This window comes from Hyperolius riggenbachi, chromosome 12 (genome assembly GCF_040937935.1).
Source record: "Hyperolius riggenbachi isolate aHypRig1 chromosome 12, aHypRig1.pri, whole genome shotgun sequence".
NCBI lineage: Eukaryota > Metazoa > Chordata > Amphibia > Anura > Hyperoliidae > Hyperolius > Hyperolius riggenbachi.
Genome location: NC_090657.1, coordinates 61,147,543 through 61,398,625, shown reverse-complemented (window position 1 = coordinate 61,398,625; position 251,083 = coordinate 61,147,543). Strand labels below are relative to the sequence as shown.

General features: G+C 45.6%; 4 protein-coding genes across 7 annotated transcripts; 2 read left to right on the top strand and 2 right to left on the bottom strand.

The window, feature by feature from the left end:
• Positions 1–51,599: 51,599 nt before the first annotated feature.
• LOC137541844 (medium-chain acyl-CoA ligase ACSF2, mitochondrial-like) lies at positions 51,600–128,226 on the bottom strand. The gene is made up of 16 exons (XM_068263385.1): positions 128,092–128,226; positions 103,772–103,967; positions 102,515–102,643; positions 100,180–100,233; positions 97,777–97,895; positions 89,572–89,734; positions 84,391–84,489; positions 84,157–84,305; positions 78,759–78,847; positions 73,405–73,481; positions 72,362–72,469; positions 68,534–68,685; positions 67,148–67,289; positions 66,955–67,065; positions 61,385–61,453; positions 51,600–52,117 (listed from the first exon to the last, which is right to left on the bottom strand). Exons 1-16 carry the CDS (start codon positions 128,184–128,186, stop codon positions 52,067–52,069), a joined length of 1,803 nt encoding a protein of 600 aa, XP_068119486.1. The 5' UTR covers positions 128,187–128,226; the 3' UTR covers positions 51,600–52,066.
• Positions 128,227–144,015: 15,789 nt separating this feature from the next.
• Positions 144,016–166,847, top strand: LRRC59 (leucine rich repeat containing 59). 4 transcript variants are annotated; one of them, XM_068263389.1, is made up of 8 exons: positions 144,016–144,036; positions 151,549–151,657; positions 155,365–155,424; positions 156,874–157,032; positions 160,750–160,854; positions 161,114–161,186; positions 161,268–161,438; positions 165,706–166,847. In XM_068263389.1, the coding sequence occupies exons 2-8, from the start codon at positions 151,553–151,555 to the stop codon at positions 165,948–165,950; spliced, it is 918 nt and encodes a 305-aa protein (XP_068119490.1). In that variant the 5' UTR covers positions 144,016–144,036; positions 151,549–151,552; the 3' UTR covers positions 165,951–166,847. The 4 variants fall into 4 exon arrangements, with proteins under 4 accessions (XP_068119490.1, XP_068119488.1, XP_068119487.1 ...); XM_068263387.1 differs by lacking the exon at positions 144,016–144,036 and adding an exon at positions 147,717–147,786; XM_068263386.1 differs by lacking the exon at positions 144,016–144,036 and adding an exon at positions 147,756–147,809.
• A 6,846-nt stretch (positions 166,848–173,693) lies between these two features.
• EME1 (essential meiotic structure-specific endonuclease 1) lies at positions 173,694–192,194 on the bottom strand. The gene is made up of 8 exons (XM_068261957.1): positions 191,746–192,194; positions 186,203–186,330; positions 186,031–186,117; positions 179,530–179,645; positions 179,328–179,451; positions 177,653–177,768; positions 176,058–176,247; positions 173,694–175,029 (listed from the first exon to the last, which is right to left on the bottom strand). The coding sequence occupies exons 1-8, from the start codon at positions 192,053–192,055 to the stop codon at positions 174,859–174,861; spliced, it is 1,242 nt and encodes a 413-aa protein (XP_068118058.1). The 5' UTR covers positions 192,056–192,194; the 3' UTR covers positions 173,694–174,858.
• Positions 191,923–219,464, top strand: MRPL27 (mitochondrial ribosomal protein L27). The gene is made up of 4 exons (XM_068261958.1): positions 191,923–192,175; positions 204,566–204,685; positions 210,707–210,774; positions 219,200–219,464. Exons 1-4 carry the CDS (start codon positions 192,142–192,144, stop codon positions 219,404–219,406), a joined length of 429 nt encoding a protein of 142 aa, XP_068118059.1. The 5' UTR covers positions 191,923–192,141; the 3' UTR covers positions 219,407–219,464.
• The last annotated feature ends 31,619 nt before the right edge of the window (positions 219,465–251,083 follow it).

Genomic DNA, 251,083 nt, shown 5'->3' with positions numbered 1-251,083 from the left:
TATGTCTTTTTTCAACCAAAATAACTATGTAACTATGTAACAGGTCATTTTGAGGCATTTGGTTTCTAGACTACTCCTCATGCTTTAAAATGCCAGGGCAGTATAGGAACCCCACAAGTGACCCCATTTTAGAAAGAAGACACCCCAAGGTTTTCCGTTAGTAGTATGGTGAGTTCATAGAAGATTTTATTTTTTGTCACAAGTTAGCGGAAATTGATTTTTATTGTTTTTTCACAAAGTGTCATTTTCCACTAACTTGTGACAAAAGAAATATCTCTGTAAATAGACAATTGTGTGTAAAAAAAAAATTAAAAAATTGTCATTTACAGAGATATTTCTCCCACCCAGCATGGGTATGTGTAAAAATACACTCCAAAACACATTATACTTCTCCTGAGTACAGCGATACCACATGACACTTTTTTGCAGCCTAGGTGCGCTAAGGGCCCCAACATCCTATTCACAGGTCATTTTGAGGCATTTGGTTTCTAGGCTACTCCTCACGGTTTTGGTTCCCTAAAATGCCAGGGTAGTATAGTAACCCCACAAGTGATCCCATTTTAGAAAGAAGACATCCCAAGGTATTCCGTTAGGAGTATGGTGAGTTCATAGAAGATTTTATTTTTTGTCACAAGTTAACGTAAATTGATTTTTTTTTTCACAAAGTGTCATTCTCCACTAACTTGTGACAAAAAAAATAAAATCTTCTATGAACTCACCATACTCCTGACGGAATACCTTGCGGTTTCTTCTTTCTAAAATTGGGTCACTTGGTGGGGTTCCTATACTGCCCTGGCATTTTAGGGGCCCAAAACCGTGAGGAGTAGTCTGGAAACCAAATGCCTCAAAATGACAGGGGTATATGCATCTGCAAATTTTGATGACAGGTGGTCTATGAGGGGCCGAATTTTGTGGAACCGGTCATAAGCAGGGTGGCCTCTTAGATGACAGGTTGTATTGGCACTGAAGTGCAGGAAGCACAGGATGTTCTCAAATCGTGAGGTGGACATGGCAGCAGAGAACATGGGCATGTGATGTATTCGGTGCGTAGACCAATAAGACTGCAATACATTCTTTTTGACTAGATCCATGTTAAGGAGAGTGGTTTCCACCGAAAAGGCTGGGCATGGTAGCTTCTTGGATTGGCGGTTGCGTATTGTGTGGCATAACGGTTGGTCTCAGCCACAATTAAGTCGTAGAGACTAGCAATGATCAGAAAAAAAAATTTCTGTCACTGCGGTGGGGCGGGTGAGGGTTTGTCCGGGTGATCAGAAGCCCGCAGGGGGCAGATTAGGGCCTGATCTGCTGGATAGGAGTGCTACGGGGGTGACAGGAGGTAATCGATGGGTGTCTAGAGGGGAGAATAGATGCACTCAATGCACTGGGGAGGTGGTTGGAAGGGGGTCTGAGGGGGATCTGAGGGTTTGGCAGAGTGATCAGGAGCCCACATGGGGCAAATTAGGGCCTGATCTGATGGGTAGGTGTGCTAGGGGGTGACAGGTGGTGACTGGAGGTGATTGATGGGTGTCTCAAGATGCGATTAGAAGGAGGAGTTGATGCAAGCAATACACTGGTGAGGTGATCAGGGCTGGGGTCTGAGGGCGTTCTGAGGGTGTGGGCAGGTGATTGGGTGCCCAAGGGGCAGATAGGGGTCTGATCTGATGGGTAGCAGTGACAGGGGGTGATTGATGGGTGATCAGTGGGTGATTAGAAGGGAGAACAGATGTAAACAATGCACTTTGAAGGAGATCTGAGGGTGGGTCTGCAGGTGATCTGATGGTGTGGTTGGGTGATCAGATGCCCGTAAGAGGCAGGTTAGGGTCTGATCTGATGGGTGGCAGTGACAGGAGGTGATTTATGGGTGATTGACAGGTGATCAGTGGGTGATTACAGGGGAGAATGGATGTATACAGTACACAGTGGGGGGAAGTCTGGGGGGGTCTGAGGGCATTCTGAGGGTGTGGGCAGGTAATTGAGTGCCCAAGGGGCACATTAGGGTCTGATCTGATGGGTAGCAGTGACAGGTGGTGACAGGGGGTGATTGATGGTTGATGGGTGATCAGTGAGTGAGTTAGAGGGGAGAACAGATGTAAACAATGCACTTTGGAGGTGATCTGAGGGCGGGTGTGCGGGCGAACTGAGGGCGGGTGTGCGGACGATTAGGTGCCCGCAAGGGGCAGGTTAGGGTCTGATCTGATGGGTGGCAGTCACAGGTGGTGACATGGGGTGATTGATGGGTGATTGACAGGTGATCAGTGGGTGAGTACAGGGGAGGGTAGATGTATACAGTACACAGGGGAGGGAGTCTGGGGGGGGTGGAGGATCTGAGGGTGTGGGGGGTGATTAGGAGCCCCCAGGGGGCAGTTTAGGACCTGATCTGAAATATAGCGTTGACAGATAGTGACAGGGAGTGATTGATGGGTGATTAGGGGGGTGATTGGGAGCAAACTGTGGTCTAAGGGGTGGGCAGGGGGGGGGGGGCTGATGGGTGCTGTGGGCGATCAGGGGGCAGGATCAGTGTGCTTGGGTGTATACTAGGGGGGCTGCAGCCTGCCCTGGTGGTCCCTCGATCACTGGGACCACTAGGGCAGGAGGCAGCCTGTATAATACGCTTTGTATACATTACAAAGCGTATTATACGCCTTACTTGAGGCGATCGAGGGGTTAACAACCCACCGGCGCTTCCGAAATGACCGGTGGGTTAGAGCGTCAGGTGGGCGGAGCCTATTGGCGGCGGCAGATCGCGTCACCAGTGACGCGATCGCCGCATAACTACGCCCCCCGCAGCCTCCGCCGATCGGCTGATGGCGGTCGTTTAGGCCCAGCCATTGCGTCCACCCATCGGCTGTGGGCGGGCGTTATGTGGTTAAAGAGAACCCGAGGTGAGACTGATATGGAGGCTGCCATATTTATTTCCTTTTAAACAGTAACAGTTGCCTGCTGATCCTCTGCCTCTAATACTTTTAATCATAGAACCCTGAACAAGCATGCAGTAGATCAGGTACTCTGACTCAGCTGACTCGGGTTTAACTAGATTAGCCATATGCTTGTTCCAGGGTTTTGACTCACACTACTTATGCCAGAAGATCAACAGGGCTCCCAGGCAACTGGCATTGTTTACAAGGAAATAAATATGGCAGCCTCCATATCCCTCTCACCTCGGGTTCCCTTAAGAAAAAAAAAACTCACCTAAGGAAAGGGAGGGCTCTAGGTCCTATAGAGCTTTCCAGTTCCTCTCCTGGTCTTGTCGTACCTGTGTTGGCTCCCCCGTTACCACTCTCCAACCGATTAATCGGAGACTGCTCTTGGCCGATGTCCAAGGCTTCAGAAGTCTGCGGGAGCACGAGTGCTTCCGAAGACGGGCCACTCTGTACTGCGCCTGCACGAGCACGCTGACTTGTGTTTACGCGCATGCGCAGTATCGAGCTGCCCATCTTCAGTAGCACTCAGGCTCCCAAAGATTTCCGAAGCCTCCTTCGGTGGGAGATTTGAAGTGGGGATCCAGCGCTGGAACGTGGGGACTGTGAGATGAAAGGGAAGGCTAAACCAGAGCCTTCCCTCTCCTTAGGCAAGTATCGGTTTTATTTTTTTGAAACTGCTTCAGATATACTTTGACACCACAGCCGAATCATACAAAAGGAAACCTAGACAGGTTTTTACAGTCTGAAGGGCGACAAGGGGCCTGGTTGACACTAGCCCCCACCAAATCTTACAAAAAAAAAGCCAAGTGGCCTCAAGGGTAGAGCCAAAGTAGGTACTTGCCAAGGACTCCAATTTACCATGATCCAATTCTGATTAAGACACGTCAAGGAAATAGGTCGTTAATTTACATGAAATATTATAATTACCGTCATCACCACCCCTCCCCCGCTCTAAAAATACACATTTTTTTAAATAAAAATAAACTGTGGTGAAAATACTATCCTCTATAATAAAACTTAAGTGTCCGTGCGCTGTCCCTGTGTAGCGTTGTCCGTGCTGAACCGTTGTGCGCAGCACGGAAAACGCTACAGAGAGATAGCGTGAGATCAGGGAGCCGAGTGTGCGGCGGGTCAGCGGGCGGTCGTGTCTGCGGCGGGCGGGTGACGTGCGGGGCGGCCGGTCTGCGTGCACTTGCGCAGCCGGCGGGGGGAAGCGCGCGGCAGGCACGCGCGGTGGGCGGGTGGGCGCATGCGCTCGCTGTGATACTGCGGCGGAGAGTGGAGGAGAGGTGGGAGGTAGGAGGAGAGGAAAGGGGAGGGGGGGAGAGGAAAAGGGAGGAGAGGAAAAGGGAGGAGAGGAAAGGGGAGGAGGGGAGGTGGGAGGGTATTCCACACAGACCTAGAGCCCGTTTTTAAACGGGCTTAGGCCACCTAGTAATGAATAAAATAGCTCTTGTTTACATTATTAATTTATAGATTATTTAGTCAGTGTTTGTCCATTGTAAAATCTTTCCTTTTCCTGATTTACATTCTGAATTTTATAACTGGTAGTGACCTCTTTAGTTCTGCCAGGTGATCTGTACGTAATGTTCGGTACTGAGCGTTCTATGCACAGAGGGAGATATTGGTTTCGTGGCATTTGGAGAAAACGTAATTTTCCACAAGGAAGGTTCACAGCGAGGTTCACAAACAGCAAACTGTCAGGACCTTGTTCATGACATTACACTGTGGGAGGGTTTTCACCACAATATCAGCCATACATGACCTATTCGAGAAAAGGTAAAGATTCAAGTTCAAGTTCAATCCTTCAATCCTTGAAGAGCAAACTCAACTCAAACAGAGCAATGGTTACCTGCATATTCATCCATTAGGTTAGATTATTTTTACCCAAAAAATTAGTTATATTACTGTGTTGTATACTGAAGATTACAGGAAGATCGCAAGTGGGCCATACACCATCACTGGAATACGGTAACAAGCATACGGTTATGCCCCAAAAGACTCTTGGAGGGGGATGAAATCCAAATTGGAGTCTTGTACTTTTTACGATGTTGAAATCCATTATAGGATAGCACACCTCTAGAATAGTAGGACCACAAAGATTCCATCCAATATCCACACAGGTCTGAGCACTATAGTATCCCCAGAACGTTTTATTCTTACATGAGTAGAGCTAAGCTCTGACTGTTTATCAACAATCGTTTCAGCATCCCCTTTGTCAAGGCACTAGGGCATGGTGAACAGCCAGAGTCTATCTCTACTTGTGTTAGCTGGCCTGGATTTACCTCACAGGTGCCTATAGGCACAGATGTCCTGGCACCCTAGACTTCACCCTCCATGAACCTTCAAACTCCTACCAAACTGCACCACAAGTGTGCTGGCTGGCCCAGCTATCACCTCCCCCATACATCCCCAGCCCAGCATAGATAGCTACAGGTGCCCCTTAGTATAGCTAGCCAGAAGTACCCTCAGTATTAAGAAGCTAGAGGTGCCCCTGACCGAAGGGAGATCTGGTAAGTGGAATGCCGAGAGCAAAGAGGTACTAGGGGAGGGAAGTGAGTCGCCTTTCCATCTTTAGGCGCCTGTAGGCACATGCCTACAGTGCCTTATGGTAAATCTGGCCCTGCGTATAGATATAAAAATGTATGTGTTTTAGACTTTATAGCATGCAAATCTTTGTGGGTACAGAGTAAGGACACCAATAGCCAAATATTGTGTAGTATGTACTGGTAGTTGATATAAAGTACAATAGAGTAATAAGCTATACTCACAAAGAAGGGTTACCTCAAAGGCAACCACTGTTTAGGCAGGTGGGGAGATTAGACCAACCCCACTCAGGATGAAGAAGTTGCTTTCCATAGGAAAAAAGGTGGGAACACCCTTCCACTAAGGGTGGACTTGATATAGCGTAGAATGGATACAGAGGTGCCAAAAGGATAAAAATATCTAAAAAGTTTAAAACATGAGGAGGCAGTGGTGGACTTACCTACTTCAAGCAGACACAAAAATTGCCAATGTGTTTGTCAAATACAACATGTTTATTTACATACTCTGGGGGACAATGCAACACGTTTCGCAGTTTTGATCCCGCTTCATCAGGCCATAACAATGGATTAATAGCAGATGTGGTCACTGGTCAGTAGAAGAGCCAGGCACCTCTGTCCCCATTTGGAATGGTATAGAACTTTGGATTTTCCCACAGACTGTAACAGTCTGTGAAGGGTATTAATAATTTTGGACTGGACACTTTTTACTCAAATGTAAATAAAAGCTGAGAATTTTTTTTCCACAATAATGCCTCTTGTACATATTCTTATTATCTTTTTAGAGACACCTATGTAATTTCCCATCAAAAAATTACTTGCTGGTTGAATAAAAGTAACTTTATTTCAAAATTTGCCAGAGGTATGAATAATGTCGGGCAGATATATAAATATATATATATATTTCCAAAATGTACCCGTGGCTTATTAATGACAGCATGCCCATAACACTCTATGCGTGGAGTGTGCACAATGACCTAGACAAGGCAATATGCAGAACATTTATATTATGTTATCCAGAGCTTTAGCCACTAGGGCGCACTCGATAGGTGTAATAGTCTTACCTTCCTGCGGCGAGTCATGCGGCATCTATGGCGCTACTTGCTCGCGTAGTGGGACTCCCGCTCTGCCATCCTCCAGTGGCATCCCCAGGCACCCCTGTGGCGGTGGTTCAGCGCGGGTGCATGCGCAGTACGTCCAGACGGACGCGCGTGGGGCAAAGCAGCCTTTATAGGCTGACGAGGCGTGTCTGATGGGGGTGTCAGCTGTGAGGTCATCAGCTGACACCCTTTTGCAGGAGGTGCTTTGCCTCTTGGGTACTTAAGGCCAGAGTGTGCACTTGCTCATTGGCCTTGATACTAATCAGTTCGCTGGTTCTTGGCCCTTTTATTAGCTAGTGAGAATTTGTGAGAGCTACATTTCATATATTGTGCATCAGTGCGATATATATGTACTCTAGTCAGTCAGTATTATATATTTGTAATATTGTATATTGATCTGTGTACCGACATGTGCCTGCCTTTTTTACCTCGAATCTGCCTAGCCCCTTTGTACTGTTGCCATCTGATATCTGTGTATGGTTTGGCCTGACTCTGACTTCGCACCTTTTTAATCCTTCAATACGACTGACATCTGACCTATGTGTATGACTCTGTCTGTTATTTGATTACGATTTTGCCTAGCCCTTCTGTTCTGTAGCCATCTGCTCTCGTGAACGGCCTCGGACCGTCTCTGACTACGCTTTCTCACTAGTACTGTGTATTGCATTGTCACGCCACATTTCTTCACGCACCAGCGTGATATTATCAAGGCCCATTAAATATGGAGGAGCTGCGAAATCAGATTTTGGAACTTGCAGGAGCTGTCAATCAGCTCACTGAGCAGGTTTCCACTCAGCAGACTCAGTTGACGCAATTGTCTAACACTCTCGCTCAGATGAATGTTTCTGCTAATGCCAGTAATCACAAAGCTCCTCCAAGTGCTCCTATTGTACCTGTCTTAGAGCCTAAAATGCCTTTACCAGAGAAATTTACGGGTTCACGATCCGATTTTAGTAACTTTCGGAATCGTTGTATGTCATACTTTGAAGTGAGATCTAAATCGTCTGGAACCAAATCACAGAAGATCACTGATTAAGACCTTACTTCAGGGTGACTCTCAAACCTGGGCCTATGGTTTGAGTCCTGACCATGAAGCTCTCACCTCCGTTGAAAGTTTCTTTGATGCCATGGCAACCATTTATGCGGATCCTGACATAACAGCTACAGCTACTCACAAATTAAGAGATCTCCGTCAGGGCCGTTATACTGTCGAGGAGTATGCTGCTGAGTTCAGGAGATGGTCAGTTTCTGTTAAGTGGGGTGGGGCAGCACTCATAGACCAGTTTTTGTTCGGGTTAGCCGATTCTGTGAATGATGTCTTAGTAAAGGTTCGTATACACGTCCGATAAAGATCGTTCGTTACGAACGATTCGTGACGTTTACACGATATTCAAATTAGACGGAAAAGATCGTTCGTAATGAACGATTGTGTACACACGTGAACGATATAAGTATAAAGTACTGAACGACGAACGATTAAAAAATGCGTGCGCAAACGGAAGTGACGTTATGACAGGCAATAAGAACATGCGTTATCGGACGATCTTTGTACACACTGCAACGATTGAACGATTATCTTTCGAAAAAATCCGCCGGGTTGGATCGGTCCGATTGAACGATAACGATCGTTATCGTTCACAAAAACGATCGTTCACACTTTTTGAACGCACGATTATCGTTCCGATTGTCGTTATCGTTCGTTTTTGAATGATCGTTATCGTACGTGTGTACTCAGCTTAAGTCTCCCTGCACCCAAAACTGTAGAAGAGGCTATCACTTTGGACATAAGGGTGGATAGACGGATTAGGAACCGACGACAGGGTAGGGTCTATTCTGCTTCAGGAAATGCTAGGCTGAGTAGCTCTTTTTCCACTTCTAGCAAAGAGCCCATGCAACTGGTGTTTTCCAAACTCTCCCCCGCTGAGAAACTCAGGAGAAGACAGGAAGGTCTTTGTATGTATTGTGGTGGGAAAGGTAATTTTGCACAGTATTGTTTCCTCCGGAAGGCTCCGGAAAACTCCAGCGTCTAGGTGAAGCATGGGAACTTCACTTGGACGAGCCGTTGCTTCCCCTTAAAATAAAAAAAAATTGTTACCAGTTACCATTCATTGGGGCGATAAGTCTCTCCATTCTGAGGCTTTTATTTATTCTGGAGCAGCTGGTAACTTCATTGATACTACCCTTGATGCAGAGTTAGGAATCCCTGCCGTATCTTTGCAGAACAAGCTGTACGTCACGGCCATTGACAACACTCCTTTACAGAGTAAACAACCTATTTCTATTACTTCCGAAGTCTCTTTGCACTTTGAAAAAATTCAGTGTTACATTCTCAGGATGCCATCTAGTCCTTTGGTTCTAGGCCTGCCCTGGTTGCAGATTCATAATCCCCGAATAGATTGGTGTTCTGGACAACTTACCAGTTGGTCACATCAGTGCCAGGGGGTATGCTTAAGGACCGTCTCTCTTCTCAGTTTAGGGGTAAAGAACATTGATGTACCATCGCCGTACCTAGGTTTTTCTGATGTGTTTTCTCCTCTGTCGGCTGATAAGTTGCCTCCCCATAGACCATACGATTGCCCCATTGATTTGCTGCCTGGCGCAATGCCCCCGCGAGGTCACCTTTATAACCTTACTGGTCCAGAAAAACTGGCCATGAAAGAATACATTAAAGAAAATCTCGAGAAAGGGATTATTAGAAAGGGCATGTAGCCCGAAACGTTGTGCTTTCTGTTTTCTGTACAACCGCATAAATATGAAAAGACATTCAAAAGATCACTTCTTTAAGGGTTGAGTCCGGATTTGATTGTTTGTGTATGGACATGCATGAGTGTGCTCCCATGTGGCATGGTCATGTGTAAAAGTGAATGATTGCTGCCAAAGCAATAATTGTTCAATAAAGTTAGGGGCAAAAAAGTTTTAGTCTCAATAAAATAAAAAAAATTGTTTATTCCTCCATTTAAGTTTTATTACCAGCCTAGCCTATTAACTCCTTGTTAATCCATGCAAATTCCTTAGAGAAAGACCTAATGCTAGGACTGATCAGTGGCAAAAGGCGACAAGGCCGCCAGAGAATGTGTTGGCTTGACACCATCAAAGCTGACACAGGATTGAGCTTAAAGTGAACCTAAAGCCACACAAAAAAATGAGATGAACTCACCTGGGGCTTCCCTCAGCCCCCTGTAGCCGATCGGTGCCCTCGCAGCTCCGCTCCGATGCCTCTGCACCCGCCGGTGAACACTTCCGGTTTGGCCGTCACCGCCGACAGGCATGGGAACGCGAGTGATTGTTCGCGTTCCCAGTCTGTATATCGCACCCTATGCTACTATTGCGGCCTCCTGGGGGCGATATACAGGCTGGGAACGCGAACAATCACTCGCGTTCCCATGCCTGTCGGCGGTGACGGCCAAACCGGAAGTGTTCACCGGCGGGTGCAGAGGCATCGGAGCGGAGCTGCGAGGGCACCGATCGGCTGCAGGGGGCTGAGGGAAGCCCCAGGTGAGTTCATCTCATTTTTTTGTGTGGCTTTAGGTTCACTTTAAGGCAACTGGCAGAAATGGTACAAGATCGAACAGCATGGAGAGAGCTAACCCATAGAATCGCCAAGAGTCTGACACGACTGAATGGATATCATCATCATCATCAATCCATGCAAAACCTATACCTGTTTATAGAAAGACAAGGGTGAAAGAAACCAAGAGCCAAATCTGGTGTAGTAATTTTGCAAGAATGGAATTATAGTGAAATAAAAGTTATACTCACAAGTCAGGGTTACCACATAGGCGACCACTGATAGAGCAGGTGGGGAGAATTTTCACCTGACCCCACTCAGGTTTAAAAAGTCGCTCTCTATAGATAGGAAGAATGGGGTTACACCCCTCCACCAAGGGTGGACTAAGATATTGAATAACAGAGATAATAGAGGCGCCAAACAAGTATAAAATAGGTTAAAACCCGTCTAAAAGGAGGGAAATGGGTGGATTTACCTTCCCCCAGATACACAAATGACCAGATCTATAAATATATTTATTAAAACAATTCTCCAATAGTGATGCAACGCGTTTCATGGGCAAACATCCCGCTTCATCAGGCAATATAACAAGGAGAACACACATCCAGGTCAGTATATAGCCAGAGCGCCTCTAGGCTGTTTATACACTTTTAATGAATGCCGCCTGTAGTGATTGGATGCGATCGCTAGGGTGACAGTTTGGGGACCCAATGCTCTACAGATGCATTGCTCTGCCATCGCTTAGCAATGCATTCGTACAGCTTTGGGTGAATGCATCCCATTGCTACAGACGCGGGAGCTGGGGATAATGGTCCACCACATACCCAGGTAGTGATAAAATATGGCATATATGGTATCATTTTAACTGGGAAGAGTTAAAACATATATTTGTATGTGTTTTCTAACTGTGGGACGAGTCATGTGAAAATAGGAAGGGTGAAAAAAAAATCTGCATTTATGCCTAATTATTCCCCATAAATAAACTACAAAATAAAATAGTTTTCAAAAAAAAACTATTACCCAGAAAAAGCCTAGATTGTATTGAAAAACAAAGCAAAATATATATCACTAATATGGTATAAGTAATGTCAAAAATGTCAGAGACCTAAAGGGGTAAAAAACATTGCAGAAAAAACTTAGGGCACACGCCAGAGCCCTCCCTCAAAATCTGGCCTTCATTCTGCATGGAGGAGTTAAATTTGGCTACTTATTGGCCAATCAAAATTGGATGTGTATATGCTGCTAGTTGTCTTTCAGGGACCCAGCAGGAAACCTCATAGGGAACACAAAATGTGCGGTGCTGAGCGGATCAGGTAGCCACAAAAAACGCCACTCACCGACACTCCCGTGGGACCCCCCCATATGGTAGCCAGGTATAGGCATCTCCAGTATAGGTAGCCAGGAATAGGTGCCCCAGTATAGGTAGCCAGGCATAAGTGCCCCCAGTATAGGTAGCCATCATTAGGTGCTCCCAGTATTGGTAGCCAGGCTCAGGGGCCTCAGTATAGGTAGCCAGGCATAGGTGCCTCAGTATAGATAGCCAGACATAGGTGCCTCAGTATAGGTAGCCAGACATAGGTGACTCAGTATAGATAGCCAGGAACTGGTGCCTCGTTATAGATAGCCAGGAATAGGTGCTCCAGTATAGGTAGCCAGGAATGGGTGCCTCAGTATAGATAGCCAGGAATAGGTGCCTCAGTATAGATAGCCAGGAATAGGTGCTCCAGTATAGGTAGCCAGGAATGGGTGCCTCAGTATAGATAGCCAGGAATAGGTGCCTCAGTATAGATAGCCAGGAATAGGTGCTCCAGTATAGGTAGCCAGGAATGGGTGCCTCAGTATAGATAGCCAGGAATAGGTGCCTCAGTATAGATAGCCAGGAATAGGTGCTCCAGTATAGGTAGCCAGGAATGGGTGCCTCAGTATAGATAGCCAGGAATAGGTGCCTCAGTATAGATAGCCAGGAATAGGTGCCTCAGTATAGATAGCCAGGAATAGGTGCCTCAGTATAGATAGCCAAGAATAGGTGCTCAAGTATAGGTAGCCAGGCGGAGAGGGGTAGGCGCTGCGGCACGCGCACCAGTATTTGATGAGGGGGGTCATCAAATACTCACTTTGCCGGGATCCACACGCTGGATGTACTTACTTGTTCCTGTTCTTGCGTTCCATCTCACAGTAACGCAGTAACGGTGCTGTTACTGTGAGCTGGAACGCAGGACAGGAAGAAGTAAGTTGTACATGCGTTGCTTGCTCCTAATGACCCCCAGCCACTGCTTGTGTGCGTGCCGCTGCGCCCCCCATGCAGCACAGCAGGAGGATGAGCGGGTCCCTCAGGGGCCCGGTTGCATAGGCGACTGCTGCAGCTGTGGCCCCTACGTGGGAGGTGTTAGTTAGGGATCTTAAAGATCTGATCCGCTGTGTCAGTCGTTATCACCATGGCTATCATTCATAAAGCATTTCCGAATGCGGAAATGCTGAAAACAGCTGAATTTACCGAGCACTTAGCAAAGTGTCTATTCATAAAAGCTGTTTCCGCATGAAAAGCTGTAATATACCGAGCAGTGCAATAAATTACCGGCTTGCACGGTTATTCTGTTAACACGTCACTACATGTCAATTCATAAAGATTAGAGCAAACGGTGTCAGCAAGGATAATACCGATTCCTTGGCATAGCCGATAAGCATGCGGAGAACAGCTAAGCTAATGAGACAGACCTCCCAGGCAGCAGCAGCAAAACAACAAACACAGAACATTTATATCGCGCTTTTTTCCTGGCGGACTCAAAGCGCCAGAGCTGCAGCCACTAGGTGGGCGCTCTATAGGCAGTAGCAGTGTTAGGGAGACTTGCCCAAGATCTCCTACTGAATAGGTGCAGGCTTACTGAAAAGGCAGAGCCAAGATTCGAACCCAGGTCGATTGCGTCAGAGGCAGAGCCCTTAACCATTACTGCAGGATAGTGTAAGCAGCAGTGAGAGCAGAGCAAAAAAAGGCATTCCGGAATACCAAGGCTGTGTTTTTTTAACCCCCTGTGTACCTGTTTTCAGATTTATTTCACATCACAAAGCCTGCATGTGTAACATTTTTTTTGAAGTTCTTCTAAGCTGTAGCAATTGAATAGATTGTTTAGAAAGACTTATGCTGGAAATACAAGAGTCAACCCGACGGCTTGAATAGCCGCCAGATCGACTCCCACCGTGTCCCCGCGGGTGCCCGGATCGATTCCCGCTCGTCCCAGCGGGCATTTCTTATCTTCCTTTTGTTTGTCTTCTATTGTCCGCCCACGGGGATCGAGCGTGGTATCGATCCGCTGCGTGAGCCGACACGTCGGAAATGATCAATCGAGCCATCAGCAGCTCGATTGATAAGGGCCTGTCGACCCATGTATGCCCAGCATAATAGACAGATTCAGCGCAGATTCAGGGCAAAGAGAGGCAGTTTTAAAAAAAAATGGACATGTAAAGGGATGCTGGGGCTGCCTCTTCTACAGTAACGCTGTCTCTGGAGGAGAAAATGTATCAACTCGGCAGCTTCTACTGTTTCCGCAAGCTTACCGCCTGCCTAGAGCCAGCCTAATTTGGGAAAATACCGCAGTGCTATCGCAACTGTAAACATTTTTATGAATGAGCACACTGAAGTCTAAAATACCAAATGCAGTATTTTTCCGCACAATTTTTTTTACCGCACTGCTTTTATGAATGATAGCCCATGTATTGCAAACCGTCTTTGCCTCATCGCGCACACACACCACAGAAATGATCACTTGTCGCAGAAAAAAAACATTGATTGCGGGAAAAATAGTTCACAGAAAATGCAACGTAGGCACCACCAGTGTTTTGTGATTCGATCGCTAATAGATGGCATAATGTACAGCTAAATCCAAGGGAAAAAAGTAGCAATCATTTCCAGTAGTGCGATCTGTTTGTGGCACAATTTTCTCGTTAGCGCAATCGTCGTCCTGCCATGTTTTTTGTGTGATTCAGCTCCTATACTTTGCACAATAAAATCACATAGCATTACATTGCTATGTGATTTTCCCCGCGATTCAGCAAATTTTTGCAAACGCAACGCAATTATGCTGCACACCCAAAGGATTGCACCCCCGATCACTGGGAAAATCTCATAGTGGTGTAATTGCTATGCGATTTTCCTGTGCAAAGTATAAGAGCTGAATTCTATATTTGGGTTTAAAGTAAACTAAAGAAAAAACACCTTCATGTATTGTACCACTATATGTATTGTAAACGCCTCTCCTGCCCTGTTTCATTCTTCACTGTTCAGCTTGCTTCTTGTCAGCCCTGAAAAAATCCTAACTGAACATTGTCTGACTTTGCTTAGAAATCAATATAGCTAAGTCTATTAGATGCCCCATTCACATTAGGTGTGCTGTGAAAAACGTGTAAAAGCGCATGTTAAAAAAATGGGCACATTTTAGTGTGCGCTACAGTGCGTTGTGCTGCACTTCTTTAATGCCGTTTTTCTTATTGTAGCAGTTGTCAAAGCTTTGATTTCATATATAAATGTATTTTTTTTTTCAATTAGGGGTAAAAAAACATATGCGCTTGTATGCGCTTCAGTGCACTAAAAAAGCGGACCCATTCACTTGCATTGATGTGCGCTTTACAGCTCAATGCACAGAAATGCATGCAACGCTACGTTTTTGTAACGCTGCGCAGCGCATAGATGTGAACCAGGCACACTTAGTTACATGGGAAAGTCAATACCTTGCGCCCAGGGCAATGCACTGTGAAAAGCGCACAGAAATGTCCCTAGTGCCCTTCTATCCACTTTTTATCAGCACATCAATGTTACAGATTGATACATGTTGCTGAAAAGCGGACAGAGATGCATAGATGGAAATGAGGCCTAAGGATCGCTGACTCCTGGTGGCTCGGTGTCTTCTGCACATGAGCCCCGATGACGTGGGTGCATGCATGCGCAAAAGACACCGACCCATTGGGGGTCAGCAATCCTTAGAGGCTGCCAGTGGGACACCTGGGGAGCGCTGGAACTGCAGCGAGGGACCCAAATAACTTCTAGTGGCTGGAAGAATACCCAGGTAAGTAAAACTACATTTCTTTTGTGGTCTCAGAAGAATTTTGCTAGCATTGCTGCTAATACCAAATGCTAAAGAGATACCCGCAAATGCCTTGCTAGAGCCCAAGGGGACAGTCTCCGGTCTGCATGGATTATTGGTCTTGGTGTAGCAGACTGGGCACTCAATCAGGACTTATCTGGATATAAAGGGTCAGTTAGGTGTAACTGTAGAGTAGTGGTAATGGGATTTGCGATACTTTTTGTGCTTCAGGTTGGTGACATGGGTTTTATTGTTTCTTCACACCCATCGATTACCTTGCTAGTTCCTTTACTACCAATTTCCATCCAACCCTAAAGCATTGTACACACCTTTCAATTTTAATTGCCCAGTTTTACCACTTCCATGTAGTATGAGGGTCAACCGATTTTGAATACAATGAATAGATTGAGTAGATAAACTCTAATACTACATGGAGGTGGTAAAATTGGTCCGTGAATGGCCAATCGAAATCGAAGGTATGTAACAGAGACAAAACCTTAAAAAAGGAAAAAAAAATTAATACATAACTGGGGCTACCTCCAGCCCCCTCCGACCTGATCGCTCCCTCTGCACTGTTCTCCGCCACCTGGATCTTCGGTAACGGATCCCAGTATCTTAGACCAGCTGGCTGCGCGCATTCCCCCGTCTTGTTCCCGCAGCCAGGATAGTTCTGCGCCTGTGCAGAAGTGCTGTGTCTGCCCAGAAAGCTCCCAGTAATGCGTGTGCTGCCGGGCTACACATGTGCAGAAAGCCCTGACTGGCTGAGATACTATTACCAAAGATCTAGGAGGCGGAGGATGGTGCCGAGGGAGCGATCAGCCCCAGGTATGTATGTACATATGTCGTGGTCAGTGTTGCCAACTGTCAGTAAATTTACTGACAGTCAGTAAAAAAAAGCCAACAAATCTGGGCTGTCAGTAAAGTCCATAAAAAAATGTGTGGTGTCAGTAAAAAAAAACCCTCTCTCTTTCTTAGATCACAGCACTTACCGCTTATCAGTTCATGTATCACTCTGGGATGTACACTGCTGTAGCTAAAGGTGGCCATACATCTGTAGACTTGGCAGCTGATCAACCGTCAGATAAGACAATTATTATTGATATTACAAAGATCGGTCTCATCAAGAGCATGCCTAGTTGACAATCAATGTACAGAGGCGCCAGTAGGATAAAAGATACTAAAAGGTTTAATATATCGTGGTGGTGGTGGTGGGCCAACCAACCTAAAACAGACACGATGCTGTCGATTGAAATCAACGATAATTTATTCACATACTCCAAGGAACACTGCGACGCGTTTCACGGGTACAAATCCCGCTTCTTCAGGCATTAAACAAAAGGAGTATCACACAGCTCTAGGTCCAGATACGGCTTGGCACCTCTCGATCGTATGTAACAACCGGACATGCTGGAAAATCTCAGGTTGGTATGCTCGATAAGGTGTGCAGCGGTAAGGGCTGTGATAATCGAGAACAAATGTGAAGGAAACCCCCCAGTAGGATCCCCCAAATATAAATGTATCAAAGTCCGCCCCACCAGATGCCGTGCATTAATACTTCACCTGTCCGGTGTCCATCACTGCACTCTTCCTCATTCGCGCCCACGTGGTTGCCGGTGTATTGCACGTAAGGGTGCATGTGTGACATCTTTCATGTAATTTCAATAATATTAGACGTCAGTAAAAAATTTTTGTGCTTTGTCAGTAAAAACGTATTTCCGAGGTTGGTAACACTGGTCGTGGTGACAATTCAAAAAGACGCCTGATACAGGAGAACCATGCTAAGCAACAAAATAACAACAACCATAATTACCTATCAGCAGTTGTATATTAGGGGAGGATAAGGGGATAAGGTTAGATGTTATGGAGTGGAGTTGATTAAGTTGGCAAAGGAGGATACCTGTTAGGGACAAGGTTAGGCATCAGGGAAGGATTCATGTTTGAGGGAGGGAGGACAGTTAGGCTTAATGTAAACCAGAGAAGGGGGAAAAAAATAAAAAGCCTAACTGCCCTCCTTCAAACATGAATCCTTCCCTGATGCCTAACCTTGTCCCTAATAGGTATCCTTTGCCAACTAAATCAACTCCACTCCATAACATCTAACCTAATCCTCCTAATATACAACAGCTGATAGGTGATTATGGTTATTGTTGTTATTATTTATTATTTTGTTAGTTAGCATGGTTCTCCTGTATCAGGCGTCTTTTTAAATTGTCTCCACGACGCCTGTACCAGATGATACCACCGTATGGAGTGATGTCTTAGTGGCAACAGACACAGGAGGAGGCTAGGTGTTGTGCCTGTGGCGTGACAGGTGAGCATGCAGCACTCACCACGGGCCCGAGGGATACTCCTACACTTGGAGGAAGACTGGCCGAGGGTCCATCGGCTAGTAAATTCCAGAAAGGGGAAGGGCAGAATGCCAAATAAACTGAAGAAACACAGACACGCCTTGTTTTCACACTTCTGCCCCCATACTTTATTTTTAAACAACTGAAGTGAAAAGAATGTGGCGGCTGTCATGTTTATTTCCTTTTTAAACAATACAAGTTGCCTGGCTATCCTGATGATCTTTGGCTGCAGTAGTGTCTGCATAACACTAGAAACAAGCATGCAGCTAATCTTGTCAGCTCTGACAATGTCAGAAACACCTGATCTGCTGCACGCTTGTTCAGGGGCTGAGGCTTAAAGGATCCCATGTCGTAGAATTTCATTCTTGAAAAATTCTGATATAGTAAACCTCTAGCTATAGAACACTCAGCCCTCAGGTCCCAGCAAATTTGCATGTATGAATGTACAATGTATGACCAATTCTGGTATAGTAAACTTCTGATCTAGTAAACTACTTTTCCTGGTCAATTGGAGTTTACTTTAATGGGATTCTGCTGTAATAGGAAATAGGGCAGCCTCCTTACCCCTCTCACTTCAGCTGTACTTTAACCACTTGCAGACCGCCCACTACCATTTGGCGGCGGCAAAGTGACACCCCCAGGACCGCGTAACGCCGATTGGCGGCACCTAAGGGACTGATCAGCCGGGGATCGCGCGCATAGATGCGTGCGCATCCGCCAGCATTAGGCTCCGCCCACCCGCCGGCGCTGCAAATTGGCCGGCGGGTTAACTCCCGATCTGCCGCACACAAAGTGTATAATACACTTTAAGCTAACAAAGTGTATCATACTGGCTGTCTCCTCCCCTGGTGGTCCCAGTGATCAAGCGACCACCAGGGAAGGAGGCAGCCATTGTAGTAATTACACTGATCCTGCCCCCTGATCGCCCACAGCAGCACCCCTCAGACTTCCCCTGATCACCCCCTCAGACCACTGTTTACACCCAATCACCCCCTAATCACCCATCAATCACTCCCTTTCATTATCTGTCAACGCTATATTTTAGATTAGGTCCTAAACTGCCCCCTGGGGGCTCCTAATCACCCCCACACCCTCAGATCCTCCCCAGACCCCCCCCCCGTGTACTGTATACATCTATTCTCCCCTGTAATCACCCATCAATCACCTCCTGTCACTGCCACCCATCAGATCAGACCCTAACCTGATCATCCTCCCACACCCTCAGATCGCCTGCAGACCCGCCCTCAGATTACCTCCCAAGTGCATTGTTTACATCTGTTCTCCCCTGTAATCACCCATCAATCACCCCGTCACCACCTGTCACTGCTACCCATCAGATCAGATCCTAATCTGCCCCTTGCGGGCACCCAATTACCTGCCCCCACCCTCTGATCGCCCTCAGACCCCCCTGATCACCTCGCTAGTGCATTGTTTGCATCTATTCTCCCCTCTAATCACACCCTGATCACCTATCAATCACCCCGTCACCACCTGTCACTGCTACCCATCAGATCAGACCCTAATCTGCCCCCTGCAGGCACCCAAACACCCGCCCACACCCTCAGATCGCCCTCAGACCCCCCCTGATCACCTCCCCAGTGCATTGCTTGCATCTATTCTCCCCTCTAATCACACCCTGAGACCCATCAATCACCTCCTGTCACCCTCTAGCACATCTACCCATCAGATCAGGCCCTAATTTGCCCCGTGTGGGCTCCTGATCATTCGGCCAAACCCTCAGACCCCCTTCTGATCACCTCCCCAGTGCATTGATTGCATCTATTCTCCCCTATAATCAACCCCCTGAGACACCCATCAATCACCTCCTGTCACCACCTGTCATTCCCTAGCACTCCTATCCATCAGATCAGGCCCTAATCTGCCCCCTGCGGGCTTCTGATCACCCGGCCACACCTTCACCCGCCCCACCGAAGTGACAGAATTTTTTTTCCTGATCACTGCTGGTCTCTACGACTTAATTGTGGCTGAGACCAACCATTATGCCACACAAGACGCAACCGCCAATCCAAGAAGCTACCATGCCCAGCCTTGTCGGTGGAAACCACTCCAAGTTTCCGAACGTAAAATTTTTTTGGGGCCTTCTCCTTAACATGGGTCGAGTCAAAAATAATGTATTGCGGTCTTATTGGTCTACGCACCCAATACATCACATGCCCATGTTCTCTGCTACCATGTCCAGGTCCCGATTTGAGAACATCCTGTGCTTCCTGCACTTCAGTGCCAATACAACTTGTCATCTAAGAGGCCACCCTGCTTATGACCGGTTCCACAAAATTCGGCCCCTCATAGACCACCTGTCATCAAAATTTGCAGATACTTATACCCCTGAACAGTCATTTTGAGGCATTTGGTTTCCAGACTACTCCTCACGGTTTTGGGCTCCTAAAATGCCAGGGCAGTATAGGAACTCCACAAGTGACCCCATTTTAGAAAGAAGACACCCCAAGGTATATTCCGTTAAATGTATGATGAGTTCATAGATTTAATTTTTTGTCACAAGTTAGTGGAAAATGATTTTGTGGAAAAAAAACAATAAAAATCAATTTCCGCTAACTTGTGACAAAAAAATAAAATCTTCTATGAACTCCCCATACTCCTAACGGAATACCTCGGGGTGTCGTCTTTCTAAAATGGGGTCACTTGGGTTCCTATACCGCCCTGGCATTTTAGGGGCCCTAAACCGTGAGGAGTAGTATGGAAATCAAATGCCTCAAAATAACCTGTGAAATCCTAAAGGTACTCATAGGACTGTGGGCCCCTTAGCGCACCTAGGCTGCAAAAAAGTGTCACACGTGGTATCGCCGTACACAGGAGAAGTAGTATAATGTGTTTTGGGGTGGGTTTTTACATATACCCATGCTGGGTGGGAGAAATATCTCTGTAAATGGACAATTGTGTGTAAAAAAAAAAAAAAAATTACAAAATTCTAATTTACAGAGATTTCTCCCACCCAGCATGGGTATGTATAAAAAATACACCCCAAAACACATTATACTATTTCTCCTCAGTACAGCAATATCACATATGTGACACTTTTTTGCAGCCTAGGTGCGCTAAGGGGCCCAAAGTCCTATGAGCACCTTTAGGCTTTACAGGGGTACTTACAATATAGCACCCCCCAAAATGCCAGGACAGTAAATACACCCCACAAATGACCCCATTTTGAAAAGTAGACACCCCAAAGTATTCAGAGAGGGGCATGGTGAGTCCGTGGCAGATTTCATTTTTTTTTTGTCACAAGTTAGCAGAAATGGAAACTTTTTTTAGTGTTTTTTTTTTGTCACAAAGTGTCATTTTCCGCTAACTTGTGACAAAAAATAAAATGTATGAACTCCCCATGCCTCTTAGTGAATACTTTGGGATGTCTACTTTCCAAAATGGGGTCATTTGGGGGGTATTTATGCTATCCTGGAATTCTAGCACCTCATGAAACATGACAGGTGCTCAGAAAAGTCAGAGATGGTTCAAACTGGGGAAATTCACTTTTTGCACCATAGTTTGTAAACGCTATAACTTTTTCCCAATTAAAAAAAAATCCAATAAGGGCCATTTTCCACTAGCAATCGCAATCTCAAATCACAAACGCCAGTGATTGCGATTTTTCATTAATTCTGTTATGCGATTGCGATTTGCGATTTTCATTTGCATTGCATTATCATTGTAAAAATCGCTGTAGCAAGCGATTGCGATTTGCGATTAGCGATTTCCAAATCGAATCACTGTAGTGGAAAATACTTCTCGTGATTTCTATGATAAAGTAACAACCCTAGCGATTTAAGAATCACTAGCGATTTGTGATTTTGCGATTCAGCAATCGCAATCGCTCTAGTGGAAAAGGGCCCTAAGTGTCTATTTATTGAGCAAAGACATGTAGCACAATAAATTTAGACAAAAATGTATATAGAAATTTTACTTTATTTGAAAAATGTCAGCACAGAAAGTTAAAAAAAATCATTTTTATTGACAAAATTGATGTCTTTTTTGATGAATATAATAAAAACTAAAAATCACAGCAGCAGTCAAATAGCACCAAAAGAAGGCTGTATTAGTGACAAGAAAAGGAGGTAAAATTCATTTAGATAGTAGGTTGTATGACCGAGCAGTAAACCGTTAAAGCTGCAGTGGTCTGAATGGAAAAAAAAGTGTCTGGTCCTTAAGAGGTTTTAAGACTGCAGTCCTTAAGTGGTTAAAGCAAACCCGATATGAAAACAAAAAGGTTCCCACTAATGATACAATCTTACCACTTCTGTGTAAAAGGAGGTACCACTTAAAACGAATCCTGTGTGTGAGACCTATGGGAGCTGCCATTATTTATTTCCTTTTAAAAATACCAGTTGCTTGGCAGTCCTGCTGATCTTTCTGGTCAGTAGTATCTAAATCGCACACCTGAAACAAGCTTGCAGATTTGTCATAGACCTCTGATCTGCACACTTGTTCAGAAAAGCTGGGTACACACAGTACAATTTTCCGTCAGATTGACGGATGTATTAGATAATGTCCGATCTGATTCCGATCGATTTTGGGTACTTATTAATGCAAAATAGGTCTGAAGACGCTTTTGGATGTCTATACACGATCCAATTTCGTATCAGATCACCGGTAAATCTTATGGGAAAATTGTACCATGTGTATGAGGCTTAATAGTGGCTGCCAGCAGGACTGCCAGGCAATGTGACAATACACAATGTGACAAATAAGACAATACTCAAGGTGCCAGAGCTTCAGCCACTAGGACGCGCTCTATAGGCAGTAGCAGCGTTAGGGAGTCTTGCCCCAGGTCTCCTACTGAATAGGTACTGGCTTACTGAACAGGCAGAGCTGAGCTTTGAACCCTGGTCTTCACTATCCAGCCACTAGGATGCGCTGTATAGGCAGCAGCAGCAACGTTAGTGAGTCTTGCCCAAGGTCTCCTATTGAATAGGTGCTGGCTTACTGAACAGGCAGAGCTGAGAATTGAACCCTGGTCTCCTGTGTCAGAGGCAGATCCCATAACTAGTACACTATCCAGCCACTACTTGTGCTTTGTTTAAAAGGAACTTAACATGTCAGCCTTCCTCTCACCTTGGGTTCCCTTTGACTCAGTGGTTTGTCACTTGTGCCTTCATCTAGATCCTGATACAAACAAAAAAGAGCGCTCTGAGATACAAATGGAACGATAGGGCACTGTCCTATCCAGGACTGGTCTCCCCTGGAACTAGTGCGGCTGTCAGATGTACCCAGCCAATAAACACATGTCCCTCTTCTGGCCAGCCGGATTAATGACTTCCGTGAAACACGTTGTCACGTCATATTGCCCAATAAATATCTTATCTTTATTATTTGAATCCCCTTTGATGTAATTTCCTTATATGCCATTGCGGCTTACAGCGACGGCATATCTTTGACCTATAGCGGCAAGCGTGGGATACAGACGCCACTTTACCGCTGCACACTTGTCAGAGGCGAGCAGGCAATCCAATCCCCAGGAGAATGCCGCCACTCAAGACAGATAACTTTATGGGCGCTGCCTAGACCATATTGTGGATGACATGGACAGCCTGGTCCCCGGCTGACCTGAAAAGGGCACACGTGTTTATCAGCGGGGGTACATCTGACAGCCGCACCAGTTCCAGGTGAGACCTGTTCTAAATAGTACAGTGCCCTATCGTTTTATTTGCATCTCGGAGCCCTTTTTTTTGTATCTATTTATTTCAGTGGACTTGTGGAGCTGCCTAAAATCGGATTGGCCTGATCGCACCTAGGGAGTTATCCTAACTTCCATCTCTGTTGGTTCATCTAGATCAGGGGTCAGGAACCTTTTTTGCTTAGAGAGCCATAAAGGCCACATAATTTAAAATATAGTTCCCTGAGAGCCATACAATGTTTCAAACTGGGACAGTGCGCATGCAAAGTAGAGGGCTCACCTCTCTGTTGCCATGGTGATGTGTATACAGTTGATCATCTGGGCAGTGGATGTGTCAGACAGGTCTTCAGCTTCTCTTGGGTTTCAGCAACATCAGCAACTTCCCTGAGAGCCAGACAGGAGAAATACTGACTAACAGCTTGTACAATTAGCTAGCTGGCTTGGGGATTGAGCCACTTTGTAGGACGAGATCCCTGCACTTTGCCTATTGGGCCAATCAAAGTGCTGGGATCTCTTCCTACAAAGTCACAGGACCTGACAGAGTCCAGAGTGGGATAATTGGAGCAGCTGTTAGTTTTTTTTGTTTTTTTTTGGGGGGGGGCTTCTTAACTGATAACATATGTTGGGGTCAGGGGATACTTTGTCATGTCTATGCATTATAGTGGGTTTTTAGAGTGCAAAATGTTACCCATAGTAGGGGGTACTTGCCAAACAGTCTTCCATAAATAATATTGAGAAACTGTGTCCATATATACTGCAAATATGTATTTGACTCCTAGGGGCTGTTGGTAACATTTAGCTTTTATACCTTTTTGTACATAGTAGTAGATTTATTGCATCAATAGATGGTTCATCCTGTTTTGTTTTTTTGTTTCCAGATTTGGAATGAGAGGTCGCGAACTCATTAGCGGTGTTGAAAAAACGATGATGCAGAGCGGTGGCAAGTTTGGCACTTTTATGGCGATCGGCATGGGGATTCGGTGTTTTCTGCTTTTTGGGTAAATGTGTATCTGTACGATTAATCTATAAAATGTTTGCAAAATCGAGCACTGTGTCTTTTATTGACATGCGAGTAAATCCCGTGTCTTGGCCTGCTTATCCAATAAGAGCTGTGATATGGTGACATGTTCTACCACTAGGGATAAGGGGTGATCAATGAGATGCAAAGATTTCCGAGTTCATGCAAGACTATGAAGATTCTTATGCAACATGACAATGGATCAATCAAGTCCCACCTGGGTTTAAAGGAAATATCCACGGAGTTTGTTAAAAAAATAAAAATACAAATCCACTTACCTGGGGCTTCCTCCAGCCCGTGGCAGGCAGGACGTGCCCTCGACGCTGCTCCGGAGGCTCCCGGTCTTCTCCGGTGGCTCACCCGACCTGGCCAGGCCGGCTGTGAACCCTCCCTTTAAAGTGTGGGGACGATACACAGTTAGTTTTGAACAGTGTATCGTCCCCACTCGTGGCCGGATCGTTTCCAGCTCGTCCCCGCGGGCAGTTCTTTATCTTCTCTTTGTTTCTGACCATTGTCCTGCCCGCGGTATCGAGTGGGGAATCGATCCGCGCGGGTATCGGACAGGTTGGAAATTATCAGCGCTGCCATCAGCACTCGATTACACGGTTCAAAACGAACCGTGTATTCCCAGCATAAGAGAATATTGGGAGCAACAACACCGTGAAGTCCAAATAACACACCAGACAGGTCAGGGATAAAGTTATTGAGAAATTTAAAGCAGGCTTAGGCTACAAAAAGATTTCCAAAGCCTTGAACATCCCACGGAGCACTGTTCAAGCGATCATTCAGAAATGGAAGGAGTATGGCATAACTGTAAACCTACCAAGACAAGGCCATCCACCTAAACTCACAGGCAGAACAAGGAGAGCGCTGATCAGAAATGCAGTCAAGAGGCCCATGGTGACTCTGGATGAGCTGCAGAGATCTACAGCTCAGGTGGGAGACTCTGTCCATAGGACAACTATTAGTCATGCACTGTACAAAGTTGGCCTTTATGGAAGAGTGACAAGAAGAAAGGCATTGTTAACAGAAAGCATAAGAAGTCCAGTTTGCAGTTTGCCACAAGCCATGTGGGGGACACAGCAACCATGTGGAAGAAGGTGCTCTGGTCAGATGAGACCAAAATGGAACTTTTTGGCCAAAATGCAAAACTCTGTGTGGCGGAAAACTAACACTGCACATCACTCTGAACACACCATCCCCACTGCCAAATATGGTGGTGGCAGCATCATGCTCGGGGGGTGCATCTCTTCAGCAGGGACAGGGAAGCTGGTCAGAGTTGATGGGAAGATAGATGGAGCCAAATACAGGGCAATTTTGGAAGAAAACCTCTTGGAGTCTGCAAAAGACTTGAGACTGGGGCGGAGGTTCACCTTCCAGCAGGACAGCAACCCTAAACATAAAGCCAGGGCAACAATGGAATGGTTTAAAACCATGTTTGATGGAGAAGGTTATAAAATCAAGCAAATGATTACATGTGCCTCTGCATATGTGGTATACGTGATATCCTGTACCTGCGGATATCAATATGTTGTCAGGACGTCGAGGGCATTGAAGAAACGGGTATACCAACATATTTATAACATCAAAAAAGGATACAGGTGGCACAGTGTTTCTTCACACTTTGCTGAGGTACATAATAAAGACCCTAGTGGTCTAAGGGTGATAGCAGTGGAACAGGTGTATGCACACTGGAGAGGATCAAACAGGTTACAACAATTTTGTAAAAAGGAAACTGAGTGGATCTACAGGTTAAGGACCATGGAACCTAAAGGTCTCAATATTGAAAAAGATATAAATTGTTTCATAGCTAATAATTGAACCTGGGTGCACGGTGATGGGGGTGGCGCCTGTGATAGAGGTGGAAATTGTTCGAGATGGATTGCTGTTTAAAATTTTCGTATGAGATGTCAAAGGGTTGGGGAGTATGTTGATACCAACCTGGTATGGGGCGATATAGGTATTGGAGTGAGATGTAGGCAGTTTGTTGTGGTTAATGGAATTGTATTGGCCTTTAGGGCATGGGCATGAGTTTGAAGTAGTGGGTTATCACGAAAAGGTGTCACGAGGGGTACATTCACGTATACTTTATTAGTGTAGATAAGGTGGTATGAGAAATTTGTTCACACTATTTAATAGTAAGGAAGACTCACGGTTTTAGTGGGTTGAACTTAGAGACTCCGTAACAAAAATTGCATCCTGTTTTTTATCATCCTACAAGTTCCAAAAGCTATTCTAATGTGTTCTGGCTTACTGCAGCACTTTCTACTATCACCATCTCTGTAATAAATCAACTTATCTCTCTCTTGTCAGACTTGTCAGCCTGTGTCTGGAAGGCTGCCAAGTTCTTCAGTATGTGTATATGCAGAAAACCAAAAATCACTCCCAGGAGAGGAGAAAAGGACAGCGCTCCACAGCAATATAAATAGTCTAAAGTTAGCACCAATGTCACCAGTTTTGTATTGGGGATCCGCAGACTTCAACCGAGTACACACACTCTCCAACAAATTCTAGTCCACCAAACGAAGTTGCGATCACAATCCTGCCCTCCTAACAGGAGCCTAGGATTTCCCTGTAAAACAAGCAGGAAATAGTGCAATACTGCCTCATAAGAACCACCACGTGATTCACTTCAGTAGTTTGTGCAAATAAAGGCCTCCACCCAGGACTATAGGAAAACAAGGGGGATCTTTATGCCCCCTCTGTGAGTCTCACTCACCAGATTGTTTTTTGAGTTTTATGCATAACAGCCCTCCTTCCTGGGCAGCAACAGCAACAGTAATCACCTTCAAACACAAAGCGGAACTCGCATAGTGTAAAAAAACTTTAAGATTTATTCCTAAAAATGCTTAAAAGATCTGCGTACCAGATTGAAGATCAAACAAGCGCTTCTCTATGTGTGCCAGCACCGCCGCGGTCGGATCTCCGCTGCACGCCACAGTCCCCGCTCTGATCAATTCCCCCTTCCGTCCTGCGTGACTCCTAGCTCCGCCCTACGCGTTTCGTCATTCGACTCATCAGGGGCATGGCTAGTTCTTCAGTGTTGTGGTTCTGTGATGCATCTCCCCCCTCCAGGCCCCTCTCTGCACACTGCCTGTGTATTATTTAGATTAGGGCAGCTTCTCTCTTCTCTCTTATCTTTTACAAGCTGGATAAATCCTCCTCTGAGCTGGCTGGACTTTCACATACTGAGGAATTACATACAGGCAGAGCTGTCTGCACTCTGCAGGAAGAAACAGCCTGACACTTCAGTGGAAGATAGCTGCAGGGGGAAAGAAACACACAAATGATCTCTTGAGATTCAAAAGGAAGGGTGTATACAGCCTGCTTGTGTATGGATGTATTTTCTATGTGTGGACATACTGTACATCAACCTACTTCCTGTTTTGGTGGCCATTTTGTTTGTTTATAAACAAACTAAAACTGTTTTTAACCACTTTTAATGCGGCGAGGAGCGGTGAAATTGTGACAGAGGGTAATAGATGTCCCCTAACGCACTGGTATGTTTACTTTTGTGCGATTTTAACAATACAGATTCTCTTTAAGGAATGGTTCACACTGAAAAATAGTATGGGAATCTCACTGTGGGATGTGGGTGTACTATAAGTAATAGGTGGATCAGCTATCAAAAATTGATTGGGGATTGACTAAGAGGTATGAAATTACGTACGGGGTTGTAGGACAAATTTAGGAGGGGTTCTCGTTCACATTATGCACTTAATTAGGAAGTGGGAGTGTATATTCACATGATTATGGAGTAATTGAGAAGGGTGAGGAAACTGGTGTAGGACAATAAGGGATATGACTGCTAGTATGGCACTGGTGAGTTACTCTTAGACTGGGCTGTACAATCTAGGATCCCTGGTTCACACTAGTGTATAAGTATATTGTATACAGTGTAGTGACATGATGTGTTGTGGTATATAGGGCATAGGGTTAAGAACTTAAAGGGAAATGACTGTATGTGAGGTGCCTGTGGGTTTTACCCAATTGGGGTCTCGCAAAGTGTAGGATCCCTGGTTCACACCCTTTATATGCACAGTTAGTGTCGGGTGTAATGGCACACTAAATATATGGACTTGAGTAGATAAGGGTACGTTTTTTATTAATGTATTGGAAATTGGGTATGGGTTAGAGTACACGGAAGGGATATGACTGAGAGTGTGACACATGTGAGGTTTTCACAGTGGGGTTGCACAGTAAAGGATCCCTCATTTTGATTATGCAGGTTGATGCAGTATAGTGATATACAGGATCTTCTCAAAAAATTAGCATATTGTGATAAAGTTCATTATTTTCTGTAATGTACTGATAAACATTAGACTTTCATATATTTTAGATTCAAATACAAACAACTGAAGTAGTTCAAGCCTTTTATTGTTTTAATATTGATGATTTTGGCATACAGCTCATGAAAACCCAAATTTCCTATCTCAAAAAATTAGCATATTTCATCCGACCAATAAAAGAAAAGTGTTTTTAAAACAAAAAAAGTCAACCTTCAAATAATGATGTTCAGTTATGCACTCAATACTTGGTCGGGAATCCTTTTGCAGAAATGACTGCTTCAATGCGGCGTGGCATGGAGGCAATCAGCCTGTGGCACTGCTCAGGTGTTATGGAGGCCCAGGATGCTTCGATAGCGGCCTTAAGCTCATCCAGAGTGTTGGGTCTTGTGTCTCTCAACTTTCTCTGCACAATATCCCACAGATTCTCTATGGGGTTCTGGTCAGGAGAGTTGGCAGGCCAATTGAGCACAGTAATACCATGGTCAGTAAACCATTTACCAGTGGTTTTGGCACTGTGAGCAGGTGCCAGGTCGTGCTGAAAAATGAAATCTTCATCTCCATAAAGCTTTTCAGCAGATGGAAGCATGAAGTGCTCCAAAATCTCCTGATAGCTAGCTGCATTGACCCTGCCCTTGATAAAACACAGTGGACCAACACCAGCAGCTGACATGGCACCCAAGACCATCACTGACTGTGGGTACTTGACACTGGACGTCAGGCATTTTGGCATTTCCCTCTCCCCAGTCTTCCTTCAGACTCTGGCACCTTGATTTCCGAATGACATGTAAAAGTTGCTTTCATCTGAAAAAAGTACTTTGGACCACTGAGCAACAGTCCAGTGCTGCTTCTCTGTAGCCCAGGTCAGGCGCCTCTGCCGCTGTTTCTGGTTCAAAAGTGGGTTCATGCTTCCATCTGCTGAAAAGTTTTATGGAGATGAAGATTTCATTTTTCAGCACGACCTGGCACCTGCTCACAGTGCCAAAACCACTGGTAAATGGTTTACTGACCATGGTATTACTGGGCTCAATTGGCCTGCCAATTCTCCTGACCTGAACCCCATAGAGAATCTGTGGGATATTGTGCAGAGAAAGTTGAGAGACACAAGACCCAACACTCTGGATGAGCTTAAGGCCGCTATCGAAGCATCCTGGGCCTCCATAACACCTGAGCAGTGCCACAGGCTGATTGCCTCCATGCCACGCCGCATTGAAGCAGTCATTTCTGCAAAAGGATTCCCGACCAAGTATTAAGTGCATAACTGAACATCATTATTTGAAGGTTGACTTTTTTTGTTTTAAAAACACTTTTCTTTTATTGGTCGGATGAAATATGCTAATTTTTTGAGATAGGAAATTTGGGTTTTCATGAGCTGTATGCCAAAATCATCAATATTAAAACAATAAAAGGCTTGAACTAGTTCAGTTGTGTGTATTTGAATCTAAAATATATGAAAGTCTAATGTTTATCAGTACATTACAGAAAATAATGAACTTTATCACAATATGCTAATTTTTTGAGAAGATCCTGTATTAGGATATATTGAATTTGGCCATGGTTTATGTGGTATAATGGGTTATGTATGGTTTGCAGATTGGGGTGGGTAGGTTGGGGCGGTGTAGGGTGAGTTGCACTAATTTGCACGGACTAGCTCAGTGAGATTAGACCATAGGTGCTGGATGAGGGGATGTGCAATAATTGATCATATATGAGAGGGGAGGGGTATAGAGATGTATTCCACTTTGTTATTGTTTTGATAATCGTGAGGCTGCTTTTTTTTTGTAAAGTGCGTCCACACGATTGCCTAGCAACGAGGAGGGCGGGGTTTCAGGGATACGTGACACGCACGGCGGTATTTCAGAGGCTGGATGTCAGTGCGTAACCAGCCCCTGAATGAGTCGCTGAGACGAAACACGTAGGGCGGAGCTAGGGAGCGCGCTGACGTCACCAGGAAGTATCGGCAGAATCGTGGAGACTCCCTACCCTGTGTACCGCGGCCAGGGAGAGGAGAGGTCTGTCACCTACTGCCTTTTAATCCGTTTTTAATAAAGCCTGGAACTTTGTTTTATCTGGAATACCGCCTGGACAGCAAAAGTTTTATATATGATATGCTTGGTGCAAGTTTGGAGCTGGTGAGTGAATTCACGAGGGGGGTGTCTACCCGTTGTCTTTCCCAGGTGGTGGCACGTCCCCCAGGAGTGCAGCACGAGGTGTAAGAGTCTGTGTAATTAGCAGTACTGGGCACTATGTGCACATTTCCATTTTCTTCATAGGGAGATCTTCATGCTGTATGCAATAAGCAAGATTGACGCGCAACTTATCTTTGGATTTGAATTAATTGAGTGAGGTACTCTTGTATGGTTGCGATCCCCTATATTATTGGTTCTCTATCCCGTGGAGCGCAGTCCTATTCTGGTTTATCTCTTCATTTAGAAGTATTTAATCGGGATAATACCAATTTCCCTGGACTTGTCTGCTCAACAGGAATGTTTAGTGTATCATGCATTAGATTATCAGAAATGAGGTGGGATCTGCATCTCAGAGGATCCATATAAGTAATCTTCATGGAAACCAGCCATTCTCTTCAGACTGAAGTCCCTCAGAGTGGGAATGAAAGGACTCTGGATTTAAAATCTCTAATAATTCTTCAGGTATCTTTGTTCCTAGCAAATTAAATAAGTGACAAAAGTATATGGTGTTGTAACAGACAACCAAGCCTTTTATAAGGAAACTAGTGACTTAGCCTGTGTAAAAACGGGCTAGGTCTGTCCCTAATGCGTCCGCCACCCGCAAAAGCACACACGCCATCCCTCCTGGCCCCATCGTCCTCTGGCTCTCGGCGATGTCCCTGCATCTTGTCCCTGCACATGCAGTGCTAAAAAGAACGGACGCAGGGACATTAGAGTTTTATTATAGAGGATATACCATATATGGTTGCAAAATATATATATATATAAGTGCCCTCCAAACAGATGCTATAGCTAAAATAAGGGTCTAGAAGAAAGAGAATGATGAATCTGCACATCCAAAATCATAGAACTTTAAAGAGGGATTCAGGTTGTCACAACATCTCATATTATGGATGCTCGGGAATTGCAGTTGGTGGGGCGGGCAGTTAGGGTTAGCCATCGCTTGGGTGGTTGATTAGGCATTTTGTAGTCGGGGGACCAGTTAGGGATCGGTGGAGGGACAGCTTGCTTGAGAACAAGGTTAGGTGAATTATTTTAATATCTAAATTAAGTAGTGGATTATTGGTAATTTTTCCAATATTTCACTAGCAGCTTTCTCTGGGCCCCAAATTACCCCAGCGCTCTTTTTTTAATGTATGCATAAAAAAAAATCCATTGTGTAGATATGACCCCTCTTCCGTGTTTTCCCTTGTTGCTATTTTCCAGTCAAATCGGCCATTAGTTTCAGAAGAAAAAACACTGACATGTTTGTGATGAGTGTATTCCAGTGCTAAATAAGGCTGCTTTGTGGTTGAAAGGACCTGATTGCCAGTTTCTTAAAGAGAACCTGAATTGAAAATAAAAAGTCAAAATAACCATACACAGGTCATACTTACCTCCCGTGTAGTCTACTACTCAATCTCTTCCTCCTCTCCTGCATCCCATTTGTCCACTGTGATCAATGAATTTCTTCGTCCTCCATTTTAAATATGGCCATTACCCCCTAACAGCATCCTGGTCAACACACTGTTAAACTGTAATATCACCCACTTGAGCCATAGGGAAACATGGACATTACCTTGCACATTCAGTTGTAACGGACAGCTGCTGATATATAACTGACAGCAACTGGTATATTTCAGTTCTGACAAAATATTGTCAGAACTGGAAGGGATCACTGTAAGAAGAAAATGGTGAGCTTCTGAGAGGAGCTGACTGTGAGGTTAGTATGTAATATTCATTTGCAGTTATGTCTTGTGTTTATTTTAAATAATTTTCCTCGCTTCAGGTTCCTTTTAAGAGTGTTTGGAAATGTCGATTTCTGATTCCAGGGAAAATCGTATCACTGAAAATGCAGATTACCCATTTCAGACATATTGGTCTGCATATGACCCAGTTGTCTCTCGTCCTATTTTCCTCAGTTGTCTCTGTTTCGGGTGTTATATATAGGTCTGTAAAAATGCATGTATTAAAGGAAACCAGAGGGGAAAATAAACTGATGACATCATATGCTGAATGTAGGAAATGTTTTTGACCTTCAATAATAAGCTGATCAGACTAGACATATCTGGCAGTGATGAGAGGACATACCTGGCATATGCTGAGTGTGGGAAATATTTCGACCAGCAAATATCAGCTGGCCATTGATAAAATGTGAAATAACATATCAACATGTTTTCTCAACAGTGTCAGATATTTCACATTTGACCAGCTGATATTTGCTGGTCGAAATTTTTCCCACACTCAGCATATCAATATCTCCTCTCATCAGTGTCCTATAATTCATGGCTGGTCAGATTATTATTGCTAGTCAAAATATTTCCCACACTCAGCATATCAATATGTTTTCTCAACAGTGTCAGATGAGTGTGGGAAATATTTTGACCTGCATTAAGCTGATCAGCCATGAACTATAGGACACTGGTCAGAGGACATATTGAGATGTTGTGTGGGGGAATTGTTTTAACCAGCAAATCTCAGCTTATCAACGCTGAAATATCTGACTCTGTTGAGAACAGAGGCGGACATAGGCCCGTGCAGACCATGCAGCTGCACAGGGGCCCCATGTCCTCTAGGGCCCATGCCATTGGACCAGTTAGGGCCTGATTATCCTCTAAGCTTTTCTCCATGTATTTATCTCTGAAACTTAAAGAGGAACTCCAGTGAAAATAATGTAATAAAAAAATTGCTTCATTTTTACAATAATTATGTATAAATGATTTAGTCAGTGTTTGCTCATTGTAAAATCTTTCCTCTCCCCGATTAACATTCTGACATTTTATTACATGGTGACAGTTTTACTGTGGGCAGGTTATGTAGCTGCTCCTAGCTGTTTTGGCGGTTAGAGACAGCTGTAAGCAGCTATTTCTCACAATGTAACAAGATTCACAGACAGGAAACTGCCAACAGTACCTCGGTCCACAGAGCTTCTTGTGGGAGGGGTTTCACCACAATATCAGTCATACAGCGCCCACTGATGGTCTGCTTGTGAAAAGCAATAGATTTCTCATGTAAAAGGGGGTATAAGCTACTGATTGGGATAAAGTTAAATTCTTGGTTGCAGTTTTTCTTTAAGAGAAACGGTGATCATAACTTGTACACCAGTCATACACAGGTTCAAAATGTGTACGTTATTAATACAGTGCCTACAGAATGTGACCTAGGTTCATGTACTTATAATCTGTTATGACCACACCCACTCACATGGGGCCCAATTTACTTATTTTTGCACAGGGGCCCATTGTTGGCTTTGTCCGCCACTGCTGTACTCTCCGGGCCAGAAGCTGCATCACTCCTGGGGGCACCATCGGTTCTGATCACTGATCCGACAACAACCCGTCCACGCAAACAGGTCCCTTTCACTAAACCACGCCTAGATCTAGCTCTTCCCCGCCCAGTGCTTGCCAGCACTCGCCTGCATTCTACTGTGATAGTTGGTTGGCCCCGCCCACATGCTATGATTAGGAGGTGGGGACAGTCAGTCTGTAAAGTTTCATCTGGTTGCGAAGTTGGAGGGACTTTTGGGACAAGCTCTGGAAGGGACAGATCTGATAGTCTCTGCAGGCTGCAGCAGCTGCAATTACTAGGTTAAAGGGACACTTACAGTTGGTCATGAAAAATAATGATTTTAACTTTGCTGGACCCCTGGAGTCCTCCTGTGCTCGCAAGGCCAGTCCAAGCCCCTCCGACCAGAAGCAGTGATCACCGCTAAGTTGGCCGGTTGGCAGCAGTTGGTGGGTATTGCGCATCCATGGCCACGAGCCATGCGTACCCTGATCATGTTCCTGTAGTGATTTTCGCATACTGCGCATGCGCACAATGCTCCGGGGAGCGCGATGAGGTGCGTGGCCTGCCAACTTAAAGGGGAACTCCAGTGAAAATAATGTAATGAAAAAAGTGCTTGATTTTTACAATAATTATGTATAAATGATTTAGTCAGTGTTCGCCCATTGTAAAATATTTTAAATCCCTTATTTATATTCTAACATTTATCACATGGTGACATTTTTACTGCTGGCAAGTGATGTAGCTGCTGCTTGCTGTTTTGGCAGTTGGAAACAGCTGTAAACAGCTATTTCCCACAATGCAACAGGGTTCACAGACAGGAAACTGCCAAGAGTACGTACTCAGAATTTCTTTGTGGGAGGGGTTTCGCCACAATATCAGCCATACAGCGCCCCCTGATGGTCTGTTTGTGAAAAGGAAAGGTTTTCTCATGTAAAAGTGGATATCAGCTACTGATTGGGATAAAGTTCAATTCTTGGTCGGAGTCTCTCTTTAAAGGAATACTGTAGAGGGGGCGGGGGAAAATGAGTTGAACTTACCCAGGGCTTCTAATGGTCCCCCATAGACGTCCTGTGCCTGCGTCCTGGTTCACTTCTGCAATTTCAGACTGTAAAGTCTGGAAACCACTGCGCCTGCGTTGCCTTGTCCTCGCTCCCACTGATGTCACCAGGAGTGTACTGCGCAGGCCCAGTATGGTCTGTCAGGCTGGCTGGAGGAGGGCCTTGGACCGGCGTTGTGGGCACAGGAGGACTCCAGTGGGCTGCAGAAGCCCCAGGTAAGTTAGAATCATTTTTTTAAGATCACTTAAGATTTCTTTTAAGTAGTACTAAACTGTACAATTCAGCAATGGTTTTCCAGGAAAAAATAGGCAGAGGATTCACTCTTAAAATCACGTGCAAATGGTGAATGTGAAAAAACACATTTACAGCTTATCTAATAAGTCAATCATTGCCCATCTGATTGATAACTGCAAAGATTCAGTTCATGTTTTGGCATGTGCGAAAAACGTACATCTTGCAGCATAAATTGTGCGCATTTATGATTTATGCTGTAAAATGTAAGGGTTTTCTTGCACATGTGAAACCGCAAAATCACATGCAAATTCTCATCAACTTACATTAGCTGCATTAAAGAAAAATGTGTAAAAAAAAGGTGTACAGAAAAATGTGCATGTTTTTCGCAGTGATAAATGTAAATCCTGCCTGAGGCAGGGATCACACTTGAGAAAAATACCGTCTGTATGTGCATTGATCGCATTTTCTGGAAACATTCGCCCAGGGCCGTCTCGAAGATCGTGTCCCGCCCCTTTTCATGCACGAGTGCATAAGTGCAGCACTCGTGTGAAAATGGGCGCACCTGTGCAGTAACACTGAGCTAAGAACTCCATCTTACTGTATAGGCGTATTTATATTCGCGCTGTATGGCCGCGCTCTGGCATGAAGAAGAGCGCAGCCATGTGACTTATCTGACAAGCTCTTGTTGGATATGTTCCTGTGCTTGGTTATGGTGGGGGCCAGGAGGATGTAAGAACTAGAGATGCGAAGTTCGGATCTTTTCAATGATTCGAATCGGATCATTGGAAAGATCCGGATCTTTGATCCGAATCTCGGATCATTTTACTAGGGAAGCATTCGAGGGTGAAATGACTAGCAGGACAGGACTTTTCCTGCGGTGGGCAGAGAAGGGGAGGGGGGTGGACACACAGAGAAGGGGAGATGGTGGACAGAGGGCAGGGAGTGGACAGAGAAGGGAGGAGGGACGAGCATAGAGCAGAAATGTTTGTTAGCACACAATACCCACATGCTGCAATCATATGCTTTACATATATTTCACCTATATGTTCATCTGTATACTTTGAATGCAAACGTCGCACAGTTAAACAAAGCATTCCCAGAAGTGAAGTGCAGCTGTTTAGAGCAGTGCAGGAGGATCATATTGCACAGCAATCACAGTGCCTGCCTGGTCCTAGCCCAGCACGCTGTCTACAAAGTTACTGAGCTGTGCCAAAAGTTTCCAATTTGGAGCCTCCTCAGAAGCGGGCGCTTTTCCCGCGAGGTGCACTAAGGCGTCCTGTTCGCCTGGGGTTCCCCTATCTCTCCTTAGCGCCATCTCCATGTGAGTACCTTGATCCTCCCTTCCGTTGCTCTCCTCTGCTCTTACTGCACATCTTGTTGTTTATACTGCATTTTTTGTCTATTCATCGCTGTGTTTGCACTGAGTATTGTACTCTATTAACTATTTATTGCACGTTGTCACTTTGCAATATACCACCTTGGTATTATGGAATGTACACTTTGTTGTTCAGTATGACATGTATTCACTATATTAATTGCCGGGTTGGAATACAGAGGATTTTTCATTTGTCTGTTGTTTTACATTTTTGGCACTTAGGAGAGTTTTTGCTACATTGCACTAAAGTACTGTAGTGATATTTTTTTGCCTACCATTACCAGTACTAGTGTATTACATATTAATATATATTTTGGGGACCCCAGACTCATGGTCTTGTTTTTTTAAATGTTTTTATGATTCAGATGATGTTCAATAAAGATGACTTTTTTTGATATATTTCTACATGTTGGTCTAGTGTGGTGCTTGAAGAGCTACTTTTTTCTCTTTTTTGTGTTTTCAATGTGTTCATTTAGCTCATAGCACGCTTAGACCTATACATTAGTATTATCCCCATCACCTTGTTAGTGGTGCTAGTTCCGTTTTTTAAGTAGCAATTGACTTACCTAGGCGTCCTCCAGCCCCATGTCCTCTGATCCTCCCGATGGCTCCGTTGTTATGTAATCCTGCTTCAATCTCTCCAGTCAGGCCGCCCTGCGCATGCAGACAGTACTGCGCAGCTACAGAATGCTACTGGCGACAGGAGAGCAATAGAGGCGCGGCACGCAAGCGTATGCGCAGAGGACGGCAAAGGAGGCATCAGAAGGCATGGGGCTAGGTAAGTATTAATTATTTTATTTATGCCATCTCATGTTTCCTTTAAAGAGACACTGAAGTCTCCAAGAAATGAGTTTTTTTCTTTAAAAACCTCATTAACATTATTGCCTCTCTTAAATCGCTGTATCCCCGCGGCTGAAAACACCCTAAATAACCCCTAACTCGCCCAGGAAAATCCACAACTTTCTTGGTCGTGGATCTTGCTACCGTCTCTATGCACGTCAATCAGCGCTGATCTCCGCCTGTCCCCGCCCCTCTCAGTGAAGGAAGACAGAGGGGCGGGGGAGAGGTGGCAATCCGCGCTTAGAGGCAGAGCTGCAGCCAAATGCTTTGCCTTTATATGAAAGGAGCCCGCGATGTACCCCACAGAGTTTGGGGTGATTTAGGGTGTTTTCAGATGCGGGGATGCAGCGTTTTAAGAGGGGCAATAATGTTAATTAGATTTTTAAAGTAAAAACCTCATTTTTTGGGGACTTCAGAATCTCTTTAAAGGACTTCGAGGTCAGGGGCAACAATCTATGTTTACTCACCTGGGGCTTATTCTAGCCCCTAGCAGCAGCCTCAGTCCCTCCGCGCAGCCTCGGTCCTCCTTGGTGTCCTGCTGGCTGCAGTAATGATCAGCGACCCTCCAGGTACAGCAGAGACGACATGTTGGCGGGTCGCTGATCATTACGGGTGGCCAGCAGGATACCAAGGAGGACCGAGGCTGGGAACACGCTAAGCAGAAAGCGTTGCGTTAACGCGTATAATGGTAAGTCAATGGGACGCATGAAAATACCCATGTGTATGCATTTTTTATTCGCATTTTTAAAACACTGGTTTTGTTGCATATTTTAAAAACGCATAAAAAATGCACATAATGAAAGTCAATGGTGATGCAATATAATGCGTTTTGTATGCGTTCTTATATGCGTTTTTGTAAAATAAAACGGTTTTCTGATTTATTTCTGCTTCCTGTTGACTTCCTAGTGATTTGCATAAAATGCATATAAAAAACGCATGAAAAGCACATAGAAAATGCACAAAAAAACACATGTGCTGGAAGAAAACGAACAGAAAACGCATGTGAGATGCAATAAAAATGCACAATGACAGAAAACGTGACTTTTCACGCACTGCCAAGTGTGCACTCAGCCTGAAACTGCTGCTATGGGCTGGAAGAAGCCCCAGGGGAGTACACATAGATTGTTGCCCCTCGCCTTGGAAGTCTTTTAACCTCTTAAGGACCGCAGTGTTAAACCCCCCTAAAGACCAGGCCATTTTTAAATTGGCCACTGCAGCTTTAAGGCTCACTGCAGGGCCGCACAACACAGCACACAAGTGATTCCCCCAACAGAGCTCTCTGTTGGTGGGGTCTGATCGCTCCCCCAATGTTTGTTTTATTGAAAATATTTACATGCTTATTTTTTAATTAATTTGCCTTATTTTTTTTAATTAGTTTCCTATTCCCATGCCCTCCCTCCCCCCTCCAGCCTATCACTGTGATCGGCTGTCATAGGCTTCAGCCTATCACTGTGATCGGCTGTCATAGGCTTCAGCCTATGACAGCGGATCACCTACGAGCCTCTGGAAGGAACAGCCGTGTCACACTGCTGTCCCCAGTACAGCGCTGGCGTGGATCGCAGCGCTGTACAAGCTAATTAAGCGGCGATTGCAGCTGGGAGACTGAAGACGGTGCAGAGCTCCGCCTCCCAAGTGGAGATGCACCCACATCAGCGCCCGCAATCTTCTGCAAGAGAAGCCCCAAGAACCTTACGCCGTTCGGCGTGACTTGGTCGGCAAGCAGTTAAGGTTATCACCTGTTCTCTGAGTACAGTATTCACATCTGAAACCTACCTTTATATGTTTCCATACTTTAATATTCTCCTAGGTCAGGGGTAGGGAACCTTTTTGGCTGAGAGCCATAAACGCGACATATTTTAAAATGTAATTCCGTGAGAGCCATACAATATGTTTATAACAAAATACAAGGAAATGTGTGCTTTTTATGTAAAACCATTACTTTTAAAGTACAATACATGTCTGAATTCTCTTTAATTACGTTGTTATGCAGTTGCTAACGGTTAGGCTGGTCAGGTTGCAGGGTGGGTGGAAGCAGGTAAGGTCGCAGGGTGGGAGAGAAGGCTGGTCAGGTTGCACGATTGGGGGGGGGGGGGGGAGGCAGGTCAGGATGGGAGCAGGAGGTCAGCTTGAAGGGTGGGGGGAGGCAGGTAAGGTTGCAGGGTTGGAGATGGGGGGGATGATGGTCAGGATTCAGGGTGGGGGGAGGCAGGTCAGGATGGGAGCAGCAGGTCAGGTTGCAGGGTGGGAGAGGCAGGTCAGGATGCTGGGTGGGGGGAGGCAGGTAAGGTTGCAGGGTTGGAGATGGGGGGATGATGGTCAGGATTCAGGGTGGGGGGAGGCAGGTCAGGATGGGAGCAGCAGGTCAGGTTGCAGGGTGGGGGAGGCAGGTCAGGATGCTGGGTTGGGGGAGGCAGGTAAGGTTGCAGGGTGGGAGATGGGGGGGGATGCTGGTCGAGACGTAGGGTGGTGGGAGGCAGGTCAGGTTGCAGGGTGGGGGGAGGCAGGTCAGGATGCAGGGTGGGGGGAGGCAGGTCAGGATGGGAGCAGCAGGTCAGGTTGCAGGGTGAGGGGAGGCAGGTCAGGATGGGAGCAGCAGGTCAGGATGCAGGGTGGGGGGAGGCAGGTCATGGTGTGGAGAAGTAGTTAACCAGGTGATAATGCTTGGTGGGGGGGAGGAGGCAGTGAGGTGCTGGGTGGCAGGTTAAATAATCTAATAGTGCTGTAGTGTGAGAGACCGCACACTCACCAGGCCAGGCAGCGTCCAACAGCGCGGAGTTCCACAGCGCGGGCTTGGCTGACGAGATCACTGGCCGCAAGTCCCTGCCCTCCGCCAATGAAATCCATCGTAACCATGGGGGTGGAGCTGCAATACACTGGCCGCGGCGGCTGAAGGAGGCAGTGTACAGGTCAGGCTGCATGGTGGGGGGAGGCAGGTCAGATTGCAGGGTGGGAGGCAGGTCAGGGTGGGGGGAGGCAGGTCAGGGTGGAAGCAGCAGGCTGCATGGTGGGGGGAGGCAGGGTGGGAGGCAGGTCAGGATGCAGGGTGGGAGGCAGGTCAGGATGGGAGCAGCAGGTTAGGCTGCAGGGTGGGGGAAAGCAGGTCAGGATGCAGGGTGGGGTAGGCAGGTCAGGATGGGAGCAGCAGGTCAGGATGCAGGGTGGGGGGAGGCAGGTCCGGATGGGAGCAGCAGGTCAGGATGCAGGGTCGGGGAAAGCAGGTCAGGTTGCAGGTCAGGCTGCAGGGTGGGGGGAGGCAGGTCAGGATGGGAGCAGCAGGTCAGGCTGCAGGGTGGGGGGAGGCAGGTCAGGATGGGAGCAGCAGGTCAGGATGCAGGGTGGGGGGAGGCAGGTCATAATGGGAGCGGCAGGTCATGGTGTGGAGAAGTAGTTAACCAGGTGATAATGCTTGGTGGGGGGGAGGAGGCAGTGAGGTGCTGGGTGGCAGGTTAAATAATCTAATAGTGCTGTAGTGTGAGAGACCGCACACTCACCAGGCCAGGCAGCGTCCAACAGCGCGGAGTTCCACAGCGCGGGCTTGGCTGACGAGATCACTGGCCGCAAGTCCCTGCCCTCCGACAATGAAATCCATCGTAACCATGGGGGTGGAGCTGCAATACACTGGCCGCGGCGGCTGAAGGAGGGAGTGTACAGGTCAGGCTGCATGGTGGGGGGAGGCAGGTCAGATTGCAGGGTGGGAGGCAGGTCAGGGTGGGGGGAGGCAGGTCAGGGTGGAAGCAGCAGGCTGCATGGTGGGGGGAGGCAGGGTGGGAGGCAGGTCAGGATGCAGGGTGGGAGGCAGGTCAGGATGGGAGCAGCAGGTTAGGCTGCAGGGTGGGGGAAAGCAGGTCAGGATGCAGGGTGGGGTAGGCAGGTCAGGATGGGAGCAGCAGGTCAGGATGCAGGGTGGGGGGAGGCAGGTCCGGATGGGAGCAGCAGGTCAGGCTGCAGGATCGGGGAAAGCAGGTCAGGTTGCAGGTCAGGCTGCAGGGTGGGGGGAGGCAGGTCAGGATGGGAGCAGCAGGTCAGGCTGCAGGGTGGGGGGAGGCAGGTCAGGATGGGAGCAGCAGGTCAGGATGCAGGGTGGGGGGAGGCAGGTCATAATGGGAGCGGCAGGTCATGGTGTGGAGAAGTAGTTAACCAGGTGATAATGCTTGGTGGGGGGGAGGCAGTGAGGTGCTGGGTGGCAGGTTAAATAATCTAATAGTGCTGTAGTGTGAGAGACAGCACACTCACCAGGCCAGGCAGCGTCCAACAGCGCGGAGTTCCACAGCGCAGGCTTGGCTGACGAGATCACTGGCCCCAAGTCCCTGCCCTCCGCCAATGAAATCCATCGTAACCATGGGGGTGGAGCTACAATACACTGGCCGCGGCGGCTGAAGTAGGCGGTGTACAACACGGCCATGTGAGGGTGGAGGAGGTGCAATGCAGGGAGGTGGCGGACATATGGGGAAGGAGGCGGTGCACGGAGGCGGCACACTTATTTTAACATTTAGCACAGTCTTGCTGGCCGCTCTGTCACCCGTTCTAACGCAAGCCAGAGAGCCATATGCAGCCTTGAAAAGAGACATATATGGCTCGCGAGCCATAGGTTCCCGACCCCTGTCCTAGGTGGTATTTTTACACTTTATCTTTAAAATACCATTTAGGCTACCCGCAAGCAAGAAAATACGCAGATAATCTTGACAGTACTTTTCACCCACTTTTTCAGTTGCAGAGTACAGTAAAGTTCCGCGTATCTGACACCTGTGGGGATTGCCTGACATAAGATAAATGTGCTTGCCGGTTGCTTGAGCAACCTTCCAAAAAAGCACAAACCACTCCCCCAAACGAACACTGCGAATCCAGCGCAAGAGACTTGGGCGCAGTCGGCGCTACCATAGATTGTAATAGGAATTACAGCTTTAGCAACGCACAGTGAGTATCTTCGGCGCCATCAGAAGACTGAGCTAAAGTTACTTTTAAAACACTGTAATTCGGCCGTCCAGCAATAGCTGAAAGCAGAATTACATCATTCTTCACCATCCACGTGGACCTGGAGGGGGAATAGTAATTAATGCCACCGGGACTTGTGCAGCAGCAGGGTAAGCCATATACCGGCTGTATCCTGCGCCTAAGTCTCCTGGTGGCAAATTCTCTCGTACGCCCCCCACCACCAATAAATACCGAGCCTCCAGCAATGTCTATCAGCCTTACTGCAGCACCTAACAGCTTTCCCGCTTCCTCTGTGCACGGAAGTCGGCGTGTCTCCTGGCCCCCAATGACATGATAACTTGCGTGCACAGATACCGGTAGCCACAAGGAGCCCGCTAGATGCTGCAGGAAGGCTGATAGATATCACTGGAGGCTCAGTAAGTGTTTTACAAGCCTGCAAACTAGCCCAAAACAAAGTCCCCATCATGGCTCAGGCATGCCGGTTAGTTGAGACTTTCGGTTGCCTGAGTTCCGGATACCAGGGACTTTGCGGTATACAAAAACTATTTTAAATAGAAAGTGAAAAAAAATAATCTCCTAGGAGAAAACTTAGGGAAAAAATGAACTGGATGGATCGGGCCCATTCTGTTTTCCAAAGAGAGAAAGGTTAATGTGAACCTGAACTCGGACCTCCTCTCTGCTCTAAAAGATACACAACAGCATAATAACCTTTACACAAAAACATGTCTTTGTTACACCTGATACAAATCCTAAAAGAAATCTGCACAGTTTCTACTTCCTGATTAATGGGAGCAGACATATTGTCAACCTTCTGCACTTTCAAATGGGCTTATGTGCCATAGGCAATCATGTGACAAAGGGGAGGATCAAATTACAACTCGTGATTAGACACAAATGAGGGGTATTTCTGTTATGTGTTCCTTGTGTCCTGAGCAAGAGTTCAGGTCCACTTTAAACAAAGGTTGTTTAATCCTTTTACCTAGTTCAACATGTGAGCAATGTCAATGAGTAAAACATTCTCTGATGTATAATTACTCCCACCCAGGAGGAAGAAGGTTGGGTTAGCATATAGCTAATTCATTTAGCTAGTAGCTGTGTTAATTATACAGTGATTTTCTAGCTCCAACTTCCCGTTCCTGGATGAAGCTAGCTAGCTTCTTCGGAGAACGGTCCTCACATCACTACTGTCCATTAACCCTCCTGGCGGTTTATCAAAATCTGCCAGGGGGCAGCAAAGTCTTTATTTTTTTTTTTCATGTAGCGAGACAAGGTCTCGCTACATGATAGCCCGCTCAGCGGCATTGCCCCAGCCCCTCCGATCGCCGGAGGTGATCGGAGATCAGGAGATCCCGTTCAAAGAATGGGATCTCCTGGAGGGCTTCCCCCGTCGCCATGGCGACGGGCGGGATGACATCACCGACGTCATGACGTCAAAGGGGACTCCGATCCACAGCGCTGCCTGGCACTGATTGGCCAGGCAGCGCACGGGGTCTGGGGGGGGGGGGCTGCGGCTCGGCGGGTAGCGGCGGCGATTGGGTTGCACACGCAGCTAGCAGAGTGCTAGCTGCGTGTAGCAAAAAAAAAATTATGCAAATCGGCCCAGCGGGGCCAGAGCGGTGCATTCCGGCGGCATAGCCAGAGCTCAGCTCGGCTTAACGCCAGGAAGGTTAAACTCGACAGACAAGTCCACTTATCCTTCATACTTCATGGCAAAAAAACACACAACAAAGTCTTTAAAAAGAGCAGCGTCTCAACACTGTACTCGTTAAAAGTTTATTAGTAATGCAACAGACATAATACAACAAAACGCACTGATGGCAATGACTACTGGTGACCAATCATCGGGCTACAGTACATGCTGGTCAATAACCGTGACAGATATCACTAAGGATCGGCTATGGGTCACTCACTGCACTGAATGTTTTGTGCCTTTTTGAACTAAAAAGTCATTGAGAGCACAAGTTAAAGGTCGCCATTGGGTACAGCCAAATATCTCCATCCCAGTCCCCTCAGTGATCTTTTACATAAACATTTACACTGAAAACCAGGTGCTTTCCTGAAAAAAAAAATTAAAAAGTGGTGGTTGGGGTTGTACTTAAAGTGCCCATACATCAGGCTAATTCCCGATCCATTTCAGCATGTCCCCCTAGTGTAAACTGTGCACCCTTGAGCCCCATGCGTGAATACTTTACCTGTCGCTGGCGCCTTGCTCTGTCCACAAACTTGCACCCCACATGGTTGCCGGCGTAACATGGGCGTGTGTCACATCACACACGTGCCCACATATACACCGGCGACTAAATAGGGTGCATGTATATGAACGGAGGATGAAACATGGAGCCAGCGGTGTACACTGACAAGGGGGTTCTGTCGCGTTTATGCTTGTCCCGATATATCTCATGCCACTTCCGCCTCGCACCCTATCAAGCATGTTGGCCCTACATCTTACAGCATGTCCAAATGATACATGAGACCAATTTCGGACCAAATCAGATGGTTGATCTGATGTATGGCCACATTTACCATAAAATCGATTCTGCTGAGTTGATCAAGGGTCATTGGGTAATCAATAGTATAATGGACACTAAATAACCAAAGCTATGCCCCTAGGCTATACTCACCTAAGGCATTAACCACTTAAGTACCAGCGGTCTCTGTCCCCTTAAGGACCAGAGACCGCTGGTACAGAAACGGCCGAATCCCGACAATCACCATACATCGGGAACCTGGGCCACCCATTCTGCCGTCTCTATGACGGCAGAGTTCCTGTGAGCCGGTCAGGAGCCGCTTTCATTGGCTCCTGACCCTGTCTTTCATGTAAGCCAATGGGAGTTGCTTACATTGAAAGTCAGGGCCAGGAACCAATGAAATCGGCGGGATATGGCAGGGATTCAGCGTTGAGATTGTCAGGAGTGACGAAAACGGTGGATGTGCGCAGCGGCGGTGAGTTTAAATCTATGCCCAGGCAGCCATCAAAACAAGGCGTCGATTTTAACTATCAAGGTCCTTAAAGGACCTCTGTCGTGAAAATCTTGAAATGTAAAGTACATGTAAACATACACAAATAAGAAGTATGTTTCTTCCAGAGTAAAATGAGCCATAAATTACCTTTTTCCTATGTTGCTGTCACTTACAGTAAGTAGTAGAAATCTGACATTACTGACAGATTTTGGACTAGCCTATCCTCTCAGGGTTTCCTTTATTTTTAAAAGCACTGCACAAAAGTGAATGGCAGTTGCTCTGCCCAACTGCCAAACAAGTGTACGGTGAGCAGAGAGGCTGGCCAGCATCTTTGTATAAATCCTTTTCAGGGAGTGTCTTTATAAAAAATAAAGGCCATGCTGAAAATCCCCTATGGAGAGATGGACTAACCCAAAACCTGTCGGTTCTGTCAGATTTCTACTACCTACTGTAAGTGACAGCAACATAGGAGAAAAGTGATTTTTGGCTCATTTTACTTTGGAAGAAATGTACTTATTTTTGTGTTTTAAATTTTAAGATTTTCACGACCGTTCCTCTTTAAGTAGTTAAGCTTCAGTTTGAACTTAACGTCTGAAGAAGGGACAACTTGATCTTAATTTTTGCTAATTATTTTGGTTTTATTTAGTTCAGTTTTCTCCTTTAATGTAACACTACATGCAAAATGAAGACTAGTCTCTGGCCTGACTAGTGGAGGACAAGGTCTGCAGGACCCTGGTCTTCCACAGACACTCTTTGCTAGCCAACCTAAACATCCACCCCAAATGCCAAGTTTTAGTCCTGCCAGCTCAACCTGCAGCTCAAGGGAACCCATCCCAACGCCAGAGGCATCCCCTATGGACCCCTAGAAAACATTAACGGTAAGTAGCTTACTCCATTCCTCACATCACTGTCTGCTAGCGCCACCTGCTGATGATGGCCATGTCACCTGCACCTCCCTATGGTCACCTGAGCTAAAACCCCCCAGCATCAAAATGTGGCACTGATTGCTGTATCATCTAAAGGGGAAAGAGTTCAGTTTTAAATTTTCAGATTCTTCTGAGTGGAGCAGCTTGATGCGATGATCTCTACTACCTAATCAATTTTTAGAAGAGTGATCACTTACTGATTAGTTTATGGCTAGCTTTACTTTAGCACTTGATAAAGGGCAGGGGCCTAAAATGCGCCGGCCACTGCTGTATATTCTGCTGCAAAACTTTCAACAACATAAAAAGGGAAATGCATCCCTAAGGCTACTTGCACACCAAGACGTTGCGTTAGGTGCCACGTTAAGGTAGCATAACGTGCACCTAACACAACGTATGGTGCTGCAAGATAGGACGGTAGAATGAGCCGCGTTAGGCGGCTCTATCCGTATAAGGTCTCCCAGAGTGGCGCTGATTGGCCGGCGGGACCACGTGATGCGGAGCGAGACACTCCGCATCACGTGGTCTCGCCGGCCAATAAGCTGCCGCCAGTGCAGTGAATATTAAGTAGCCATGTGCGCGGCTACTGTAGCTGGCTCTCCCCGCCTCCTCTCTGTCCCCCACTGAGCATGTGCAAACAGTCTAACGCGGCTATAGCCGCTCTAACGCCGTAGCATGCTGCACTTTCCGGACAACGTGCAGCGTTACATGTAACGCAACGTGGGCTGTGTGAACAGCCCACTTGTGTTACATTACTGTGCGTTGGGGGAGCGTTACAGGCGCACTAACGTGCGCCTGTAACGTCTCTGTGTGTAAGCAGCCTAAACGTTGAACCCAGGTGGATATTTCAGGGCTTAAGGCCCCGTTCACACTGCTCGCGTTTTGGAAACGCGTGCAGGAGGCAGACACGCACGACATCAGACAGTGCATAGAGTGCACTGTCTGATGTTCACACTGCATGCGTTCCGGACCTGTGCGGTCAGGGAACGCATGCTGCATGCATTTTTTGCAAAAACGCGTGGCTGTCCCATTCACTTTTCAGTGATGGGATTCAGCCACGCAGCGCACACAAACGCGGATGGCGTGCGTTCGTATGCGTTGCGTTCCGCACGCATGGCCATCCGCATTTGTGATGTGAACGGGGCCTTACTCTAACTACTTGCTCTCTCTGTTACCATCCTTTGTTTGCAGTTGGTACGTATAAACTGTCCATATGCTATATTTTACATAAACAATTAAAAATATCTAGTTTTTAGTACTAAAACACACATTAAATAAAACTACAGGTTTCTATTAATCATTTGCATTTTCAGTAAGGAAAGGGTCAGTTTTAAGCGGAAATAATTTAAAGTGGACCTGAACCTCTGCTCTAAATGATACACAACAGTATTATAACCTTTAAACAAAACAAAAAAAAATGTCTTTGTTACAGTTGAGACAAATCCTAAAATAAATCTGTACTGTTTCTACTTCTTGATTCATGGAAGCAGACATATTGTTAACAGCCTGTGCTTTCAAATGAGCTTATCTGCCATTGGCAGTCATGTGACCTCGGAGAGATCAGATCTCTAAATATCTACAGGGTGCATTTCTCTGTTTTCCTTCTGTCCTGTGCAAGAGTTCAGATCCACTTTAACATACCACTAGACAGGCCTTGAAATGAAACAGTCATTAGTAGCTAGGGAGGCCACCATCTTGACCACTAATGACAAGTTAGGCTCAGACAGAAGCTAAGGACTCTCTAATAATATTCTAATAATATAAGGCTTGTGGATAGAAGAGGGGCATCTAGCCTTCCTGGGCAAGGAGAACACAGGAGAGTGCAAGTAGATTCCCTGGAGGGAGAAGTATAAGGTGCTTCTAAATTCACAGTATGTGGCACTGTTCTGAGGACCATTTACACAGGGGTTAAACTTTTGCTTCCAAAGGTTCCATCAAAACCTCATCAAAATGAAGCATAGAGAGGTCAATAGAATTTAGAGAGCCAATGGAGATGATATACCAAGGTTGGACAACAGTAAAAAAACACAATATGGCCTCAATTCTGGTAGCTATGTGAGGTTAATATTTTGTAGGTAATTCGGTATTTTCCTCTTTTTTTTTTGTTTTTTTTTTAGCAATTCTGAAAGATTTTACTTTATTTCTGAACATGAGGTAAAACATGAGGTAAATGCATAAAGTGAGGTAAAACATGAGGTATTTTAGCGGTAAGCATGCAGTAAATAAATATTAGTGTTTAATTGTCTTCCATAAGTTAGGATAGTCTTTGGAAGAGGTTTTTTTTTTGGGGGGGGGGAGGGGGGGGGGTATTTGATTATGTAGCAACCTATATACAGGCATCCCTTATAAAAAAAAATACAGTAAATATTTGGAGTTTTATTTCTACTATTCTTTTCTATTACACAGTCTGAATAGGAACGACACTAAAACAGCAATAGGGACTCCACGAAAAACTGCAAAATGCATACAAATTGCTTTTACCTCCTGGTACAGGCAAGTCTTAAACTGATCAGTAAATTATGTGCTTACATGCCCCCTAAATTACATGAGAATAGCTATTTTCGTAAAATTAATGCAAATTTCCTCATGAATTACCTCATAATTTACCTCATGAGGTAAAACATAACTAAAACCTACGAGAATTGCTAAATGTCATTACCTCATGAGGTAAATTACCTCATATGAGATAATTTGTTTGAAAACCCTACCAGAATTGAGGCCAATGGATGGAAAAACAAACTCCAATTATTATTTTTTTTATAGTGCTGACATTTTCTACAGTGTCTTCCCTTCCGCAATTTAAGGTGGGTATGGAGGAAAACAATGGATTAGGCTGGTGATTGTTATTTCTAGGGTGGGTATGCTGGATCAGTAAGTGACATCGGGGGACACCTTTACATGTAGTTTTTCGGAAGGGCTGGCGCTTCCATAGAGGCAAAGGGGGCAATTGCCCATGGGCCCCAGAGTCTGCCCCCCCCACCCCCTCCAGCTATGCTGACCCATGACAGTGGGGTTGTTGTGCATTTACTTTGCATAGGATAAGAAGGAGGTGGATAATGGGAACCCCAAAAATGCTTTTTAGGGGACATGCGATGATATTGTGTGACGGGGGAGATTGGATTGGGCCTGGCACCTGCCTCAGGGGCCCTGGGTTAATTTGGTTGGAAGGGGGGCATCAGGGGGGGCCTTGAAGTTACTTTTGATTTATTCTGTATATATATAGAAAATGAAGTCTAGAACATACGATAAATGATCATACATGCACACTACATGCACACCCACTGCTCTGCTGCAGCAGAAAAAATCTAAAAAATCTAAAAAACTAAAAACATATTGTATAAAATTGCAGAAATGATGCAATGAGGTAATGGTGCCTGATAGGTTAAATTGAGTATATATAGCGGAGTCTTGACCAAAAGTGGTGATGAGGCTTAGTTTTCCTAGTGATAAATATCACAATAGTCAAATGAGCAAAATAAATAGCAGCAAAGGTAAACCTGATGAATATTCTAGGAAGTGGTAGTTACTCACAACCTCCGTAGATGTTCCGTAATAGCAATCCTGGAGCCGCTCTATCCTGTCCGCCCCGGCCGGCGGCTGGGCAGGAGAGTCTTTGACCCTCTGTTGAGGTGGTAATTAGCAGCAGGGTCGGGCAAGCTCGCCCGGCTTCAGTGTCAGTAGAACAGCGTTTGGTGTCCGGAAATCTTGCCGTAATCCCGAGCTCCACCAAGTATCGCCGTGCGTGATGAATACACCTCCTTCCGCGATGGTGCTCGTGACGTCACTGCAGCCTGTAGCGATTGGCCAGGCTGCAGTGACGTCACGAGCACCATCGCGGAAGGAGGTGTATTCATCACGCACGGCGATACTTGGTGGAGCTCGGGATTACGGCAAGATTTCCGGACACCAAACGCTGTTCTACTGACACTGAAGCCGGGCGAGCTTGCCCGACCCTGCTGCTAATTACCACCTCAACAGCGGGTCAAAGACTCTCCTGCCCAGCCGCCGGCCGGGGCGGACAGGATAGAGCGGCTCCAGGATTGCTATTACGGAACATCTACGGAGGTTGTGAGTAACTACCACTTCCTAGAATATTCATCAGGTTTACCTTTGCTGCTATTTATTTTGCTCATTTGACTATTGTGATATTTATCACTAGGAAAACTAAGCCTCATCACCACTTTTGGTCAAGACTCCGCTATATATACTCAATTTAACCTATCAGGCACCATTACCTCATTGCATCATTTCTGCAATTTTATACAATATGTTTTTAGTTCTTTAGATTTTTTCTGCTGCAGCAGAGCAGTGGGTGTGCATGTAGTGTGCATGTATGATCATTTATCGTATGTTCTAGACTTCATTTTCTATATATATACAGAATAAATCAGTTTATTCAATTAGCGCCTACCTAGTATTGTTTTTACGGTCTATCTTTATTTAGGGGTTTTTGGGAATACCCCATTCTAGGTGGAGCAGCTGCTAGTTTCTTAGGCGCCACACTATACCATTTATTTTTGAAGTTACTTTTGCCCCAGGGCCCATTGTAGCTAGAACTGGTCCTGTTTCTCGGCCGACCTCCACCGACTGTCTCAGCTGAGAACAGTCTAGTATGTGTTACAGGACTTTGCAATGTTTAAAGGAAGGAAGATAACGTGTAGCAGGACAGCACTTATGTAGGCGGGGGGAGTATACGGAGCACAGAAAGTCACCACTGTCTCCTTAGATAGGGCAGAGAAATATTTTCTGTTTTCAGTGGGGCAAAAACAATAGTGCAGTTACAATGCATTACTTAGTATCATGTCCCCATTATGATTAATTTTATGGAATATTAAATATGCCTCCAGTGCCTCTTTAAAGGATACCTTAACTGACATGTGACATGATGAGATAGACATGTGCATGTACAGTGCATAGCACACAAATAACTAGGCTGTGTTCCTTTTTTTCTTTCTCTGCCTGAAAGAGTTAAATATCAGGTATGCAAGTGGCTGACTCAGTCCTGACTCAGACAGGAAGTGACTTCAGTGTGACCCTCGCTGATAAGAAATAATAACTATAAAACACTTTCCTAGCAGAAAATGTCTTCTGAGAGTAAGAAAGAGGTAAAAAAGGGGAATTTCTTATTAGTGAGGGTCACACTGTAGTAACTTCCTGTCTAAGTCAGGACTGAGTCAGCCACTTACATACCTGATATTTAACTCTTTCAGGCAGAGAAAGAAAAAAAGGAACACAGCATAGTTATTTGTGTGCTAGGCACTGTACATACACATGTCTATCTCATTATGTTACATGTCACTTCGGGTATCCTTTAACAAGGGATTTAAAGTGGGTGAAGCCAAGTTCCTTTTAACTCAAAAAGTCAACATGTGCAAAATTATACTATAGCACCCTTTATATCGAGCCCAACCAGCTATTTTTCACTTCTAATTTCCAATCATGTACTAGTTTGATAAGATGTCCAGCTTATATTGCCTGAGATCGTAACAATTCTGTTTTAGTCTAAATGAGTCCAGACCTCAGTATGTAACTTGTGTTTGAAGCAGAGGGCGCCACCAGTGCTAAGTATCAGGAGTGATAGAAGTATGACACTGGTGGAGGCAAGTATGATGTTCTTAAGGTCTCTAGGCTGATGGTGTTAGGTGAGTATGATGGTCTTCAGGTCACTAGGCTGGTGGTATTGGGTGAGTATGATGGTCTTCAAACCTGTAGGCTGGTGGTGTTAGGTGAGTATGATGGTCTTCAGGTCTCTAGCTGGTGGTGTTAGGGGAGTATGATGGTCTTCAGGTTTCTAGGCCAGTGGTGTTAGGTGAGTATAAAGAGCTCCAAAATATAAAGAGCTCCTTATAACTTTAGCTGCTTTTCCATTATTTCTTTCAGTTTGAACTTTTGGATCTGAAACAAAACAGGAAAAAAAGAAACAATTCAGTCTGAAGCAAGAGTGGTTTTTTTTTAGAGCAGAACAGAGCCTTTATTATTCTAGCGTTCGTGAACCCCTTGGATTGGCTCACAGTGATCACCTGGTAAGGAGCCAATGAAACTGGCTCCTAACAGACAGGAAGAAGCATAGCTGTCACATGACGAGCAAGCAGCGATGGGCTTGGGGCTGTGGAAAACCACCGGCTTAGATTCTGTGACTCATCAGAGATGGACGGCTGCAAGTGCAGTGTAGAATCTTATATCCGCGGCCCTGAGCCAGTTAAACAAAGTTTAATAAACTTGCCGGGACTCTCGATGTCAAGACTTCCGGCTTCCCCCAGCACAAGAGGTCATCTAATCGCAAATTGGAAGTGCTGTACAGCAGATTGTAGAGCTAGGCTGACCATGTGTCCTCTTTTGCCCGGACAGGTCCACTTTTTCAGACCTGTCCTGGCTGTCCTCCCGGATATTTGATCTGTCCGGAGAGCCGAACACACTTGCAGAGATCCATTGAGGCTGAGATGAGCCGAACACTGCGAGTCAGTGGCAGAAGAACAGCTTGCAGAGATCCATTGAGGCTGAGATGAGCCGAACACTGTGAGCCCAAGGCAGAAGAACCATTTGCAGAGATTCTCTGCAAACGGTTCTTCTGCTGCTTGGGCTCGCAGTGTTTGGCTCATCTCAGCCTCAGTGGATCTCTGCAAGTGGTTCTTCTGTCGCTGGCTCACAGTGTTTGGCTCATCTCAGCCTCAGTGGATCTTCTCTCTCTGCAAGCTGTTCTTCTGCAGCTTGGGCTCCCAGTGTTCGACTCATCTCATTCGACTCCTGACTCAAACGGCTCTTCCTCGGGCTAGGCAGTGAGTCAATCCCTTCCTGCTGCTCTGCTCCACCTCCAGCCGCCCCTATCCACTGAGACAGAGCAAATTGCAGAGCAGAGGGGTGGAGACAGCCAGAGACAGCCTGAGTTCAGTGGGACTCACGCTGGGCTGATCACTGGTGCTGTTTGTGTGTGACCTGTGGGAGCAGCTCAGCAGCACAGCCTGAGCCCTGAGTTCAGTCTGTCAGTGTCAGTGAATTGATCCAAGTCACGCTCGTGCTGTGTGGGCAGCCTGTGGGAGCATAAGGGCCTGAGTTAGCAGTGAAGTCACTGCTGTGTGGCCAGCCTGTGGGAGCATAAGGGCCTGAGTTGTTAGCAGTGAAGTCACTGCTGTGTGGCCAGCCTGTGGGAGCATAAGGGCCTGAGTTGTTAGCAGTGAAGTCACTGCTGTGTGGCCAGCCTGTGGGAGCATAAGGGCCTGAGTTGTTAGCAGTGAAGTCACTGCTGTGTGGCCAGCCTGTGGGAGCATAAGGGCCTGAGTTAGCAGTGAAGTCACTGCTGTGTGGCCAGCCTGTGGGAGCATAAGGGCCTGAGTTGTTAGCAGTGAAGTCACTGCTGTGTGGGCAGCCTGTGGGAGCATAAGGGCCTGAGTTGTTAGCAGTGAAGTCACTCTGCTGTGTGGGCAGCCTGTGGGAGCATAAGGGCCTGAGTTAGCAGTGAAGTCACTCTGCTGTGTGGGCGGCCTGTGGGAGCATAAGGGTCTGAGTTAGCAGTGAAGTCACTCTGCTGTGTGGGCGGCCTGTGGGAGCATAAGGGCCTGAGTTAGCAGTGAAGTCACTCTGCTGTGTGGGCGGCCTGTGGGAGCATAAGGGCCTGAGTTAGCAGTGAAGTCACTCTGCTGTGTGGGCGGCCTGTGGGAGCATAAGGGCCTGAGTTAGCAGTGAAGTCACTCTGCTGTGTGGGCGGCCTGTGGGAGCATAAAGGCCTGAGTTAGCAGTGAAGTCACTCTGCTGTGTGGCCAGCCTGTGGGAGCATAAAGGCCTGAGATTCTAAGCTATACTGGGGCCATATTCCTATCTAACCTATACTGGGGCCATATTCCTATCTAACCTATACTGCGGACATATACCTTGTCCGCACATTTGTGGGGAAATCTGCTGCCAATCTCATTGCATTTTGTGGGAAATTCTACTGCGAATCTGATTGCATTTTGTGGTTGGCCGGCCCTCCACCATGTGGTCTGGAAAAAAAAAACGTCCCTCCATGCCCACGAAGTTAAACAGCACACTGCTAAGGTCTTGTATATTTGGCCCCACCCATGACCACACCCACATGCTGTTGTGATCGTCCTCTTTTTTGGAAATCAAAATATGGTCACCCTAGTAGAGCAGTTCCAAACACTCAAGCCGCAAATCGCCCCAGGGGCTTGCTGCACAGAAGGCAGGTTTGCTCTAAACTTTTTAATCCCTAACATAAATTAAAAAGTTAAAATTAAATCATTTGTGGGAAAAGGGACCCCTTCATAGTCCTCATGGGATCTTGCGCAAGCAAACAGGCACTGAGCATGCATGAATTCAGAAGCGGTTAAAGAAAGGAAGATGGGTAAGACTGATCCCTGCCACTAGGCATGCTCAGTTCAAATATGCTTCTTTGTGGCCCAGATGATGAACTTCTAGGACACCATGAAAAAAAATGAAAACAAGACACGGAACGGGAGGGATCCTGAAGGAATAAGCAGCACAAGAGGTTTTGTACTAAATGCTTTTTCCCACAAATTATGTCATTTTAATTTTTTGACTCGCTTCAGGTTTGCTTTAACCACTTACCGACCGCCCACTGCACAGGGGCGGCAGGAAAGTGGATCCCGCAAGGACCGCCGCATGTACAATTGGCGGCGGTCCTTGTATGGGCATGGGCGGAGCGATCGTGTCATTCGTGACGCGATCAGCCGCCGGCGACTGGCTCCGCCCCCCTCACGCTGTAACCCGCCGGCCATTCGGAAGCGCCGGCGGGTTACTAGCACCCGGATCGCCGCATACAAAGTGTATAATACACTTTGGAATGTATACAAAGTGTATTATACCGGCTGCCTCCTGCCCTGGTGGTCCCAGTGTCCGAGGGACCACCAGGGCAGGCTGCAGCCACCCTAGTCTGCACCTAAGCACACTGATTCCCCCCCCCCTGCCCCCTGATCGCCCACAGCACCCCTCAGACCCCCCGCCCACCCCCCAGACCACTGTTTGCACCCAATCACCCCCCTAATCACCCATCAATCACTCCCTGTCACTATCTGTAAACGCTATTTTTTTTTATGCCCTAAACTGCCCCCTGCTCCCTCCTGATCACCCCCCACCCCTCAGATTCTCCCCAGACCCCCCCCCCCCAGGCCCCCCCCTGTGTACTGTATGCATCTATCCCCCTGATCAACTGTCAATCACCCATCAATCACCCCCTGTCACTGCTACCCATCAATCAGCCCCTAACCTGCCCCTTGGGGGCAAACTGATCACCCACACCAATAGATCGCCCGCAGATCCGACGTCAGATCACCTCCCAAGTGCATTGTTTACATCTGTTCTCTACCCTAAACACCCACTAATTACCCATCAATCACCCCCTATCACCACCTGTCACTGTTACCCATCAGATCAGACCCTAATCTGCCCCTTGCGGGCACCCAATCACCCGCCTACACGCTCAGATTGCCCTCAGACCCCCCCTTATCAATTCACCAGTGCATTATTTACATCTGTTCTTCCTTGTAATGACCCACTGATCACCTGTCAATCACCCCCTGTCACTGCCACCCATCAATCACCCCGTCACTGCCACCCATGAATCAGCCCCTAACCTGCCCCTTGCGGGCAATCTGATCACCCACCCACACCAATAGATTGCCCGCAGATCTGACGTCAGATCACCTCCCAAGTGAATTGTTTACATCTGTTCTCTACCCTAAACACCCACTAATTACCCATCAATCATCCCCTGTCACTGCTACCCATCAGATTAGACCCCTATCTGCCCCTAGGGCACTCAATCACCCGCCCACACCCACAGAACGCCCTCAGACCCCAGCCCTGATCACCTCGCCAGTGCATTGCTTGCATCTATTCCCCCCTCTAATCACACCTTGAGACACCCATCAATCACCTCCTGTCACCCCCTAGCACACCTACCCATCAGATCAGGCCCTAATTTGCCCCGTGTGGGCTCATGATCACTCGGCCAAACCCTCAGATCCCCCTCAGACCCCCTTCCGATCACCTCCCCAGTGCATTGATTGCATCTATTTTCCCCTCTAACCACCCCCTGAAACACCCATCAATCACCCCCTGTCACCCCCCTAGCACTCCTATCCATCAGGTCAGGCCCAATACAACCTGTCATCTAAAAGGCCACCCTGCTTATGACCGGTTCCACAAAATTCGCCCACCTGTCATCAAAATTTGCAGATGCTTATACCCCTGAACAGTCATTTTGAGACATTTGGTTTCCAGACTACTCACGGTTTTGGGCCCGTAAAATGCCAGGGCGGTATAGGAACCGCACAAGTGACCCCATTTTAGAAAAAAGACACCCCAATGTATTCTGTTAGGTGTATGACGAGTTCATAGATTTTATTTTTTTTCAAAAGTTAGCGGAAATTGATTTTTATTGTTTTTTTTTTCACAAAGTGTCATTTTTCACTAACTTGTGACAAAAAATAAAATCTTCTATGAACTCGCCATACTCCTAGCAGAATACCTTGGGGTGTCTTCTTTCTAAAATGGGGTCACTTGTGGGGTTCCTATACTGCCCTGGCATTTTAGGGGCCCTAAACCGTGAGGAGTAGTCTAGAAAACAAATGCCTCAAAATGACCTGTGAATAGGACGTTGGGCCCCTTAGCGCACCTAGGCTGCAAAAAAGTGTCACATGTGGTATCGCCGTACTCAGGAGAAGTAGTATAATGTGTTTTGGGGTGTATTTTTACACATACCTATGCTGGGTGGGAGAAATCTCTCTGTAAATGGACAATTGTGTGTAAAAAAAAATCAAACAATTGTCATTTACAGAGATATTTCTCCCACCCAGCATGGGTATGTGTAAAAATACACCACAAAACACATTATACTACTTCTCCTGAGTACGGCGGTACCACGTGTGGCACTTTTTTACACCCTAAGTGCGCTAAGGGGCCCAAAGTCCAATGAGTACCTTTAGGATTTCACAGGTCATTTTGCGACATTTGGTTTCAAGACTACTCCTCACGGTTTAGGGCCCCTAAAATGTCAGGGCAGTATAGGAACCCCACAAATGATCCCATTCTAGAAAGAAGACACCCAAAGGTATTCCGTTAGGAGTATGGTGAGTTCATAGAAGATTTTATTTTTTGTCACAAGTTAGCGGAAAATGACACTTTGTGAAAAAAAAAACAATTAAAATCAATTTCCGCTAACTTGTGACAAATAATAAAATCTTCTATGAACTCACCATACTCCTAACGGAATACCTTGGGGTGTCTTCTTTCTAAAATAGGGTAATTAGTGGGGTTCCTATACTGCCCTGGCATTTTAGGGGCCCTAAACCGTGAGGAGTAGTCTTGAAACAAAAATGACCTGTGAAATCCTAAAGGTACTCATTGGACTTTGGGCCCCTTAGCGCAGTTAGGGTGCAAAAAAGTGCCACACATGTGGTATCGCCGTACTCAGGAGAAGTAGTATAAAATGTGTTTTGGGGTGTATTTTTACACATACCCATGCTGAGTGGGAGAAATATCTCTGTAAATGGACAATTGTGTGTAAAAAAAATTAAACAATTGTCATTTACAGAAATATTTCTCCCACCCAGCATGGGTATGTGTAAAAGTACACCCCAAAACACATTATACTACTTCTCTTGAGTACGGCAATACCACATGTGTGGCAGTTTTTTGCAGCCTAACTGCGCTAAGGGGCCCAAAGTCCAATGAGCACCTTTAGGCTTTACAGGGGTGCTTACAAATTAGCACCCCCCAAAATGCGAGGACAGTAAACACACCCCACAAATGACCCAATTTTGGAAAGTAAACACTTCAAGGTATTTAGAGAGGGGCATGGTGAGTCCGTGGCAGATTTCATTTTTTTTTTTGTCACAAGTTAGCCCAAATGTAAACTTTTTTTTTTCTTGTCACAAACTGTCATTTTCCGCTAACTTGTGACAAAAAATAAAATCTTCTATGAACTCACCATGCCTCTCAGTGAATACTTTGGGATATCTTCTTTCCAAAATGGGGTCATTTGGGGGGTATTTATACTATCCTGGAATTCTAGCCCCTCATGAAACATGTCATAGATGCTTCAAAATGGGAAAATTCACTTTTTGCACCATAGTTTGTAAACGCTATAACTTTTACCCAAACCAATCAATATAGGCTGAATGGGTTTTGTTTTTTATTAAAAACATGTTTGTCCACATTTTTCGTGCTGCATGTATACAGACATTTTACTTTATTTGAAAAATGTCAGCACAGAAAGTTGAAAAAATCATTTTTTTGAAAAAATTAATGTCTTTTTTGATGAGTATAATAAAAAGTAAAAATCGCAGCAGCAATCAAATAGCACCAAAAGAAAGCTTTATTAGTGACAAGAAAAGGAGCCAAAATTCATTTAGGTGGTAGGTTGTATGACTGAGCAATAAACCGTGAAAGCTGCAGTGGTCTGAATGGAAAAAAAGGCTCTGGTCCTTAAGGGGGGTAAAGCCTACGGTCCTCAAGTGGTTAAAGGATACCCGAAGTGACATGATGAGTTAGACATGTGTATGTACAGTGCCTAGCACACAGATAACTATGCTGTGTTCCTTTTTTTTCTTTCTCTGCCTGAAAGAGTTAAATATCAGGTATGTAAGTGACTGACTCAGTCCTGACTCAGACAGGAAGTGACTACAGTGTTACCCTCTCTGATAAGAAATTCCAACTATAAAACACTTTCTTGCTCTCAAAAGCCATTTTCTTCGAAGTGTTTTTTTAGTTGGAATTTCTTATCAGCGAGGGTAACACTGTAGTCACTTCCTGTCTGAGTCAGGACTGAGTCAGCCACTTACATACCTGATATTTAACTCTTTCAGGCAGAGAAAGAAAAAAAAGGAACACAGCATAGTTATTTGTGTGCTAGGCACTGTACATACACATGTCTATCTCATCATGTCACTTCTGGTATCCTTTAAGACAGAGGATTAGATCAAAAAACAGAGAATAAACTTAAAAAAAAAACATGGAATGCAAATTACCTCTTCTTCTATATCCCTGACACTTTAAAGACAACTGAAGTGAGAGATATATGGAGGCTGCCATATTTATTTCGTTTTAAACAATATCAGTCCCCTGGCGGCCCTGCTGGTCTACTTGGCTGCAGTAGTGTTTGAATAACACCAGAAACAAGCATGCAGCTAAGTAATCTTGTCAGAGCTGACAGTAATGTCAGAAACACCTGATCATCTGCATGCTTGTTCAGGGTCTATGGCTGAAAGTATTATAGGCAGAGGAACAGCAGGACAGCCAGGTAACTGGTATTGCTTAAAATTAAATAAATATGGCATTCCCCATATCACTCCCACTTCAGTGGCATTAGAGTGTTGTACCATGTTAGCCATGAGTAAAAGCAAGGAGTTTTGAATCAGGATGATACCATTTATTGGCTAACTTAGAGATGGATAAACAGTGAGCTTTCGGCTTATAAAAAGCCTTCGTCGGACTGGCATGAGAGGTCCTCCACACTCCTCTCTTTAGTGTAGCTGCGCACCAGACAGCCTATCACTTTGCGGCTTCCAATGCGGGTCACGTGACATGCAAAGACAGGAGATGCAAGGTGGTAGGCTGCACAGTGCAGAGCTGCACTGAAAAGGCAAGAAGTGGACCTGTCCTGATGCTGAAAGCTGGTAAAGTAAGATGCGCCATGCTGCTGCTATATTAGAGAGCGGGGGAAGATGCCTGTTACTGGCACAAGGTTTTGCTGGGGGTGGCCAGCAGATTTTTGCTGTGGGGTCCAGTAATGTGTAGTTACTCCCCTAGTATGAAGCCAGTACAGGCGACATAGATTGATCATTCGTCATCATAATTGTCATCGCAACACTTACAGCATGTGTAGTTTCTTAGGTATGGCATAAATTCAGGTAGCATTTAAAGTGGACCTGAACTCAGGGCTGCCTCTCTGCTCTAAAAGATAAGCAACAGCATAATAACCTTTAAAGAAAAAGTTCTTTGTTACGGCTGATACAAATCCTGCAATAAATCTGCAGTGTTTCTACTTCCTGCTTTCACGGAAGCAGACAGAGTTAACATCCTGTGTTTACAAATTAGCTGCTCTGCCGAGGCAGACAGCTGATACAGCTAAGATAAAATTACAATTGTGATTAGTCACAGATGAGAGGGAATTAGACAGGCTAAACTCTCTAAATACATACAGGGTGCATTTTTCTATGTTTTCCTTCTGTCCTGTGCAAGAGTTCAGGTCCACTTAAAAAAAATGGTTTTGCAGATCATAGCGCATATCACAGCAGCCTAATCTACTGATATTGTGTTCTGTTTCTGTGACCTTTAGGGCCCTTCCACACAGAGTTCGTTGGGGCCTTACACAGCGAATGTGGCACAGTGCGCTGGGTACCGCCGCAGTAACGCACAGCATGCAGTGTGATAACTAGGTAATGTGTGTATTTACAGTGACAGTGAAGCATACTGTATTTTTTGGACTATAAGACTCACTTTTTCTCCCCCCAAAAGTGAGGAAAACAAGTCACTGCGTCTTATAGTCCAAAAGCAGGGAGATCCTGACTTGTGAACGCCGCCAATACGAACCTCCAACCAGCTGCAATGTCAGGGACTCCCTGTACTGTGCCTGCAGAGGAGGACACAGGGGACACAAAGGGGCATAGAGGAGGACAGAGGCAGACACATGAGGGACACAGGAAGAAACAAGGGGGACAGAGGAGAACACAAGAGGGGAAGAGGAGGACACAAGAGGTACAAGGAGGCATGAGGTGCAAAGGGGGCATAATCCACAAGATGCCTCTTCACCATGGATGCACCAGGTTTAGTATTTTTTCACCCCTGGTTTTTGTCCTCTAAACCTAGGTGCGTCTTGTGGTCAGGATTGTCTTATAGTCTGAAAAATATTGTATTTCTTCCCTGTATGGTGGCACCGCAGCAGTATCACGCAGTGCAATTACTGGGAAACGTGTGTGTTTACAGTGCCAGTGAAACATACTTTTATTGTACTACAGTATACGCGTCACTGTATGGATGCAACGCAGCAGTAGCATGCAGTGCAACATTTCGGTTACGTGGCGCTGCGATCAACTGAGTCGGTGTGAAAGAGCCCATATTGTGCAGTGCTGTCAGTATTAATGTACAAAGACTGTACAATCTAATTGCTGTGGGGGGGGGGGGGGGGTTGCAAATGTCTGCACTCACCTTTCCAGAAACAGTGAGAGGATACTCATTCACAAAGACTATGTACCGAGGAATCTTGAAATGAGAGATCTGTTGGTGGGAGAAAAAGACAGACAGAGATGGAAACATGAGATATATACATAGACTGCTGCGCAGGAAAGCTGACAGCTGCTCGTAGAGGAGAGTAAAGGTGGCCACACATCATACAAAAGACACAATTTTACACCAATTCGTTAAATACAATCGGTTGTCATGAAAATGAGAAATCTGATCGAAATTCTTCTTTTTTTCCGATTTCTTTGAGATTGGTTGGACATGTTGAAAAATTCAGACCAATTTTATCAATAATTGTATGGTGTGTGATTGATTGTGAAATTGTATTCAGCCAGGAAAAAAAATGTATATAACTATTCAGTACATATCAAAAGTTCCGGCCAGCGCTAAGGGCTGGATTGGAGGCGGCTGACGTCAGGACGTCGGCTGACGTCCATGACGTCACTCCGCTCGTCGCTATGGCGACGATGTAAGCAAAACAAGGAAGGCTGCTCATTGCGGCCTTCCTTGTTTATTCTGGGCGCCGGAGGCGATCGGAAGAACGCCTCCGGAGCGCCCTCTAGTGGGCTTTCATGCAGCCAACTTTCAGTTGGCTGCATGAAACAGTTTTTTTTTTTTATTAAAAAAAAACCCTCCCGCAGCCGCCCTGGCGATCTTAATAGACCGCCAGGGAGGTTAATTAAAAATGAATTTTGGTGTAATATACTATTTGGCCACAAGATGTCCTCAGTAGTCATTTCCAATTCACATAGGTAAGCACGTGAAGCGGAAGTAATGCGTGGCACTTAACAACAGGAAGATATAATGAATGCAGACGTCTCATAGGTGTCGGCATTCATCTAAACGGGGATTTAGATTAATGAATGTGAACAGCGTTCCCATTCATTCATCTCCCCGCTAACCAGTGGTAACGGTGGTGTGTGTGCGTGTGCAGGAGCGAGCGGCGGCCGCACGCGGCTGCAGACTTATATTCATGGCCCTGGTGCACCCGGCGACCTTTCCAGGCCGTGAATATACTGCACGACGTGCAACAAGTAGTTAAACTTGCCTTCTTATCTAATTATTCTTGGGTTACCATGGTTAAGGAAACACAATCCAGTGTTTGGCAGACTGGTCAGTTGATTAGTGTGTCTGTCCAATGTGAAAAAGAGTGTCTACAAAGAATTGTTTTATGTTGTACTAAGCTTGTTGACCATAAATTCCCTTATGTCTATCGAGTTTTTAGATGTTGTTTTCTCCACAGGCTGCAGACAAATTACCACCTCACAAGCCTTATAATTGTGCTATTGATCTTCTCTCTGGCAGTATGCCCTCTCGTGGTCGTCTGTATAATCTGACCGGTCCTGAAAAGAAGGCCATGAGGGAGTATATTCAGGAAAACTTACAGAAGGGGTACATCAGAACCCTTTCCTCACCAGCTGGTGCAGGGTTCTTTTTGGAAAAGAAAGGTAGTGGTCTTAGACCCTGTATTGATTACAGGGGTTTAAACAAAATTACTGTGAAAAATCGATATCCATTGCCTTTGATCGATGGTCAGTTTTCGCAAGTTGTGGGTGCTAAGATCTTTTCCAAATTGGATCTTAGAGGTGTCTACAATCTCATTCGCATCAGAGAAGGTGATGAGTGGAAAACTACTTTTAATACTAAAGATGGTCACTATGAGTATTTGGTCATGCCCTTTGGGTTGTGTAATGCCCCTGCTGTATTTCAGGATGTTGTTAACAATGTATTTTGTGAGTATCTTGGGGAAAATGATGGTCATTTACCTTGACGATATAATTTTTCCTCTTCGGTATCTGAACCTTGTATTCATGTTAAAAAAGTATTAACTAAGTTGAGAGAGAACTGCTTGTATGCTAAGTTGGAAAAATGCATTTTTGAGGTGAAACAAGTCACATTTCTGGGTTATGTGATTTCTGATTCCGGTTTGGCTATGAATGAGGAGAAAGTCAAAGCGGTGCTAGAATGGCCTCAGCCTGAAAGCCTTAAAACTTTGCAACATTTTTTAGGCTTTGCAAATTTTTACAGAAAGTTTATTAGTAACTTCTCTGCCAAGGTTATTATTATTATTATTTATTGTATTTATAAAGTGCCAACATATTACGCAGCGCTGCACAATAGATAAATGGGTTAACATACAGGTAGAACATACGGAAACTCACAACAAAACAAGATCATGCAAATGATTTGATAACAATACAGTGTCATAGGTCAAGATAGAGACTGTTCGAGTCTACAAGAAGGGTGGTTGTGAGTAAGATTGCATAATCAAGATGGATACATTAGGGAGGAGGACCCTGCCAGAGGCTTACAATCTAAAGGGTGGGGTGGAGACAATAGGTGCGTCTTTTGAGAGGGGGTCTAACAGAACATATTATGATACTGGTGTAGGGGGGTATGCGAGCGTGAAGAGGTGAGTCTTGAGAGCTTGTTTGAAGGTATTAAAGGTGGGGGCGAGTCTGACGGCTGGTGGGAGAGAGTTCCAGAGAGTAGGGGCAGCTCCACTCACTGATCTTACAAAAAAACAGGCAGATCCTTCCATTTTGGATTTCTAAAGCTGTCCTGGCATTTGAGGGGTTAAAACCTAGTGTTCTGGACCTGTGTTAGTTCACCCTGATATCAAGAGACCTTTCATTGTTGAGGTTGATGCATCTGAGGTAGGAGTTGGGGCAGTGTTATCACAGTTCTCTGGTAACCCTGAGCAACTACATCCCTGTGCATTTTTCTCTCGAAAATTCTCTCCAGCAGAGAGAAATTATGACATTGGAAATAGAGAATTATTGGCTGTTAAATTAGCCTTGGAAGAGTGGAGACATTGGTTGGAAGGAGCAGAGAATCCGATGACAATTTATACTGATCACAAGAACCTTGAATATATTGAAAATGCCATTTAAATTCTCAACAAGCCCGATGGGGATTGTTTTTCTCCAGGTTCAATTTCATTATCACCTATAAACCTGCTTCAAAATACATCAAGGCTGATGCCTTTTCAAGATATCTCGAGAAAGAAAATTACAATAAGGATCCTGTACCTGTAATTCCTAAAAAATGCATCATTTCCGCTTGTAAATTGTCACCTGACCTATCCAACCAATTGTCCAAAATGCAAGGCCCCTCAGAATAAACCACCTGAAAAATTGATTATTCCTTGTGATTATAGGGAACTGGTCTTTAAACAATTTCATGAGGATAAGTCTGCAGGTCATCCTGGGGTTAAAAAAACTGTTGATCTTCTTAGAAGATATGTTTGGTGGCCCTCTCTCAGTAAGGATGTAGTTGCGTTTGTCAAGTCATGTTCTGTTTGTACCTGGAGTAAAGTTGCACGGGTCACACCCCAAGGTACCCTGTTACCATTACCCATAGCTGATAAACCCTGGACACATATATCCATGAATTTTGTGGTTGATTTTCCAGTTTCTCTGGGTCAAACTGTTATTTGGGCAGTTGTGGACAGGTTTAGCAAGATGACTCATTTGTACCTCTTCCCAAACTCCCATCAGCTAAAGAATTAGCTCAGATGGTTGAATATTTTTAAAATTCATGGTATTCCTCAACTTGTTTCTAAGTTTTAGCGGGCTTTTAGTGACAAATTAGGAGTCTCTGTCATTTTCTTCTGGCTTTCATCCTGAATCCAATGGACAAACTGAGAGGATGAATCAGTCCTTGGAGCAATATTTAAGATATTTTGTCTCAGATTGTCAGGAAGAATGCGTGCAATTTTTATCTTTTGCTGAGTTTGCTATTAACAATCAGATTAATAATTGTTCAACAAAGAAATCTCATTTTCAAATCATTTATGGCTCAAATACTAAATTCAATGCACTTTCTGGTGTTTCCAATGGAATGGTCCTCATGATGTAACCAGATCTGGAAGCAAGTGCAGAAAAGCATTAAGAATGCTGTGAGTAGTCAGAAAATAATCTCTGACATGCACCGCACTGTTGAAGTTGAATTCATGCCTGGAGATTTGGTATGGGGCTCTACCCGTCATATTCCTTTATGCCAGCCTTCAACTAAGCTGGGATCCAGGTATATTGGTATATATCCTGTTGTGGAAAGGATTAATCGGGTTACTTATCGAATTAAATTGCCCAATTCCATTAGAGGGGTCAATCCTTTCCAGGTTTCTCTGTTTAAATCTGTGGCTAAATATAATCCTTCAGACCCACCCTCTCCACCCATTGAGGTTGATGGTGAGCAAGAATTTGAAGTCGAGAGAATTCTTGATTCCCGTTATGTGAGAATTCATTACAATTCTTGATTGATTGGAAGGGATATGGACCAGGGGAGAGATCTTGGGTTCCTGCTAAGCAGGTTCATGCTGATGTGGCGATAAAGGAGTTTTATGAGAAGTACCCTAATAAACCTGGATTGGAGTGTCCTGAGTCCACTCCTAGAGGAGGGGGTACTGTAAGAACCGCTGCTTCCAGTCAGCAGTAAAATGCCGAGACCCGGGCTGCAGCTCTGACTTCGGGATCTCGGCAAGCCGCTGACATCAGTGGAATGCAGAGGGCTCTGCGGACCTCATTGGATAGGCGGAGCACTCGCTCTCAGTACGGGTTCCACCGAAGCACTTGTATGTCTGCACTTTATCTGATGAAGGGGACCCTCCATGCCCCCCAAACAATTGTCATGTTGTGCATACAATAAGGAATAAACATTCTGGAAAATTGATATTGGTGTGCTAGCCGAACTTGGTTTTCCATCGGTGGATGTGTGCCCACAACCTGTGCAACCCTAGAGTCAGTCATGAGGACAGGCCGGTGTTTTACAAGCACATTTTTCACCTTATTCCAATGCATACTGTAAGGAGTGATAAAACGGAAATCGACATCTGGTGTGTCTTTATTTTTCCCTCCATCATCATCATCTAACAGGTCTCATCGTGGAAGTGCCAGGGCACGGTCTAGACCCGAGCTCAATGCTTCACGTCTGTATCCTCTCTCTCGAAACCGCGTATACATTTCCTTGGCCTCCCTCCAAAAATCTATGGGGCGAGAGCAGTTTTGCTGTATGCGCATAAACTGCCCTGTTGGTATGCCATTTAATAAATATATACTGTGGGCACCGATACCTACTATCTATATTGGGGCACCTATTCCTGGCTACCTATACTGGCTGCACATATATCTGGCTGCCTGTACTGGCAGCACCTATACCTGGCTATGTATACTGGCTGAACCTTTTCATTGCTACCTATACTGGGGGCACCTATTCCAGGCTACCTGTACTGGGGCAACTATATCTGGCTACCTATACTGGGGGCAAGTATAACTGGCTATCTATACTGGGGCATCTATAACTGGCTACCTATACTGTAACTTTTCTGGATTCAAGCAAATGGTAGTTTCTATTATAGCTACAAGGAAATGGTGCTAACTATCTGTAAAATGGGCTAAGCTAATATGCCATGTAGGGAAATGGGCAAATCAGATGAATACTATCTAACGATTTTAGGAGCATTCTTTGCCAGACTTTCTGTGGCCTACAGATCATCTTCTCTACATAGCATGGTTAGACCATCTCCACTGGCTCACCTTTCCCTTGCAGTATGCTTTGACCTCCTCTGGAGAACATTCCACATTCACGTGAGTGCGGATACAAGCGCAGAGCTCCTCCCCCATACGCTCATCCTTCACCCCGATGACCTGTAATGACACAGAATAGAGTCTGGTCCGCATCAGTTAGCCTGACACCCCATCTATTCCATAATCTGTTCCCTCTGGTCACCTGAGCCTCCATGATTTTGGGATGGGTGTGCAGGAACTGCTCGATTTCAGCGGGGTAGATGTTTTCTCCACCTCGGATGATCATGTCTTTACAGCGGCCAACAATCCGACAATATCCATATTCATCCATGGTGGCAATGTCTCTGGAGGGAGAGAAGAAGGATTATTATATGTTTTAATAAGTCTTAACTGACACATTCAGTAGCTTGAAAAACATAACCTAGCAATAGATTTAAAGGACACTGCAGTGAGAGGGATTTTACCACGAAAGTTTATAAACAGATCGCACGCGGCAAGCACCATAGACTTTAATAGCAGGCAAATATCTAAAACATTCAGAGCAAATTTGCAGTCACAATATCTTTAAAAAAAGGTACAAAGTGTACCAAAACCTGGACAGTGGCATGGCAGAAAGGGATGAAGTGCGAAATAGTCGCCATAAAATATGTATTTTACGCAAACGCTTTTTTAGTGGTTATTTTTAAAGAAGTTTCAATGGCCGCCAATGTTGGCAGTTCATAGCAAAGCCCCCATACATGCTAGAATCACCAAATTTGCAGGGCATGTAAAGGAGAAGAGTGGGTATAAGGGAAAATTTTATTTCAAAAAGACTGTTTTTGAGAAAAATTATTTTAAAGTTACGATAGTAAATATATTAAATGTGGTTAAACGACATAATGTATCAACCTATCGGCAGTGAGCAAATTTCACGACGGGGTTTCCAGGTGGTCAGTATGCAGAGCGTAATGACCACTTGGAAATCCCGGAAAAGAGGCAACGCTTTGGCCAAGGATATCTATACAGATGCAATTTGGCTATATAAGGATCCGTGGCAATTTTAGCTGTGATTTGGCCATTTGTCCCCCCTCCCGAACCTCTTTAACCCCTTGCCCCCGATGATAAACAGAATGCGGAGCCCCGGCCACGTGGAGCTTCGCACCATGAGCTATATCAGCCCGCATGGTATGGTCCATGATATGGGGGGGCTCTGGAGAAGAGGGGCAGCCAAGCATACCCCTCTCCACCAGAGACTTTGTCTAATCCATAGATGAGGGGCTCTTCCCCACCTGGGAGTGGGGTCCGACAACGCCCTGGGGGGAGTTCATTGTGGCATCTGGGAGTCCCCTTAAAGAATGGGGACCCTCAGATGCCCAATCCTTCCCCAGGTGAAATGAGCATAGGGGACTGAGTACCCCTTACCCACTTCCACAAAAAGTTAAATTGAAGTAAAAATGCATCAAAGAGAAAAGTCCTTCTGGCAAGAGGGAATGCTGCACAATATGTAGTCGTACCCATGCATTAGTGGGCTTCAACCCTGCAAAGGATGACTATATGGTTATCCATGGGTAAGAAACACCTTCTAAGTCTAGCAGTCACTGTGACTCACCCGGTCCTGTACCATCTGTCCGGAGTAATCACCTCCCTGGTCTTCTCTTCTTCAGCCCAGTAGCCCAACATGACACAGTATCCTCGGATCATCAGCTCCCCCGGGGTGTTCAGTGGTAATATCTCACCTGTGTTGGTGTCTACTACTTTTCCCTGAGGGAAACAGAGTCATCAGAACTGCAAAACTTCTTTAGGAAATTATTTAAGAAAAAAGGGTACTTAGAGGTGAAACTCAAAAAATTAGAATATTGTGCAAAAGTCCAATTAATTTAGTAATTCAACTTAAAAGGTGAAACTAATATATGAAATAGGAACCCTTTGTATGTGTTTTGGATTAATTAGCTGATTAGAGTCTGACACGTTGAGCTGAGAATATTGAATATTTTTACAATATTCTAATGGTCTGAGATCTTGATTTTGGGGTTCTCATAAGCTGTAAGCCATGGGTGCCCAAAAGGTTGATCGTGATAATTGGTAGGCCACGTCACATAAAATTTTGCGGCCGGCAGCTATAGAACGCAGCCACTAGCCTCGATTGCGGCCAATTGTAAGGCAGGGGAGAGGCGGCGAGGCTGAAGAGGAGAGGCCAGGGGTGGCTCTGCCATGACGCGATGTCATGGCTGGGGGTGGCGCCGGGCACAACACATACACGAACGCATCCACGCACGCTGCCTGCCGTCCCTTCACCCGCCGGAGCGTTCCCTCAGCTGCCGGCTTGCTCATCTACCCTCCAGCCAGCTACAGCTGAAGGAGGGGAAACCAGGACAAGACCCGGACACCACCGCTGGAGTGAGGTAAGTGGGGCCCAGGCACCTACACCTAGCTATCTATACTGAAGGCACCTATACCTAACTACCTATACTGAAGGCACCTATACCTGGCTACCTATACTGAAGGCACCTATACCTGGCTACCTATACTGAAGGCACCTATACCTGGCTACCTATACTGAAGGCACCTATACCTGGCTACCTATACTGAAGGCACCTATACCTAGCTATCTATACTGAAGGCACCTATACCTGGCTACCTATACTGAAGGCACCTATACCTGGCTACCTATACAGAAGGCACCTATACCTGGCTACCTATACTGAAGGCACCTATACCTGGCTACCTATACTGAAGGCACCTATACCTGGCTACCTATACTGAAGGCACCTATACCTGGCTACCTATACTGAAGGCACCTATACCTGGCTACCTATACTGAAGGCACCTATAACTGGCTACCTATACTGAAGGCACCTATACCTGGCTACCTATACTGAAGGCATCTATACCTGGCTACCTATACTGAAGGCACATATACCTACCTATCTATACTGAAGGCACCTATACCTAACTATCTATACTGAAGGCACCTATACCGAACTATCTATACTGAAGGCACCTATACCGAACTATCTATACTGAAGGCACCTATACCTGGCTACCTATACTGAAGGCACTTATACCTGGCTACCTATACTGAAGGCACCTATACCTAGCTATCTATAATGAAGGCATCTATACCTAACTACCTATACACCGGCGTAACTACCGGGGATGCGACCCCATCAGCCGCAGGAGGGCCCGGGGCCCCTCTAGGGCCCGCCAGCCGTGTGCGGGGGAGCGCTGCTCCCTGCCTGAATCTGGGACCCCCTGGCCATGGGTTGAACTGGCCACGGTATCTAATAGACGCAGTGCCAGTTCATTCCCCGCAGCCTCCCGGGAGGCAGAGCAGGGCTACGGGAAGATTGCTGCCGAAGTCCTGCACTGGAGACTATTTGTGTCTCCAGTACAGGACTACGGGCGCCATCTTGCCATAGCCCTGCTGTCTGCCTGTCAGTGCAGGAGATGTGCTGCAGGAGGATCGTCGGGGCCGGGGGAGCTGCACACCAAAGGCCGGGAGAGGAGACTTCTGCCAGGTGAGTTCATTGTTTTTATTTTTTTATTTATTTTTTTTTACATGTGTGTGCATGCGGTGCATTTTATTTTAATAACTGCTGCCCACTGTATGATTTTCTGGTGACTGCTGCCCACTGTATGATTTTCTGGTGAACGCTGCCCACATTGCGATTTTCTGGTGAACGCTGCCTACATTGCGATTTTTCCGGTGACTGCTGCCCACATTGCGATTTTCTGGTGACTGCTGCCCACTTTACGATTATTTTCTGGTCACTGCTGCTCACATTACCCATCTCGACTGCGGCTAATCGTAAGGTAGGGGAGGAGAGAGGAGGTGAGGCTGAAGAGGAGAGGCCAGGGGTGGCTCTGCCATGATGCAACGTCATGGCTGGGGGCGGTGCCGGGCACTACACATACATGCACGCATCCACGCACACTGCCTGCCGTCCCTTCACCCGCCGGAGCGTTACCTCAGCTGCCGGCTTGCTCATCTACCCTCCAGTCAGCTGCGGCTGAAGGAGGGGAAACCAAGACAAGCCCCAAACACCGCCGCCGGAGCGAAGTAAGTGGGGCCCAGGCACCTACACCTTTGGGCCCCTACACCTAGCTATCTACACTGAAGGCACCTATACCTAACTACCTATACTGAAGGCACCTATACCTGAATACCTATACTGAAAGCACCTATTCCTAGCTATCTATACTGAAGGCACCTATACCTAGCTATCTATACTGAAGGCCCCTATACCTAACTACCTATACTGAATGTACATATACCTGGCTACCTATACTGAATGCACCTATACCTGGCTACCTATACTGAAGGCACCTATACCTAACTACCTATACTGAATGCACCTATACCTGGCTACCTATACTGAAGGCACCTATACCAAGCTACCTACGCTGAAGGCACCTACACCTAGCTATGTATACTGAAGGCACCTATACCTAACTACCTATACTGAATGCACCTATACCTGGCTACCTATACTGAAGACACTTATACCTGGCTACCTATACTGAAGGCACTTATACCTGGCTACCTATACTGAAGGCACCTATACCTAGCTATCTATACTGAAAGCATCTATACGTAACTACCTATACCTGGCTAACTATACCTAAATATTTATACTGAAGGCACCTATACCTAGATACCTATACTGTTGGTAGATCTCCTGGACTCAGCAAATGTTAAAGTAGCTCGTAAGCCATAATCATCAAAATAATAACATATGAAGTAGACTCGTAACATACATAGCAAGATATTTCAAGCCTTTATTTATTAGTTTCACCTTTTAAGTTAAAATACTGAAATAAATAGACTTTTGCACAATATTTTACATTTCTGAGTTTCACCTGTACATAATTATCTCTATGATCGAGATTGGCAGACCCCTATTCAAATTCTATTTACTCTTCTGGTAAAATCTAACCATTTTGGAAGGCAGAGTCCTGGCTTTTCCGTTACATCAGGTACCACGTCAAGGAGGTTATGATGGAAGGGTGTCCCCTGCACAGCCAAGGCTGTACATGTAAAGGAATAGAGTCTTCAGCCCAGCCAGAAAGACACCCAGAGAAAGGAGAAAAGGGTGCATAGCACACGAGACTAGTGAGAACCTCGATTCATGCTGCGAAGAAGGAAGAAGACATCCCAAGTCCACTGTTGATCATATCCGGTTCATCCGGGATAATCATGGCGGGCTTGTCCAGTACTCCTCTGAACATGATCTCTGCAGCCAGGTGCAGAGATCATGTTCCGTAACTCTGGAACAGTGCATCACACTGACCCAGGTTCCGGTGCACAGAAAAGTCAAGACTCTTGGCTTTCCAATGATGATTTGATGTTACCAGGAGAGTAAATACAATTTCAATAGTAGGTTGCCAAACGACTAGATAATACGTAGGTATCGAAAAAGAGAGAGAGTGGTGTCACCTCCGTATGGGACATGATGTGACCTGCTGTGTCAATTTTGCGATGAAATTCGTCAAAGAGGAACCCCAGGAACGTCACAGGGCTGTTTTCTGTTGTGCCATAGCCTATCTGTCAAGACAAGTGAAAGGGGTACCACATTATGTTATGCTTTACATCATATGTATTTACATTATGTGCAGCTATTTTTTAGAATTCTCTGATATGCATATTCTCAACCCCTGATCAATAATACAGTTATAACACATTACTCCAAAGAGATCTGTCTGCATCCCACAGACATTCCGAACCACACAGCTACACTGACCGGATGACACTGTTCACTGACCTGAAGAAGGTGGTTCATACCAGCGAAACGCGTTGTCCATTGTGTTTTTCAATAGACTCACTGCATTTTTAGAAATTTTATATTTTTGGGAACTTCCTTTCCTTACAATTACTTTACAAATCAATTAGCAAAACCTATTAACAGACACCACAGCCCAAGCCACATCCCTGTTGCACAGTTGGAAAACTGAACTGCCCTTTTCATGTTCTTTTATGTATCGAAATACATTATAATTCAGAAAAATGTCTGGGCTTTATAAGCATACATATGGGGAACTGTACAGTAATTTATAAAATAACCATCCCCAGCAGGACCCACGTATATTAGTGGAACTCCCAGGCTCATGCCTCCTGTAACTACTGGAAATCCCAGGCTTGATGCACTACAGTGCGGTAAAGTTGGCATGCGCAGAGAACGATGAAGAGGTGCGCACATTAACTGTTTAGCACCACGGGTGTTATCGGGTTAATGCACGTGGTGCTTTTGTAACACATGGTGAAACACATGCTACCGCAGTAATGCCCGCGGTGCTAAAGGTTTAACGTTAAAAAAACATAGCTTATGTGTTAACATTCAAGAACCGTAGGGTTAACATGCGGTGCTCACCCTGGTGTTAGTAAAAGTAACATTGCCGTGAGCTACCTGAGCACGGCAACTTTACCGCAGTTGACCAACACACACTCACTCACTGTGTACAGAATAATGTGACAGTACATACATTGATGTTCTTCACTGTAGTCTCCATGACCAGCTTTCTCATGAGCTCTGGTGGTGCGATGGACCCCGCCATAAATCCTAGAAAAGGGAATCAATGTAATTAACTGGCCAGCTCCTTTCACATTTCTTGTTTAATTGTAAGGATTGTGAGGGGAACTGAACTGAACACATTTTATGTGTGAACCCAGCCTAAGGGTTATATTGTGTATACTATTATTATATTAAATTAAAACTGTTGAATCTTTACTTAAAGTAAATTTGAGACGAGGAGAAGTTAACTTTTACTTACCTGGGACGTCTTCCAGCTCCCCGTAGTCCTTCAGCTCCCTCTGTGTTCTCTGGGTCTCCTCTGTTGCGTTGGTGTCTGCTCCGTTAAAATCCTCTACTGCACACATACAGTTCCATCCGTGCGCCTACTCAATTGCCTTCCTGCTGCCAGGAGTGTTCTATACATGCTCAGTTCCAAGTCTATAAGAACTGCGCATGCACAGAACGCTCCCAACGACACAGACAAACACTTATATCGCGCTTTTCTCCTGGCGGACTCAAAGCGCTAATTACGGGAGCACTATGAAGGAGGCGCATGGCTGGAATAAAGCATGCTCCATAGTGCATGACTGACCCAGTCGCAAATGTTATCGAGCATGACAGCAACACAACGGGGAGGACTCTGAGGACACCGGCAAGCTGGAAGACTATTGGAGCTGGAAAAAGCCTGAGGTAAGTAAGAGACAACGTTCCCTCCTGTCTCAGGTACAAGTGTTCTGGTTCTTGGTTCTCCTGGCCAGAGGGAACACAGTTGAAGCTGAGGGAAGGCAGAAAAGTGTGTCGGGGACTATTAACCTTTTAGGTGGTGGGAGTGAAAGCAGCTCTACCCCTAAACCAATCAGTGGCTAGATTATCTAGTGACAGGCATCACCCCTGACCTGAGATGACATAGAAAGACACAGAAAATGAAAAGGCTACACCACAAACATGAACGTAGCAATCACCCTTGCCATCACAGGGGGCCCAGAGGCTTTGTGGCCCCTACACCTCCCTCTCTCCAACCACAAGTGCAGCCAATTAGCAAAAAAACCTCCCCGTTCGCTCAAAAAAAAAGTCCCTGCCACCTCCTCCTGCCATGCAGAGTAGCTGTCATTTTTTCCTGCTTTCAGACTATGCTTCACAGCAGAACATTCTCTGCTACCATTCGCCGGCTCTCAATCACATGACCCTCATGGGGTTTGGGAACCAAGGGGGCCCCATGCTATCATTTTTGCAGGGGGGCCCTATTAAGTCTAGTTACGCCCCTGACTACAAACTTTAAACCTGAGAAAGAAAAGTTAGGAAAACAAAAATAAGAATGAAAGGCAAAATAAATAAAGGATAAAAATGATAAAGAAACTACGGAACTTGTGTATTATCACATGGTTTGCGGTAATGTTTATCACACCGTGTTTGGCAGCCCCTTGTTAAAATTCTGTTTACTCCCCAGACATCTATCCATTTTCTGAAAGCTGGGAGTCCTGGATTTCTGTTGCTCAAGGTCCCGAGGTCCGAGTGCGATGCAGGGGATATCTCTCCTTCAACACTCCCTAATTCAAGAACAGTGCATCACACTGACCTGGGCCCTGATGCAAGCAAAAGACCCTCAGTTTAATTGGTAAGATTCTGCCAGGGAAGTAAACAGCCTTTTAACGAGGGCTGCCAAACAGTTGTGAGCAATGCTCAACTTTAACGTTGAAGATTGTTTAGAGGATCTCAGAGCAGAGGAGGAGGAGCATAAGGAGCCCGGGGAAGCCTATGGACCATCTAGAGCAGGGGTCAGGAACCTTTTTGGCGGAGAGAGCCATACATGCCATATATTTTAAAATGTATTTCCCTGAGAGCCATACAATATGTTCAAAACTGGGACAGTGTGCATGTGCAACAGAGAGCTGTCCCTGTTGCCATGGTGATGTGTATACAGTTGATCCACCGGGCAGCAAAGTGTCAGACACGTCTTCAGCTTCTCTTGGGTTTCAGCAACATCAGCAATTTCCCCGAGAGCCAGACAGGAGAAATACCGACTAACAGCTTGTACAATTGGCTAGTTGACTTGGGGGTTGGTTCATTTTGTAGGGCGAGATTCCCACATTTAGGCCCAATAGGCTGCCTGTCAAGTGACAGGCAGCCTATTGGGCCAATCAAAGTGCAGGGATCTCGTCCTACAAAGTCACTGGACTTGACAGGGTCCAGACTGGGACAATTGGAGCAGCTGTTCATTTTGGGGAGAGTGTGAGTAACTTATTAGTGCACACTACAGCAGCAAAATGTTACTTGCGCTGCCACACTAAGCTGCGCTGCTTGAGCAGTGTATCTTAGTGAGTCAACCTGTACTGTGAGCCAGATGTAGCCATCAAAAGAGCCACATCTGGCTCCCGAGCCATAGGTTCCCTACCCCTGATCTAGAGGCTTCCTCTTACTGACGTAAGTATCTGACTTTTTTTTTTTACAGTTACAGTTACAGATACCATTTAAAGTAGATCCAAATAAAAAATACAAGATTTCAGAAATAAAATCTATTTTCTAAATTATAATACATAGCAGCCTTTTTTCAGCTGCATGATGACAAATATAAAATATTTTACATTTATTGGAGGAACCCCTCCCTTCCTTTCATATTGCCGGGACAGAATCCGGCAAACTGGTGGAGTAGGTGATGTCCGGCAAAAGGAGGAATTGCTAATGGCTTACACCTGTATAACCCTAGTTATGAAAAGAGAAGGGTGAAAAGCATGCACTGAAATGCTCAAAAGCTTGAAGGAGTGTTTATTTATCTTTGTATGTGTCAGAGTGGTGCAACTAAATATTTTGAATTTAAAAAAATGTTCGGTTTGCGTCCGCTTTAAAGGTAATACAACTGCTAAAATTACACCATGACTGTAATACTGTAATCTATTTGTGCCTTGTATATGACATGCAATGTTTTCAATAAACCTTTATTTTGGTTTAAAAAAAAAGGGGGACACCCAGATTTCACCCTCCCAGGCACTTGGTTTTCTATTTTTTTGTTTTCTATTTTTAGAAAACGGAGTTAGTATAGCATCATTGTCACAGGTGCCCTAGTGGTCGGAACGCGAAATGCCTTCCAAACGGTGCCAGCGCACGGATCGTGCTAACTCTGGTCGCAGTCAATGCGTAGGAACCGTTGGGAATTGGCCGCGGACAAACCAGAAGGGAGCTTGTGAGGTACAGTAATTACAACTTACACACGATTTCAGGGTATAACTGCCACCACCTCTGTTACCATGGGACAGAGGAGCCCGCTGACTGTCTGAGCCTAGATCTACAAATAAAAACGGTTAAAACACGCTGTATTCTGTCTAGCCAACAACAAACAATAGTAGCGTCTCTTCAGAGACCTGGGATCAGTTTCTCTGTATGCTGAATAATAGGGTAGCTAGAACAACAACTGACGATAGCGTCGGTTTATTGAAAGCAATATAAATAATTCATATATACAGACAATTATTAAAATCAACAATTATGGAAACATTAATAGCCAGTATGTAATTAAAAAGGAGAAAATACTTAGGGTTTGTGAAAATATGTCCGTTCTGGGAAAAATTGTAGAGTTCCTTTTGTTCAGTTTCAGCAAAGTTTAAAATCCAAGCAAAATGGAAATGTCCTTTGTTCAGTTTCAGCAAAGATGGCCGATCAAGATGGCCGCCAACCACATGGTCCCCTGGCTGGCAGAGTGCTTTCGTGAAGGTGGAATTTGGAGGACTCAGGGCCCGCCTGCCAGCCATGTGCTTTTGATGAAGCTGGTTTGGGGGTGTGGCAATGCCGGCCCCCTCTGAGTCACCCACCAATGACAGTTCATTCCCTCTGAGAGATTTTAGGGCTAAACTTATAAAATGCCGTAACTCATGAACGATACACGTTATATTTAGGGGGATAACAGATTCATACTTGTCGGAAAATACAGATTAATATGACATCAGACATGGCTAGGGCAGCGGGTCCAGTTCTTGAGAAGGGTCAATAACCGGACGGACAATCACAATGAGTTTCATATCAGCACGATGGCCAGATTTTACCGAACAAGACGAAATGAATTTTATAGCTGTGCGAGGTATAGTTGCCATACAATCGTCAAGAAACCATACCCCACATGCATTCACATGTGGCCTGGTCGGAGCCGCTTCGGCTGGCTTTCTATGGCCCCCCTGTGGAGATTAGCTTCCTGAACTCAAGGGTTTGTTCCTGCTCATTAGCATATCAAAAGAGCCATCTTGCAGTTAAGCTGATGTCTTCTCTCTGCTGAGAAAAGACAGATGCTCCTACACAATCAATCCAGATTCTATTGATCTGAAGCGCAATCGATGCAGAAAATCGAGTGCGATCGCTTTTTCTTCACGGGTGGTTCCAGGACGCGTCTGCGGCCCCGCAACCGTCCGTGACAACCATCTAGTGGCCAAAAAGTAAAACTACTTCCAAATACACCATTATACACTTTCCATAGAAAAATTAAATACATTTTAATTATTTTTTAACTCCTTCACTCCAACCCAAAATAAAATATTATCGCCATACATTGTACTAGGGACACAATTTAAGCATTGTAATAACTGGGACAAATGAGCAAATAAAATGTGTCTGTTTTATCTACAATACCACATTTTATTTTTAAACTACAATAGCTGAAAGCTGAGAAATGGGCGATTTTTTAATTTTTTTCTTGTTCTTCCCTGTCAAATGCATATAAAATAATATAATTCTTAGCATAAAATACTGCCCAAAGAAAGCCTAGCTTGTTGCACACAAATAATATATAGATCATTTCAGTGTGATAATTAGCGATAAAGTTATTACCAAATGAATGGGAAGAGCTTTTGAAGGGGAAAAAACCTGTAGAGAAGTGGTTAAAGGAGTCTTGAAAAATGAGGAGCGACTATTTGATTTTTTTAATTGGGAGTGATTGCGGTCCTGACATGAAAAAAAAAATCTGCAGTTGCTACGCGATTTTCATGTGCTCCCTTTCATTTTTTCTAATTGCAAATGCAGGCAAGCTGCAACAGGCATTACATTAAGATTAGCTTGAAAACAGATCGAACCAATCTGTACAGGGCACCAGGATTACTATATTAATCAGGGTGCCCTTCTCATTGCTAATTTACTAACAGTGAACTATCAGCAACCCTCACTGTTTTTATATGAACCAGGTGAAGATGATGAACTATTACCACTATTGTCAGGCTGCTGGACCAATTACGTTCTCAGTGCTCTTTAGCCATTGTAACCCAGCCTCAGAGTACGGGTTACATATGATAGTGATGACATCACAGCAAGGTCTGATGAGTTGTGGGAGAGCTGCTGTCAGTAACATACCGGAGGTGAGAGTGGAGGAGAGAGAGGCGAAGTCTGGCTGTCCTAAAATATCGATGTACATGGTAGGGGTGCCGTACACACACGTGCATCTGTGGAGCAACAAGACCAACGGTTATATTAAAATAACAGAAAGAGCAGTTCTGAGGCTGATTTAGTTAAGATCTATAATTCAAAACTATCTGCTATTAAGCATACATGCAGCATATGCACCGGACCTCTTCCGTTTGAACTACAGCTTTTGTCACAGGACAGGGAGAGAAGACACAGAGAGGACACATTCCTGACTCACCGCCAATCGAGCAAAAATTTCCCAAATTGTTATTGCACAATTGACCAATTTTGGACAAAAATTGATCGGGCATCATTTGCTCACTCATTTCTAGCAGATTCAATTACAGTGATCAAATCTGCCAGATATCGACAGGAAAAATCATCTAGCGCATGGCCAGGATACTAGAGTCGAAAATCCTAGGAAAACGGGGGGGGGGGGGGGGGGGGGGGGGGGCTCGGGGGGGCTGCCCGTGGCAGGGAGCGCACTGCACATACGTATGACGTCATACGCATGCACATTGCTCTCCCAGCCACAGACAGCCCGGCCAGCGTGTGCATGGAAGATCCTGAGGTGTGATAAGGTCATTTCGGGGGCAGAAAGGGGAATGGGGGGAGCTGTAGGCATCGGCACAGGTGACATTATATGCATGCCCCCACCCATTTTCCTAGGACTTTTGGCTCTGGTATTCTTTAAGCATGTTAATTAAGATGAGATGAGATGTTACAATGGGCAAATATTGCCTAATTATTTTATATATTAAAATTGTAAAAAAAAAAGCAATTTTATTCCGTAATTTAAAGGGACCCTGAGTGGCGGCAAAAAAACAAAACAAAACGAAAACTGGACTTACCTAGGGCTACCCCTCCAACCCACCGTAGCGGGGGAGGTCCTCTGGCATCTTCCTGGCCCCTTCCACAGTCCTGCTGGTGACCCTGATAAAGCCACAACTTCAGGTGAAGTTGCACGTGCACACCCCCACCGCGCAACCGTGGCATCTTCACGCCAGTCACCGTAAGAGTACTGCACATGTGCGGCTCAGTCTTTAGAGAACCTCACATGTGCAGGACTCTTACGACGATTGGCATGATGACATGCGGCTACACCCGAAGTCGCCTCATTACTGGAGCCGTCAGTGGGACCGCAGAACGAACACTGTGAATCCAGCACAGGAGACTTGGCCGCAGCTGGGGCCACCATAGACCATAAGAATTATCGCTATAGCGGCGCACAGTAAGTAACTTCGGCACCGCCAGAAGACAGAGCTGAAGTTACTTTTAAAGCATTGTAATTCGGCCGCCAGCAACAGATGGAAGCCGAATTACATAATTCCCCACCATCCACGTGGACCTAGAGGGGGAATCGTAATTAACGTCACCAGGACTTGTGCAGCAGCAGGATAAGCCATATACCTGCTGTATCCTACGCCCAAGTCTCCCGGAGGCCAATTCTCTCGTACTTTCGCGGAAGGGGACAGGAGGATGCCGGGGGACCACACTCGCTACGGTGGGCTGGAGGAAGCTTCAAGTAAGTCTTTTTTTTTTCCAACCGCTCAGGGTCTCTTTAAAGGACAACTATCGATAAAAAAGTTTTTTTAAATACTCTGTATTAGGGTTCACATTACCACAAGTGCTAGGGGCACTTAATCTAGGGGCACTTAATTTATTCCCATAGTTCTCTCTGTCTGCTTTTAAATCATCCTTCACTTTAGCTCACAAATACTTCACTATGTTCTCCTCACATCATGCAGGAGAGTCTGAGGAAAGCTGATCAGAGTAGGTAACAGGAAGCTAGATGTGCTGTAATATAACTAGCAGTCAGGGAGATATGTATACACCACTCCTGACTTAATGCTTGTGATGTTACACTTCTGGCTCTTTCTGTGACAGAAGAAGAAAAGCGTCGGCACTACAGTATTTGCGCTGAATTTGAAAGGATATAGCATATAAGCAGAGAGCAAGTTCTGAATTCAGGTCCACATTAAATCAAAGCAAGCAGGAACAAAAGGGGAAGCTAATCATACATAGTACTGTATAAAACATTTCTGTCAGTAACACAGTGCCATCGGGTGGTTCTTCTGAATATTGCAGTACATTCAATATACTGTATAAAAGCTCCTTCAGTTCAGCTCTATGCAGTGGAAGGATGAAAGGAGTAGAGAGAAAAAAACGAGGCACTGAAGCAATGAAGGTGTACCTTTAATCCTAGGTTGTAGACACAGCGGGGTGTACAGTGGGGGTGAGGGGAAGGCCTGACAGCTGTTTCGCTTAGAAAAGCTTCTTCAGAGGCGCGTAGAGTTCTTTACTACGCGCCTCTGAAGAAGCTTTTCTAAGCGAAACAGCTGTCAGGCCTTCCCCTCACCCCCACTGTACACCCCGCTGTGTCTACAACCTAGGATTAAAGGTACACCTTCATTGCTTCAGTGCCTCGTTTTTTTCTCTCTACTCCTTACATCATTGTCTGTTCCCGGGAGCACGCTGCAAGATGAAGTACGTGATCCAGGTTATCCCTTGACCTCCCTACCCGCAACTAGTGCCAGTCTGTCTCTCTCTTTATTGGTGCAGTGGAAGGATGAACAGCAAACATTCACTTTGTACAAGCCGCTCTACAGTGATCCTAACAGATTAATAAAAACAAAAATTGGTAGGGACACCGAGAGCCCAATATGGTGTAGTATGTATTGATAATGAGGTGAAGTGTAAGTCAACCACTGTAGATGCAGATGGGAAGAACAAGCCTGTCCCCACTCAGGACTAAGAAGTCGCTCTCTGTAGATAGGAAGAAAATGAGGCTGTCCGCCCTTCCACCAAGGGTGGACTGGTAAATATATGCGTGAACAGAGGCACCAAAAGAATAAATATGTTCTAAATATTTAAAAAAAATGGAAGTGGTGGAGGTGGACTTTTACCCACTCCAAAGGACACGACAGAAGAAACGTGTTAACGTATAACATATTCATACACTCCACAATTTTTGCAACACGTTTCGCAGGTGTGACCCCGTTTCATCAGGCAGTCAGAAAGGAGTATACAGCAAATGCCATCCAGGTCTGTGCCAAGCGCCTCTGTGCACATTTCTTCTGCCGTGTCCTTTGGAGTAGGTAAGAGTCCACCTCCACCACTTCCATGTTTTTATGACATTTTATTCTTTTGGCACCTCTGTTCATTCATATACTAACATCAGATTAGGAGGTGGGGGAGAAGAATTATTTTATTAAATTAATCATGGATTTGCCCTTGAAAACCACCTTTCAGGACTGTCTTTGGAAGGCTGCCTGCTCCCCACTCCTCTGTAACCTTCATAAATGGTACAGCTATAAAAAAGAGCAGTTTATAACAAGGTGGATTCATTAATAAAATTGTATGGCCAACAACCATGCGCCATTTTTACTGTGTGGGCAGGTCCACATGTGGAAAAGTGTGGAGAACATTGCCAGCACGGGAGACAAGACAGGTGATTGGAGTTGGTGGCGCACTAAGCAGGAGAGAGGTGGGGGGGGGGGGGGGTGAATGCACCAGCATATGGGGGACAGACCATTTGTAAAACGCTGTGTGAAGCAGTACAGACACCCTACGTAAGTGCAATGGGTAATTTGAATGAAATTAGAAAATCATTGCACTGACAAATAACTTCGGGCCCTTTCACACAGGCAGCTGAGAAGCAGTGAAGCCACCGTTTGACAGCTGCTCTCCTGCAACGGCCGGGTGCTTATTAGAGCCTAGTACCGGCTGCCCCCACGGAGTGAGATCTGGGCGTTGTTTGCGGCTGACATGTCACGGTTCTCGGCCACCCAGTTACACCACCGCATGTCACGCCTGGTGTTACAACTGCTGCAGTTCACCTGCATTTAAATTGCATCCGAATTGCAATGGCGGACGGCAGACAGGAGGTTGAACTGCTCAGCAAATGCACAGTTCAGCTGTACGTCTGAAAGGAGCCATACAGCGTGTATTCAACCGGTGGTGTGCTTCCTATGTATGTGAGAATTTAAACAACTGCAAGAAAGAAAGTGCTACAGCTCTTAAAAGCCCAAAGTCGGTCTTTTAATCTGCTCTGAGCACCAGCAGGTAACGTGTGACTGGATAAGATCCTTGATCGGAGTGACAGCCACCACCTCACCCTTAGAAAGGGGCACTCACCATTTAGAATTAGCCATCAGTTTTAAGACATCTGGCATAGTTTTAGGGGGCATGCCCCTGATGTGTCGCTTACACAACGAAACTAGTTGGGTGGGGTCACAGACACGGAAGTGAGCGCACTGCTTCAAATCTGTAACAGTTGTGAGTGCAATTTGGTGTTTGTTTCTACTTGGATTGGATCCCTAGTTAAATTATGAAGATCCAGAACTACCAGGAGTTTAAAGCTTGCTTGTGTTCCGCTGAAGCATTGCTAGTGGCTGATGAAGAAACAAACAAGATAATGTAATCACTTCCACTGGAGCTAAGTTTCCTGATGAAGAAGAAAGTGCTGTATTTAAATATCTGAATGTTGTTTTGCTACCATTTTTCTCTGCTAGTAGGTTTTATGCTGTAAAGAATCTTTTAGTGCAAAAAGAAATGTTGAGTGTCATCCCCCTTTATGTAGCCCGGTAAACACATGATATTTTGATTGGCCAATTATTGCCCAATTTTGCCACTGCCATGTAGTATGAGAGCTTACCTACACGACCTGTTCATAGTATTCAAAATCTGAGTACCCTCCTACTACATGGAAGTGGTAAAATTGGCCACTCATTGGCCAATCATGATCAGACGTGTGTATCAGGCTTAAATGTTGCAATTTGGGCAGGCGGAAATTATCACAAGCAATTTCTTCTAATTTAAAGGAACACTATCAAACCAAGTGTTCTAATCTAAAATGACAATGTACAAATAATGTCTAAGTAGCTGTGTAAACATTTTCCTACTTTTCATGTTAAGTATCAGAGGCAAAAGCTGTAATTTATTGTGTGTAGGATTTACCTCTACTGGAAAAAAATCATTCGCAAAAGTGGTGTCTGCTTCATTGCACAGTTAGTGTTGTTTTTTGCAAATCAGACTACAGAGCATTTTTCTCTTAAAAGAAAAAAAAAGTATGAAAAGCTGTGCTGTCAAAGACAATTACAAATGTTTATAACAAGTTACATTTCCTCTGCCCTCTGCTGACACTTTAGTCAGAGACACAAAACGTTCTGTCAGTTAAGAGTGCAAGGAATTTGATACAGTAAACAAAAAAGATAAGCAAGTGAAATGTAAGCATCATTATTTACCAGCACTTCAGGAACTCTCATCTCCAGGTAAAAAAAAACATGTAAATCGATAGTGTCCCTTTAAGAAGCTGACATTATAGCGTGAAAACATTCATACGTACTTCTCTTTTGAAACTGCCTCCAGCACAGCCCGAGCCTCGAAGCTCGGTGATGGGAAGACCAGAGTTGGACCGTACACGGCCATGGCGAGGCTGCCCAGCACGGAGCCCATGCAGTGGTAGAGAGGCACGGGGAGAGCTATCCGGACTCTCTTAGGAAACACCAAATAAGAAAAGAAGTAAAATCAGTCTTTTCCTTCACGTTATTGTGCTTTGGCTAAATCTATGGACGCTTACCTCCTGCCAGATGAAGCCCATTCTAGCCCCCATGAACGCAGCATTGTTTACAATGTTGTGATGGCTCAGGGTGGCACCTTTGGGGTGTCCAGTTGTGCCCTGAGATGGAAATATGATCAGAGTCAATTCATCTTGGGAGAAACATTACATTGCACACTTCCGAAATAACCAAACTAGGTGGATGAGCACACAAAGAGGTTCCTTAAAACTTAGCATTTATTGTGACCATTGGCGGAACATGAGGCAGAAACAGTCCATCAAACTGCAATGAAGATGACTCTGTTAATAAATGCCCTAGAACACGTGTGTCAGACTCTAGTCTCATGGGTGGAATCTGTCCCGCCACACCTGCTAGTTTATTAATTAGTTATATGCTAGGGTCCCTTCCAAAAGGATGGCCTCTTCGCAGTGGAAGGGTCAAGTACAGAATACTTTGCATGCAAAATGTTTTGGAAGCTAACATCCTCCATCAATGTTAATTTGGTGCATCTGTTTTGAATGCAGTATGTTTACCCTGCCAATAATTAGGCTCTGCACACCTATGCTGGTAGTCATTCAGATGCAGCCTGCTTTGGAAAGTGCTGCCACCTCTCTCTGCTGTCTAAAAAATGTAAATTTACCTTATAGCTAGCTGCTGCCATTTGATATTTATTTTTGCATTCCGTTTCTATCAGAGGTTAGTTCTCTAGTGCATAATTATAGCATCTGTTTTAAATACAAGGTGTGTATGTTGCCTCTAGGGGGCTCCGCATGCCTCTGTTGGAAGTCATTCAGATGCAGCCTGGTGTTAGGGTGGCCCATACACTGGCCGATTTCAGCCATCGATTGATCATTCGATTCTATCAAATCAATTGATCGGAAATGGATTCAATCAAATCAGCCGATTGATCGATTTGCGGCTGATTTTGATCGATTTGATCTATCTGACTGGATAGAAAATCGAGTCGATCTGCTACTAGCAGCAGATCGATGGCCTATAGAGTTGCATTGGATTTAATAGTACAATAATGCATTTAGATCGTTTTCGAATAGATTTAATTCTGAAATCTATTGGAAATCTGTTCCTAGTTTGTGGCACACATCACATAGATACCTGTCAGATTCGACTTGACAGGCATCTGACAAAAATCTATCTGATGGCCGAATCAGCTGCAAATCGTTACAGTGCAGTAACGCAACGCAATGAAAACGCCCCAGTGTGAAAAGGACCTCAAGAGGCACTTAAACCCAGGATTGAATTTCATCCCAATTAGTGGCTGATACCCGCTTTCCCACAAGATATCTTTTCTCCAATAGATCATCAGGGGGATCTGTGTGGCTGATAATGTGGTGAAATCCCTCCCACAGTGTGATGTCATGACCATGGTCCTGACAGTTCCTGCCTGTGAACCTCATTGCACTGTGCGAAATGACAGCAAGTTGGGCAGGCATCACATTTATAAGATATAAAGAATATATATATAATAAAAAATAATAAGCTGGCCATATGGAAAACAGTACTGTCCTGTTTCTGTGACTTGACTTTGAACAGTGCTATGTCATTTTTTTTTAAATTGTGTTTTATGCTAAAAGTGTAAAACTTTTTTTTTTTTACAGACTATGAGATATTTCATAGAAATGTCTATTTATTTATTGACTGCTTACAGCCAATACAAGCACATGTTCATCTGAGGTACACCGGAATATACAGGACATCTGTTTACATACACTACAGGCTAACTCACAAAGGAGGAATGTCCACAGACCTCATCCTTTGTGCTACACATGGTTCCTCCAGGTAGGTAAGCAGTGCTAAGGCTTAGAAAACACCATACGTGAGGCTATAAAGTATAATTATAGACCACTTTGTTGTTACAGTAATTCTGTGTTAAACCAGGCTGTAGACAACTTAATAACATGAAACTATAAAATGCCATAGAAACATGTTATACATAAAACACACCACTAGATGTCGCTGCTACAATCTGCTGAAATTTCCAATGGAAAGTTTACAAATCTACTAGTGTTTATTGTCACACAAATCACATTACTTTGGGCCCAAGGCAAGTGGGCACCTATATACGGTACAAAATAATGTCCTGACAGGTTTTATTGGTATGTTATGTCAAACTGTAGGTACTTTAGTTACCAGTTATAGACTGCAGGGATCTGAGAAGTCTAATGGAACTCCAATGCTGGAAGCAAGCCACTGTGTCCTCACCTGATCCCAGATACAGTCCCATGCAATCCGCAATCCAGTGTTTGCTAGGCAACACCTCTGGCAAAGTTCACATGGGCGGATTTAAGGGCAACTAGCTGCGGGTCTTTTACCACCTTATCTGAGCTCTGGATTTATTTTCTTTTTAACTTAAACAAATTTACTGAAAGAACAAATTGTTGTATACTAACATAATAACGGCGTATATGTAAATATGAGACATGATACCAGTAAGAAGAGAATAACAAAGTGATAAAACATGAGCTAGGCAGGGCGCAGTTATCAGAAGTTGGCTGGCACATGATCAGTAATAGCTCGCTGGAAAAGTAGAATATAGGTAAATGTGGCCAGCATGTCTTTATCAAACAAAAGCTTTTGTATATTATGTGTAGCAAGATTATATACAATCCAGTCGTCAAATAAAAGGTGTGATGCTTAAACATAAATTATAATAAGAAGACTGGGATGATTTGCAAATGAAGGAAAAGGCAAACGCCTGGCCTAGACACCTAGAGACATTAAAGCGGTATAAAACCCTGACATAATATTCAATAAAAACATGTTTTCCTACTTTTTATATGCCATACGGTTATCATATTTCCTTTTGTGCATAAGTATTATTATTCATTTAGAAATTACACATTCCCAAAGTTCCATTTTTTTGCTCCGAGAGCTGCCTTTGCATTTCATTTATAACTGGTTTATTCATCTTGTATTGTACGGAGAAACTTTCTGAGTGTCTGTGTTCAGGAGTGTCTGCACCGTCAGAGAAGTGTTTTCTTAATTGTATCACGTGTGGAATGTAAACACAAGATAACATTATCTTCAGTTCGGATGCGTCCAGCTTTCCCTGGATGGGAACTTGTAGGTCCTGTGTTGAACTAGTTGAATGCTGTTCTAGTAAAAAACAATGGTGGTAGTATATAATATGCTGTAAATAATCTTTTAGAACAAAGAAGAAATGCTGGGTTTTGTTACGCTTTAAGATCAACTAACAGCCAGCTTGCGAAACAAAGAAACCGCTATATGCAGCTTATGTACACATGCTAGGTTAAAGAGGCCCTGTAGTGACATACAGTAGAATGCAGTAAATTATTCAGGATACCCATTTTTGCATTAGGTTTCTGCATCAGAAACTCTTCCTATAGCTATATATTTTGGTACATTGGTATGTAGCCCCGCCTCCCAGTGATGTTTAGCCTATGACTCTTCTTGTGCACCACTCCATCTCCATCTCCCTCCCATAACAACCGATAACTCTGCCTGCCTTGAGGCTAGCGACACATCTGTACAGCCTCAGCCCCACACTGTTGCCTCACGGATTGATCCCTGATGCATGCTGGGCTGTCAGTCCTTGTATGTGTGTACATGACTTTAGTCTTGCTACACATCACGGCACCGCAGCCACATATTAACTCTAAACACCGTATGTACCGTTAATGCCAAAGCCAAACTAAATGACTATCATCAGTAAAATTTAACTCCAGTTATTATTAAAGGCTCAAAGTACACTTCAAGGTACTTTTGGTTACATAACCTGAAAATGACAGTCCAGAGCAGAACTACAGGGAAACTGCTAAATACACAGGGAAACTGCTGCATGTAAATATTTAATAACAAAACAAGATCATTCTGTCTAGCCAGTCCTGTGATTCAGGTAAATATAGACAGTCCCACTAGGCAACACAGCCATCTATATGACTGACGTAGCTTTTCTCCACTGCAGGAGAACAAATAATGATACAGACAGATAAGGGGCGTGCTTATTGGGACGTAAAGAGCAGCTGCACACTGATGACTCATCACTTAGCTTTGTTTCCTCTAAATTTACTCAAAGTGTATAGCTACATACAGGTCTGGGATTAATATCAACCATAACAATCTTTTATGATTACTTTGAATGACATTCTCTATCAGTGCAAAGAGGGGTTTTTTTTGTTGGGGGGGGGGGGAAGGGGGTGCTTAAAAGTAATTCTTTTTCCGAACAGGCAAAGTTGTTTGCAATTTTTGATGGAATGTTATTGATTAAAAATATGCTTTAAGTTTGCAAACCTCAACAGATGAGCAGGCAGAGACCGACCACCGATATATCTACACATTTCCATTTATAAACATATGTTCAGCCCCTGATGAGTCTGGGGAGAAGGAGGAAACACGCTAGGACTGAGGGAGAGGAGGAAGGCATAGAGATCAAGTCAGAGGCCAACCAATGTCTGTTTATAAAGGGGAAACGACAACTGCAGCACAAGGTGTTCGGTTTCTCTCTATCTCCTGAGATCTGTTGGCAGAGGTGTCTGCTTTACCAGCAGCACACGGGATTGTCTCTAAACTGGCTAAACTCCATCTCGATCTCGGTTTTGGCTAAGTTAACAATTTACTCATTGCATAAAATGAGCAGAAACTGATGAGATAAACAATTATATTTATCCTCTTATTCCTAAAAATGTCCAGAGTTTTCTTTTATATTTAAACACAAAGAAGGTTGAACATTTTACTGTCTCAAATCAGTGGCAGCCTATTAAGTGCCCCAGAGTTAGAAAAAAGCTTAATAGTTTGTGTATTTATCCCTCTCTGCCATCAGAAGTTGTATTCTGCCAGGAAAACTTTTATGGCTGTAATTTGCTTATCAGTGATGTTTACTAGATTTCCGACAAGGTACCAACAAGACAGAAGCTGTCAATTCCATGCCTAGAAATTAACTCTTTCAGGCAGCAAAATAAAATAAGTAAAACAGCCTGGTTAATATGTTTTGTACTGTACATTTACATATTTATCTCATCATGTCACATGTCACACTAACTCCCGCGCTATAATGCCGCATAATGCCACATGCACTGTATGTGTTATGGTGTGTACGTTACGTTTAACAACATAAAGATTGCTATGGTAGCAAGCTCCTACGCACAAACATTACCCAGAAATGCACCATAGAAAGTGCGTTAGGATAATGTGTCCATTACAACAGATACAGGTGACTGACTTACAGATGTGAATTGGATGTTGATGGCGTCATCGCAGGAGAGGTATTTCTGTAAGTCGTGCAGCTGTTTCACATGCTGGGAGCCCCCGGCTTCCATCACCTCCTGGAACAGAAAGGCTCCAGGGTACTTTTTGTCCAGAACGATGGCGATCCGCAGATCCGGGAGTCTGCCAGGCGGGAAAACAGGAAGCAGAAGGAAATGGAATCACAAAAAGTGACAGCATTTCACACATATATTTAGCTGTTTTAACTGGAGACCTGTCTTTGTTTGTCCTCTCTGTGTGACCTTGTCCCACCGCTGTACCCCAATTCAAGTCATTTGACCAGCAGGATGAAGATCTTGAGAGCCCACTACAGTGTAGCAATTAAGGATTAAGTAGGATTAAGTACAATTTTACATTGAGTGCAAGAATTAAACTCACAAGTGGGGGTTACCAATAGGCAACCACTTTTATATCAGGTGGGGAGATTAGACCCAACCCCACTCAGTATTAAGACGTCGCTCTCTGTAGGAGCAGTAAAAAGGGGGTAACACCCAGGGGCATTTTTAGGCATAGGCATTACTGGCCATTGCCTGGTGCGCCATTGGTCCTGGGGGCGCCATGTCCCTGGACTAAGCCCTGCCCCTGAATTAAGCCCCCCCTCCCATGGGTGTTATATCCCATGTTTCTGCTGCTCCTTTTGTCTCCTTGTGCCTCCTTCAGTCCCCTATGCCACCTCTGCCTCCATTTGTCCCTCTGTCCCGCTGTGCCTCCTTCTGTCCCCCTTTGTACCTCCTGTCTCCATGTGCCTCCGTCAGACCCCCCTGTGCCACCGCTGCCTCCTTCTGTTCCCCTGTGCCTCCTTCTGCCTCCCTTTGTCCTCTTGTGCTACCTCTGCCCCCATGTTCCTCCTCCAGTCCCCCTCTGCCTCCTTCTGTCTCCCTTTGTGCCTCCTTCTGTCTCCATGTGCCTCTTCAGTCCCCCTGTGCCTCCCTCTGTGCCCCTCTATGCCTTTTTTTGCTGTGCCTCCCTCTGTCCCCCTGTGCCTCCTGTCTTCCTGTTCCTCCTCCTGTCCCCCTGTGCCTCCTTCAGTCCCCCTCTGCCTTCTTCAGTCCCCCTCTGCCTTCTTCTGACCCCTTTTGTGCCTCCTTCTGTCCCCCTTTGCAGGGGCAAACCCAGGATTTTTAAGGGGGGGATTCCTGAAAGGTCCAGAAGCATGTATGTCCTCGAGTGCTTCCGAATACAGGTGGCTCCATACTGCCCATGCACAAAAGTGCGCTGGCGTATTACGGAGCTGCCTATCTTTGGAAGTACTCAAGGACACGAGTGTTTCTGAGGGCTTCTAGTAGCAGCAAATTTGAATGGTGTACAGCGCTGGCACAACTCCCCGAGAGAGGAACGGGAGATAGACTTAGTTTGGACAATTCAGTGAAATATGCCACATAATGTCACATAGCGCAAGCGATACCCATATGATGCAGGGATATATGCATCTGCGGAAGATGGTGGCGCTATATAAATACTAAATAATATTTTGCCTCACCAGGATTGCACTTTTATTTAGCTTTCCTGTATGACAAGAAGACACCCAGCACTAGGGGAAGAGGGAAACAAAGGTGAATGAGGGAGGGCAGGTGCCAAGCAAGAGGGCTTCTGAGCGTTTTTCAAATCAACAGTGATTTGAAAAGCGCTTGGCTAATGTTACCCTATGACAGTGTTCCCACAGCAGCGTTGTGACTTTTTCAAAATCGCAGGTATACTGCATGTAGCATGTTTTTGAGCGATTTTTGAAAATCGCTTCACAAAATCACACTAACAAATTGCTAGCGATTGCTATTGTCATTTTGGCGTGCACTACCACAGAGAGAGGATTGGAGAAATTGAGAATAGCCAGAGATGGAGCAGAGACTTATCTGTATTGCAGTCCCCCATCACACAGGCTACTTGCCTGTAATCGGACTCCTGTCCCTGCCAGTCTCTCACACGAGTCAGAAAGAAGCCCTCCTGGAGTCTAGGGACTGTCAAAAACTTTTCAACTTGTTTAACACCTTATCCACACATGCAGTCATTATAACAATGAGGAGAGACCAGACAGATGTTTGCCCACGGACCCTGAGTCCAGGCAAGCTCTGCATCATGGTGTGCATATTTACCAGCTTGCCTGCCCTCTAATTGCATCATGTCTGACACTTCTGTACTGTGGACAGTCAGGGACTCTAGAATCAACATTCTCTCACTGCAGGCTGCATCTTGTGGGGGAAGCTCGGCTGCCTCTCTCATTCTATTAGCTGGAGGGAGGCACCAGAAGTAAGAAGGGAGGGAGAATGAGGCTGTTTATATTATGCGGGCTTCCCTAGCTGAATACACAGCTCAGTGCAGGGGGGAGGTTCCAGACACCCGGAATAGCCCCCTCCGTTCGCCAGTGCCTTTGTGCCTTTTTCTATCCCTCATTGCGCCTCCTTCATCAACTCGTTGTGCCTCCTGTCTTCCTGTGCCTCCTTTTGTCCCCGGTTGGGCCTCATTCTGTTCCCTATTTTGCCTACTTCTCTTCCCCATTGTGCCTCCTTCTGTCCCCCTTTGGGCCCCCTTTGTGTCTCCCTGAGTGCCTATTTCAGCCCTCCTTTGTGACTCCTTCTGGCCCTTGTGCCTCCTTCTTGTCCCTTGTTGCTACTCTGTCCCCGTGTGCCTTCTTTAGTCCCCCTCTGCCTTCTTCTGTCCTCCTGTGCCTCCTTCTGTCCTCCTTTGTGACTCCTTCTGACCACCTTGTGCCTCCTTCTGTCCCCCTATGCCTTCTTCTGTCTCTCTCTGTGACTCCTTCTGGACCTCAGGTCTCCTCATATCCTGTTGTGCCTCTCTCTGTCCCCATGCCTCTTTGTGTTCCATTGTGCTTCCTTCTGTCCCCCTGTGCTTCCTTTGCCACCCTGTGCATCCCTCCGTCCAACTGTGCCTAGGCTCCTTCTGTCCCCCTTTGTGCCTCTCTCTGCTCCCTGTGCCTCCTTATGTCCCATTGTGTCCCTATCTGTCCCTATTACCCTCCTGCAATCCCCTAGCCCAGTGTGTAAATTCAAAGCATAGCACAGCAGAAGCCAGAGTCCAGTTCTGTGCCTGTGTGACCATCCTGCTTCCTCTAGTGCAGGCACCTCACTCTCCACATATCGCGTGTAATCATGCAACATGTGGTAGGAGATGCTGGACACTAGGCCGAGTGGACAGGCAGAAGCACAGCACTGGACACGAGTGGAGGGGTGAGAGCACAGCTTCTGCTGCAATATACTCTGCATTTACACACTAAGCTCAGGAGAGCAGGGAGGGGGTGTGCAAATAAATGTGACAGGATGGGGGGTGAGGGGTGACACAGGACTTCTTGTCTGGAGTGACAAAAAGGCTAAAAATGCCCCGGTAACACCCCACCACCAAGGGTGGACTAAATATAGAAAAATTGTCAAAATAGAGGCGGCGCCTATCAGGAAAAAATGAATTAAAACCGGTTTAAAAAGGGGAGGTAGTGGTGGACTTACCTATCCATAGAAGAGTCAACAACTTTTTTTGTCAACCTACAAAATTAAACCACGCCAAATAAAATTGTGAAACGTTTGGTGGGCCGAAGGCGCCTTGCTTGCTATGAGGTAGTATCGACTGCTCCTGCTCTGACTGCCTGAAGAAGTTGGTAAAGGCCCACGAAATGCGTAACAATTTTTTTGACGTACCTAATAAAAAGTGTACATTGACAAACAAATCGCTAACTCTTCAATGGGGAGTCCACCACTACCTCCCATTTTAAACCATTTTTAATTTAATTTATCCTGATTGGCACCTCTGTTTGGTCCTTTTTGCTATAGCTGGTCAAATATGTTTTTGCCCATCCTCGGGGGGGCCTCTTGAGTGCTTCAGAAAACAAGCGGATCTGTACTGTACAAGCGCGGAGCTTTCAAAGCATGCTGAGGAGTCCTGAAGAGGCGTTCATTCACTGGAGAGACAATGGTGGACCTTGAGTATGGAGAGAGGACTGGATCTCATAGAGCCTTTCCACTACATGTGGAAGTATCTAGCAGGAAGCACTGGGACCCCCCACCCCCCCCACCACCACCACCAATACGGCTTGTTGACGGAGCATGCACAGTGCAGACGCAAGACAGCTTGCTCCTGTGTGGTAGCCTGGACCTGCCCATGCTCTGCCTTTACCACTGAGCACGAGCGGTTTCGTGCTACTGCAGAGGCGCAAGGCGTCCTGGGCTTGTGCGGCTGCTCTCATTCACATATGAAGGCGTGGCCACAAAATTTCAGAGGGTCCCAGAAAAATGCGGTGATCTGGACAAGGGCCTGGGGAGAATCTGGAGGAACCCGAGGCTTCCCTCCATTGAGTTACTGTACATATCTGACTTCTCTTTTTTGAAGTCACAGGTTTGCTTTAAAGATACAATAAAGGAAGGTTTATTGCCAGAAGACCTCTGTGTGACTCATGAACCTTGGATCTTTAGTGTTACTTCAAGACATTAACTGAAGTAAAAGTGTGACAAATAAACATTACGAGGCAGAATGGAGGCAGGTTATGAACAGGCTGATTAAGGCTAAGTTCACACTGAATCCACTGCAATGTGCATGCGGCAAGGGGCGTAACTACGGGAGAGCAGCCCAAGTGACTGCAGGGGGGGGGCAGAGTTTTAAGGGGGCCCCAACTACTACTTCACTCCCTCCAATAAAGGGATCCACCTTCTAGATCAGGGGCTCGATTCACTAAAGGGTGCTAAGTGTTAGCACAGCATTGAAAAGCTGCTTTGCACGTGCAAACTACTTAGCACCCAAGTTTGCACGTGCATAGCCTTAACACTCGAGTTAGCACATACAAAGCCTTTACACTCGAGTTAGCACATGCAAAGCCTTTACACTCGAGTTAGCACATGCAAAGCCTTTACACGCAAGTTAGCACATGCAAAGCCTTTACACTCGAGTTAGCACATGCAAAGCCTTTACACTCGAGTTAGCATGTGCAAAGCCTTTACACTCGAGTTAGCACGTGCAAAGCCTTTACACTCGAGTTAGCACGTGCAAAGCCTTTACACTCGAGTTAGCACATGCAAAGCCTTTACACTCGAGTTAGCACATGCAAAGCCTTTACACTCGAGTTAGCAAAGCCATGCAAAGCCTTTACACTTGAGTTAGAACATGCAAAGCCTTAACACTCGAGTTAGCACATGCAAAGCCTTTACACTCGAGTTAGCACGTGCAAAGCTTTACACTCGAGTTAGCACGTGCAAAGCCTTTACATTCGAGTTAGCACGTGCAAAGCCTTTACACTCGAGTTAGCACGTGCAAAGCCTTTACACTCGAGTTAGCACGTGCAAAGCCTTTACACTCGAGTTAGCACATGCAAAGCCTTTACATTCGAGTTAGCAAAGCCTTTACACTCGAGTTAGCAAAGCCTTTACACTCGAGTTAGCACATGCAAAGCCATAACACTCGAGTTAGCACATGCAAAGCCTTTACACTCGAGTTAGCACGTGCAAAGCCTTTACACTCGAGTTAGCACGTGCAAAGCCTTTACACTCGAGTTAGCACGTGCAAAGCCTTTACACTCGAGTTAGCACGTGCAAAGCCTTTACACTCGAGTTAGCACATGCAAAGCCTTTACACTCAAGTTAGCAAAGCCTTTACACTCGAGTTAGCAAAGCCATGCAAAGCCTTTACACTTGAGTTAGAACATGCAAAGCCTTAACACTCGAGTTAGCACATGCAAAGCCTTTACACTCGAGTTAGCACGTGCAAAGCCTTTACATTCGAGTTAGCACGTGCAAAGCCTTTACACTCGAGTTAGCATGTGCAAAGCCTTTACATTCGAGTTAGCACGTGCAAAGCCTTTACACTCGAGTTAGCACGTGCAAAGCCTTTACACTCGAGTTAGCACGTGCAAAGCCTTTACACTTGAGTTAGCACATGCAAAGCCTTTACACTCAAGTTAGCAAAGCCTTTACACTCGAGTTAGCAAAGCCATGCAAAGCCTTTACACTCAAGTTAGCACATGCAAAGCCTTAACACTCGAGTTAGCACATGCAAAGCCTTTACACTCGAGTTAGCACGTGCAAAGCCTTAACACTCGAGTTAGCACATGAAAAGCCTTTACACTCGAGTTAGCACGTGCAAAGCCTTAACACTCGAGTTAGCACATGCAAAGCCTTTACACTCGAGTTAGCACGTGCAAAGCCTTTACACGAGTTAGCACATGCAAAGCCTTTACACTCGAGTTAGCACATGCAAAGCCTTTACACTCGAGTTAGCACATGCAACGCCTTTACACTGGAGTTAGCACATGCAAAGCCTTTACACGCTTTAGTGAATCGAGCCCCAGGTGTTTTTGTGGCAATGGTTATTATAGGCATGAAGATTATAATGTCCACACTTGTTTTATGACCTTTGCAAGATGGGCCCCCAGGTTGTGAGGGTCACCAGGGGAACGGTATGAACATTGGGGGGGGGCCTTCAAACTTTTGCTGGGGGGGTCCCATAATTTGAAGTTATGCCTCTACATGCGGCACATCGCAATGGATTGCCCAATCATCAAAACGTGTTGCTTTGCGATTATGACATATAATGCAACTACAATGCAATGCACATGGTATGGATTTACCTAAGCCCGTTCTATACTATCCAAGACTGAAGGTGCCCAGACACTTATCGATTTCCCCAGCAGATCTGATCACTGTGATCAAATCTGCCAAAGACGGATGCCCTAGTATGGACGTCCAATTGTAATTTCGATCAATTTCTGGATGAAATCAATCAACAATGTCATATTGGACGGAAGATCCAGCTTTAAAGGTGCAGGCAGTAGGAAATCACTCAGGGTCTTTGAGCTAGAGATTCTCCCCCAAGCTAACAGTGGTCACCAGCAGAGTACTCCTGGCAGTGGAGCGAACATACCTGTCCAGCCAGTGCGCCCCCTTCAGTCTGTGTCCTTTCCTTCTCAATGGTGCCCATTCTCAATGACCCGGGAACATGTTATGTATGTACATGCCGCTGAACCACTGAGAACCGGCGATGATGGAGACACTAGGACACAGACTGGATGGAGCGCACCGGCCAGACAGGTACATTTACTGTGCACTGGCCCCGGGGCACCACTATTAGTTTTGGGGGGGGGGGAGACTTGGGGGGCTCATTAGCCGGTTCTGGAGCCCTGGGGGGGACAGTGCTATCGGGGGAAACAAAGAGGCCATCTAGTGGTTCCATATATCCTATACAATAAAATGCAAGTGTCCCTGCGTCATCAACTGAATGGTTGTGTGTCCCTGCCTTTTTTGTACTGAGCATGTGTGCAGCCAGGGCAGTTAGGACACAGGGCTGGATCTGACAGTCTGCTGTGTGTGGTTCACAGAGGTTCTCATTGCATTGTGGGAAATAACAGCTTTATCCAACTGTCAAGCAAGCAGTTCCCTGTGTGCATATACTTCAGACAGTGATGGGGAACTTGCAAGCGGGACGCGCATTGCGGGGGGTAGCGTCTGTGACCTAGCGCCCGTTTTTTTTAACGGGCTGGCCTTTTTTACTAGTATTTTTATATATTTCATAACAAAATCAACAAAAAATCTATGTGCAGTGTGTGGCAGGAAAAGATCTCTCTCTGATCAGATTCGGATCTCAGAGGGATCGATCTTTTGGCCAAATCGGTTGGCCATCTATAAGTCTATGGGCATCTTAAAGTGGAACTGAACTCTTGCACAGCACACGATGAAAAAAAGTCTGTATTCCACATACTGTATACAGTAGTTGCTGAAGAAATCCACTGCTCTGTTTCTGTGTTAATTTTACCATTAGCAAAGTGTCTAATTAGCAGCTGTGAATAGACTGCAGAAGCACTGCCAGGATGGTCTGCCTATACAGTAAACACTGAGGCTGCCTGCAAAGTGAAACCAAGTTTAAAAAAAAAGAAAAGAAAAAGGAGGAGGGTAGGATTTTTACAAATTGTAATGAAGAAAATGTGTTGCCCATAAAGGTTATCATGCTCTGACTAGTCTTTTAAAACTAAGAGACAATTCAGTTCTAGCTAAGGTTAGAGAAAAACTCTGGAGTTAGACATTTAGGAAGAGGAAGCAGTGCCAATGGAAAGTCAAATGACCAGCCCAGGGATTACAGCAAGGTATTGGAAATGTCGGCGGAGATAAGGGTGGCATGCAGCAGGTCACAGAAAGAAGACAGGAAATTATAGGCAAACCGAAAACACCCGCTCTGCTTACGCTTTGCTCTTGATCCCCCCTGCTGGTGAATTATCAATCTCCGGACAAATACGCCTGAGAATTTCATAATATCTCTGCGTTTTAAACTGGTCTGGGAAAATAAGAGCAGAGCAGCCGACCTATGAGGGAGAAAAGTTAAAAATAAAAAAAATGAGCAAAATGCAAATGGAGTTAACAAACATTTCAGTATCGTTACAGATGCAATACGATTTAAAAAAATTCAGGTACATGCAAATTGCAAACAACATACAAACTGTTCAAAAATATCTGTCATATATGAAGTTATTCCTCCTTCCTGAACATTGGAGCCAGAAGTTGTACACTTACCTCTCACATGTAAAATGGCGGTGCAGTATTTTGTATCATGGCATAGTTAGTTTGGGGGTGGGGCTTAGCAGGTAGAGGCAGGGCTGAACATGAGAACAAAGCCTCACTGCTGCAATAGGTCTATGGATTTCCCACTCTCTGATAATCGTTCCCTGCAGCCACTCAGTGCTCAGACAACACACACACACACACAAGTGGCTGCCACCACAGAAACTGGGATCAGATGCTGTATCTGTATATTGTCCTCAGGGATTCATGCATTACCCCCTGATGATGGCAGAAGGCCAAAACCAGGTTGGGTTTGGAGAACAGGCAATTCATGTACAGGGTTTTAGTAGATAAAAAAGGACGGGAGGAACAACCGGGAGCCCAATCTGGTGTAGTATCGTAAGTAGAAATTACAGATCGAAAGAGTAAACAATAGTTACTGTATACTCACAAAGCAAGGTTGCAGAAACAGCAACCACTAAAATCGCATGTGGGGAAGTACCGTCCCCACTCGGCCTTGATGGTGGGTGTTCGCAGCTCCTTGTTAAAAAGTCCACTGGTAATGTGGTAACCCCAATCCTGGGGTGTAGAAAGTCTTATAGGAAGGTTGAGGAGGCGCCCGATGTGTTTAGCAGAGTTTCAACTTTACTTGTTAGCGGTTGTTAAATTGAAACTGTGCTAAACACATCGGGCGCCTCCTCAACCTTCCTATAAGGCAATTCATGTAATACTGCACTGAAGGACTTTTATGTAAATTAATTGATATGCGCAAACATGCATTCCAGTCCTCTTTGCAAGGATCCGAAATGTAAGTTGTTTTATTAAGTGAGTTAAAAACTTGTGGAAATAAATGTTTTTACTTGGTTACACCATCTGATTCCAGTTTATGTTTTCGTGGTGTTGTCTGAGCACTGCGTAGCTGCATGAAACCACCCTCAGTGTGGGAAATCCATTGATTTCTTTCAGTGCTGGGGATTTCTAAGGCATAGGTGGGGTACCTACTCTACTCCCACAACCCTCTACCCAGAAACCCCCATGTCACTCCCACGTGGAGTGATGGAGGGAAATCTGTGGCTGTAACATCTATGCCTCATACTGAATAGCACCAAAGGGAAAGTAGTGAGTGGCATAAATATCAAACCCCCTCCCAGAAGTCTTGTGGGAAGCCCGCCTCTGAGGAGCTGAGGGGTACTTGGGAGAGTCCCAGTCTGACACCATAGCTGGATCTTTCAGTGGACCCTGTAAGTATAAGGGGCAGGAAATGGAGGGACAGAGAGCTGGACAGAGACAGAGAGCTGGAATAAATATTAATTGTATAGACAGAGTTTAAAGGGGTCCTGCTTGTTGTAACATTTAAGAGATGGTAAGACATATGCACATTGCACAATGTGATAAATGCAGTGTTCTCCCCAGGCTCTTTTAGCTGGGTGCTCCACCCGGCTAGTTTCGATGAGCACCCGTCTGTCATCGGCTCACCTTCTCCTATTCTGTAAGCAGAGATGCGCACAGAAGCACCGGTCCTGCATTCTCTCATCTTGCCCCACCCGGTGAATTCCCATCGCTACTGTATAGAAGGCCTATAGCCTATCCCATAGAACCTTCTCCTATTCTGTAAGCAGAGTTGCGCACAGAAGCACCGGTCCTGCATTCTCTCATCTTGTCCCACCCGGTGAATTCCCACCGCTGCTGTATAGAAGGCCTATAGCCTATCCCATAGAATCGCATCAATTCATACACTTATGAAGACCAAAAGTCCAAAAAAGGCTGTCTGCATGTTGGGTTGATGTGGCTCTTGCTATACACCAGCAGTTCTGAATGTAAGCCTGGCTTCAGTGGGGAATACAAGAGATAATTTACATATTCAGTAGAGATGCATTGTGGGAAACTACAGTTGATCACTTAAAGCTGATTTATCACAAATACCTTATGCTTTAAGAAGACAAATTACACTTAGCCTTATATTTTAGTAGGAGGGTTTTTCGGTCTCTTTCAGTTTCCTATACTTTCCTAGTGGTTCTGGGTCACCCCGAGCTGCTGGGGTATTCTGTTACTAAAACAGTGAAACATTTTTGAGTCTGTCTTCTGTACCTTCCTGAGGGCATACTCCAGCTCCGTAGCCTGATACGCTGGATTCACAGACACCTGTAGAGGAGAGAGCAGTGTTATATACAGTGTTATATGATTTAGCACAGGATACATCACTGTTTAAAGTATTTTTTAGAATAGGTTTTATTTAATAATTGTGTTTAGCTTTGGAAAAAAAAAAGCCTAAAAAATATTTGAAACCTACATTTTTGGGCCACTACATGAAAGTGATTGGTGAACAGCAGTGGGTGTCGCTTTACTGCTGTGGAAAATAGAGAGCTTGATGACTGATAACCAAACCTTGTTGTTCTCTGTGGAGCTATCTTAGATTTACTGCGCTGCTGCAAAATATGGCCTTGAATTTACAAATAATGCTGGTGCTGTGTCAGACTGTGCTGCCCTAAAATTTACGCTGCCCCGCATGTACAACCCTGTGCTACAAGATTGCCTATTCTTTAGTGCTGTGGGCAATATCTCCACAGCCACACCTCCTACATTCCTCATATTTTGAGGGTATGGAGGGGACCTGCCGCTCTACCTCTGTTAAATTTCAGCTCCCCAACCCTTCTGCTTCCCTAGATAGTTTTGTTTACTCTATCTCAGGAACCAGCAGGGTTGGGGGCTGCAATTTGGCACAGATCTAGTTCAGGGGTCCCCTCTATACCCTCAAAATTTGGGGAGTGTAGATGGTGACTGCAGAAATATTTGGGGTAATGAGTTTAAAGTTTCCGCTGAGCATGCATATTAATAAGTGAGGAAGGCCGGTCTAGGGCAGTACGATCGGACACTGCGCTGATCTTCTAAAGCTATGTGGCTACCCCTACCTGCGTTGCCACGCCCCAACCCTCCCCCTCCTAAATGCTCAGCAGCCGCCAATTAGGTTGTGGTTGCCAAGCTGGGGGCAAACCGTAGCAAAGCAGGTGGGGCTGACCTAAGCTTATGCAGGCTTTAGAAAGAAAACGCTGTGGTGGATTTGCCAAGGAGTTTTTGACATTGACGAATTACAGGCGAGCAGCCCAGTTACTAACCCTGAGACCCACCAATCCTAGCAGCATTTAGACATGGTCTTATATGACAAGCTCTGTCTTTTTCACTGGAAGTACTCTTTTAAAAACAAACTTTAGCAAAAAGGGAAAAAAATACTGTAAAATCAATACATTGTAAAGTGAGATGTGACAAAATAGAAGAGAGATCAAGAAAATGATTGATATTCCCCATGTAATTTGTTCATATTGTTTGATCCACAATCAGCCTGCAGGTAATCATGTTTAACTTCAGACAGACATGAAAAAGAAGACCACCAACTGTCACTATCTATAAATCAAAAACGATAAACTAAAAAGATTTTTTTTTTAGATATATTCACAGAGGGAGATACTGGTTGCTTGGCAGTTGGAAACAGCCGTTATGTCCCACAATGCAACAAGGCTCACATAAAGGAAAGTGTCAGGACCATGGTGATGACATCGTCCTGCGGGAGGGGTTTCACCACAGTATCAGCCATACAGACACCCCCTCTAATGATCTATTGGAGAAAGGGTAAAGATTGCTCATGGGAAAGGAAGTATTGGCTATTGATTGGGATAAAGTTCAATCCTTGGTTGCAGTTTCTCTTTAAGTACTAGGTGGGTTTCACTTGTGAATGTGCAGGACTACTGGACAGTGGAGCAGACCAGTGTGCTACCCCTTTAAGTTAGGAATTGGAGTGTGAAGAAGGGCCAAAATCCTGCAAGCCTCTAGGAGAGATAACACCATGGGGTGTGCACGGAATCCAGGTAAAATATGCCATTTAGATCCCCAGCATAGCCATGTGCCACTAATAGACCAAAGTGCAGTTATATCCCACATTAGCCAACAGTATAGCACCCCCAACAAGCATACCAACTGTATGTATCCACAAGAGACTCCAGGTATAGCCATGTAACCTCAACAGACCTTCATTGTAGCAATGTGTCCCCAAAAGATCCATGTTATAGGCATGCCCCCCAGTAGGCCTCTCCCAAGAATAGCCTCCACATTCCCCACAGTGTTCCCTGAGTCCACCTATGCAGAGGAGCACAAAGAAGCATGTGATGGGCTATCTGGGTTCCTAGGAGCCTTTACTAACCACCGTTCCATTTGTGTGTGACAGATGAATGAGGAGAGCCACAAGGAAAACAAGCCTACCAGTTGGACAAGTAACTGTAAGCACCGCACATGTTTCCCTGAGGTACGCTGCATGGCGGGACACAGGAAACATGGTAGCAGGGAAATAGGTGGGAAACAGGTTCTCCTTTCCCCTCAAGGGCCACCCATCGGACAATATCCAGTTATTAACAGAATGAGGTGTGACACTCACTAGAATGATCCCGGCTTGAGCTGTAGCATACTGCGTAACAATCCACTCATAGCTGTTCGGCCCCCACATGCCAACTCGGTCGCCTCTCTTCAGACCCAGCGCCAAAAGCCCTGCGGCAAGAGACTCCACCTGTGTGAAGGAAGTGAGACAGAGACATGGCTAATACAGCATCACCAGAAGAGAAGGGCACAGAAAGAAGCAAAAGGATAGAGACTGGAGACAGCCTTTCTGGGATGGTGAGTTTCACCTTTTTCCTCACAGGATAATAGTAAACAACATTATTGAAGCTGTGATGTGGAAAGTGTGTGTGTGGGGGGGGGGGGGGAGATACTGTCTACACTTCTTCCTGTGTGGCCAGGTACTGGCCGCACGTCTTCCTGGTGAAGAATAGACTCTGGCCACATGGGGAGGGGGGGGGGGTGTTTGGTGGGGATACTGTCCTTCTGGTTTCCTGGTGTAGAACAGACACTGGCCACGCTACTTCCTGGGGGGAGGAAGGACCAGATACCTGGTTGCACTTCTTCCTTGGGGGGAAGGAAAAGATACTGGCTGAACTTCTTCCGGGGAGGGGTGGGAGTTCAGATACTGGTTGCACGTCTCCCTGGGGAAGAACAGTGACAGACTGTACTTCATCCTGGGGAGAACAGACACTGGCCGCATTTCTTTTGGGAAGGGGTCACAGGCACTGGCTGCACTTCTTCCTGGGGAAAACAGACATTGGAGAAGGAGGAGACTGAGCGGTTTGCTTCAGGTGGCAAAAAGTCTAAAACGTGCCCTGGCAGCATCACCAGAAGAGAAAGGCATAGAAAGAAAAAAAGTATGGAGACTGAAGACAGCCTTCCTGGGATGGTGGGTGTCACCTTTTTCTTCTCAAAAGACAGATTGTAAGCAGACGTGTTCTACACTTTTGTGAAGCTGGATTTTGAAGCACCAAAATAGAATGTAAAACTTTTTAATACATATCTCACATCTTAAAAAAGCATATGATTTTTTGTGGTCCCTGCCCTGCAAAAGAACATCTCTGGCTATGAGATAAGAAACTATACACCTGCATTTTCACACTGAACCGAGGGTTGTCTATTTGCTGTGAAATTAAGTTCTGCTTTATCACGAACCTGCCAAAATACTCATTACTGGCACCATTCTGCCAAAATTTTAATTATTAAAAAAAAGAAAAGTCTAAAAAAATGTAAATGCCCTGCTCTAAATCATACAATTTCCTGACAAACACTCTGGGCTAAGTCACTCTTTACCCACATCTTTAGTGAGCTGGCTGAAGGTCTTCCGTAAGTTGCTTCTCACTTCGACAATGGCCTCTTCATCAGGGATCCTCTCCGTCGTGTCCCACAGACATTGCTGCATGGTCCTGCAGGTTAGCGGTAAGTCACAGGTTCCATGGGCGTAGCTTATGGAAGCGACGGGTTTTGTGGGAGGAGTCAGTGACAGGAGAACACTGTGGAAGAAGGACAGGCAAGTCAAGAGATCAGAACTAACTTATTACAAAACTGATCATGGCAAATTCTCAAGCAGTCATGTTAATTGGAATAAATTGCAGGTTATTAATTTTGGCTCGTAGCCTTTCAGATTCAAAAACACATTGTGTAGTTGTGTTTGCCTGCAACCGTGCACCTAACCATTATAGTGGCATGATCTTGAGTGTCTAAAGGTGTCCATTAACAGTACAATATTTAGTGAATGATCAGATTTTATTGTAGGAAAATATAGAAGCAGGTGGGCCCAATTGATGTTGAATGATCGTATCATTGATTGCTTCTTTAAAGAAACCCAGTAACGATGAAAAAAAAACCTCTGGGGCATACTTACCTTTGGAGGGGGAAGCCTTTGGATCTTAACCTCCTTGCCGGTTCAATTCACGCCGGCAAGGAGGCAGCGCAGAACTTTTTAAAAAAAATTTTTAAATCATGTAGGGAGCCCAGGACTCGCTACATGATAGCCGCTGAGCGGCGGCATCCACCCACCCACTCTGATCGCCTTCGGCGATCAGAGTAAGCAGGAAATCCCGTTCAGAACGGGATTTCCTGCAGGGCTTCCCCGGTCACCATGGCGACGGGGCGGGATGACGTCACCGACGTCGGGACGTCATAGGGAATCCCGATCCACCCCTCAGCGCTGCCTGGCACTGATTGGCCAGGCTGCGCAGGGGTCTGGGGCGGGGGTGGGGCGGCTCGGCGCGGCGAATCGGCGGCGATTGCGACGCGTACCACACGCAGCTAGCAAAGTGCTAGCTGTGTGTAGGGAAAAAAAATTATGCAAATCGGCCCAGCGGGGCCTGAGAAATCCTCCCGCGCAGGTTACCCCGAGCTGAGCTCGGGATAACCGGCAAGGAGGTTAATGAGGATTCCCCGTCCTCCGGTGTACCGGCAATCCAGCTCTGCAACCCCCCGAAGAGCAGCAAAGTAAATATTTACCTACTGCGATTCCTGCCCAGGCGCACTAGCGGCTCTTTGTTCGGGCTAAGGTGAAAATAGCTGAGCCCGATCGTATCCACTCTACTGCGCAGGCGCAAAGGACTTTATTTACTCTGAATATATACACACACCTGATATCAGATATACAGGGCGCTACCAACAGTGTATTTTATTTCTACGGTGGTGTCCTGGCAAAGCAGGACAGGGTTCAGGCCAATACGGCAGTTTTGTAGAGTTTCATATACCTTCTCCAAGTCACAGTTAATTTAGGCATTTCGGCTGCTTTCACAGTGGGACGTTACAGGCGCACGTTAGAGCAGCTTGTAACGCAGCCCAACTCATAGTAATGAAAAATCAATGGGCTGTTCACAGTGCCCACGTTGCGTTACAGTGTAACGCTGGACGTTCCAAGAATGTGCAGCATGCTGTGTGTTATAGGTGGTTTTAGCTGCCTTAGACTGTTTGCACATGCTCAGTAAGGGGGAGAGTCCCTATTGTTCCTAGCCACATGGCTAATTAATATTCACTGCACTGTAGTGTTGTCCAGATCATGAACAATTCGGATCTTTGATCGGATCTTTTTTGTGAGTCCAATCATCCGGATCATCACAATGAAGGATTCGGTTCACAGTGGATGTCTGAAAGAAACAGGAATTGCAGCTTCTGTGCACAAGCACAATCTTCCTGCTGCATCTCTCCCTTCCCCATTAGCACCCTCAATGTGCCTTCATTCTCCTGCACCTCTCACTCTGCTGCACCCCTGCTTCCTGCTTTCCTAGTAAAATGATTCAAAGATTCGGTTCAAAGATCCGGATCTTTTCAATAATCCGATTCGAATCATCCGAATCATTGAAAAAATCCAGATTTCCCAGGATAGCACCAAGAGCCTCATAACGCGGCTCACTCTGACGTCCAACTTCAACACCACCATGCGTTGCGTTAGGGGCACGTTGTGTGACCTTACAGTCCCCTAAAACGCAACGTCTTGGGGTGAAAGAGGCCTAAAACTGAACTTCACTGTTGCATTTATGGGGCACCTAAAGTTAGAGGTATATGGAGGATGCCATATTTTTTCCTTCTATACAAAACCAATTGCCTGGCAGCCCTCTGACCAATAGTGTCTGAATCACACACCCGAAACAGGCATTATCTGCATGCTTGTTCAAGGGGTACGGCTAAAAGTATTAGAGGCAGAGGATTAGCAGGCCAACCAGGCAATCTCCATTGTTTAAACGGAAATAAATATGGCAGCCTCCGTATCCCTCTCACTTCAAGTTTGCTTTAAAGCAATCCTGAAGTGAAAATACATTTACGAGATAATGAATTGTTTGTGCAGTACAGCTAAGAAATAGAACATTAGCAGCAAAGAAAAAAGTATCATATTGTTTTTCAATACAGGAAGAGTTAAAAAACCTTCAGTTATCTATGCAAAAGAGCTTCTCTGAACTATTCGACCCACTGGGTCAAATACAGTCCTGTTTTCTGAAGCACTTACACAGCCAAGAAACAGTGAGAGACAGCTTGAGATAAGGTTTTACTGCAGGAAAGTTCAAAGGGTCATTATATCTGCTTTATTTTATAGCTTATAGTGTGGTTCCTAAACTGCAAATACTGGTATGACAGAATGATGCAATGCAATAAAAAAAGCTATATAACTGAAAATAAGAAATATGAGACTCTTTTCTTTGCTACTAACGTTCTATTAATTATCCGTACTACACATACAATTTATTATATCATACGTTTTTTTTTGCTTTAGGTTTGCTTCATGTGGAACTAATGGAGAGAGGATTCTGGAGTACAGGATAAGAGTGAAGACCAACCTGAGCTCACACAACAGTAATTTGCTCCACAATGGAATCAAAGCTTAGTTTAGCTGAGGGCAGAAATAGTGATTTTGGAGAGCATTTCATATATTTTAAGCATGGCAGGAAATGACCGCTCATTTGTTACTCCAGTCAGTGACAGGTTTTGGCAATGCTTGCTGACATAGTGACATGAGTTTAATGTTATTATAGTCACTGGTCTGCTCTCATGAGTGAAATATCACTCATGTCTAAGGCCTGGTTCACATTAGCGTTCCCTGTCCGGATCCGCCTAATCGGATCCGGACTGTATACTGTACAAACGGAACATACGTTCCGCATAGCAATGCAAAGGCTATGCGGACGTTCACACGCGTCCGTTCCGTACAGAACGGAGCCGGACCAGATCCGGACTCCGGACACTTTTCCAACATGCGCTATTTTTTGGTCCGGCTCATCCGGCCCACGCACCCGGACCGGAGCCTGACTGCACCATCCGGAAATCGAAAACCAATGGGAAACGGAAGCACAGAACACACTGGCTACAAACACCTGACGTTCTACCCCACTTCCTATGCGTATTCTAGCGGCGATTTTGGATGGGGACACATGGGCAAGCATTTTGGAGTGGAGCAGCATTGACTTTTATCGTGCTGGAGCTGTTGGCAGTGTGTCAGAGGTGGAGGTGAGGCCTATACTGCGGAGGACCTGATTCCACAGGTGCACCTTCTTCCCAGACCCCAAAATTTTTATTTATTTCTACTCTCTTTTGCCAAACGGATCCGGATCGCATCCTGATGTACACCTGATGCAACCTGACCGGATCCGGTCAGGTCATCCGGTCCGTTTGGCAGAGAAACGCAAGTGTGAACGGGGCCTAAGACTAATGACAAGTTTAGACATGATTACACATGTCTCTGTGTATGTACAGCTGCTAAACATATTGCATGAAAATGAGGACCGATTGGCGTTTATCAATAACAATCATGGGGGAAAAAAAATCAATCCTCAAATGCTTTATTTCATCACAGCTGTTACCTTTAGAAAACCATAAACTGATTGACATGGTGGTGAATGTATCCTTATAAGAAGAATTATATGCACCATGCAAGCACAAGCAGGGCCGAATTTACCATAAGGCACTGTAGGCACGTGCCTACAGGCGCCTATTGATGAAAAGGCGGCTCACTCCCCTCCCCCAGCACCTCCTTCCTTCCCTATGCAGAGTCCCAAGCAGAGCGCAAATGAGAGTTTACTCTCTGCTCTCAGCATTCCATTGACCAGATCTCCCTTTAGTCGGGGGAACCTCTAGCTATTTAATATTGAGGGTTCTTCTGGCTACCTAATGCTAAGGCGCACCTGTAGCTACCTGTGACAGCTAGGCCAGCCAGCACACTTGGTATGCGGTTCAGCGGGGGTTTGTAGGGTCCTGGAGGGTGCCTAGGAGTCTAGGGTGCCAGGGCATCTGTGCCTATAGGCTCCTGTGATGTAAATCTGGTCCTGCGCACAAAGTTAATACAGAATATCTGCAAAAATTACATTTTTTTTATTTACACTAAACTAGCAATTAGGTGATCTAGAGGCATATCAAGGGCTGTTCCCATCCAATTGCTTTTGCTCCTAAGCAAGTTCCTGGTCCTGTCACATTAGGGGTAACTGTCTCACACGCTCAACATGCATATTAATGATATTAACAGGCAGAGCTGGTTGCTCAACAACCGGTCTGTAATCAGTTGGTTTTAATTAGTGGTCAGAATTATTCCCGTACCCTAAAAGCAGCTGTGGAAGGAGCACACACAGAAGATTGTAGTGAAGATAGTGTGCCTAGACCCCTGCCCCAGTGTAATGCCTAATACACACAATGAGATTTCCCTGGCAGATTTACTGCCAGATTGACTATTTCCAGCATGTCCGATCTGATTTCCGATCAATTTTCTGAACGATTTCCCGTACAAGTGAACAGAAAATCAGTTGGAAAAATCGATCGGAAATCAGATAGGACATGCTAGAAATAGTCAATCTGGCAGTAAATCTGCCAGAAAATCTCATTGTGTGTATTAGGCATTAAGAGTGTAACTTTTTTCCTCCATGCGCAGATCATGTCCTCTAGTCCTTTGCACAAGCCTAGGGACAAAACGCTCATCCGCCAGGTCGGGCTCCTTCCGCATTCCAAAATGCGCCTCACGCCGGCGCGCTGACGTCATCGGACGTCCTCCGGGCTTTACTGCGCAGGCTCAGTAGTTCTGAGCCTGCGCAGTAAAGCCCGGAGGACGTTCGATGACGTCAGCGCGCCGCCGTGAGGCACATTTTGGAATGTGGAAGGAGCCCGACCTGGCCGCCGGCCTGGCCAGGTCGGGTCGGCCACCGGAGACCACCGGCAGCCTGCGGAGCGGCGCCGAGGGCACCTCCTGCCTGCCACGGGCTGGAGGAAGCCCCAGGTAAGTGGATGCGGATTTTTATTTTTTTTAAACAGTCCCTGAACCTTCCCTTTAAAACACTCCTACGATAATTAAATAAACCAAACTTTCATTAAGGCTACAATAGAAGTATGCGTCAGGGTTTTCTGGGGAATAGCAGTGTGAATTGGCTTCCATCCATCACAGCTCTATCTGTATTATATAACACAATAAACCAATACACAAAGCTAGGGCAGGTTACACAGTAATATGCCTGTGTCGGCCTGTGGTCCCTTCAAACAAGCTTTAATAACAAGTGTTAATGCGCACACAGAGTGTTGGGAACGGATCCAAGCTAAATATATTTGAGTTGTGATAAGCAACACTATGTTTTTCTTTCCATTGACAGACGGCATTCAGAGGAAGGTAACAGAGAAAGTCCAGGGATTGGAAGCGAAATATGGGGCCCAATCACCTACCCAGATCAATCAAAATGGAAATCTAGCTCCTCAGAAATATTCCACCTGGAATTCTGCAAACACCTTCTCCAGGTCCATCGGAGTACCTCAAACAATGCCTGCTGAGTTGGGTAGATTCCCACTAATGCTTGAGATACAGAAGAGAGTGTTATCCTACTGGGCCCATCTACAGAGCAGCAGGCCCGACTCACCCCACTACAAAGCCATGTTGCATAATGAAGACCAAGAAAAGCTTTGTGCCCTGAAAGAAGTGGTCAACTCTCTGCTCCCTCAAACCCAGATCCACAGGTCCTATCAAGAGCCCTGATAAAGCACACTACAGCCAATAGCAAAGAGGATTATGTAGATAAATGGAGAAATGAAATAAAACTGTCACAAAAGCTAACCATATACCAGTCCCTACAGATAAAATAGCCCCATACCTGGAAAATCTCCAAAGCTCTTATGCTGGGCATACACGGACAGGAGGGAGGCTTATCAATCAAGCCTGATGGCTCGATTGATAATATCCGACGTGTCCGATACCCCGCCGGATCGATACTGCGCTTGATACCAGCGGGGAAAACAATGGCAAGAAACGAGCGTCTCATTAGCCGCTCCTGCGGGGACGAGCGGCAATCGTTCTGTGCGCACGAGTGGTGAAGCGCTGGCTCGATACCGGCGCAAAAACGGTCCGTGTATACCCAGCATTATGCTGGGCATACACGGCGCAACAATGCGCCGGTATCGAGCCAGCGGCTCGATCCCGGCGCATCCGCGCGGATCGATTCCCGCTCGTCCCCGCGGGCACTGCCTTATCTGCGCTTCATTTTTGCCCATTGTCCGCCCGCGGGGATCGAGCCGGGAATCAATCCACGCGGTGATCGGACACATCGGAAATGATCAGTCGAGCCATCAGCGGCTCGATTGATAAGGAGCAGTCGAGCCGTGTATGCCCAGCATAAAGAGAGGAAAATCCTGACCGTCTACAGACTGAGTGCTCACAACCTCGAAATATAGTCTGGGAGACACAGGCAGACATACAGCGAGGTGTGACAACACTGTGAGAAGAAGACCCTCGAGGACGAGAATCATTTCCTGCTGCACTGCCCCAAATATACCGTAACCAGGGAAACCTTCTTTAAGAAATTGATGGAACTATTTCCAGACTTCCACACATTAGAGGAAGAGCGAAAACTTTACATTCTACCGGGAGAAGAGAAATCCACAGTGACAATCGCAGCACACTATGTCACAGCATGCCACAGACTGAGAGGAGCATAAAGGAACTGTAATCCCCAAAATGTCCATGAACTGCTAACCTACTGTACCCCTACCCCACCCCATGTCCCCCATTACCCCCACTTTGGCAATGCCTGTATTGAAGTTTGGTCATGCCAATAAAGCTATCTTTGATTTGATTTAATTGGTACAGAGTCTTGTGTCCTCACTAAGTCATCTGTATTTTTCCACAGCAGCTACAAGGAAAATATGAGGATAACCACAGAGTAAAGCCTTGAGTTTGCCAGTAGGGACAGCCTCTGCTGAGAATCTAGTGTGTGTGCAGTGTCCCCCATCCCCCTTTGCTTCATTGGAAGATTTTACCTTCACTCCTTAAAGGAAACACGAGGCGAAAATAAACCGATGAGATAAACAATTGTATCTGTCTTTCTCCTAAAAATGACTTTTTTACACATACACATGTCTATCTCATCATGTCACATGTTATCTCCTGTATCCTTTAACTTTCTGGGGAGCACGCAGCGTAAATCCTATGCCACACTTGCCTGCCTAACTCAAATGCGGCATAGGATTTACACCGCCTGCTCATAGTGCTCCCAAAGTGATCAAGCAGACCTGACAGGGGAGATTAGGCTGTCATATGACAGCTGACATCTCCCCTCAGTGATCAGGAGCCATGGCGATTGGCTCCTGATTATGTGATCACTATGATTGTCGGCCGATCGCAGTGACCAGCGAAATCAGCGGCGGTGGGGGAGGAAGAAGAGGACGGGGACTCACCTTCCTAACGTTCTCCCGGGCCGTGATCAACATTCCCCTCCACTTTGGCCGGCATCCCCGCTCGCTCTACCTTGAGGGTCGGGCCGCGACTTGATGACGACATCAAGCTGCGACTTGGAACTTAGCAGCAGTGCGAGTGAGGATGCCAGCCAGGGAGGAGGGGGCTAGAGCTGCTCATCGCTGGAACCTGGGAGGTGAGTAAAGGCTGCTGGCAATATGGAGGACACCTGGCTATACTGGGGACACCAATGGCTAGCTATCTACAGTGGTGATCCAGCTGCCTTACCCCCTAAACGCCCCCCTCCCCCCCCGCACCTAAAGTGCTATGGTCCTTAAAGGGGGTTAGGCAGTCAGTCCCCAGAAGGTTAAGGTGCCTATACACTAATCAAATTTCCCAATCCATGCAGACAATAACTGATAGTAATTTGTAGAAAACGATGTATTGGATGCTGATAAAGGATAGTTTCATGCAAAACCCTCATGCTACATACTTCCGGATCCTCCGTTTAGAACATCCGCTAAAGATTGGTCGTTAAACCATTGCTATGCTGTCATTGACCTCAAACGTGTCATGTTGGAATCAGACAACGAACGCTCTACGGGGATCGTTCACATTGAAACGATGGTTTTCGAGCATGTGTACATAGCTTGAGGGTGGTTTCAGACCAGCAGGATAGGGGCGCTGTAGTGTGATGATCGCACCACAAGACTAAAAATAGCCTTCGGAGATTACCGCGGCAATACACACTAATCTGCCTTCTGGCTGCTAGCCAAGCAGGAAGAAAGGCTCTCTAGCGTTCACTCCCTGTGTCTGAAATTAGAATTGTGCGGAAGTGTATTGAAAAAATACAGTTCCGTGCATGCGCGTCGCAACGCCGAAAATCGCCATAGACTTATATGACTTCCAGTCACCGCATGTCACTAAGCATGCTGGCCCCTAACGCGCTGTTACTCGTGTGTCAAATTCGAGACTGGCACATAGCATACGCGCCAGGTAGGTATGAAATGCGCCATAGATTTACATTGGCACAGCGTTACCCAGCGGCATAACAGGGTAACACAACGCACCAGTGTGAAAGAGGCCTGAGGGTTCACTAGGAATAAAATACATTTCTTTTTTTTTTTACTTCCTCCGGCAGATGTTCACTGGGATGCTACTGGATAACTATAAAATGAGCTTCCCTCTGCTTACATCTCGTCACACCTGGGTAATGTCCCGCCCACTTTACCCCATTAGGACCTTTGATATTATAAATTTACCTGCCTGTCCCGCCCCCCCCAGTCTTTTTGTCCTCGCTTCACCTTGCCCCTGGGACCTCCGTGCTGTGCTGCCTTTTTTTTTAAAGGTATGGAGTTTTTTCATTTTTACACCCCTACCGCTGTTTCCTGCAGCGCTTCCACTGGGTGCCTCTGCCAGTGATGCCCGATTAGGCTATAAAGTGGCCAAAAGGGTACCCCCGTGTCTGCTGGTCTGTGGGGGGCTGCTATCTGCAAAGGTCGATAGGTATAAATTGCCTCTATGGCCGCAGCATGCACATAAAAGTTAAATGCTAAACGCATTTACCTAGCGTTGGGAACGCTGCGCTACAGTGTCTTTCTTTCTTCTTCCTCCTTCTTTGCTGGACGCGCGCGCATGTGGGGAGTTAGCGTGCGTTCCACCCGAAGTGTCGGCTCGGCGTTAGGATCCGGCTGAGAGCATGTTTCCGGGTGGTGACGTCACCGCTGTGTGTGGGGAAGCCAATGACGGTGCAGCGCTGCCGTTCTCAGCCGATCTCAGCGTGAGGAACCGGCTGAGAGGGCAGGCATAATTAGAGGGCGGTCTTCTGTACCTCCCAGGTTAAAACTCCAGCGTTTCCCTCCAGATCTTGCTGACTGTCACAGGAGAGAGATGGAGGAGGGGAGCGCTGCTGATGCGGATAGTCAGCCTGCGGGCTGTAAGTAAACTTTGTATACAGTTTCTTCTGGGAATGTTTCAATTGGGAATGGTTTCTTACTCCCATCTTTTTCTTCCTTACAGCTGATTTGGCTGTTCCTATGGACACTGTGGCCGCACCTAAACCAGACCAGCGTCGGGCCGACAGGTAGGGGTGGTGCAGGTAGGTTCTTGCCCGCAACTACAGAGCGCAATCTGATCACAGCCTCGTTTTTTTTTTTTTTTCTAGTCCTAGGAAACGCGATAAGAAGAGTTCAAGGTCGAGGTCAAGATCCCGGTCTAAAAGGCGAAGTTCATCACGAAGACGCCATCGTTCCAGAAGCAAGTCACCTAGAAGGCATAGCTCAAGAGCAAGGCGTGATAGAGGCTGTTGGGCATGTGGATCAGAGACTCTTCCCGGGAAAAAAGTTTGCAGGGCATGCTTTAACGACCTGGCGGCTGAAAAACAGCAAGCACCAATTGAGGTGGCAGAACTTATTAAGCAGGCCGTTCAAGACTCAATGAAGAGCTATATTGCGTCCCTGCCTAGCCAGTCGTCTACCTCGGGTGAAAACTTGCAACCCTCTGCTGGAGAAGAAACGGATCAGGTAGCAGTAGGGTTTGATTTTGCGCTAGTGGAACCATTTGTCCGCGCAGTCCGCGAAGCACTGGAATGGGAAGACCTCGAGGAGGAAAAAGATTCCGATACTAAAAAACATAAACAGTACTATACTCACTTGACTAAGAAGTTCACTCCGTTACCACTTATGGAAGAGATTGCGGACGTTATGAAGGATGAGTGGACCAAACTGGATAAAAGACCGCCGTTACACAACCGGTTAGCCAAGCTGTACCCGATGCATGAGGCCGACTGCAAGAAATTAGATAACCCTCCTATTGTAGATGCATCGGTAATGCGGTTAGCTCGCCCAGTCACACTTCCAAGAGAGAACGCTGTAACCTTTACGGACGTAATGGAACGTAGAATGGACAATGAACTAAAAAGAATTTACACTAGTTCAGGGGGAGCGGCTAGACCAGGTATAGCATTGACCTCGGTGGCGAAGGCCCTTAGAGTCTGGACTGAAAACATAGAAGAAGCGATCAAGGCCGATATGGAAAAGGAATCAATCTTGTCAGCACTAGAAGACTTAAAACTGTCTGCGGATTATATAGGTGAGGCCGCTGTAGATGTCGTCAGATGCTCTGCAAGATCCATGGCATCCTCTGTGATAACCAAACGAGCTTTGTGGCTCAAAGCATGGGTGGCCGATCCTTCTTCAAGACAAGATTGGTGCAAAATCCCGTACGACGGTGAGCACCTTTTCGGACAAGAAATGGATACAGCTATTATGAGAGTTACGGGGGGTAAATCAGGGTTGATTCCCCAGGATAGACGAGCAAGAAAGCCTAACATTCAACAAACCAATAGGTTTCAGCAACAAAGATTTAGATCAGCAAAGAATTACAGACCTGGAAGAGAATTTCGAAGAAATTGGCAGAGCTCCCAATCTAGCCTGCAGAGGATGACCAGGCAGAAGGCCACACCATCCACGTCGTCACAGCAAAAATCTTTTTGACGCTTTACCCGCTCAGATCTGCCCGGTCGGAGGCAGACTTTCTCAGTTCCAGCAGATCTGGGCGAAGGAAATAGACAATCAGTGGGTGATAAAAACCATAAGCCAGGGCCACCGTTGGAGATTTTCCAGGAAACCACCGCACAGGAAATTCGTGCCGACACGGATTCCTACATCAGGAGACAGAGTACGGATTCTGGAGGAATATTTACAAACGCTACTTCTAAAGAGAGCAATTATACAGGTTCCAGAACACCAGAGGGGAGAAGGACTGTATTCCTCGCTGTTCTTCGTAACAAAGAAAACGGGAGATCTGAGACCTGTGATGGATCTACGCTATCTAAACAAACATATAGAGTTGGGAAGGTTCAAGATGGAATCTCTTCAAACCATCGCGCAATCAGTCAGAGTATCCGATTGGATGCTTTCACTGGATTTAGAAGACGCGTATCTACATATACCAATACACCGAGACTTCCAGAAGTACATCAGATTTGCAATTGCAGAAAATCATTATCAGTTTACATGCCTACCTTTCGGCATTTGTACAGCCCCCCGCACTTTCACCAAAGTGCTTCTGTCAGTGATAGCTCTACTTCGGATTCAGGGTCTGAGAATCTTCCAGTATTTGGACGATCTGTTGCTACTGTCTCAAGATCTCAACGAAATACTTCAACACAGACAGATACTCATAGACTCATTAGTTCGATTCGGTTGGAAAATAAATTACAACAAGAGCAGACTGGAACCTACACAAGCTATGGTATTTCTGGGGGCGTTGTTCAACACCACAGAGAATTCTCTCAGTCTCCCGCCAGAAAAAATGAAACAATTGATCGCGAAAGTCAGACTGACCCGGTCACTATCAACACTCTCAGCATCTCAATGTCTAAGTCTAATAGGCACATTGACATCGTCAATACCCATGATTCGTTGGGCACTCTGGCACACCCGGCCATTTCAATGGGGCTTCCTACAACAGTGGGACAAGAGGAACCTATCCCAACGGGTCAGACTAACACCATTAATGTCAAACAGTCTACAATGGTGGGAAGACAGTGTGCACCTGTCCAAGTATCACTTAATCCAGCACATGTTACCGATCACGATTACATCGGATGCCAGCCTAACGGGTTGGGGGGCACACTGCGATCGATACACAGCGCAGGGTCGATGGGAGGAAGATCTCAGACACATCCCTGCGAATGTCCTGGAGATAAGAGCAGCTTACAAGGCCCTTACTCATTTCCATCACCTAATCCGAGGAAAAACAGTACTACTGCGCATGGACAACCAAACTGCGGTGGCTTACCTCAGACGTCAAGGGGGCACTCGGAGCTTACAACTGCTGCAGGAGACGGCAGCAATATTCCACTTCGCGGAGGAGAATCTATGGGATCTCAAAGCGATCTACATTCCGGGTCATCTCAATACAACAGCGGACTACCTGAGCAGACATACGATCGACCACAAAGAATGGAGTCTGTCGACGGAGGTGTTCAGGTGGATGTGCGACCAACTGGGGACTCCAGAGATCGACCTCATGGCCACTCCACACAACACCAAGTGCGCAAAGTTCATGTCCAGATTCCATTGCAGAGGAGCTGTGGCGACGGACGCGATTTCTGCCCCATGGAACTTTCACACAGGGTATATCTTTCCGCCAACAGCCATGATACACCAAGTGCTATCGAGGTTACTCAGAGAGTCGGTGACGATTCTAGCGATCATTCCTTTCTGGCCCAGGAGGCCCTGGTTCCCCCTGTTGTGGGAAATGAAGTTGAGATCTCCACTTCCCTTACCGGACAGCCTAGACCTGCTACACCAGGGGGCTGTACATCATCCAAACCCTCAGAGATTACGGTTGAATGCATGGAAGTTGAAGGGAAAAGGCTGAGAGAGGTTGGTTGTTCGGAAGAAGTCATTGACACCATGCTGAAATCAAGAAAACCTACGACCAACGCCACTTACCAGAGGATTTGGAACAGATTTGCAGACTTTTCAACAGTAAACAGCTTTAATTATATGGAACCGGAACCTCAACATATTCTGGATTTCTTACAGAAGGGTCTAACGATGGGATTAGCCTTTCACACTCTGAAAGTTCAGATTTCTGCACTATCGGCACTGACCGGAACAGCTTGGGCACATCACGCTCTGCTTAAAAGATTCATGAGGGGAGCGTTCAATGTCAACCCACCTAAAAAGAACATGTTTCCAAAGTGGGATCTACCCCTTGTGCTAGATGTATTCTCCAGAGAGCCATTTCATCCTATACAATCCTGTTCCATATGGAATAAAACGTTAAAGACGTTATTCCTGGTGGCCATAGCCTCAGCCAGAAGGATCTCTGAACTGCAGGCTCTAGGCTGCAAGGAGCCCTACCTAACAATGTTTACGGACAGAGTGGTGCTTAGACCAGTAGAACAGTTCTTACCAAAGGTGAACTCAGACTACCATCTAAATCAAGATTGGACTCTACCGGCCTTCTATCAGGAGCATACACAGCTGAAGCATCCGTTAGATGTAGTGGAATCGCTAAAAGACTATTTAGCCTCTACAGAGCAATTTAGAGAAACGGACAGGTTATGGGTGATTCCTAATGGCTACAGAAAGGGGCAACCTGCCTCAAAGCGAACTTTGGCCTCTTGGCTAGTCAAGTCTATTCAGTTGGCCTATAGAACACTTGACTTAGTACCACCGGAACAGATCCGTGCCCATTCCACTAGAAGTATATCCACCTCTTGGGCGGCCTGCAACAAAGTTCCGGCAGAAAAGATTTGCCAGGCCGCCAATTGGACTACTATGCATACTTTTATGAAACATTATAAAGTAGATATGACTGCACAATCTGCTCTTTTGTTTGGAAAAACGGTGTTGTCAGCACATGTATCATAATCAAGTAAAGTTTGGTTTATTGCACAGCATTATGTCTCCCTCCCTTCTGTTTTCCTAGTTAGTTCCCAGGTGTGACGAGATGTAAGCAGAGGGAATACGGAAAATTGATACTTACCTGACGGTAATTTTCCTTTCCCGCTGCTTACATATCGTCACACCGGACCCTCCCTTCTGTGGGCTTCGGTGAACCGAGGTTACATAGACTGGGGGGGGCGGGACAGGCAGGTAAATTTATAATATCAAAGGTCCTAATGGGTTAAAGTGGGCGGGACATTACCCAGGTGTGACGATATGTAAGCAGCGGGAAAGGAAAATTACCGTCAGGTAAGTATCAATTTTCCGTATTCTGTTTGGCATTCTCATCTCATACCTGAATTACAACTGCAAGTAAGAACCATCTAAAAATAAACTCAATAAAAAATAAAAACATAGTGTGAGTGATTCCGTCCAGGAACAATCGCAGGAGCTGAGGAAAGCCAAGCTTTTATTGCTCCCTTATTCTGAACTTGTGACTTACAACTGTTTATCCAGCCTGACAAGTTAAATAGACACTATTTGGAAGGGGTACTTTAGAACATCAATGAAGCACGAGAGAGAGGCGGAAGGTGGACAGCTGCCTAGGACAGAAGAAGCCTGAAAAATCTGGGAAGAGACAAATACGCTTTATTTACACAAACGGGTAAAGCAAACACCTTAAAAATGGCAAATTTTTCCAGGCATTTGTAAGCAGGCTGTCAGTAGTCGTGAGGTGGCTCAATCAGGTGTACAACCGCTCATACACTGCTCTGTACTCTGTATTTCACTTCAGGTAGCTGTGCCCATACCGCCATGGCCTCAACACCCTGCTCCTCCCCAGTGCACTCTGTGTTACACTGCAGAAAGCTGTGCCACTATACCGCCATGCCTTCTACACACGCTGCTTCTTTACAGTGCACGCTGTACTTCACTGCAGAAAGCTGTGCCCATTCCGCCATGGCTTCTACACACTGCTCCTCCACAGTGCATGCTGTACTTCACTGCAGGACGCTGTGCCTATACCGCCATGGCTTCTGCACACGCTGCTCCTCTACAGTGCCCTCTGTACCTCACTGCAGAAAGCTGTGTCCATACCGCTATGGCTTCTACACACACTGCTCCTCCACAGTACACGCTGTACTTCACTGCAGGACGCTGTGCCCATACTGCCATGGCTTCTACACACTGCTCCTCTACAGTGCACTCTGTACCTCACTGCAGAAAGCTGTGCCCATACTGCCATGGCTTCTACACACACTGCTCCTCCACAGTACACGCTGTACTTCACTGCAGAGAGCTGTGCCCATACCGCCATGGCTTCTACACACTGCTCCGCCACAGTTAACTCTGTACTTCACTGCAGGACGCTGTGCCCATACCGCCATGGCTTCTACACACACTGCTCCTCCACAGTACACGCTGTACTTCACTGCAGGAAGCTGTGCCCATACCGCCATGGCTTCTACACACACTGCTCCTCCACAGTACACGCTGTACTTCACTGCAGGACGCTGTGCCCATACCGCCATGGCTTCTGCACACGCTGCTCCTCCACAGTACACGCTGTACTTCACTGCAGGAAGCTGTGCCCATACCGCCATGGCTTCTACACATGTTGCTCATTCACAGTGCACTCAGTTGACTGATGGTGTAATGGTTACGGGCTCTGCCTCTGACACAGGAGACCAGGGCAACTGCCTGTTCAGTAAGCCAGCACTAATTCAGTAGGAGACCTTTGGCAAGTCTCCCTTACACTGCTACTGCCAATAGAGCGCGCCCTAGTGGCTGCTGCTCTGCTCTGGCGCTTTGAGTCCGCAAGGAGAAAAGCGCAATATAAATGTTATTTGTCTTGTCTTGTCTTGTACTTCACTGCAGAGAGCTGTGCCCATACCGCCATGGCTTCTACACACACTGCTCCTCCACAGTGCACTCTGTACCCCCCTGCAGGAAGCTGTGCCCATACCGCCATGGCTTCTACACACACTGCTCCTCCACAGTGCACTCTGTACCCCCCTGCAGGAAGCTGTGCCCATACCGCCATGGCTTCTATACATGTTGCTCATTCACAGTGCACTCTGTACTTCACTGCAGAGAGCTGTGCCCATACCGCCATGGCTTCTACACACACTGTTCCTCCACAGTGCACTTTGTGCTTCACTGCAGGAAGCGGTGCCCATACCGCCATGGCTTCTACACACTGCTCCTCCACAGTGCACTCTGTACCTCACTGCAGAGAGCTGTGCCCATACCGCCATGGCTTCTACACATGTTGCTCATTCACAGTGCACTCTGTACCGCACTGCAGAGAGCTGTGCCCATACCGCCATGGCTTCTACACACGCTACTCCTCCACAATGCATTAGTTCGAATGAATGACTGTTTTTTCTTTCCTCCTATAAACATCCCCAGCAATAACCCATTTCTCAGTGGCCTACTTGTTTGGCATAGCAGACATACTTCTCAGCTGTCCTGAGCAGGAATGAAGGCAATGGGGCCTTGGACAAGGTTTGGTTGCAGCTGAGACTGTCCAGAAAAGATTACCTTGCGGTAAAAAGAAATAAGCTACACAGGGCAGGAGTCCTTCAGGGCTATTCAAAAAAAGGAGGCAAAGGCTTGTACACACCTCCAACAAAGTGCACAACCAACACCACGACAAACCATTTACACGACCAACTCATATGCATAATGCGCGTGCAAGCGAAATGAGGGACTGCATGACACGGCCACATTTGAGAGTTTTGGAAGGGGATTTCAAAGGAGGGGTGTGGCAATGTGAGAAATCTTGTATATGTGAATGCAAGGAGGTGATTCTAGAGACATAAGAATTCACCCTTTATTACTTATAGATAGCACTATCTGCACGGAGTAGGGGTTCGTTTGTGAGCTCTTTTGAGGACAGTCAGTGATATTCTTTTGCAGAACTGATCATCGTGGAGGCTGGTTCATGATTGGACATGTTGGTAAATATAGATAGTCCTGAAATCGAGGAACACAGCACAGTTATTTGTGTGTTAGGCACTGTACATACACATGTCTATCTCATCATGTCACATGTCACCTCAGGTGACACAATACATTTTACTGTCCAATGGACGGGATCAAACCGATTATTTCTGACATGTCCGATCAACTCCAGATTGATAACGGGATCAATTTTGGGAAGGTAACATTGGAAAATTGATCATCTTATCAATCGGAGCAGTTTGGACATGTACACACTATGCAACTTCCTGTCAGATTACCCGTCGATCTAACAGGACATTGCATCGTGTGTACCCAGCATTGAAGCACAAGCCGTTTCGGGGGTAGAATCCTATACAATAAAATGCAAGTGTCCCTGCGTCATCCTCCTGATGGTTGTGTGTCCCTGGGTTTTTTGTACTGCGCATGTGCGCAGTACAGACAGCCGTTGGGACGGGAGGTCGGGCCAGGGAGGAGGGCGGCCGTGTGTGCACGCACTGACTGGCGGCGGTGCGGTGCGGTAATTTCACTACCTAGAGCCCATTTTTAAACGGGCTTAGGTAGACTAGTTAGTTAATAAACATGAAAGACGGGATGTGATTGTTCTACTTGTCCTGTAAAGCTCTGTGGGAAAAAAGTCAGCTCTACATAAACAAGTAAAGTAAACAAGTATAATTAGGTCAAAAGAGAGAAGGTGTCAGTCTGCTCAGACCAGTTCATAACTTGCTGTGGGAGGAGCTCAGAAAACAGGCCAACCAACTGCAACTCAAAGGGGAGCCCCGACTAATTCCAATAAAATCAGTAAAGCCTGGACATCCAATTCTGATTGTTCAATTTTACGTCTTCCATGTAGTATAATGCTGGGAATACACGGCTCGATTCTGAGCCATTTAGATGGCTCGATAGATGATTTCCGACACATCTGATCTCCCGCCCGATCGTTTCCGCGCTCGATTCTGCATTGAGGACAATGGAGAAACGAGCGGAAGATAAGAGAATCGCCTGCAGACTCAAGCGGGGAAATCGATCGAGTGGGAGAATTGAGCGGCAAAATCGAGCCGTGTATGCCCGGCATTACAGCTTACCTACACAATCTGTTCATAATATTCAAAATGTGTTGGCCGTCATACTACATGAGGCATAGTGATTACGATAGGACTACAACAACAACAAAAAATGACCACCAGCGTTCGTATTCGTAGACTTATTTTTGTCCGATGACCACTTTTTTGTAGTCTTATAGCAATTTCTATGGGACTGGATAGTGTACTGATTAAAGGACAACTGAAGTGAGAAGAATATGGAGGCTGCCATATTTATCTATTTCAAAACATTACCAGTTGCCTGGCTGTCCTGCTGATCTATTTGGCTGCAGTTATGTTCATATAACACCAGAAACAAGCATGCAGCTAATTTTGTCAGCTCTGGCAATATTGTCAGAGACTCCTGATCTACATATGCTCGTTCAGGCTCTATGGCTAAAAGTATTAGAGGCAGAGGATCAGCAGGACAGAAAGGTAACTGGTATTGCTTAAAAGGAAATCACTATGGCAGCCTCCATATCCCTCTCATTACAGTTGTCCTTTAAAGAGAACCCGAGGTGGGATTTAACTATGCTAGTGGGGCACAGAGGCTGGTTGTGCACACTAACACCAGCCTCCGTTGCCCCATGGTGTGCCTCCAAGACCCCCCCCCCTGCGCGCCGCTATACCCCCCGCAGTGCTGGCGACACGCAGCGTGTCGCCAGCACAATGTTTACCTATGCGCTGTCTGTCAGCGCCGCTCCCCCGCCTCCTCCGTATCGGCGCTACCCGCCCGTGTCCCTTCCCTCCCGCTGATTGGAGGGAAGTGACGCGGGCCGCCGATACGGAGGAAGCGGGGGAGCGGCACTGACAGACAGCACAGAGGTAAACATTGTGCTGGCGACACGCTGCGTGTCGCCAGCACTGCGGGGGGTATAGCGGCGCGCAGGGGGGGTCTTGGAGGCACACCCTGGGGCAACAGAGGCTGGGGTTAGTGTGCACAAACAGCCTCTGTGCCCCACTAGCATAATTAAATCCCACCTCGGGTTCTCTTTAAGTGCTCTGCCTCTGACACAGGTGACCTAGGTGCAAATCTCTGTTCAGTAAGTCAGCACCTATTCCATAAGGAGTCCTTGGGAAAGACTCCCTTAGGGCCGGTTAACACAGACGCTTGGCGGGCGTTTAAAGGGAACCTGAACTGAGGAAAATTATTTAAAATAAACACATGATGTACCTGCAAATGAATATTACATACTTACCTCAGCGTCAGTTCCTCTCAGAAGCTCACCATTTTCTTCTAACAACGCTTTCTTCCATTTCTGACAAGATTTTGTCAGACTTGTCTCACAGGAAGCTGAAAGCCTTAACTGACAGCAACTGTATCAGTTTCTGTCAGTTATAACTGAAAGGACAATTGATGTTTAAGGCAATGTCCATGTATCCCTATGGCTCATGCGATATTACTGGTTAACTGCTGAGTGCTGACCTGGAACCTGTTAAGGGGTCATCACCATTTTTAAATTGGAGGAAGGAAAATTCCATTGATCACAGTGGACAAACAGGATGTGGGAGAGGAGAAAGGACTGATGAGTAGACTACACGAGGAGTAAGTATGACGTGTGTATGTTTATTTTCACTTTTATTTTTCAGTTCAGATTCCCTTTAAGGCCAGTGTCTGGAACTCGTCGTTCGGGCGGCGTGTATCGTTTGAGCGAACACAGCATTCCGATCCAGATTACTCCTGTCGTTCCAGGCGACTTCAAGGCGGGGAAGCCTTAAAATGCTTCCCTCATAGCTTATTACCTGTAAAATCATCTTCTTGGACAGGCCCCTTCTTCCTGGGACACTTTGCGAGATCTATACGCTCAAATCGCTCCACACTAGATTTAAGCATGAAATTGATTGAAAGTCTGTGCACACTACCTGCAGGGTCTCACCGGTGTCCCATGTCTTCTCTGTACCACGAGAGCTTCTTCTCCCTGTCCCTTCACTCCCGGGGAGCTGTGTGTACCAATACATAACACTAGAGGCCAAACCACAGCCCATACCTTACATGACCACTAGAGGCCTCTAGAGAAAACACAGGCAGACCGGTGAGAGAAGCTCCGCTGCTGTGTCACTTGTTGCGAAATAGCACAACGCTACTAACACACTCCTGACTTTCTGCCAACAGAACAAAGTCTCCATCCAGCCCAGTTGACCGAATCAATCGGGGATCAGTTGCAGTCATTTAAATGCTCAAAACGCCCGGATATTAATTTTAAAAAAAAGTCTGCGGCCATCTTTACTATCTGTGATAGGCTGAACTATGTCAGCTGCCTCTGCTTGGCTTTCTGATGATGGCAGTGGTGTTATTTTCCTATCTTAGATCACTGGCTATTATGAACCGAAGGAACTTGAAGGACTCGACCTGGTTGACATCTCGTCCATTTATGTGGAGGAGATGGGAGGGCATTTCTACTCTCAAACTCATAATTTTAATAATAAGGCCGGTTTTACACCTAATTTTGTGGTGTGGTGCAATGCTCCTGCCGCATCCCACCGCAATGAAAGAAATGACAAACGTATGTCCCTGCAGCAGAGTACGGTGACAGGGTCATATGCATAGCGCTGCCCCCTGATCAGAGAAGTGCTCCCTGCTAGACAGGAAGTACGTCACTGGGATCCCCGTTGGTCCACACGCCATGATGCACTGTGCTTCATCGTTCGCACTTACTGCGTTGTTCCTTGATTTTCATTACCCCAAGCACCTTGCATGAAGCGCAATGCTTGTGGTAACACTCTGCAGGCCGTGCGGCGGGAGTGACGCGGAATGAAAACTTCAGGCGCAAAGCTTCATGACGCGGTAAGCAGGGCCGGTTCTAGACTTTTTGCTTTCTGAGGCAAACGTGTAAGGATGTCCCCCCCCCCCCCCCAAATTGGAATGATCGCACAGCACCTGAGAATTTGCAACGCACGTTATGGCTGCAGTGAGCAGTGAGCCCCCAAGAAAACACCCTCAGTATAGGTAGATAGCCAGGTATAGGTGGCCCCAGAATTAGTAGCTAAGTACAGTTGCACCAAGAATAGGTTAGCCAGGTACAGTTGCCCCCAGTATAGGTTGGCCAGGGACTCTCTTCACTTCCTGTTTCTGCCTGGTGCTGCCTGGAGACTTCAGCCGCCTGAGGAAGTCACCTCACTTGGCATCATGGGCAGTATGTGTAAAAGGCCCCATTGACTTGCATTACCCTGTGTTTTTTATTACATGGTAACGCAACACACACTTGCAATGCAAGTGCAAAAGGGGCCTAAGAGTACAGATTTCATATATTGTTACAGTAAACCTGTTACTGAACACAGCTTCTGTAACAAAAACGCCTGGAAAACCGCTCTGATCTAGCGTTTTTCAGAGCGGTTTGAGCTTTTCCTTTACATTGAGGCAGAAACGCTTCTGCAAACCGCAAAAATGCTGCAGAAGCCACGTTTGCGGTTTGCTAAAAACTTTAAACCGCTGGTGTGCACCATCCCATTAAGATACATTAGCAAAGCTCCCCCAGTGTTTCTTTTTTTTTTCACCAAATATTTTTATTATTATTTTTCTAATAAAATTCAGCATTTTCCTTTAATTTCTCCCTCCCTCCCCTGGCCAGCCTATCAGCGCAATAGGCTGTGATAGGCTTCATCCTATCACAGCGGATCGCTTCCCTGTGCCCCAGGGGGACAGCCGTGTCACACGGCTGTCCCGAGTACAGCACTGCTGCAGATCACTGCACTGTACAATGTTTATAGACAAGCGGCGATCGCCGCTGGGAGACTGAAGGCGGAGTGGAGCAACCTGCGTGCGATCTCCTGCTAGCCCCATAGAGAGCCGTTTACGCCAATCGGTATGCAGCGGTCCTGGGGCTGCCGCACTGCTCACGCCAATTGGTGTGGAGCAGTCGGCAAGTAGTTAAGCACCGGCGATTTTGAAAATCGCTCTAAAAGCACTTGTGCAATGATTCCCTATGAGAGTGTTCACATCTGAGCGGTTCGATTCCGATCCGCTCGCCAAAGCGATGCCTGTATAATTTTGGAGGTGATTTGCCTATAATGGCAGGTATCTGTGGTGTAGCTAAGGAGCTGTGGGCCCCAGTGCAAGTTTTGCATTGGGGCCCCCCAAGCTCTCTATACATAATTGATACGCCACACCAAAACCAATCAAGGACAACCACAGTGTCAGAGGTGCAAGAAAGGGATGGGAAACAGGGTGTTAATGATCACTGCTATTCTAATCATTGATAGAAGTGAATATTATCAGCATAGGACCAATATGGAGCTGATACTGTGGTTGAGGATGGGTCCCTCGGGGCCCCTCTAGCCCAAGGGCCCCGATGCGGTGGCTACCTCTGCACCCCCTATTGCTACGCACCTGGCAGGTATAGGGAAATCGCAAAATGCTTGAAAAAGCGCTTGGTATAGCGATTTTCCCAGCGCTTTTAAGAATAAATACATTGTATTTATTATTTTCCGGGTCAAAGATTTCACTTCCTGACTTGCATCAGGAAGTGAAAAAACAAATCGCTCTGCAAAAGTGCTTTGAAAAACGCTTTACACAAAATCGCAACATGCAAGTAAGCGCGAGGGAGAAAAAAACGAAAATTGCTAGTGTCAACGATTTCGATTTTAGTTGTGAACAAAGCCTCAAAGCATATGATAAGGAAAATAGTATTCAACATAAACTAAATTAAGATATACCTGTTGAGTTAATTTATAAAACGACCAATCTGGGCGAAACTCTTTGCCATCTCCCCACAACAACGGTGGATACAAACCATGCAATTTGTACTTCAGATTCTACTTCCAATTGAGAAAAAAGATCGCACCAGGCAAAAAAACTGTACATTCTACTGATAGCAAAACCGATTTTAGCTCAAAATTGGATCAGCTGGAAAATATTGCCTGTTTTACTGGCTAAATCAGTTGAAATACTGGCTATTGTTCTGTCCTTTCAATTGATATCCAATCGGAAAAAGGAGGAATCTAGCACAGGTGCTGGAAAAAAACAATTCTACACTATCAGTGACAGTAACCAACACTCAAATGACAAGACATACAGATGCACTGAGGTCATATGTAAGCAAATCAGTAGCTCATTAAATTGCAGAAGGGCCCTTTTCCACTACCTGCGATCCGCTACAAAAAGCGTATTGCAGCCGTTTTGCCACTTGAAAAACCACCACAATTAACATTTAAATCGAAGTGTTTTCCCACTACCAGGATTATTTTTTTCCCCAACTAGAAATCGCTGGCCTGCTCGATTTTTGGTGCGGTTGCGCTCGTACCCAACAGATCGTGGCGCAAACGTGGTAGTGCAAGCACAGGCTCGCCTTGCATAGCTGGGTCCCCAGTTTGAATCCAGGCCAGGGATCTACCTGCAAAGAGTTTGTACAGTATCTTCTCCCTGTGTCTGTATGGGTTTCACCCAGGCACTACGATTTCCTCCCACATCCCAAAAACATACAGATATGTTAATTGGCTTCCCCCTAAATTGGCCCTAGACTATGATACATATACTACATGATGCATACATAGACATATGACTATGGTAGGTATTAGATTGTGAGCCCCTCTGAGGGACAGTTAAGTGACAAGACAATATACTCTGTGCAGCGCTGTGGGTGATGTTGGCGCTATATGAATAATGATAATAGTGGAAATAGAACTTAGTTAACGCGATTGCATTGCAGCACGATTGCACATGCAATCGTCTTACCTAGTGAAAATTAACCCTCATTGATCATCATGGCACAAGCTAGAGTGGCAATGCAAATGTCACATAGTACTTGAGAGGAAGTTGATTACACCAGGTGGCTGTTATAATAAGTTACAAACTTCAACAAAGTTGAGAATGACTTCTCAGAACTTCCACAAGTTGTTATAGAACTTTGCTTGAAAGTAAAGGGGTATGCAGAACTGACCTGCATACATTTATATAGCCCCATAAAGCCAGGGAGCTCCTTGCACTCACTGCCAGATCTGCAGAAAAGTCATTCTGTTTATTTTATTGCATAATGTGTAAATTGCAAAATAATAGGGACTGTCATGGCCATTTTGCCCCCCTTACCTGCCCTGGTGAATGCCCCGCCAGCACACCCTCCTCTTCACCCCGACACTCAGCACCCTCCGGGCCAGCAGCTGCATCACTCCTGGGGGTGCCATCGCTGCCCGATCTCACAACAAGCCCAGTTCGCAGAAAAAGTGCTCCGGGTACCTTTAATTAAGCCGCGCCCTCAGCACTATTACACCCGCCCAGTGGGAGGTATAATTAGAATATCGCTTCTTTCGATGCTGCGCTGCTCCGCTGACAAATGGCTGGCCACGCCCACATGCCTTATCTGGGAGATGAAGTTGAACTTTTAGGGACCGTGTGCAAAGTTTAATTCACAGGTTTGGGGGAACTTGGAAGGGGTGGCACAGACAGTCAGTCATGCGGTCTGATCAGTGTTATGGAAGCTGCTTCATTAATTAGAATACAAACTCTCCAGAAAGTTTAAACTACACTTTCTCAGGATGTTTTATGAGTTGCACTTTATCTCCCGACCCTCTGCCTTGTACAGGACACCCCTGTAACATGCAGCACTGCCCCCCTCCACCATTGCAGAGGACCCCCTGTAACATGCAGCACTGCCCCCCTCCACCATGGGCAGAGGACCCCCTGTAACATGCAGCACTGCCCCCCTCCACCATGGGCAGAGGACCCCCTGTACATGCAGCACTGACCCCCTCCACCATGGGCAGAGGACCCCCTGTAACATGCAGCACTGCCCCCCTCCACCATGGGCAGAGGACCCCCTGTAACATGCAGCACTGCCCCCCTCCACCATGGGCAGAGGACCCCCTGTATCATGCAGCACTGCCCCCTCCACCATGGGCAGAGGACCCCCTGTACATGCAGCACTGCCCTCCTCCACCATGGGCAGAGGACCCCCTGTACCATGCAGCACTGCCCCCCTCCACCATGGGCAGAGGACCCCCTGTACCATGCAGCACTGCCCCCTCCACCATGTGCAGAGGATCCCCTGTACCATGCAGCACTGCCCCCTCCACCATGGGCAAAGGACCCCCTGTACCATGCATCACTGCCCCCCTCCACCATGTGCAGAGGATCCCCTGTACCATGCAGCACTGCCCCCTCCACCATGGGCAGAGGACCCCCTGTACCATGCAGCACTGCCCCCTCCACCATGGGCAGAGAACCCCCTGTACCATGCAGCACTGCCCCCTCCACCATGGGCAGAGGACCCCCTGTACCATGCAGCACTGCCCCCTCCACCATGGGCAGAGAACCCCCTGTACCATGCAGCACTGCCCCCTCCACCATTGCAGAGGACCCCCTGTACCATGCAGCACTGCCCCCTCCACCATGGGCAGAGGACCCCCTGTACCATGCAGCACTGCCCCCCTCCACCATGGGCAGAGGACCCCTGTAAAATGCAGCACTGCCCTCCTCCACCATGGGCAGAGGACCCCCTGTACCATATGCTGCAGACCCTGTATCCCAGTGTGTGTAAATATTATCACATGATTAGCATATTATTATTTATTTATATAGCACCAACATCTTCCTTGGGCTGTACAAAGTACAAAACAAATACTGAGGAATATATATACATGAAAAGTTCAAGACACTGTACAGTCATGACTTTTTAGAGTACGTTTGAAGGTTCCCAGGCTCGGAGCATGACAGACAGGCTGAAGGAGAGAGTTCCAAATGAGCGGGGCTGCTCGTGAGAAGTCCTGTATGTGAGAGTGAGAAGAGATGACCAAGCTGCAGGACAAAATGATCTCCTGTGAGGAGCAAAGGTTCTGGGCAGGGAGTTATCTGGAGATTAAAGCGGTCTGGCAACCTCCAGAGCTTCGCGTTACCCTTACACACCCCTGTGCAGTATTACATTGCTGCTATGGGGTAGCCTAGTTTCGGCGTGTGCCGAAACAACCTGCTTCGCCAGTCCTCACTTAACTCTGCTGCCCATCCTCATGCTCCACTGAGGCAGCCCCTCTCTACCAATCTCTCCATTGGTTACCAATTACCCAGGATCCGGGTTAAAGGGGTTCTGTTGACCTTTTAAAAAACAAAAACTGCCACTTACCTGGGGCTTCTATCGGCCCCCTGCAGCAGCTGGAATGTCCCGCCCTGTCCTCTCCGGTACGCCGTTCCCCGCCACCGGTCCCAGTGTAATTATTCGGCTAACTAGTTGACTAGAAGTGCGCGCATGCTTGCTCCCGCGCACATCAGCGGGAGCTTATTGCGCAGGCGAAGTATGTAGTTTACCTGTACTGTGCCTGCGCAGTAAGCTCCTGCTGACACGTGCGAGGGCGAGCACACGCGCAGCCACGGCCACACAGCCGCACTTCTATTCGTCTAGTTAGACGAATAATTACACCGGTGACGGTGGCGGGGAACGCAGCATCCTTGGAGGACGGCACTGGCATTCTAGCTGCAGGGGGCCGATAGAAGCCCCAGGTAAGTGGCAGTTTTTGTTTTTTAAAAGGTCAACAGAACCCCTTTCAAATCCTCACCCTATCATACAAAGCTCTACACAAGCTGTCACCGCCATACATTTCCTCATTAAAGCGGACCTGAACTCAGAACTTTCTCTCTGATCTAAAAGATAAGCAACAGCAAATTAACCTTTTAAGAAAAAAACATTTCTTTGTTACAGCTGATACACATTCTAAAATACATCTCCAGGGTTTCTACTTCCTGCTTTCATGGGAGCAGACATATTGTTAGCATCCTGTGCTTTAAATGAGCTTATCTGCCGTGGCAGTCAGCTGACCCAGCTGAGGGATCAGATTGCAACTTGTGATTAGACACAGATGAGGGGTAAGGCTCTATTCACACCTGCATTTTCAAAGTGTTTTTTCTGCGATTTCATGCGGCAAAATCACTGAACAGTGCGGCGATTTTGTGGTGATCGCGTTTAGCGCTTCTATAGCACTGAAACGCGATCACCGGCAAATCGCCTGAAAATGGTGCAGGCGCAGCGTTTGCGTTTGGTGTTTTTGCCCGTTTTTCACCCAAGTAAGTACGGGCCCATAGGGTTTCATTACGCTAGCGCTCTTAACCACTTGAGGACTGCAGGGCTAAACCCCCCTAGTGACCAGGCCATTTTTAGCAAAATTGGCCACTGCAGCTTTAAGGCCAAGCTGCAGGACGGCACAACTCAGCACACGACTGATCCCCCCCCCCCTTTTCTCCCCACCAACAGAGCTTTCTGTTGGTGGGGTCTGATCGCTCCCCCCATGTTTATTTTTTTTTAAATAAATATTATTGTTTGTCGTTTTTGTTTAAAAACCCCTGTTTCTTTAAGACCCTTCCCTCCCTCCCTCCCTCCCTCCCCACAGCCAGCCAATTACGGCGATCGGCTGTCATAGGCTTCTGCCTATGAGAGCCAATCGCTCTCTTGTCCCCCATGGGGACAGCCGTGTCACACGGCTGTCCCCAGTGCAGCGCTGCACGTAGTAAATAGACGGCGATCACGCCGTCTAACAGTCTCCCGAGCGGCAATAGCCGCTCGGAGACTGAAGGCGCGGCGCAGCTCCGCCCTCCGAGCATGAGATGCGCGCGCACCATGCGCGCGATCTCATGCAAAACAGAGCCCCAGGACTTTACGCCAATTGGCGTTAGGCGGTCCTGGGGCTGCCGCCGCGGCCACGCCTACTGGCGTGACGCGGGCGGCAGAAGGTTAAAAAGCGCTAGCGTTTGAGCATTTTGCCGTAATCGCGGAAAAACGCTCTAGTGTGAATGGGGCCTAATTAGGCTAAACTCTCTAAATACATACAGAGTTATTTTCTCTATGTTTTCCTTCTGTCCTGTGCAAGAGTTCAGGTCCACTGAAGTCTGAAATTATACAGAGACATTATTCATGTGATCAACATTTGTTCATGTGATTTTTGTGATCAGCAGCAAATCTGTAAGATACAGCTAAAGCAAAAAAGGAAATGTTGATGATTTGAAATTTAACCAGATTAACCTCTTGAGGACTGCAGGGCTAAACCCCCCTAGTTTCTCTTTTTAATCTGTTCTCTCTTTTTTTATATGGACTTTAACGGTTTACAGTAACATTTTAAGAATGTGGATTTTCAGTCCTTCTTTGTTTTTTCTGACATTTGGTTTTATTCACTCTTTTATTGTTATTTTACTGTGACTATTATTGTGGTGACCATCTACACCAATGACGTATACAACATATCTTCATTTTTGTGATGGTCTCCAGAGATTGTATAAATCTATTTAGAAAATTGCCAATATATGTTTTTCTATGATCACAGCTAATTCTAGCAATTGCTTTTCCATGCATTTCAAAAGCAAATGCGTTCTGTTAATTGACCACTTGAGGGCAGTAACCCACGAATAAGTATATAATTTCCGCGTCCTAGTCCTATTCATTATATATGTATCCTTTTACTAATTTCCTCTTGGGGCCTTAAGTTGTATACGAGATGGCCCAGACCTGTTCGCTTTTATTTTGGTTTTTATTAATTGTACAATCAAAAGGGCACTTTTTCCCTTAACCAATATGGCAGACGCTACACACTGCCCGCATATACGCATGCGCGCCATGACGACAATGCGCCACACGTGGTTCATCAATACGTGATGACGCGTACGTACTTCTACGCATGCGCCGCTCCTTGTGACGGCGCTACGCGTAATAGCCCGCCCCTTGCTCTTTGCCGCCTTCCCCTATGCAGCTTCTCATTTGCTGCAGTCACTTTCAACTCCTTATGCCTCCGCCCCTCTCGGATACCCATTGGCCACATATCACTCCTGCCCACCTATTCCTCCCAAAAACACCCCTTCTTCCGCATCATTACCGCCCCTCACACGCCCCCCCACACCAGTCCCACCCACACACCACTCCTCCGATCACTATTTAGAAACCTCACGCTGACATCACCGCACAGAGGTGCCAAACATATAACGGACCTACGCTGGGTAAGTGCTGGCTTATTTAAATACACTATGTATTTCCTCCTCAATTTGTTGTTCATGTACCCCTGTGCCTCATACCATAGAAGCACAAACCCCTGCTCACCCCGCTATTCATTACTTCCATTACCACCATCCCCCTAATACATCTTTTTTTTATATATATTTGTATAGTCTTCGCTTACTTAGCCCCACACTGCCCCCCACCCCTACCGGTCAAATCATTCACTTTTCTACTTTCATGGGCCAACACCACAACGATATTGTAGTCCTCATCACAATCCATCTACAAAAGTTTTCCCATTCCTTAAATAACCGCCCAAAACCCATGAGTTCACCAGTTATAGCCACAATGTGGCCATGTAAGCCACATTGTCTAGGTTTTTCTCGTTGCCTTTGTTTTCGTCTTTCAATTTTAATGTTGTATCTTATCATGTTTGTACATACATTATGTTATATAATATACAGCAGTATGTCAGTATTTACGTGAACAATTTTATAACGTTATGTCGTTTTGAGTGTACTAAAGAATGATGTTATTATTTATTTGAACAACATTATAGCGTTCTGACATATGTATACCTCTGTCATTTTTAGTGTATTACTCCTGTTTTGAATGCCTGATGAAGCGGGAACTTGCCCGTGAAACGCGTTGCAATACTGTTCGTGGAGTATGTGAATAAACTGTTTGTACTTCAAGCGACAGTTTCAAGTCCTTTTTGAGTGGTTGGTCCACCACCGCCACCAAAATATTTTAACTATTTTATTTATTTTTACTCTTTTGGCGCCTCTGTATATCCATTGAGTCAAGATTCTCCACCCTTGGTGGAAGGGTGACCAAAACCCTTTTTTCCTTCTTCAGAGAGCGACATCTTAATCCTGAGTGGGGACAGGTCTAATCTCCCCACCTGCCTATACAGTGGTTCCCTGAGCGGTAACCCGTGTTTGTGAGTATAATACTTACTGATCATATTTCCTCCCCCTAATCCAATACATACTACACCATATTGGGCTCTCGGTTTTCTTTCTTTTCCCCCTAGTGACCAGGCCATATTTAGAAAAATTGGCCACTGCAGCTTTAAGGCAAAGCTGCAGGGCCGCACAGTACAGCACACAAGTGATTCCCCCCCCCCCCCCTTTTCTCCCCACCAACAGAGCTCTCTTTTCGTGGGGTCTGATCGCTCCCCCCATGTTTGTTTTTTTTTAATCATTATTTATATCCATGTTTTTTTTTCACAAAAACTCGTTTCTTTAAATGTATTCCCTCCCTCCCCACAACCAGCCAATTACTGCGATCGGCTGTCCCCAGTACAGCGCTGCTGCCGATCACAGCGCTGTACATAGAAATAGACGGCGATCACGCCGTCTAACAGTCTCCCGAGCGGCAATAGCCGCTCGGAGACTGAAGAGGGGGCGGAGCTCCGCCCCCCATGCATGAGATGCGTGCGCACGATCTCATGCAGATTACAGCCCCAGGACTTTACGCGAATCGGCGTTAGGCGGTCCTGGGGCTGTCGCAGCGGCCACGCCCATCGGCGTGACGCGGGCGGCAAGAGGTTAAGGGCTCATTCACACTGAGGCCTGGAACCCACTAGAGCGATTTTGTGAGCGTTTTGTGAGCGATTCAAACCGCTAGCGATTTCCCTATACGCTCAGCTAATGTTAATGGATGTGCCAAATTCCACTGGAGCGATTGCGATTACCAAAACGCAGGACATGCAGCATTTTTAGCGTTAGCGTTTCTGCAATGTAAAGTATATAAACGCTGGAGTAATCCCTCATCAAAACCTGCACAGAGCGATTTTGCTAGCGTTTTGAAGTTACTGCACACTGTAAAATAATTAAAATTAATTGAAAGGACCAATCAGAATTAAAAACGCTAATCGCTTATCGCTACACAATTGCTGGCAAAAACCTTGCACTTTTTAAAATCGCTGCCAAAAAGGTTCATGAAATCGCTTACAAAACGCTCACACAAAACGCTAGCGATTAGCGATAGCGTTTTGTAGTGGGTTCCAGGCCTCAGGGCGTTTTTTTCCCTTTTTTCAAGTGCAGGCAATTTTCAAAATCGCCCTAAAAACGCTTGTGCACTGACTCCCTATGAGAGAGTTCACATCTGAGCGGTTCGTTTCCGATCCGCTCAGCAAGGCGGTGCCTGAACCATTTTTAAAGCGAGTTTGCCTCAATGGAAGGTATAGGAAAAACGCAAACGCTTACAAAATCATTTGTGCAGCGATTGCGTTTGCATTTTTAAGAATAAATACATTGTATTTATTTTTTTCCGGGTCAAAGAGTTCACTTCTTGACTTGCATCAGGGAGTGAATTTAAAAACCACTCGGGAAAAGTGCTTAGAAAAGCGCTATTACCAAAAAAGCAGCGCGCAGTGGAGCGCCGGGCGGGGGGAAAAAACGCCGCACAAAATCGCAAAATGCTTGCGTTTGCAATTACGATTTTAGATGTGAACGAGGCCTGAGAGCTGGTGCACACCAAGAGCGTTTCTGAGTGCTTTTTAAAACACTAGTGCTTTGAAAAGAGCTTGGCTAATGTATTTGTATGGGATGGATCACACCAGAGCAATGTGATTTTTCCCCCAAATGCAAACGTGGGTCCTGCAGCATTTCTGAGGCGATTCAGCCTCAATGTTAAGTACAGTAAAGTTGAAAATTGCTCTAAAAAGCTCTAGAACAGAGCGATTTTCCAAGCGTTCCTTTGTTTGTTTGTTTTTTACGAAAACTGCACACTTCCAGCTCTACTGTACAAAAAAAAAATAAAAAAAATGCCACACCAAAATGATCCAAAAATCGCTAGACATAACTAGAAAATCGCTAGGCACATGCCTAGAATCGCTTAGAAAAATCGCTTGGGCTGGTGCACACCAAGCGGTTTTGGTAACGTTTACAAAACTACTGCCGCCTGTGAAAACGCTTGGCTAATGTATCTCAATGGGATGGTGCACACCGGAGGTTTGAGGTTTCTAGCAAACCACAAACGTGGCTCCTGCAGCATTTTTGCGGCTTGCAGATGCGTTTCTGCCTCAATGTAAAGTATAGGAAAAGCTCAAACCACTCTGAAAAACGCTAGATCAGAGCGGTTTTCCAGGCGGTTTTGAAATATATGAAATCTGCTACATAAAAACGCTCCCAGAAATGCTAGGCATGTTTAGAAAACCTCTCTAAACATGCCTAGAATCGCTCTGAAAATCTGCTTCAAAAACCTCTAGTGTTTTGCGGATCTGCTAGAGGCTTTTGGTGTGCATTGGCCCTAAAGCAATTTTTTTCTAAATTGCTGTTTGTAATTAGGCTAGCGGTGTGCACCAGCCCTGAATTATACAAAATTGTCAGTTTCTCAAACACCTAACGGGATGCCACAATTGGGAAGTTACGGTAGTTCTGTGATCAGCATCAAAAACCGTATCAGGGCCCTTCCACACGGCATGCGCTTCAAAAGGATTTCCGAAGCGCATGCGTTTTGCCGATTGCAAGGCACTATGATTAACATAAGGGTGATGCGATCTGTTTTCAACTCAATCGCACACATAGCGCCTGCTGTAGTTTGCCTGCGTAAGCGATTAGGTTAAATGAATGGGAGCACGTGAAAATCGCACGGCAAGCGTGGTGCTTATTGATTTGATATGTGATCTCCCATTTTAAAAACGTCCTTTTTTATATTTATTTATTTTTTATTTTACATAGTGACGTTTACACTTTTGGGTTTTTTTTTCGTTACTCTACGGTTCATAGTATTCAAAGTCTACTGGCTCTCGTACTACATGGAAGTGGAAAAATTGGGCAATCATTATTGGAGGTGAGTACGCAGCCCTAGAGGCCACAAAAAAATTACATTAGTTGCATTGTTAGGTAACAGCTGTTATCTAATAATGCAGGAGACAAGGCAGAAGTGTGGCTTACGGCATGTTCATTTAAATATCGTCTTTGTTGATCTTTGTTGAGAGTGTCGCTCATGCAAACACAAGATTTGCCCTCACCGGTGACACACACATTTCCTACACTCCCTAAGTGAACTCTAGTGACATAGGAGTGGGTGTGAGAGATGTGTGCAGCCACATAACTGTATAACATTCCTCCTGTCATTTATTTTTCCTACACTGAGGCTGTAAAAGTGAAAGAGATAACACTTCTCAGCAGCAAGTTTCTAACTTGCCAAACAAAAGCCCATTGACTGTATCACTTACTGCTCTGGCTGCAGCTCAAAAACGAAGTGGGCCTAGTGAGTAATGCTAGGCGTACATGGTACGTTTCGTACTGTGTAATCGAGTCGCTGATGGCTCGATTGATAATTTCCGACTTATCCGATGACCCGCCGGATCGATTCCGCGCTCCATAACGAAAAAACGAACCGAAGATATGGAAGTGCCCGCGGGGACGAGCCGGAATCGAGCCAGCGGCTCGATTACACGGGTGAAAATGTACCATGTATGCCCGGCATTAGGCCCCATTCACACTTAAAAGCGCAAAACGCTGGCGATTACCACTGGCTTCTTGCGGGAGTGATTTTTCCGCAATTATCACTGGACACTGCAGCGATTTTTCCGCAATGGCGTTTACCGCTTCTATAGTACTGAAAGGCGATCGCCGGATAATCGCCTGAAAATGGTGTAGGCTACGCGTTTGGCGATTTGCGTTAACGCAAATTGCCCAAGTAAGAACGGGCCCATATGGTTTCATAGCACTAGCGCTTTAAAAAGCGCTGGCGCTTGAGCATTTTGCCGAAGTCGCCAGCAAAACGCTCTAGTGTGAATGCGCCCTTACAGTATACTCCTTTTGTTAGGTCCCAGGTTTTATACAATCACTATAATTAAAGGATACACGAGGTGACATGATGAGATAGACATGTGTATTTACAGTGTCAAGTACACAAATAACTAGGCTGTGTTCCTTTCTTTGTTTCTCTGCCTGAAAGAGTTAAAACTCTCATTGATGAGGAGTTACAGCCATAAAACACTTTCCTGGCAGAAAATGGCTTCTGAGAGCAGCAAAGAGGTAAAAAGGGTCAACAATTCATAGATTTGAGCTCTGGCATACTTCAATGAATGTGTCACTGAGCAGAGACAACGAAATAGTAAAAAGTTAAAAAATAGATTTAAAAATAAAATAAAACTGTCATTTTTAGGAGGAGGAGAATAGATACAATTATTTATCTCATCAGTTTATTTTTACCTTGTGTTTCCTTTAATAAGCTATCCAACTAAGGTGCCCATAGACTTATCGATTTTCCCTGGCAGATTCAATCACTATCAATCTGTCAGAGATTGATGCCACAATATGGCCTCCTAATCGTCATTTCAATTGATTCCCATCCAGAATTCATTCAACATATTGATGGCTCCAAATGGAAGATCTTACTCAAAAGGGGGCAGATCGGTTGCGCGCCGGTAGCAGGGTTGATTTACGGGCTATCAACGGACCCCCTCCTGGTCTCCCCATCTAAAATAGTCACTGTGGAGCACCTTGGGAGTGGTGAACACACCCACCTATCCACCAGTGCGCTTATTCCTGTATTAGCGGCAGAAGTAATGTAAGTCAATGGGGGACGCATACATTTTAACACATTGGTGGCGGCAGTACGGTGCGCATGCATGGAATAAACAAATACAACGGGGAACCTGGGAATCCCATGACGTATTCCTGTCCAAGGAGTATATCACTGGGTGAGGGGCGGAGAAGGGCGTGCAAGGGGCGGCGCTATGCATATGACCCTGCCGGCGCACTCTGCCACAGGGTCATATGAATAATAATTTGTGTGGTGCGATGCGATGGGGCGAAGCATAACACCACAATCACACTGGCTAGGTATAAAACCAGTCTGAGGCAGGCTTCACACTCTATATTGCCACCAATGGTGTGGTGCAGCTGGTGCACCAAACCGCCAAAAACAGACCTTCGAGGAATACCGTTTTACTATGCGGTATTCCCCAACTGGCATCAGTCCAAGCAGGAAGTGACACGCTTGCAGTCACTTCTTGTTCTGGGCATACAGAAGTACATTGAACCGTATTGTAAAAATACGCTTTTGCGCATGCGAGTCGCAATGTTGCCGCGTTGCCGCCACCAACATTTTTAAAATCCCTGCGTTTTATGACTTCTGGTCCGACGCACGGGGACGCAGATATGCATGAGAACGCCGTTTTGGAAGCGCGTCAGATTGAACACTTCCGGCGCACCGCAGGTAGGGCTTGATTCTCTAAAGCGTGATAACTGCTATAACGCGAGTTACTCTATAGTTTCGGGCTTCCGGACAGCCAGGGAGTACGAAGGAGGAGTGACGTCGCGATGGAGAGGGAGCGGACCGCGGACTGGCTGCCTCAGACTGTTCTGCGAGTGTGACTGGAGTCTGAGTGGAGGAGCGTGCCCTGGAGCCGGAGGCCTAGATTGGACCCGTCACCCAAGGAGGAGCGGAGCGACTTGACCCGACCCGTCACCCGACTCCACACCAGGCAAGCTGCAGGACTGTGTAAGTATGGCTGCTGTCTGTGGACGGAGGTGCGAGGGGGCCGGGGGGGGGAAATCTGCTGCCAATAAGATTGCATTTTGTGGAGAAATCTGCTGCCAATAAGATTGCATTTTGTGGGGAAATCTGCTGCCAATAAGATTGCATTTTGTGGGGAAATCTGCTGCCAATAAGATTGCATTTTGTGGAGAAATCTGCTGCCAATAAGATTGCATTTTGTGGGGAAATCTGCTGCCAATAAGATTGCATTTTGTGGGGAAATCTGCTGCCAATAAGATTGCATTTTGTGGGGAAATCTGCTGCCAATAAGATTGCATTTTGTGGGGAAATCTGCTGCCAATAAGATTGCATTTTGTGGAGAAATCTGCTGCCAATAAGATTGCATTTTGTGGGGAAATCTGCTGCCAATAAGATTGCATTTTGTGGGGAAATCTGCTGCCAATAAGATTGCATTTTGTAGTCGGCCGCCGGCCCTCCACCATGTGGTCTGGAAAAAAAAATGGCCCTCCATGCCTGCGAAGTTGGACAGCACACTGCTAAGGTCTTGTATATTTGGCCCCACCTATGACCATGCCCACATGCTGTTGTGATCGTCCTCTTTTTTGGAAATCAAAATATGGTCACTCTGGGCCAGGGGTAGGGAACCTATGGCTCGGGAGCCAGATGTGGCTCTTTTGATGGCTACATCTGGCTCACAGACAAACTAGGGGTTGATTCACTAAGCTACACTGCTCAAGCAGCGCAAGTAAAATTTTCAAAGTAGGCACACTACTGCTGTAGCATGTACTATTAACTTACTTGCGCTACCCCAAAACTAACGGCTGCTCCAATTGTCCCACCCTGGACCCTGTCAGGTCTAGTGACTTTGTAGGACGAGATCCCTGCACTTTGATTGGCCCGACAGGCAGCCTGTTGGGCCAAAGTGCAGGGATATCGTCCTAAAAAGTGAATCAACCCCCAAGTCAGCTAGCTAATTGTACAAGCTGTTATGCGGTATTTCTCCTGTCTGGCTCTCGGGGAAATTGCTGAAACCCAAGAGAAGCTGAAGACGTGTCTGACACTTCCGCTGCCCGGCGGATAAACTGTATACACATCACCATGGCAATAAGGACCTGAGCCCTCTGCTGCGCAGGCGCACTGTCCCCGTTTGAAACATATTGTATGGCTCTCAGGGAAATACATTTTAAAATATGTGGCGTTTATGGCTCTCTCAGCCAAAAAGGTTCCTGACCCCTGCTCTAGCTAAACTATATGCTGGGGGGCAGTGGCATCCATGTCTGGCTAACCTATATGCTTCGTGGGGTTGGAAGGTCGTGGGGGGGGGGGGGGGGGGGGCCCATAAAAATTTTTTTGCTATGGGGCCCAGTCATTTCTAGCTACGCTCCTGTGGCTGTGACAGCCGTTACCACGCTTTTAGAGAATCAAGCCCCTAATATGAGAGCACTTTCATTGACCAGCGGTAGCAGTGCGGTAAATTGCTGCGACGCACTGCGCCACTGTGAAAGGGCCCTGAAGCTTTTGCTTGATGTATGGCTAGAATGAGCATTAGATAAATCCCTCTCTGATCTGATCAGGGAGGGATCTGTTACCTGCCCACATGCTGCACAGCGTTATCCAATAGACTTCAGCATGAAATCTAATGGAGATTGTCCTGGCGCCACTGCCTGCCAGGCCCCCAAGTGTAAAGTGCACCTACCGTGCCCTGGGCTGTGTGTCTCTCCCCGGTAGTGACTCCTGGCCTCTTCCATTGAGTGCTGATACCACGTGATTCGGCATATGTTGTGACATCACACATGCACCAAAGCCATGTGGTACAGGCACTTGCGATGAGGGCAGACACTGGAGGAGGAGTTGCACTGGTGAGAGGTGAGACTTTAAAGAGAAACTCCGACCAAAAATTTAACTTTATCCCAATCTGTAGCTAATACCCCTTTTACATGAGAAATCTATTCCTTTTCACAAACAGACCATCAGGGGGCGCTGTATGACTGATATTGTGGTGAAACCCCTCCCACAAGAAACCCCTCCCACAAGAAAAGTTCGAACCTTTTTTTGGCAGTTTCTTGTCTGGGAACCTTGCTGCATTGTGGGAAATAGCTGTTTACAGCTGTTTCCAACTGCCAAAAAAGCATGCAGCAGCTACATCACCTGCCAACACTAAAATGTTCACTGGAGTTCCTCTTTAAAGTGGAACGGTAAACCGTAAAAAAAATAAGAGTTTCACTTACCTGGGGCTTCTGCCAGCCCCCTGCAGCCCCCCTGTCCCCTCGCTGTCCTGGACCGATCCTCCAATCCCCCGCCACGGCTCACTTTTTTTCCCGTAATGGAGGTTGACTTGTAAGACCTCCACTGCGCCCTGGCCACGTGTATCCTAGTACATGTTCCTGAAGCCAGGAGCCACGAGATAATCTCTGCTGCGCCTGTGCAATAAGCGTCCGGCTACGGGAGAGTGAACAAGGAGGCGCGCAACCAGGGCCACGCAGGCACAATTCCCCCTAACTGAGTGAAGTGAAAGGACTGCAGCATCGGTGAGTGGCTGTGTGGGTACAGGTCGGCCGCAGGGGGCTGGCATAAGCCCCAGGTAAGTGAAACTCTTATTTTCTCTACAGTTTACAGTTCCACTTTAACACAGAGTACAGGCATGGGGGGAAGAATACTTTACACTAGGCCAGGGGTCCCCAAGCTTTTGGGGCCTGAGGACCGCTTTGACATTCTTTCCAAGGCCCGGCAGACTGCTATCTACCCCCCAACCCCCGCCCCACCCCACTTATGGGGCGGGACTGCTCCTCCGGATAGCGTGTACAAACTGGATGATGGTTTCAGCTGTAGCTGCACTGCAGCGAGGCAGGGGAGCCGCGGACCGGCATAACAAGTCCTGCGGACCCCCAATGGGCTGCGGACCGGGGGTTGGGGACCCCTGCACTAGGGGGACACTGGTTGGGTTCTATAAAGTCTGTCAGTTGCTGTGATATGAAACGTTGTTCCCGCCCGCACCCGATTGAGCCTTTGCAACCAAGATTTTGTAGACATTCCCAATATCGAGTGATGTGTGTGGGATTGTCCCTGGAAATCAGGTTGGATTGCTAGCTATATTCAGGCTGAACTCAATGAACCATCAGACAGATAACATACGTCTGACCTGTACAGCTGTTCCCTGCTAGTCAGGATTATCCATTAAACAGTCACCACGAGTAGTGTGAGGCGATCCGCCTTTCACCTGCAGCAGCGATCACTCACCTGACTTCTCCTACCGCCCTGTCACCACCTCAGGGAGGGACCTCCTGCCTCTGCCCATTCAGGAAATCATTATGGGGAGGAGAGAAACATTCACCAGATCTTAACAGCTCCTGAGGTCAGACGTTCACGGTGTACGGAGGTTTCAAGGACAGAGGAGACGCAGGGACAAACCTGTAGCAATGGCATGCCATGCAGCTGCCGAGGGGCCCCGCCGCAGGACAGGGAGCCCAGTGCAATGTTACTGCAATACTCATACACAGAAAAGGATTCATACGAAATGGGGCTCTAGGCAAGATAGCACTTTTTGCCCAGCGCTGATGGTCACTTGTTTTTTTTAGCTAGCTTTGGTGGGGGCTAGCATCCACCGGGCCCCTACACTCTCTCCAGGCCCTAGGCAGCTGCCTAGAGTTGCCTTGTGGACAGGGCCGGTTCAAGCAACAATTGGGCCCTAGGGCAAAATTAGCCTGGGAGCCCCCGACACCCCCCCGACCAAAAAGCGTCATTAGGGGCCCTTTGTTGCAGCCAAATTTCCCTCCTGGGCCCCTGAGGTGGCTGCTGACCATCTCCCAATCACCAACCAACTTAACTGTACTCCCTAGGACCTCTTCAGTGTCTGTCAGTGTAGTGTCTAACCTGCCCGCCAGCACAGATGAGAAAGATGACTCTGCAGAGTCCCTGGGGAGCATCAGTTAAGTTGGGGGAGGGACACCTTGGGGGCCCCTACAGGCTCTGGGGCCCTGGGGCAATTGCCCATTTTTTCCTATGGTAGCTCTGGACCTGCTTGTGGATGATCCGGCTCTGCTTATACAGCAAAGTCCCTGGTATCCGGCTCGCCTGATGCCGGATGTGCTTGCAGGTTGCTTGAGCAAAAGGCCGAAAAAAGCACCCCCCCCCATACTCACCGAGCCTCCAGAGATGTCTTGCAGCCTTTCTGTTGCTCCTAGTGGCTTTCCCGTATCCAGGGACAAGGTCCTCCAGCACCCAAGGCTGAGACACCAAAGTGCGCCCCTCCATCCCTCCCACCTCAGCTGTCACACACTGATTACTATTAGACTAAGAGGGCCACAGGGCCCACAACCTCCCCAACACCTTAATATCTAGTTATCTGGCTTGCAGTCACTGCTATGTATCCCCTTTTCTTATTTCTTTCTGCTTCATACACAATTAGGAATGACAGCTGAATGAATTGTGCGCCCCCTCCTACACTGCGCCCTGAGGCTGGAGCCTCTCCAGCCTATGCCTCGGCCCGGCCCTGTCCGTGCGTGTCACCTGACCCTCATCGAGTCATGTGACACCCCGGGAGCAGTGCATGGACGCCGGAAACTGTTAGAGCAACAGGAAGGCCAAAAGACATCGGTGGAGGCTCGGTGAGTATTTTACAACCCTTAACAACCCTGAAACGAGCGCTGTAATAACAGCGCAGGAGATTTAGGAATTACAGGGAGTAACTTCGGCGCTGTCAGAAGACGGAGCAGAAGTTACATTTTAAAACAAAGTTTCCATTATTCCTTCAGGCATGAACGGTTAGTTCAGACTTCCTATTGCCTCAGTTCCAGATAATGGCGACTTTGCTGTACAGATAACGATAACATTTGGAAAAAACAACCATTGATGACAGAATAAATGTATGCCGGGCCAAATTTCATCATTGCTCATTATTGTTTTTTGTACACTGTAAAAAATGTTCTCGCCCTGATTTCCATTCTGAAATTTTTCACAGGTGGAGAAATCTTTAGTCCTGTCAGGTGCAGCTGTGCGGAATGTTTGTTTCTGAGATTTACGAACTCGGTGAAAATAATCCCAGAATGCTGTTGTAGGAGAATTCTGCATAAGTAAACAGCCTAGGCTGAGCATCACCGGGAGGGCGGGGCTGCATACCAATATACAGCAATATATAAAGGAAGTGTTTCTGATGTTGAAACCAGGAAAAAACTATATAAGGGCTGGTGCACACCAAAGCGGTTCTGGAGCGTTTTTTAAAACGCTTGCAGGGGTAAAACCACTTGGCTAATGAAAGTGAATGGGATGGTGCACACCAGAGCTATTTGTTTTTTCCCCAAACGCAAACTTGGGGGCTGCAGCATTTTTTTAGATTTCTGAGGCGTTTCTGCCTCAATGTTAAAGTATAGGAAAATGGAAAACAGCTCTGAAAAACGTTAGATCAGAGCAGTTATCCAGGCGTTTTTGTTACAGTAGCAGTTCAGTTACAGCTTTACTGTTACAATATTTGAAATCTGCTATACAAAAACTCTCCAAAAAACGCTAGGCATGTTTAGAAAACCTCTTTCAACATGCCTAGCTTCGCTCTGAAATCTGCTTTGAAAATGTGTTTCGCGGGGCTGTCCCACTTCTTCAGGTCTATGATGGTAAAGTGCCAATGGCAGGGATAAAGTTTGGCTCGAGCACCTCAAACTATATCCCTGCTGTTGGCACTTTACCTTCATAGACCTAAAGCAGTGGGACAGTCCCGCAAAACGCGTTGTACTTGTGTTTGATATATTCCACCATACATGCCTGGTGTTTATCTTCAGAGACAGATAGGCCAATGTTACCTTTCCTTTTAGACTGATTTTACCAGTAATTGCTTTATATCTTTTTGGCCCTCCAGCCAGTACCATAGTTAAATTATTTTGAACCTCTGTTGGGAGGTTATTAGGATTTATAATCTTTTGTTGTTTTACTACAAAAAATGTGGTTCCCTTCAAGGATATCTGAAACCAGGGACTGAAGTGCAGTTTAACTTACCTGCGGCATCTTCCAGCCTCCCGCAGTCTATCAGGTCCCTCCCTCAGTGTGGCTCTGATCCACTCTGGTGTGCCACTCCCCCTTCCAAAAGGTCTTGGTAAGGACTTAAACTGCGCATGCGCAGAACGCTCACAGCCACAAAACTTTCCTCAGGAACTCACTAAGGTAGGTGTAACATTTTGTGTGACAGGGTTAAGCCTGGTACACACTTTCAATGTTGATTGACTAATGTTACCACTAGCCTGTAGTAGGAGAGCTTACCTACACAATCTGCTTATAGTATTCAAAATCTTTTGGCACTAACAGTGTCATTTTGTGCAACTCAACTCATGCGCAACCCAGCCCCCAACCCCCTCCCCCCAAGGCAACCCCCCCCCCCTATCCCCCTACCCCCCAAAAAAAAGTCAGCTGCCCATTCGTCCCCCCCATGGTCTCCCTTCACCGCTCCCCCCAGGGCCCCTGCACATGTAGTTGCATATTAGTCACTCGCTTGCCCTGGGTCATAGAGAAGAGGCAGGTAGTGGGGCTGAAGACAGCAGGGGCGGAGCAGTGCTGAGATGGGTGAGTGATTAATATTAGAGATGGGAAGTTCGGATCATTTCAATGATTCGGATGATTCGAATCGGATCATTGAAAAGATCTGGATCTTTGATCCGAATCTCGGATCATTCTACTAGGGAAGCATTCGGGGGTGATATGACTACCAGGACAGGACTTTCCCTGCGGTGGATAGAGAAGGGGAGGGGGGTGGACACACAGAGAAGGGGAGAAGATGGACAGAGGGCAGGGAGTGGACAGAGGAGGGACGAGCAGAGAGCAGAAATGTTTGTTTGCACACAATACCCACATGCTGCAATCATATGATTTACATATCATATTGCACTGCAATCACAGTGCCTGCCCTTCTAGCCCAGCACGCTGTCTACAAAGTTACTGAGCTGTGCTTCTGAGTCAAAAGTTTCCCATTTGTTCACTGTGCACAACTACGGAACAGACAGCCTATAATCAGCAGCACGTTACAGCCAGTATGTGTGCTCTACACATATCTGGCAGTGGCACCGATGTCCCCTCTCTCTGATCTACCTGTCCCTGCAAGGCTGGCTCCCCTCCAACAGAGCGATCCATCTCTGCTCTGCTTCCAGGACCCCGCTGCCCGCTGAGAGGGGGCGTGTCGCTCCTGGCCCCGCCCCCTTTGCGATCCGAATCACTCATTTTGTTGATTCGGATGATTCGACTCACAAAAGAGATTCGGATCAAAGATCCGAATCGTTCATGATCCGGACAACACTAATTAATATGCAGCTACATGTGCAGGGGCCTGGGGAGCAGTGGGGTTGGGAGACAACTTGTCAGGGTCTGGCAGTGCAGGGCCCCTGCCATTGCCCCCTTTGCCTGAATGACAGTGCAGGCCCTGGGTGAGAGTCCTGGTGTGCAATGCCCACTATCAGTGCACATAGAGTGGGGGTGGACAAACTTTTTAGGCCAAGGACCATATTGCCATTCTTGAGAGTGCTAGTGGGCCAAATTAGCAAGATTAAACACAATTTTTGCTGTTTAGGTACACTATGCCTGTGACATTTTGACATCCATTGGAAATAACCCATATACCAAGTGCAGTTAGCACAGTGGCAGCTGCTAATCATGGCTGTTACTGCTGGTGGCCCCTGTACAGCCTGCATGCCCCCAAGCTCTCTACAACTGTAGAGAGGCTTGAGGGGGGTGGGGGGGGGGGGACTGTAGAGAGGCTTGAGGGGGGTGGGGGGGGGGGAGGATTGCACCATAAATGACTCGATGGGCCGCATTTGGCTCCCGGACTATGGACATGGCTGACATAGAGGAAGCATTATCAGAGGAGGGACCATTATCTGATATTACAGCTCTCATACTACATCGGAGTGGTAAAATTGGCCAGTGATTGGCCAATTAAAATTGGAAGTGTGTACCAAGCTTAGCACTGCCCCATTCAGGCTCTGTCCTCGTTCTGTGGATCAATCACCACCTAAAGATGTGGCTATACCTCTCATGCTGTAAAGCTTGCCTCATATTGCAGCATCCCTCTGCAGCACTACATTCAGCTGTCCTTATGGTATTCTAAATCTAAACATTGCTGAGCAATCCTTTCCTTTTCCTTATCAGTCTACTATACAGGTCGTACTTGTGACATACCCAGATGTGTGTGCCTCACTGCCTTTATTGAGAGCGGTAGTTCGCTCTCCGGCCTGCAGGTGGCGGGCTCGGCAGGCTGCAGCGAGCATTGGATGAGCTGTCCCGTCACTCCCCCGGTGGTGTCGCTGCTCCTGGCGGCTGGATGTGTGACGTGGAGCCGGAAGTGGCTGCAGAGATCACACATACACACACCGGTGGTGCGATTGGTAATGTGGGGTCTGGCAGTATGGTGGGTGAAGGGATCTGGTGACAGCTGGCAGTGGAGGGAGGAGGGGGTAGCTCTGGCAGCGCTTGGCATAGTGGTAGTGATGGGGAGTCAGCTGGCATGGAGGGATGAGCTGGCACTGGGAGGAGGCAGTGAATGGAGGCACCAGGCTGAATGGGGAAATGGAGGAGAGAGGGACTCTGGGAAATACACATGATTATTATCTCATGTATTGTAGAGTAGGGCCAATTTAGGGAGAGCCAATTAACCTATCTGTTATAGTGGCTGGATAGTGTAATGCTTAAGGGCTCTGACACAGGAGATCTGGGTTCAAATATTGGCTCTTCCTGTTCAGTAAATCAGCACCTATTCAGTAAGGAATCCTTGGGCTAGACCAGGCATGGGCAAACGCTGCCCTCCAGCTGTTACGGAACTACAAGTCCCACAATGCATTTGTCTTTAGGAGTCATGTTATGGCTGTCAGACTCCTGCAATGCATTGTGGGACTTGTAGTTCCTTAACAGCTGGAGGGCCAAGTTTGCCCATGCCTGGGCTAGACTCTCTAACACTGCCTACTGAGCATGCCCTAGTGGCTGCAGCTCAAGCGCTTTGAGTCCACCAGGAGAAAATATAAATGTTATTTGTCTTGTCTGTTTTGGGGATGTGGGAGGAAACCAGAGGGTCTGGAGGAAACCCCCACAGACACCGGGAGAGCATACAAACTAGCCAGGGCAGATAGTGCCCTTGCTAGGATTGGAACTGTGGACCCAGCATTGATGCACAGAGACATTGAGAGCAAGTTGATTATTGTTACTAGCACATAAGCAGCCCATACGAGGCAATCGGCAGCTCTTATTGCTGTTCAGTGGTATTAGGGAGTAATTGTGGGATAAAGATGGTACCATACGTGTGAGTGTATGTATGCTGTGGCTGTACAAACCTCATCTACAAAAAGAATAGTTATAGCAGTTGATACCTTTTTATTGGCTAACTAGACTCATGTATTTGATAATAGCGCTTTCTAACATGGGCACCTGCTGGTGCTGATAGTTTGAGTATCAGTACCGTAATACAGGGTGGGACACAAAAGGCTAGTATGGCTGCCTGACACATGCGCTGTTATACAGGCAGATGCCGTCCAGCCAGCCCCCATACGCTGCTTACTCTGCCCCCTGCTGTGTTTGTCTATCCCAGCTTTATTGAAGCTCGTGTCATCTGCATTTGCTGCCAGATGAGTGTGTTACCCATATGGCAGCAAATGTGGCGCTTGTCTACTTTAGGGGATGCAGCAGGAAACCTCATAGGGAAATTATGCTAATGTTATTGGATGGACAGCTCACTCTCAAACTTTTAGGTTAGACAGGTTGTAGTAAACAACGCCCACCCTATTCAGCCAATCACAATGCTTTGTGGTATAACGGGTGCTGTGATTGGAGAACTGTTCTCTATGAGGTTTCCTGCTGGGTCACCTAAACTAGACTAGCACAGCAAATGCTAGCAACACAGACTTCAATAAAGCTAGGGAGCACAAACAAGAGGGATAGAGTGAGATGCACATGGGGGCAGTCCAGTGTCCTGCAAATGACAGGCAGCTGGGCTGGTCTTTTGTGTGTGACACTGTAAAAGCAATATTTTTCTGTTGCCTTCTGTGAACTATACCTCACACCTACCCTCCCTCTCCCAATGCCTAATACTAACATTCCACTACGCGCACCTAACACTGAGTACATAATGGCCTGGATTCATAAAAGGCTTTACGGTTAAAAAAAAAATCTGGTCAGGAAAATACCGCATTCGGTATTTTAGACTTTTGTGTGCTAATTCATAGACATTTTCACAGGTGCGATAGAAATGTGGGGATTTACCGAACTAAAGTGTCCGTAACATGAGAAGAGCAGCTGGCTGAGTTGTTACATTAATGATTAGCTGGCTAAGTTGTTACATTTGGCTGTTTTCCGTGCAGAGACAGCATTACAATAAAAGAGGCATCCCCAACTTCAGTTTCGATGTGCACGTTTAGTTATACTGTCTCTCCTTGCCCTGAATCTGCTCTGTATCTATTAAGGTGCCCATACACTCGTCAGATTGGCAGCAGATAGATAAGAAATGCATCTGATGATATATCTGATGCGTTTTTAGAACATTTTTTACCAGGATAGAATTCCAATAGATTTCAGTTTGAAATCTATTGAAATTCGATCTGATAGCATTTTTTTGCTATCAGATTTCCATTAAGGCCAATGCAAACTGATAAGCAATCTCATCAGATCGACCTAAATTTTCCACCCTGCCAGTTCGATGAAAATCCATCGAAATCGGCCATCGATCGGTCGATTGGCCAGCCGATTTGCGATCGATCGGTCGGCCAGAAAATCAGCTGAGTGTATGGGCCCCTTTAGTCTTGCTAAACAATCTATTTATTTGCCACCACTTAGAAGAACTTTAAGAAATTTTGCACATGCCAGGTTTGATGTTCACCTCCAGCAAATATACATCTGAAAAACAGATACACAAGAGGTTAAAAACACAGCCTAGGGTATTCAGGGAAGCCTTGTTTGTTCCGATCGCTCTGCTGCTGCCCGTGTCTCACTGCTTCTGCTGAGTCTCCATTAACCCTCCTGGCGGTTAATTAAAACCGCCAGGGGGCAGCGCAGCACTATTTAAAAAAAAAAAAAAAAAATTTAAATCATGTAGCTAGGCGAGCGGCGGCGATCGGGCAGTACACGCAGCTAGCAAAGTGCTAGCTGCGTGTACAAAAAAAAAATGCAAATTGGCCCAGTAGGGCCTGAGAAATCCTCCTGCGCGGCATAGCCCGAGTTTACCGCCAGGAAGGTTAATCCCTGCCCTTATCGCTGTCTTATCACCACTTCAATAGCAGGCGGTGTTCTCCTTGCCATTACCGCCTGCTTTACTCTTTATGAATTGACATTTACTGAAATGTATTGAGGTATTTATCACACATGGCGGTAATTTACCTCACTGCTCGGGAATTTCAGCTTTTCATGCGGTAACAGCTTTCATGAAATGGCACTTTCCTAAGTGCACGGTAAAGTCAGCTGTTTTCAGCATTACTGCTTGTGGTAATGCTTTATGAATTGACCCTATAGTGGTGCCACCATGTTGTGTGCCTGCTAGTGCCAATAAGGAGACAAACAGACAATGCACTGATGCATGTCGATCTGGCATACATACCCAGTGTTCTCCCCAGATTTTTTCTCCAACTGGGTGGTGTGAAAAAAGTAGCCGGGTGGGGCGAGATGAGAGAATGCAGGGCCAGTGCTTCTCTGCTCAACTCAACTGTTTACAGCAGAGTAGAAGGTGAGCCGATGACAGCCGGGTTCTCACCAAAACTAGCCGGGTGGAGCACCCGGCTAAAAGAGCCTGGGGAAAACACTGCATACCTCTGTGCTTACACTAGGTAGCTTAGCCTTGATTTAGGTGTGCTTTAAAAATCTGGAACGTTGGATCTTTAAATGACAGCAACCCTTGGGTCCATTATTTCCCTCCGTACCTCTTCTGCTAGAAGTGACTTTATGTTCCGTACGTCATCCCTCCTCCCTTCTTCATAGAAACAGAAGCATCGTTCTGCTATAGGAGAGTGACACATCTGTACAGCTCTTGGCTCCCAAAGGTATTGCATCCTGATCCCTTTGGGCAACAACCATTGTGCATGTGTACGCGGCCTTACTCTCGCTAGAAGGATTATTGTTGTATGGGCTGTGCTAAGCATAGTACTGATTGCTTCTGTCATTTTATGGTGCAGGAAGATGTCCCGATCAGCAGGAAAAGTGGGTAATCTGAGGGAGAAATTGGATGGCAATGAGCTAGACTTGAGTTTGAGTGACCTGAGTGAAGTGCCGGTGCGGGAACTGGTGAGTGACCAATGCTGTATACTATACGTCTTCTGAAATCTGTAGGACTCACAACATTTGTACTGAATATATTGCATATTCCTGGCTAGCTGAGTGTAGTAGTTTCCCTTCCTGTTAAAGTGGACCTGAACCCTTGCACAGGACAGAAAGCAAACATAGCAGCTAAAGCTAATAAAGTTTTGGGATGCATTAAAAGGGAAATAAAAACTCGAGATGCTAGCATAATATTGCCCCTGTTTAACTCTCTAGTAAGGCCACATCTGGAATATGGAATTCAGTTCTGGGCACCACATTACAGGAAATATATTGCAGTCTTAGAGCTGGTGCAGAGACGAGCAACAAAATTGATACAAGGGATGGAAGGTCTCGCTTACCAAAAAAGGTTAGAGAAACTGGGTTTATTTAGTCTGGAGAAAAGACGCCTTACAGGGGATCTAATTAACATGTATAAATACGTCAGAGGGCAATATAAAAGCTTGGCTGATGAGCATTTTGTCCCTAGGCTTTCACACAGGACTAGAAGACATGATCTGCGCATGGAGGGAAAACGCCATTTATTTAGGAAAGGGTTCTTTACAGTAACAGTGATTAAGATGTGGAATGCATTGCCACAGGAAGGAAATAGATCATGCATCCTGAATGTATTTAGAAAGTTTAGTATGTCTAATTCCCCCTCATCTGTGACTAATCACAACTGTAATTTGATCTCTCAGCTGTGTCAGCTGGCTGCCTCTGCAGAGAAGCTAATTTGTAAACACAGGATGTTAAACTTCTGTCTGTTTCCAAAAAAGCAGGAAGTAGACCCACTGCAGATTTATTGCAGGAATTGTATCAGCTGCAACAAATGTTTTTCTTTAAAGGTTATTATGCTGTTGCCTATCTTTTAGAGCGGAGAGGAAGTTCAGAGTTCAGGTCTGCTTTAAGGGAACGATCCATACGATCACAACTGGTTTACATGCAAACGCACGTTGGATTCTTTAATGCTGTGGGTCGATTTAAATACGATTTTTATTTCGAAGATATTTGCAAAAATCATACCATTAATGGGCACCTTTTAGAAACAGCTGGATAGATTGAGTAGGCGTCTCACACACCTTTAAAGGGGAACTGAAGTGAGAGTGATATGGTGGCTGCCATATTTATCTCCTTTTAAATAGAACCTGTAACAAAAAAAAAGTTCCCCTGGGGGTACTCACCTCGGTAGGGGGAATCCTCAGGGTCCCAATGAGGCTTCCCCCTCCGCTGTAGTTGCAGACAGTCCAGCGCTGGCTCCTCCGAAGCCTCCCGGAATCCTCCCCTGACAAGGCTCGATATATATTTACCTTTCCTGGCTCCAGCGCAGGCGCAGTATTGGCGCAGGCGCAGTATTGGCTCTCCGCACGGAGATAGGCGGAAATAGCCGATTTCCGGCGGGTCCGCTTTACTACGCAGGCACAGGAGACTTGCGCCTGCGCAGTAGAGCGGCCCGACAGCGATCGGCTATTTCTGCCTATCTTTAAGCGGAGAGCCGATACTGCGCCTGCGCTGGAGCCGCCAAGGTAAATATTTACATCCCCGCTGTTTGGAGGGCCAGAGCGAGACCGCCGTGGGACCGAGGAGGACGGGGGAAGACTCAATAGGATCCGGAGGCTTCCCCCCACCGAAGTGAGTTCCCACCCAGGGGAACTTTTTTGTTGTTACAGGTTTTCTTTAAACAATACCAGTTGCTTGGCTGTCCTGCTGATCTATTTGGCTGCAGTAGTGTTTGCATAATACCAGAAACAAGCATGCAGCTAATCTTGTCAGATCTGACAATAATGTCAGAAACACCTGATCTGCTGCATGCTTGTTCAGGGTCTATGGCTAAAAGTATTAGAGGCAGAGGATTAGCAGGGCTGCCAGGCAACTGGTATTGCTTAAAAGGAAATACAGATGGCAGCCTCCATATACCTCTTGCTTCAGTTGTCCTTTAAGGCTACTTGCAGACCAAGACGTTGCGTTAGGTGCCACGTTAAGGTCGCATAACGTGCACCTAACACAACGTATGGTGCTGCAAGATAGGACGGTAGAGTGAGCCGCGTTAGGTGGCTCTATCCCTATAAGGTCTCCCAGAGTGGCACTGATTGGCCGGTGGGACCACGTGATGCGGAGCGAGACACTCCGCATCACGTGGTCCCGCCGGCCAATCAGCTGCCGCCAGTGCAGTGAATATTAAGTAGCCATGTGCGCGGCTACTGTAGCTGGCTTTCCCCGCCTCCTCTCTGCCCCCCACTGTGCATGTGCAAACAGTCTAACGCGGCTATAGCCGCTCTAACGCCGTAGCATGCTACACTTTCAGGAGAACGTGCAGCGTTACATGTAACGCAACGTGGGCTGTGTGAACAGCCCACTTGTGTTACATTGCTGTGCGTTGGGGGAGCGTTACAGGCGCACGTAACGTCCCTGTGTGTAAGCAGCCTAAAGCCAGGGAAGACAGCTAAATAGGCAGCATTTCTAAAAAGAAATAAAAATGGAAGCTTTCCTGTCATTTCTTCAGAGTTTCCTCCAAACACAAGAAGGTTCAGTCACCCGCTTTTTCTCCTGCGTGCATTTAATTGGTTACAACAAAGAAAACGTGCATCAACCAAGTAACACCTGATAAATCTGGCTTTGCAAATTTGGCCTAATTGGCTAATCACATAGCTCATACAAATATGCATTTGCTTTTGCATGCCAAAATATGCGGGGTCTAAAACCAATACCGCAGAGCGGTTGCCCTGCGGGGATTAGTTCATGCTACATTAGCACTATCCAGGGGCACCACGGGGAGGCTCCCCAATGCCCCCATACAACCAGCATTTAAACTATGCTTGTAAAATTCTTTCAAAATAAAGGAGGAGAATATCTGCTGTCCCAATTCTGGATCATCATCTCCTCCTCAGCCACCTCCTGCTGCCTGCTCACTACCAGTCAAAAGCCACGCACCCCTACTAGAGACTGATAGTCAGTAGTCAACCAGGGGGCGTGGCTATAGGTGACCGAGCAGTTGCTATCCTCCAGTATGCCATGTGACTAAATAGGGAGTGGCTAGGAGTGAGCAGGCAACTGTAGGATGCGGATGATTTCCTTTTATATTTTCCCAAAACTACAATTTATTATTTTTATTTTTGTTGTAAAGAATTATGCATAATTAGAAATGTTCTGCTTTATTATGCATGCTTGAGTTTGTTTTCCAGCATTTAAAGGACCACTGTCCTCACCAAAATTGTAAACATGTAAAACACATACATATAAAAAGTACACTTCTCCACAAGTAAAATGAGCTATAAATTTTCTTTCCTCCTATGTTGCTTTTACTTGCAGTTTGTAGTGAATATCTGAGGAATCTGACTTGTCTTGGACTAGTCCATCTCACCATGGGGGATTCGCAGTATTTAATTTATTCTTTACAAAAGTACTCCGTGGATAGAATCTATACAGCACCTGGACTGAACAACTACCATTCAGAAAGTGCTTCTGAATATAATAAAAAACCCTAAAAAAAACCATCTGCACATGGACTTGTCAAAAACTTTCCAAAATTGAGTTTTACCACCTACTGTAAGTGATGGCAACATAGGAGAAAAGTAATTGACCTCTCATTTTACTCTGGAACAAATTGGTTTTCTATATGAACGCAGACACTTTTTGTGTGTGTTTGCTGTATTGTAATGCCCTTGCATTTCATTGCTTCTTTCTCTTACATCCAGGCCGCTCTCCCCAAGGCCACAGTGTTGGATCTGTCTTGTAACAAGCTGACGGCATTACCGGTAAGGTGTAACAGGCGGGGATGGCCTCTCTTAAAGGGGCACTGTAGTGACAAATAGTAGAGTGTAATAAATTATTCAGAATATACACTTTTACATTAATTATCTTGGTTTCAGCATCAGAAACACTTCCTGTATGTATATATTGCTGTATATTGGTATGTAACCCCACCCTTCTAGTGATGTTTAGCCTAGGCTATGTAGTTATGCAGCATTCTACTCCCAGTGCACCCTGGGAGACGAGGTGTTGTTTCTGCTCAGACACAACTCACAAACCGCATCGTTGCCAGCAGTGACGATGTCACCACCTGTGATAAATTTAAGAAAGCAAATCAGGGAGAGGAAAGATTTTTCCAAAAATGGACAAAAAAAAAGCACATAAACTATAGGAGATCCACAACCTAGAAATCTCAAATGCTCAATCGCAAAAATGATAAACCGTTAAAAAAAGGGGAGCAGAAATTTCAGGGATGAATTTGAAAGCTGTCCATATCACCGCACAGACATGTGAGGACTTTTTCTACCTAATCTTTTGTTTCAAACAATTTCCTACTGATTCCAGTTCGTAATAGTTTACTTTGATTGGCCGTTTGAACAGACAGATAGTGTGATGTGTTTTGTATTTACCAGCACACCCGATCGCCCAAAAGCTGATAAATCTATCATTTAATAGATTAGATTGGTCTGCAAAAGAATTCACTTCTAATGCTGGTAATACACGGGTTGTTTTTTTCTGCTCCATTCTCCGCTTGATCGATTTTGCCGCTCGATTGTGCCATCCGATTCTCTTATTTTCCGCTTGTTTTTATCTTTTTCCATTCACCTCTATCAGGAATCGAGCAGCAAAATGATCGAACGGGAGATCGGACATATCGGAAATGATCTACTGTATCTAACCATCTATCTGCCGCAAAAACGACCCATGTATTTCCAGCATAATTGTCAGACTGTCCGATATTTTAATTAGATAATATCAGAAGTAAATATATCTCTGTAGCAGCCCTGAATTTTCACCCTGTGCAAAAAAATGGGATTGCCAGTTGTGTTTTCTGCTTATGTTGAAGAAATGTTACCATTTCCTGTTAGGACAGGAAGTAAGTGAAATTCTCCCAGATGAGGACACAGACTAGAAAGAAAACCCACAACAGGGTGTAACTACCTCACCTGCAATGCAGAAATTGCAGGGAGCTCCTCACCTGCTAATAACTGGGATGTTGATGGTTTGGTGAAAACAGGAAGAGGTTGGGCGGAGCTTCAGTTCTGAGATGTTGTGACTTTCTTATTGTTGTCCAGTGTTGGGGCAAGGGGGTGGTAGGTGCCAGTTTAGAGAGCTTATTGGGCGGTTTGTGTCAGCAGGTACTTCTTCAGGAGCATGTGAGGTCTGGATGGTGCAATGACATCTTATCCTGGTTTTTGATAACTTGAAACATCTGTAATTTTGTGTCTCTGCAGGGGGACTTCTGCTCTCTCACCCATATTGTGCGGCTGGACCTCAGCAAGAACCAACTGACGCAGCTACCGTCTGAATTTGGCAGGTTGATAAACCTTCAGCACTTGGATCTGCTGCAGAACCGCTTGACTGCTCTGCCTGTGACCTTTGCTCAGCTCAAGGTAGAAACCTATTTTTATTGAAGATGGCGTTACACAGCTTGAGGCACCTCTCGAAAAAATATGATTGTCCATTTAGAAATATGGAGAGTTGGTTCACTTCGGGTTAGCGGATAGTATCTTCCGATTATAAGGCAGAGCTGTCAACATACCAGATTTTCATAAAAAGTCTAGTTTCTTCAAAACTGTTCCAGATACAAATTGTAAACTTCCTATATTGGCACAGATGATCCACCACCTCACCCGATGTATACAGACTCACCAGATCAAAGGACCTATATGTAGGTCAGCATGCACAATGGAACACTTGGCTGTTTCCCACCAAATTGGCTTAACCAGTACCAATATTTTTCTACTGAAATCCAACCTGGATGCAGAGACGAGAGCTAACTTCACGAGGAGCGGGAGCGGAGGGGCTTGAGTGGAGCACCGGAGGTCGTAGCGGGCCGACCTGAGCGGATTGCCCAACAAGGCAGCCAGTGTCAAACATACGGGGCAGAGCTCATTCTAAAAACTGTGTGTGACCTTTTAACTTACAGAATTTGTAATTGTACACCTTATTTTAAAGCATTATTGGCAGTTTGTTTACACTAGGTTATGCTGCAAGAAGTATAGGACTCATGATCTAAAGAGGAGATTACAATAGAAGAATACTGGTACCGGTTAAAGCGGACCCAAACCAAACATTTTTTTAATTAAAAATATTTAGTTGCACCACTCTGACACATACAAAGATAAATAAACACTCCAAGCCTATGAGAATTTCAGTGCATGCTTTTCACCCTTCTCTTTTCATAACTAGGGTTATACTGGGGGCAGCCATTAGCAATTCCTCCATTGCCGGACACCACCTCCTCCACCAGTCTGCCGGATTCTGTCCCGGCAATATGAAAGGCAGGGAGGGGTTCCTCCAATAAATGTAAAATATTTTATATTTGTCATCATGCAGCTGAAAAAAGGCTGCTATTTATTATTATAATTTAGAAAATAGATTTTATTTCTGAAATCTTGTATTTTTAATTTGGGTCCACTTTAAGCCAAATCGGTGGGGAACAGCATAGTGTTCAAGTGTGTATTTGACCTACATATAGGTCCTTTAATCTGATGAGTCTGTATACATCGGGTGTGGTGTTAGATCATCAGTTCCATTATAGAAAGATTACAGTTTGCATCTGGAACCATTTTGACAGCTCAAGGTAGAGACTTGTGACTCCCCCCAGAGGGGAGCCTGGGAACTGTCTCCTCCTGGCATTCAAGGCTGTAATACAGCATAACTTTTTATGTGTCACCTGAGTGCTGGCCAATCAGATAATCAGGCCCTCTTGGACTTCCCCCTGCCCTCCCTCTCCCCTGTACTGACTAAGCTGATTTTTTTCTTTAGACACAACTTTAACAGCTCCCTCATTCATAGTGGCAGTAACAGACTTGTGTGTCGGATTCCTAGCTATCAGTCCTCTGGTTTGCTCCCTAAAGTAAACAGCATCTTCATATAGCTTTAAAATTATTGAACTTTGGCAGTGATGAAACAAAGCGGTTCATTCAGGCACCTGCCTTGGCTGGGTAATACACTTCAATGTAACATGCGGCACAAAGTTGTGAGTTGTATGCCCGATAGTATCTGATAGGCTTCAGCATTTCTTATAGTCAGTACTAGTCGAACAACTTAGGAGCCAAACAATTAGTAGTTGGTCATCTAAAGGTGGCCATACACTGGTCGATTTGCCATCAGATTGACCAACAGATAGATCCCTCTCTGATCGACTCTGATCAGAGAGGGATCGTATGGCTGCCTTTACTGCAAACAGATTGTGAATCGATTTCAGCATGAAACCGATCACAATTTGTGAAGCTGCTGCCGCCGCCCCTCAGGCCCCCGCTTACATTACCTGATCCAGCCGGCGCGAGTCCCCCGGTCTCCGCTGTCTTCTTCTCCGCTCTGGGCTCCAGCTTCACTGTACTTCCTGTCTGGGGAAGTTTAAAAAGTAGAGGGCGCTCTACTGTTTAAACTTCCTGCCGGGACAGGAAGAAGTGAAGCCTGCCGGACTCGGAGCCCAGCAGAGAAGGAGCAGCGGTGACAGCGGGGACTCGCGCCGGCTGGATCAGGTAATGTATTGCCGCTAGCGTCGGTCGTCGGGCATTCGAACACCGCTATCGATGCACTCCTGACCTGCCGGCGATCGAGCGAAATCTTCCGCACGGACAGATCGACAGGAACAATCGATTTCGGACAGAAATTGATCGTTCGGTCAGCGTTTGCGCAACGATTTCACAGCCGATTCGATCAGTGATCTAGGCGGCTGTATATCGGTGGGAAAATCGGTAAGTGTATGGGCCCCTTAAGGGGGATAAGTATCAGATTTTAGAATGGAGTCATTGTTGGGAGGAAAGGAAAGTGTTAGGCATTAGGAGGGAGGTGGGAGGGGTTAGTGTGAGAATGGGCGGCGGGTAACTGAACTCATTAGCAGCTTCAATAGAGTTATCTTGTCTGAGATAAGAGCACTGCTTTGTATCTCATTTGGCAGAACTCATTGTGCTGTCATTTTTTGGAATGCTTTTAATCTCTCCCCTGCTAACAAAAATACAGAAACTGAACTCAGACGTCCTCTATTATTGTCTCACACTGCCACCTAGTGACAAGTAGCCATAAATACACATTACAGCAGTACTAATGAGTAGGAAAGAAATGTAACAAATACAAAAATGTGGTAAAAATAAATTGGCCTGGAGCACATGCAAGCCTCTAAATAAATTGGCTGCTAAAGGGTTAATAGGAAAGTATTGTTATAAATAGCTTACCATTATTTTCACTATAGACATCACCCGGTGCCCAACTCACCAGGTGGCCACTATACATACTCATGGTTAAATACCTTGTGTGTTTCGTTCTTTGAACCACTTGTAGACTGCAGTGTTAAACCCCCCCTAAAGACCAGGCCATTTTTCTTGAAATTGGCCCCAGCAGCTTTAAGGCCAAGCTGCAAGGCCGCACAACTCAGCACACAACTGATCCCCCCCCCCCCTTTTCCCTCCACCAACAAAGAGCTCTCTGTTGGTGGGGTCTGATCGCTCCCCCAGTGTTTGTTTGCTTTTTAATAAATATTTATTTTATCATTTTTATAATTTCTTTATTTTGTTTCATTTTTATCCTGCTCCCTCCCTCCCCCTGCCGGCCAATCAGCGTGATCGGCTGTCATAGGCTTCAGCCTATGACAGAGGATCACTTCTGCAGTAACAGATCTGTCCCCAGTACAGCGCTGCCTTAGATTGCAGCGCTGTACAGCTTAATCAGACGGCGAACAGTCTCCGAGCGCGCAATCTCCTGCTAGCCCCATAGAGAGCCGTTCACGCCAATCGGCGTAGAGTTGTCCTGGAGCTGCTGCTGCGTTCACACCAATTGGCGTGGAGCAGTAGTTAATCACCATGGAAATATGAGTTGTATACAAAATAGTCTGATTTGGAAGTACCATAAAGAAAAGAGTCAAAGTTGGAGTTGACGGCTTTATGTACTGACCCCAGAGCCCCGGGCACAAGAGTTAGTAACTGCCCAATCCTCTGTGTCTGTGCTGCCCTCTGCAAGGGGGGGCGGGCAGCAAACTTCAAAAGTGAGACACATCCATGATTTGGTGTGGCAGGTGGCGGGTATGCCCAGAAATGTCCCTGTTGTAGTTTGAGTACCCTTGATTTAATGTGTAATGATCAGAGGCTCGTTTTCTCTTGCAGAGCTTGAAGTGGTTGGATCTGAAGGACAATCCGCTGAACCCTGCTTTGGCAAAGGTGGCCGGAGACTGCTTAGATGAGAAGCAGTGTAAGGAGTCCGCTCAGAGAGTGAGTAGCCTGGAGAAAGATCTATGCTGCTGCATTGTTTCTTGTGTGTGCATTAGACTCCGAACACAAGCATTACAACAAAAACGGCAGCCAATTCCACTTCCACCATTATTCCAGACACTGGCAGCTCGATAATGTTTAGGCGGTCTATTTAAGGGGGCGGGGTTATATCACATCTGTATCAGTGGATAACCGATGCAGCAGTGCCTTTACTTTTTGATATAGGAATACCTCTTCAAGTCTCTCCTCCTTTGTACAGGTTCTGCAGTATATGAAGGTCATCCAAGCAGAACAGGAGCAGGAGCTGCAGCGCAAGCTATTGGAAGAGCAAGGTATCGGCAGACATTTTTTACTTATCCACGCCTTGTCATAAATGGTCATTCTCTGTACTGATCAGCATGCGATTGTTCCAGCTATGAAGCAGAAACGTGAGGCGGAGCAGCGGCAGAAAGAGGAGAGGGATCGGGAGCAGAAGCGCAAACAGAAAGCCCAGCAGAAGGCCCGCAAGAGGCGGGACTACGACGCTCAACAAAAAGCTCAAAAGGAAGTGAAGAAGACTGAGAAAGAGCATCTGGAGAATCACAGTAAGTCTCTGTGTAATGAGGCCTTGTGTCAGAATCTATTGTAAGTGATTTATTAATGGAGGTGCGAGGTGGCGAAACTAGTCGTGTTACACTGAACACATCTTCTCTTTACATCATCTATTCATAAATCAACCCCGGGGTTTTTCACTTAGATCACAATGTCGAAATGTCGTAAAAGGTTGTTGCTGCTCAATGCAGTTTTTGCACTAAGGCAAGATTGCTCTCTCTCTGAGTCTGATCGGAGAGAGATTGGTTGGCTGCCATAAACCGCAGGCCGATTCCTGATCAATTTCAGCATGAAATCTTGCGGGAATCAGGCTTGTGACACCGCCCTTTAATGTTTTATGTCCTCCCAGGTGCCTGTGCAGTTATAATTTATCTGCTGCAGTCTGTGCGTGTCCTCATTTGCGCCTCCATGTGGTTGCCGGCGTTATAGCACATGGGGCATGTGTGTGCCGTTATATACACACCCCATGTGCTATATGCTGAAAGTCACGGGGGCCTAAATGTGGAAATAGGGCACGGACACTCAGCACGGACGGGGGACAGGTAAAGTATAGCTGCAGGAAGGAATAAAACATTAGGAAAGACTGTAACCGGGGGTTTCCGTTGCGTTTGCAATTATTATACACCGTTACCACTGTGCACCCGATCGACCATGTCGGCCCAAGATTTTTTAGCCTGTCTGATCATTACATGCGATCAGAAATTGGTTGAATCAGGAGTGCTCTTGGTGGCACCGAGTTTCATCAGATTCGATAATTATCAGCTCGAATTACCGCCAGGGGGTTAAAGGCTACCCGAAGTGACGAGTGTCATAATGAGATAGACGTGTATGTACAGTGCCTAGCACACAAATAACTATGCTGTGTTCCTATTTTTCTTTCTCTGCCTGAAAGAGTTAAATATCAGGTATGTAAGTGGCTGACTCAGTCCTGACTTAGATACGAAGTGACTACAGTGTGACCCTCACTGATAAGAAATTCCCGTTTTTATCTCTTTCTTGCTCTCAGAAGCCACTTTTTTGCTAGGAAAGTGTTTTATAGTTGGAATTTCTTATCAGTGAGGGTCACACTGTAGTCAGGACTGAGTCAGCCACTTACATACCTGATGTTTAACTCTTTCAGGCAGAGAAAGAAAAAAAGGACCACAGCATATTTATTTGTGTGCTAGGCACTGTACATACACATGTCTATCTCATCATGTCACTTTGGGTATCCTTTAAAGGGAAGGTTCAAGCAAAATAAAAAAATGAGTTTCACTTACTTGGGGCTTCTACCAGCCCCATGCAGCCATCCTGTGCCCTTGTAGTCACTCACTGCTGCTCCAGTCCCCCGCTGGCAGTCGGCGGGCCGCATTGCGTACATTTTTACGCATTCCCGCTAGTGCAGGAACATTAACACATACATTTTTACGCGTTACTGGTTCAATGCGTAAACATTTACGCATTGAACCAGTAATGCGTAAAAATGAGTGACTACGAGGGCACAGGATGGCTGCATGGGGCTGGTAGAAGCCCCAGGTAAGTGAAACTCATTTTTTTATTTTGCTTGGACCTTCCCTTTAATTACCTAACAACCCCATCACGCCAACGGGCATGAACGCGGCGGCAGCCTCAGGACCGCCTAACGCCGATTGGCGTCAGGTCCTGGAGCCGGCTACTGCAGGAGATCGCGCGCATTTCCTGCTTGGGGGGCGTAGCTCCACACCGCCTTCAGTCTCCAAGCGGCTGTGACACGGCTGTCCCCATGGGGGACAAGAGAGCGATCCGCTCTCATAGGCAGAAGCCTATGACAGCCGATCGCCAGGATTGGCCGGCTAGGGGAGGGATTTTAAAAAATTATTTAAATAAAGAAATAGTAAAAAATAACACAACATAAATATTTATAAAAAAAAACAAACACTGTGGGGGATCAGACCCCACCAACAGGAAGCTCTGTTGGTGGGGTCTGATCCCCCACAGGGGAATCACTTGTGTGCTGTGTTGTGCGGCCCTGCAGCTTGGCCTTAAAGCTGCAGTGGCCAATTTGTACAAAAACAGCCTGGACTTTAGGGGGGTTTAACACTGCAGTCCTCAAGTGGTTAAAGTGGATCCGAGATAAGCTTTTACCCATTGCATAATTGTGTTCCTTTCATATCGTTTATACGGCATTCCTCAAGTCAAATACTTTTTTTTGTTTTGTTTTAATACTCCCTATAAACTAAACAAGCCTCACCCACAGCTCCTTTTGTGCCTTGGCACTGTAGCAAGGGCTTATGGGAGCTCAGTCTGGGCAGGTGGAGGAGGTTACTAGCCAGAGAGTTCAGAGGCAGAGGGGAGGAGGGAGGAGGAGAGGGGACTGAATTTAGGGCTGGTTCAGACGGGCGTTTTTGTGGCGTTTAACGCAGCGTTTCAGACGCAGCGTTTTTTGGGATCTACTGCCATCCCATGCAAGTGAATGGGAGCGTTTAGAGCTGGCTTTTGCAGGCTTTCATGAAAGCCTGGCAGTAGATCCCAGCGTTGCGTCTAGTCTCAAAAGCAACATGCTGCTTTCAGAGGCAGTAAACGCGAGGAAACAATAGCAGAGACCAGAACTGCTAGCCTTGAACGCTTTTCAAAAGCTTTCAAAAGCTAGCTTTTAAACGCTGGCGTTTAAACGCTGGCGTTTGAACGCAATGCCAAGCAAAAGCTCAGCAGACGCCCGTGTGAACCAGCCCTAACACACAGGCAAGCTGATAGCATCTCGAGCCCTCAGCCTGTGACAATGTGACAAATAGAACATGGCTGCTCTCATTGTATCTCAGGAATAAATAATCATACTCTTTTGAAGCTGTTTGCAGCTGGATTTGCTGTGTAAACTATCTAAACTTTAGATAAGATATAATGGCCTCAATTCACTAAGATCATGCTGGAGATAAGGCAAGAGAAAACTTGCCACCACAGTGAGAGAGTTATCTTTATCTCTTCATTCCTTAAGTTACCTCCTCTGTAGTTAAATTACCTCCTCTGTAGTTATTGACACGCAATTAATTAACAGCCTGTCTTTAACTTTAGAATTCTGGAGTTATTTTAAATTTGAAGAGTTAATTTAAAGACAGAAGAGTTAACTTTAGGTTTGCCTGAGGTAAAATGTTTTCTGAATACTACATGCCTCGTCACCATGGTGATAACTATAGAAAAGTTATTAAAGACAGGAGATAAGCTTAGTGAATTGAGGCCATAGACAAGTTACTTATTATAGTTAGTTTTTCATCTCAGATCTGCTTTAAATACAACTAGGTTGCAAAATTATGTGACTGAGGAAAGGGATTGCATGCAATAGCATTGTGTACTAGACCCTTACACCAACGATGAGGTCTCCCCGTTAACGGTAAGGGTACCTACTGTAGGGTAAGGCTCGGTCTACACTCGTCAGGTCGCAAATCGGATCCCGTTTTAAACGGATCCATTTTTCTAAAAAAAAAAAATTCTTCTGTTCTGCATTTTATGTCCTTTTTGCAGCATACATTTCCAGACCGTGGAAACGTATCCCCAGCCCTAGCCATGGGTGGGAGGGCAACCGAACTGGAGGTGGTAGCAGCCAGGAAGGGGGACAGCGGGCACAGCAGCAGGGAGCCCCCCTGCCTCACCTTGGTCCCCGCGCCCACCTCCAGCTATTTGCGCAAATGTAATGGTATGCAGTGAGTGGGGAAGCTTGCCTTCCTTCCTTGCGTTCCTCTATACTTCAGTGGGCGGCATTGCAGGAAGTCACACAGCGAGCGGAGGAAGGAAGGTAAGCCTCCCCGCTCACTGCATACATTAACATTTGCGCAAGTAGCAGGAGGGGGTGACCCCCCCCGGCTGCTTCCCCCTCCAGCATACACACCTGGGAGGAGCAGGCAGTAGGCAATCTGGACCTCCGTTTCTGTGTCTGTGTAGAGGGAGTTCCGTTTTTGCGTTGCCTGCCACTACCCCTCCAGGTATCCGGGCTCCATGAAGTCCCATCCGGGGTCCGTGAAGTCCCCACAAGTCCGGACCCTGCATTCAGTTTTTCAACCTGGATCCCCCAGATACGTTTTTTTATTGAGTGAAGACGGCTGCTATTTTTAACATTGGTATCCGTGGTGCAGTTTTGTTCCGGGCCCAAAAACGGAGCCACAGATACGTTTTTAAAACAAATGTGAACTAAGCCTTAATGATGTTTGTTTGTTTATACGTCTTGCTATCAATCACGATCTGTACATGCTTTTCCCTAGCTAGGCACGTTTCTGTGATACGTCACAATAATCCTCGTGGTTTCTTTTGCAGAAACATCGCCAGCCTCCTCCAAGAAGAAGCAGCAGCCCCAAAGGCGATCGTGGCTGAGTGCAATAGTGAAGATGCTCCTTTTGTTGCTGGTGACGACACTGGCGAGTGTGGTGGCATGCCAGTACAGCCAGCTGCGGACTCAGAGCGTCTGCACCAGTGTGAATGTACTGTATGAAGACACCGTGAGAACGCTGAGGAGCCACCCTATGCTGGAGAGCGTTCTAAAGTCCGTCTCACCGCAGTGATGGCTAAAGACGCTTCCATTTGCTCCCTCGTAACAGAAAAGTGTTTTCTTCAAAAGGGTTTACTATTAAAGGGTAACATGACTGAGCAGAAACCTCAGGATGGGTGTGAGTCAAGGGCTGATTGTACTTATAGGAGAAGAGTATGATGTCCCAGCACCTGAAGATAGATGAGGACCACTTGGCTATACTTCCTCACTGGGAGTTTCGTTCTCTTGAATTTTCATGAAGGTTTAATTATTGCTAAGTGTTGTCTATTCTATTTTTTTAGTGGAAGGGGGGGGGGGGGGAGAAAAAGTTATACGGTAAATACCTGGGGCTTTCTGCCCCCTCCAGGCTGATCGCTTCCTCGCCGACGTCATCCACCTCCTGGATCCTCTGCCATTCATCCCAGAAAGTCCTCCAGTCGGTGCAGTCCAGCCGTACGTGCTCCCCCATCTCGCTCCCATCCCCAGGAGTGTTCTGCGCCTGCACAGTAGTATGTGCAGACACAGGATACTCCCAGCCATGGAAATGCGACATGGCGGACCGGAGGTATTTCCGGGTGAATTGTGGAGGATCCAGGCGGACAGCGAGGGAGCAATCAGCCTGGAGGAAGCCCCTTGTATTTAGATTTTGATCTCTCTCCTCGTCTCAGGTTTTCTTTAATTGGCTTTCCCACAAAATTGACCTTAGATTATGATAGTAAACTTATGCCTATGGTAGGATTAGATTGTGAGCTCCCCTGAGGACATTCGGTGACATGACTATGTACTCTGTAAAGTGCTGAAGAGGATGTCAGTGCTTTATAAATGCATAATAATATGGGAGGACATTCAAGTAGGACTATGGTAGGATTAGAGTGTGAGCTCCTCTGAGGACAGTCAGTGACATGACTATGTACTCTGTAATGTGCTGCGCAAGATGTCACGGGGGGGGGGGGGGGGGGGTTATAGCTGGAACACAGTATACAGGATGGCCACTGTCAAGTGGGTCCTCATCTCTTCAGGGGGGTAAAATCAGTAATTCAGTAGAAATGCATTAATGATCAGGATCATGCAGCAATTTTGGACAGATTTGATACGTTTGATACAATATACATTGCATACATCATGTGGCATGTTGAATCTTTAAACAACGTATCTGCCCAGCTTTATATATGCTAGATTCTCTGCACAGCTCCATCTCACCTGCCTCTTTAAAGGATACCTGAGGTGACATGATCAGATAGACATGTGTATGTACAGTGCCTAGCACACAAATAACTATGCTGTGGTCCTTTTTTTCTTTCTCTGCCTGAAAGAGTTAAACATCAGGTATGTAAGTGGCAGTTCCTGTCTGAGTCAGGACTGGGTCAGACTACAGTGTGACCCTCACTGATAAGAAATTACAACTATAAACACTGTCCTAGCAGAAAATGGCTTCTGCGAGCAGGAAAGAGATAAAAGTGGTAAATAGTTCATAGATCTTTTAGCTCTGGCATACTTCAATGAATGTGTCATTGAGCAAAAACAATAAAACAATTCAAACTTAGAAAGTAGATTTAAATATAAAATAAAACTGTGGGATATCTTAAAAAGTTATTTTTAGGAGAAGGAGGATAGATAGAATTGTTTATTTCATTCGTTTTTCACCTCTGGATGTCCTTTAAACTGGCATGTGTATGAGGCCTAAGTGACCAGCACTCTCTACCTTGCTGGCTGGAGTCAAATCCAAAAGTACTCTTTAATATGAGACAGCTGGCTGCTTCATTCTTTCATGAGAAATCCTGTGCTGGTCATTTCCAGCCTGTCCCTTCCTGTGTGGGGAGATTTCACATAGACTTTTATGGGTCTGACCCCTAGAGGGGTCAAAGGGGAGTGCGGGTCAGCTGATCTGAAAAGCACACAAGTGGCACTTCTGAAGTGCACATGCCCAGAGCACTGCTAGCATTGCTTGCTGTACACAGCCTGTCAGTCGTGGGGACATACAGGGAGCGTGGAGTTGGGCAGAGCATGGGGTGGAGGGATCCTATATTGCAATTATTCTTCTGTATTCTTTACTGTTTTCTGGCAGCAGTAGTGTCTGACTCGCACAGCTGAAGCAAACATGCAGCAAATCTAGTCAGATTTTTGTGAAAAACATCTGATTACTTGTTCAGGGTCTATGCTTAAAAATATTGGAGGCAGAGGATCATCAGGAAAGCCAGGCAACTGGTATTGTTTAAAAAGGAATAAATATGTCAGCCTCCATTTATATACTCCTGCGCATCACAATCGCCCTTAAAAAAAATTGGCTGCGACCCCTGGGGTCACAACGCTGTTGCTCTGTGTGTGTCCTCACAGAACAGGGAGGTGGGGTAGATATGTGGAAGAGGCAGGGAGAGGCAGAGATGGCCATGTAGAGCTAGGGGAAAGGGGCGTACCAAATGCCTGGGGGGGGGGTTGTTACAGCACGGTGCAGGGGAGGCTGAGAGCAGCACGGAGGCGTACCTATGAAAAAGCCGCTGGGAGACTTGGGTGCAGGATATAGCTGGTATATAGCTAACCCTGCTGCTGCACAACTTCCTGCGGCGTTAATTACTATTTCCCCTCCAGGTCCATGTGGATGATGGGGAATGATGTAATTCAGCATCCAGCTATTGCTGGCAGCAAAATTACAGTTCTTTAAAAGTAACTGCAGCTCCATCTTGTAACGGCACCAAAGTTACTTAGTGTGTGCCGCTGTAAGCGTAATTGCTATCACGGTCTATGTTGGCGCCGGCTGCAGCCAAACCTCCTGCGCTGGATTCCTAGTGTTCGGCGCGGAGGGGACACAGAGGCATGGTATATTGCGGGGAACATTCCTCTGTGTCCCATCTGCCCCCTCCTGCACTGCCTCAGGTACACTTTAGGCACGCCCCATTTACTGTCATATACATGCAGGGTGGAGAGTGATTGCTCCATGACATAAAGTCACGCCGTTCCGCAGTAGGAAGGGGATCAGTCAGAGAGGACGGAGGGGAAATGAAATGAGTATCTATGAATTGGAACAGCAGGTGTTTCCCTTTTTAGTTTGCAAGTATTTTTTTTTATACAGAATGCATTATGTATAATGAATTTACATAAACCTTTTACTAAATGCTTATTTATAGAAAAAAAAAATCTCTGAATGTGGACTTTAAAAAAAAAAAAAACCTGCAACACTTCCCTGACTCCACCCATTCCTTGCTTTCATGCTTGGTAATGATGCCCTTTAAACTTAGAGAGAACCTGAGGCAATCATCCGAAAGTAAAAAAAAAAAAAGATACTTACCTAAGAAGGGGGAATCCTCTGAATACTCCAGAGCCTTCCTACTTCCTCCTCCAGACCATCACCACTGCCCGGGACGCTTTTGAAGATCTCGACTGCGCTCCTCTTCATTACTACTTTGTGTGCAAGCTGCTTTGGCTAGCTACACAGGCGCGGCTGTTTTTGTGCAGGCACAGTACAGCCGTGCATGGAGAGGAGCTCAGCCACGATGATTATATCTGACAAGTTCTTGTTCCAGGGGGTCCACATGTGGCAATGGTGGGGGCCAGGAGGATGTGGGGAGTGTCTGCAGGCTCCAGAGTCTTCTTAGCTAAGTGGATTTATTTATTTTTTTGTGGTTCGCCTCGGGTACACTTTCAAATGTACCCGAGATGATACAAAAAAAATGTATACATACCTAGGGCTTCCTCCAGCCCTGATCGCTCCCTTACCGCCATCCTCTGCCTTCTGGATCTGCAGTAAGGGCTCCTGGAAGTTCAGCAAGTCGGTGCAAGCGCAGCCAGGGGAGGACAACAGGGGTGGGGCATGCATGTGCAGTAAGCCCCGACTGGCTGAACTTATGGGAGCACTTACGGCAGATACAGAAGGCGAGGGGTGGATCAGACTGAGGGGGGCTGGAGGAAGCCCCAGACATGTATACATTTTTCTATCATCTCAGGTACACTTTAAGGCCTGCTTTGTGATGTTTTGTTCTCTAATTTAAGAAGGTTAAATACGGCCTGTGACGTCACACTATTTTGTATTAGAAGCATTCAGTTACTCTGACAAAACTGGGCACACTAGACATATTTGGTGTATTTTTCAATTTGCTGTTAAGGGAAGGGGAGCGGAAGAATCATCAAATTGTTTCTTTACATTTCTATGGCGTTTTGGTTATCAGGGAACGGAGCTGTCACAGGATGTATGGACTGACCACGCTATATTTTTATACAGACTGAATTTAGCACTCATGCTTTCTATCAAGAGAAGCGGACGTAAACTGCCATTCAACCTTGTACATTCTTGTAACTCAGGTTCTCCAGATTGTTTTACCAGCTGAGCGATTGGGGCCCCTGAAATCCAGCTGCTTCGGATTGTTCCTCCAGTCACCGTAATGTCACATTGTAAATGTACAATAAAGCTGCCTTTTCATTGGCATTCAGACCAAATGGAAATAAAATAAAAACATTATCTGTTGTTTCGGTCTTTGTTGATGTGAAGTGTGCCTGAAAAAAAATATCCCAACTGTAGTTTTGTGAACATTGATGGGCTCTGCTCATCCCCTTGTCTATGGAACTTCAAGGATGTGATATAATATGAGTGTCATCCAGAGAGGGGCAGCCATTGCATTTATCTACTACGCAAGGTATACAAAACTTTCTTTTTAATTTAACTTGAATTTGCCAGGTCAATATCTTTCCTCCATGCACTGTTTGCCATGTGACTGCAGAACGACAGTTACTCTTTGTTCAGCAGCATAAAAATGAAGCCCTCCCAGCCACTCAGTGAGGTGTGTGATGTAATTTCAACAAAAGGATTGAAAACTTTGTAAAAATATGATGAATGTTTAATGTGAACAAAAAATATACTTACCTACATAGAGGGAGGCCTCTGGATAGTCCAGAGGCTTTCCATGTCCCCCTTGACCCACCGTTGCCACACTTGGACACTCTGAACATATCTGACGAGATTGATGAATGTGTTCTTGTGACCGTGCTTCCCACTGTGTATGAGTGTGGCTGATAAATACGTTACTTTCCTAAGAAGAGGTAAGTATCATGGCCTCATGCCTGCGTGGTCATGATACAGACCTCCTCTTAGGTAAGTAACTTTTCTATAACCACCCCCTCTTTAATTGCAGATCTACAGCTTGCCATAACTACTTCCTGGGGCAATATATTTCAGATTTCAATCACTCACTTTGAAGGACCCATTTCTAAATAGATGGCAAAAACTCCATACATAGATCATATCCCCTCGTCCGTTGTACAAACATGGAAAATAAAACTAATCTGCCAAGCTTTTATATTGCCCTCTGATGTATTTATACATAAACCAGATCACCTTTTTTCCAAGATAAATAAGCCCAGTTGTCCAACCTTTTGTTGGTAAGTGAAAACTTCTATCCCTCTGATTAGTTTAGTTGCCCATCTTTGCATCTGTTCTAGAAGGTCAATGTCCTTTTCTTTAGTGTGATGCCCAAAACTGTATCTCATACTCCAGATGTGACTTTACAAGTGCTTTTATACAGAGGAAGTAGTATACTAGCATCTTCAGATTGTATTTCCTGTAATATAAATCCCAGTTTTATTTGCTTTAGCTACTGCAGCTTGGCATTGTATTATCAAACAGTGTTCCCAAAGCCATTTACTTTTACCTGCCACACAAGGTTTTCTTTTTGTGTGATTTAACTTGCATTTGTCCAATTATCTGCTTGTCAATCACACTACTTGTGATTTGACTGTAGAACACTGGTACCGGTTTGTCCAGTAGCATCAACTTGGAGCGCCCCATTATCAATTCCTCCAGCCCATAGGCGATAAATGTGAGGCTACTACAATTTTTCATTTTTCTTATCTTTTCCATTCACCTCTATCAGAAATCGAGCGGTGAAAGGGAGGTTGGAAATTATCAAACCATCTAATCACCTCAAAAACAAACAGTGTATTCCCAGCATAAAGGCAGCACAATTATCAAACAACTTTTGTTGTGAAACAACCAAAAAAAGTTGTTTGCTATTGCTCAACCAATTGATAAGATGTCGAGCCAACTTGGATTAACTTCTCATCAGTCTTTCTGATAGAGGTGACTGGAAAAATGAGCGGAAGGTTAGAGAATTGACTGCAGAATTGAGCATCAACAACGATCAAGAGGTGAATAGAGTGCCAGAAATGAACCATGTATTCCCAGCATAAGATGAATTTCAGCCTACTCAGTTTTGGAAATGCTTAGCTGACTGCAGATTGAAATGGAAATTAATACATACAGTATGTACATTCCTTTTTAACCCATTAGGAGCTTCAAACTAAATTTTTAATTTCAAAGTGCTGTGCAATGTAATCCTCTGCCGGCAAATCTCGGTTGACTGCCGGGTGCAGCCAAACCAGCGTACGGCATGGAGAGGTTAGAATTACCTGTTTCGGACGGCTTCTTCTCTTCCTCCATCCGCAGCTCTGAACTTCTGACATGTCTTCTGGATCCTGATCACATGATACGACACCTGATCGGGATCCAGGGGACCGTGTCAGAATTACAGTGCCACCTGGCAGTGGTGGGCTTTCGAGTAGTTCACTATTCAAATTTGGAATTCAAATGAAGTCTAATGATTTCAGGTGTGACCACGGGCAACAGGGAGTTAACTTACCCAGAAGTCTTTAGGGACATCTACATTCCATTATGCGTCATAGGCATAATGAAAGCCACGTTCCATGACTCACTACCGCGCTTCCTCTTTCAAGCCGGAAGGAGGAAGCGCAGAAGTGAGTCACGGAACAGGGTTTTCATTACGCCTATGATGCATAATAGAATGCAGGCGTCCCCAAAGACTTCTGGGTGAGTTAACGTCCCGCTGCCTGTGGTCACACCTGAAGTCAGACATTTGAATTCGAGTAGTAAACTACTTGAAAGCCCACCACTGCCACCCTGTCTTGGAAGAGGAGAGATGTAAGAGACTCTTCCATCATCCCTCTTCCACCACCAGAGGGCGATGTAAAGCCGACATGGTTTCCTGTATTCCGATCACGTTATTTGATGTGATCAGAACTGAGAAGACATGGCTGGAGTACATCACCATAGTGGAAGAAGAAGCCGATCCAGCCATCTGGCCAGGTAACTATCAAAGCTTCCTGCCCCCCATTCTGCATACCCTGCCAGGCTGGGTAAAGCGCACGTCCCCAGCTGCAGGGAAAATTCTGCCCTACAGCCAAATAAGGTTTTACTTTATTTAGCTGCTAAAGGGTTAAGAGGAGTGTTGCCCATGGTTACAACTCATCTCCCAAGATATGGTGCTGAGGTGCTGTTAAAGGAATACTGTAGGGGGGTGGGGTAAAATGAGTTGAACTTACCCGATGGCTTCTAATGGTCCCCCGCAGACATCCTGTGCCCACGCAGCCACTCCCCGATGCTCCGGCCCCACCTCCGGTTCACTTCTGAAATTTCAGACTTTAAAGTCTGAAAACCACTGCGCCTGCGTTGCAGTGTCCTCGCTCCTGCTGATGTCACCAGGAGCGTACTGCGCAGGCACAGACCATACTGGGCTTGCGCTATACACTCCTGGTGACATAAGCGAAGGACACGGCAATGCAGGCCCAGTGTTTTTCAGACTTTAAAGTCTGAAATTCCAGAAGTAACCAGAGGCGGGGCTGGAGCATCGGTGAGTGGCTGCGCGGGCACAGGATGTCTGCGGGGGACCATTAGAAGCCATCGGGTAAGTTCAACTCATTTTTCCCGACCCCCTACAGCATTCCTTTAATGTGCTCTTGTAACAAACCACTATACTTTTCAACATCTATAGACATATTACTTTACACAAAATGTATTTAATGAACAACAAATACAAAAATAAAAAAGATAAAAATAACTCCACATTAAAAGAACAATCAGATAACAGAACATGTAGAACAAATGTTGTTTCCTGTTACAGGTTTATATGAAATATGCAGAGAGAGGAGTATGAGGTGCTGCCATTTCCTGTTGTCCATCTGCTGATGGTTTTTGGCTGCTGTCATATCTGAGTCACACTCAGGATAAGCACACAGCCATTCCCATAAGCTGTGCATTTAGCAATGGTAGAGAAAGGGGAACAGGATAGTTAGTACAAGTAGAACTTACATTACCAATGACTAGTGTGGTAACTGCATGTATGCTTGTGCAATCCCAGCTTGAGTATAGCTCATTGGGGAGATAATACACTGCAACTTATTCCTTCATTGAGTAACATCATACAACGATAGAATTCCAGTTCACAGTCCATTAGATGTCAGTAGGACCAGAGCAGTTTTAAGCCACATAGGGCCCTAAGGCAAAAGTTACTTGGGCCCCCTCCCCCCATGAAAGTCAGCTCCCGGGGGGGCCCCCGTGCCGCTAGACCAACCCAGGGGGCCTCCTCGACTGCTCCCAGTGACCACCATTGGGTAGTTCAGCTGCCTTGAAATCTCTCACCTGTCCTGGTGGCTGCTCGCCCAGTTGCCTGCATATTCTTCTTATCTGGTGCATTTTGTGTAACTAACATGAGCCAGGCATAGAGAAGAGGCAGACAGTGTGGCTGAAGACGGAGATCGGGATGGAGCAGCTGCCGAGACAGGTGAGACGTTTCAAGGCAGCTGAACAACCGAACATGGGTTGCCATGGGGAGCAGTCAGGGGAGGTTCCAGTGGCACGGGAGCCTCTGGGGCAAGTGCCCCCTTTGCCTCAGTGGCAGCGTTGGCCCTGAGTAGGACAGTCCCTGTGACCAGTTAGTGATGATATGTTGTCAGGAACTGCTCTTATTAGAAAAGATTAAAAACTGCTCTTTTGGTATAATTAAAAGCAAAAACAATAAAAATAACATACTACACAGGCACTGAGGGAAAGCAACCAATCAGGCTTCACCTTTAGAACAGGTGAGAATGATTGCTGATTGGCTGCTGCTCCGTCTGTTGTTCAGTCTGATGGCGCCAGTGAAAAGCAGAATTATACCACAACGTCACGAGTCAAGCGATAACTCTGGTTCTGAACTCATAAACTGCAAGTAGATGCGTTTGGACAGTTCTGGGCCGATCCGGCGGGATGTAGATGTGACACCTTCTCCCCGACGCACAAGGATGTCACTCAATAGGTTGTGTCGCTCTGGGTCCGTCAGACAGCGGCGATAGGCCTGAAAGAGAGAACATATACAATAGTAGGGCAGGGCATTGTAGGCGGAAACTATCCAATCTCTAGATCAAAGTTGTTGGGTTTAGCACACATACACCCCCAGGGCATTGTTCTCCTAACATCAGGGTGTCTCGTCTCTGTATCCTAAGAAAGCCTTCCACACTGCCTTTCATGCATGCTCAGTGGGAAGTTCAATATAATCCCCCATAACACCTCTTAAGCTGGCCATACACTGGCCCAATTTGCGGCCGTTTCGACAGCAGATTCGATCACTGGGATCGAATCTGCTGCCAATTGTTCGGGCTAAACGCACCCGCCGATCCGATTTCCTCCCGAAATTGGAACGGTCCGTCGATCGCGTGCGGAAAAATACTGTCGATCGCCCGCGGGTAAGGAGCGCGTCGCTAGCGGCGGCCAATCCGATCAGGTATACATTACCTGGCGCTGGCTCCCAGGCATCTTCTCCGCTTTGTTCCTGCTTCCATCCCAGCGTACATTAACTTCCTGTGTCACTGCAGTGACCAGGAAGTTCAGATAGAGGGCGCTCTATTTGAACTTCCTGGTCACGGAGTGACACAGTGTACACTGGGATGCGGTGAGGGGTGCAGCGCGGAGAAGAGGACCCGGAGCCAGCTTTAGGTAATGTATACGGGGGGGGGGGGGGAAGACAGGCGGCAGGAGCAGCTCAACAGATTGTGATCGGTTTCAGGTTGAAACCGATTCACAATCTGTTTGCAGTAAAGGCAGCCATACGATCCCTCTCTGATCAGATTCGATCAGATAGGGATCTGTCAGGTGGTCAATCTAATGGTAAATCGACCAGTGTATGGCTACCTTAACACTCCCCAGATTTGTAGGGTAGGGTAGGGACTGTATTGTTTATAAGGAAATAAATATGGCAGCCTCCATATTCCTCTCACCTTGGGTTCCCTTTAAAAAAAAAAAAAAAAAGGAGACAAATCATACAAATTGATGGAATCTGCCATAGGTGCCTCCATTATGGTCATGTGACTGACATTGCGCACTCACCTTTATCAGTAGCTGTGGAGAGGGATAGGCTGCCACCACAGCACTGGCCACCTCCACACTGACCCGGTTAAACTGCTGAATCTGCCGTTTCCACACTTCCAGCAGCCCCTTCCCACACTTCTCTACCCGCACCCCCGATGCCCAATCACCATCCAGGTAGAAGGAGAAGGACGTGTTGTCTCGCTGTCTCCTAAAACACACACAAAGAAAGGTGCATCACGTCAACCTATTTTTCTACTGATGTTTTCAACATCTCGTTCTCATTTAAATCATTATCTGATTACATCTTTCCTCAAGTGCTCAGATTACGTCATGTGACCCCAAACAGGTGCATCGCCGACCTCCAGGTTAGCAAAGCCCTCTTACTATGCTGAGTCAATCCACGGGGTTACATACTGATATACAGCAATATATAGATATAGGAAGGGTTTCTGATGCTATAGAAAGGATAATTACAGTAACATAATGGGAATATTGAATGCTGTCATCAACACACACCCGCCTGAGCCCTTTCAAGTGAGATCTTTCCAGCATGCTGGATCTATCGTTTCCAGAAATCGATAGATCGGGCGACCATGTGGCATCCTTATGATTGAATCGGACAGATATCAATGCCACAAATTAAGTAATGTATGGGCACCTTTATTAGTTCCTCTAAAATGGTATGGGCCAACAACCACCTCCATATACCCCTATAACGTGGGAGGGTGCCCATTTGCAGGAGACTATGCAGGAGAACAGAGGTGCCAAAAAGATAAAAGGAAGCTAAATGAGCTTAAAAACCAAATTCTTGGTAAATAGAGGAGGTAGTGGTGGACTTACCTCCTCCAAGTAGACACACAACGACTGTAGTAAAGACAGTCAATATATTTTATTTATGAACTCCAAATATGCAACGCGCTTCGCAGGCCTGATCCCGCTTCATCAGGCAATAACAACGGAGCAATAGCATATGTGGTCAGTAGAAGAGCCAGGCTCTTCTATTGACTGTCTTTACTACAGTTGTTGTGTGTCTACTTGGAGGAGGTAAGTCCACCACTACCTCCTCTATTTACCAAGAATTTGGTTTTTAAGCTCATTTAGCTTCCTTTTATCCTTTTGCCGCCTCTGTTCTCCTGCATAATATTGAGTCCACCCTGGGTGGAGGGTTGAATCCCCTTTTTTTTCCATCTACAGAGAGTGACTTCTTATTCCTGAGTGGGGTCAGGAAAATCTCCCCACCTGCCTTTACAGTGGTTGCCTAATGGTAACCCTGGTTTGTGATTATTAATATTTACTTTATCTAGTAACCATTTACCAATACATATTACACTATTGGGGCTCTTGATGTTCTTTGTTTTTATTTGCAGGGGACTGCTGACTTCAATTCATACAAATGAGAAGCATTCAGTATATGTGTTGCTAACTCTCCATTCAATGCTGTATATGAGTCAGGCCAGTATCATAACTCTCCCCTAGATGGCAATGTTTTAGCAAATGTCTTCTTTAGTGAGAGGGAGGTGGTGCTGAGTATCTAGGGGGATAGCTACACATATTGAATGCAGAGAACCTCCTAATAACCCCACCCCAAATAAAACAATGCAGTATGACATTACTTGGTTGGAGCCTCTGCCAGCGCTTTGCTAAACATGCAGACGAAGTCTGAGAATTCCTTCCAGGTCTCCAGGAACCAAACATGGACGTCTGTTTGCAGCTGAAAGGCCATCACTGCCTGAAACAGAAAAAAACAGTAGTTGGGGTCTGGGGATATCTCCACTCACCTCCTTATTCCTCTGACAATTCTGCCAGTACTACACAAAAAATGACAGGGGTTCAACGCTTTTAAAAAGGGACCCAAGGTGTGAGCACAAAGTTTGCTGCTTCTATGTTTTTAGATTTTTGTTAGATGTTTCTGTGGTGTATTGAAGTAGAATTACAAGTCATAAGTTTCATACAGGCTTTTATTGACAATAACATCACGTTTATGCATTTCAATATACCGCACTGTGCAGGCGCCGGTAGGTTCGGAGCGCGGGCAACTCATGCTTGAAAAAAAAAAAAAAGAACAAGCAGCTCTGTGCTAATGCGCAGGTGCGTGCCAAACTTTGCGCCTGTGCAGTGAGGCCGTGCTCAGACACCATGGGGAGAACAGCTAGAAGCAATCTTCAATGATAATGTCCAAAATTGTATTGAGCATACATGTCAAGCTCCAGCCAAATCTGGCCCGAAGAGCCATCAAATTTGGCCCCCAAGTAATTTCTACACTTTACAATGTGTTTGACCCACTGTAGACCACCAGGGAAGCTATATTGGAGGTGAAGGCTTAGATCACCAGGAATTTCATATGGGGGAGGGAAGAGGACCAGTAGACAGGGAACTGTATAGGGGAGGCAAGGGGGCCACAAGACATCAGGGGAATATATAGGGGATGTAGGGGGCCACTAGAACGCAGGGAACTTTATAGGAGAGGGAGGACCACTAAACACCAGGGAACTGTAGAGGGGAGAGGACCACTAAACACCAGATAACTATATGAGGGAGAACTACTAGACACCAGGGATCTATATGTGTGGGGGAGGGGGTGGAGGGGCAGGGCCATTATACACCAGTGAATTGTATAGGGGAGGGAGGGGGCTATTACATACCAGGGAAGTGGGGCCATTAGACATTGAAGTTGGCCTGCGGCTTGGTCCCAGTTTTCCATTTTGGCCCACTTTGTGCTTGACACCCCTGGTTTAGAGGGTTACAGTGCAGTGCAGGAGGGGCATCGGAAGATTGGGAAACCCTCTGGACCATCGAAAGGCTTCCCCCTACTGAGGGAAGTATCTAACTTTTTTTTTTTAAAGGTTACAGGTCCCTTTAAGAAACACTTTCTTGTGCACGATCAAAACTTCTCAAGTACACATGCCGAGAATGCTCCCTGCCACAGCTGCTGAAATTACAGGGAACAAGAGTGGACAGAGCATGTAAGACTTCTTTGTCCTCCATGTGACTGGCATGTGCAATTCATTCTTTAGGAGTTGGAGACTGATGCCCAGACAACGATGCTCCACAGGGAGCTGTCAGGAAGGAGGTGCATATCACCCCTTATCATTGGTTTCACCAGCAGAGCATTCACCTCCAGATGGAATATTTGTAACAGAGTCCAAATCATTACGGTAGAACCCTCGAATGATGTTACTGAGCAATGGTAGCTTCCACAATTCTCACTTAAGGTATGCTTAAATGAATACACAATCAATGTCAGATTGAGGCCAGCAGGATTTGTCACGAGTCAGGATGAAATCTCACCTCTACATCTACTCTGCTAAGCTTTGGTAGTTCCTGCACATCCTTCTGTTTACGCCTTCGTTCCTTCGCGACCTCTCCTCGAACAACTTGTTGGAGCTTCTTCCTACCTTTACTCTTCTGATCTCTGCACCGGAGAAAGTTAGGACTCACTGTAACTTGGTTATAACAGTCTTTTTTTTTTCTTTTTTAAATCAAGACTTACTTGAAGTATTTCTCTACCTCCAGAATCACCAGGGTGAGGATGGCACGGGACTTGCTCAGCATGATTCGAGACACGAAGCTGGATAAAGTGTCAGTGCTCTGGTTAAAGTGCGGCTCCTGTATGGAAACGTAAACAAATCCCTCAGAGAGAGAAATTCACATAGGAGGTCCATTATAACAAAACTAAAAGTAAGGAGAATATATAGAAAAGACCACTTTACTTACGGTAAAGTCTTTTCCAGTAGTCATGAGGACAGCACCCCTGGATGAGACTTGTCTCCCTCCCCACTGTGGACAGGAAACTGTTAAAAGAAGAATTTGCATAAGCAATAGGCAGCCACATATAAGATACTACACCTGCCACAGTACCTCAGTTAATAAAAAGATGACACGGACATTTAATGATGCTTACACAAACTTATTTCTCTTTCCTACCCAAATAAGGGCGGGTTGCAGGGGTGCTGTCCTCATGACTACTGGAAAAGACTTTACCGTAAGTAAAGTGGTCTTTCCCAGAACGTCATTTCGGACAGCACCCCTGGATGAGACGATATACAAGAGTTAAAACCTTAGGGTGGGACCACAGCTTGCAAAACTTTCCTTCTGAAGGATAAACCTGCAGAGACAGATACATTAAGGCGATAGTGCTTTACAAACGTATTGTGACTTGACCAGGTCGCAGCTCTGCAGATCTGATCTATAGAGGCCCCTGCCCTCTGTGCCCAAGAAGTCGAAATTCCTCTTGTGGAATGAGCCATGATAGAATTGAATTGCTCCCCCTGTGTCTGATATGCTAATGAAATAGCCCAAACAAATGTATAATCTGTGTAGGATTTAATTAAGGAAGATTTCTCCCAATTAATGATCCAACCTAGATCTTGTAGTAAGACTATTGTCGTAACAATCTGATCTCTTACCGAATTGGGAGATGTCCCCCAAAACAGAAAATCAAGGTAACCCAAAATGTTAACCTTTCTCTGTCTAAGTGTAGCTAGAACCCCAGACATTACCTTCATAAACAACCCTGGAGCTGAGGATAATCCGAAGGGCAAAGCATTAAACTGATACATTCTTACCTCTTCCTCCATCTGGATGGCAAACCTTAAGCATTATTGAGAAGTCAGATGTATCGGTAATTGAAGATACGCATCTTTTCAGTCTAGAAAGGCTAGGAAATCGTCCTTCTGTAAGAGATGAATAATAGATCAAATCCATCCTGAATTTTCTGTATTTTACCTTCTGGTTTAGACTCTTTAAATTTAGTATGAACTGATAATTTCCCTGTAGCTCCTTTACTAGACAAAACACAGGGCAATAGAATCCCTGTCCTTTGACATTTCGGTACTTCTCGAACTACCCTTTTTTTCTAAACAGGGAAAGGACTTTCGATTGTAGGGCTGAAAACTTTATTTGGTCCTGCAAACGGGGAGTAATGCAAAAGCTCTTAAAAGGAGGCTGGCTGAACTCTATTCTGTATCCCTCCGACAAAAAACACCTTAAAGGCTCTTTCCCACTAAGACGTTGCGTTAGATGCGACGCTAAGGTCACATAACGTGCCCCCAAGGCAACGCATGTGAGCTTTGAAGTTGGATGCTATTTAGAGCCACGTTATGCGTCTCCTGATGGGTCTGTGATGCGTACTTTTTGACGCTTACTATCGGACGAAAACGGCGCATGCAGCAAAAGACTGTGGAGAGCACGTGATCGGAAAACTCCGCATCACGTGGTCCTGCCAGCCAATAAGCGGCCGCTCCAGGAAGTTAACACTGCAGTGCATATTAATTAGTCATGTGGCTGGCCACAACAGCGGACTCTCCCCTCCTCTCCTGCAAGAAAAAACAAAAAACACACATTATTGAGCATATGCAAACAGTCTAATGCGGCTAAAACCGTGTATAACGCACAGCATGATGCACTTTCTTTAAACGTCCAGCGTTAGAGTGTAACACAACGTGGGCACTGTGAACAGCCCATTGATTTTTCATTACTGTGAGCTGGTCTGCGTTACAAGCTGCTCTAACCTGCGCCTGTAACGTCCCACTGTGAAAGAAGCCTAAATAACCAATATTTTGTGCACTGTAGTTGCCATGTTTTGAAATTTGCAATTCTCCATCTCACTGGAATACTAGCGTCATTGCTTATCTGACTTCTTGGTAAAAGTGAAGTTGGACTTAGGGCCGGTTCACATTACAAACGCGGACGGCCACGCATGCGGAACGCAACGCGTACGAACGCACGCCATCCGCGTTTGCATGCGTTGCGTGGCTGATCCCATCACTGAAAAGTAAATGGGACAGCCGCGCGTTTTTGCTAAATCTGCGTGCAGCATGCGTTCGGAACGCATGCAGTGTGAACATCAGACAGTGCACTCTATGCACTGTCTGATGTCGTGCGTGTTGGCCTTCTGCACGCGTTTCCAAAACGCAGCTGGAAACGTGTGCAGTCTGAACAGGCCCTTAGGCTTCTGTGACTTGTAGAGAGCCCATCTCCTGCCCTTAGAGGACTAGGGATCTGACTTATTCTTAGAAGGAGGGACGAAAGGACCGTTTACTTTGAAAAGGTCCTTTCTTAAAGGATACTATCGATACCCAAGTGTTCTAAAATGACAATGTACAAATAATGTAATAAAGTTGCTGTGTAAACATTTTCCTACTTTTCATGTTAAATATCAGAGGCAAAAGCTGTAATTTACTGAGGGTAGGATTAGCTATATTGGGACAAATCAATTGCAGAAGGGGTGTCTACTTCAATGCACAGCCAGAGTTGCATATCGGACTACAGAAAGCAAATATCAAACAAACTCTGAAAGCAAAAAACAGTATGAAAAGCTGTAACAATTAGTTACATTTCCTCTGCTCTCTACAGACACTTCAGTCCGAAACAGGACACAGAAGCTGCAGCTGTTCTCTCTGTCACACACAGTTACACAGAGTTATCTGATCAAGTGTGAGGGGAATTTCCCCTCTCCTCATGGCTCAGAGTCAGTTTTGTCAGTAAAGTTCGAAAGCATTTTGATAACAGTAAACAAAGAGGTTGCTACTAAAATGTATACACCAGTACTTAGCAACACTTCCCAGACAATTCCTGTGTCAATTGAAAATATGTGAATCGATAGAATTCCTTTAACAGGAATACTTTTTTTTTTTTTTTTTTTTTTTTTTTTTTAATGTGTGTCTGCCGTTCTGTCTAGAGGGTTGTCTAACTGACTCAAACAGCAGACCCCCTTCACAAGGTACACCACATAACTTGATTTTGAAGAATTGTCATCATTCCAAGTTTTTACCCATACACCTGTTCTGGCTGAATTAACTAATGCCGTAGTTCTGGCCATAAGTTTAACCATATCATCTGAAGCGTCCACTAGATAATTGGAAGCATTCCAAACTTTAGGGAAATCATTCAAAATTTCCCAGAAATCCTCAAAAAAGTAGGTCAGTTTTGTTTGATACCCTTGAAAAATATGGATCTAATTTAGGCGGGGTTCCCCAAAACCCTGATCTTCAGGAGAAAAACAACATTTAGATAATGATCTGGGCCAAAAAAAACCAAAACTTTTCCTAGATTATCCCACTCCTTAATCCTAATCTTAAGAGTAGAATGGACTGGAATAAGCCGAGAATGAGGATCCGCCAAACTCTCATACATTTGATCCAAAGGTGTCAAAGATTTCTGCTCAGACTTAATACCTATTAGTAAGTCTTTCATTAATTCAGGAAAAAAACATTGCGGTTAGGGCTCTTTTCTACTATGAAATGCGATCGCAACCGCATTTGCGATCCCAATCGCACTTCAATTTCCACTATGCGATTGCGCTACTATACTTATAGTACAGCTCAATTGCATACAATGCAGGAGGATGACGATTGTGCTTTGTCCAAATCGCATCGCAATCAGATTGCACTAATGGAAATTGCTGCTGCAGTTTCCATTAGTTTAACGTACCTCGTGATCAGAATCAAATCGTAACTCGCAGAGTAATGAAAAAAAAGGCCCTTAGTCAGTTTTACTCAAATCTTCCTCCTAGTTTGATACATTTTCTCTGTGCAGAGAGAGTTACTATAAAGGAGGCAGCCCCAGCATTCCTTTACATGTGCATTTTTGTTTAAATTGCCTCTCCTTGCCCTGAATCTGTCTAGTTCTTTTAAACAATCTATTTAATTGCTGCAGCTTAGAAGAACTTCAAGAATGTTACACATGCAGGCTTTCTGATGTGAAATTTATCTGAAAACAGGTACCCAAGGGGTTAAAAACACAGCCTGGGTATTCCGGGATGCAGTTTGTTCTGCTCTCACTGCAGCTGCCTGGGAGGTCTGTCTCTCCATTAGCTTGCCTGTTATGGCTGGCTTATCGCCTTCTCTAAACAGCCAGGGTTTCTCTGCTCACATTTGCCTGCTTTAATTTTTATGAATTAACCTTCAGTGACCTGTGTTGTGATAATCTCCGCACAAGGTGTTAATTTCTGGCACCTGCTCAGGAATTATAAATTTTCATGCGGACACAGGTTTTATGAATGCACACTTTACTAAATGGTGGGTAAAGTCAGCTGTTTTGAGCATTACCGCATGCAGGAATGCTCAATAAATAGAGGCCTATGTCTCTTGGAAGCAGGAGGCATAGTTAGAGGTGCAGACAACATAGGAGATGATGGATTAGCTATAACAGGTAGATAAGCCATAGCAGTACTAGTCCCAGGCCCATCTGAAGCAGCTGAGGCGGTAGAAGCAATAGCAGAATCTTTAATTTCCTATTGCTGTGGACCTTCTCTGTACAATACTGGCACAATTTCCATTCAGAGTTGCCAATCCATGCTGACTGGACTGAGTAGAAGATTTTTCAGACTTTTCAACCTTCTCAGTCTTATGTCTTTTGGGGTATAAAACATAATAAACGATAGCCAGCCATTAGACAAATCCCTCTATACATAACATACATCCAGCCAAGCAGAAGAAACATAATCACATCTACTTGCCAGAGAGGGATCCTGGGCAGATTCAGCAGATTGTGCAGGAGCTGACCCAGAGGCGTCCTCCATGATCTCAGCCACAAACCAGAGTGCATCATGGACTCTACAAACTTATACCTGTGCTGCTGATTTGATGCAGCTGATCCAATTATGCATGCGGCCCCTGCCGGCTAAGCATATGCTTAATCAGCTTCTTACCTTAAGGAATCAGCTGTATGCCGATTCCTAATCACCGCCGCGGCCCCTGCCGCCCGGCTCAGACTTCAGATCACGCGGGACGCCAGCGCGTGAGTACCTCCGGTTCAACCGGAAGTGAACTCTCTCCAATGCACGCACATGCGCGCATAAAGTTGCTGCCTCCGATGGAGAAGCCTCCTCCACGCTGCAGGGCTCCGACTGTTCACTGAACAGTGCTGCTTGGAGCCCTGGAAAACGCTGCCCCTGCCGCCTGACATGGATGGCACTCCTGGAGACCTCTCCCATGCATCCCGTCCGGGACAGGAAACTAAACTGAGGTACTGTGGCAGGTGTAGTATCTTATATGTGGCTGCCTATTGCTTATGCAAATTCTTCTTTTAACAGTTTCCTGTCCACAGTGGGGAGGGAGACAAGTCTCATCCAGGGGTGCTGTCCGAAATGACGTTCTGGGAAATATAACGTGGGCGGGGTTGGGGCGCATTGCCGGAGCTAGTCCGTTACAGCATCAAGCTATGTGGATCAAAGTGTCGGATTCTCTTCAGTACTGTGCTTTGTAGCATAATATCATAATTACACTGGCATGTGTGAAATGGGGCAGCGCTACAGTGCGCAAGCTGGTCCCCCCCCCCCCCCCCCCCACTCATGCCAGATTGCCTCCTTGCTCTAGTGCGAGGAGGCAGAGACCCTGTTAGCTCCCCACCGCAAAGCGCTTCGAGGCTGGTGTCCACTATCCGTGACCCCGGCGTATGTGCGCTATGGTGTGGAAGAGCCCCAGCAATGATACAAGACCAGAGATAGGACACAAAACAAGGACTGAGTGCGCCAGCTGGAGAGGTGAGGTCTCCGCTGCAGTTATACTCTGCAGGGGCTGAAGGGATCACGGTTAGCCTGGATGGGAGGGGTGTGGGAGAGTCAAAATGGGGTACGGGATAGCCAGCCCCGGCTGCCACTAGCTTTGATAGGGCCCTCAGGAAGCAGTGTTAGGAAGGAAAACAGCTTATGGGGAGACCTGGTACCGATAGGGCCCCCAGGTGTTGGGGGGGTAACAGCTTAGGGGGAATCCTGATGCAAGCTGACACTATTCTGCTGGGGCCCCGGGGAATCGGGGTTAGTTTAGGAGGGTGAGACGCTCCACAAGACACCCCTGCCTCATAGATGCACCATGGTTTAGAATTTTTTTCCCCTGGCTTTGGTCCACTAAACTTAGATGCATCTTATAGTTTGGTGCGTCTCATGGTGCGAATAATACAGTATGTTAGTAACTACAGTTACCCTTTCAGCACAAGGAAATTCAGATGGAAGATTAAGTAGTGGCGAACCAAAGAGAATAGAACTTCCTACCGTCTTACTGTTCTGAACCATCGTAAAGAAGTCTTCTCCTGGGACAAGAACAAGCATCTCCTCTTCCTCTTGACAGAAGGGTTCCCCCTGTGGTGAAGAAGTGTAAGAAAGATAGCCGATGTAATAGTGGACTTGCAATGCAGTGCAATGCATGTTTCCTTGAAGTACTCACATTGAAGTCTTCCCCAGACCTGCTCCAGGTAATGCTCCTTGCAACTGGCTGTGGCTGGATAACACAATGATGATCCTGAGCCTGCAAAGCGCTCAGAACTTGTCCTCCCAATGTGCCCTGCAAGAGAACTGAGGAGACATGCAGAGTGACTGAGCTGTACATCAATCCACTAATAATAACACCATTTCTTTACAACACGATGACCTTATTCCGGTGGAAGGGTCGTGTACGAAATTTTTTGCATGCAAACTATTTTAGAAGCGAACATCCTCCATCAGTGTAAGTTTGTAGCACCTGTTTCAGCTGTAATGAGCACAGTTGTACCTTTAAAGGACAACTGAAGCAAGAAGGATATGAAGGGTGCCATATTTATTTCCTTTTACGCAATACCAGTTGCCCGTCTGTCCTGCTGATGCTCTGCCCCTAATACATTTAGCCATAGACCCTGAACAAGCATGCAGCAGATCAGGTTTTTCTGACCTTATTGTCAGATCTGGTAAGATTAGCTACATGCTTGTTTCAGTTACTACTGCATCCAAATAGATCAGCAGGGCTGCCAGGCAACTGATATTGTTTAAAAGGAAATAAATATGGCAGCCTCCATATTCTTCTCACTTCATTTGTCCTTTAAGAATCTTTGCAGCCCTATGCAGCTAGTGTCAGTCAGGTGCAGCTTGGTTTTTAGCTGCCATATCTTTCTAGTGTGTACAAAATAATAACACCATTGCCCAAAGAGTAAGTTCAGCTATGCGGGTATTTATATGCCCTGAGGTGGTTCTCAGATCTCATCTCTATGATTAATAAAAAGAAAGAAAAAAAAAAGTCTCTCCACTAATAGGCAAAACTAACCATACCTGAATTTACATTCATCAGCAATTTCCTCAATAATAATAATAATAATAATAATAATATGATGATATGGGTAGTAAGGCAATCGCCATACCAGGGTCTATCTGCACTGATAGGTTCTAGAATACTGCCCCTCATAGGTAATAAGAACCTCAACAGGCATAGCAGCATTTTTATGTGCGCCGAGGTCCATAAAATAGACCTGACGAAGGCGTGTAGTGATGGCTCCTGAAGTCTACTACAGGACTGTGGAGTCAGAGCAATTTTTGGATACCTGGAGTCGGAGGTTTCATAAACTGAGGAGTCAGAGTTGGATGATGTTTGTACCAACTCCGTAGCCCAGTAAGGGGCTGTGGAGTCAGAGCAAATTTGGGTACCTGGAGTCGGACTCGGATGATTTTTGTACCCACTCTACAACCCTGGTGCTACTAGCAGTTTTCCTTCAGCTGTTGTGGCATCTGAGCTTTCACGCTGCTGGCTATGGCAGTGAACATATGATGGGACAGGCTACAAAAGGCAGGTGCCCGTGACCAGTGCGTATTCACCAACATTTTGTAACTGCAATTTTTATTCTTATGTATCTATTCAGGGAGCTCTTGCTGTGCATGTTATGGTCTATAGTTGTAGCTAATAGCCCGGGTTGGATGAGCAGCATGGTGAGTGTGGGTTTTCTGAGGTCCCCTATATGGTGGATGATTCCATACTACCCAAAGCCATAGTGCAGTGACCTGTTTGTCTTCCATGATACTGCCCCCTATAGGTAAAGATATAAGCACAATACCACTGTATAGAGTGGCCCTGTCACTCTATAATAAAGCTTCCTGTAGATAAGTATAAGCTCTGCAACAATACCATACCAGTGTTATAGGAGCACTATTGCAGCAATGGAGAAAAATAAAATTAAAAAAAGAAACTGAATGGAAATGAAGCAGTAAGAACATTGCTGGTATATAAAAAAGGTTAAAAATATACCAGTGAAAAGGTTTAATTCTATAAGGGCCCTTTCACATGGGCAGCTGAACTGCGTGCTCAGTGAGCAGTTACCAAGCAGCAGCGAGCAGTTACCAGGCAGCAGTGAGCAGTTGTAAGAGTTCAACAGTTTTTTCACTGCCTATCAACTGCTTGTGTGAAAGAGTCCCAAGGCTTCTTTTCCAGGAGCAGTTGATAGGCAGTGAAATGCCTCTCAAACTCTCACAACTGCTTGCTGCTGCCTGGCAACTGCTTGCTGCTGCCTGGCAACTGCTTGCTGCTGCCTGGCAACTGCTTGCTGCTGCCCGGCAACTGCTCGCTGAGCACACAGTTCAACTGCCCATGGAAAAGAGCCCTAAAAGTATTAGAGGCAGAGGATCAGCAGGGCAGCCAGGGAACTAGTATTGCTTAAAAGGAAATAAATTTGGCAGCCTCCATATAAGTCTCATTTCAGTTGTCCTTTAACTTTTTTATACACTAGTAATGTTCTTACCGTTTCATTTCTGTGCAGTTTGATTATTTTTTAATTTTATTTTTCTAATTTTTTTTTGCTATAGCGCTCCTTTAAAGAGGAGCTGTTAGGTATAAGGTCTCAGAGAAAATAAACACATATATCAGTAGCTAAAGATTGGCTGTACTTACATTACATATGCATTTCACTGTCCACGTTTGTACTTCACAGAATTTTTATATAGTATATGCAGAGATTGATGCTCCTGACAGCTCATGGCAGGTTCCATGTTTTTCTGTCAAATGTGTCGTCATGTCCTGCCTGCTTCCTGATCACAGAAAAGCTCGTACTGAATAACACAGTGTGCAGTGAATATTAATGAGCCATGTGGCTAGGAACAATAGCTGACTCCTGCAGTGTACTCTGCCCGGAGATTTATCAGTGCTACGCGCTGGACTGATTACAAGCTGCTGTAACGTCTCATTAGCAGCCGAGGGGAGGGCCCCAGAATGCTTTGCAGTATAGTATGCGGCTTGCGTCCTCTTAGGTCTAACAGCTTTTCTGATAAGCACACATCAAAGGTAAGAGAGATTTTTATCTTCACTAATGCCTTTTTGGCTTCCTTCTAAACTGTTTAACACAGGAGAATAGAGGTTTAAATTAGCTTCTGCAGCCTGACAGTTACTCTTTAAAGAGACACTGAAGCGAGAATAAATCTCGCTTCAGTGCTTATATTCAGCAGGGGCATGTGTGCCCCTGCTAAAACGCCACTATCCCGCGGCTGAACGGGGATCCCTTCACCCCTAAACCCCCCCTCCCTGCAAAATCAAAGACCACCTTGGTTGTCGATTTTGCTGCTCTTCAGGCAGGGCTAACGGCTGCAGCCCTGCCTCTCAGCGCCGTCTATCAGCGGCGCATCCCCGCCCCTCTCAGCGAAAGAAGACTGAGAGGGGCGGGGGAGAGGCGGAGATACGCGCTGACAGACGCGCATGAGGCAGGGCTGAGGCCATTAGCCCTGCCTGAATGCGGAAGTGATCCCCCGCTGCACGGAGGGGATTTAGGAGGTAAGGGACCCCAGTTTAGCGGCGCGATAGCGGCGGTTTAGCAGGGGCACACGTGCCCCTGCTGAATATAAGCACTGAAGCGAGATTTATTCTCGCTTCAGTGTCTCTTTAATTATTTCCGTAAGGCTGTACAATAATTCCCCCTAAAGGTAAGAGCAGGCTCAGAAGGTCATATTATGGGTCCTAAGGCTGTACAATAATTCCCCCTAAAGGTAAGAGCAGGCTCAGAAGGTCATATTATGGGTCCTTAGGCTGTACAATAATGCCCCCTATAGTTAAAAGCAGGCTCAGCAGGTCATATTATGAGTCCGACTCCTTAGGCTGTACAATAATGCCCCCTATAGGTAATAGCACGCTCAGCAGATCAGATAATGGGCCCTAAGGCTGTACAATAATGTCCCCTATAGGTAAAAGCAGGGTCAGCAGATAAGATTATGGGACCTTACGCTGTACAATAATGCCCCCTATAGGTAAGAGCAGGATCAGCAGGTCATAGTATGAGCCCTTAGGCTGTACAACAATGCACCCTATAGGTAAGGGCAGGCTCAGCAGATCAGATAATGGGCCCTTAGGCTGTACAATAATGCCCCCTATAGGTAAGAGCAGGATCAGCAGGTCATATTATGAGCCCTTAGGCTGTACAATAATGCCCCCTTTAGGTAAGAGCAGGATCAGCAGGTCAGATAATGGGCCCTTAGGCTGTACAATAATGCCCCCTATAGGTAGAAGCAGGCTCAGCAGGTCATACTATGGGCCCTTAGGCTGTACAATAATGCCCCCTATTGGTAATAGCAGGCTAAACAGGTTATCTTATGGGTCCTTAGGCTGTACAATAATCCCCCCTATAGGTAGAAGCAGGCTCAGCAGGTCATACTATGAGCCCTTAGGCTGTACAATAATGCCCCCTATTGGTAATAGCAGGCTAAACAGGTCATATCATGGACCCCTTAGGCTGTACAATAATGCCCTCTATAGGTAATAGCAGGCTAAACAGGTCATCTTATGGGTCCTTAGGCTGTACAATAATTCCCCCTATAGGTAAAAGCAGGCTCAGCAGGCCATAGTATGGGTCCTTAGGCTGTACAATAATGCCCCCTATAGGTAAGAGCAGGCTCAGCAGGCCGGTAACAGTAAAAAAGGGCGCAGGAGGCTAGTGGACAAATCGGGCGCCGCCATTCACTCTCATAATAAATATCGTTTAATGGGCGCCCGATAGGAAAAAAGGGCGCCGGAGAAAAATAACGTTTTAAAAGCGGCGCCCGGAGACTTAATGTTTTATTACTGCTTCTCATGATTACACATTATTTAATGATTTATAATTTTTTTAATATTATTTTTAAACGAAAAACAGTACAATATTTTTTCAAACATTATTTTTAAACCAAAAACAGTACAAATTTTTTTTTTTTTTTTTACATTATTTTTAAACGAAAAAAACCGCACAATATGTTTTTCAAACGTTATTAATGCTTATCACAGGGGGGTCTTAGGTTTAGGCACCAACAGGGGGGTCTTAGGTTTAGGCACCAACAGGGGGGTCTTAGGTTTAGGCACCAACAGGGGGGTCTTAGGTTTAGGCACCAACAGGGGGGTCTTAGGTTTAGGCACCAACAGGGGGGTCTTAGGTTTAGGCACCAACAGGGGGTCTTAGGTTTAGGCACCAACAGGGGGGTCTTAGGTTTAGGCACCAACAGGGGGGTCTTAGGTTTAGGCATCAACAGGGGGGTCTTAGGTTTAGGCATCAACAGGGGGGTCTAGGGGTTAGGGGTAGGTACAGGGAGGGTTACTTAGTAAAAAAAAATTTTAAACGTTATTATACGTTTCACTATTTAAACGAAAGATTAACGTTTTTACAATTGCCAATTTAATGCACATTATTTAATGATTTATAACTTTATAAAACGTTAATTTTAAACGAAATACAGTACAATACATTTTTAAACGTTATCCATGCTTATCGTTTAAAACCCTGCGCCCTTTTTTCCCAGCGCCCCTTTTTAACGTACGCCAGCAGGCCATACTATGTGCACTTAGGCTGTACAATAATGCCCCCTATAGGTAAGAGCAGGCTCAGCAGGCCATACTATGAGCCCTTAGGCTGTACAATAATGCCCCATATAGGTAAGAGCAGGCGCAGCAGGTCATATTATGAGCCCTTAGGCTGTACAACAATGCCCCCTATAGGCAAGAGCAGGCTCAGCAGGTGTTACCTGTGTCTATCTGTATGGTGAGGCTCTCAGGGATCCTCTTGGCTCTCTTGGGGGGAGGCGGCCTGCTCTGGTGACGTGGCGCACTATGATTGGCAGGCTTGTCTTTAGGGGCCACACGCGGAGCCGCACTGACAGCCGGCGGAGCCGCAGCGTCACGTGACAGCGGCGCAGCCAATCGCTGGAGCAATGGGAGCTCCTCCTCGCTGTCGCTGCTCAGCACCAACACGGCGCGGCGCTGTGCGACGGACGGGGCCACAAAGGGCACACGGGGCAGATCCTCGGCATCGCTGTTTTCGGAGGTGGAACTCATGTTCGCTCCGACTGACAAATGCGTTCAAATTTGGCGCCGGAAGTGGCGTGTGCGGACAGAGGAAGTGACGTCAGAACGGGGTAAAGATGTCGCTGCTGTGCGGGGTGACCCGGTTGCTGGGTGAGTGACCAGGATAGCGGTGTTCTCGGGTGGTATTCTGACTTTTGGTCTCCATAGCAACCAGCACGTGCTAGAGAAACGGCACGTGGGTTTTTGGTAGCTGAGCCCAAAACATTCCATCCACATAGACTGTCATCATCATCATCAGCCAGGCAGTGTGACTCCAGACACTATACTCATAGTTCCCAACTGTCCCTCTTTGGGAGCCCTGTCCCTCTGTCCCTTTTTCTTCCTCATTTGTCCCTCTTTCTATGTAAATATATATATTTCCCTACTAAAAAATGTGTTTGACTCTAAACTTTATTCCCATACTTTAAATTGATATATTGCTCATTTTAAAAAGTTAATATGAAGGAAAATGAACCAGAATAGAAAGGACCAGTGTGGTTTGAATTATAAAACATATTTTTTCTTATGACATCTTTATGGTATGCGTGACTAGGGTTGTGATGGGGGCGTGATTAGGGGTTTGGCTTAAGTGTCCCTCTTTCTCATCTCAAAAAGTTGGGAGGTATGTCTACTTGCAGCATATTACTGAGCTTTATTAACAAAACTTCTCAAACATTATTTATTTATCACCTAATTGATAAAAAAAAACCTTTCAGCACATTTACAAGCAAAATAATCACTCAAAGTAAGTTGGCCCTGATTAACTTAATTTCAATATTACTTTTCTTACCTTAATTATATTATATTTTTGCTCTGTGGAAGCTTAAAAAAAGTAACATAGATAAGCTGTGAACAGGTGAAAAAGCTTTGTGAATAGAGCCCAATGTGTAAAAGGGCTTTGGAGTCTTAGGCCTGGTGCACACCAAAAACCGCTAGCAGATCCGCAAAATGCTAGCAGATTTTGAAACGCTTTTTTTTATTTTTCTATGGCGTTTTGCTAGCGTTTTGCGGATTGCTGCTGCGGTTTTCAGTATAGTAGATTTCATATATTGTTACAGAAAAGCTGTTACTGAACAGCTTCTGTAACAAAAATGCCTGCAAAACCGCTCTGAAGTGCCGTTTTTCAGAGCGGTTTTTCCTATACTTAACATTGAGGCAGAAACGCATCCGAAATCCAAAAAATGCCTCACCCCGGCATTTTTCGTTTCTGCAAACGCCTCCCACTCTGGTGTGCACCACCCCATTGAGATACATTGACCAAGCAGATCCGCAGCCGCAAGCGGATCTGAAAACGCCCAAAAAGCCGCTCGGTGTGCACCAGCCCTGAGTCTCGGAGTCAGAGCAATTTTTGGTTACCTGGAGTTGTGAAAAAATACTCCGACTCCTAATGAATTTAAACTATACAGCAACAAAAAAAAAAGTGAGGTAGAGTCCGGGCACCAAAAAGCTGCAGAATCCACGTTTATTTCATCCCCACATGCCGACAGAAAAGGGTGCACAGGCTGGTCTAACAGCCGTTTCACAAGCACAAAAACACTTGCTTCCTCAGAGCTTTTTGGTGCCCGGACTCTACCTCACTTTTTTTGTTGCTGTTTACATTTGCCCTTGTCTGGAGGCACACTGAGCCTTTGCCACTGACCCCCACTAATGCTGGGAATACACGGTTCGTTTTTGCCTTCGTTTAAACCTTCGTTTCGATTGTGCCTTTTGTCCTTTTCGATCCCGAAATAATCGGTCATACGGTTAATATCACCACCCACGGTTTCGTTTTTTTTTTCGATTCTGATGGTTTCGTTTTTCCAATGATCGAAGGCTGCAAAGAAACGAAACGAAAATCCCTTTTTACAGGGACGGACTAGCATAAACGAATATATAATCGATCTGAACAGCCATCAAGCCTACCAATGGCTCGATTAGATGGATAAAGAGAGATAATATCAAACATGTTCGATCACTAGTCGTTCGTTTTTGGGGTCTATTAATCGAAACTATAATGAGATTATGACTATTTTCACATACGTTTTCAACACTCGATTCGTTTACCGAACGAATCGAAGGTTTAAACGAAGGCAAAAACGAACCGTGTATTCCCAGCATAAGTCTGCCAGCAGCAACTAGTGCCGCCTCCTCCTTCTCTTCATTGACTGATGAATTTAAACTATAATTGAAATAGAAAACATGATAAAAATTTTCTATTTCTCAGATAATGGTTATCATAAATAATTTATATATATATATATATATATATATATATATATATATATATATATATATATATATATATATATATATATATACATACAGTAATAGCTCTGCTTAGTCCACAAAAATGAAATAAACCAATCAAAAAATAGTTACTTGTGCTGCTTCAATAACGAAGACTCTGTATTTTTAAAGTCAGATATACATATCTGATTGTGACTGTACAGTATATATGATGTGTACACAGGAATCTTTTATATATACTAAATAATATCTATACTGTAAGAATAAAGCCTGATGTGTAGCTGTGTCACTAATAGAGATGGTCAATGAGATGGAAATAATTCTGCATTGACGCTGGTTTATGCAAATATATGCACTCCCTTTGCTCATGAAATCAAATAATTTGATATGTTAAAATTTGGTTTGGTGACCACGAATTAAAGGGTACCTGAGACAGATGAAAAGAAAAGGTTTATACATACCTGGGTCTCCAGTCCCATTCAGACTAATCAGTCCCTCGCTGTCCTCCGCCACCTGGATCTTTTGCTATGAGTCCCAGTAATTCAGCCAGTCAGCGCAGTCTGATTGCATGCCGCTCCCACAGCCAGGAGCATTCTGCACCTGCGCAATAGTGCTGTGCAGGTGTAGTATGCTCCCAGCGGCGGAGTGTGTGCATGCGCACTACGCCCAATGGGCTAAAGTACCTGGACCCATAGCAGACCTGGACCCATAGTCTATGACAAAAAGTAGGCCCGGTTCACATTAGCGTTCCAGGTCCGGCTTCCCCGGACCCGGAACGCTCCGTACACAGCGGATGGTGAATGGATACATTGTTAATCAATGTATCCATTCACACTCGTGCGACCGTCCGGATCCGATCCGGGAACGCAGCTCCGGGAAGATCCGGCTTTTTTCCAACATGCTCCATTTTTGCCGTACGTCCCCGTGCGGCTGCGGACCCGGGCCGAATCCAGACCCGAACATGCGGCCATGCTGTGCAATGAGAAACGGATGTTTCTCATCACACTGGCAATAGGACCGGATGCTTCCAGCACCGGTCCTATGCCACTTGGGGGGCCCGAACTACACGCCCGGTATCCCCCATGCTTGCGGTGCCTTTCTGGCACTGCAATGTATCTAGTTCCGGCTACTTTATTGTAGCCGGAACTGATACATCCCGGATTCGCAACTTGTGGCCACCGCAGAGACCCGTACGGTCTCTTTGCGGCAGGGCTGTGGAGTCGGAGTCGTGGAGTCGGGCAATTTTGGGTGCCTGGAGTCGGAGTCGGGAAAAAATGCACCGACTCCGACTCCTAATGAATTTGTAACTGTAATTAAAATAGAAAATATGATAAAATGTTCTATTTCTCAGATAATAGTCATTAAAAATAATGTATATATACAGTATATATACAGTAATAGCTTAGTCCACAAAAATGAAATAAACCAATCAAAATTAGTTACTTGTGCTGCTGCAATAAAGCAGTCCCCGTATTTTTAAGGTCAGATATACATATCTGATTGTGACTGTATATATGATGTGTACACAGGAATCTCATATATACTAAATAACATCTATGCTGTAAGAATAAAGCCTGATGTGTAGCTGTGTCACTAATAGAGATGGTCAATGACATGGAAATAATTCTGCACTGATGCTGATTTATGCAAATGTATGCACTCCCTTTGCTGATGAAATCAAATAATGTGATATGTTATTAAAATTTGGTTTAGTGACTACAAATTAAAGGGTAACTGAGACGGATGAAAAGTAAAGTTTTATACATACCTGGGGCTTCCTCCAGCCCCCTTCAGGCTAATCAGTCCCTCTCTGTCCTCCACCACCCGGATCTTCTGCTATGAGTCCTGGTAATTCAGCCAGTCAGCGCTGTCCGGCCGCATGCCGCTCCCACAGCCAGGAACATTCTGCACCTGCGCAATAGTGCTGCACAGGTGTAGTATGCTCCTGGCGGCGGAGTGTGTGCATGCGCACTACGCCTGACTGGCTCAAGTACCTGGACTCCTAGCAGAAGATCCAGGTGGTGGAGGAGGACAACGAGGGACTGATTATCCTGAAGGGGGCTGGAGGAAGCCCCAGGTATGTATACAACTTTAATTTCATCTGTCTCAGGTTTACTTTGTTACACAGTAGTACTATACTCTACATATGCACTCCCCACAGAGCTGCAGGGAATCCACTGAGAATGCTGTGCACATTGAACACAGAGGTGTTGTCTGTTTACAATCTCCTCATTCCCCTGCAGAGTACCTGCACATCATTCTTACATGTACCCACACTTACATTGCCTAGGGCCTGATAGATGTTCTTTGTTCCGGTTTGTACCTTTTACAAGTACTCTTACCAAGGACTAGTTTTAGTCTAAAGGGAATAAATATAGTAGTCTACATATCCTTCTCACTTCAGTTGTCTTGTAAAATTCCTAAGCGTTGGCAGTTAAGAGACGAATTTCATGTTACATACTTTTAATCAACAAAAATGTAATATGCAAATTAGAGGAGTCGGAGTCGTGGAGTCGGAGTCGGTGGAATCCTTAACTGAGGAGTCGGAGTCGGTGGATTTTTGGACCGACTCCACAGCCCTGCTTTGCGGGACCCAGACACTTGCGGACTCGAACCGCAAGTGTGAACGGGGCCTTGGAGGCAGAAGATCAGCCGGCTAGCCAGGTAACTGGTATTGTTTAAAAGGGGATAAATATGGCAGCTTCCATATCCCTCTCACTTCAGTTGTATATTAAAATTCCTAAGCATTGGCAGTTAAGAGATGCATTTCATGTTACATATTTTCAATCAACAAAATTGTAATATGCATATTAGAGAATTCGGAGTTGGTGGAATCCTAATCTGAGGAGTCGGAGTCGGTGGATTTTTGTACCGACTCCACAGCCCTGTTAGAAAATCCACAATATGGAAATACAAAACGTGTACACTATAAAATGTGTACATCAATAGATTGATAAAATGCAATGTGTACATTACAAACAGTGTGCTTCAATAATTGGCAACACCACAGTCTTCTTAAAACACAATAAGTCTTTATTAATTCTGCTAAACAAAGCACCCCCTAACCCCACATAAAATGAGCCATTTCTTCCATCTTTGCCGTTTTACCGATATACTTTAAGCCACATGGGCATTCAATCATATAAACAACGTATTCACTCTCACAATTTATAAACGTGCGTATATCAAACGATCTGCGCGATCTCGAATCCACGAACACGTTGGCACGATCGACCAAATGGCACACTGCATTGCCCACAGGGAAACATACCAGATGGACGTGAAGTAGGGCCCAACCACATTCTCGCCGATTGTGTTGTTACCGATTTGTATTCAGACTTAACTAATATATCTCGTAGGTTCGGTGCCCTCTTCGCCGCCATCCGTGGATGATCCCCCACAACTTCAATGATTTTGGGGTCAACTCTCAGTATATGCCAATGTTTTGCAGAAGACGTCTCAACTGATTCCAATGTGTCCCATATTGAGTTACCAACCGCACATGATCGTATTTTAGTTTCACCTTTTCCTTTGTCTGTGTAAGAAGGGTTTCCCTTGGGGTGCTGTCACTTCGAGATTGTGCTCTTTCAAGGTTCTCACTACTGTATCCATATCTTTGAAATGTGCCACACATTTCATCAGCTTTCCTCCCATAATCCCCTACGTCACTACAATTCCTACGGACCCTTAGTAGTTGGCCAACAGGAATCCCCTGCAGCAAAGTCTGTGGGTGGAAACTAGACGCATGTAATAATGTGTTACCTGTGGTTGGTTTGCAGTAAGTCCTGGTCTTTAGTCTATCCCTATTCTTTTGAATCATCAGATCTAGAAAACTGATTTGGCTCATGTCAATGGTATACGTAAGGACAATATTCCTTTCATTCATATTTAAATGATCAACAAGTACTCCAAACTCCTCCACCGTTCCCCTCCAGACCATGAGGACGTCATCGATGTAACGAACCCAGGACGCTACATGCGCCCCAAACGCCAAATTTGCATAAACCTCCTTACGCTCCCACAGTCCTAAATGGAGGCAAGCATAGGCCGGGGCGCACGCCGCGCCCATCGATGTCCCCCTGATTTGGCAGTAGAAGGTGTCACAGGAGCCCTAGTGGTCGGACCGCAAATTGCCTTCCAATCGGTTTCAGCACACAGACCATGCAAACTGTGGTCGCAATCGGTGCACGGAAGTCGACTGAATTTGGGCAGCAGCCCAACCAGAAGGGAGCCTTTGAGGTACGGTACTTACACTTTACACACTTTCAGGGTATATCTGCCACCACCACTGGTATGGGCCAGTGGACCCTACCGACTGACTGACTGATCCTGCAAATAAAAACGGTTAACAACACACTCTATTCTGTCTAGCTAGCAACAACAGTAGCGTCTCTTCAGAAGTCTGGGTTCAGTTTGTGTGGCTGAGTAGCAGGGTAGCGGAACAGTGAACGACTTTGATTAAGTCTTTATTCACGTGCAATATAAATAATTTAATATATACAGAAGATTTATTAAAATCAACAATTATTGAAACATTAATAGCCAGTATGAACTAAAAAGGAAGAAAATACTTAGGGTTTGTGGAAATATGTCAGTTCTGGGAAAAACTTGTAGAGTTCCTTTTGTTCAGTTTCAGCAAAGTTCAGAGTTCAGACAAAATGGCTACCACTTGTTCCTCAAAGTGGTAGCAGCGTTCAGGAAGGTGGAAAATGGAGGAATGAGGGAAGAGCCCCTCGCAGATACTTTTGATGAAGCTGGTTTGGGGGTGTGGCAATGCCGGCCCCCTCTGAATTACCCACCAATGACAGTTCATTCCCTCTGAGAGATTTTAGGGTTAAACATATAAAATGCCGTAACTCACAAACGATACAAGTCATATTTAGGTGGATAACAGATTCATACTTGTCGGAAAATACAGATTAATATGACATCAGACATGGCTAGTGCAGCGGACCCAGTTCTTGAGAAGGGTCATACCTCAATAACCGGACGGGCTATCGTGATGAATTTCATATCAGTACGATGGCCAGATTTTGCCGAATAAGACTATATGAATTTCATAGCTGTGCGGTGTACAGTTGCCATATAATCGACAAAAAACCATACATCCTATGCATTCAGATGGCCCTTGGTCGGGGCCGGATAGTCTGGGTGAGAGCAGGTTTTGAATAGGCTTCCTGCTGGGAGTAGCTTCCTTGCTCTCCCTGTATGAAAAGGCTCACCGAATGGAAGTAATTAACATCTGAGTGTGAGATCAGCTTGGTCAAGCTGAGTTTTACACCTCTGGCTAAATTAGCAAGTCACAGGGCCAGTTTCCATGAAAAGACTCTGCTAACTAACTCCTATGAAGACAGTAGAGACCCCCCAGGCTGGACTGCCTGGTATCCACAGACATAAGATTCTGATTTGGCAGCGCAACGACAATCGAGGCAGGAAACCGATTGCGGTTGCGTTTTCTGGTCTGACGGCTCGTCCGTCACAGAAGGTCCTGTCAAACCTAAAACAATTCAAGGTCAAAACCATCTGTAGGAGATCCATGATGACCTGACACATTATGCGCTGCTCCCCACCCTCCACATTTTTTAAGAAGAATTCCACAGCCCCGAGTCCCACCTGATGCGAGATCGAGGTGTACAATTCCTCAACGTCGATCCAGACTAAAAGATCACCTGAGTGTACTTGTAGTTCATCCAATAAGTATAAAACGTGTCGCTTATCGAGGGCATAAGAACGTAATTGCTCAACGAGTTTTTTTCAAATTCTCGTCCAGGAAGGTCGCTACCTTTTCAAGAGGACCCCCTATTGCTGAAACAATTGATCTTCCCGGCGGGATTTCTATATTTTTGTGTATTTTTGGCAGCAGTTACAGCACATGTATCCTATAATGGTCAACCTTCATGAATATCCATTCATCATGGCTAATTGCGTTGTCTCTTAGGGCGCGTTTCCACTTGAGCGGAAACCGTCGCGAATCCGCAGAGTTTCCCCGCAGGCGAATAGTGCGGGGAAACTCTGCCATAGGGTGCAATGATAACGCCGGCCGAATCGCTACCACTAGCGATTCGGCCGGCTTTTCCATCCGAATCGGTGCGGGAGGCTGCAGATCCCATAGCCGTGCATGGCACGGCTGATAGGATTCGTCTGCTTTCTCCGCGCCCTGAGTGTCTGATCCAACCGAAAATTCAGTTGCTTATCAATGGCAGGAAATGAGTCATCTGATAATTTTTTTTTATACACCTCACAATCATTTAACTGTCTTTTTACCAGGGCTGTGGAGTCGGTACAAAAATCTTCCGACTCCTCAGTTAATGAAACCACGACTCCGACTCCAGGTGCCCAAAATTGCTCCAACTCCTCGACTCCGACTCCACAGCCCTGCTTTTTACTTCATCTAAATATAGATCTCTCCCCCAGAGGACTACATTGCCCCCCTTGTCACTAGGTCGTAGAATCACTGTCTCTGACTCCTTTAAATCCTGCAGGGCACTGTGTTCCTCTAACGATAAATTGTCTCTCGTCTCAGGGTGCTAGTTCAGATATTTCAAGTCGTGCTCTGCTTGAACTGCATACTGATTTGCTTGTAATTTATCTTGCTTGGATTGCATAGTGCTACGCTTGCTAGACCATCAGAAATGCCCTTAAATTGACCAGGATAATTTTCTTATGCATGTGCTTAACATCCAGACATACCAAGTTTTGTGAGTCTTGATACTAAGGACAGCTGCATTTAGTGGATCCATATCTTAGGAGCATCAGTAATTGGGGCGTCCCCATAACATACTCCCGGGAGATTATGGACAATCTGTATGCGTGCCTGAAGTGTTTGTGTGTGTGGTGCGGATGACGTAGCCGGCTGTGTATGCTAAGGCTGTTTACACCAGTTGTGGCTCATTTTATGTGGGGTTAGGGGGTGCTTTGTTTAGCAGAATTAATAAAGAGTTATTGTGTTTTAAGAAGACTAGTGTGGAACTGTGGTGTTGCTAAATGTGAATATACCACACTAAGGCTCCCCTGTATTAGGGTAAAACACTGGTTCTAACCTATACTTGAGCGCTTGAAACTGTTGTTGGAGTGCTTCAATAATTCCAATCCACTGTGGCCAGGGGACTTCCAGTCCACTGGCCACAACTCTGATGTTGGACATAGACATGGAGTATAATGGCTGCCGCTAAGGGGGATGCCAGTATTGGAAATAATATGACGCATCAAAGTGTCAGATTAAAGGATTCCTGATGCGTAATGTCCTGATGAAATGGTGGCTACAGGCTTCTGCACCTCCTGATTGTTGGCGACGTCCCCCTTCTGTTAATCTGTAAAAGGCCCCAGTGGTGCGCTAGAGTCTGCCAAGTCGCACACTACTGCGCATGTGCTGGCCCGGTGGTGCTTCTCCTTGATCGCTTTTCTCTGGCTGGTAGTGTTCTGTGCATGCGTGGCAACGAGTCTTAATGTGTGGCTGCAAGGCTTAAAGAGAACCAGGCGGAATTTTTAAATCTTAATAGGACCCAGAGGCATGTCATGTGCACAATGACATGCCTCTGTGTCCTTCTATCACTGCCTCTAATCTCCCCATGGCTCTGCTGTCCAATTGGAGGAAGCTAGCAGAGGCAGGGGGAGCCTGTAATGGAGGCGGCAATGCAGAGGAGGTTGATCGACAAGCCTCAGGTAAGCTGAACGGCTAGCGACAAGCAGATTGTTACTAGCCTGGTGATATTTTCAAGGGGGACAGCAGATCTTCGGCTTAGGAACCACGTGAGCGGTCTTAGGTTTAGACCCCAACTGGGGGGTCTTAGGGTTAGGCACCACCACAATCCAGCAGTAGAATAATACTAATTTTAGCAATAGTCTACTAGCAGCAATCCCCTGCGCCCTTTTAAGTGGATTAGAAAGAGTCAATAATATACAACTTGTAAAGTGTAAACGGTGCCCTTCAATAGTTTAATAATATGCAACTTTTTTACAGCGTCTGAAAGAAGCCACCTCAGATATCAGATATTTATAAGCAGAGGAAAGTGTAAGGTTTGTTATAAAGCTATCTTTCCACAGACTATAGTGAAAACTTTCTTGCACTATTGGACACGTTTGCCATGTGGGCAAACGGCCTCCAGCTCCTTACAGGAATCATCAGGCTAATATAGTGCAAATCTGATTTACTTACCTGGGGCTTTCTCCAGCCCCTTGCAGCTGTCTGTCCCACGGCGAGAGCTCCGTTCGCAGCCGCTGGCCGTGGGTCCCCGCCCGGTGAAGAGGTCGACCTCGAGGTCGTCCCGAATGCGCCTGCGTGAAGTGCCGCTGTCAATCATGCCAACGTTGTCAGCAGCAAATTGTGCAGCATTAAAATGTACCTATACACTTGGAGAAACAGTTGAGACAACATCTGAGGAGCCTTACTGTTTCTTCCAGCTGGCCCCAGCATATATAAAAATTGAGAAGAGTCCCCCTCCTCTCTGCCGACCCCTAAACTGTTTCTTTTGAGTTTTAATTATCTATTATTTTTGGCTCATTGGGACCTTGTTGAAATGATTAACCCTACTTCCCTATACATAGGTTAGTTACAGAAAAAATCAGGTAGAAAAACAAAAAATAAAACCTTGCCACTAGTTGGGCTATTAGCAGCGACTTAAAGAGACTCTGTTTCATTAAAAAACGCCCCTGGGGGGTACTCCCCTCGGGTGGGGGAAGCCTCGGGATCCTAATAAGGCTTCCCACGCCGTCCTCTGTCCCACGGGGGTCTCGCTGCAGCCCTCCGTGCAACTGTGACTTCAATATTTACCTTTGCAGGCTCCAGCGGGGGCGCTGTGGCTGCTGTCGGCTCCGAAGTAGACGGAAATACCCGATCTCAGTCGGGTCCGCTCTACTGCGCATGCGCCCGGAGACTTGCGCCTGCGCAGTACAGCGGACCCGACAGCGATCGGGTATTTCCGCCTACTTCGGAGCCGACAGCCGTAAGAGCGCCTGCACAGGAGCCGGGAAGGTAAATAATGACGTCACCGCTGCACGGAGGGCTGCAGCGAGACCCCCGAGGGACGGAGGACGGCGTGGGAAGCCTCATTAGGATCCTGAGGCTTCCCCCACCCGAGGTGAGTACCCCCCAGGGGATGTTTTCACGTTACAGATCCTCTTTAAAGATGAGAATTCCTCTCTACAAGGAGCAAACCTACCATTTGTGCACATCTAAAGGGAAAACCTCTATGAGGGCTTGTTCACACCTAGGGCGTTTTCGCTATTTTTTTTTTTCAGTGCCGGCGATCTTCAAAATCGCACTAAAAGAGCTTGTGCAATGATTTCTCATGGGACTGTTCATATCTGCGTGTTTTGTCTGCTTTGCGCTGAACAAAGCACTGCCTGCGCCATTTTTTGGGGGCGATTTTGCTATAATGGAAGGTATAGTAAAAAAACGCAAAACGCTCACAAAATGGCTTTGTGCAGCTTCCATGAATAAATTCATTGTATTTATTCATTTCCGGGTGAAAGAGTTCACTTCCTGACTGACCTCTGCAAAAGCAGCAGGGAGGAAAAACAAAATCGCAAAACGCTGGCCTCAGCAATTGCGATTTTAGATGTGAACAAAGCTTGAATGTGCTCTACTCCTGCACCTTATCTGGGGTTTTTTTGTTTGTTTGTTTGTTTTTTTCCTTTATGTTGTTCTGCCCGGTAGTATATTGGCACAAATGGAGTGAGGAGTGGGCTGGGGTGACTCCTCCTATTGGCTATCTCCTTTGCCTTTTTAGTTTACCAAATGACTGATTGTCAGTTAAAGACAGCTCCAGGCTGGAGGTAAAATACCAAACATCTCACTTGTTTAAACTTTTACCGCATACTCTAATCTTTGTGAATTTCCATTTATTCAGGTATTGTACACTCTGTAGTCAGGAGGAGCTCCACACCAAAATGAAGATGAGTGTGCCTCGACCTTCACCTCTGCGTCCACCGAGGTGCTCAAAGCATTCAAGTAGTAAAGAGGTCGGCACCACTCCAAGCATCAAGAAAAGCTCTTTTATTGCATCACCATTGTGGCTTAACAATGACAAACGTTGTTTCGGGCGTTGCCCTTTTTCAAATTGCAGTAGCAACGCCCGAAACAACGTTTGTCATTTATTCAGGTATTTACCGCACAAGTCGGTAATTTACCTTACTAGTCAGTAATTGTACTTTTCCATGGTAACACCCTTAGTGAATTGACATTTAACGAACTGTTCTGTACAATCAGCTGTTTTCTGCATCACTGAATGCGGTAATGCTTTGTGAATTTAGCTCAAAGTGTCTTCTTCCTCGCAGTTTCTCCGTCGCCAGGGATGCTGATCCTGGCCAGGGGGGCCTCAAAGAAAGCAGGATCCTCTTCAAAGAACTTGGGAGGAAACAGTCCAGGCAGAAGATACGGCATCAAGAGATATGAAGGTAAGTCTTAACCAGTTCCAGATTCCTGCTACGTATATATACGTCCCTGTGTTTACCACTAGCAGATCAGGGGCGTATATATACGCACTGTATACTTACCGCTGCCAATCGCAATTCCAGTGCCGTTTCCGCCGCATCCCCATTCTTCTGTGATCAGGGCATGAGAATCAACTCATTTCCGGCCCGATCACTGTGCCGTTATGAATGGGAGAGAGAGCATCTCTCATTCATAATCCCAAGGAAACTATTACAAACAGTTTTGTTCCTATCTGCTGTAAACAGCAGACAATGAACTAAGTGTAGTGCCATGTTGTGGACAAAAAGTAAAATACAACCAAATACACCCCAGTGTAGCATAAGACATTTTTACATTCAAGCATTTATTAAATATTGACTATTGTTTAACCACTTCACCCCAAGGCGGTTTTTACCTTAACGGACAAGAGTGATTTTCACCTTTCAGTGCTCATCCCTTTCATTTGCCAATAGCTTAATCACAACTAATCACAATGAAATGATATATATCTTGGTTTTTTTTTTCACCACAAATTGGGCTTTTTGGGGTTGATATTTGTTTTCAGTAATTACTTTATTTTCTATGCATTTTAAAGGGAAATGCAAGGAAAAAATTAAAACAAATACACTATTTCTCCAATTTCATGCCCTATGGTTTTAATATAAACACTGCTACTGTACATAAAACCCACACATTGTATCTGCCCATTTGTCCTGGTTATCACAAGATTTTAATTATGTCCCTAGTACAAAGTATGGTGACAATATATAATTTCGAAATAAAGGTGTACTTAAAAACGTGTAAAAAAAAATTACAACATTAACCTCCTTGGCGGTTAATTTTTTTTTCAAATTGGCAAAAAAATCATTTTTTTAAATTTTTTTTTTTTTTGGTTTCATGTAAAGCTACCAGAGTGGTAGCTACATGAAACACCACTAGAGGGCGCATGTGGCCCTCTAGTGCGATCGTCGCCGGCATCAATGGCAAACAGGGGAGCGCGTATACAACGCGCTCCCCTGTTTGGCTTCTCCTGTCGCCATGGCGACGATCGGCATGACGTCAGCCGACGTCCTGACGTCGGAGCGCAGGGCTCTGGCGGGGGGGGGGGGGGGCCCTCTTCTGCCGCTGCGTGGGGGTGATCGCCGCAGAGCGGCGGCGATCGAGCTGTGCGCGCGGCTAGCAAAGTGCTAGCTGCGCGCACAGCACTTTACATGACGAAAATCGCCCCACCAGGGGCTGAGATAGCTCCCTGCGCGGCATAGCCCGAGCTCAGCTCGGGCTTACCGCCAGGGAGGTTAAACAAAATCCTACATAAATAGTTACCTTAGGGACTTTTTAAATATGTATGTTATGTGGGGATATAAATGTTGCTTTTGTAAATAAAAAGCTTTTATAGTATAAAAAAAAAAACACTAAACTGAAAAAATACACCTTTGTTTCCAAATAAAATATTATCGCCATAAATTGTACTAGGGACGCAATTTAAAGGTTGTAATAATCAGGACAAATGGGCAAATGTCTGTTTTTACCTACAATAGCACATTTTATTTTTAAACTACAATGGCTAACAGCTGAGAAATGATGAATTTCTCTCATCAGCCTCCAGGACAGCCACCTGAGATTACCATTGAGCCCCTCCCCTATGGAAACAATGCACGTGCAATTAATTAATTGGCCTGAGCCTCCCCTATATAGCTAGTTCCCTCCTCATTCCCCTTAGTTCTTCATTGTTTCCACTCACCCGTGGACACGGCAGTGCTTTTTTGTTTTTTATACCTATAGGGGAGCATGCAGAGCACCTATGGGTCAGGATAGGAAGGCACAGTGGGGCAGACCAAGTCTAGACCTCTTTGCCACACCTCAGAACGCACAGACAGAAGATTTCTGTTCCCTACACCCTTCATCTTCAATGGACCGGTTAGACGCCCTGACAGTGAATTGGCCGAGAGGTCTATTATACGCCTTTCCCCCGTTCAACTTGATTCCGAGAGTTCTAAGCAAGTTGAGGAATTCACAGGCGGAGGTAATATTTATAGCACCCTGGTGGCCGAAAAGGGCTTGGTTCCCTTTCCTGCAGACCCTAAGAATAAAAGGTCCCTGGCATCTAGGAGACAGAACAGACTTGCTGACACAGGGCGATCAGGTGCACCCAGACCCGGGATTCCTAAAACTCACAGCCTGGATCCTGAGAGGCAGACCCTAAATAAGTTGGGGTTTTCAGAGAGAGTGATCAACACAATGATAAGATGTAGGAAAGAAAACACTAGAAAAATGTATGCCAAAGTATGGAAGATTTTTTGTTCTTGGAAAGAAAGGAACAGGTTTAACTCAAATGACACAGGGATTATTTTAGAATTCTTACAGGATGGAGTGGACATGGGGTTGGCGGTTAGCACCCTCAGAGTCCAGGTGTCAGCCTTATCGTTTTTTTTGGACAGGCAGCTATCTGCTGAGTTGCATATAAAAAAACTTCTTAAAGGCAGTATCCAGATCTCAGCCGGTTCCGGTGAAAATAACCCCTCCCTGGGATCTGTCTCTGGTACTTGATTTTTTAATGTCAGATAAGTTTCAGCCAGCGGAAAGCATCTCAATCAAGTTGTTAACATTAAAGGTGGCCTTCTTGGTGGCTATCACAACGGCAAGAAGGGTGGGGGATATACAGTCCTTATCAATAAAAGACCCCTATATGATATTTCACCCAGACAGGATAGTCTTCCGACCAGATCCAACATACTTACCGAAGGTAACCACACACTTCCATAGGATACAGGAGATTGTTTTACCGTCCTTTTCCACGAACCCCAATAATGAAAAGGAGGATAGGTTGGCAAGGTTAGATGTAAGGCAGGCGATTATCACGTACTTGCAGAGAACACAGGAGTGGAGAAGATCCAGCCACTTATTTGTATTATTTTCTGGAAGCCGTAAGGGGCTACAGGCTTCAAAGAGTTCCATAGCCAGATGGATCAGGGAACTTATACAATTGGCCTATAGGGACTCAGATACTGACACACCTTCAGACATCAGAGCACACTCGACAAGATCATTGGCAGCCTCCTGGGCGGAAAGATCGGGAGCAACACTAGACCAGATATGCAGAGCAGCTACATGGTCGGGTCATTCTACATTCGTGAAGCACTACCGAGTGGAGTTGCTCTCCAGCCAGGATCAAGCATTTGGTCGCAAAGTTCTCCAGGCAGTCATCCCTCCCTAAGGTAAATGTTTCTCGCTGGTCTCAGGTGGCTGTCCTGGAGGCTGATGAGAGAAAGGCCGTCCTACTTACCGGTAGTAGTGTTTCGGCGAAGCCTCCAGGACAGCTGCCTTAGTACCCGGCCCTAGAATGGAATATGGTAGAATGTCATAAATATCTATATACAGTTGGGTGAGCTAAGTACTCTTCTAAGGAACTAAGGGGAATGAGGAGGGAACTAGCTATATAGGGGAGGCTCAGGCCAATTAATTAATTGCACGTGCATTGTTTCCATAGGGGAGGGGCTCAATGGTAATCTCAGGTGGCTGTCCTGGAGGCTTCGCCGAAACACTACTACCGGTAAGTAGGATGGCCTTTTTGCAAATGTTTTCTTCTTCTTCCCTGTAAAATTCCCTGCAAAATAATTCTTAGCAAAAAGTATTGCCCACAGAAAGCCTAGTTTGTCCCGCAAAAAATAATAATATATCGATCATTTCGGTGTGATAAGAAGTCATAAAGTTATTGGCAAATGAATGGGAGGAGCTTTATGTGAAAATTGCTCTGGTCTTGAAGTTGAAAAAACCTGTGGTAGGGAAGTGGTTAAATGTTATGTATGTCTAGGGCAGGCATGTCCAAAGTCTGGCCTGCGGGCCAAACGCCAAACGCAGCCTGCCTGTTCTTTTACGCACCCGAAGCTCTCTTCAGTTGTTAACTGCATGTGACCCACAGGTCGTTACTTTGTCGCCACATGCAGGAGCCACCTAGTGTCGCTGCTTTGCCTCCCCCTCTGCTCGCCTATAGTCCCATATGGATTACTATAGGGCTATAGAAAATGGTTGCTGGAGTCAGTATTCTGGGACATATTTGTCTAGGGCCGCCATATTTTTTTGGTCCTATAGCAATTTCTATGGAACTTTGGAACCTGGCTGCAGGAGTCCCAATCGAGACTGAGGAGCAAGGGAAAAGGCAGAACAAGACATTGGCAAGGTGGGGGAGGGGGCAGCCACCACTGTGCCAGCAGAAACCTCCACTGTGCCTAGGCAGACAGAGATTGGAACACACAACTGTGCCAGCAGCTTCTGCCATTATGCATGTAGAAGCCGCCAATTAGCATCTGCCACTATGCCAGCAGCAGTAGCAGCCATTCATTAGCAGCCAACATTATGCCATTAGCAGCCACGCATTAGCAGTCACGCTATGCCAGCAGCAGTAGCAGCCATTTAATAGCAGTTCCCAGTATGCTCAATCACAAGAAAATTTATGCGTGCTCTACACCAAGCTTAACCCTTTCAAGTCTAGCTGTGCAAATCTGGCTGAAATGGCTTACCATGAGACATGCTCACGCAGAAATGCATCTGCTTTCGCATGCCAAACTTTGCAGGGTCAAAAACCAATACCGCGAAGCGGTTGCCCTGCGGGAATTAGTTCATGCTTTACAGCACTATCCAGGAGCGCCTCGGGGAGGCTTCCCATTGCCCCCATACAACCGGGGGGGGCTGCGGGGCCCCAGGCTCTCTCACTGCCTAGGGACCACAGCGACACCCCGGAGGAGGAGGCTGGGTAGCGCAGACGACCCCCTCAAGCGTGGCCGGCGCCAGGGGGGGCCATCCGTTTTGCGGTTTTTGACCCTGCATATTTAGGCATGCGAAAGCAAATGCTTATTTGCATGAGCAATGTCTCGTGATTAGCCAATAGGCCAAATTTGCAAAGCCAGATTTGTCAGGTTCACTTGGTTGATGCACACATGTTCTTTCTCTGTTGTAATTAGCATTGCATTTCTTTTTTCTGAGGGCAGGTAGTGAGTGGCTTGTTTTAGGAGGTGAGAGCCCTGGAGCAGGCTATTTGCGCCTGTCCGCCCCTTATGTGTCGCGCCCAGGTTATGCACATATAGCAGAACGCAATGGACGTTGAGGTAAGTGCCTGTTTTTAATCTTGGGAGGTGTGTGCGGGCGGCTCTTCCCGGCGCTGGCCACGCTGGGGAGATCGCCTGCACCCTCCAGCCTCCACCTCCGGGGTGCCGCTGTGTGGGTTCCAGGCGGTGAGAGTGCCTGGGACCCCCACGGCCCCCCGGTTGTATGGGGGCAATGGGAAGCCTCCTCGTGGCGCCCCTGGATAGTGCTATATAGGATGAATTAATTCCCGCAGGGCGATTGTTTTGCGGTTTTTGGTTTTTGACCCTGCATATTAAGGCATGCGAAAGCAAATGCTTACTGCATGAGCAATGTCTCGTGATTAGCCAATAGGCCAAATTTGCAAAGCCAGATTTGTCAGGTTCACTTGGTTGATGCACACATGTTCTTTCTCTGTTGTAATTAGCAGTTCCCAGTATGCTGGAAGCAGTAGCATTAGCTGCTCATTAGCAGCCCCCATTATTATAGTAGCACAGCCATTGATTAACAGCTGCCACTATGTCAGCAGCAACCACCACTCTGGCAGCTGCAGCCACCGATTAGCAGCCGCCACTGTGCCAGCAGCAGTAGCAGTCACTCATTAGCAGCCACCACTATTCTAATGGGCAAACACTCACTAAATAATTTCTAAAGTAATATTGTACAGAAAAAAAAAATCATTGTTTGCAGTACACTTCCTCTTTATTCTGTATCCTATCTGAGTGTCCCACCTTGCCTTGAGCAGTACTTCCCCTTTCACTAGGAAGAAGTGGGGCTGGCAGCAGAGATATCAGCTTGGCTTTGTAAATTCCCATAGTTGCTGCTTAACCAGCCCCACTGATGTGCCCAGTGGCATAAAAGGACAAACCTGTCCACACATCTGCACCGACTGCATTCTGCTGATACGATTCCTCATTTCATTTCAGGTGATTTTGTCCATGCTGGAAACATTCTCGCTACTCAGAGATTCTTGCGCTGGCACCCCGGGTCTCAGGTGAGCCACAGTCACAATACCAGACATTTTTATACTACCTTGTAACCTAAAACCCAACTAAAATGTTTTTTGTTTGCGCTTTATAAATGTTCTTTGGGAACCGTTTAAGAAAAAAAAAGCCAGATACTTACCGAGAGCGAGGACTCTGGGTCCTATAGAGCCTTCCCTCTCCTCTCCCTGTCTGTGTTCCAGCACAGGATCCCACGTAGCAGTATTCAACCAATTTGGTAAAATACGTCTGTGTCCGCTGCCAAAGGGAGGCCTCGTAAGTCTTCGGGATCCCGAGTGCTCCTGAAGACTGGCTGCTCCGTACAGCGCACACATGAGCGCCCTCTCTCGCACATGCGCAGTATGGAGCTGCCTGTTTGTGGGAAGGACTCGGCTCCTGAAGACTTCCGAAGTCCCCCACGGCAGGGGATTGAAACGGAGGAGCTGCTGCAATGAGGAGACCGAGAGGGGAGAGGGAAGGCTGTATATGACTCGGAGCCTTCCCTCTCCTTAGCTAAGTATCTGGCTTTTTTTTTTTTTGTTGTTTTTTAATCTCATTTACTTTATGTATAAAATGCTTTGTTAAAAATGTTGAAATTTTCACTAAATAGAAAAAAGTTTAAGACTGCTTCACCACTGTATAGATCCTCATGTGCTGCTCACCAACCTCCAGCTGTCTGCTTACTTATGCCCATTTACTTAATGGGCATAAGTAAGCAGGCAGCTGGAGGTTGGTGAGCAGCACCAACCTTTCTGAAGGCAAACCGCCCCTCCAAGAGATTTGACAACCATAGTCTATCCACCAGTAGGGAGGTGTGACTCCAGCTAACAAAGCAGCCGTTTTCCTCTCTGCACGCTGATATGTTTAAAAGGGGGAGGGATACAGAATGACTGGGAGGAAGTGATCAGGAAGCAGCAGGAGGTGTGACAAGTAATGCATGACGGACACAGCTCTACTTTAAAGTGTCCCCAATGCAAACCTCAGGTACAAAAACACTTGCCTAAGAAGGGGGAAGCCTATGGATCCTATAGAGGCTAGGCTATCCTCAGGTCCCCCTGTCGCAGTCTTCTTCAAATGCAAGCATGGCCATATTGCACCTGCGCAAGTAAGCACCAGTAATAGGTGAATATCAAAGCGCTCCCTGCACAACTCTTCATATGGGGGAGGCAGAAAAGTATGCAGTGGTGCAGCGTACAAAGGAAAAATAAGAGATGTAGGGAAAAGGCGAAAAATGGGGTACCAGAAAAGCTTGATCACACATTCAACACATTTCCGAATGTGTATCATAGCAAGTTGTCGGAGGATCTCAGAAAAATAGTTGTTCATTCCCATAAACCAGGTAAAGGTTACAAGACCATCTGTAAAGAGTTTGGAATCCTCAAATCAAAAGGCAGGCTGTGTACAGATGGAGAAGATTAACGACTGTTGTTACCTTACCTTGAAGTGGATGACCCTAAAAGATAACTCCAACTGCAAGGCTTGTAATAGTCTATGAGGTTACAAAGGAGGCCAAGATAACTTCTAACCAACTGAAGACTCTAAACAGCAATGGTGTGATGGCAGAGTAGGTAAAAGAAAGCCACTTCTCTCCCCCCAAAATATTGATGATGGTCTACAGTTTACTATAGATCGTGGAGAAACCAGAAGGATACCGGTAGAATGTTTGTAGGCAGATGAAATTAAGATTTTTGGCTTAAATGAGGATCATCACATTTGGAGAATGAAAACCACTGCATTTACAGCATAAGTACCTTATCCCATCTGTGAAACATGGTGGTGGGTATGTTATACTTTGGGCCGGATTTGCTGCATCTGGACCTGGACGAATTATAAGCTATACCAGAGAGTAAATGAACAGTTAATGCAGCACCCAATCTATCATTATTTAGAGATGGTCTCAGACTCTGTCTATGGCAGGCATGGGCAAACTCGGCCCTCCAGCTGTTACGGAACTACAAGTCCCACAATGCATTTGCCTTTGAGTCATAATTGTGGCTGTCAGACTCCTGCAATGCATTGTGGGACTTGTAGTTCCTTAACAGCTGGAGGGCCCACGCCTGGTCTATGGTCATTGGGCACTACAAACCTTGGGACACGCTACAGAAAGCTTAACGGAGCAGGAACTCCCTTGTGGTGGGGAGGGGATGGACAGGAAGCTGGTAGCGATTTAGGATTGCTGGAACTGGCTTACAATGCAGGGGCACTGGAAACTTGGTACATCACTAGAAAGCTATGGCTAAGTAGGGGGAACGCAGGAAAGATTCTGCACACAAATGTGGGGTACCAGAACTTCATTGCACTAAATATGCTGCATATGGCACCATCCACTATCCAAACACCTTCTTTTTGACCACTCTGTTATGGCTTCACCCCAACTGGCTAAAACTTTTAGGAAGGACAATTACTCAGGAATGAAAGACACATATGGTCACATCCACCTCTTACAGTACAACCATCACCTGCACATAATTCTAGCCATACCGTACTCCCTGCGACACCCCCCCCCCCCCCCCACCATATGAAGTATAGCCATATCCGTGATGCCCTCCAAGTACAGCTTCTCCCACCACCACTACTGCCATGAAAATGAATCGAGCAACGATAAAAGTATTCCGGGTACATTTCTTGTCATGTGCAAATGCATAGAAACAAAGAATAACAGATTATCACAATTAAAGAGAAAACATAATGCTCAAAGATTGGCATCAACAGAATAAATAAATGATGGCGTAGCATATTACATGTCCATATGAAGACGAAGGGAAAAACATGTGGTTTATCTCAGACAGCAATAGGTAAATTAGCTTGAGGGTCATTGGCCTAAGGGAAATCTTAGCATCTAAGGATCCCAAATTCGTTCAAAGATGTGCATAGCAGACGTGAGCGTATGAGTAATCTGCTCCATACAATAAATCCACCAGATTTTATGAAGTACTGTATATTCCTGCGTATAAGACTACTTTTTAACCCTTGAAAATCTTCTGAAAAGTTGGGGGTCGTCTTATACGCCGGGTGTCATTGATGCCGGTTGATACGCCCCATCCTGTTACAGCCTCTCAGATCTCCCTGCTGAGGGAGCGCAATCTATTCTTCCATACCACTCTGATAAACAGGTAGACAAGGAGAGCTGACCAGTCTACTTAAGGAGAGTTGGCCAATGCAACAAGTCAATTGACTATATACTGTTATATACTGGGTAACACATACAGTACAGCACCAGTATCTGTTCATACACAGCACCAGTACATGATTTTTTTTATTTTTAGTTGGAAGAGGGGTAGTCTTATACGGTGAGTATATCCCAAACTCTATATTTTAACTGGAAAAGTTGGGGGGTCGTCTTATACGCCCAGTCGTCTTATACGCCGGAATATACGGTAGCCAGGATGAAGGGGGCATGGGACCTTTCCAATATTTAGCAATGAGACATCAATTGGCCATGCAAATTAGAGATACAAGCTTGTCCTGAAATGAATTGAGTCCTGGACAGTCTCTGCTAAACAGCGCAGTGCCAATATTTTTAGATACCGGGAAACCCAGAGTCAAGGTAATCTGCTGAAAGCAGTCATCCCAAGTCTTGGAGATAGTAGGGCAACTCCATCAACAATGGATCATATCCGCATTGCTCTCGGTGCAGTGAAATCGAGGGGTTGATATAGCTTTAATTTTAGCCATTTTCTGAGGGGTAAAATACCAATGGTATAATATTTTATAGGTTTTTTCCTTTTAGTATTTTATAAGCTGAGGTTCTGGCCATATTATCAAATATCGATGTCCATTCTTCGGGAGATTTTAAAGCTAGGGCGTGACCCCATTTTTCTATAGGGGGATGAGAAGCGGTAGGGCATCATACCATAATATCGCATATAATTGAGAAATTTGGTCTATACGCTCCCTGTATATATTCCCATTCCATCCATGAGGGTTCATGCACTATATCTAATTTTAAAAAAGATGCAAGGTAGCTTCTGAGCTTTAAATGGCAAAAGAAATCAGAGTTTGAGAGGTTAAAGCTATATTTCGGGTCATCCCAAGAAAGCAGTTTGCCATCCCGAAACGTAGAATTAATATTCTTAATGCCGCCTGCTTCCATCTACCCCAATTGAGTGTTTGAACGGTGGTCAGTTGCCTTCTAATGTAAGGCCTCTAGTTTGGCAGTACAGTTATAGACTTGATTTTTTTTTTTTTATGTCGACAGACTTCTCTATGCATTGAAAACTTAGATATGAAGCTATGTGGAAGGAATATTTTGCTTATCAGGGGTTCTGATATGTAAGGATTTTTTTTTTGGGGGGGGGGAGTTGCACTTTAAAGAGATCCCAAGCTGAATCTCTGGTTCAGAAACTCATATTTGCCTAAGGAGAGGGGAGCCTCTGGATCCTGATGAGACTTCCCACAGTGTCCTCCGGCCTCCCGTTGCCACTCGCTGACCCTCTAGCTGATGGGGGGCCGTTCTCCTCTTCTGGCAGAAGCACGGCCACGCCCTGCAGTAAGCCGCTGGTGCACAAGTGGCGCTCCGTCTTATTGTGCAGGTGTGGCCGTACTCACGCAGGAGCAGTATAATTTCATTGTAGTGCGCACAGCGACCACAGTATAAAGATACAATTGAGCAGTGTACTAACGGGACATATGTTTGTAGAAACCTCAGTAAATTATCAATTTAAACAGCACCAGTGCTAACTTATAGAAAATCACTGACTCAAATGTCTATCAAACAAGGTTTCTATCTCTTTATTAGAGTTCTATCAGAGTATTTTTTACAGAAAAAAGAAAAACATTTAAAGGGAACCTAAAGTAAGGTTTCATTTTAAAGTGCATGGGAGGAGGGGGGGATTTAAAAAAACAAAAAAAATTTAAACCTAGGGCTTTCTCCAGCCCCCTCCAAACTGACTGCTCGCCGTCCTCCTGCATTTCCTGGATCCTCCGCAATTCAGCCAGGCCAAATTGCAGAGGATCCAGGCGGCACAGGAGGATGGTAAGCAATCAGCCTGGAGGGGGCTGAAGGAAAGCCCCAACTATGTGTATATAGATTTTATTTTTTTTTGTTTATTTTTTTTTACCACCCCCTTCCCTCCCCCTCTTAAGAGATGACTCTGGTCATATTACATCAAAGTGTATGGGGGACTGGAGGATGCCGTGGGAAGCTTCTATAGGATCCAGAGGCTTCCCTCTTCTTAAGTAACAATGGGATTTTGTACCTGAGTTTCAGTTTAAAGTGACATTGGAGCGAAAAAAAAATTATGATGCTTTGTATGTGTAGTACAGCTAAGAAATAAAAATCCTCCCTCCTATTAGGAGCAAAGACAGAAGTCTAATATTGTTTCCAGTACAGGAAGAGTTAAGAAACTCCAGTTATCTATGCAAAAGAGCCACTGAGCTCCACAACTTTCAAAGTTGCAGAGAGCTCTGTCTTCTGAAGCTTATCTGAACTGAAAGTCACTTTATTTTCTTTTTCTCTCCAGAGGACAGGTCAATAGTTCACTGGCCTGCTCTGTAAAATCATTTAGAATACTGAGTAGTGTGTAAACTGCAAATATAAGAGAATGATGCAATGTTATAAAAAAAAACACTATATAACTGAAAATAAAAATTTGAGAATATTTTGTTTGCTACTAATGTTCTAGTATTTATCCGTACTACACAACCAATTTATTATATCATTTTTTTTCGCTCTAGTGTCTCTTTAAGTTTGACCCTTGGAATGTACTTATGCGTGCAATCATGCATTTCTCATTGTAATATCTTGGATGCACTATGAATGTTCTTTTCTTTGTTTGTTCTACTGATTTATGGTATTTCGGTGTATTGTTTATCTTCTGCTTATGGATTTAATAAAGCTTTTTTTTTAATAAAAAAAAAAAGTCAAGCATAGCCATCCTCCCACCTTCATAATCAGTATAACTATAAAGTGGCTTGCAAAAGTATTCGGCCCCCTTGACGTTTTCCACATTTTGTCATATTACTGCCACAAACATGAATCAATTTTATTGGAATTCCACATGAAAGACCAATACAAAGTGGTGTACATGTGAGAAGTGGAACGAAGATGATACATGATTCCAAATATTTTTTACAAATAAGTAACTGCAAAGTGGGGTGTGCGTAATTATTCAGCCCCCTGAGTCAATACTTTGTAGAACCACCTTTTCTGCAATTACAGCTGCCAGTCTTTAGGGTATGTCTCTACCAGCTTTGCACATCTAGAGACTGAAATCCTTGCCCATTCTTCTTTGCAAAACAGCTCCAGCTCAGTCAGATTAGATGGACCGCATTTGTGAACAGCAGTTTTCAGATCTTGCCACAGATTTTCAATTGGATTTAGATCTGGACTCAGACTGGGCCATTCTAACACATGGATATGTTTTGTTTTAAACCATTCCATTGTTGCCCTGGCTTTATGTTTAGGGTCGTTGTCCTGCTGGAAGGTGAACATCCGCCCCAGTCTCAAGTCTTTCTCAGACTCCAAGAGGTTTTCTTCCAAGATTGCCCTGTATTTGGCTCCATACATCTTCCCACCAACTCTGACCAGCTTCCCTGCCCCTTCTGAAGAGAAGCACCCCCAGAGCATGATGCTGCCACCACCATATTTGACAGTGGGTATGGTGTGTTCAGAGTGATGTGCAGCGTTAGTTTACTGCCACACATAGCGTTTTGCATTTTGTCCAAAAAGTTCAGTTTTGGTCTCATCTGACCAGAGCACCTTCTTCCACATAGTTGCTGTGTCCCCCACATGGCTTGTGGCAAACTGCAAACGGAATTTCCTATGCTTTTCTGTTCACAAATGCTTTCTTCCTGCCACTCTACCACAAAGGCCAACTTTGTGCAGTGCACGACTAATAGTTGTCCTATGGACAGATTCCCCCACCTGAGCTGTAGATCTCTGCAGCTCATCCAGAGTCACCATGGGCCTCTTGACTGAATTTCTGATCAGCGCTCTCCTTGTTCGGCCTGTGAGTTTAGGTGGACGGTCTTGTCTTGGTAGGTTTTTTTTTTTGTTTGTTTTTTTAAAGAGACTTTTTATTAATTTTAAATTGTATAGGTTAACAAACATTAACACCACAAGAAACATAACAAGAACAGGAACATTTTGGTGTTCTCCAACAATTCCATGACATTACTTCTCCAATATCATACATTGTTACAGGAGATATTTCGAAAAAGTATACAATACAAGCATTAATAACATTACAGCGGTAGTGTTATGCCTCATTCCACTCCACATATGACTCTTTTAGATATACTTTGAATTGTACCCAATTGTCTTGGTAGGTTTACAGTTGTGCCATACTCCTTCCATTTCTGAATGGTCACTTGAACAGTACTCTGTGGGATGTTCAAGGCTTTGGAAATCTTTTTGTAGCCTAGAGGTGCGTACACACATGCAACTATAGTCGTTTGTAACGATCGTTCCCCGATCTTTACCAACGACGATCGTTACAAAAAACCAACCACTGACTATTAAGGCAAACGACGAACGAGCCAAATCGCTACAAAAGAAAGTTCTGTCTCGGCGGATTTTAACCAACGACGATCGTTTGCAAAAGTAGTACATCGTTGGAAACGGTCGTTCGTACTAGGCTTGACATGCGCATTTCACTATTTCTCCCTGAAACATCTTATTTTTATGCGCAGGCGCAATAGTTGCTTTACGAGATGTAACGTTCGTTCTAACGATCAGATCGTTACACACCTTTAAAAACTAACTTTACTCAGGTCGTTCTTTCATCAATTAAAAGCTCGTTCGTCATTCTCAACGAACGATCGTTGTCGCATGTGTGTACGTAGCATAAGCCTGCTTTACATTTCTCAATAACTTTATCCCTGACCTGTCTGGTGTGTTCTTTGGACTTCATGGTGTTGTTGCTCGCAAGATTCTCTTAGACAACCTCTGAGGCCGTCACAGAGCTGCTGTATTTGTACTGACATTAGATTACACACCGGTGCACTTTATTTAGTCATTAGCACTCATCAGGCAATTTCTATGGGCAACTGACTGCACTCAGACCAAAGGGGGCTGAATAATTACGCACACCCCACTTTGCAGTTATTGATTTGTAAAAAAAATGTTGGAATCATGTATGATTTTCGTTCCACTTCTCATGTGTACACCACTTTGTATTGGTCTTTCACGTGGAATTCCAATAAAATTTATTCATGTTTGTGGCAATAATGTGACAAAATGTGGAAAACTTCAAGGGGGCCGAATACTTTTGCAAGCCACTGTATCTCCTCCCGCCCTTCCACAAGGTTGAAGCGCCACAATTTGAAGGTCTCCTTTGCAACAGTGTATTACTCAAAGCTGCCGCATTATATTTTGTCTAACACTCGTTCTCATTGGCCGAAACTTACCTGGGCAAGCTTTTTCTCATCTAGGGTAAGATGAGTACCACCTTCTGATGTCCCGGGATACTTGAAATTTCCCTTTTATTTCTGTAGGTGGGAGTCGGCCGAAATAACACACTGTTTGCCCTGGAGGATGGAATTGTCCGTTACACGAAAGAGGTCTACATACCATCTCCCAAAAGCTTAGACTGCAAGGATGTCATCTGCAAACTGCCTGTGGGTGCTGTGATATACAAGACCTGCATCAATGTCATTCCTAAGCCCCAAGTACACAGCTTTAAACTGGTGGATATGCTGTGATAAATACTGCTATTGTAAATAACTTTTCATTAAATTAAACTGAGAGCTTTCTAATAAAGACTGTGGTCAGTGTATTTATTTTTTTTCTTTTGCAGTACTGTACACAGTGTGTGACACATAGCTGTGGTGAGGAGGGAGGTGAGGCGGCAGAAGCAGGCAGGGGAGGGAGCATACTTTACCTGATTCGGGCCCCGGCATCACTGTTTCCATGGTTTCCCTCCTTGCTTCCTGGTGTGGTGTCACATGGTCTGCCGCAGCGGCGCCCTCCCCAACGTGATGCAGGCATGTGACGTCACGTCAGCATGTACATGCCTGTGAGGAGGGAAGGGGCGCCCAGCTCGTTGTCGCTGAGGGCAGTAGTGATTGCGTAGTTATTGCGGCTGGTGGACGGAGACTGACGTGTCTGACTGCATGGTGGTGAGTCAGACTGTGAAAGTAATTTGAAGTCATATGCTGTTTATGATGATTTATTTTACATGGGGGGGTGTTTTGGTCAGTATAACCACATTCTCTATCTCTCCCTGTTTTCTTGCTCTCTTCAATTCCTCCTATTATAGTGTGCCCTATGCATCCCCCAGATGGTTTCTCCCACCTGCTCTTGAATCCCCAGTGCCTCTGCACGATATGTGGCCTACTGCATTGTAATAACTTACCTGTCCCAGCATGCTGCTCTGTCTGTGCTCCATCCATCCTCTTTTCCCGTAGCATGCCTCTTCATCACTCGGCGCAGTTTATTTACGCTTAACATGTGTCACATGGAGAAGAGGTAGGCTGCGGGGCTGAAGACAGATCAGAGACGGAGCACCTTGTTGGGAGAGATGAGTTATTATAATGCAGCCAGCTACACATTGTGCAGAGGCCCCGGAAGTGGGAGGGGGGCCGTCATCTGGACTGAAAGCCCCGTGCAGCTTAAACCGGCCCTGGCGGCTGCATGTGTACTGAGTTCTGCAGCTGGACAGGCTTGTTGAGTCCCCCCTCACCTGCCTGCTTACTGCAGATCCGCGCCGCAGCTCTGCTGGAAGAAAGGAGAGCGGTTCACATAGCAGTGCATATGCCAGAAGTAATTACTTTCAGTATGCGTGCAGCTATAGGAGTCGCCGTCCTCTCTTCACAGGGTCACGTGGATCTGAGGTAAGCAGGCAGGCGAGGGGAACCTGGTGAGCCTGTCCTGCTGCAGGACTTAGGAGGTGGCCACCCGAAACCAGTGGTGGCTGGGAGGAAGGAGGGTTGCAGCAGGCTGGCTATAGTGGGGGAACCTACCTGGCTAACCTATAGTGGGGGAACCTACCTGGCTACCTTACACTGGGGAAACCTACACCTGGCTTCTTATATATGGGCACCTATAACTGGCTACCTGCCTATACTGAGTTTTTTTTAAATTTGTTGATTACCCCTCAGCTATAACGTGCGGTGCAAATTGTCAGGTGATGGGTAATCGTTCCAAATTGGGGGGGGGGGGGGGGGGGTTCATCCTCACAAGTTTGCCTCAGGCAGCAAAAAGTCTAGAACCGACTCTGTATATAATTTTGACTTGTCAAATAAACAGACGTCTATTTAACCACTTCAGGTTCCAGGGTTTGTAACCCTGAGGCTGGTTTCAGACTGTGGATTGGCGGAATCGGTGTGGCCCAGGGGCTGCACCACACTGCCAAAAACAGACCTTTGGGCATTACTGCATTGATAAACTGTAATCCCCTTCTGACTGACAGCCAAGCAAACAGGAAGTGATGCACACTTGCGCTCACTTCCTGTTTTGGAAATACAGAAGTGCACAGAAACGTATTGTAAAAATATGCTTGTGGGCCGCAATGTCCCGGGTACATTTTTAAAAAATATCCCTGCATCGCCATAGACTTACAGGACTTCCGATCCGCAGCAGGTCGCCACAGAACCCCAAGGTATAGTAGATCTGTTCTTGCTTCTGGGATGTGGGAAAAACGTTACTTCTGTCGTATCGTGTCGGTATGAACGGCTCCATAGACTTTCATTGGGTGCAGTAAATATGCCGCGTCGCACCTCCCCAGTGTGAAAGGCCCCTCAAGGTACCTAACAATCTTGGCATATCAGCTGTATTGCTTTTGCTGCAGCAATATCTTTTTATTATCTATGCCATCAAGGTGATACAGTGTATCAATGTTTTCAGGACATTCTAGACTTTCTTTGGGTAATACTGTTTTTCAAGTATTTAATTTCACAGGCAAATTATCAAGGAAAATTAGGCATAACCGCAAAAATTTAACATTTTTTTTTCAAGTTTTTACATGGCAAGTGCCACCGTTTTAAAACGCCTCAAAACACATTTGGCTCCTGCCGGTTAAAATACCATACATGTTGGGCATATAGGGTACTATTATCGCCAGCCTGTGCATTTGTAGTGATTGCATGCGATCACTAGGGCACACAGTTTGGGGACTCCAGTGCTGTATAGATGCATTGCTAGGCAACATTTCAATGCATCTATACATTGTTGGGTCCCCGAGCTGTCGCCATACTGATTGCATCCGATCGCTATTGGGGGCACCAATTACAGATGCCCACGATTCATTAGGCCAAGTATAGGTGTGATATAAGAGGGTTAATTAATTTGGTAGGGGTAAAACTTTTAAAAAATAGGTTTGGGGGTTTGTTTTGTGGTTGGGGGGGGGGGTTATGTTGCACCATCACTTTAAATATAAAAAAGGTGTTTTTTTCCCACTGTAACTTTATGTGAATGACTGCTGCAAGCAGCAGTCATTCACGATGGGAAACGGTGCCCGTGCACAAGCACATGTATGAGAGATAGGGGCATGCGTGCGTGATCGCGGCAGCGGTTTTTAGTGCTGGACATAACATTACACTACGTAACACTAGATAAAAGTTGGCCTAAACAGTCAAAAACCACTTTTGCAGACGATCGTTTGCTCATCTAGTGTGTGTACAGCGGTTGACCTGCTGGCATAAGAGATCCTTAACAACCCTAATGACTGAGCAGCACCAATTGCATTGTTCCCATCATTCTCTTCACCCCCACCCTCCCCCCCTTGCCTGCGGGAAGCTGATCTGTTGTACACCACCAGTGTCCTTCCGCCACCAGTCATAGTAAAAGAATACATTGCTAGCCTGAAGGTTATTGGTGCATCTGTACAGAGTGGGGCTTCAAATTGTTGCCCAAGGGATTGTTTCCTGATACCTGCCAGGCCACAATTTTTGCATGCATGTACTTAGCTTAACCCGTGCCTGCGAAGCTGAGTGCAGGACTGTTCTGAGCCCCAGGTCTGTTTTTGTGTAGTAACTATACATGTTTGGGGGTATATGTTCCTGTGGTTGGGGGTTATTGTTCTCCCTATACACAGTCACATGTCTAGGATATATGTTCCTGCGGTTGGGAGATATTGTTCTCCCCATAGCTGGTCACAGATTTGAGACTTTTAATTTAGGAAAATCAGTGATGGGAATCCCTAATGCTGGGCACACACGGTACGATTTTCCATGCGATAGATGCATCCGATTGATAAAATCCCTCATGACCGATATTGCTTCCGATCGATTCTGCGCTCGATTTCTCATAGAAGTGAATGGAAAAAGATAAGAAAAACGAGTGAAGATAAGAGAATAGAGTGCAGAATTGAGCGGAAAAAATGAGAGGGTCGGAAAAACGTACCGTGTGTACCCAGCATAAGCGCCTAGTAAGCTTGCTAAAGCTTCCTGCCACACCTCTTTAGGATAATGAGGCCACCATTGTTATGCTAGTTTCGGGCACTTATTTAGGTGTTGGATTAGTGCTCTGGCTGTAGGTGTTTCAGCATAGTCTGATCTCTTTACTTCAGTAACCTCTTCTCCCTCCGTGATTATAACCAGCAGTTTTGTATAACCACTCCATTAAAAAAAAAAAAAAAGTATTGTTTTCTTGGCACTTTACTCCAGCGGGTATAGCACTAGCTGCCTAGGCTGCCTATACATTAAAACAGACCTGTATTTTTTTTTTTCCTCTTCAGAATCACAATCCTTTTTTTTACCAAATACAGTAGGTTGCTGATAATTGCAGTACTCACATTGAATAGAGCTGTGTAGTGCCTGATGGTCATTGCATAATCCCTTCAGTGAGGAAGCTGGGAGTGCAGCAATGCATGGGAGTCCAGTGATGTACCACTAGTTAGGTGGCCAGCTTATCCCCCTCCTTTTTTTTTTTTTTTATACTTCTAGGCCTTGCAAACCTTAATTTTTTTTTTGTCTTTCTATCATATGACTAATGTAAGAATATAAGATTACATTCTAATGCTTACATCTAAACATGAATTATATTTGCAGTAAAAAAGCAATGAGATGACTTGAATAACAAGAAATATGATTAGATGAATGAAAAGAGCAACCATCCCTTATCAGAGTATCAGTGAGCTCTGAACAGATTTTATATTGCCATGTGGTACCAGTATATTAGCTGCTGATATTCTGAACACTTCTGCTCCTCTCTTCTCAGTGTGTCTCTGCCGAGGAAAGAACGCCTCTCCCATCATTCCTGCGGTACCAACAGATGACGCATGTATTCCTCTGCTGCTGATTGGCTACCACTGCACTATGACTCCTCCCTGATGAACTGTGAGTACCTGATTTTACTTTGGGCTACAAATAAAACCAAAGTCAAAGTGTCACAGTCCTAGCAAGATTGTGACATCATTCAAAGTTTCAACATTTTTTCAATAGTATGTATTGAATTTCTCTACATTCAGTAGGTAGAGATGGTCTGAACTGTTCCCCGACGGACAGTTCCTGGCGAACAATGCGTGTTTGCGTTCGCGTCGGCGGTGAAATGACAATCAGTTTCTCACTGGCAGGGACTTTATTTTTGCTATTTTAATATTGTCTAATAAAAAATGACAGGCAGAGGCAGGCCACATCACAGGGTCATGATGCTGTGATTTCCTGTGGCCCTAGCATATTGCCCAGTGTTCAGAGGGCAGGTACCCTGAACTCACAACATGCTGAGGATGTAGTTGACTGGCTTATACAGCAAACCCCATCTTCTACCGCTTCTGCTAGGAACCTTGGCACACCATCCTCATTCTGCTCTGATATGGGCACCCCACGATGTACCACTCGCCCCACCACTATCACCACAGCTGCTTCACTTGATGTGTCAGAGGAGTTTACACATCAGTTTGTGGAAATTAGTGATGCACAAGCATTTTTGCCAGAAAATGGAGATAAGGATGTTACACATGATGTGTCTCAGGCGACATTACACAGGTGGACACAAGGGGCCTGATTCACAAAGCGGTGATAACTCAGTTATCACGCCTAAAAGACTTTAGGCGTGATAACCTTTGCACTAGCGAAGTTATCACCGCTTTGTGCTATAATTCGTGCGAAGCTCCCGCACGCAAAGTGTCCCATAGGGTTTAATGGGCGCTGCGCGCGTAGTGCGGTGTGCTGCGCGCGCAAAACTTTGCACGCGGGAGTTCGCGCGAATTCCTTTAGATCACGCCTAAACTAAGTTTAGGTCGTGATAAAGGGCTTTTCACAGGCGTGCAAAGTGTTTGCACCGCTTTGTGAATCAGGCCCATGGTGTGATGTCCCAACAGCTGCTGCCTTTTGTGAGTTGTCAGATGCAAGTGAATCAGCTGATGACGTGCCGATGGATGTGACGTGGTTGCCCACAAAAAAAAAATCGAGAGGACAATTCAGATGGGGAGACAGAAGAGAAGAAGTGTCTGAAGCAGGGAGCACTCACAAGATGCTGGTGGCAAACGGCATGTATTGGCACCTGGGGTCAGCCAGCCAACATGCCCGCCAACTTCTGCTGTTAACCAGAATGCCATCACAAGGCTCAACAATGTGGCATTTTTTGTGTCTGCCACTGACAACAGCGATGCTTTAACAACCTGTGCCATTAGAAACTGAGACCTGGGAAGGCCAAATCCCACTGCTTTGCAAAGGCACCTGACCTCCCATCACAATGCACAATGGGATGGGATGTCAAAGCCACCCTCCTCCTGGTCCAGCTTTTTCAGCGACGTCTACCTCTTCTGTCCTTGTCCCTTCTCAACCACCCTGCAGTCCCTCTCACCTTGACCAATTCATGCTCATCTGCCCACAGTCACGTTTCTGTGTGGGACACGTCTGAGCGTAAAAAAAAAAATATCCACGTAACCCCCTTGCCCGGTGTTTGACAGCTGGCTTGTTTGAACTCTTAGCTCGACAGCTTTTACCATACCAGCTGGTGGACTCTGAGGCATTTAAAAAAATGTATAGCAATAGGTACACCATAGTGGAAAGTACCCAGGCAAAAAAAATGTTTCTCCACAAAGGCAATACCAAACCTGTACTGTGGTGTGGAGAGCCAAGTCACCGCATCTCTGGCACAGTGTTGGTGCAAGGGTCCATACGACCACTGATACCTGGTCTTCAAAGCACGGTCAGGGCAGGTATAACAACTACACTACCCACTGGATAAACCAGGTGATGGCTGGGAAGCATGGAATGTTTGGCTCTGCAGTGGGGTTGGTGTCACACCCATGAATTGCATGCAGGCTGTCACATCCTCCTCTTCTATCCTTATCACGATCGTCCTCGCCTGAGTCCTCCTCTGCTGTGGTGCCCTCTATTACAACTGCAAACCCCCAGCTCCCCAGAGCCTATTTCATATCCCAGGTATGACAGTGTCATGCTGTCTTGGTGATGACTTGCCTGGAATCCAAGAGTCACACTGAACAAGTACTCTTGTCGGCTCTGAAGTCACAGGTCGATCAGTGGCTGACTCCACGCCAACTGGAGAACAGAAAAGGGGTGTGTGACAATTGAAGCAATCTGTTGGCAACACTGAAATCGGGCAAGTAAACACATGCCCTGTATTGCACATGTTCTCAAACTTACTGTCCAATGCTTTGTCTCTAGGTACCCAGGGTTTGAGGTCATCCTCAGGCAGTCCTGGAAGGTGTGTGTGTGCCCATTTCAGGGCATTTCAGGCATTCATACACAGCCACTGTGTGCCTTGCTGAGTCGCTGCTGCGAAACAACATGCCAGTGAGGCGCTTGATTTGTGACAGCCAGACTTGCTGGAATTCCACGCTCATGATATTTGAATGCTTGCTCCAACAAGAACGAGCCATTAATGAGTATCTGCATGAAGTAGGTGCTAGGACAGGCTCCGCAGAGCTGGGGATTTTTCTGCCATGTTACTCATGCGTCCTTTTGAGTAAGTGACAAACCTGTTCAGTTGCACCGTAGGCACCATCAGCCACCTCATACCATATGCTTTCTTCCAGGAGCGTGCCATGTGAAGAGTGCTTGATCAGGCCATAGATCAGCTTGATCAGGAGCAGGAAGAGGAAGATTTGTGGTCAGCTTCACCACCAGAAGCAGAGGAGGAAGGTGACTTTGACTCTAACAAGCTATTTGCTGGTAAAAAGACATTTCCCACACTCAGCATATCAATAAGTCCTCTCACCAGTGTCAGATATTTCATGTCTGATCAGCTCATTATTGCAGACCAAAGCATTTCCCACACTCAGCAAACGTCTTCTCACCAGTGTCAGATATTTCAGCTCTGACAAGCTATTTGCTGGTCAAAACATGTCCCACACTCAGCATATCAATATGTCCTCTCAACCATTTTAGATATTTCATGTCTGACAAGCTGATTATTGCTGGTCAAAACATTTCCCACACTCAGCATATTAATGTCTTCTCACCAGTGTCAGATATTTCATGTCTGATCAGCATATGTTTGCAGGTCAAAACAATCCCCAAACTACGCATATCAACATGTCTTCTCATCGGTGTCATATTTCAACTCAGACAAGCTATTTGCTGGTCCAAACATTTCCCACATTCAACAAATTAATGTCTGGAGATACATTGGAGATAATCCAGTGTCAGATCTTTCATGTCTGATCATCTGCTTTCATACGGTCGCCCCATATGGTGGGAATGCGGCGGCGGACGTTTTGAGCTCCACCCACCATATGCTGCAACTGCAGGTTCTCCAGTCCGGCTCAGAAGTTTTAGCACCCACCCTATGAGACGACACCCGGCGTATAAGGCGACCCCCGACTTTTTACCTGGTTAAAAAGTAGTCTTATATGCCAGAAAATACAGTAACTGTCAATCTTCTTGTTTATTTTTTGTATTTTTTTCACTCCACCAACTCAGGCCAGTTTCACCAGAGGAAGAAATGCCAGGAAACTCCTACAATATCCTCAGGGAACCTTGGTTGAGAAAGCCTGGTCTAAGGGGTTAAGGGAGAGGACAGTAGGAAAAGGTAAAGCTGTGTATGAAATGGTGGTCAGTGGGCAAAGTGTCCAAGGTAAGAGGGTATACTTGCCTGAAGAGGTGAGTTTTCAAGTTGCACCTAAAAAGGGTAAGTGTGGGTGAGTGGCATCTGTGTTGAGGGAGGGAGTTCTAGAGGAGGGGGAGAGTATTGAGAGAAGTCTTGTAAGCGAAGTTAGAAAAGGTGACCAGAGATGAACAGAGGAGAATATGGTTAGCAGAGATTGTGTGTGTGGGGTGGTATCTGGAAAAAAGGTTAACCATTTCAGCCCACGGGTGGTTTTCACCTTATGGGCGAGAGGAATTTTCACATTTCAGCGCTTCTCCCTTTCATTCCCCAATAACTTTATCACTACTTATCACAACAAAATGATCTATACCTTTTTTTTTCCTGCCACCAATTAGGCTTCCTTTGCTTGGTACATTATGCTAAGTATTTTATTCTAAATGTATTTTAATGGGAATAATAAGTAAAAGAAAAAAAAATATATATATATATATATATATATATATTTCTCAGTTTTCAGCCATTATAGTTTTAAAATAACACATGCTACCATAATTGAAACCCACACATTTTATATACCCATTTGTCCCGGTTATTAAAACATTTAAACTATTTCCCTAGTACAATGTATGGTGACAATATTTTATTTGGAAATAAAGGTGCATTTTTTCAGTTTTACATCCATTAATTTTAAGCAAATAATTTAATAATAATATACCCTCTTGACATACATATTCAAATTTTAGTCCCTAATGTATTTAGGTGTAATCTTACTATTTGGCCACAAGATGTCTTCTACAATAAGTACACTAAATAGGAAGTAATGCGTGGCTGTTACACTTCGGAAGTGACACAGGCATCTTATGGATGCCGACAATCACGGGGGCCTAGAGGAGAGTTGAATGAATGGGAACAAAGTTCCCATCCATTAATCTAGCAATCGGCGTTGGAAACGAGCAAGCGGGAGGCAGCACGACGGCACCATTTGAAAATGATCACTGTGTTTGAAGAGGAACCGTGATCATTCTTGGCGGAAATGTACGGATTAGCTCAGGGGACTTCTGTCTGCTGCCACCAATTCCCCCTGTTGCCAGGACCATCACGATTGTGGGCTTCCACCCACACTATCGTGCGCACAGCTGAAATGGTTAAATAAGGAGCTAGGTTGTAAAGGGCTTTGTAGGTGAGAAATCCAATCCACACTATAACTTTAGTTCTTCCACCTAACAAATGCCACAACCTACTTTGTTACTCTGTTTATGCTGGGGCCAATATACACACTCCATATAGGAAGTGTAACCACTATGTCACTCTGAGTATGTGCAGCAATCAGGTTTCTTATCATATGCAGCATATACATTTTGAAGAGAAAAAAAATCGAAAGGTAAAATTCACAAATGTTATGTAATCCTACTGAAACTTCACAAAGTACACCTTTACAGTAATTAGCTAAAATACAATTTAAAGCAATCTCGAGCCCAAGAATAAAGGTAAACAAACCTAGCCCCCCCCCTCTCCCCCCAAAAAAACAAAAAACATACTACCTGATCCAGGTGCCTACCCAGATCAGGTAGAGCTTCTTACGGCTGCTCCTGTGGCCAGCAATCAGTCAGTTTTTGTTTTTAGTGACCCCAGGCCCACAACGCTGCAGCTTTCTTCTGCTTCTCCTCACAGAGCAGAGAGGCGGAGGAAAGCCATGGAGGGGCGGAATAGAGGTGGGAAGAGGCTCCAGGTGAAGAGGAAGGTGCATTCTGCAGGAGTGACTTTTCTGCTAGGGACGCCCATCCCCTAGTTTTCTAGCGACAATCCTGATGGCATTTTCAGGGAACTACAGTGGAGAGAAGGAGGGACAGAGAGCGGCACACAGAGGCATGTCAATAAGCAAAGAAACATGCCTTTGTGTCCCATTTGTATTACAAAAAAAAGCCTCTGGTACACTTTAAGGCCATATTCATTATCTCTTAAAATTACGTTAATAAATTGGCTGAAGACCAGAAGAAAGGAGATTGATGTACTTATTTTATACGGTTCCTATCACAAAGGTTCAAATTACTTTTGTGCTCTTTAGGTCTCTTAACCGCCCTGGCGGTATGATTAGTTCCGGATTTTAGGGACTAAAAAGGTTTCAGACCCTAAAATCAGGAAAAAATCATGGCGCTAGAATGCCAGCAGCAGCCCCTGCTCTCACTCACTTCCCTGGGCTCCAGCGCTGCAGTTTTCCCTTCTTCCTCCGGGTGGCGCTGTAACTCTGTAATGAGATCAATGACGGCGATCTCACCAGAGTGATTCAGATCCTCCGAAGACAGGAAGGAGAACGGCCGCAGACGTCTGCATCAGATCAGCTATTTATAGCGCTAATGGATTTGGGCGTGGCTATCTTTTTAATGTTAATTATCGGTTTTGCAATTTTTCACTCAACTTTGCAAATGTTTGGGTGCCATTGCGAAATATCGATATTTTACATAAAAGGTTAAAGTATGATTGATAAATAGAGGTTTGTGAAACTAAATCTAGACTTTCATTGTCTGATATTGTGTATGTTTATTATGATATTTGATGATTATATCAATATATGTGGCATTACGATAAATAAAGAGGTAAAGATGTAATTACAGTAATTAACAATTATATATGTCTTTAAGATGTGTAATGATAGGTTAGGCACTACCAGATGAGTTTTAGGGTTAGGCACCACCAGGGGGTCTAGGTGTCAGGGATTGATACAGGGAGGGTTTTGTGTGAGAGTAGGGTTAGGTATAGTTAGGGTTAGGCCATAAGGGTTGGTTAGGGTTAGGCCATGAGGGTTGGTTAGGGTTAGGCCATGAGGGTTGGTTAGGGTTAGGCCATGAGGGTTGGTTAGGGTTAGGCACCACCAGGGGTGTAAATAGGGTTGGCACCACCAAGGGAGGGTTCTGTGTGAGAGTAGGGTTGGGTTAAGCTGTATTGTTGAATTACATTATGATATTTAACGTTAATATATTTTCCTTATCCACTACAATCTGTTTTAAAATGTTATATTTAGTTAATCAATCTCGTTAATGTACCGGTAATAATCGGAATTAGCGATTTTGCATTACAAATACAGTTATTTATCAATAATTATAAATTACCGCTATTTTTATTTTTGCTGGTAAATCGTGCCCAAATTTGACTGCAAAGTTTTTAAATGTACGTGTCTGGATCCCCTGGGAGGTGAGTAATAATGCCCGCTGCGTGCTATACTCTGCATAGAGCTCCCGGCTGCTGGCCCAAGCTACACTCGGGATTACCGCCAGGGAGGTTACTATACATATTTTATTGTAGACTAAGATGAAGTCTTATTCTTCTTGAGAACTCGGTGCTAGTCTACTTTAAAACTAATGGGAACCCGTTTAAACAAAAAAAAGTCAGATACTCACCTAAGGAGAGGGAGGCTCTGGGTCCCATAGAGCATTCCCTCTCCTCTCCCAGTCCCCGCTGCTGCGCTGGCTCCCCCGTAGCGGTATTCGACCGTTTCGATCAAATACCGCTGTCTCCCGGCCGAAGGGAGGCTTCGGAAATGCTTCGGGAGCCCGAGTGCTCTCGAAGACGGGCCGCTCTACACTGCGCATGCGTGTGCCCTCTATGACGCACTCGCGTGTGCGCCACCTGTCTTCAGGAGGACTCTGCTCCCAAAGACTTCCGAAGTCCCGGTGGTTGCGGATGCGAACGGGGGAGACCGAGCCTTCCCTCTCCTTAGGTGAGTATCTGACTTTATTTTTTTTTGTTTAAACGGGGTTACATTAGCTTTAAGTGACCCAGCAGGAGACATCATAGGAAAATTCAGCTAATGTGATTTGAGTGGACGGCACTAACTGCTTGGTTTCCAATAGGTTGTAGTAAACTATGCTCACGCTATTTGGCCAATCACAATGCTTTTTGCGTATGAGGGTGCTGCGATTGGAGAACTGCTCTTTATTCCTGCCGGGTCCCCTAAAGTAGACTAGTGCTGGAAACTCTTGGTGATGAGATTTATCACTTGAAAAATGTTCTAATAATAATAACAAAGAATAATTTATTGCACATATTTTTAATCTCTGTGATTTTCAGAAGTTAAAGTGACACTGAAACAAAAAAAAAATGTATGATATAATAAATTTTATGTGTAGTATGGATGATTAATAGAACGTTAGTAGCGAAAAAAGTCTCATGCTTTTATTTTGTTACATTATATAGCTTTTTGGGGTTTTTTTTTTTATAACACTGCATCATTCTGTCATATTTGCAGTTTACAAAACACACTGTATTTTACACTATAAAATAGAGCAGAGCTAATGACCCTTTGAACTTTCCTGCAGTAAAACCTTAAACAAACAAGAAGCAGGGAGGCCTCATTCACACTTACGCAAGCGCTTATTTTTCACTGGGCGTCTTCACGTTTTTTGAGTGAGCGCAATTGAAATACATTGCGATCACTCAAAAAACCGCAAAAAAATCGCTGCATGTAGCCCATTTGCAAATCACCGATGATCATGGCAGTGAGGTCACTGCCATATAGTTTACATTGCGCTAGCGCTTTAAAAAGCAATAGCAATTGTGGTCTATTAGCGGTAAACACCCATTAATCGCCTAAGTGTGAATGAGCCGTAAGACAGGATGAGATAAGTGCTCCAGAAAACAGGACTGTTTGCAAAAGAGCTTCTCTAAGCTCTTCGACCTGTAGATAACTGAAGTTTAGCTCTTCCTGTACTGGAAAACAATGAGACTTTTCTTTGCAACTAATGTTCTATTTATTAGCTGTACTACACCTACACTTCATTGTCTCATAAGTTTATTTTCGCTTTAGGTTTGCTTTTAAGAGCGAGTCCCTCCGTATGTAGAAGAACAGCTCAGCAGCTTTCCTAATCTCCTTGTTCCTGATGCTATAAATAATTTGATTCAGCAATGGTGTCACGACCGTGTAAATTAGGAACACAACCTTGTTGGTAGTCACTAACTCTACTCTATTTTGAACAGCATAGACTACGATGAGGCTTCCATAGAAGATGCTCACCGAGGTCCGGTGTGAACTGCAAGTGGAGAAGGTCTTCTTCCTCCCGTCTTTGGAGATGATGTTGCTGATGGCTATGAAGATTTGGATATAGGTCAGGATAATGAACACAAATGGCATGATAATTAATGGAATGGAGAGTGTGTAGATATAAATGTGAAAGGCAAATAAGTCTGAACAGGAGAGCTTAATCAATGGACTGATGTCACAGATAAAATGGTCAATAGGTTGAGGACCACAGAAGGGTTCTGAAAAAATGCCAAGAACGGAACCCAGAACAGTAAAAACACCAACAATCCAAGACAGACCAGCCAACTTGTGACAAGTGCTAAAGCCCATAATGGAGGTGTAATGCAGAGGTTTGCAGATGGCGAGGTAGCGATCGTAGGACATAGCCGTGAGGATAAAACATTCAGCAATCATTGCTATCCCATAGACACAAAACTGGGAATCGCATTTTACAACGGAAATTTTAATCACGCCTTCAAGAGCTGACTTAAATATGTTAGGGACTAAACTAGTAGTAAACACCATATCACACAAGGACAAGTGCATAAGGAACATATACATGGGAGCGTGGAGCACATGGCTTCGTGATACTAAAACAATGATGATGAGGTTTCCACATAACGTTGTAATGTAGATTGTGAGAAAGGTGAGGAAGATGGGAACTGGACTACTGAGTGTCCCAAATCCAAGTAGGGTGAATTCAGTTTCTTCAGTAGTGTTCTGCATCATTATTCCTTTCAGTCTGAAACAAAATAGATATAAGAAGGCAACTAGGTGTATTCATGACAATACTGTTAAAGTGGATCCGAGATAAACTTTACTCATTGCATGATTGTGTTCCTTTCATATAGTTTATAGCCAAATACTTTTTTGTTTTAATACTCTAATTCCCTATAAACTAAACAAGCCTCGCCCACAGCTTCTCCAGAGTGCCTTGGCATTCTGAGCCTTAGTAGTAAGGGCTTATGGGAGCTCAGTCTGGGCAGGAGGAGGAGACTAGCCAGAGATTTCAGAGGCAGAAGGGAAGAGGGGAGTGAAGTTTTCACAGGCTGAGGGCTGCTGGCAGTGGCCGTTACTGTGTTATTTTGTTTGCTAACCTATTGTAAATATGTGATTTATATAATTTATTTATTATGTTAAGCGCTTTGTCACTCTATCACTAGGGTATTCTTTCACTCCTGGCGAAGTTTCCATTTGAGGAAATGAAACATGTTGAGTTTGGTGTAGGGTTTAAATGAATACTAGTGTGAACTAGGAGGATGGTCTTTTGACCCTAACCTTACCTCCAGTCCACTTTATCGCATCTATACTATATGGTCCGCAAAATTGATCCCTTTTAATGTAATTTCAATAAAAGTTATATTTTAATACTTTTCTACCAGGGTATATTAAACGTTTTAGGCTGGAGATGCTATCAGCTTGTATGTGTGTAATGTGACAAACAGAACATGGCTGCTCTCATTGTATCACAGGAATAAATAATCATAAACTTTTGAAGCTGTTTGCAGCTAGATTTGCTGTGTAAACTATCTAAACTTTAGATAAGATATATAGACAAGTTACTTGTTATAGTTAGTTTTTCATCTCGAATCCGCTTTAACTGGCTTATATACCACATTGACATAACCTGCTGCAGGTATTCAATCCAAACTTCAGCCATCAATAAAGATGGCCATAACTCTATTGACTTGGTGGCCGAACGACCATCCGATTCAATAATAATTATTGAATCGAATGAAAATCTGTGCCACCAAGAGCATGCCCAATCGATGATTAGGGATGATCAATGATATGCAAATGCTTCCAAGCTTATGCAAATTTTTATGCATATATATGCAGCTTGAAAATGGACCAATCAAGTGCCACCCAGGTTTAAAGAGACACTGAAGCGAAAAAAAAATTATGATATTATGATTTGTATGTGTAGTACAGCTAAGAAATAAAACATTAAGATCAGATACATCAGTCTAATTGTTTCCAGTACAGGAAGAGTTAAGAAACTCCAGTTGTTATCTCTATGCAAAAAAGCCATTAATCTCTACGACTTTCAAAGTCGTGGAGAGGGCTGTTTTCTGACTTTTATTATCTCAACTGATGGTTAACTATTTACTTTTTCTCTGCCAGAGGAGAGGTCATTCGTTCACAGACTGCTCTGAAAGAATCATTTTGAATGCAGAGTGTTGTGTAATCTGCACATATTAGAGAATGATGCAATGTTAGAAAAAACACTATATACCTGAAAATAAAAATATGACAATATTTTTTTTGCTGCTAATCTTCTAGTAATTATTCATAGTACACAACCAATTCATTATATCATATATTTTTTTTCGCTTCAGTGTCTCTTTAAATTTTCACGCTGCATATATTTGCATACAAATTTACATACATTTGCGTAAACTCTGAAGTATTTGCACATCATTGATTATCCCTATCGATAGTGCAACCAATTTCGGGCCAAAATTTGGTCGCTTGTTTTGATCGGACATGCTGCAAGATGTTGGGCTGCTGTGGTCGATTGGGTGCGCATCGGTAATGGCGAGCAATATCGAGACAATCAATGTCCCTCCTAATGTAAATGTGCTCGCCCGGTGCAGTATACTTTACCTGTCTGTGTCCGCCGCTGGTTCTGGGCTCCATCCGCAATCCACATACTCACACCCCACGATGTTGCTGGAGCAATGTAGGCGTGTGTTTGACATCACACACGTGCTCCTGTATACGCCGGCAACCACGTAGGGTGCATGTGTGCGGATTGTGGACAGTGCCAGCAGCGGACACGGACAGATAAAGTATACTGTGCCGGGGGGTGGGGAGGGCACATTTTACATTGGGGGAGGAGGGTAGCATTGGGCCAGTGAAGCAGTGGATGCAGCGTCACAAGGCCAATTTCTGATCAATTTCAGCATGAAATTGATCGGGAATCGGCCTGCAGGGAGGGGGGGCAACAGATCTCTCTAATCCATAGATGTCCAACTCCAGACCTGGAGGACCAGATCCATACCAGTGTTTAGGATGGACTGAGAAAGAGAGGAATGTGTTCTACCAGATGGACCACACATTTGCCTGATTCAGACCCATCAATTCATTTGAGCGGTGTCAAAAATGTGTGAGGACCTCAGCCCTCGAAGGACCAGTTAGACATCCCTGCTCTAATCAGAGTTGATTAGAGAGAGAGATTTGTCTCTTGGTTGAATCTGCCCATTATCGCTAGGTGTATGGCTACCTTATAGGGTGCAAAGTAATCCCTTCCTCTAACACAATGGCTTCAATCCACTAAGCATTACCACAGACGGTAATGCAGAAAACAGCTGATTTTACCCAACAGTTTGTAAAATGCCAATTCACTAAAACGGTTCCCGCATTGAAAGGTAAAATTACCGACTAGTGAGGTAAATTACCAACTTCTGTGGTAAAATCCTCAATAAATGTCAATTAGCAAAGATTAGAGCATTTGGTAAATCAAGTGAGATGTTCGGTATTTTAACACCAGCCTGGAACTGTTGGTAACAATCCCCGTGACGAAGGCTTACGCCGAAACCCTGGGGGGGAAAGATCTTTTCTATATGCAATAAAACCAAGGTTTTATCCAGTAAGTGTATCTCAGCTTGCGGGTGTCCAACGAGCAGTGTAGTCTGCACATTTCTGTTCCTTCCTGCCTTCTGTAGTTAGATCTGCAAGCATCTCCCCTTGCATACCTGACATACAAGGAAGACGATGGAACGTTGTGCTGAGAACAGGAGATCTGGATGTCCACATTACCATAGCGGGACTTTGCCTAGATGGAGTCGCTATTAATAAATTGGGGATTATTGGCTTCACATCCTGGATCTGAACAGGACTAGCGACACAGTCATTAATGGGCTGAATGGAAGTGATAAGATAATTATCAGCAAAGCACCAATGAGAAGCTAATATCTAATTGAAGGAATGCCTCTGGTGAAGCCCTCTGGTCCAGGAACTCTGATGCGGTCATAGCCTCTGCACCACTTATTGCTATACCACTGCCTTTGTCTTTCTCCCTCTCTCTGGTCAACTGTCTTAAGGCCCATGCACACGCCGGATTTTTTTAAACGACGGGTCGTTTGGACGTCCCGTCGTCCAGTTGTCCGGATGTCAAATTGGGCGTGTGTACAGTCCGTCGTTCAGCTGATAAGACCCGTCTTTAAAAAAAATCTGACGTGTGTATGGGCCTTTACTCCTACTATTTCAGAGTCAGATAAGTAGTAACAAGGTGATTCTTCGTCACCTCCCAAAATAACATGGCAACCTGTAAAGGGGATGAACCCCATATTAACTGGGGGGAAAAAATCATCCAATAACACTTTTTTTTTTTTAGCTTACCTATCCTGTTGTTTTCAGTGTCCACTGTCAGATTTAGGAGACATGTGATATGAAAATAATATTTCTGCTGGTTTCCATCTGTACTGTTTCTCTGTGATGCCAAAAGTGGCATCAGTTCTGCCGGTATCTGTACAGCACTGGGGTCCCCAAACATTGCGCGTTAGTGATCGAATGCCATCGCTACAGATGCACAGGCTAGTGATAAGGGTATGCTACATGCCTAACTAGCGATGAAATAAGGCATATGTGGTATCATTTTAATCAGGTTGAGCCAAATGGAAGACTGATTTGAAGGACCTTCTGTGAAGACAGCATCCAGCTGTGCTGTGTTAAAGAGAAACATGACCAAGAATTGAACGTCATCCCAATCAGTAGCTGATACCCCATTTTACATGAGAGAGGCACTCACACGCTTTATGGACCTGAACCAGTTTTATATGCTCCTGTACTGCCTGATGAAGCGGGACTGTTGACTGCGAAACGTGTTGCGATTTTATGGAGCTGTGAATAAATTGTATATTTTTTACTCTGCATTTGAGTATATGTCCACTACCAGAGGGAGGTAAGTCCACCTCGACTTCCCTCTTTTTATCATTTTTAGAACATTGTTTTACTCTGCTTGGCGCCTCTGTTCGTACATATTACAGCACTACATGAGAAATCTATTCCTTTTCACAAACAGAGCATCAGGGGTTTCTGTATGGCTGATATTGTGGTGAAACCCCTCCCACAGGAGACTGTGAGGACCATTTTCCTGGCAGTTTCCTGTCTGTAAACCTCATTACATTGTGGGAAATGGCTGTTTACAGCTGTTTCCAACTGTCAAAAAAGCAAGCAGAAGGTACGTCCAGTGATATTACCTGGCAGCAGTAAAAATGCCACCAGGTGATAAATGTCAGAATGTAAATCAGGGAGAGGAAAGCTTTTACAATGGGCAAACACTGACTAAATCATTTATACCTAATTATTGTAAAAATGAAGCACTTTTTTAAATTACATAATTTTCACTGGAGTTCCTCTTTAAGTGAGATATTACTTGACAGATATAGACAGACTAGCACAGTACATCTGCTACAGGTTTGGGTAAAAAACTTTCTGAACGCAAACTTTCTGAACAAGCATTAGACCGTAAAAAAAACTATGAGATATGTGATGCCTTTAAAAAAAAAAGTTTTATTGGCTTTCTGGAATATCAAATTTAAACTGCAACGGTCAAAGATGAAATCAGTGAGTATTCAAAGACATAACCCTGACTTGAACAAAGATAACTAAACAAGAGCACAAACACTTTAGTCAAATTATGAAATAATACAACTCAGTGGAAATCTGAAAGGCAAAAATAACTCCTGGATTTGTAGAGTAGGTATGTTGAACTCCAGTCCTCAAATGCCTGGGTCCTCAAAAATGCTCGTCAGGGCTGTGGAGTCGGAGTCGAGGAGTCGGAGTCGAGGAGTCGGAGCAATTTTGGGTACCTGGAGTCGGAGTCAGTGGTTTCATAAACGGAGGAGTCAGGAGTCGGAGTCTGATTATTTTTGTACCAAATCCTTAGTTCTGGTAAGTATTAGACTAAGGAATCAGAGTCGAGGAGTCGGAGTCTGAGACATTTTGGGAGTCGGGTGATTTTTGTACCGACTCCACAGCCCTGATGCTCGGCACAGCTCAAATGAATTGATGGGACTGAATCTGGAAAAGTGTGGTTCATCAAGTAGAACGCATGACTATGGCCGTTGAGGACTGGAGTCCGACACCTGTGTTCTAGAATAAAGAATATGGATTTGTAAGCTTCACAAATAAAGGTCTGGTGTTACCAAGTCACATAGAGTTATATATTTCAGTAAATGGCCATACAGCTTTCAGCATATGCATGTTTATATGTAAAATATAGTAATGATTTTTTTCTGCAACTCCATGTGTTAGATTTTTTTTCTTTGCATACCAAAAATTATCGGTACATTCTGAAGTTAGAACCTTGACATATAATAATTTTTGGAATAAAAAAATGTATATAACATAGGAAGGTTTATAAAGTCATTTACTTAAAGAGAACCTGTACTGAGTAAAAATATTTAAAATAAACACATGAGGTAACTTCAAATGAACATTACATAGTTACCTTGCCATTAGTTCCTCTCAGAAGCTCACCATTTTCTTCTGACAATAATCCCTTCCAGTTCTGACAATATTTTGTCAGATCTGAAATATATCAGTTGCTGTCAGTAAAATATCAGTTGCTGTCAGTTATAGCTGAGGGGAAAACTGATGTACCAGGTAATGTCCATGTTTCCCTATGGCTCAAGTGGGCGATGTTACAGTTTAACTGTGTGCTGACCAGAAAGCTGTTATGGGGTAATGGCCATTTTCAAAATGGAGGACGGAAGATTCCCTTGATCACAGTGAACAAACAGGACACGGGACAGGAGAAAGACACTGAGGAGTAGACTACATGGGAGGCAAGTATGACTTGTGTATGCTTATTTTGACTTTTAATGTTCAGTTCAGGTTTGTTTAAGGCCCATCCTGCATATTCTCACATTATTGATGCCAAGGACCTGAAAGCTCACAAACGTGGTTAGTGAGTGACTGTGTGTCAAGGTTAGGAAAACTGGGCGGAGCTAAATACCACCAAATGTGAAAAGTAAACTGCAGCCATTCTTACACTGTTAATCGCAGTGTTTTCAGAATTGCCACAGTTGCTCACTGGGTGACTGGGATTGATATTCAGGAAAATGGGTGGAGCCTACAGCAGCCAATCAAAATTCACCTATTGTTTTTCAAGGGGAATATTTAAATTGCTGCCATTCTTACACTGTTAATGGCAGAGGCCTCAGACCTGCTACAATCGGTCAGTGGGTGACTCCAGTGTAAATTCAGATAAAGGGGCGAAGCCACAAACAGCCAATAGACTTGTTTGCTTGATTTCAATGGGAAAATGTAAACTGCTTCCAGTCTGACATAAGGGCCCATTCACACTTGTAAACGCAAAACACTAGCGCTAGTTTTGCGCGGGTGATTTTACAGAGATTAGTGCAGTAAAATCACTGTACACTCTTGCAAGCTACATGCACGTTTTGTGATTGCCGCTAATCGTGAATCGCTCGCGATCAATGACAATCGCGACAGTGAGATCAATGCCAGTTTGTATTGTAGTGCTTTAAAAAGTGCTAGCGCTTCTGCAATTAGCAACCCGCTAATTGCCCAAGTGCCAAGGACCCCAAAGCTCACAAAATGAGTTGAGTTACTGTGTGGTAAGGTTAGAAAAAGTAATCGGACCTAACAACATCCAAATACATAACCGGGCAACGCTGGGTCTACAGCTAGTATATAGATATAGGAAGTGTTTCTGATGCTGAAACCAAGATAATTAACATAAAAATGGGTATCCTGAATAATTTATTACATTCTGCTATATGTCACTACAGGGCCTCTTTAATGACATTAAGTGAATCAACCCCCATGCCACATGCCACATGTCAGTTCAGGTAAGTTTTAAATACTATACTTAGAGGCTCATGCTTTGTTCTATTCGGTGGTTATTTGGAGGCTTAAGAAAATACTGTAAGGACTTTATCAGTTGTCCCTTTCTCCCGATGGATATTTGAGAAACGTAATATAGGGTCAGCAAACTAAGGAGGTCACCCAGAGATGTGGTAGATTACCCGCTCCCTGCGCTTATAGGACAATTAACTAGGTACATTTAAGAGGGGGGTGTAGGTGGCTGCACTGGGGAAGGCTGCCTGCACTTTCCCCCTCTCCATCAATTGGTTTGTTGCTCCCAGTCATGCATCTTGCATGCCCTTGCAGCTGATTGCAATTCACAATAAGGCAGGGATCTTTCCTTTGGAAGGGCAAAATGAACAGCCCCCCCTCCCCCCGGCTGTGGCCAAGCCTGGGGGGGGGCTATCTGCATTCCTCTACTCCCCCCCCCCCCCTCCCCCCACCAGAGTGCAGTTGCAGTGCTCCTAAGCAGTTATAGTGCTTGGGGTGCGATCAGTGCTGACCCGTTTCTTGTGGGCATGGGAGGCCTACACGCAGCGACCCCATTAAGATGCAAATAATTTTGCGTGGGCCAACTCCTCCTCTCCAGCATTTTTTTTTGCCCTCACCTTCATAGGACTGGGTCCTTTTTTGTGATGACTTTGCACATTTTTTGCTTTGAACACAGAAGGGTGTGTGCATCAAGCACCAAGTGAAACCTGATATTTCTAGCCTAGCAAGTTTGGCCTAATTGGTTTAATCAAGAGGCATAGCTAATGCAAACTTGCATTTGCTTTCTCTTGCCAGAATATGCAGGGTTATACAACTAATTACATAGCAAAATTTTACCCTGCAGGGATTAGTTCAAGTTGCATTAGCACTTATCCAGGGGCGCCGCGTGAAGCCCTCAAGCCCTCATGAAACGGGGAGCAGCATGAACGGGGCTCCAAGCCCTCTCACTGCTCCGAGACCCTGTAGCTGCACCCCTGGGGGGGGGGGAGGACTGAGAAGTGCAGATGACCCCCCCCCCCCCCAAACATGGCCAGTGCCTGAAAAAAGCCGCCCGCACCGGCCTCCCAAAGGATAGGTACCTAGCTTATTGCACATTGCGTCCTGGAGTGTCATTTACAATCTGCCAAAATGAGCATGACTTGGGAGCACTACAAGATTTGTCAGGTTTAACTTGGTGTTTGATGCACACATAAAATTCTCTGCTGTAGTGTTTCCACATTTCTTTCCTTTGGAGGCGGGTGGTGGATGCCTTGTTCTAGGTGGCGTGAGCCCTGGAGCGAGCTTTCTGCGCCTGTCTCCCCCCCCCCCCCCCCCCCCGGAGTGTGTTGCATGAAAGCCAGCCCTGAGCTCCAAAGCTTGGAGTGGCCCATGCTTCACTCCTTTCTCATGTGTTGCTCCCAAGTCGTGCTCATGTAGCAGAACGCAATGGACGTAAAGGTAAGTGCCAGTTTTTAAATTTTGGGAGGTGGGTGCTAGCGTCTCTTCCCGGTGCTGGCCACGCTTGGAGGGGTTGCCTGCACCCCCCAGCCTCCCCCTTCCGGGGTGCCGCTGTGTGGTTTCCGGGCAGTGAAAGGGCTTGAAACCCCGCGGCTTCCAGGTTCCCCATGCATTGGGGAGCCTCCCCGTGACACTCCTGGATAATGCTAATGCAGCATGAACTAATCCCCTCAGGGCAACTGCTTTGCAGTATTAGTTTTAGACCATGCATATTTTGGCATGCGAAAGCAAATGTATATTTGCATGAGCTATGTCTCGTGAGTAGCCAATTAGGCCAAATTTGTCAGGTATAACTTGGTGTTTGATGCATACATAAAATTCTCTGCTGTAACATTTTTTTTTTCTACAGTCTGCTGTCTACAGTCTGTACAGTCTACAGTCTTACTGTGCTGACTCAGTGTTACCTCTAACAGCTGCTGGTCTTAGAGGCCTAGGAGGAAAATAGTGTGTAGCAGTTTCTCTGAAACCTTGTAAACTTGGAACACTTTGTGCCTCCTGTGGTTCTGGCTACGCTCTTACCCTTTTCCACACCTCCTGGTAGCACCGTTCGCGCTTGCATGGTCATTGCTATCCAGCAGGTTTTGATCTGGTCTTGCCCATTGCGCCGACATGCTTCAGGGGAAGTCGAACTGGAATTCATACCTTCTGGGGGCAGTTCAATGAGAGTCACGTGGCCTCTGCTAGTTACAGAGTGGGACAGACTACTGCACAAGCTTTTGGATCTTAGAGATATTGCTCCCTTACACTTTTTGTAGGTGGCAATACCGCGATACTCTGCTCTGTTGAGTCAGCTCTTTCTCCATGGCTTATTCCTTCTTTTTCTTATGTCTTGCAGTTGGTTTCAGCTGCTCCACTACGAACTTGTCTTCTGCTCCACCTACAGACCAGCGCCAGACTGAGAGGTAGACATACCCCAACGCTCTTGGACCCCAAACAATGTTGGGGATGTGGCAGGAATGTAATCCTGTGGAAATTGGTTTACTAGTAATGTAAAAATCCATAGCATCAAACTGGTTGAAGTCTCCTAACTTATCAGGCAAACATTTGAGGAGTCAATGTTGGAATACATTGCAAGACTACCTACTGTTGCTGGACCTACTGCAATTTCAGACCAACCCTCATCAACTTTACAATCAGCAATTGACTCTGACCCTGATCAACCATCAGTTGGATTCGAACTTGTCTTGATGGAGACTTGTGTAAAGGCCATTAAGGAACCAACAGCGTGGAGTGAAGTAGAGGAATACAAAGAAGCCCCTAAAAAGTACAAAAATAATTATTCACATTTTAAAAATTGTTTTATGGACTTCTCACTGATGGAGAAAATAAATGAATTATATAATGAATGAGTGGAGCAAGACAAAAAAAAACAGTCTCAGAGGACAACGCAAAATCGCTGGGCGACATCTCGATTTTTGACACCTCAGTTATGAGGCTGGCACCACTGTGTCATTTTACCTCAGGAAGATGCAGTATCTTTTAAGAATACTCTGAATAGGAAGATTGACCCAGACTTAAAAAAATGGTCTACAGTACTGCAGAAGGCACTTGCAGACTAGGCATAGTGCTCACATCAGTAGCAAAGGCCATCTAGGTGTGGACCGAAAAATACTGCAGCAGCTACTAGGTCAGATGCAGATAGAGAGGATGTGATAGCAGTACTTGAAAAAATTGAGGCTTACTGAGCACATTGTGGGTGAGGTGGCACTGGATATCATTTGCTGCTTCGCAAAAGCCATATTATACTCCATGCCAGCCAAAAGTGTCCATTGGCTGAAGGCCTGGTTCATAGATCCTACCTCATGGCACAATTGGTGCTGAAAAATCTTTTCAGTGTAAACACATGGACAGAGGAGTTAACCGTGTTATGGGTGGAAGATTGAGATTGATTCTCCAGGGCTGGAAAGCCAGAAAAGTGATTTCTACTCAGAGGGACCAATCTCACCCATTTCTGTTTAGGAACACGTGTTCTTACTGGGCTGAATTTAGAAAGAGCAGAATTGGCCGAGCACAAAGCCATTTGTTTGGATGAAGATGAAGATGACTAAGCAGGAGACCTCCATAGCTGCATCCAATCCCCAAATGGTTTTTGGAGGGTGCGCCCATCCAGATGTGTCCTGTGGGAGGCAGGCTGCAATGCTTTGGTCATATCTGGGTGGTGCATATCCACAACCCGTGGGTGGTAGACCCCATTAAGAAGGTGTATAAATGGACCTTCCACCGTGCTTTAACTTCACGCCAACCAGTTTTCCAGGCTGCATAGAAATAAACCAAATCGCTCAAATCCGTCAATCGCTCCAGTCAGAAGATATTGATTAGCTGCGGGTTGAGAGCGATTGCAGAGTGACAGCCCATAGCATTTCACTGAATCGAACAGTGCAACATTGAGTGTGTAACACAGATCAGATAGATCCCCATCAGATTTGACGGGGATCTATCAGATGCATCTATCTGATGGTCGAATCAGGTGGCTATCTATAAGTGTATGGCCACCTTTAAATTGAATCAGCAGAGGTATGCTCAAAGCTAGCAAGGTCAAAAACATAGCAATGAGATGGGTGGGAAATAGGTGATCAGGTTCAGGAATAAAGCAGGAACTCAGAAACTGAGCAGCATGAGGCCTGCAGCAGTCTGGAGGTGTACATTCAGAATAATGAGATCAGACAAGTGCTGGCCAAGCTAAACACCATAGTGTTGACTTGCCAACTGCATAAATTCAACAGGTGTAAGAGGCGGCCAAGGGAGGTTAAAAAGGGAGTTAAAAACAAAGTTAAAAAAGGGGTGGTGGCTTACCTCAAAAACAACCATCTAATATGATAAAATTTATTAGCACAAGCAATGCATTTCGTGGGTCCAAGCCCACTTCCATTGTTGCAGTGTACAACAGCAGTGTCCCAGGATCAAGTCCAGGCAGAACCATGACCCAAATAATCATTACAGAACTTCTTTTCATTTCCTTGATGCATAGAGAAGGCAGAGAACCTTGTCAAGAACACAAATTATAATTTTTTGTAGTTCGGAAAAAAATAGTTTCTAGGCTCTGCAGCTAAATTTTGTATCAATGAAATACAAAAATATCCAACATGTAACAGGTTGTTCAAAATGAGAATGGTTGATGATATTAACTTCCTGCTTGTGGCACATTAGTATATGTGAGGGGGGAAACTTTTCAAGATGGGTGGTGAACATGGTGGCCATTTTGAATCCAACTTTAGTTTTTTTCAATAGGAAGAGGGTCATGTGACACATCAAACTTATTGGGAATTTCACGAGAAAAACAATGCTGTGTTTGGTTTAAATGTAACATGATTCTTTCATGAGTTATTTACAAGTTTCTCTTTGTTTACAGCCATTGACATGTCGCCGAGATTAACACGTCAGGAGCGGATAGAAATTGTGTTGTCTGGTGAATGCAGTAACCGGGTCATTGCAGCAGATTTCAATGCAAGACACCCTACGAGACCACCCATCTCCCATGCTACAGTTCGCAAACAGCTTGCTAAGTTTTGTGAAACTGGTTCAGTGTTGGATTTGCCAAAATGTGGACACATTGCTCATGCAAATTTGCATTTGCTTTCACATGCCAAAATATGCAGGGACTAATACTAATTACCACAAAACGGTTGCCCTGTGGGGATTAGTTCGTGCAACATTTAGCACTATTCAGGGGCGCTACGGGAAGGCTCCCCCATGCCCCCATCAACCAGGCTGCCGCAGAGGGGGGAGGACAGGCACACACAGCTCGCTCTAGAGCTCTCACCACCCAGAGAAAGCCCTCTACCACCTGCCTCCAAAGGCAGGTTGCTCCCAAGTCGTGCTCATATGGCAGAACATAATGGACGTTGTAAGGTAGGTGTCTGTTTGCTGGAAGGTGGGTGCGAGCGGCTCGCACCGGCCATGCTTCGAGGAGTTGCCTGCACTTCCCAGCCACCCCCTCCGGGGTGCTGCTAAAGGGCTTCCGAGCAGTGAGAGGGCTTGGAGCTCCGCAGATCCCCGGTTGTATGGGGGCATGGGGGAGCCTCCCCATGGCGCCCCTGGATAGTGCTAAAGTAGCATGAACAACTCCCTGCAGGGCAACCGCTTTGTGGTAATTAGTTTTAGACCCTGCATATTATGGCATGCGAAGGCAAATGCAATTTTAAATGAGCATTGCCTCGTGATCAAGCTAATTAGGCCAAATTTGCAAAGCCAGATATATCAGGTTCTAACTTGGTGTTTGATGCACACTTTCCTTTGCTGCTGCATTCTCATTTGATGAAGCCTGTCATTGACAGGCTATGTCATTTTGGCCTTAAGTACTCTAACAAGACAGCAGGTGATAAGAAGAGAGAAAAGGATTGCCCTCATTCTATATGCTTCATTATGATTGTAAAGACAGGTCCACTTTATTAGCCTATTGCAAGCAATTGCTCGATGTAACAGCATTGGGAAATTCTGCAGTTCTGAGAAGCACTACTGGGAATTCACTATTGTAAGAATGAGAATATCCCCATCCTGTTTATTAGCTCTATTGTATACAGTATCTAGTATAATTAATCCACAGAGAAATTACACCTTCTAAAAACACAGCAATAAATCCTCCAGAGCCCAACAATTGCCATCCTGGCAAATAATGAACTCTAACAATACACAAATCAAAACCATTCATTTGAAATGTATTTCCAAATGTAAAATAGAAAGCAAAGAACTTCGATTTGTAAAAAAAAAAAAAAAAAAGTTCACCCCTGGTCACTAGGAAGGGAGAAGGCAATGACTTCAGTGGTCGTGGTCATAATTGGTTATGGGTGGATCCAAATGTACAGGAACCTAGCAGCGGCGTAAATTAAAGAAAGCATGAATGCCCAACAATATGAATTAAGCAAGCGGAAAAAAAAAAGCTCTCTTTACCATACAAACAGCCTTATGTTATGTAACAAAATAGACATTTTCCCCAACATCCACTTCTTAGAATTAAGCAGGCATATCCCCCACATACCAATTAGGCAGCATGTAGAATGCTCCGGGGAAGAAGGATTTGTGACATCATAGCCGGGCTGAGGCAGAGGCGAGAGAGGCTCCAGCCTCAGGGCGCAGGGTAGGAGGGGGCACAAAACTCACTTGGCTATCATTTCCCCTTATTGTTTTTGAAGCAGAGATAAATAAGATAAGGGGATACATGGCAGTGACTGCAAGACATATACGTAGAGATTAAGGTGTTGGGGGCCCTGGGGTGTCTCTTAGTCCAGTGTTTCTCAACATTTTTTCGGTGTGTACCCCTTTTAAAACCCTGTACTCATCAAGTACCCCCTAGCATAGTAAACATTATCATAAGTACCCCTTGACAAATCTATAAAAATCTATATTTAACTCATAGTACATAATTGGTTCTAAAAAAAATTCCAAGCATTTACTATTGTCTTTAATTAGCTAAAATACTAATTTGGTGCTTTTAAATAAGATTTATCATTATCTAAAACTCTAAATTTGTTATATTTGGTCAAGTAAACCAAGCCCGAGTACCCCCTGGAACCATCAGAAGTACCCCCTGGGGTACGCGCACCACATGTTGAGAACCTAGGTCTTAGTCTAATAGCAATCAATGTGTGATGGCTGTGGTGGGTGCTGGAGAACCTTGTCCTAGTTCTGCATCATGTACAGGCTATGTATATAATACATATATAGGGTGGGCCATTTATATGGAATACACTTTAATAAAATGGGAGGACCCCGCTGGCGGAAGTTCCAGGTGCACCATGTAATGACTTGCGCAGCCTCTAGTGGAAATCGCCGACACCTTGCTCAGAGCTCTCCCACAAGCCGGACGCGAGGGATTAGTGCAGGACCCGCAGCGGTGCAAGCAGATGTCGGGGGTCCTGCTTCCACCAGCCCGTCATCTGCCCTGTCTCAGCCCCACGCGGCGGATGGCCGGCAAGGAGTCCCAGTATTGGTATACTCCTGCCGGCAAGCAGAGACAAGGGCTGGCCTTACCCTTGGACTCCCCAGAGAGCCCAGCAATTGTATCCTGTCTATCCAGTGGACAGGAAAGCACTGAGGATAGGTAGGAGGCTGTGGCTATTTAATTGTATCTTGTACTTCCTGTCCCCAAGGCAGGCGGGGCAATCTTGAGGTTACACCCTTCGTGGAGGTCACGCAGAAATCCAATTACAGGTAAAAGTAATTATTGACTTTTCACCAGAGTCAGATATGGGACAAGGTCCTTCAGCACCCAAGGCTGAGACAGCAAAGTGCTCCCCTCCATCCCTCCCATCCCAGCCATCACACACTGATTGCTATTAGACTAATAGGCGCCCCAGGGCCCCCAACACCTTAATCTCTAGTTATCTGGCTTGCAGTCACTGTCATGTATCCCCTTTTCTTATTTCTTTCTGCTTCAAACACAATTGGGAATGATAACTGAGTGAGTTGTGTGCCCCTCCTACACTGCGCCCTGAGGCTGGAGCCTCTCCAGCCTCGGCCCGGCCCTGTTCACATCGGATCAGGTTATTATTGCAGGTCAAAACATTTCCCACACTCGGCATATCAATATGTCCTCTCACCAGTGTCATTCTAATGTCTTCTCAACAGAGTCAGATATTTCAGCGTTGGTAAGCTGATATTTGTTGGTTAAAACAAGAGGGAGATCACAAACACAGAACATTTATATTGTGCTTTTCTCCTGGCGGACTCAAAGCGCCAGAGCTGCAGCCACTAGGACACACTCTATAGGCAGTAGCAGTGTTAGGGAGACTGGCCCAATGTCACTACTGAATAGGTGCTGGCTTACTGAACAGGCAGAGCCGAGATTTGAACGCTGGTCTCCTGTGTCAGAGGCAGAGCCCTTAACCATTACACTATCCTGCCACCATCCAGATAAGCGAGTGCCTGCAATGTACAGCCTGATGTGTCTCTCCTTGGGGGGAGGGTTGGGGAATAGCAGCTAGGAAAATCTCTGGCAAAGCATGAAAACCAATCACTAGGTCCTAAGACCAGCCCTATAGGTATGATTGATTAAGCAATAAGCTCAACATAAAAATAGGTAAAAGATTGCTGGATGATATGTGTTGTCACCAGCACAACTGCAGACGTGAGCGTATATGCTACTACAGCCTCAATGTGGAGGTTGAGTACAATGGTAAAATGGAGGTCTTTGCTTATCCCCCACACTTGCAAAGTGTGGTGTAGCTATTCCATTTAATTGTAATAGTCTGTAGTTGTAGCTTGTGGGGAGTCGTACCGGCTGCCCTGGTTTGCCCTTAGGCCGTCTCTCCCAGGGAGCCCTGAGTCTAGTACCTACTCAGCCCACAGTAAGGAGGAACATATATATACAGTGAGAGTGCCTATATACAAAGTGCTAGATATATGAGTCTCAACATGTTTCACCTAAACGGCTTTATCACAGAGTGCTATACATATATACAATGCTAGTGCCACCCACACCACCACAATGTCCCCCCGCAAAAAGCCCCTGTTAGAGCTGAAGCACCGAGTATGGTGCAGATTTAAATACTGAAGGTACAACATGTACACGCCCTTGTGTGTGTCCTCATGTGTTATGCATACCTGTTTGCAGGGTCCCCTAGAATTCTATATGTCCACCAAAGCGTAGCTGCCTGCCCTGCACGCTGTATGGTCGCACATCGCCTGATCAGAGCGTGTGTTGAGACCAAGTACTTCCGGGTAAGCGGGGAATCACTTCCGCATCAGGCGTTACCATGGCAACCAGGCCGCCGTTCACATCAGACCACACGGCGGCCATTATGTGTACATGTTGCCATGGAGACCCTGCCTACATCCGAATGCATGCGGACCGCCGTCTCACCGCCACCGCTTGCCCCACAGGCATACACTGCACTCTCCGGGCTCAGCGGTGGCCCACTCAGTGCGCCATCCAATTGTGCGGGGCACCGCCTCCGCAGCCATTTGCTGCCCTGTAGACATATGCTGGACTTATCCAGGCAGGGCGATAGGCCAGTCAGTGCGTATATGTTTCCATGGGAACAGTAAAGCCACCTTAGCGCGTACATACGGAGGCTCACCGTCACAAAGGTACAGTAGTCTCATAGACATGTACTGCTATTTATGCCCCCACTATTTGTTCTTTCTTTTTATCAGTGACTCATTGCCAATCTCCCTCATTATGCGACAGATCCCCTCATACCAGTCGCCTGCCCATTGTGAACTAGGGCAAGATAAGGCTAATGTACCGTATTATATATGCATCTACCAGGTGGGCACAGATCCATCAATCTGTGTGTGCCCGCCTTCCATGGCATGTCTCATGGGGGCCAGCTCTAACAGGGGCTTTTTGCGGGGGGACATTGTGGTGGTGTGGGTGGCACTAGCATTGTATATATGTATAGCACTCTGTGATAAAGCCGTTTAGGTGAAACATGTTGAGACTCATATATCTAGCACTTTGTATATAGGCACTCTCACTGTATATATATGTTCCTCCTTACTGTGGGCTGAGTAGGTACTAGACTCAGGGCTCCCTGGGAGAGACGGCCTAAGGGCAAACCAGGGCAGCCGGTACGACTCCCCACAAGCTACAACTACAGACTATTACAATTAAATGGAATAGCTACACCACACTTTGCAAGTGTGGGGGATAAGCAAAGACCTCCATTTTACCATTGTACTCAACCTCCACATTGAGGCTGTAGTAGCATATACGCTCACGTCTGCAGTTGTGCTGGTGACAACACATATCATCCAGCAATCTTTTACCTATTTTTATGTTGAGCTTATTGCTTAATCAATCATACCTATAGGGCTGGTCTTAGGACCTAGTGATTGTTTAATTTTCCCTGGTATTGTCTCGGACAGTGTATGATCTTCTCAAAAGCATGAAAACCCCAAGTTCCAGCCTCCTTGGCTTTAACTGAGTTAGGACTTCCTTCTACCAGTGAGGTACAGACTAACCAGCAAGCTCATGGTGACCCAGAACTCATTGGAGTGTGTAAGGGACTACAATGGTCCTAAAAGCCCCCTTACTAAGATGTTAAGAAAAACAAAAATTTGCTTTCCTAAAACAGAAAGAATTTGCGATAATTCAGGTTGGAGTGAGCTCGAGATGTATCCCAGAGCACCACTGCTGAATATA

Coding starts and splice junctions, on each gene's coding strand:
- LOC137541844 (XM_068263385.1), bottom strand. CDS start 128,186: ATGGCACCCCCAGGAGTGATGCAGCTGCTGGCCCGGAGGGTGCTGAGT. Junction 103,968..128,091: donor CGGGGCATTCACCAGGGCAG/GTAAGGGGGGCA, acceptor CTTCTTCCACAG/TGTTCTCCTGTCACTGACTC. Junction 73,482..78,758: donor CTCCTCCACTCTCACCTCCG/GTATGTTACTGA, acceptor TCCCTTTTCTAG/GATTTATGGCGGGGTCCATC.
- LRRC59 (XM_068263386.1), top strand. CDS start 147,790: ATGTGGGGTCTGGCAGTATG. Junction 151,658..155,364: donor AAGTGCCGGTGCGGGAACTG/GTGAGTGACCAA, acceptor TCTTACATCCAG/GCCGCTCTCCCCAAGGCCAC. Junction 161,439..165,705: donor AGAGCATCTGGAGAATCACA/GTAAGTCTCTGT, acceptor TTTCTTTTGCAG/AAACATCGCCAGCCTCCTCC.
- EME1 (XM_068261957.1), bottom strand. CDS start 192,055: ATGAGTTCCACCTCCGAAAACAGCGATGCCGAGGATCTGCCCCGTGTG. Junction 186,331..191,745: donor CACCATACAGATAGACACAG/GTAACACCTGCT, acceptor ATGTCTCCTCAG/TTCTCTTGCAGGGCACATTG. Junction 176,248..177,652: donor CTGGCAGAGGCTCCAACCAA/GTAATGTCATAC, acceptor TGTGTGTTTTAG/GAGACAGCGAGACAACACGT.
- MRPL27 (XM_068261958.1), top strand. CDS start 192,142: ATGTCGCTGCTGTGCGGGGTGACCCGGTTGCTGG. Junction 192,176..204,565: donor CGGGGTGACCCGGTTGCTGG/GTGAGTGACCAG, acceptor TCTTCCTCGCAG/TTTCTCCGTCGCCAGGGATG. Junction 204,686..210,706: donor CGGCATCAAGAGATATGAAG/GTAAGTCTTAAC, acceptor ATTTCATTTCAG/GTGATTTTGTCCATGCTGGA.